Here is a 277,360-nt window from a genome sequence, read left to right on the forward strand (position 1 = left end):
GCCCGTATTTGTCTTAAACAGCCGATTTTAACGTCAAAAGGAGTTTAATACTTCAAAACTAATGTTTTTAACCAAAATGTTATTAAATTACCTTTAAAAAGTATTAAAGAATATTAAAACTAAAAATCGAAATAACTCTAATAATGTACGTTAAACAAAATTTATTGCAAGTGTTTCGTCTTAAACAGCCGGTTTAGTCGTCAAAAGGAGTTTTAATACTTTAAAACTAATATTTTCCATCGAAAATGTTTATTGAATTAAATTTACGAAATATTACAAGAATATTATATCCAAAATCCAAAATAACTCAAATAATGTACGATAAACAATGTTTTTTGCAAGTATTTCGTCTTAAACAGCCGATCTTGACGTCAAAAGGAGTTTTATTACTTAAAAACTAATTTTCCTAACTGAAAAGGTGTATTTAATTAGCTGTCTGATATATTACAAGAATATTAATACCAATACTCAAAATAATTTAAATAGTGTACGATAAAAAAGGATTTTAAAAAAATATTTTGTTTAAAACAGCCTAAAATAACGTCTCTAGTAATTTTAATGTGTTTAAAGTTAGATTATTAACCAAAGACGTTTATTAAATTAGCTGTAAGATATAGTTGAAGAATATTATAACCAAGAATCAAAATAACTCAAAAAATGTACGAAAAACAATGTTTATTGCAAGTATTTCGTATTAAACAGCCGATTTGGATGTCAAAAGGAGCTTTAACACTTTATAAGTAATATTTTGCACCGAAAACGTTTATTAAATTACCTTTAAGAAATACTACAAGAATAAAAAACCAAAAATCGAAATAACTCAAATAATGTACTTTAATGTTTTTTTAAGTATTTCGTCTTAAACAGCCGATTTTGTCGTCAAAATAAGTTTTAATACTTATAAAGTAAGGTTTCATCCGAAAAAGTTTATTAAAATACCTTTACGAAGTAATTTAATATATTATGACCAAATATTGAAATAACTCAATTAATGTACGATAAACAATGTTTATTGCAATTATTTCGTCTTAAACAGCCGATTTTGACGGCAAAAGGAGTTATAACGCTTTTAAACTATAATTACTAACCGAAGACGTTTATTAAAATACCTTTACGAAGTATTACAGGAATATATTAACCAAAAATCAAATTAACTCAATAAATGTACGATATACAAAATTTATTTCAAGTGTTTCGTGTCTAACAGCCAATTTTGACGTCAAAAGGAGTTTTAATACTTTAAAACTAGTATTCCTAACCGAAGAAGTGTATTTAATTAGCTTTCTGATATATTACAAGAACATTAATACCAATACTAAAAATAATTTAAATAGTGTACGATAAAAAAAGGTTTAATACAAGTATTTTGTTTGAAACAACCTATTATAACGTCTATAGTACTTTCAATGTGTTTAAAGTTAGGTTACTAACCAAAGACGTTTATTAAAATAGCTGTTCGAAATATTACAACAATATTATAACCAAAAATCGAAATAACTCAAATAGTGTACGATAAACGATGTTTATTGCAAGTATTTCTCCTTAAACAGCCGATTTTGACGTCAAATAAGGTTTTAATACTTTAAAAACTAATATTTTTAACCGAAGAAGTTTATTAAATTACCTTTACGAAATATTACAAGAATATTTTAACCAAAAATCAAAATGACTCAAATAATGTACGAAAAACAACGTTTATTGCAAGTATTTCATCTTAAACAGCCGAATTTGACGTCAAAAGAAGTTTTAATACATTAAAACTAATATTCATAACCGAAAAGGTTTATTTAATTATATGTATTACATGTATTATATATTGATATGTATTATATGTTTATATGTATTACAAGAATATTAATACCAAAAGTCAAAATAATTCAAATACAGTAGATTACCGCTTAAGTACGCACTTTTTTTAGTACGCACCCCACTTTAAGTACGCACTTATCCAGAAAGACAAAAAAAAATTTCTAATTTTTTTACAAACTTTTTATAAATATTTAAAAAGTATTTAACATCATTTTAGACTTTTAATTTACTTTTTTTTTACTCAAAAATCGAATTAAAGAACTTGTTTTGAAAAATCTACCTTCTAGACAATTACAGCATTTAAAAGATTTAGTATCACTGTGAGTCGCTTGATGTTGAACTAATGAACATTGTAGAGCATATTTTAATAACTATGTTAACAAAACTAGAAACAAAAGTTTTAAAAATATAAATCAATCTACATTTTCAACTGTGTCGTTATATGTACAATTTATTTATCAAAATAAAGGATGTTATATTAGAACTTCTAAGAAATTTCAGTTTTTTTGCCTAAATTTTCAATCATCAAGTTTTTCCAGATTATTTTACGTTTCCAGGTATAATGGCCAATCTGCTGAGTTAGCCTGAGATTTCACAACTTTTAAACTAGGGTGAGTAATCTTGAGTAGTCTAAGTGGCCTGAGATTGTGACAGTCCTGTTATTAAATGTTAATAAACTAAATACTTATGTAGTGGATGCAGAAAAGTGAAAGAATAATAATATTTGAGCTGTAATGCTATAAAATAAATTAATCTAGATGAAAAAGTAAAAAAAAACTACAAATATAACATAGTTAAGTCATAATTTAATTTAAGTGTTCACATTTTATGTTTTGAAAATGTTTGATAAACAAAATTTAGTTTGGTACTTTCCTTCTAACAAAACAGAATATGTGGCTAGTAATAAGAAAGAAAAAAAAACAACTAAATTTCATATTATACTATGTCGTCAAAAAGTACGCATTACCCGTGCTAAGTACGCACTTTTTGGTCGGGTTCAATTTGCGTACTTAAGTGGTAGTCTACTGTAGTGTACGATAAAAAAGGGTTTATTACAAGTATTTTTTTTAAAACAGCCTATTTTAAGGTCTATTAAACTTTTAATATGTTTAAAATTAAGTTGCAAACCAAAGACCTTTATTAAATTAGCTGTACGAAATACTACTAGAATATTAAAATCAAAATTTAATAACTCAAATAAAGTACGATAAACATTGTTTATTGCAAGTATTTCGTCTTAAACAGCCAATTGTGAGGTCAAAAGAAGTTTAAATACTTTAAAATTATTATTTTTAATCAAAAAGGTTTATTTAATTACCTATACGAAATATTACAAGAATATTATTACCAAAAATCATAATAACTCAAATATTATACGATAAACAATGTTTATTGAAAGTATTTCGTCTAAAACTGCCGATTTTGACGTCAAAACGAGTTTTATTTTTTTAAAACTAATATTTCTAACCGAAGACGTTTATTTACTTATATGTGTGATGTATCACAAGAATATTAATACCAATACACAAAATAATTCAAAAAGTGAACGATAAAAAAGGGTTTATTACAATTATTTTGTTTAAAACAGCCTATTATAAAGTCTATTGTACTTTTAATATGTTTAAAGTTAAATTACAAACCAAAGGCGTTTAATGAATTAGCTGTACGTTATATTACAAGAATTTAATAACCAAAAATCGAAATAACTCAAATAATTTACGATAAACAATGTTATTGCAAGTGTTCCATCTTAAACAGCCAATTTTGACGTCAAAAGTAGTTTTAATATTTTAAAATTAATATTACTGACTGAAGAGGTTCATATAATTAGCTGTATGATATATTACAAGTATATTGATACCAATAAACAAAATAATCCAAATAGTGTAAGATAAAAAAGTGTTTATTACAAATATTTTGTTTAAAACATCCTATTATAACGTCTTAAGTACTTTTAATATGTTTAAAGTTAGATTAGTAAACTAAGACGTTTATTAAATTAGCTGTACGAAATATTACAAGAATATCATAGCCATGAATCTAAATAACTTAAATAATGTACTATAAACAATGTTTATTGCAAGTATTTCGTCTTAAATTAACGATTTTGACGTCAAAAGGAGTTTTAATACATTAAAACTAATATTCCTAACCGAAGAAGTGTATTTAACTAGCTGTCTGATATATTACAAGAATATTAATACCAGTAATCAAGTAATTCAAATAGTGTACGTAAAAAAAAAGGGTTTAATACAAGTATTTTGTTTAAAACAACCTATTATAACGTCTATTGTACTTATAATGTGTTTAAAGTTAGAATACTAACCAAAGACGTTGATTAACTTGGTAGTACGAAATATTACAAGAATATTATTACCAAAAATCGAAATAACTCAAATAATGTACAATAAACAGTTTTTATTGCATGTATTTTGTCTTAAAAAGCCGATTTTGACGTCACATGAGGTTTTAATACTTTAAAACTAATATTTTTAACCGAACACGTTTATAAGATTTTCTTACGAAATACTACAAGAATGTTATAACCAAAAATCGAAATAACTCAAATATTGTACGATAAACAATGTTTATTGCACTTATTCCGTCTAAAATAGCCAAATTCAACGTCAAAAGGAGTTTTAATACTTTAGAAATAATATCCCTAAACGTAGACGTTTATTAAATTACTTTTTATAAATATTACAAAAATATTATAACAAAAATTAAAATAACTCAAAAAAATATACGATAAACAATGTTTTTTGCAAGTATTTCATCATAAAAAGCCGATTTTAACGTCAATATGAGTTTAAATACTTTAAAACTAATATTTCTCACCGAAGAGGTTTATTAATTACCTGTATGACATATTACAAGAATATTAATACCAATAATTAAAATAATTCAAATATTGTACGTTATAAAGCGTTTATTACAAGTATTTATTTAAAACAGCCCATTAAATCATCTATAGTACTTTCAATGTGTTTAAAAATAGATTACTAACCAAAGACGTTTATTGAATTAGCTGTACAAAATATTACAACAATATTTAGCCATAAATCTAAATAATTCAATTAATGTACGATAAACAATGTTTATTGCAAGTATTTCGTCTTTAAACAGCCGATTTAAGGTCAAAAGGAGTTTTAATACCTTATTAATAATTATTTTCTACCGAGAACGTTTATTGAATTACCTTTACGAAATATTACAAGATTATTATAACCAAAAATCGAAATAACTTAAATAATATACGATAAACAATGTTTATTGCAAATATTTCGTCTCAAACTGCCGATTTTGACGACAAAATGAGTTTTAATACATTAAAACTAATAATCTTAAACGAAGACGTTTATTTAATTATATATATGGTATTTTACAAGAAAAATAATTCCAATAATCAAATTTAATTCAAATATTGTACAATCAAAAAGGATTTAAAACAAGTAATTTGTTTAAAACAGACTTTTATAACGTCTAAAGTACTTTTAGTATAATTAAAGCTATATTACTAATTAAAGAAGTTTATTAGTTAGCTGTACAAGATATTACAACATTATTATAACCATAAATCTAAATGACTCAAATAATGTACGGTAAACAATGTTTATTCCAAGTAAGTGTTAAAGTCTTAAACAGCCTATTTTAAGGTCAAAAGGAGGTTTAATACCTTATAATTAGAATTTTTGACTGAGGACGTTTATTGAATTACCTTTACGAAATATTACAAGAATATAATAACCAAAAATCGAAATAACTTAAATAATGTACGATAAACAATGTTCAATGCTAATATTTCGTCTTAAACTGCCGATTTTGACGTCAAAAGGAGTTTTAATACATTAAAACTAATATTCCTAACCAAAGAGGTTAATTGAATTGTATGTATGATATACTACAAGAATATTATTACCAATAACCAAAATAATTCAAATATTTTGCGATAAAAAGGATTTAATACAAGTATTTTGTTTAAAACAGCCTATTATAACGTCTATAGTACTTTTAATGTGTTTAAAGTTAGATTACTAAGCAAAGACGTTTAGTAAATTAGCTGTACGAAATATACAAGAATATTATAACAAAAAATCGAAATAACTCAAATAATGTACTATAAACAAAGTTTTTTGCAAGTATTTCGTCTTGAACAGCCGAATTTGATGTTGAAAGGAGTTTTAACACTTTAATACTAATATTTTCAACCGAAGACGTTTATTAAATTATCTTTACGAAATATTATAAGAATATTATAACCAAAAATCAAAATAACTCAAATAATGTACGTTAAACAATGTTTATTGCAAGTATTTCGTCTTTAACATCCGATTTTAACAGCAAAAGGAATTTTAACATTTTAAAACTAATATTTTTAACCGAGAACGTTTATTGAATTACCTTTACGAAATATTACAAGAATATTATGACCAAAAATCGAAAAAACTCAAATAATTTACAATAAACGATGTTTATTGCAAGTATTTGTCTTAGACAACCTATTTTAACGTCAAATAAGGTTTTAATACTTTAAAACTAATATTTTTAACCGAAGGCGAATATTAAATTAGCTCTTCGAAAAACTACAAGTATTTTATTATCGAATTTCAAAGAAAATCAATAATATACGATTAACAATGTTTATTGCAGGTATTTTGTGTAAAACAGCCGATTGTAACGTCAAAAGATGTTTTAAGACATTAAAACTAGTATTATTAACCAAAAAGGTCTATTTATTTATATGTATGATATATCACAAGAATATTAATACCAATAATCAAAATAATTCAAATAGTGTACGATAAAAAAGGATTTAATACAAGTATTTTGTTTAAAACAGCTTTTTAAATGTCTTAAGTACTTTTAATATAATTAAAGTTAGATTACTAACTAAAGACGTTTATTAAATTAGCTGTACGAAATATTACAACATTATTATAACAATAAATCTAAATAACTCAAATAATGTACGATAAACAATGTATATTGCAAGTATTACGTCTTAAACAGCCAGTTTTAACATCAATAGGAATTTTAATACCTTATAACTAATATTTTTAACCGAGAACGTTTATTGAATTACGTTTACGAAATATTACAAAAATATTATGACAAAAAGTCGAAATAACTCAAATAATTTACGATAAACAATGTTTTTTGCAAGTATTTCGTCTTAAAAAGCCGAATTTGACGTCGAAAGGAGTTTTAATACTTTAAAACTAATATTTTTCACCGAAAACATTTATTAAATTACCTTTACTAAATATTACAAGCATAATATAACCATTATTCGAAATAACTCAAATAATGTACGATAAATAATATTTATTGCAAGTATTTTGTCTTAATCAGCCGATTTTGACGTCAAAAGGAGTTTTAATTAATTGAAACTAATATTTTGAACCGAAAGCGTTTATTAAATTACTATTACGAAATATTACAAAAATATTATAACGAAACATCGAAATAACTCAAATAATATACGATAAACAATGTTTATTGCAAGTATTTTGTCTTAAACAGCCGATTTTGACATCAAAAGGTAGTTTTAATACTTTAAAACTAATATTTTTAACCGAAGACAGTTATTAAATTACCTATACGAAATATTACAATAATATTAATACCAATAATAAAAATAATTCAAATAGTTTGCGATAAAAAAGGATTTAATACAATTATTTTGTTTAAAACAGCCTATTTTAACGTCTTTAGTACTTTTAATATGTGTAAAGTTAGATTACTAACTAACGAAGTTTATTAAATTAGCTGTACGAAATACTACAAGAATATCATAACAAAAAATCGAGATAACTGAAACAATATACTTTAAACAATTTTTATTCCAAGTATTTCTTCTAAAACAGCCGATTTTGACGTCGCAAGGAGTTTCAATACTTTAAAACTAATATTTTTAACCGAAGACGTTTATTAATCTAGCTGTACAAAATACTACAAGAATATTATAACATAAAATCGAAATATCTCAAATAATGTACGATAAAAAATGTATATTGCAAGTATTTGTCTTAAACAGTCGATTTTGACGTCAAAAGGAGTTTTAATACTTTAAAACTAATATTTTTAACCGATAACGTTTATTAAATTACCGTTACGAAATATTACAAGAATATTATAACCAAAAATCGAAATAACGCAAATAATGTACATTAAAAAAAGGTTTAATACAAGTATTTTGTTTAAAAAAACTTTTCTAACTTCTATAGTACTTTTAATGCGTTTAAAGTTAGGCTACTAATTACAGACGTTTATAAAATTAGCTGTCAAAATATTCCAAAAATTTTATAACAAAAAAATTAAAATAACTAAAATAATGTACGATAAACAATTTTATTGCTGTTATCTCGTCTTAAACAGCCTATTTTGACGTCAAAAGGAGTTTTAATACTTTAAAAACTAATATTTTCAACCGAAAACGTTTATCAAATTAACTTTGCGAAATATTACAAGAATATTATAACGAAAAATCGTCATAACTCAAATAATGTTCGATAAACAATGTTTTTTGAAATTATTTCTTCTAAACATCTTATTTTGACGTCAAAACGAGTTATCATACTTTAAAATTAATTTTCTTAACCGAAGAGGTTTACATAATCAGCTGTATAATACATTACAATAATATTATTACCATTAATAAAAATAATTCTACTATTGTACGATTGAAATTGGTTTAATATAAATATTTTGTTTAAAATAGCCTATTTAAACGTCAGTAGTACTTTTATATATGTTTAAAGTTAAATTACTAACCGAAGAAGTTTATTAAATAAGCTGTACGAAATATTACAAGAAAACTATAACCAAAAATCGAAATAACTAAATAAACAACCTTAAAAAATGTTTATTGCAAGTTTCTTGTCTTAAACAGCCGATTTTGACGTCAAAGGGTTTTTACTACTTTAAAATTAATATTCCTAATCGAAGAGATTTATTTACTTAGCTGTATGATATATTACAAGCATATTAATATTAAAAACCACAATAATTCAAGTAGTACTCGATAAAAAAGAATTTAATACAACTATTTTGTTTAAAACAGCCTATTATAATGTTTATAGTACCTTTGATACTTTTAAGTTAGATTATTAATTTAAAACGTTTATTAAATTAGCTTTACGAAATAATAGAAGTATATTATAACCCTGAATCGAAATAACTCAAACAATAAACGAAAAACAATGTTTATTGCAAGTATTTCGTCTTAAACAACCATTTTGACATTAAAAGGAGTTTCAATACTTTAAAACTAATATTTTGAACCGAAGACGTTTATTAAAATACCTTAACGAAATAATCAAAAAACATTATAACTAAAAATCGAAATAACTCAAATAATATACGATAAACAATGTTTATTGCAAGTATTTCGTCTTAAACAGTCGATTTAAACGTCAAAAGGAGTTTTAATACTTTAAAACTAATATTCCTAACCGAAGAAATTTATATAATTAGCTATATGATAAATTACAAGAATATTAATACCATTAATCAAAATAATTCTAATAATATACAATAAAAAGGGGTTTAATTCAAGTATTTTGTTTACAACAGCCTAATGTAACGTCTATCGTACTTTTAATATGTTTAAAGTTAGATTACTAACCAAAGACGTTTATCAATTTAGCTGTACGAAATGTTACAAGAATATTATAACCAAAAATCAAAATTATTTAAATAGTGTACAATAAACAAGGTTTATTGCAAATATTTCGTCTTAAATAGCCGATTTTGACGTCAAAAGGAGTTTTAGTACCTTAAAACTAATATTTTACACTGAATACGTTTTTTGAAGTATCTTTACAAAGTCTTTAAGATTAATATAACAAAAAATCGAAATAATTTAAATAATGTACATTAAACAAAGTGTAACCGTCTTCAATTACGATGTTGTTAGGTTGGTTTAGCTGCTCTTAAATAAGATAACAAGAAACGGTTATTTAAAGTAATACAGACGTTCAGATGGAACGCAGGCTTTATTTGATATACTAGTACTTACCATGAAAATAATAATATAAAAACTAGTTATTAGTGCACGTGATTTAATATACAACATTAATAAACACATCGTGAAATAAGTGAAAGAAAAGAAACTAAAACCAATGACTTCTGATAAGAGCCAAGTAGGCACATATACTAACTAGTAAACATGTTGTTGAAATGTACAGAAAATAGACTGGACGATCAATTCTTCTATCCACATTCTATCAACAAAACCCTTCTCGATTGTTCATCATACGACTCGCAATCCTATCGTCAACACGTCGTTTTGTGCGATTTAACCCCCGGTAGTAATCCGCCGACTCGCGTCTCTCCCGTCGTTGTGCTGTTTCCACGTCGTTGTGTGCGTTCTCTTCCCCGGCAGTTATCCAACCGACTCGCTTCTCTCCCGTCACTAATCCGCCGACTCGCGTCTGCAAGCTAAGTTTTAAACTCTTTCTCTCAAATTTACTTCTTGCTTCTTTTTCTCATTTTCTATTCTCAATACTAGTTGTGACGTTACTGAAAACATTGAAATTCTTTAATTTTCACTCTTCTGAAATAACGAAACATAAAATGTAATGATTGGTTAGTTACATTTTCTTTTGCTTAACTTTTTTTTTCTTGCTTTTTTTTTTAATATCTTTCTAAATCTAGTCTTTTACCTTACTTCTCTATTTTGTCTTCATTTTAAAATTCTTTTTTTTAAACTCTATTTCTGTCTAGTATCAGTTTCTATCAACATTTTTATACTTAAGATTGTTATATCAACATTACCTTTTAATGTATCAATAATCATTTACGTCTATCACTCAGTACCTGTACCCACAAACTCCTTCCGAAACCATTGGTAGAATAAAAAAAAGATAAAAGATAAAAAAACAAGTAAAAAGAAAAATATTTGTACATAAGTTAATTATTTTACAAGAATATGGTGTTTTTAATTATATGTGTATTTATTTTTCTTAATTAAAATTAATTAATTAAATCAGTAATCTCTCCATCATCTTCCATGTCAACTTCTTCGTCTTTCCATCATCTTCCTTGTCAACTTCTTCGTCTCTCCATCATCTTCCATGTCAACTTCTTCGTCTCTCCATCATCTTCCTTGTCAACTTCTTCGTCTTTCCGTCATCTTCCATGTCAACTTCTTCGTCTCTCCATCATCTTCCATGTCAACTTCTTCGTCTCTACATCATCTTCCATGTCAACTTCTTCGTTTTTCCATCATCTTCCATGTCAACTTCTTCGTCTCTCCATCATCTTCCATGTCAACTTCTTCGTCTCTCCATCATCTTCCTTGTCAACTTCTTCGTCTCTCCATCATCTTCCTTGTCAACTTCTTCGTCTCTCCATCATCTTCCTTGTCAACTTCTTCGTCTCTACATCATCTTCCATGTCAACTTCTTCGTCTCTCCATCATCTTCCATGTCAACTTCTTCGTCTCTCCATCATCTTCCTTGTCAACTTCTTCGTCTCTCCATCATCTTCCTTGTCAACTTCTTCGTCTCTCCATCATCTTCCATGTCAACTTCTTTGTCTCTCCATCATCTTCCTTGTCAACTTCTTCGTCTCTCCATCATCTTCCATGTCAACTTCTTCGTCTCTCCATCATCTTTCTCGTCAACTTCTTCGTCTCTCCATCATCTTCCATGTCAACTTCTTCGTCTCTCCATCATCTTCCATGTCAACTTCTTCGTCTCTCCATCATCTTCCATGTCATTTTCTTCGTCTCTCCATCATCTTCCATGTCAACTTCTTCGTCTCTCCATCATCTTCCATGTCAACTTCTTCGTCTCTCCATCATCTTCCATGTCAACTTCTTCGTCTTTCCATCATCTTCCTTGTCAACTTCTTCGTCTCTCCATCATCTTCCATGTCAACTTCTTCGTCTCTCCATCATCTTCCTTGTCAACTTCTTCGTCTCTCCGTCATCTTCCATGTCAACTTCTTCGTCTCTCCATCATCTTCTATGTCAACTTCTTCGTCTCTCCATCATCTTCCTCGTCAACTTCTTCGTCTCTCCATCATCTTCCATGTCAACTTCTTCGTTTTTCCATCATCTTCCTTGTCAACTTCTTCGTCTCTCCATCATCTTCCATGTCAACTTCTTCGTCTCTCCATCATATTCCATGTCAACTTCTTCGTCTCTCCATCATCTTCCTTGTCAACTTCTTCGTCTCTCCATCATCAATTCCCGTCGTCAGCTCCTTGATAAATTATTCATTCTTCTGTCGTCAATTACCGTCGTCAGTTCCTTGTCAACTTCTTCGTTTTTTTATTTATTTTTTATTTTTAGTTAATTTATTTTGTTGCTTGTGCCGTTTTCTTCGTGATTCTTGAACTTAAATATCTTTAAGCTTTCATATTTTTAAAACATTTTTATTAGAACTTGTTTTGACTTATAACTATGATAATGAATTATTTTTAGTATATATTTATAAAAAGGCTTATTTCATTTCTAAAATAAAATACTGTTAATAACTTTAAAAATAAAATTGAACTTTAGCAGACAGCAGGCTATATCATTAAAACTTAAGTTTAAATTTCTATATACAAGTTGTATTTCTTAAAAAGTTACTTTTTTTGTGTTAGTACTAAGACATAAGTAGTTCGACTATCTTTCAGTCAATATTACTGAAGATGTTTATCTTTCCAATTTAAAAAAAAAATCTTTTCCTCACATAAAATATTAAATATTTCTGAGTTCAGCCAACGAAGTTCGTATAAAATATTGATAAATTGAGAAGTTTCATTGTGTAGTGTCACGGGAATAGAATGCGTGAGCGTTCCACGACTTTTATATTATGGCACAAGATTGATAAATACGTAACTTTGACGTGAATATTTCGTTTTCTTTGTTTGGTTACACTGGAGTAGTAGGTGATTTCTGATCACAAAATTAGTAATGTGTATCCCACAATTACTGAATAAAAAATTAATGAAAAACTCTCGCAATAACAAGTTAAATAATAAAAATGCTGCTGACCCTAAAATTTGCATGTCTTTTATGCGAAAAGAAAGTACACTTATTATAGTTTTGAACAAAGTATTTGCGATCTCCAGACTTTTTAAAAACTGTATTAGAATAGCACTCATCTCTGGTCGTTTAATAACTTATAGTTTCTTATTTGTTTAAAGTTTTACTTATTCAATATTTTTTGTGAAAACAAGCCTGCTGCTGATTAATGCCTGATTTTGAAATAATAGTACCAAAAAGTATATTTTTTTACCTGATTATATTTGAAAAATTATACACACAATTGCTTGTCATAAAACGTTAAGTTTCTTATTTGAAAATAAGAGTTTTAAAAGTTAGGAATTCAAAATAATATAGTTTCTAAACTGATTACTACTAAATCACTTGACAAACCACTATCTTTTAAAACTCTTCTATATGTTTTTATTAACTAATAAATAATTATTTTTTATGAGCTTTAACACTCGAAGTTAGAATATTTATTAAAATAATTAAAGTTATATAAGACTGAATGTAAATTACAGTCTTAAACTATATATATTCCATTAGTTGAAAATTTGTAATATTTATTAGAATTAGTTGACCTATAAATTGATAGAGTAACAAAGACATAGAGTAACTCGGATGTTAATTTACTGTTACAATTTTTGACATTTAACTTAACAATTTTATCACTTGACAATTTTAAAACACTTGATTTGTGGTTATTCTACTCGCTTAAAATGAAAAACAAAACTAAGTTTATATTATTTTTTGTTGATATACAATGCACTAAGATTAATATATTTAAATAATTATTGAAACTTTTTTATATTTTTATAGTTTTATTATATTTACTTACAAAATTCATTTTTATTTTAGAAAGTGTGTTATGCGTTCGTAAATGTTATTTTTTGTAATATACAACATTTTTAAATACAAAAGCAGACAATGCTTTAAATTAAACAATCAAAAGTTTTAGTAATCATTAAATATTTATAAATTCTCTAAAGGAAAACTTTTAAACGTAATTATATAATTGAACTTGACATTAACTTTAAAAACAAAGATTTAAGATTCATTTTTGCCATTTTACGAGCATTAAGAGAAGCTGAAAATTCACTGTTAACATGCCATGCGAAGTTGCTTACGAGTTAAGTAGTTAAACTAGCAATTTAAAAAGGACCAGAACTTAGCCCTTTTTAAAAACCAAAATTTCTTCATTATAAAACCAAATAACATCAACAATATACATATACAAGAAAAAAAATAAGATAAATTAATGTGAAAACTACAACAGACAGACTATACATACAGTAACTATAAATAATAATATACTTCTAAGCATGACATAATAAGAATAAACTTAATAAGTAATTTGTAGTTTAAGACAACGAAAGTCCTACATCGATGCTCAAACCCATAAAATGCCTTATGCATAATATCAACATTACTGTTACCTCAACAAATCACAACCGCTTGTGAAGCTATAATCAAAAGTTTATATACCTATTTTTTATACACTTTTTAAGCAAACATTAGTGGAATTTTTTAGGCATTAAGTAAGATTGTTAAAAAATAGATAAAGCTACTCATACTTTATATTTTTTTGTAATTCATTTTAATAAACTAAATTAATAAGTTATTAAAGCAAAATATTTATTATATTATTTAGTTAATTTAATGAAAATAATTAAATGATAACAGTTTTTTTTAATCTATGTTCACAGAAATATGTTTGATAGTTATTGTATCATTATAGCAATCAATAGTTAAATATTAAATGTATTAATTAACTTTTTACTGAATTATCATTATAACTTTATCAATAGATATAAATCACTATAAGTATTTAAAATAATTTTAAACTTACAGAGAAAACTAATTATTAAACTACAAGTTTGCCGTACAATGTGACGTAATATATCAATTGAATTTGAATTAAGTTTTATTTTTTTCATGCTATGTTACAAGAGAACAATAAGACAATTAATTAATAAAATAAAGTGTTTTGGTAAGAAAAACTTCATAGTATTTTTAGGTTCTGTTTTGTTATCGATTTATAGTAAAACGCCATACTAAATAAATTAAAGCCAGATGTTATAGAATTTAACAATTGTTATTTACTCCTAACGTTTTAGATTTTACCGATAAAAAAATAAAATCCAACTGAAATTTAAATTGATAAGAAAGTTTGTCTTTTACGACAGTAACTATAAAAAATTATCAGATGCTTGTAAAACGAAAATAGCAAGTTTTATTTATTTTTGACAATTTTTTTATGTGAAAATTTTCAAAAACTGTCAACCAGTACTCCTATTTGTTTATGATTAAAGTACATTTTTACTGCTAAAATCTTATCTTAACAAATTCGATTTTTTATACGACGTGAATTTTATCAGTAACAGGTGCGGTTAAAATAATTTAAACTCCTTCCGTTGTTCACAAACTTTAAAATAAAACAAGTTGTTAAAAAAAGATAAAAAGTTAGGCTATAAGATTGTATCGTAATAATTTAAAGTTTGAAAATAAACATTCTTAAAGTTATTAAGTATTGTGTAGTTTATTATACATAAGTTGTAGTTAGAATATACTAAAACATTCTACACTTCTTATATTCTTAATGAAAACCACACTAACAAAAATAATAGCAACATAATTATACACATGACATAGTTATTTAGTTTGTAAATGTAAACAATAAAACTTTTTTTATTTTTTTATTATATAATACTTGCAATTTTTATGGTTTTTTGTCATATCTTTTAATTTTATGTACTTTTTATACTTTTTTTTTTTATTTTACCAACTAAACATATGAAATAAAATAACTTAAAAATTAGTGTGTGGTAGTAATAAAAAAAAATCCTTTAAGTGTTTCGATATTTTGAATAAAAATAGTTTAAACAAAACTTTAAGTATAAATGCAAATTAATCCATAATAATAGTTTCCGAATTAAATAGGGAAAATTTGTAACCTAAACCACAAACACTTGAACAAATTTAATTTGCACTTAAGTCAATTCTAAAAGTTACTAAACTACACATTATGTCAATTCTAATTAAAAAGTTATTTTGTACATGTTATAACCAGACATGTTTAATTATTATTATGTTAAATACTTCTCGTTTAAAATTATTGTTTTATAGTTATGATGTCAAAATCAAAAACCTAGTTTAAGTGATTGAAGTTTTAATCTTGAAACCAACAATTATTAGGTGAATTCATTACTGTTAGTACTAATCGAAAAATAGGATTTGTTTCAAACGAAGTTTTACTTTAAGTGTCTTTAAAATTTGTTTTGAAAATGTTTTGTCTATTTTTAAAATCAATATATTTAACTTTTAATCAACTTAAATAAAATAAAATCATACAAATTTTAAATTTCTAATTTATAAGTTAACGTTTTAAGCTATTATAGTATAAAATATTTAAATATGTAAAAAATTGAATATTTTTAATTTATGTAAATATATTAAAAAGTAGTGATGCTTGAAAAATTAAAAAATCTGTAATTAATGGCAAAAAAATGTAGTTAATGTGTATATAATGTTGAAATAGTAACTAACAGTTAGATTGATGTACATCAGAATGAGCTGAATTATTCAAAGAACATCTCTTTATAGTGGAAGATATTTTGTCAAACCTCAAAAAAATACCGGTCCCAATCTCTTCGTCGGAGAATCAGTTGGTTTCCTGGGTTCCCATTTCCAGTCCCTGGTCGGGTCGGTTGTCTCCTCTGAGCGGTTCCGCTGTCCATCTTTTATGTTCTAGGTTGTCAGTTTTTACGTTATTTGATTCTCATTTGCTTGTGGTTCGATAGTTATTTGTCTTCGTTGGCGCATTCGACTGTTAATCTTAAAGGTGATAGGTTTGTAGGCCGTTGTGGAGTTACGCCATGTAACCGTCATCAATTACGATGTTGTTAGGTTGGTTTAGCTGCTCTTAAATAAGATAACAAAAAACGGTTATTTAAAGTATTACAGACGTTCAGATGGAACGCAGGCTTTATTTCATATACTGGTACTCACCATGAAAATAATAATATAAAAACTAGTTATTAGTGCACGTGATTTAATATACAACATTAATAAACACATCGTGAAATAAGTGAAAGAAAAGAAACTAAAACCAATGACTTCTGATAAGAGCCAAGTAGGCACATATACTAACTAGTAAACATTTTGTTGAAATGTACAGAAAATAGACTGGACGATCAATTCTTCTATCCACATTCTATCAACAAAACCCTTCTCGATTGTTCATCATACGATTCGCAATCCTATCGTCAACACGTCGTTTTGTGCGTTTTCTCCCCCGGTAGTAATCCGCCGACTCGCGTCTCTCCCGTCGTTGTGCTGTTTCCACGTCGTTGTGTGCGTTCTCTCCCCCGGCAGTTATCCAACCGACTCGCTTCTCTCCCGTCAATAATCCGCCGACTCGCGTCTGCAAGCTAAGTTTTAAACTCTTTCTCTCAAATTTACTTCACGCTTCTTTTTCTCATTTTCTATTCTCAATACTAGTTGTGGCGTCACTGAAAACATTGAAATTCTTCAACTTTAACTCTTCTGAAATAACAAAACATAAAATGTAATGATTGGTTCGTTACAAAAGTTTATTGCAAGTATTTAATCTTAAAAATACTATTTTAACGTCAAAAGGAATTTTAGAACATTTAAACTAATATTCCCAACCGAAGAGGTTCATTTCATTATCTGTATGATATGTAACAAGAATATTAATACCAATAAACAAAATAATTTTAAAATGGGTTTAATACAAGTATGTTGATTAAAACAGCATATTATAACGTCTATAGTACTTTTAATGTGTTTAAAGTTAGACAACTAACAAAAGACGTTTATTAGATTAGCTGTTCGAAATATTACAAGAATATTATAACCGAAAATCAAAATAACTTAAATAATGTACGATAAACAATGTTTATTGCAAGTATTTCGTCTTTAACGGCCGATTTTGAGATCAAAATGAGTTTTAATACTTTAAAACTGGTATTTTTAACAGAAGACGTTTCATAAATTATCTTTTACAAATATTACAAGAATACTATAACCAAAAATCATAATAACTCAAATAATGTACAATAAACAATGTTTATTGCAAGTATTACGTCATAAACAGCCGATTTTGACATCAAAAGGAGTTTTAATGCTTTAAAACTAGTATTTTTAACCAAAGACGCTTATTAAATTACCTTTACGAAATATTACAATAATATCATTACTAAAATTCACAATAACTCAAATAATGTACGATAAACAAAGTTTATTAAAAGTATTTCATCTTTAAATACTATTTTGACGTCAAAAAAACTTTTAATACATTAAAATTAAAATTCCTAACCGAAAAAGTTTAAATTCATTATCTGTATGATATATTACAAGAATATTAATACCAATAAAGTAAATAATTCAAATAATGTACAATAAACAAACTTTATTGCAAGTATTTTATCTCAGTTAGACTATTTTGATGTCAAAAGGAGTTTTAATACTTTAAAACTAATATCTTTAACTGAAGACGTTTATTAATTACCTTTACGAAATATTACAATAATATTATTACCAAAAATCATAATAACTCAAATAATTTATAATAAACAAAGTTTATTGCAAGTAATTCGTCTTAAAAAATTTATTTTGACGTCAAAGGAAGTTTTAATACATTTAAACTAATATTCCTAACCTAAGAGGTTTATTTCATTAGCTGTATGCTAAATTACAAGACAATTAATACCAATAATCAAAATAATTTAAATAGTGTACGATAAAAAAAGGATTAATACAAGTATTTTGTTTAGAACAGCCTATTGTAATGTCTATAGTACTTTTAATGTGTTAAAAATTAGATTTCTAACCAAAGACGTTTATTAAATTAGCTGTACGAAATATTACAAGAATATTATAACCGAAAATCGAAATAACTCAAATGATGTACGATAAACAATGCTTATTGCAAGTATTTCGTCTTAAACAGCCAATTTTGACGTCAAAAAGATTTTTAATAATTAAAAAAAATAATTGTAACCGAAGACATTTTTTAATTAACCTTTAACGAATTATTACAAGAATATTATAACCAAAAATCGAATTAACTTAGATAATGTACGATAAACAATGTTTTTTGAAAGTATTTCGTCTTAAACAACCGATTTTGACGTCAAAAGGAGTTTTAATACTTTAAAACTAATATTCCTAACCGAACACGTTTATTTAAATAGCTGTATGATATATTACAAGAATAATGATACCAATAATCAAAATAAATCAAATAGTGTACGATAAAAAGGGTTTAATACAAGTGTTTTGATTAAAACATCCTATTATAACGTCTATAATACTTTTAATGCGTTTAAAGTTAGATTACTAACCAAAGACGTTAATTAAATTAGCTGTGCAAAATATTACAAAAATATTATAACCAAATATCGAAACAACTTAAATAATGTACGATAAAAAATGTTTCTTGAAAGTATTTCGTCTTTAACTGCCGATTTTGACGTCAGAAGGAGTTTTAATACTTTTATAATAATATTTTTAACCGAAGAGGTTTATTAAACTACCTTTACGAAAAATTACAAGAATATTATAACTAAAAATCAAAATTAGTCAAATAATTTATGATAAACAATATTTATTACAAGTATTTTGTCTTAAACTGCCGACTTTGACGTCAAAAGGAGTTTTAATACATTAAAACTAATATTCCTAACCGAAGAGGTTTATTTCATTAGGTGTATGATATTTTACAAGAATATTAATATCAATAATCAAAATAATTCATATAGTGTACGATAAAAAAGGGTTTAAAACAAGAATTTTTTTAAACAGCCTATTTTGACGTCGAAAGTACTTTTACTGTTTTTAAGTTTGATAACTAACCAAAGACGTTTATTAAATTACCTTTAATAAATATTACAAGCATAATATAACCATAAATCGAAATTACTCAAATAACGTACGATAAATAATATTTATTGCAAGTATGTCGTCTTAAACAGCCGATTTTAAGGTCAAAAGGAATTTTAATACATTATGAGTTTCAAATTCAACCGAAGACATTTATTATTATTATTATTATTATTATTATATTGTTTATTGTGCAATGTTGGACTCAGGCATCAAAACCTGAGCTACTTAAACAGGACACACAAAAAGAGAACAACAAAATAAACTTATATTCAAAACTTTAAGATAAATTATATATATATATACAAACATAATTTAAATGAAAACACAAAGGTAAACACAACATGATAAACAAATGATCTAAATTGAAAATTCAGTTCAAAAAATTCAAATTTATATATTACTTAGTACACTCAGTAAAGAAGTTTGTCTAAAACCATGGCTTATAAAACAAAATTCATAACTACAAAATATATAAGTAAACTAATAGTTTGTAGGGGGGAGGCGTAGGGAAACGAATATTTTTTCTTTTGTTACAGTGGAAAATTAGTGAATTTTACTGGTATTTATCGTATTTAAATCAAATCTTTTTAGCTTTAAACGTAATTGTTCTACCCTCTCACAAGAAACTATATCCTGAGGTAGTCTGTTCCACATAGCTTTTGCTCTGTGAAAAAATGCGCCTTGCCACTGACTGTTTTGAAAATCATGTTTACATTTTATTTTCAAATTATTTCCTCTTAGTTGATATTTATTTTGGGAAAAATTAAAAAACTGGTTAAAAAAATTTTATATTTGCCATTGATAATTTTGTAAAGAATTAATAAATCAAATTCCTATCTTCTATATTCCAGTGATTTCAAGCCAAATTTAATCATTCTATCATTATATGACGTGTAAGATATGTTGCAACGACTACAAATATGACGGGTAAAACTCCTTTGCACAGATTCAATTTTGTTAATATCCTTTTTTAAATGGGGTGACCAAATTTGGGTACTAAACTCAAGTTTAGGGCGAACGTATGTTTTAAATAGTTTTGTCAGAATTGAAGCAGAATTAGTTTTAAAACTTTTCAATATTTGATAACATGTAGTTTTTGCAATCTTATATAAATAGTTGATATGTTCATTCCATTTCAAATCTTTGGAAATATAAATTCCTAAATCTTTAAAAACTTTAATTTCTGGTAACTTGATGTTATTGATTAAGAGGTCAGTTGGAGAAGATTCTTTTTTGTTAATGGTAAGAATTTTACATTTGCTAGGATTTAAGTTTAGTTTTCTTGTTTTTAACCATATGTAAATATTATCTAAAGATAGTTGTAATGAAGTATTTGACTGACTAAAGATTTTGGCATCATCTGCAAATAAGCTTAACTCACTTTCAATATCAATGTTTGAACAAATATCATTAATATAAATTAAAAAGAGAAGGGGACCAACTACACCACCTTGTGGTACTCCACTGTAGATTGTTAAAGAGTCAGAAAGCGTATTATTGATGAGTACTCTTTGTGATCTATTATTTAAAAAGTTATTAAACCAATCAATTAAGCTTTCATGTAGCCCATACTGATTTAAAATTTTTAATAATCTTTTGTGTGATACTGAATCAAAGGCTTTTTGAATATCCGTATAAACTACTTTAGTAAATTCATTTTTGCGATAAGGAACTAACCAAGAATGTAAGCATGTTAACAGTTGAATGGTTGATGAGCGGTTTAGAACAAAACCAAACTGTTTGTTAGTTAATAATTTGTTATCAAAGAGGTGATTGAGAATTTTTACAGATACAATATGTTCATAAATTCTTGAAAAGCCACTTGTTAGAGATATTGGTCTGTAATTTAATGCATCGTGTATATTACCTTTCTTGTGCACAGGAATAATAAAAGATGTTTTCCATTGTTTAGGAACATCAGATAGTTCTAGAGAGCAATTAAATATTAATGAAAGTGGAAAAATTATTGATTGGATAACATGCTTGATATAATAGGGTGGAATGTTTTCTATCGTTCTTATGATTTTATCTTTTAAGTGGTTAATTGAACTTATAATGTCTTTATAGATTATGAAAAAAATTTGCATCTTACTACAATTTTTTTGGGGTAGCTTAAAAGACTGGTAACTCTCGTTGGTAAAGACGGGTATTGAATTACCTTTACGAAATATTACAAGGATTTTATAACCAAAAATCAAAATAACTCAAATAATGTATGATATACAATGTTTATTGCAAGTATTTCGTCTTAAACAGCCGATTTTGACGTCATAAGAAGTTTTAATACTTAAAAATAATATTTTTAACCGAAGACGTTCATTGAATTACCTTAACAAAATATTACAAGAATATTACAACCAAAAATCAATATAACTCAAATAATGTACGATAAACAGTGTTTATCGTCTTAAACTGCCGAATTGACGTCAAAAGGAGTTGTAATACATTAAAACTTAGAGGTTTTTATTAATTAGATATATAATGTATTATAAGAATATTAATACTAATAATCAAAATAATTTAAATAGTTTACGATAAAAAAGGGTTTATTACAAGAATTTTGTTTAAAACAGCCTATTATAACGTCTATGGTGTACTTTTAATATGTTTAACGTTAGATTAATAGCTAAAGACGTTTATTAAATTAGCTCTACGAAATATTCGAAGAATATTATAACCAAAAATCGAAATAACTCAAATAATGTACAATAAACAATGTTTATTGCAAGTATGTCGTCTTAAACAGCGGATTAAAACGTCAAAAGGAGATTAAATACCTTAAAACTAATATTTTTAACCGAAGACGTTTGTTGAATTACTTTTACGAAATATTACAAGGATATTATAACCAAAAATCGAAATACATCAAATAATTTACGATAAACAATGTTTATTGCAAGTATTTTGTCTTAAACTGCCAATTTTGACGTCAAAAAGAGTTTTAATACATTTTAACTAATATTTTAATCAAAGAGGTTTGTTTAATTATTTTATTTTATTTAATTAAGTTTATTTAATAAAAAAACAAGAATGTTTTTACCAAAAATTGAAATAACTCAAAAATTGTACGATGAACAAATTTTATTGCAAGTAAGAACAGTAATATTCATCTTGAACAGACAATTTTGACGTCAAAATGAGTTTTAATACTTTAAAACTAATAATTTTAACCGAAGAAGTTTATTAAACTGCCTTTACGAAATATTACAAGAAAATTAAAACCGGAAATCAAAACAATTCAAATAATGTATAATAAACAAAGTTTATTACAAGTATTTCGTCTTAAGCAGCTTATTTTGACACCAAATGTAATTTTAATACTTTAAAAGTAATATTCCTAACCGAAGAGGTTCATTTAACTAGCTGTAATATATATTACAATAATATTAATACAATTAATTAAAAAAATTAAAATAGTGTACAATAAAAAAGTTTTTATTACAAGTATTTTATTTAAAACAGCCTATTATAACGTCTATAGTACTTTTAATATATTTAAAGTTAAATTACTAACTATAGATGTTTATTAAATTAGCTGTACGAAATATTACAAGAATATAAAAACCAAAAATCGAAATAACTCAAATAATTTACGTTAAAAAATGTTTATTGCAAGTATTTCGTTTAAACAGACGATTTTGACGTCAGTGTAGTTTTAATACTTTAAAATAAATGTTTTTAACCAAAGACGTTTATTACATTATCTTTACGAAATATTAGAAGAATATTATAACTAAAGTCAAAATAATTCAAATAGTGTACAATAAAACGAGTTTAATATGAGATTTTTTGTTTAAAACAACCTATTGAAACGTCTTTAGTATTTTTAATATGTTTGAAAGTTAGACTACTAACCAAAGACATTAATAAAATTATTTGTACAAAAAATTACAATAATATTATGAACAAAAATCATGATAAATCAAACGATGTACGATAAACAATGTTTATTGCAAGTATTTCGTCTTAAACAGCCGATTTAAACGTAAAAACGAATTATATTACTTTAAAACTAATATTCCTAACCGAAAAGGTTTATTAAATTAGTTGTATAATAATATTACAATAATATTAATACCATTAATCAAAATAATAGTACATATAGTTACATACATAAAGTCAAAAGGAGTCTGAATACTTTAAAACTAATATTCCTAACAAAGGAGGTGTATTTAAATAGCTGTCTGATATATTACAAGAATATTAATACCTATACTCAGAATAATTCAATTGGTGTACGATAAAAAAGGATTTATTACAAGTATTTTGTTGAAAACAGCCTATTATAAGGTCTATAGTACTTTTAATATGTTTAAAGTTAAATTACTAATCAAAGACGTTTATTAAAATAGCCGTACGAAATATAACAAGAATATTATAACTAAAAATCGAAATAACTCAAAAAATGTACGATAAACTATGTTTATTGCAAGTATTTCGTCTTATATAGCCTATTTTGACGTCAAAATAAAATTTTAATATTTTAAAACTAGTGTTTTAACCGAAAACGTTTTTAAAATTACGTTTACGAAATTTTACAATAATATCAAAACCAAAAATTGAAATAACTCAAATATTTTATGTAAAACAATGTTTATTGCAAGTATTTCGTCTAAAAAGCTGATTTTGACGTAAAAAGTAATTTTAATACCTTAAAACTAATATTCCTAACCGAAGTAGTTTATTAAATTACCTTTACGGAATATTACAAAAATATTATAACCAAAAATCGAAATAACTCAAATAAAGTACGTTAAACAATTTTTTTGCAAGTATTTAGTGTTAAATAGCCGATTTTGACGTCAAAAGTTGTTTTAATACTTTAAAACTAATATTTTCAACCGAACACGTTTATCAAATTACTTTTTGGAAATATTACAAGAATATTATAACAAAAAATCGAAATAACTCAAAAATGTATGATAAACTATATTTATTGCAAGTAATTCGTCTTATATAGCCTATTTTGACGTTAAAAGGAATTTCAATATTTTTAAACTAGTGTTTTTAACCGAAAAGATTTATTAAATTACCTCTACGAAATATTACATAAATATTAAAACCATAAATCGAAATAACTCAAATAATTTACGTTAAACAATGTTTATTGCAAATATTTTGTTTAAACAGCTTATTTTAACGTCAAAAGTAATTTTAATACTTGAAAATAAATGTTTTTAACCAAAATTATTTTTAAAACTAATATTCCTAACCGAAGTAGTTTATTAAATTACCTTTACGTAATATTACAAGAATATTATAACCAAAAATCGAAATAACTTAAATAATGTACGATAAACAATTTTTTTGAAAGTATTTAGCATAGAAGCCAATAGTAGCTGAAACGCGGAAAATTTGTTAAAAAATGAGCTATTTTCCACAATAGCTGTTAGCTTAGCATAAACCTCTTTTAACCTAATTTTTGATTTTTCCAGCAGTACGGCTTTAAGGGGCATCACGTAAACGTAAAGGGGAATCCCGTTGTACAAAACATTTAAAAAAATAATTTATCAAAGTTTATAAACTGTAGTAACAATGCTTGTAACAACAAGTTGTAAGGTTTAAAATAATAAATTTAAACTGTGACAAGTTATATCATTATAAAAGGTTCTAAAGGAACTTTGCTCTTCAAATAAAGTAAATTTGGGAATATTTAAAAAATGCTCATGCTCATAACTTTTATAAAAAATCATCAGTATTAAAAAGCCAATTTTTAGTATGTTTTAAAATTTCAATTAGTTATATATTTTTTTCATTTTTTCAGGTAGAAAATTAAATAATTTATTTAAAAGTTAATTTAAACTTATTTGAACTTTTTTATATTGTTTAACGAAAATAAGACGAAATAAGATTTTCAGCAAAATATTAAGCTTAGTAAGTTGTTTATGAAACATTGCTAAATCCTTAATTACACTAAAAATACAAATTTTTAATTTACAAAGTGATCAATTTAATGTTAAAAAGCAAAATAGAGGAGGGTGGAGTAAATCTGATGGTTGTCTACCATATAAAATTAAAATATCCTAGAAATGAAATAATAAATTGTGATTAAAGTCTTAGAATACTTAAAGATTTTTATCAAAAAGTTTTCTTTTTGTTTTAATTTTGTATTCTATTTTATATATTTGAATGTTATAATGAATTTATAAATGACTTGATTAAATTTTAAATTTTATGATTTCATTTAAGTAATATAGTTTATAACCAAGACATTACTATATTCAAATTACTATTTATTCAAACATATGGTAATCATTTTTTCAAAAACAAAAACAAGGTTTAACATTTTTTTTTTAGTTTTTAGAAATGTCTCTTTGACTTAATTTTTGCACATTTTTGCTGGTCACTCTTTACTCAAAAAAAAAAACAACAGATTGAGTCTTAATGAAATTGGTAAGTAAGATTTCTTGAAACAACCTATCTGTAAATTTTAATTTAATAATGTCTTGTATTATAAAGTCTAGGACTGTTTGTATAGTAGCCATATACAAAGTAGCCTACAAATGTGCATAATTGTGTTAACCATTAAAATAATAAAATGGATTAACCTGTGTTATTAAATTAGTCCAGTTTTATAAGCTAACTCTTATCAAAAATATCTTTAAAGACTCTCGTTTTGTAACAACTAAATATTTTAACTGTATACTTATTAATTATTCAAGAATTTTCTAAATAGACTAGTAAAAAACACTTTACCTATTATTTTAGAACTTAAAAGTTATATAATGTTTTCTTTTTAATATTTAACACTTTAATTAACTCTTTTTAGCTCTCCTTTGATTACTTAAATAAGTTCTTCTGCTTTTTGATAAATATTTTTGTTTCAATTTTGGTTTTGATAAATTATGTTTTACAAAAATATAGAAGTTATGATTTTATAGCTTAAGTTTAGAAATGTACAAATTTTTCTAAAAACAGCTGTGTTTAAATCAAAACTAAACAATGTCTTTTATTTACTAAAAAAAATTAACAAAGTATTATGTAAAATAGTCCTAAAAAATTTAAAAATAAGTTTTGAGTAATAAATATAATAAGTATAACAAGATAATAGTTAAATAATTGATCTTAATCATCTAATTGTTATAAAAAAGAATCATTAAGAACAGTTTTAATAAAATATTCATTAAAAAAATTTGATAGATTTGCTTCATTAAAAAAGTTTTCAGCTCACATTTCCCATATCCTACAATATATGAGCAAAAAAGTTAAATTATGGCTTTTAAAGCATTCAAATAGTCAATGAAAATGTACATTAATTTTTGTGGTGGACTTTAGATAAAATAATTGTGCTAAGAATTAATGTTTCAGTTTTAAAATTTGTTTGTATCATGTAGAAATTTAACATCAGTAGAATAGTTTTTTTATAGTATCATCCATAAAGTCTATACTAAGATATTTTATACAACCAAAAACAGTTTCAATTAAATTTTAAGATACATTCAGTTAAAAAAAGTTTCAGATACATACTGTGTGTGGCACTCTTAGGCTAGTATGAACTTTTTTTGAAATCTCATGCTAATGTTGATATCCTTAAGTATCTCATACCAGTTTTTATGCCTTAATTATTTCTTATTTCTTACAAATACTGATTTTTAAAATTCTTCTGTAATTATTTAGGTATCTTTTTGTATTTAAACTTAATTAGTATTATTTTTATTCAAAAATTTTATAACAAAAACGTTTTGTTTCTATTTTATTATAAACTCTAACTAGTCTGAGGTAACACAGGCTGACTATTTTGCCTCAAAGAGTGGCAATTCTGATTATCATTAACTCAGCTAAATTATAATTACTTCAACTTAGTAGTTAGAATAGTTAAAAGCAAAGTATACATTTGTAAGTTGTTTAAAAAGTAGGAAAAACATCTATCTAACTAACTAATGAATTTTTATTAAGTATTAAGTAAAAAAAAAAATATTTATTTTAATAGCTTATTACTAAGAAAACAATGTTTTACTCCTATATTTGCATATAGGAGATCCTCAGTTGTTGTTAACAAATCTGAAAAAAAAAATTGAACAAATAAATGGAAGTAAAATAAAATTAAAAACAAAATATTGAAATAGGCATTTAAGTCAAGAACTTTAAATTGATTAATTTAAAAAAAGTAACAATATTAATAAAAAAATATGTACAATTATGATTCCCAATATTTGTTTAATCCAAAATACTAAAAAAAAATAATTTGTTATTTTATGGTAGTTAACTTTATAACAGCCTATTTAATATAAAGTACAAAAACATTTATTTGTCACAGCTGGTTAAAAATGATAACTGTCAAAATTGAAGCATCTACTAGGAAGAATAAACAAAAATACACTTCTAAATGGAAATCTGTTCCTGAGTTTATAGGTAAAGTAGTTGATTATTGCTTTACATGAATAAGACTTATCTATTAAATACAGAATATGATTTTACTAATAGACTGGATTATGCCTGATGTTTCTAGTTCATACCACGTAAGGTGTAGATATTTTAAGAAGAGATTAAAAGCAAAATGCTCAAGTCTTAAATACCATGCTAATACTAGCTAACATTTGAAAAAAGTTAGTTTTAACTAATCATCCTACCAAAAATTTTGAATAACAGTTAAAAACATGTTAAGGGCATAGGGATGTAGATCACCATTTTTACAATTTATTCTTATAATATTGAATTTTAACTAAGCTCCAAGTTGCTTTTTACAAATTAAAAAAATCAAATTACTTTTTAAGATATAGCAGGTCATATTAGACAGCAACAATAGGTTCCTTTTGGGAGGGGCAAACTAAAACAGCAAAAAAAGACTACTTCACTAAAAATCTATTTTCTTCTACGTTTTTCGAGATAAATGCCACAAACTTTCAGAATATGCATCTTGCAATTTTTAAAAAATTGTGTCGGAAGAGAATTTAAACAAATAAAAATAGATAATTTGTGGCAAAAAAACAAAAAAAAACTGTTTGTTTTATTTTTATTTTTTTATAAAATTATTTTTAATTTTAAAAAACATTCTTTCTGACAAAGTTTTAAAGTACTTTAAACAACATATCCTGAAAGTTTGATGTATTTATCTCAAAAAACGTAGGAGAATATAGATTTTTAGTGAAGTAGTCTTTTTTTTGCTGTTTTAGTTTGCCCCTCACTAAAGGAACCTACTGTTTCCTCCCACTTTGACCTGATATATCTCAAAAATTGTTTTTTATTATTAAAATCAGTAAATCAGCCTTAATTTTGATAAAAATTTTAGGTTTTTTCAACTTATTTTACTTTTTTTTTAAAGAAAAATTTGCTACATTTAAGCCTACATAATTTAATTTTATTCACAGGCCACAAATGAGATATTTATATAACATTACTTTTATAATTTTTTTTTACTGAGAGATTGTTTCTTCCAAAGTATTTAAGTCCACAGTTTTCATTTAATAAGAATGTTTACTATTAAGTATTTAAATTAATTTAATTTAAAATTTATTATTAAAAATAATTAAGAATAATATACTACACGTACATTTTGCATATAAAAGCAATTTAAAACTTATTAAATTATATTCGAACATTTTATAAACATGATAAAAGTATTATCAGTAAATATACAATTATTTCTAGTAATCTATTAAGTTTGATAAAGTGTATTTGTATCAAAGTTGTTTTTTAATTTTTGTTTAACTTTTTAATTGAAATATTTGTACAAACTGATCAATTTTTAATGTTTTATACTTAAATAAATTTTATAGCTTTCTACTTTTAATGATATTTTTTGTTTAGTATTAAATGTGTTTGTTCTAGTTCAACCTATTTAAAAAAACTTTTTTGACTTAATAGGAATTCATATCACTTGAAGCACTGATTTTAGTAAATCCAACCGCAAAAAGTTAGTTAAGATTTCAAGAGAATTTTTCAATTTGATAGTGCCTGTCAAAGTTGTAAAACAAGTAGGATTTTAATTGTCCCAGGAGCACTCATCTCTTTAAGTTAGTTTTTGTTTTAATATTTCATTTATTCTAAATAACTCATCGGTGTTTGCAATTTATCTATTTATTTATTTTTAGACCATCTTCCCTAATTAAAAAGATACTTTGGTCTTTAAGTTAGTTAAAAAAAAAAAGTTTTTTACCTTTCTAAATTTTTTTTTCAACTTAAATAAAAGTATGATTCCAATTTTTCCAATTCATAATATCTATATTGTTTTTCTAACTCTTCGTTTTAAAATGTATAATAATATTATATTTAACTACAATGGATTTTCAAATATTTAAAAAAACATTTTTGAGTGATAAACAAGTTTTTGAAATTCTACTTCTCTGTAAAAAGTTTCAAATACAAACATATGTAAAACAAAGCTTTTGTAGTAATATTTAAAAGTTTTAACTAGTTTACACAACTTTTCTTATGTTCTTAAGAAAAAAACCTTGTATTTAAAAAAAAATCTTTTTTTGCAATGAAGAAAAACATAAAATTATCAATTAAACTTAGATATAAATTTACTCAAAAATCAACAAATTTTAAAACTTTTGTATAAAGATTTTTATTAGAATGCTAATCCAAGTTTAAGTAAACATTAGAGATTAAAAATACTCAAAGTGCTTTATTTTTGTTATAATTTGCTCTTGCTTTGTGTCATGTAATACAACTTTCTGGTCAAAAGAACTGTAATTTTTATTTTTGGTTAACTTTAGTATTACTTCATGAATACTGTATCAGTTGAATTGAAGTTTTTAGATGCTAAAGAATTTTAAAACAATGTATAGCTTGATCTTACTTTGTAGATTTTTAACTAAATTTTATGTTGTTTATTTACTGTTTATTTAATTTATTAAACAAATTTTGAAATATAACTGTTTAAAATTGAGAGCACAATAATTTTAAAATATTTAAAAATTTTAAATTTATAATGATAAAAAATTAAATGAATTATATAAACATTTGAACTAGAAGAAAAGTTTTAAATTAGTTTTAAATAAATATATATAAAGGTATATGTTTTGTAACTATAAATAAATCTTTGTTATATGCCAGTTATTTCATTTCCTAATTGTTTGCAATTTTAATTATAATATATTAAAAATAACTTTACCTGCTAGGGTAACTTGAAATAGTAGTTTCACTGCTAGGGTAACTTGAAGTAATTCGTTCTAAATGTTTTTTCAGATTAATAAAAAAAAATTTTTTACTCTTTTAATTTTTAATTAGTTCAGTGTATATTTATTATTTTATTACTAACTGTTTTATGTAACAAATTTTGCACTTAAGTAAATTTAGTTGTGTTAAGTATGTTCACAAAATGTTGTTCTTGTGTTTTTTGAAGTCATAGAACTAATAGTTTTATCACTAACTGTTTTGTAAAACAATTTTAGTAATTATATAAACTACTACTTTTTTTATTAAAATGTGTTCAAAAAAGTATTTTTTTGTTTTATTAGATCTTTTAAATTTATTTAATTTCGAACAAAAACATAAATTTCTGGTTATTATTTATAGTCATGTTTATTAACAGAACAAACATTTTAAAAGTTATATACTGTAGCAGTTGACTTTTTAAAGTGATGTATGTTAAAAATTGGTTTCAATAGAATGGTTTCAATAGAAAATTCCTCCTTGTGTAGTTTTATTTCATTTTAGTGTTATTTTTTAATCAGAAATAAATAATTACATGGCTTAAAAATAAAAACAGTTACTGTTTAAAGCAATTTGTTTTAATTGCTTTAGAGTTTCTTTCTGTTTTAAGCCAACTTTACAATCTACAATATTATTACTGATGTTTTTTTCTAACTATTTTTGTTAAATAAGAGTTTATTTAGTTTTAGTCTATTTAGTCTATTTTTTACTTTAAATGTAAAAATTTACTAACTTAATATACTAACTTTATAAAAAATTTTAGGAATAGTAAACAGTTTTTTATTTAGTGTGTCAACTTATGAAATGTTGGTTTTGTTAAAACTTATTTGTCTTGTTGATTTTCTGATTTACTATTTTTTTGGAAATGGTTTAACAAATTAGTTGTATAGTCCAAGATTATGTAACATTTTAATTAAATTTAATTTGTGTTTTTATTAAACCGATATTTTCGTTCAGATGCTTACAACTAAGTGAAATTTTTACCTCGTACCTTGGAAGTTTTGTTTTTAATAGAACATTTTGATATTCAGTATTTTTGATCTTAAAATGCACTTTAAGCTGTATCTTTTTATCAGTTTTCTTTATACCAAATTTAAAGTTATTCATAATTATTTTATCACAAAAGCTTTTATAGAATTGAAATTTTGAAACTACAAAAGTAAGCTCTACTTTTTGTGTGAAAACTACCTTTTAAGAAAAAATAGTGTAGAAAATATCTTTAATCTATTTGATTAGTCTTTTTAATTTCACAGTTGATTATTTGATGTTTTTTGACCTTTTTCTTATTAATTTTTCAAATTAATTACTAAAATAATGACATAAAACAGTTAGTTATGAAGCTTAAATTATTACCTATTATTTTTATAGTTTAGTTTTCAGAAGTACCAATAGAAGCAATTTAATTCTAATAGCTTTAATCTATTTGTTTTTCATTATTATGATGAACAAAAAAGATCAAAAGACCAGCATAAAATTTGAAATAAGTTCTTCTTGGTGTTTTATATTGTAAAGTTATTGTAAAATAAGTTTTACTGTTTATAAGGTGTTTTTTAGTTATGTAAATAGTTTTGCTGGATTTTAGACAGTGAACTATTTACAATTTCTGCAATTAATAATTTCTGCAATTGCTTTGATTTGTTTTTATTATTTGTATTTTTTATATGTTGACTGTGATAAAGCTTTAGTTTTTAATATATTCATTTTAGCTAATTTATTGCAAAATTTTTTTTAACAAATAACTTTATATATTTCAAGTAATGGAAAAAATACTTAAATTAGCCACAAATATTAAACTTTAAACTAATGAATTTTCTGTATCCTATAGGTAAATGCACCGAATTTGTATACGTCCAATTATTAAAAATGATATCATTTGTTTTTCTAAGGTTATCCAAAAATTCTGTTCACTGTAGGAATATATGCAAACTAAATAAACTAAAGAGTTTTTTTTTAATATTTTTTATAAAACTGATAAATAACCTTTTTATTAAATACACTTACTAAACTTCACTTTTTGTTCAGTATTAAAGTCTAGAGCTATATAAATATTAGAGTTCAATACTTAATTACTGTATTTTATAAATTAATCTATTAATAATAAAACAATGCTTTTATCCATTATTATCGTTAAAATTTAAACCAATATTTATTACAAAAAGGTTACATATTTTGAAGCTACTGTAAATTATAAAAAAATCGTAGTCTAAACATTAAGAACAATTTCACTTAAAGATTTTTTTAAATAAAAAAGTTATTTTTATTTAACAAAAAAATCTACAAATTTATTAGTAAACGTTATATTGTCTAAAGTACTTTCAAAATCTTCTTCAGTAGACAATTAGAACTGATTAATTCAAAATCTTCTTGCATATAAAAGTTCAAAAAAGGATATTATTACGTAACTATAAATCAAGTTTTAAGGTAAACTATGTTTTAAAAGTCTGTCTTTCAAAAGTTTTTCAAATAGTAAATCTTATTAGTATCTCTAGTTTAAACTCGCAAAAACTAATTGAAATAAAATAAATAAATATGAAATAAAATCAAAGACAAAGAACTAAAAGAAATTAAATTGTTAAACTTTGATGTGTTTGATTTAATGTTTTATAATATTTTAGAATGTAAAATCAAAATAAAAAAATAAAAATAGTAATTAAAATAGTAATCGAGCTTATTGTTGGTTGAAGTTAAAAAATCAAAAATAAATAGAGTAAATAATCATAATAAATAAGTCTATAAAAGTAGTAAGGCGTATAACCTTAACTTGTTAAGTTATTTAGAAATGTATAATCAAAAAACTTTATAAATATTAAAACATGTTAAATAATAGTAACCTAGTTAATTATCTGTAAAGTGGTAATATAGTTTTGTTTATATTTATTGTTGCTTCGAGTTTATTGATCCATTTACTTTCTAAAAAATCTAAGTCTGAATAATTTTTAGTGGTGTCTACAAAGATAATTGAAAAAGCTTCTTTTAAATCTTTTTTTGATGTTTTGTGTTTTTTGGCGTAGTGTATTTTAAGTGCTGCTCTATCACTAACATCATCTGTGGTTGTACTCTTCCAGATGTGTCTGTGAGAGCACCATCTTTGCGAAAAGGACGTGATTGTCTGGCCGACATAGAACTCTTCGCATTCACTACATTTCGCCGCATATATCCCAAAATTTTTGCAATTTAATTTTTTTTTCAATTTTATCGTTTTTTTGTTTTTTAACTTTACTAAGCTTGTTTTCTTTACCATTGTATCTTTGCAAAGCAAACATTTACCACAAGGGGATGAAATTCCTTCTTCATTATTAACTTCATGAGCTAATTTCTTGTAGTTAGTTAGTAAAGTTGCAATAGTCTGCGGTCGTTTGTATGTTATCATCACGTTTTGATTCAGTTGTTTTTCTCTTTCTGTTAATTTAAGCAAGTTTGGAAAGATTGTCGTCCAAATGCTTATGTTTTTGTTACTTTCCTTCGTTCTTTTTGATGGTGGTCTGAACCGATCTTTCCATTTTTCTGTTTTTTCCAGCATCTCTACAACTAAACCCTCGCAAAAGTATGATTTTATGCACTTATCTTTTAATAGTTTCAAAGCTTCTAAATAGTCACAATCCCGTTCACACAATCTTCTTAATCTTATAGATTCGCTAAATACAATAGATTTGTAAATTGAGCGAGGATGATAAGATCTTCCATTGATGTAAACCCTATTGATAGCGGTAGGCTTTATGTAGTTTCTTACATAAAACCCACCTTTTTCTTCTTCATCTATGATGTGATTGACATCTAAAAACTCCAACTCTTTGTTTTTACTTTGGTGAGAAATTTCTCTAAAAATAAGTTTTAAATCATACTTTTGAAACACAAATTTAAGTTTGTCTTTGATATTATCTGTGGTTGTTTTTGCTTTGGTAAAAAAGATAATGTCATCGATATAGCGCTTGAAAAGTATTGATGTTTTTAAAGTTTTTTTAACTTGTAATATTATATGATGTAGCGCAATATTGGCAATTGAAACAGAATTGTTATCTCCGGTAACAATTCCGTTTACTTGCGAATAGAATGATGTTCCGTTTTGCACTACTACATTTTCTAAACAAAACATTGTAAGATCGACTAAAGTTTTATTTACTTGTTTTGAATAGTTTGTGCACTTTTCAATTGCATTTGACAAACTAATTTTAACTAATTCTCGACTTATGTTAGGGTATAAGCCTTGTACATCTGCAGCGACTAAAAATATTTTTTGTTTATTCAAACAATTTTGCGGTAGACTTTTTTTCCATAAATCTAAATGTTCTAAATAACTTTTGCTGTCTTTACAGTATTCATTTACATCATATTTACAAAAATTAATACTTATTGGTTTAAATAACATTTCTAAAAAGCTCGTAACTCTTGAAGTGGTTATGTTACCTGCAGATTGTACTAGTCGAGTTGGTATTTCAAAAATGTTTGTATTCAAAACTTCTGAGTTATTTAATTTATGCGTTTTAAACAGTGGGTAAGCATATGCAGGTTCGTTACAGTGAAAGTGTTTGGCCATTGTTCCTTTTAGTTTTGAGTAAATACCATTTTTATGTTTTATTCCGATTGTATGTTTTAAAATTTTATCATCTATGCAATTTAGTTTATGTAAATTTATAATCGAGTCATTAAATTTTTCACGTATGTTTTCAAAATGCTTTTTAATATTATTTTCATTTAGTGTGTCTAACTTTTTAAACATTTCAAGCTCTCGACCCATTATTTTTTTGTAGTCATTAAAGTTCAGCACTACTAATTTACCATCTTTATCTGATCTACATATTACTATATTTTTGTTTCTTACTTGTTCATTTAATTCAGTTAGTGCTATTTTGAGTTTAATATTTAAATTGTTTCTTTTGATGTATTGTTCTTTAACTTGTACTTCTAAGTTTCTTATTTTATTTGTAGTTATACTGCAATAAGTTTTAATTTTTTCATCAATTAGAGCATTTATGGGTCGATTAAATTTTTCCATTTTTAATTTTTCAGGTCTTTTACTATTTTTAATCTTTTACTGTAAAGACAGCAAAAGTTATTTAGAACATTTAGATTTATGGAAAAAAAGTCTACCGCAAAATTGTTTGAATAAACAAAAAATATTTTTAGTCGCTGCAGATGTACAAGGCTTATACCCTAACATAAGTCGAGAATTAGTTAAAATTAGTTTGTCAAATGCAATTGAAAAGTGCACAAACTATTCAAAACAAGTAAATAAAACTTTAGTCGATCTTACAATGTTTTGTTTAGAAAATGTAGTAGTGCAAAACGGAACATCATTCTATTCGCAAGTAAACGGAATTGTTACCGGAGATAACAATTCTGTTTCAATTGCCAATATTGCGCTACATCATATAATATTACAAGTTAAAAAAACTTTAAAAACATCAATACTTTTCAAGCGCTATATCGATGACATTATCTTTTTTACCAAAGCAAAAACAACCACAGATAATATCAAAGACAAACTTAAATTTGTGTTTCAAAAGTATGATTTAAAACTTATTTTTAGAGAAATTTCTCACCAAAGTAAAAACAAAGAGTTGGAGTTTTTAGATGTCAATCACATCATAGATGAAGAAGAAAAAGGTGGGTTTTATGTAAGAAACTACATAAAGCCTACCGCTATCAATAGGGTTTACATCAATGGAAGATCTTATCATCCTCGCTCAATTTACAAATCTATTGTATTTAGCGAATCTATAAGATTAAGAAGATTGTGTGAACGGGATTGTGACTATTTAGAAGCTTTGAAACTATTAAAAGATAAGTGCATAAAATCATACTTTTGCGAGGGTTTAGTTGTAGAGATGCTGGAAAAAACAGAAAAATGGAAAGATCGGTTCAGACCACCATCAAAAAGAACGAAGGAAAGTAACAAAAACATAAGCATTTGGACGACAATCTTTCCAAACTTGCTTAAATTAACAGAAAGAGAAAAACAACTGAATCAAAACGTGATGATAACATACAAACGACCGCAGACTATTGCAACTTTACTAACTAACTACAAGAAATTAGCTCATGAAGTTAATAATGAAGAAGGAATTTCATCCCCTTGTGGTAAATGTTTGCTTTGCAAAGATACAATGGTAAAGAAAACAAGCTTAGTAAAGTTAAAAAACAAAAAAACGATAAAATTGAAAAAAAAATTAAATTGCAAAAATTTTGGGATATATGCGGCGAAATGTAGTGAATGCGAAGAGTTCTATGTCGGCCAGACAATCACGTCCTTTTCGCAAAGATGGTGCTCTCACAGACACATCTGGAAGAGTACAACCACAGATGATGTTAGTGATAGAGCAGCACTTAAAATACACTACGCCAAAAAACACAAAACATCAAAAAAAGATTTAAAAGAAGCTTTTTCAATTATCTTTGTAGACACCACTAAAAATTATTCAGACTTAGATTTTTTAGAAAGTAAATGGATCAATAAACTCGAAGCAACAATAAATATAAACAAAACTATATTACCACTTTACAGATAATTAACTAGGTTACTATTATTTAACATGTTTTAATATTTATAAAGTTTTTTGATTATACATTTCTAAATAACTTAACAAGTTAAGGTTATACGCCTTACTACTTTTATAGACTTATTTATTATGATTATTTACTCTATTTATTTTTGATTTTTTAACTTCAACCAACAATAAGCTCGATTACTATTTTAATTACTATTTTTATTTTTTTATTTTGATTTTACATTCTAAAATATTATAAAACATTAAATCAAACACATCAAAGTTTAACAATTTAATTTCTTTTAGTTCTTTGTCTTTGATTTTATTTCATATTTATTTATTTTATTTCAATTAGTTTTTGCGAGTTTAAACTAGAGATACTAATAAGATTTACTATTTGAAAAACTTTTGAAAGACAGACTTTTAAAACATAGTTTACCTTAAAACTTGATTTATAGTTACGTAATAATATCCTTTTTTGAACTTTTATATGCAAGAAGATTTTGAATTAATCAGTTCTAATTGTCTACTGAAGAAGATTTTGAAAGTACTTTAGACAATATAACGTTTACTAATAAATTTGTAGATTTTTTTGTTAAATAAAAATAACTTTTTTATTTAAAAAAATCTTTAAGTGAAATTGTTCTTAATGTTTAGACTACGATTTTTTTATAATTTACAGTAGCTTCAAAATATGTAACCTTTTTGTAATAAATATTGGTTTAAATTTTAACGATAATAATGGATAAAAGCATTGTTTTATTATTAATAGATTAATTTATAAAATACAGTAATTAAGTATTGAACTCTAATATTTATATAGCTCTAGACTTTAATACTGAACAAAAAGTGAAGTTTAGTAAGTGTATTTAATAAAAAGGTTATTTATCAGTTTTATAAAAAATATTAAAAAAAAACTCTTTAGTTTATTTAGTTTGCATATATTCCTACAGTGAACAGAATTTTTGGATAACCTTAGAAAAACAAATGATATCATTTTTAATAATTGGACGTATACAAATTCGGTGCATTTACCTATAGGATACAGAAAATTCATTAGTTTAAAGTTTAATATTTGTGGCTAATTTAAGTATTTTTTCCATTACTTGAAATATATAAAGTTATTTGTTAAAAAAAATTTTGCAATAAATTAGCTAAAATGAATATATTAAAAACTAAAGCTTTATCACAGTCAACATATAAAAAATACAAATAATAAAAACAAATCAAAGCAATTGCAGAAATTATTAATTGCAGAAATTGTAAATAGTTCACTGTCTAAAATCCAGCAAAACGATTAATTAAAAGATTTACTAAAAACGAAAAATTTTAAAAAAGATTTTAAAACGAAAAGATTTATTAAATTACTTTTACGAAATATTACAATAATACAAAAACCAAAAATCGAAATAACTCAAATAAATTACGTTAAACAATGTTTATTGCAAGTATTTCGTTTAAACAGCTTATTTTAAAGTCAAAAGTAATTTTAATATTTTAAAACTAATATTCCTAACCTTAGTAGTTTATTAAATTACCTTTACGTAATATTACAAGAATATTATAACCAGAAATTGAAATAACTCAATTAATGTACGATAAACAATTTTTTTGAAAGTATTTAGTGTTAAACAGCCGATTTTGACTTCAAAATTAGTTTTAATTCTTTAAAACTAATATTTTCAACCCAACACGTTTATTAAATTACTTTTTCGAAATATTACAAGAATATTATAACAAAAAATCGAAATAACTAAAAAATGTACGATAGACAATGTTTATTGCAAGTAGATCGTCATAAAAATCCGTTTTGACATCGAAAGTAATTTTAATACCTTAAAAATAGTATTTCTAACCGAAGAGGTTTATTTAATTAGCTGTATGATATATTACAAGAATATTATCATCATTAATTAAAAAAATTCAAACAGTGTACAATAAAAAAGGATTTGAATAGTTTGGTTTTGGTACTGGTTTTAATTAAAGAGTTTAAACATAACTGACTTATTTTCGAAAAAAGTTTATTTATTAATTTCGTTTAGCTCTCTTCAGAATAACATTGCTAAAAACTATGAATATTGTAGAGTAATTTTAGTTATATATAATGAATTTGAAAAGTCTAACAAAAAATAGTTTCGTCATAAAGTATAAAAGTCTGTTTAGAAAAAGTTTGAAAAATAGAATAGAGCTGTACTGAACTAACTTGAAGTAATTTATAAGACAAAATTGCTAAAACAAAAACATTAAAAATAGTAGAAATTTTTACCTTAAACTAAATTAAATAAAAAACACATTAAAAAATACGACAATAACGACAACAAAAATAATACTACTAAAGACCCTATTTTTAAAGTTTTAAATTGTAAAAATCCCTTTGTTTGCAAATTTTTGGCTCGCGAGATCTAATAAACAGAGATTCTAGAATCTCTTTTTATTTATATAAAAATAGTTCTTATACTTTAAAACTGAAATTTTTATAAGCGAAAACGTTTATTAAATTACCTTGGCAAAATATTACAAGAATATTATAATCGAAAGTCGAAATATCGCAAATAATGTACGATAAACAAAAGTTTAATACAAGTTTTTTGTAAAAACAGCCTATTTTAACGTCTATAGTACTTTTAATATGTTTAAAGTAAGACTACTAACCAAAGACGTTTATTGAATTTGCTGTACGAAATATTAAAAGAATATTTTAATAAAAAATTAAAATAACTCAAATAATGTACGATAAACAATGATTATTGCAAGTATTTCGTCTTAAACAGCCGATTTTGACGTCAAAAGGAGTTTTGATACTTTAAAACTAATATTCCTAACCGAAGAGGTTTATATAATTAGCTATATGATATATTACAAGAATATTAATACCATTAATCAAAATAATTCTAATAATATACGATAAAAAAGGGTTTAATACAAGTATTTTGTTTAAAACAGCCTAATGTAACGTCTATCGTACTTTTAATATGTTTAAAGTAGGATTACTAACCAAAGACATTTAATAATTTAGGTGTACGAAATGTTACGAGAATAATATAACCAAAAATCAAAATTATTTAAATAGTGTACAATAAACAATGTTTATTGGAAATTTTTCGTCTTAAGAGCCGATTTTGACATCAAAAGGAGTTTTAATACCTTAAAACTAATATTCCTAACCGAATAGTTTATTTAATTATATGTATGATATACTACAAGAATATTAATACCAATAATCAAAACAACTCAAATAGTGTACGATAAAAAAAAATTTAATATAAGTATTTTCTTTAAAACAGCCTTTTTAAACGTCTGAAGTACTTTTAATGTGTTAAAAGTAAGATTACTAACCAAAAACGTTTGTTAAATTGGCTGTAAGAATTATTACAAGGATATTATATGAAAAATCGAAATCACTCAAATAATGTACGTTAAACAATGTTTATTGCAAGTATTTCGTCTTAAACAGCCGATTTTGACGTCAAAAGAAGTTTTAATACTTTAAAATTAATATTTTTAACTGAAAACTTTTATTAAATAACCTTCACGAAATATTAAAAGAATACTAAAACCAAAAATCGAAATAACACAAATAAAGTACGTTTAACAATGTTTATTGCAAGTATTTCGTCTTAAACAGCAGATTTCGACGCTAAAAGGAGTTTAATGCTTTAAAACTAGTTTTTTCATCCGAAAACGTTTATTAAAGTACCTATAAAAAATATTTCAAGAATATTATAACCAAAAATTGAAAAACTCAAATATTATACGATAAACAATGTTTATTGCAAGTATTTCGTCTTAAACAGCCGATTTTGACGTTAAAAGGAGTTTTAAAACTTTAAAGCTAATATTCCTTACCGAAGAGATTCATATAATTAGCTGTATGATATATTACAAGAATATTAATACCAATAATTAAAATAATTCAAATAGTGTACGATAAAAAAGGGTCTAGTACAATTATTTTGTTTAAAAAAGCCTATTATAACGTCTATAGTACTTTTGATATGTTTGAAGTTAGATTAAAAACTAAAGACGTTTATTAAGTTAGCTGTACAAAATATTTTAACAATATTATAACCAAAAATCTAAATATCTTAAATAATGTAAGATAAACAATGTTTTTTGCAAGTATGTCGTCTTAAACAGCCGATTTTAAGGTCAAATGAGTTTTAATACCTTATGAGTTTCAAATTCAACCGAAGACCTTATTGAATTGCCTCTACGGAATATTACGAGAATTTTAGAACTAAAAACCGAAATAACTCAAATAATGTACGATATAAATGTTTATTGCAAGTATTTCGTCTTAAACAGCCGATTTTGACGTCAAAAGGAGTTTTAAAAATTTAAAACTAATATTCCTTACCGAAGAGATTCATATAATTAGCTGTATGATATATTTCAAGAATTTTAATACCAATAATTAAAATAATTCAAATAGTGTACAATAAAAAAGGGTCTAGTTTAAGTATTTAGTTTAAAATAGCCTATTATAACGTCTATATAACTTTTAATATGTTTAAAGTTAGATTACTAACTAAATACGTTTATTAAATTAGCTGTACAAAATATTATAACAATATTATAACCATAAATCTAAATATCTTAAATAATATACGATAAACGATGTTTATTGCAAGTATGTCGTCTTAAACAGCCGATTTAAGGTCAAAAGGAGTTTTAATACTTTATGAGTTTCAATTTCAACCGAAGACATTTATTGAATTGCCTTTACGAAATATTACGAGAATTTTATAACTAAAAATCGAAATAACCTAAATAATGTACGATATACAATGTTTATTGCAAGTACTTCGTCTTAAACAGCCGATTTTGACGTCTAAAGGAGGTTTAATACTTTAAATTAATATTTTAACCGAAAACGTTTATTAAATTACCTTCACGAAATATTAAAAGAATATTAAAACCAAAAATCGAAATAACTCAAATAATGTGTGTTAATCAATGTTTTTTGCAAGTATTTCGTCGCAATTCGTTGCAAGTACTTCGTCTAAAACAGCAGATTTCAAAGCCGAAAGTAGTTTAATGCTTTATAACTAATTTTTTCAACCAAAAACGTTTATTAAAGTACCTTTACAAAATATTACAGGAATATTATAACCAAAAATTAAAATAACTCAATAAATGTACGATAAACAATGTTTTCTGCAAGTATTTCGTCTTTAACAGCCGATTTTAAGGTCAAAAGGAGTTTTAATACCTTATAAGTAACAATTTCAACCGAAGACGTTCATTGAATTACCTTTGCGAAATGTTAAAAGAATATTAAAATCATAAATCGAAATAACTCAAATAATGTACGATAAACAAAGTTTATTGCAAGTATTTCGTCTTAAACTGCCGATTTTGACGTCAAAAGGAGTTGTAATACATTAAAACTTAGAGGTTTTTTTTAATTAGATATATGATATATTATAAGAATATTAATACTAATAATTAAAATAATTTAAATAGTTTACGATAAAAAAAGGGTCTATTACAAGAATTTTGTTTAAAACAGCCTATTATAACGTCTATAGTGTACTTTTAATATGTTTAACGTTAGATTAATAGTTAAAGACGTTTATTAAATAAGCTCTACGAAATATTCGAAAAAGATTATAACCAAAAATCGAAATAACTCAAAAAATGTACAATAAACAATATTTATTGCCAGTATTTCGTCTCAAACAGCCGATTAAAACGTCAATAGGAGATTAAATACCTTAAAACTAATATTTTTAACCGAAGACGTTTGTTGAATTACTTTTACGGAATATTAAAAGAATATTATAACCAAAAATCGAAATAACTGAAATAATTTACGATAAACAATGTTTATTGCAAGTATTTTGTCTTAAACTGCCAATTTTGACGTCAAAAAGAGTTTTAATACATTTTAACTAATATTTCTAACCGAAGAGGTTTAATTAATTACCTGTAAGATATATTACAAGAAAATTAATACCAATAATCAAAATAATTCAAATAGTGAACGATAAAAAGAGGTTTATTAAAAATATTTTGTTTAAAACAGCCTATTATAACGTCTATATAATTTTTAATGTGTTTAAAATTAGATTAAAAACCAAAAACGTTTTACTAACTAAAGACGTTTATTTAATTAGCTGTACGTAATATTACAAGAACATTATTAGCAAAAATCGAATAAACTCAAAAAATGTACGATAAACAATGTTTATTGCAAGTATTTTATCTATAACAGCCCATTTAGACGTCAAAAGCAACTTTATTACTTTAAAACTAATATTCCTAACCGAAGAGATTTATTTATATAGCTGTATGGTATATTACAAGAATATTAATACCATCAATTAAAAAAATTCAAGTAGTGTAAAAAAAAAAAGAGTTTATTACAAGTATTTTGTTTAAAACAGCCTATTATATAGTCTTTACTACTTTTAATATGTTTAAAGTTAGTTTACTAACTAAGGACGTTTATTAAATTAGCTATATTAAATATTACAAGAATATTAAAACCCAAAATCGAGTAACTCAAATAATGTACGGTAAACAATGTTTTTTGCCAGTATTTCGTCTTAAAAAGCCGAGTTTGCCGTCAGAAGGATTTTTAACACTTAAGAAATATCATTCATATCCGAAGAGGTTTATTCAATTAAACGTAGGATATATTACAAGAATATTAATACCAATAATGAAAATAATTCAAATAGTGTACGATAAAAAAAGGGTTTAGTAAAAGTATTTTGTTTAAAACAGCCTATTATAACGTCTATAGTACTTTTAATGTGTTTAAAGTTAAATTACTAGCCAAAAACGTTTATTAAATTAGCTGTACGAATTATAACAAGAATGTTTTTACCAAAAATTGAAATAACTTAAAAATTGTACGATGAACAAATTTTATTGCAAGTAATTCATCTTGAACAGCCAATTTTGACGTCAAAATGAGTTTTAATACTTTAAAACTAATAATTTCAACCGAATAAGTTTATAAAATTATCTTTACAAAAATTTACAAGAAATTAAAACCGAAAATCAAAATAATTCAAATAATGTATAATAAACAAAGTTTATTACAAGTACTTCGTCTTAAGCAGCTTATTTTGACACCAAATGTAATTATAATACTTTAAAACTAATATTCCTAACCAAAGACGTTTATTAAAATAGCCGTACGAAATATAACAAGAATGTTATAACTAAAAATCAAAATAACTCAAAAAATGTACGATAAACTATGTTTATTGCAACTATTTCGTCTTGTATAACCTATTTTGACGTCAAAAGGAATTTTAATATTTTAAAACTAGTTTTTTAACCGAAAACATTTATGAAATTACCTTTACGAAATATTACAATAATATCAAAACCAAAAATCGAAATAACTCAAATAATTTATGTTAAACAATGTTTATTGCAAGTATTTCGTTTAAAAAGCTGATTTTGACGTAAAAAGTAATTTTAATACCTTAAAACTAATATTCCTAATCGAAGTAGTTTATTAAATTACCTTTACGGAATGTTACAAGAATTTTATAACCAAAAATCGAAATAACTCCAATAAGGTACGATAAACAATTTTTTTGCAATTATTTAGTGTTAAATAGCCGTTTTTGGTTTCAAAAGTTGTTTTAATACTTTAAAACTAATATTTTCAACCGAACACGTTTATCAAATTACTTTTTGGAAATATTACAAGAATATTATAACAAAAAATCGAATTAACTCAAAAATGTACGATAAACTATGTTTATTGCAAGTAATTCGTCTTATATAGACTATTTTGACGTCAAAAGGAATTAAATAATTTAAAACTAGTGTTTTTAACCGAAAAGATTTATAAAATTACCTTTACGAAATATTACAATAATATTAAAACCAAAAATCGAAATAACTCAAATAATTTACGTTAAACAATGTTTATTGCAAGTATTTCGTTTAAACAGCTCATTTTGACGTCAAAGTAATTTTAATACTTTAAAATTAATATTCCTAACCAAAGTAGTTTATTAAATTACCTTTACGTAATATTACAAGAATATTTTAACTAAAAATCGAAATAACTCAAATAATGTAATATAAACAATTTTTTGAAAGTATATAGTGTTAAACAGCCGATTTTGACTTCAAAATTAGTTTTAATACTTTAAAACTAATATTTTCAAACGAACACATTTATTAAATTAATTTCACGAAATATTACAAAAATATTATAACAAAAAATCGAAATAAATCAAAAATGTACGATAGACAATGTTTATTTCAAGTATTTCGTCATAAAAATCAGTTTTAACATCGAAAGTAATTTTAACACTTTAAAACTAGTATTTCTAACTGAAGAGGTTTATCTAAATAGCTGTATGATATATTACAACAATATAATAACCATTAATCTAAATAATTAAAACAATGTACGATAAACAATGTTTATTGTAAGTATTTCGTCTTAAACAGCAGATTTCGTCGCCAAAAGGAGTTTAATGCTTTAAAATTAAAACTAATATTTTCAACCGAAAACGTTTATTAAAGTACCTTTACAAAATATTACAAGAATATTATAACCAAAAATTGAAATAACTGAAATAATGTACGATAAACAATGTTTATTGCAAGTATTTCGTCTTAAACAGCTGATTTTGACATCAAAAGGAGTTTAATACTTTAAAACTAATATTTCTAACCGAAGAGGTTAATATAATTAGCTGTATGACATATTACAAGAATACTAATACCAATCATCAAAATAATTCAAATAGTGTACGATAAAAAAAGGGTTTATTACAATATTTTGTATAAAACAGTCTATTATAACCTCTATAGTACTTTTAATAAGTTTAAAGTTAGATTACTAACTAAAGACGTTTATTAAATTAGCGGTAGGAAATATTATATGAATTTTATAAACATAAATTTAAATGAGTCAAATAATGTACAAAAACAATGTTTATTGCAAATATTTTGTCTCAAACAGCCGATTTTAAGGTTAAAAGGAGTTTTAATACCTTATAAGTAATAATTTCAACCGAAGACATTTATTGAATTACCTTTACGAAATATTACAAGATAATTATAATTAAAAATCAAATAACTCGATAAAAAAGGGTTTATTACAAGTATTTTGTTTAAAACAGCCTATTAAAACGTCTACAGTACTTTTAATACGTTTAAAGTTAGATTACTAATCAAAGACGTAAAATAAATGAGCTTGTCGAGTAATAAAGAACATTGTGACCAAAAATCGAAATACATCAAATAATGTACAATAAACCATGTTTACTGCAAGTATTTGTCTTAAAGTGCCGATTTAACGTCTAAAGGTGTTATAATAATTTAAAACTAATGTTTTTAACCAAACACGTTTACTAAATTACCTTTACGAAATATTAAAAGAATATTATAACCAAAAATCAAAATAACTCAAATAATGTACGATAAACAATGTTTAATGCAAGCATTTTGTCTTAAACAGCCGATTTTGACGTCAAATGGAATTGTGCTACTTTAAAACTAATATTCTTTACCGAAGAGGTTTATTTAATTAGCCAATTAATATATTACAAGAATATTAATACCTATACTCAAAATAGTTTAACTAGTGTAAGATAAAAAAGGGTTGATGACAGGTATTTTGTTCAAAACAGCCTATTATAACGTCTATAGTACTTTTAATGTGTTTAAACTTAGATTACTAACCAAAGACGTTTATAAAAATAGCTATAAAAAATATTACAAGAGTATTGTAACCAAAAATAAAAATAACTCAAATAATGTCCGTAAAACGAATTTTATTGCAAGTATTTCGTCTTTAACAACCGATTTCGACGTCAAATAAGGTTTTAATACTTTAAAACTATTTCTTATAATCAAAGACTTATATTAAAATACCGTTACGAAATACTACAACATTATTATAACCAAAAATAGAAATAACTTAATATTGTACGATAAACAATGTTTATTGAAAGTATTTAGTCTTAAACAGCCGATTTCGACGTCAAAAGGAGTTTTAATACTTTAAAAGTAATGTTTTCAACCGAAAACGTTTATATAACTATCTTTATAAAATAATACAATAGTATTATGAATAAATATCGAAATAATTCAAATAATGTACGATAAACAAAGTTTATTGCAAGTACTTCGTCTCAAACAGCCGATTTTGAAGTCAAAAGGAGTTTTAATACTTTAAAACTAATAATGTTAACCGAAGACGTTTATTAAATTACCATTACGAAATATTACTAGAATAATATAACCAAAAATTAAAATAACTCAAAAAATGTGCGATAAACAATGTTTATTGCAAGTGTTTCGTCATAAACAGCCAATTTTGACGTCAAAAGGAGTTTCAATATTTTAAAACTAATATTATTTACCAAAAACGTTTATTAAATTACCTTAACAAAATGTTAAAAGTATATTAAAATCATAAATCGAAATAACTCAAATAATGTACGATAAACAATGTTTATTGTAAGTATTTCGTCTCAAACAGCCGATTTTGACGTCAAAAGGAGTTTTAATACTTTAAAACTAATAAAGTTAACCGAAGACGTTTATTAAATTACATTTACGAAATATTACAAGAATAATATGACCAAAAATTAAAATAACTCGAAAAATATGCGATAAACAATGTTTATTGCAAGTGTTTCGTGTTAAACACCCAATTTTGACGTCAAAAGTAGTTTAGATACTTTAAAATTAATATTTTCAATTGAAAACGTTTATTAAATTATCGTTACGAAATATTACAAGAATATTAATACCAATACTCAAAATTATTAAAATAGTATACGATAAAAAAGAGTTTGTTACAAGTATTTTGTTTAAAACAGCCTTTAATAACGTCTATAGTACTTTTAATATGTTTAAAATTGAATTAGAAACCAAAAACCTTTATTAAATTAGCTGTACGAAATATTACCAGAATATTCTAACCAAAAATCGAAATTACTCAAATAATGTACGTTAAACAATGTTTATTTCAAATATTCCGTTTAAAAAAGCCGATTTTAAGGTCAAAAGGAGTTTTAATACCTTTTAACTAATCGTTTTAACCGAGAACGTTTATTGATTTACTTTTACGAAATATTACAAGAATATTTTAACCAAAAATCGAAATAACTCAAATAATTTACGATAATTAATGTTTATTGCAATTGTTTCGTCTTAAACTGCCGATATTTAACGTCAAAAGGAGTTTTAATACATTAAAATAATATTCTATACCGAAGAGGTTTATTTAATTAGCTGTATGATATATTACAAGAATTGTAATACCAATTATCAAAATAATTCATATAGTGTACGATAAAAAAGGTTTTATTACAAGAATATTGTTTAAAATAGCCTACTATAACGTCTATTGTACTTTTAATATGATTTAAGTTAGATTACTAGCTAAAAACGCTTATTAAATTAGCTATTTGACTGTTACAACAATATTATTACCATAATTCTAAATAAATTAAATAATGTAGGATAAACAATGTTTATTGCAATTTTTTTGTCTTAAACTGCTGATTTTGACGTCAAAAGGAGTTTCAATACATTAAAACTAATATTCCTAACCGAAGACGTTTATTTAAGTATATGTATATATATTACAAGTATATTAATACATACAATCAAAGTAATTTAAATATTGTGAGATTAAAAAGGGTTTATTACAAGTATTTTGTTTTAAATAGCATATTATAGGTCTATAGTACTTTAAATAAGATTAAAGTAAGATTACTAACTAAAGACGTTTATAAAATTAGCCGTACAAAATATTACAAGAATATTATAACCCTAAATCTAAATAACTCAAATAATGTATGATAAACAATGTTAATTGCAAATATTTCGTCTTAAACAGCCGATTTTACGGTTTAAAGGAGTTTTAATACCTTTCAACTGATAAATTTAAACCTAGGAATTCAATTTAGTTACCTTTACGAAACATTACGGGAATATTATAACCAAAAATCAAAATAACTCAAAAATGTACGATAAACAATGTTTATTGCAAGTATTTCGTCATAAAATGCCGATTTTGACGTCAAAAGACGTTTTAATACTTTAGAACTAATATTCCTAACCGAAGAGGTTTAATTATTTAGCTGTATGTTATATCACAAGAATATTAATACAAATAATCAAAATAATTCAAATATTGTACGATAAAAAAAGGTTTATTTCAAGTATTTTGATTAAAGCAGCCTACAATAATGTCTTTAGTACTTTTAATTTGTTTAAAGTTTGATTACTAACTAAGGACGTTTATTAAATTAGCTTTACTAAATATTACAACAATATTATGACCACAAATCTAAATAATTCAAATAATGTACGATAAACAATGTTTTTTGCAAGTATTTCGTCTTAAACAGCCGATTTTGACGTTAAAAGAAGTTTTAATATTTTAAAACTAATATTTTTAACCTAAAACGTTTATTAGATTACCGAAGAGGTTCAAAGTATTAGCTGTATGATATATTACAAGAATGTTAATACCATTAATCAAAATAATTGAAACAGTTTACGTTAAAAAGGGTTTAATACAAGTATTTTCTTTAAAACAGTCTATTATAACGTCTATAGTACTTTTAATGTGTTTAAAGTTAGATTACTAACCAAAGACGTTTATTGAATTAGCTATACAAAATATTACAACAATATTATAACCAAAAATCGAAATAACTGAAATAATGTACGATTAACAATGTTTATTGCACTTATTCCGTCTTAAATAGCCAAATTCAACGTCAAAAGGAGTTTTAATACTTTAGAACTAATATCCTTAACCGTAACGTTTATTAAATTACTTTTTCGAAATATTACAAGAATATTATAACAAAAAATCAAAATAACTCAAAAAAATATACAATAAACAATGTTTATTGCAAGTATTTCATCATAAAAAGCCTATTTTAACGTCAAAATGAGCTTAAATACTTTAAAACTAATATTCCTCACTGAAGAGGTTTATTAATTAGCTGTATAATATATTACAAGAATATTAATACCAATAATTAAACTAATTCAAGTATTGTACGTTAAAAAGCGTTTATTACAAGTATTTTTTTAAAACAGCCTATTAAATTGTCTATAGTACTTTTAAAATGATTAAAGTTAGATTACTAACTAGAGACGTTTATTAAATTAGCTGTACAAAATATTACAACAATATTTAGTCGTAAATCTAAATAACTCAAGTAATGTACGATAAATAATGTTTATTGCAAGTATTTCGTCTTTAAACAGCCGATTATAAGGTTAAAAGGAGTTTTAATACCTTATTAATGATATTTTTTACCTAGCTCGTTTATTGAGTTACCTTTACGAAATATTACAAGATTATTATAACCGAAAATCGAAATAACTCAAATAATATACGATAAACAATGTTTATTGCAAGTATTTCGTCTCAAACTGCCGATTTTGACGTCAAAAGGAGTTTTAATACAATAAAACTAATATTCCTAACCAAAGAGGTTAATTAAATTGTATGTATGGTATTTTACAAGAAAAATAATTCCAATAATCAAAATAATTCAGATAGTTTGCGATAAAAAAGGATTCAATACAAATATTTTGTTTAAAACAGCCTATTATAACGTCTATAGTACTTTTAATGTGTTTAAAGTTAGATTACTAAGCAAAGACGTTTAGTAAATTAGCTGTACGAAATATTACAAGAATATTATAACAAAAAATCGAAATAATTCAAATAATATACTATAAACAAAGTTTATTGCAAGTATTTCGTCTTGAACAGCCGAATCTGACGTTGAAAGGAGTTTTAACTCTTTAATACTAATATTTTCAACCGGAGACGTTTATTAAATTAGCTTTACGAAATATCATAAGAATATTATAACCAAGAATCAAAATAACTTAAATGATATACGATAAACACTGTTTATTGCAACTATTTCGACTTAAACATCCGATTTTAAAAGCAAAATGAATTTTAACACCTTAAAACTAATATTTTTAACCGAAGACGTTTATTAAATTAGCTGCACGAAATACTACAAGTATATTATAATCAAAAGTCAAAGAAAATCAATAATGTACGATAAACAATGTTTATTGCAAGTTTTTAGTCTTAAACAGCCATTTGTAACGTCAAAAGGAGTTTTAAGACATTAAAACTAATATTACTAACCGAAAAGGGGTATTTATTTATATGTATGATATATCACAAGAATATTAATACCAATAATCAAAATAATTCAAATAGTGTACGATAAAAAAGGATTTATTACAAGTATTTTGTTTAAAATAGCCTTTAATAACGTCTATAGTACTTTTAATATAATTAAAGTTAGATTACTAATTAAAGACGTTTATCAAATTAGCTGTACGAAATATTACAACATTATTGTAACCATAAATCTAAATAACTTAAATAATGTACGATAAACAATGTTTATTGCAAGTGTTTCGTCTTAAACAGCCGATTCTGACGTCGAAAGGAGTTTTAATACTTTAAAATTAATATTTTTAACCGAAGATATTATTAAATTAGCTGTACGAAGTATTACAAGATTATTATAACTTAAAATCGAAATATCTCAACTAATGTACGATAAACAATGTTTATTGCAAGTATTTCGTCTTAAACAGCTGATTTTAACGTCAAAAGGAGTTTTTATGTTTTAAAACTAACATTCCTACCAGAAAATGATTATTTAATTAGCTGTATAATAATTTACAAGAATATTAATACCAATATTCAAAAGAATTCTAATAGTGTACGATAAAAAAGGATATGATACAACTATTTTGTTTAAAACAGCCTATTAAGACGTCTATAGTACTATTAATAAATTTATAGTTAGATTACTAACCAAAGACGTTTATAAATTAGCTGTACGAAATATTACAAGAATATTAAGACAAAAAATCGAAATAACTCAAATAATATACGATAAACAATGTTTATTGCAAGTATTTCGTCTTAAACAGCCGATTTTGACGTCAAAAGGGAGTTTTAATACTTTAAAACTAATATTTTTCACCGAAAACGTTTATTAAATTACCTTTACTAAATATTACAAGCATAATGTAACCATAAATCGAAATAACTCAAATAATGTACGATAAATAATATCTATTGCAAGTATTTCGTCTTAAACAACCGATTTTGACGTCAAAAGGAGTTTTAATTGTAACTAATATTTAGAACCGAATACGTATATTAAATTACTATCACGAAATATTACAAAAATATTATAACGAAAAATCGAAATAACTTGAATAATGTACGATAAACAATGTTTATTGCAAATATATTGTCTTAAACAGCCGATTTTGACGTCAAAAGGGAGTTTTAATACTTTATAACTAATATTTTTAACCGAAGACCGTTATTAAATTACCTATACGAAATATTACAAGAATATTAATACCAATAATAAAAATAATTCAAATAGTGTACGATAAAAATGGGTTTAATACAAGTATTTTGTTTAAAACAGCCTTTTTAACGTCTTTAGTACTTTTAATATGTTTAAAGTTAGATTACGAACCAAAGACATTTATTAAATTAACTGTACGAAATATTACAAGAATATTCTAACCAAAAATCGAAATAACTGAAATAATATAATTTAAACAATTTTTATTGCAAGTATTTCTTCTTAGACAGCCGATTTTGACTTCGAAAGGAGTTTTAATACTTTAAAACTAATATTTTTAACCGAAGACGTTCATTAAATTAGCTGTACGAAATTTTAAAAGAATATTATAACTTAAAATCGAAATATCTCAAATAATGTACAATAAACAATATATATAGCAAGTATTTTGTCAAAAACAGTCGATTTTGACGTCAAAAGGAGTTTTAATACTTTAAAACTAATATTTTTAACCGATAACGTTTATTAAATTACCGTTCGAAATATTACAAGAATATTATAACCAAAAATCGAAAGAACGCAAATAATGTACAATAAAAAAAGGTTTAATACAAGTATTTTGTTTAAACAACCTATTGTAACCTCTATAGTACTTTTTATACGTTTAAAGTTAGGATACTAACCACAGGCGTTTATAAAATTAGCTGTACGAAATATTACAAAAATATTATAAAAATAAATCAAAATAACTTAAATAATGTACGATAAATAATTTTAATGCTGTTATTTAGTCTTGAACAGCCTATTTTTACGTCAAAAGGAGTTTTAATACTTTAAAACTAATATTTTCAACTGAAAACGTTTATTAAATTACATTTACGAAATATTACAAGAATATTATAACGAAAAATCGTCATAACTCAAATAATGTTCGATAAACATTGTTTTTTGAAAGTATTTTTTCTTAAACATCCGATTTTGACGTCAAAACGAGTTATAATACTTTAAAACTATTTTTCTTAACCGAAAAGGTTAACATAATAAGCTGTATTATATATTACAATAATATTAATACCATTAATAATAATAATTCTACTATTTTACGATTGAAACTGGTTTAATACAAATAATTTGTTTAAAATAGCCTATTGTAACGTCAGTAGTACTTTTATATATGTTTAAAGTTAGATTACTAACCGAAGAAGTTTATTAAATAAGCTGTACGAAATATTACAAGAAAACTATTACCAAAAATCGAAATAACTAAAATAATGTACGTTAAAAAATGTTTAATGCAAGTTTCTTGTCTTAAACAGCCGATTTTGACCTTAAAGGGGTTTTAATACTTTAAAATTAATATTCCTAACCGAAGAGGTTTATTTACTTAGCTGTATGATATATTACAAGCATATTAATATCGTAAACCACAATAATTCAAATAGTATTCGATAAAAAAGAATTTAATACAAGCATTTTGTTTAAAACAGCCTATTATAATGTTTATAGTACCTTTGATATTTTTTAAGTTAGATTATTAATTTAAGACGTTTATTAAATTAGATGTACGAAATAATATAAGTATACAATAACCATGAATCGAAATAACTCAAACAATGAACGATAAACAATGTTTATTGCAAGTATTTCGTCTTAAACAGCCATTTTGACATTAAAAGAAGTTTTAATACTTTAAAACTAATATTTTGAACCGAAGACGTTTATCAAATTAGCTGTACGAAATATTACTAGAATATTATAACCAAAAAAAGAAACAATTTAAATAGTGTAAGATAGAAAAGGGTTATTACAAGTATTTCGTTTAAAACAGCCTATTATAACGTCAACAATATTTTTCATATATTAAAGTTAACAACATAAATGGAGAGATTTTTTAAATATACTGTACATATATTAGAAGATTACTATTACTAATAATCGAAATAAATCAAATAGCGTACGATAGAAAACTTTTATCACAAGAATTTTGTTTTAAACAACCTATTTTGACTTGAATTGAAGTTTTAATACTTTAAAACTATTATTCATAACCGAAGAGGTTTATTTGATTAGCTGTACGAAATATTACAAGAATATTATTACTAAAAATCGAAATAGTTCAAATAGTCTACGATAAAAAAGAGTTATTACATTTTTTTTGTTTTAAACAGCCTCTTGTAACGTCAATAGTATTATTTATATGTATAAAGTTATATTCCTAAACGAAGAGGTCTATTAAATTAGCTTAACAAAATATTAAAGAATACTTTTTCAAAAAATCAAAATTATTCAAATTGTCTGACACTGAAGATAGGTTTTGACCCAACGTGTTACATCTGCCCTCAGGGTTGGCCATCAGAAGTTTTTGGCTACCGCATCAATTGCCTTCTCTATTCCCAGATGTAGGACTAGATGGGCCGCATTAAATGACTGTAGTCTCAGGCTTTCAGGCAAAATCGCCCTTTTGTTCCCGGCCTCTACAATTTCAGCCACGTTCTCGGGCTTGGTAAACTCAACCACTTTTTTCAGTGTTTGAGCTGTTTTGATCAAGTCAGGCTTACTTTGTTGCAAGAGAGCAACAGAGTTTCTGTCGATCCGTTCTGGTGTGATTATCTCCTGTTCTATTTCTATGGACTCGTCTTCTGAGACTTCGTCCTCAGAGTCGGAGTACCACATTTCCTCATAGTCCGAATCCGTTTCGTACCTACCCATGAACATTGTTGCCGCTCGCGGTGGTCTGTTAAGAGCGTCTGCTCCCACGTTATATGTTCCTTTAACATGAATCACGGTCGGGTTGTATTCTTGTACTCTTTGGAGATAACGTTGTACGTAGGGGGTTTGGTCTGTTAATCTTTCCTCAATGCATTACACAGGGCTAGGTTGTCAGATCTTATTATAAGCTGCCGCCCGTAGACTCGACTGTGGAAATGTTTAATACTAAGCACTAGCCCTGCTAATTCTTTGTAATATGTACAACGTGCTCGTTTGTTTACTGGAATACTGCGCGAAAAGAAAGCAAGAGGTACCATTTCCCCTTTATCGTTCAGTTGTTCCAATGATGCACCCGCGTGGGTGTCTGAGGCATCGGAAAACAAAATGAGGGGTTTACTTTGATCTACTTTACTTCGAACGACAAAGTGGCTGCGTTTGCTAATGTAGCCTTTGTGTCTTCAAACGCTTTGATGTGGGAATCGTCCAGTTTCAAGATGGTTCGGTCCGTTTTTTTTCGGCCCCCTGATATTGCGCTTAAGGGTGCCAAGATCTCAGCTAACCTATCGATAAAGAATGGAAATAGTTTACCATGCCGAGAAAACGATTGAGATCTTTGCGCGTTATGGGTATTGGATACCGATTGGGAATGAAGATACCGTTGTGTTCAATAATTGCAGCACATTTACGAGAGTTAGATGCAAGAAGAAGGCTGTAGTATGCTTTTTTCAGGTCCAAGTTTGTAAAATATTTTGTGCCGCCAGGAATAATCTGGGCAAGCTGATCAATTCTAGGTATTGGGTAACTTAATGGTCGAGTCGCTCTATTCAAAACTGTATAATCCACGCAAACGTGCAGGGAATTAGCTTTCTTTTGAACGCAAGTAACTGGGGATGTACCCTCGGTTGCGTCTCCTCGAGTAACTACTCCCCGATGTAAGAAATCGTTGAAGTGTTCTTGTATGGCTGCTCGTCAGCCACCAGGTCTTCTGGCTTTGACCATTGTAGGTTTGTAATCGTCGAGTACAATTTTGAGCTTATGGTTGTGTTTCGGCTTTGTTTGGTAAGTGGCTTCCTGGTAATTTCAGGGAAGTCCATTAACAGTTTTTTGCATCTTTCTTTTAGTTGGGCCGTGTTTACACCAATTATGTTTATGTGGTTAATTAAAGCAACTAGCGGGACAGGCAAATCAGCCGGTGCAAACAATTTAGCTGATTTTCCTGAACCTATCTTGCATAATTGAGAAGTAGATGGCAGGATTGCAAGTTGGTTCTTTATTAGCAAATCCATGCCGATCATTCCGAAGTGACGTGTCGCTTGGGTAGCCCAGAATGAGTGGTTGATGGGTTCTAATTCTCCCAAGTGAAGTTCGACATCCACGCTACCAATTGGGTGGGTTGTCTTGTCACCAAACCCCTGGATGGACCTGCTTTGTGGTGGGAAATATTTATTAATTCTATTAGTTAATTCCTTTGGCAGGATTGAAATCAGATCCGCTGTCAACCAAGAAGATAACATTCGTGTTTGAATCTGCCACAAATAAGAGATTTTGTGGCAGGTCTTTTGGGTTAGGTGCAGGGAATTTAGTCAGCTAAAATGTCCATTTTTTTACACTTTATTCATCACTGTTTTTGTTGTGATTGGTAGTGTTTTGGGACTTGCACTTTTTCATTTTGTTTAAGGGAGTGCTGCCGTTTATGATTGGCTCTGTCCTAGAGTTTTCGTCTGATGATGCAGGTAATGCTTGCGTTTTCGAGGGTAGAGACGGCTCTCTGTGAGTTTCTGAACTGGCCGTTTGCTCTAATTGTTCTGGTGCTGGCTGAAGTTGCGCTGACCGTTGGGACTGCCCGTTATGGTGCTGGCTTCGGTGGCGCTGACCGTTGACGCTGGCCGTGGTGATGCTGGCTGCGGTTGCCCAGACCGTTGGGAGTGCCCGTTGTGGTGCTGGCTAAAGTGGCTCTGATCGTTGGCGCTGGTCGTGGAGGTGGATGATCACCTTCGGTTCATTTGAAGGTGTGGACACTTCGTTTGCTGGACGTTTAACCACGCCGTCCGAGGTATTTCTGGTTGGTCTTGGTTGAGGTGGGAATTTCTGCTGAGGGGTTGTCCTTGTTCGAGCAGCTTGGGTGTGAGATGGTGTGGCCCCAATCACTCTCCCTCTCACTGTGGATAGTTTGGGAGCTCGTTTTTTTGCATGGAGCGGGGATATGACTTGATTTCGCATGGTACATCTATGGTCTACACAGGTGTGAGCATTTGCACCGAACCTTTGATGATTCCTGCATATAATTTCATTGTTGTTGGCTCTCCACTGCTTTTGTGTTCGCCCTGGCCTGTTTCGATATAGGTGCGGAGCTGGGTGGTAATTTACATTCCTAGCTCGCGCCTTCGCTTCTTGCTCATCTGTGTCGAGCATCACTTTCCAAGCATTTCGAAAGTCACTCTCACAAAGATGAAGTTTTTCGCTTAAGCGATTTTTTAAATTGGCTAGGTGTATTGTGACAAACTTTTCCAACACCCCCTCACTGCGGAACTCTACCAACCAATGGCTAATTTGATTATCGAGCTCCCTACTTGACATGGCTCCTTTTTCGGTCTGCGGCAGAAGTATGTTGCTCACTCGCTTTTGCCCGCTCATCAGGAACTATTTTAAAGTTCTGTAGTTTCTCTCCTCTGTTCTATATCTCTGTGTAAAACTTTCCCGCTCCTTCCAGGTTACTAATGTTTCAAGCAACCTGTAAAGGTCCTGATCTGACTGGATGTTATACTCATCAGCTATCTTCTCAGAGTGTTGTAGTTTCAGTTTGAGTTGGTCTGTATCACGTTTTATGTACCCAATTTGATTCATGAGTTCACTGTCTCGCCGCATCAATTGGTGTAACTGACTTGTTGTAGTGCGGGGCGTACCGCCGAATGTGCAAGCCGTGCCATTGTACCTGCTGTCTTCTGGCTGAGGTTGGCAGTAAATCGGGATGCTAACACTTTGTTCAAAGTTTTCCCTAACACACAACCCTCCCTGTTCGACTAAGGGTCTATTATCGTTCGGAGGTTGGCGACTTGTCACCTAGCTCCTTGGTAAGCCTTGAACCTTTGAGGTCTGTGGAACCTGGTGGGGAACCTGTTTTTGAGGATCTATGTATGAGTTTTTTCTCCCCTGAGTTGCGATGTCGCGATTCGTCCTTGTGGATGGGTAAGGACTTCCCACTTCATGTAATTCTTCTTGTAATTTTCGAAATTCCTCTCGAAGTTTAGCCCGTCGAATTTGTTCCTTCAGATCTTTGATTCCCTGTACTATCTCCTCTTCACTCTGCTCTTGAGGTGGTACTTGAATAGGGGGTCTCATGTTGTTTTGGAGGGAATAGCCCATGTTTAGGTTGTTAGGTTATAGTTGTTGTTGGGATGGCATAGGTGAGTTTTTTGCTGGAGGGATGGAGCTGTTGCTAGGTGGTCCTGTCACCCTTGGTGGAAGCCCGTAGTTGCTTGGTGGGGAAGTTTGTTGGGGTGGGTCGCTTTGTCTGGACAACTTGGATTAGACTGGTCTCTAGGGGGTGTCATGCTAGGTGGCTTGACGTTTGCCTGTGGATGACTGACCATTGCTGCCTAAGGTTGTTCCTCCTCCTGGTTACCTCCTGACTGATGCACCCCAGCGTTCATGTCGATCTCGGCACTGATTTCTATACTCTGTGTCTCAGACTCAATTAAAGCGTGATCAATGTTACCTGGGTCACCATATCGTACACTCAAGGACGATACTTGTCCAGTGGGACAAGACCTGTCACGGAGTGCAGAGCATTGCGGGTCATTAGGCCGGGGCTCGACGCCTTGGTCTCGCAGTCGGTTACTGACTCGTCTTGTAAAGTTAAGCTCACTCTCATTACTATTACTGGCTATGATGGAAGTTATTTAGGGAACAGGGGTGCTAAAGCCACACTATTTAATTACACTGATGATATTATTAAAACAGGGTATAGGGGTACTAAGCCACATTATTGAACCACCAGTATCAAATTGATATAACTTAGTTTGATAGAAAAATGTTAACGAGTGAGAGAGACTGCTTGCACATTATTTACTAAAATCACAATGAGTTACACTTATGAATAATGGTAGCAAAAACTAAAACTTATTTAATTATAGCAACAACCAAATATAAATTAACTAACGGTTGGTTATTAGAATATTTTACTCAAAGAATTCAATTATTTCAAAACTCTTAGAATTAATTTTGACTGAGATAACTTTTAAGAGAAGCAAACTGTTTACAAATCTTATTAAATCTATAGCAAAAACTTTTAACTAGTAATGTGAATAAAGCAACCACAAGATGCATTTATTTATAGCAACTCACAATGTATAACAAATCAAAGAATTTATTATAACACGAAATTTACTGCAAAAACAATACCAAAACAATATTAAATATACTCACTACGTTTTATAGTCCACTTCTATGTAAAATTCTATCAAGAAATCCAATCTAAAAACTCCCAGAGGAAAAAAAAAACACACACATTAACTTTTGTTTGTTTGGCGGCAAAACAATATAAAAAACCCCTAATGTTTGCAATATTGAAAAGTTTATTTTATTTAGCCAGAGGCGTTACATTTCTCCCCCTTAAAAAACACTTTAAGAATTTCTGCTTAACTTTTTTTAAGAAAAAACATTTGCTTAGGGTATTGACTTTTTACAAAATATTAAATATTTTCTGAGATATGGCTTTATTAAAGTAAAAAATATATTTATTTTTAATAATTTTAAAATATCTTGAATAATATTTTAGGTTTTTTAAAAAAGATAAAAGTGGCTCGTAGATATTAATAAGATCTACAAACACATTTTTTATTTTTTTTAAATTTCTATAACTTTTTGAGATATAGTCTTTTAAATATTTTTTTAAGAATTTGAATTGTCGGAATTTGAGTTGTCCAAACTTGAATTGTCATGTAACTGTCAGTGTGATGAACAAACACATCACTGTCCTTATCATCACAAAGAATGAAACCATATTCCTAGTTAAAATTAAACCATACCACTCGGCCAGTTACTCCATGTGCTAAAATTTTTCTTAAAGTTTTAGGTTTAAATTTTTGTATTTTTTTTCTTGGACCAAAAGAAACAGGTTTTGCAGTTGCAACAGAACAATATTTTACTGTTCTGTTTTTATTTTCATTTAGGGAACTATTTTAGTTTTGATGTTTTATGAGATGGGCCATTAGACAAGAGTAAGGCATTGGGCTAAATGCAAGTCACAAAGTTTTGCACTATGAAACTTTTTGTGCTGGTCGCGACCAGGCCTGTTATGCTGCTGATTAGGTTGGTTACTACCATAATCATTACAAAACTTGTTTTGGTTCTCATGCCAGCCTGCGTTATTGCGTCTCCTTGTTCTAATTGTTCTGAAGCGTGGCTCGAGAACCCCATAGTCCATGTTTTGTGTACCTCTCTTCATAACCTACAAAGGTTCCCGCCATCCTAAGATGAAGTTCTTCAATATTATGTCCAAAGTTTGCCCGGACCTCACTTTTAAGATTATCTGGCGCCAAGTAACAAGTAAAAAGTTTGACCCTGTCATCAAAAGTTGCTTTTGCCCACTTTGTTGCTTCCATACACAAATCTTGGTACTTTATTGGTGCGTTAGATGATGTTTTGGACCTCAGAGTTTTTGGTAAAACCTTTGTCTTGCAGAAAGCGGTATAAATTATTGTAGTTTATTTCCTGCCTCGTGGTTGACTCCAAGAAGTCTTTAACATCCCTCTGAGGCCATTTTTGTAATAGAATTTCGTACTTTGTCTGTTCGTTGCTAATCTCGTACATCTCGCATTGGTGCTCAAAATACCCCAATTCCAATTTGTACGTTTCAGAAGTTAAGGGGATATCACGGAACAGTTTTAAAAGATCTTTCACTCTCTTAAGTCGAGCATATGTTATATCATCATGGTGTTTCCAAAGTTACCATGTATGATTCATTAGGCCCTATGAAACGGCTTATTGGGGAAAAATTAACAGGGGTGACATTTTTTGACGGTGGTATGCTGCAGATGGATCTGTTGCTTTCGTCCTCATACAAGTGTAACTGTTCAATTAGTTGCTTTTTTTCTTCCCTGGCCCTAGTATCTGCCATAATTTTGGCACGTGCAACTTGCTTACGGAGCTCAGTTATATCAAGGTCCTCGTAACTACTAGCTCGATGTGTCTGAATAGCATAATCATTGTATTGTTCACCCCTCATGCCAACTTGTTTAGGTCCACCTATGGCATTTTGTTCTATGTGACCCCCTATGACATTTTTTCAATCAAAAGTTTATCAAAAGACTGATAATTCTTATTTTCGAGAATGCCATTGAAACCAGAGGGTGTTGGCGAACCAGCATCCAAAGATTCATTTACCCTATAACGCTTACGCTTGGGTCTTAATCTGAGTGTGACTTTACTATTGGGATTTGACATAATTATTACTTTACCCTAGACTTAGTATTACTAGATATCAATACTACTATAAATAACCAAGCACAACAATTGAGTGGGTTTCTCTATTAAATGAACTTCAATGAATACAAAATCAATTGTTAAAATTAAAAGAACTATTAAATATGTATTTTTTGTACTAAAATACTGTATATTAACCACTATAAAAACTCAATAACATTTTAAGAAATACTTAAAATTAAATGCAAAACCAAGTGTTGAAAACTACAAGAACTATAAAAGTATGTCACTTATGTGAAAAAAACTTTATCTTAAAAACTGTAAAAAATGCTTTAAATAAATCATTCGTTGAAAATCAAAAGAGCTATAAAAATGTACAGTAAGAGAATTACAAAACTTACTTTAAATAACAATCTTAAAATCTAACAAATAAAATTATAAATATATATATATTAAAACTTTACAAAACAACTTAATACCAACATTCAAGTGTCTTTCTTGTAAACAGTCTCTGCAACTCCTGGCGGCTCTGTCAACCCACTCAGTCTCGACTATCAGCTTGTGACCAAAACATTACATAAAAAATTTCGTTAGTCAGTTTCATAAAAGAGAAATGCGCTCTTATTCTCTTTTATTCTCTTCACGTTATAAAAGAAAAGTGCGCTCATTCTCTTTATTCTTTTTCTCACTTTTTGTTTCAGCAGACTTGCTAGGGCAAGAATTGGAAGTGCAATAACTCTTAATTTTCTGTAAAAAACAAAACGGTTTTCAAGTGAAACTTGAAATAGCGTTACATTTTTACACGCAGTTTAAAAAGTTTGTTACAGGTTACAGTTCAAATTAAAAACATTTTTTGAAAACAAAACAATTAAACTTTACAGTTGCTAACTTTTATAAACTTTAAAAACTTTTTATGATATAAAAATGCCTTTAATTGTATTCTAATTTTTTTAATGATCATTTCTTATTAATAAAATGTTTAAAACGATGAAAAAATGGAAGAAGTGTAAGAGTAATGTGTTAAATGGTTAAAAAATGACTAACTTACATGACGAGAAAGCTGAAAATCTTGAAAACAAGACTTTTTTTTCAACTTGCTCGTACAAGATTTAAAATTCATTTTGAAATACGCTTCAACAATTAATTCCAATAATATCATACACAACAAGTACATTTTAGTTCTAAAACATGTCAATTACTCTTTCCCAAAACACTTTAACATAAAATTAAACACAATAAAACTAATTTCCATTTATAAAAAACAACTCGAATCTCTCACAAACTCGAACTACTTAGTTGTTTTTGGAACTAGAAATTTTAAACTCATTTTTATAAACTTTACAGACCTGATAACTGGTTTAAATAAATGCATATAGATTTTTTGCGAATTTATACTATTATTAAATCAGGTTTATTCTACTCTGTTTTTGGGTCACCATCTACAAAACGTAGAATTTTTTAATAAAGGTATGTGTGTTCAATTCCAGCTAACTAACTGGCTGTCCGGGTCATCATGACCCAATCGACCAGAGTTATTACTTATGTTACGCGGACCTGGCAATTAACTGACTTAACGCGTTATAACAATATCGGTGACGGTTACTTTAGCTAATTTTGAGAGTTAACTTAGCTATATAACTTAGCTAAATTTATTTATCAAACACAAATCAAACTTAAACTATCATTTAAACTTAGACTATTTATGAAGTAATAAGATTCTTAGAATGCTTAAACTAAAGGGTTGATCATGCCAATTCAATCATCAGACCTGAAGTTTCGGTAGACTGAGACCGGTTTCGTCCTTATTAGGACTCATCAGTCAGTCACAACCGAAAAACTTGAAGTCGTCAATCTACAAACGGTTTATCATGCTTTCACACGAATGAAAATTTCTTTTCATGTGAAAGCATGATAAACCGTTTGTAGATTGACGACTACAAGTTTTTCGGTTATGACTGACTGATGAGTCCTAATTAGGACGAAACCGGTCTCATTCTACCGAAACTTGTGGTCTGATGATCGAATTGGCATGATCAATTTTTTTGTTAAATTTGAGCTTGTCTCACGGCAAACGAAAGTCCGGACTTCTGTTCTGCAGACTTTCGCCGATATTTTTTGTTAATACTTAAACTACTTATATATCGAAATCGAGCTTCAGAAACAAAACGTGTATTTACAAATTAATAAAATCACGTTATAACAAAATACAATTAACTACTAAAAGAAACACTAATTACTACTTTGGCTCAAAAGCCAAAGTAAAAAGCATCACTTTTTATTAAAAATAGCCGTTAATGCCAAGCTACAACAGCAACCAAAGAGCTCAGCCACTAGCTCGCCTAACCAGCACGCTTAATGATTTTAAGGTGTTTGAATAGTTTGAAAGAAAAGAAAGAAAGCCATTTTCAACTGCTAAAACACTACCAAGTGTTACATAACTACCAAAAAGCGAAATAATTTAAGTAGTGTACGATAAAAATGAGTTATAACAAGTATTTTGTTTTAACAAGTATTATTACGTCAATAGTATTTTTTATATGTATAAGTTATATTCCTAAATGAAAGGGTTTGTTAAATTTGCTGTACAAAATATTAGAAGAATACTATTACAAAAAATCGAAACAAATCAAATAATGTACGATAGACAATGTTTATAACAAGTATTTCGTATCAAACAGACGATTTTGACGTAAATAGGAGTTATAATACTTCAAAACTAATATTCGTAACCGAAGAAGTTTATCAATTTAGCTGTACGAAATATTACAAAAATATTATCATTAATATCGAAATAATTCAAGTAGTGTACGATAAATAAGGGTTATTTTAAGTATTTTGTTTTAAACAGCCTATTATAACGTCAATAGTAATTTTTATACGTTTAAAGTTATATTTAATAAATGAAGAGGTTTATTAAATTAGCTGTACAAAATATTAGAAGAATACTATTACAAAAAATCAAAATAATTTAAATAGTGTACGATAAACTATGTTTATTACATGTGATTAGTCTTGAAAAGCCGCTTTTGACGTCAAAAGGAGTTTTAAAATTTTAAAATTAATATTCCCAACTGAAGACATTTATTAAATTAGCTGTACCAAATATTACAAGATTATTATAATTAAAAATATAAATAATCCAAATAGTGTCTGATAAAAAGGGTTATTACAAGTATTTTGTTTAAAACAGCCTATTATAACGTCAATAGTATTGTTTGTATGTATAAAGTTATATTCCTAAAAGAAGAGGTTTATTAAATTAGCTGTACAAAATATTAGAAGAATACTTAAACAAAAATCAAAATAATTCTAATAATGTACGATAAACAATGTTTATTGCAGGTATTTCGTCTTAAAGAGCCGATTTTTGACGTCAAAAGAAGTTTCAATACTTTAAAACTAATATTCCCAACAGAAGACATTTATTTAATAAGCTGTACGAAATATTACTAGAATTCTATTATTAAAAATCGAAATAATTCAAGTAGTGTACGATAAAAAAGGGTTATTAAAAGTATTTTGTTTTAAACAGCCTATTATAACGTCAATAGTATTTTTTATATGTTTAAAGTTATATTCCTAAATGAAGAGGTTTATTTAATTAGCTGTACAAAATATTATAGCATATTATAAAATCGAAATAAATCAAATAGTGTACGATAAACAATTTTTATCACAAGTATTTTGTCTTAAACAGCCGCTTTTAACGTCAAATGAAGTTTTAATACTTTAAAACTAATATTCCCAACAGAAGAAGTTTGTTTAAATAGGTGTACGAAACATACAAGAATATTATTACGAAAAGTCGAAATAATTCAAATAGTGTACGATAAAAAAGGGTTATTACAAGTATTTTGTTTTAAACAGCCTATTATAAAGTCAATAGTATTTTTTATATGTATAAAGTTATAGTCATAAATGAAAAGGTTTATTAAATTAGCTGTACAAAATATTAGACGAATAATATTATGAAAAATTGAAATAATTCAAATAATGTACGATAAACAATGTTTATTGCAGGTATTTCTGCTTAAACAGCCCATTTTGACGTCAAAAGGAGTTTTAATACTTTAAAACCATTATTCTTAACCGAAGAGGTTTATTAAATTAGCTGTACGAAATATTACAATAGTATTATTACTTAAAATCAATTAAATTAAATAGTGTACGATAAAAACTGTTATTGCAAGTATTTTGTTTTAAACAGCCTTTTAAAATATCAATAGTATTTTTCATATGTTTATAGTTATATTCCTTAATGAAGAGGTTTATTAAATTAGCTGTACAAAATATTAGAAGAATACTATTACAAAAAATCGAAACTATTCAAATAGTGAACGATAAGTTATGTTTATTACATGTGATTAGTCTTTAAAAGCCGCTTTTGACGTCAAAAGGAGTTTTAAAATTTTAAATCTAATATTCCCAACAGAAGACATTTATTAAATTAGCTGTACGAATTATTACAAGAATATTGTTACAAAAAATCGAAATAATTCAAATAGTGTACGATAAACAATATTTAATAGAAGTATTTCGTCTTAAACAGCCGATTTTGAGGTTAACAGTAGTTTCTATACTTTAAAACTTATATTGATAGATGAAGAGTTTAATCAAATTAGCTGTACGAAATTTTTTAAGAATATTATTACAAACACTAAAGAATTTAAGTATTGTACTATGAAAAAAGTTAAATACAAGTATTTCTTTTCAACTGCCTATTATAACGTCAATATTAATTTTTATGATTTTAAAGTAATATTCCAAAATTAAGAGGTTTGAAAGATAAACTGGTTATATCGAGAATACGATTACAAAAAATCGAAACAATTAAAATAGTGTACGATAAACGATGGCTTTACTAGTATTTAGTCTTAAAAAGCCGCTTTTGACGTCAGTAGTAGTTATTTTACTTTAAAACTTATATTCATAAACGAAGAGATTTATTAAATATGCTGTACGAAATATTACGAGAATATTATAACAAAAACCGAAATAGTATAAATATTGTACGATAAAAACGTGTTATTACAAGTACTACGTTTTAACAGCCTATCATAACGTCAAAAGTACTTTTTTAGGTATAAAGTTATATTCTTAAAAAATTAGTTTCATTTGATTAATGTACAAAATATTGGAAAAAAACTATTACAAAAATACGAAAGAATCCAAGTACTGTACGATAAATTATTCTTATTACAAGTATTTAGTCTTAAACAACCGATTTTGACGTCAATAATGACTAATACTACGATTGCCACATACTTAGGAAACTCACAATATTGTGAACTTCTGAAATTTATCAGAAAAGTCTCAGAATATAACATATATCGATAAAACTTAGGATGACTCAGTTTTAAAATTTCTAATTATCTCAATTTTTGTTTTCTTTATTTTCTTTCTTGAATTAAGTTTTTATAAGAACCATATTTTATTGATGTTGTTAGGTAAAAAAAAATTAAGAATAAAATGCACGATCTTAACTGATGACGATCCCTTTTCTTAATTTTATTTTAATTTAACCTAACCTTTTGTAAAAAGCATTTTGATGATGTATTTAAACTACATGAAATATATACTTTTAGTTTAAAATATTCGTAAAACAGTTAAAAAATCGTTTTATAGAACGTTTTATGGTATAAGCTACTTGTTTTTTTTTAATTTCGTTTAGATTTCACCTAAAACATCAAAAAAACTTTTTTTAAACAAATTAAGATATATTTGCATTTGTTTCTGAAATTAATTCTTTTTAAATTTGAATACAACAACGGCAGCATAAATATAGATTAAAATAAATTTAAAAACCGAGTTAAAAATTTATATAGACTTTTGGTTTAAGTGCATAAGTTTTACACTTAATTTTGAGTCTCATTAAAAATAAAACAGCGATAAAACGTATTTTGAAATTTTTAAAGATTTTAGTGAACTTCTGCTTTAATTTTTTTTATAATTCATATAAAAACTTGTAAGTTAGCGTAAGTATACCTTATAGGACTTTAAAAGGTGCTTTATTATTTTAACTTTATTTAAAGCTTAAATACACATAAAACATTATTAAATTTTTAAGTGCTTTATTACTTAAGATTAATTCTACATTAAACTAAACGTAAAACATCGTTAAAACAATCGAAAAAAAACTCTAAAATTTTGAGTTACATAATTGCAGTTTTTTTTTTCTGTGTAAGTATACCTCAAACAGCGTAATCTTTTTTATATAACCTTAAAATATTCAAGTGCAAAAAAACTGGAAAAAAAATTCTTATTTGGATAACACATAAATCAACTTAAAAACATCTTATAAAATATTTTAAGGTTGTAGTCCTTCGTTACTTAAAAAATCTTTTTTTAAGTTTAAATACACCAAAAAATTCATAAATTGTGTTACAAAAATTTTGAAATTTAACTGCTTTATTACTTTAAAATTTTTTTATTCTATTTAAAACATATGGAAACAGCGTAAAACATCCTAAATAACTTTAAAAGGTTAATATCCACTTTGACAAAATTTTATTAATTTTATATCTTATATATTTAAAAAACTTAAAAATGTTACCCTAAAAGATTTAAGTTCATTTATACTTTAAATTTTTAAATTTGTTTAGAATATATCTAAAACAACAAAAATCATGTCATAAATTATTGTAAGGTTTAGTAGATTTGTTATATAAAAAAATGCTATTTTTAATCAAACAAAAACAGCATTAATTTACTTAAAAAATATTTTTCTAATTGTTTTGATTTAATTTTAAAATGACGTGTGTCAGCATAAAATTTTCTTATAGAATATAGAAAATTAAAATGTTTTACTATTGTTAGTTTTTTTAAATTTATACAGAATAAACCTATAACAGAGTTAAGACGTCTTTGAGAACTTTAAAATTTTAACTTGCGTTATTACTAAAGTTTTATGATTTCCTTTTCAAATACACCTAAAGCAGCGTAAGAATGACCTATAAAAATTTAAAACGTTTAAGTGCGTAAAAAATTGGTCAAAATACATTAAAAACAGCGTTTGAATGCTTTAAAGAGTATAAAATATTTAAATTTCATTATAACAGAAAATTTTACATTTAAGTTTAAACATACTTAGACCAGCATAAAAAAAGTGCTATAGAACTTTAAAAGATTCAAGTGCACAAAACCTATAAAAAATTTTTAGTTTGAATTTTATTTTACCAGCTAAAAAACGTATTATAGGAAAGTAAAAATTTCAAGCTGTTAATTACTTGATTTTTTTTCTTTATAAGTTTAATTACACCTAAAACAGCATAAAATTGTCTTATAAAACTTTAAATAGTTAGAATGTCTTATTATTTGTAATATTCTGTAACTGACCGAATATACATAATACAACTTATATACGTCTTGAAAAAATTTATAAGAGTAACTTGGATTATTGCTAGAACTTTTTTATTTCAAATGAGAGACACCTTAAAAACCTTAAAAACGTCTTTTAGAACTTTTAAAAGTGTTAGTGCTGTTATACTTAAAATTTTGTTTTATATAAATACACCTTAAACAGCGTAAATACGTGTTGTAGAACCTTTCAACGTTTTAGTATTTCACACTTAGCATATTTTTTAATTTGTTTAAAATAGGCTTAAAACAGCGTTATCTTTTACAACATTAAAAATTTTATCCCGCTTATTACTTGAAATTTTTTATAATTTTTATAGCTAAAAAGACCTTATAGAACCTTATTGTCTTATAGAACTTTAAAAGCTTAAAGTGTTTAACTATATGTATTTTTTTCTAATCTGATAACAGCATATACGTAAAAACAGTGTAAAAACGCCTTAAACAGACTTTAAAATAAGTTGTATTATTTCTAAAATGGTTTTATTTGACTTTGAATACACCTAAAACAGCGTAAAAACGTCATAAAGAAGTTTTAAGGGTTTAGTGTTTTTATTACATACTTGGATTTTTTTTTAAAGATCAAATACACCATAGACATCAAAAAATAATACACAAAACTATTAAATGTTCAAGTGGTTTATTACTTAATATTATTCAATTTAAGTTTAAATGACGCAATACAGCGTAAAAACGTTATAAAGAACTTTAAAAGATAAACTAGCAGTAACACAACTATTTTTATTTTTAAGTTTAGTACACCTAAAACAGCATAAATTGTCATATAGAATATGAGGTTTAAGTGCATACAAACTTTTAAAGTTACCAGTTCACACACACTTAAAACATTGTAAAACCTTTTAAAGTTTAACTCAATTATTAATTATAATTTATTTTCAAAGTTTAATAGACCTTAGATAGCATAAAAAAGTGTTATAGAACTTTTAAAAGTTAAAGTTTATTATGATTTCAATTATTTTCAATTTTAATCAGTATATATGCAAAATATGGTATATACGTCTTAAATAACGTCCCTCAAAACAGCGTAAATTTTTTTTATTGAACTTCAAAATGTTTAAAACTTAAAAACTTAATAAAAAAGTTTCAGTTGGAATACACATAAAACACCGTAAAAACGTTTTATAAACTGTTTAAAAAAATAGTTTGTTTGTCACTAAAGCTAGATTTTTAAATTTAAACAGTGTTATAATAGCATGAAACTGTGTTATATAACTTTAAAAATTTTAAAAGTTTTTTTATTTGCAATTGTTTCTATTTAAAATAAAATTACATAAACTCACGTTGAATGTCTTAAATTATTTATTAAAGTTAACTTTATTAAATACTTAAATTTGTTTTTTTCATTTGCAAGACACCTAAAAAAGGCTGACACGTCTTATAGAACATTTTAAGGTTGTAACTTTATACTCATGACTTTTTAAAAATTTAATTCGGATACACTTAAAAAACCTTTAAAATGTTTTAATAGCATCAAAATATTTAAGTCATTTATTACTAAATATTTTTCTTTTTAAGTTAATGATAAGACTCAAGACAACATAAAGTCGTTATATAAAACTTTAAAAGTTTCTAAGACACAGAACATACGTAAAACAGCGTAAAAATTTTTGTCAGAATTTAAATGATTTTTAAAGATATATGATTACTCAAACCTTTTTATTTGAGATGGAATGCACGGAAAACAGCATAAAACTAGTAAAGTTTTTATTATAATTTTCTATGATACTTTATTTATTCAGTTTTTTTAGAATACACCTATAACTGCGTAAAAAGTATATTATAGAAATTAATAAAAACAATTTATACAGTAATCTTCCTATATTGTACAACATATTTTTCTGTGTGTTAACGAATCAACACACAGAAACATATGTTGGTACAATAAAGGAAGATTACTGTAAATTTGCTTTTATTTATATTCAATTAACTTGTTTCACTAGGATCTTTTGTTAGCAAACAATTAAATCTATATTTTGAACAATTATTCTAGAAATAAGAAATTTTTAAATCATGATAATTTAATAATTATTTTTTTCACTTGGAATACAAGTTAACTGAAAAAAGTTGTCCAAAAGGGCTTAAAAATAATTTGTTGCATTGTTTATGAAATTTTCTGCTAGTTTAGATATACCTTAAATAGCGTAAAAATGTCCTATACAACTTTCGAAAGTTAAAGCATAAACACTTGACAAAAATTTTTCCATTTGAAAAACACGTAAAACAGCGTAAAAACGTCTTTAACAATTTAGAAAAAAAATTGCATATAACTGATTTGCATAAATACACCTAAAGTTCTTTAAAACCTCTCATAAAACGTTAAAAGGTTTAGTCCTTTTTTACTTAAAATTTGTTCGATTTAAGTTTATATAGACCGAAAACAGCATTAAATTCTCTATTAGAACTTTAAAAGGTAAATATATTTTATTAACTGTAATATTTTTTTATTTAGATAGAATATACGTAATATAGCGTATAAAATTTATAAAAAATTTAAAAAGTTGTACTGTATTGTTAATCAATTAGTTTTATTTCAGATAGAATACACCTAAAACAGTGTAGAAATTTTTATAAAACCAAAATTTCTTATAATCTTTTTAACAAAAAAATATTAATTTGGATAACGTGAAACAGCGTGTAAACGTCCTAATAATTTTAAAAAAATAAAAAACATCCTATATTTGAAAGGTATTTAAGTTAAAATACAATTAAAACAGCGTAAAAAGTTCCTACTATATTTTAAAGTTTTCATAAGCAAAAAATTAGAATTTCTATTTTATTGAGAGTACAACTAAAACCTCAAAAAAATCTTATAGATTTATAAAAGGTTTTTATGCTTTATTACTTGATTTTTTTTATTAAAGCTTAAAAATACATAAATCAGCTTTCTTGTCTTATACGACTATATTAGGTTTGAGTGCTCTTTTATTAGAAAATTTTCCTATTTTAGTCAGAATATACGTAAAACAGCGTAAAATCGTCCTATAAAAATTTAAAAGGGCAATTTTCATTTTTACATAAATGTTTTTCTTAAGCATCTATTTTTAAATACACCTTTTACATCGAAAATTGTCCTATATAATTTTTAAAAGTTCAAGGGCATAAAAACATTTTAAAAATATCTTATAATGTTTTTGAAGATTTAAGTCCTTATAGACTTAAAGTTTTCTACTTAAGTTTATATACACCTAAGACTAGATAAATTCTTTTATAGAACTTTTAAAGATTAAAGTGTTTTATTATTTGTAATTTTTTCTATTTTACTAAAAATTTATGTATAACAGCGTTAAAACGTCCGAAAGAACATTTAAAGTTTAAGTTGCATTATAACTAAAAATTTTTCATTTAAATGGAATACACGTAAGACAGCTTAATATCGCTTAAAGAGTTTTAAAAAGGATTAATTGCCATATTACAGATTGTTTTTATTCCATACACCGAAAACAGCTTAAAAATTTCGTATAAAAACATCTAAATTTTTAAGTCGTTCATTAATTTGTTTTTGTCTTTTAAGTTTAACTTAAATTAAGACAGCATAAAGTTTCTCATAGAACTTTAAAAGGTTTAAGTGTTTTACTTTTTGTAATTCTTTTAATTTTAGAAAACAAATACGCAAAATACGGTGAACACCACATAAAAAAATTAAGAAGGTTAATTACCATTAATACTAAAGTTTTATATTTAAAATGGAATACAAGTAAAATATTTAAAAACTTCAAATAGAATTTAAAGATTTTAGTTCATTTATATTTAGCATTTTTTTAATAACTTGCTTACAATACAGTTAAAACAGCGTAGATATTTCTTATAAGCACTTAAATTTTTGGCATATGGGTGGAAGTCACTCTTTTCACAATTTGATCTTATCTAATATAGTCTTACTAGCCTACAAGATACTTTTTACAGATTAAAAAAAAAAGTTTTTTTGTTAAAAACTTTTTAATTTATCTTTTTTAAATTCTGTTCAGACAGAAACATTTTTAAGATTGCAAGGAACATATCCTAGAAGTTTGAGGTAGTTATCTCAAAAACCGTAGCAGAAGATAGATTTTTAATTATTTAGATTTAATGCTGTTTTAGTTTACGCCTCCCATAAAGAACCTATTGTAGTTTCTGACTTCGACCGTTTATAACTCAAAAATTATTTTGAGTCTTTAAAAGCTGTAAAAAGCAATTTGTACCTTACTTGAAATTTAATAAAATAAGACTGAATTGTAAAAATGGTGATTTCCCACTCCTATGGCCTACAATGAATATAAAAAAGTACAAAAGTTTTAAAACTCTATTTTCAGTTTAAATACACGTAAAACAACGCAAAAAAATCCAATAGAAATTGAAAAATAATAACTGTTATTCAAAAATTTATTTCAGTTAAAATTAGTGATGTACCGGACTCACTATCCGGGTCCGGGCGGATTTTTGTCTGATATCCGGATCCGGCCGGATTCTAATTTGAAAAAAAAGTCCGGATCCGGTTCCGGCCGGATTTTAATTTGAAAAAAAAGTCCGGATCCGGTTCCGACCGGATTCTAATTTAAAAAAAGATCCGGATCCGGTTCTGGCCGATTCGGATCTAGTTATTAAAAAAGAGTATACTGAAAAGTATTTTTTCAAAAACAAACCCTGTGTAAATTAAAAAGAGTCATTTTCGTCAGTTAAAATTAAACACCTACCGTGATTGGCTCATTTTCTACACGTGACTAATTTACATTTGTTTACATTTAAACTATGATATAAACATTTCAGAAATGCAACTCTTTACATATGTTGTAAAATTAAAAACTTTGGAATGAATACTTGCATTATTTATTTTTTAAAGTAGCTCAGAGAATATTTAGATTAATACGGTTGAATGTACGAGCCAATGAGAATCATATGACGAAATGTTTCAAACTAAATACAGATGCAACAAAACATCAGAACATGACAGGCAGTTTATATGTAAGCAGTTAGTTACTTTGGTGTGCAGCTAGAAGCAACAAAATATCTTGAACTTTTTTGTGAATGCTTATTGTAAGTAGTTTTGTTTTAAAAGTGAATATTTCAACTGGTGTTTAATTGTTTAAATGTTTAAGCCAGGTTTATAGTTTAAAAGTTTATTAAAAACTTTACAGTTTCTTGTTTGCTAAAATTTTTATTTAATTTTTAGTTCATTGTTTTAAGTCTTTTGATATAGATTTAAATAGCTTCCAGCTTTTATAGTGTTACCAAAGTAATTAGTAATTTTGTATATGCTAGTATTTCTTGTTGTGTTTTATATAAAAGATTAATCACTCAAAACTGTCGTGTCTGGTTATAGAAAGTAGTCTCAGTTAGAATTTAAAGTTTATTAGATATTAATTAAATAAAATAGGATTTAATTATGATGGGTAGTACTAATAAGTTAAGTGTACCACAATCAGTCCACAACTTTACTACCAAATTGTCAACCTTTGCTAGCTGTTCTACTGATTATTAGATTAAAGTAATTTTTTCAGTTTTTAAAAACCTCATTCTGACTCAGGCTTCTTTATACTCACTCTAGCTAGTTTTATTGATTTAAACAGTGGCAACCCTGCTAGTTTGAAAATTTTTGGGAATTTTAGAAAATCTTGAACTACCTCAGGCTAGTTTAGTTTTTTATAAAAACTCAGGCTAGTTTTCTTTTAGATTTTAAATGAGTTTGAGCTGATCCAGTTTTCAATATTTTGTAATTTTCTAGTTAATTTTGTTCAAGAACTTGATTTCAGATTTTTAATTGTAAATAACACCTAAGTTTGTAAACCTTGTGGCTAGCTGTTCTACTTATTATTAGATTAAAGTTTTTTTTTTCAGTTTTTAAAAACCTCATTCTGACTCAGGCTAGTTTATACTAGTGATGTACCGGACTCACTATCCGGGTCCGGCCGGATATTGCCATTTTTTTCTGATATCCAGATGCGGCCGGATTCTAATTTGAAAAAATTCCGGATCCGGGTTCGGTACATCACTAGTTAAAATACAACTAAAACAGCGTAAAAATGTTATATACGAATTAAAATTTTTCGTAACAAGTAAAATTGTATTTTTATTTAGCATACACGTAAAACATTATAAAATTTGTAATATGTATAGTTTTATTACTTGAATCTTTGTTTCGGAATTTTTGTTTAAATACATGAAAGACAGCATAAAAATGTCTTTTACAAATTAAAAAAGTTAAAGTGCTTTTTTTCTTAATTTTTTTAAAATTTAAACCTCAGGCAACTTTAAGCTTTTTTATTCAGTTTTTGGCTGAAATTGCTTTTTTTATCCTAAAATATCAGGCTGGCTTTTTTCTATGAAGAGTGACAAAGTAAACTTTTGATGTATGTTTAAATCAACTCATAGTTTTGGTTTTAACAATAATGTATGTAAAGTTTTAAGTCTTGCAGATGCTATACTTTGAAATATTATATATATTAATAATCAGTTGTATACATATAATTATGAACAGTCAGTGTTGCCAAAAAACATTAAATTCTTGAAAAGCTTGGAATTTGAAAATTTGGCTTTAAATTCTGGAAAAACCTGGAATTTGTGAATTTTTGAAAACACCTGGAATTTTAAAGAACCTTTACATATAGAGTAATAAAACTTTGATATGACGAAAAAAAAAATCATATTATATTTTTTTTCTCATCATCATTTTTTTAACTAAAAAAACATCTAAAGTAGCTTAACAGTATTTTTTTGAACGTTACTAGTATTCAAGACAGTTTTAATGTTAAACTTAATTCTGTACTAAAACTAGACCATAAAACTTGTACTTTCAAAAACACGGAAGAAATTTAGAAAACCTAGAAAATTTTCTTAAACCTTTCGCAGTCCATGAATTGTTTACATTCTTTCTAAAAGTTAAAAATAGCATTATTGTTTTCGTTCATCATATGTCATGCTTACACAACACAAAAAAAAAACATTTAAATAGTTTATAGTGGTAGTTTTAAGTATAATGACCAACTATTTTAATTTTCTTATCTTAAACATTCCTTGTAGGTAAATAGATTTTTATGGTGTTGCAGTATATACTTCTTTTATTGTATATAAATCTTATACAGAAATTATCATAGGCATTATTTAACGCACAGTAGTTAACTAAAATATCATTTCCTTAGAATTTAGAAGTTTTGTTTATCATGTAATTTATACCTTAGTGTCTTTTATAGATGTTTTATTACTATATGTATGTTATTTTTGAGTGTACACAAAAACACTCAAAATTACAAAAAAACAAAAATAAAAAACTGTCATATTTTGGTTTTGACACATTTTAATTTTTTTGAAGTTTCATTATTATTTTTTTGTTTTTTTTCCAACTTTTTGCATTGTTTAATAGATTATAATACTTCTTAACTTACAAAAAAGTCAATTGAGCAATCTCATTTATAAAACTTTGGTTGTAAAAATTCGTTTGACCTTTAAATGATTTTTTTAGTGGAAGTTTTAAGGATCTAAATTTAAATTCTGACACTTGAAGAGTTTGATTTTTTCTAAGGTTGTGGAAATTTGTATAGTTGTTTGCTTATATATAAAATCCCAATAGTCTTAACTTTTTGCTTAAAGTTATAATCTGGTACTATAATATGATAGGTTTGTTTAGTTGTCATGTAAGACATACCAGAAATGCTAAAAATAATATCGAGTTTTTATCTTAAAAACAGTAATACTTATATTTAAACTTTCAATAAAATATTCAATTTATTTTTTATGTCATAGATTCGTTATAACATCGAACAAAAACTTAACCAAGGAACAAGCCATAAGTAGTTTAGCACAACATATTGGCTTTCCGCTTCTTCTACTATTTTTCAAAACTATCTGTGGTTAAGTTTGTTTGACAAAACTGTGTTCACTACTTTAATTGATAATTTCAGAAATTTCTTAAGCTTGTTGTCATCGCACATAATGCATTATTGTGTATTAATTTTGATTTAAAGAGTTTATTAACAAGATAAGTCCAAAATCTGATTTTAAAACAAAACTATACAACCTTCATGTATTTACTAATAATTGCACTAAAAACATTGTTTGTGAAAAAAACTTAATATCAACATCCATTGCACCATGAATGTCTTAACCTATTGTTGTGCTTTGAAGTGGAACTAAACCTTTAAATACTTCTAAAATTTCAAAGTTAGTGAAAACATCTCTAATAAAAATTCTCAGATGAGCAGAGTTTGTTGTATCAGTGCTATCATCTTAACAGATCGATTAAATTTGTAATTTGATTTATCCGGCTTTATAATCTTAAAACACCAAAAAACACGACTTCTTGTTGTCATTCACAAATAAACAAAAATCTTTTCAACCGCCAACACAAATTGAAAAAAAAATCATTTCTAAACGGTATCTCCCTTTTTAATAATTGCTTTAGCTACTTTATAATTTGCCTTGACAATTTTTTTTTGATCAGTCTCTGAATGAGCTTTTTTTTTTTCTTTTCTTGCAATAACTCCATAATTAACGTTTTTAATTCTTATAGTTCGCCTTATATTTTACATTTACTTTTTTAAATACAGTGTTTTTAATGCAGAAAAAAAATTGCTATAGAGCCCAATATTTTTTTTATATTAACGGCTTACTAAATTTATATACTTTCGTTAAAAATGTTTAAGAAATCTAACTGCCTATCAAGTTGACTTATAATAATTTTTACTATATATTTAATTCATTGTTGATAAACTTTGTCATTACTTTTTTTTTTTGAACTTTATTTTAAACAGGGATGCCAAACAAACAGGCTAGTTTAAATTTTTTAGAAACTCAGATTAGGTCAAACCTGTTTAAGACATTTAAAAAATTCAGGTGTGTGTAAAACTTTTATTTCAAACACACTTCAATAAGTCTTTGAATTCTCAGAATAGTTTTTATGACTGTAGTGTAGTGTATTAACTGTAGTTTTTTCTAGTCTACTAAAATATTATGTTCTTTTTTATAATTATAATGCTTTAGTTAGATATTTAAGCTTGATTAACAGCAAGTGTTTAGCTTTTTCAGCTTTTAATATACTTAGACTGGTTTAGTATAACTCAGACATTTTTGCTTTTAACGTGGCAACTATGTAAAAGACTAATAAGGTATTTTGTTAATGTAATCAAGCATTGATTGTGTTAAAAAATAAGTTTTAATTTTTTTATAACACATATAAGTATTAATCTTATTTAGTTAACTATTTACTGAATTTTTCTAAAGAGTGCAAATTATTCAAAACTCAAAAAAAAATTTCTAAGGTCAATATTTTTGAAAAACATTAAGCGTGGTTCTTAAAACAAAAAAAATATTTGAAAATTACCCATTAATGTTTTTCAAGCTCGGTTTTTATAGAGCTCGGTTATAAGTAAAATAATAAAAGTATTAAATTTAACTTATTTAGTGTTTAAGATAGTAAATAGTTTATAAAGACTTGAGTATATTAGTAAATATAATATTTATTCTAATAAATATGTATAAAGATGATATGTAAAACATTGTTGTAGAAGTAACAACAAGGATGCGAGTAAGCGTGAAAACTAAAGATCTTTAATAAAAACCGTAAAAGTTGTACCGTAAATGGAATAACGCTCGTAGGAAACAGACTTATTTAAACTTTCTTTAAAAATAAAATTAAACAACAATAACAAAACTTAGTAGCGAATTTACAATAATTTAAACAAATTAGAATTATAAACAATTTTTTGTTTGCATAAACTTGGCTTATTAGTTTTTATAAATAAAGATTCTAAAACACTTAAACGATTAGGTTATTATGTTTTTACTTAGGAAAACATTTTTAAGACCTGGACAAAACAATAAAAGGGTTCCGTGGTGTGCGATTCGATAACCGAAAGGACCTTTGTGCACCAGGTCCTAGAACCAAATATTTTTAGCGTCTTTTCAATCTTTCAATAAACTTTAACTATAAGAAATCTATATTCTCTTTAGCGCCTTTCAACTTCGAACAAATCAATTAAAATGGTTAGCTTCAGAACTCTTACATGAAACTTTGAGATGATTTTCACACGTAGTCACTACCACAGTGACAAGTAAATTTGTAGATGATAATACTTTTTTCTTGGGTAGGAGAAAAATCTTTTTAAATTCCACTTAGAGTTCGATTAGTATACAAAATAGTTCTTAAACGAACAGAGCCGAAACCCTGCTTTACATCCTCAGAAATTTTATTAGAAAACCTCTCAGAAATATTTTTAAGGTACGGAAGTTAAAAGTATACTCAACACTTTTAAGGGCCAATCATTTTTAAAGCTGTTGAAATTTTTGCTCTTGTTATAACTTTCGAAACTAAGTTACCTGAATAACCAAAAAAAAGTACTTTGAAGTGATTTCAATTCGCCTTTAAGATAGCAATTAAAATAAAGTCCAGTGAAACGCTTCGGAAGTTTCAGAGAAAGTAAACCAGGTTTTCGGTTCTTTTCGTTTAGGAACAACTTTGTATACTGATCGACCTCTAAGTGGAATTTACTAAAAAAATTCTCCCACTAAAGAAAAAAGTAACATCATCTATGAATTTAGTTGTCACTGTGGTAGTGACTACGAGGGAAAAACATTTCAAAGGTTTCAAGAAAAAATCGATCAGCATGTTCCGAAATCTTGAAAAGTTTGTCTGATGGTCGTTCGGAAAAACATGCGAAAAAACACTTCTCTACCATTGGACAACATTTGTTGGACAATCATGAGTGTGCGAGAAGTAATAAAAAAGAGAACTTTTCAGTTTTAATGAGAGCGGAAAACTATTTTCAGCTACATATTCTAGAAGCCTTATGCATTCAATCTTTAAGGCGTAGTTTATGTAAGCAGAAAAAGTTCGTATACCAATCTAGACTTTTTAAATCCTTATATTAAGTAATTTAAAAATAATTGGTTCCCTAAATTAAAAAAAAATTCTGGTTAACTTTTATCGCGGTTTATTTTAGTTTGATTTAATCTAACAAGTTTTATTATTACAACAAAATACTTTACTACAGTGCTTATACACTTATCCGGAAATGTTCGGCGAGATTTTTCTGTAAACATGTCCGGATAAGAAATTTTCCGGATAAGTACAAAAAATCATTCTTTTATAAATTAATATAATTTTTTTATATTATGAATTGCATATATAAGTGTTATAGTAAAAACAAATATTAGTTATGACTAAATATATATAAAATCGCCTTACACCTAATGTTAACAAGAGTGTATGAATTACCAGATTTTATGCTATGGTTTGAATTAATAATCAAACATTAAAGAACTGTTATACATTCATTTTCTATAAAAAAAATGTTATAATGTAATCAACTATCAAAAGAACTTAAAGTTTAAATAAAAACTTAAAGTCATTTTTAAATAACATTCTATAAAAAAAATGTTTAAAACTGACTTACTTTACATTCAAAGGTTTTTTATAAACTAAATAGTTTCAGCTAAGTTTGAATATAGCTTTAGTAATATTAACAAAAGGGTTAATCATACCAGTTCGATCACCAGACCACAAGCCCTCGGTAGACTGAGACCGGTTTCGTCCTAATTAGGACTCATCAGTCAGCCTAACTAAACAACTTGCAGTCGTCAATCTACAAACGGTTTGTACATGCAAGCATGAAGCAACCATTTGCTGGTAGTTTTGTTACGTCATAAAAAATAACTAAATTGCAAAATTTATGAAATAACTTTAAAATTTTCTCACAGCATGAAAGCTTAAATATTTGTATTACACAAAAATGTTTGCGTTCAGTATTTAACATATTTCCGAATTTTCTTCTCAGCTGAAACTGACCGGATAAAATAAATAATCTAAGCACTGTACTAGTATTTAGTTAGTTTTTACATTTGATTAATATGTCTTTATATACTTTTCTAAACTTTAACGTTGTAAATAAGTATAGTTTTTTTTTAATTTCAGTTTTATCTAGTAGGATACAATTTTTGACAACACTTACTTCGAAAGTACTCAAATAAATTTAAGGATAAAATGAAATGAGTTTTGTTAAATTTTTTAAATAAGTTATGCACCAGAAAAAAGTTGTTCAAATATAATGTTTAATTAATACCAGCGTTGCCACTCTTTGAAAAAAAATGTAATTTTGACTGACCAAAATTAACTTAGTTAAATAAAACTAGCCGGATTAAGCCGAAGTTTAAAAGAGAATAAATAATAAGTTAACATAGACAAAAAAAAAAGTAAACCAATCTGATTACCTAAAAATACCAAAATTATAAAAAAAGGACTTGTTTTCTGGGGAAAAACTAACCGCTAAAAAAATATTTAACAAGCCAGAGGTTTAGAAAAAATCCAAATTAGTTTTTTTTTTTTTTTCAAACTAGCAAGAGTGTGTGGCAACTCTGTACTGCACACAAAGAAGATCGCAAACTTTTGTAACACATCTCGACATAGCGTATATAAGTGCTAGTAGTCTTTTGGAAATAAACTAACATTTTATTGTTTTTCAAGTTAATAAATCTATGGTAAACATAAATGATCTATCTTATTTAATGTATTACACCTGATTTTAGTAAAATATTTTAAAGCTACAAGCTACTAATTTATTTAAAATTAAAAACATAGAAATTTTAGCAAAAACTATGTTTAGTGAGCTGTATGAATACAATAATAAACTAATAAATAAAACTAACTAGTTTAAAAAATATATTTTTTAACCTTTATTATATTAAAAGCACTTTATGTACAACTTTAATGAAAGAATGTATAAATTTATATATATGATTTTTCAAGCTTATATTTCTTATATGCTAAAATTGTGAGTCGTGCAACTCCCTTTTAACCACGAAAATTTTGTAAAGCTAGAATCTAATCTGAGTAAATTTTATAGTTATAGCATATATTTGATAAACTTTTGGTTGAAATCAAAAATATCCATTTAAATCTCAGCAGCTTAAGCATTTTATTAAAATGTAACAAAAAAAGTTTCAATTTGTCAAAAAAAAGAATTTATTTTGCTAACTAAGTAATATTTATTAATATGTCACTAGAAAGACATATAGACATGTTTTGTTAAAATAATTCTTTCTTTTTAGCTTCAATAAGACTCTTGAACTGCTCTCTTATTCTTTCTTCTTTTTTGTCTCTCTCAAGCTTATTAAACGATGCAAGTACACGTTTTTCGTCTGCAGAATAAATTTGATTTTCTTTTCTCAGACGTACAGCTTCCATGCGACGATGTCGACTTCCGCTCATAACATACCCTTGATCTTCGTAAGACACAATCTCCTCGCTTGTAAGTCCAATTTCTCCTCTTCTTGGGATTCGCTTACCATCTTGAACGTAGGCAGCCATTGCCGCTCCTTCGCCAGGTAGCAATGCGTGTCCAAAACTGAGATAATGTAAAAATAAAAAAATTGCTATCAATAATAATGGTATGTTTACAGCTTGGCTAGTGACTTATGAGAAATTTCTACGAGGGTTTCTGAATTTCTCCAAGGTTTGAAAATTAATTTTTGAAAAACACTTTTAGTTTAAAATTAAGTTTAAGGTTCAAAACTGTTAAACGTAGTATAACAACATAGAAAAGATACTGTAAAGCTACAATAAGTGGGTTTGTTTTTTAATTTAAAAAAATCTGATGTTGAGATAAAATTATATCTATATGATAGATTTTCGTTGCAAATAAAAATTTTAATACTTAACATCTAAAAATTGTTCAAAATTTCTCAAATTCCAGGATTCTAGGTTTTGTTGCCACTCTGTAAACAATTAATAAGACAGTCGATAATTCTTTCAAACACAGTTAGAATTGTTTTTTAACGTAAATGTTCTTGAAAATTTTAAAACACTTGCTAAATCAGGATTAATCATTAGTAAAAACAATTTTCACAGGATTGCAAATTTTGTTGGCAAATTTTCTCCAGGTTTTTAAATTTACCATTTTAGAGTAAATTTTCCAGTTTAAGGTAAAAAACTGTGTTAAATAAAATAACGACAATGAAAAGATACCATAAACCTTTATCAATTTGTTTTTTAATATTTTTTTATGATGACAATTTTTTAATCTATATGAGAGATTTTTTGTGTCGAATCGAAATTTTACTACTTAGCATGTAAAAGTTGTTTAAAATTCCAGGTTTTTAGTGATTTTTGTTCAACATTCCAGGTTTTCAGGTTTTTTGATAACCCTGATTTTATTATAAAGTAAGTTTTATAATGCTAAACTGTAATGACTAGATTTAAAAACTTTCAAAATAACAGTAATAAGAAAATTGTTTAATATGCTATAAAGAAAAATTAAACAAAATTTGTTTAACAAAAGAAAACATTTATTTTAAGTTTAATTATTTTAATTTTTACTTTAAATAACTGAAATCAGGTTATATAAAGTAATTCATTTATTTTATATCTAATAAGAACTCAAAAACATTTTCAACTTCAACATTATCTTTTTTAACTATTAGTTATAAGCTACATTGAGTAGGTTTGAGTTTTATACGGAGTATGACTCTGAATTAAATACTAATTCTATATAAGTCAGATTTTATAAAATTATATGAGTAAGACAAAAAATACGTTTAGTATAAAGTTATCTATTTCTTTCAAAAATAAATGAAACTTCAAATATACAAGGTTGCCACAGATTGAGCTGAAAAAAATTCCCGACTTTTCTAAATAAAATTCTTAATAATATCGATTTAAAGTACATAACTAAAAAAATTTTAATTTCTAATTTATTCCCAAAATTCAATTAGACCCTGAAAAAAAGATAAAATGTAAAAGCAAAAATAATTAAAAAAAATTACCAAAATGCAATTTTTGGTAACGACATTATTACAGGGTGGTCAAATGTTTTTGGCAAGTTTTCTACAGGTTTTTAAAATTTTCTCAAGGTTTTTAAAAAAACACATTTTTAGGTCTATTTTTAATTTTTAATTAAGTTTAAGGTAAAAACTGTGTTAAATATTATAAAAACGTTGAAAAGATGATGTAAACAAATGTGTTTTTTAATAAAATTTTTTTTGATGATGACAAATTTTTTTTATCTATATGGTAGACTTTTTGTGTCAAATCAACATTTTTTTAGTTTACACATAAAAATTGTTTAAAATTCCAGGTTTTTTAGTGATTTTTGTTTCAAAATAATTAGGTTTTTCCAGTTTTCCAAGTTTTTTTGGCAATCCTGTTATTAATAGCATATTTATATCAAATTTCCTGACTTTTTTTCGAAAACCCTTATTTTTTCGTGACTTACGTCTTTTTTTATTTGGTTTTCCTGACTTTGTGGCAACCCTAAATATATTTGAAGTTGACCTTGTTTAATTCTAACTTAATGGAGATGTTTAATTAATAATATTTATTATTTTTTATACAAATAAAAAAGTAAGATTATTAAGAAGTTAAAAAAATATTGAGAAAAACTTGTAATAAACGTTGTGGCTAAAGAGCTTGTAGTGGCAAGAAAAATATTACAGGTTTAAAACAAATTAAGATAAAAAGAAAGTTTTTAAAAATTATTTAAGCTAATGCAAGATAAAAACGTGTGAATATTTTTGGTGAAACAAATTATATTTGATCATATATCATTAACAAGACTCTTAAATGAAATACTTTAGTATTGCAGCACTGTATACATGGTTGCCACTGATCAAGCTGAGAAAAATTTCCTGACATTTTACCAAAATTTTCCTGACTTTTCTAAATCAAACTATTAAATTAAACTTATTCTAAAATACATAATCTAACACTTGAAACTATATAAAGCCCTAAATCTAATTTTAATACAGGTTAAAAACAACATTTTGCTAAACTCTATCATCAAACTTCCAGTACATCAGTTAAACCATCTGTGTATGATTGATGTTTGTAATAAACAGCTCTATCAGCAAAATACTTGTATTATTACCTTATAAACACAGCTTTTCTGAAAAAAGACACAATTTTTTAGCATTTCCTAGCATGAATGTATCTTGATAAACTAAAGACATATAAGGAACTTTTACAATTAAAACCTTGAATTAATAACGAACTTTCACAACTAAAACCTTAAAACAATAACAAATTTTTACAGTTTAACCTTAAACAGGGTTCGTGCGCGAAATTTTCTTCATTTAGCCTGACTGAGATCAATTTAGCCTGACATTTTTTCAAAGTAAGGAAAATCCCCTTTAGAAAACATTTTAGGTATTGAGGAGTCTTGATTAGTACTATTGTAGTCTCCGACTTCAACCAGCTTTATCTCAAAAATATTTTGAGCTTTAAAAATCTGCAAAAATAAACTCATAGCTTAGTTACAACTCAATAAAATAAGACTAAATTGTGAAAAAGGTGATTGAACCCTCCCCCTATGCCCTTAGCATAACAAATTTGGTGATAAGTTTTAAAGTAAGTGTTATATCATATTATTACTAGTGAAAAAATGTAATATATATTACTAAACAGAATTGTTCAATTTAATTAAGTACTTAGTAAAAACATTATAACAAAAAGATTTATAATAAAAAAACGTGCATTGTCGTGTTTTATTAATATTCAAAATGAAACGCTTACAAGGATATTAAAATAATTAAAAAATGTTTATTATAGTATTTTGATTATTACTTAAAATTGATACATCATTATAAATCATAAACTCTAAATAAATACAGTGATTGTTGATGTCATGTCAGATTTAAAAAGCTTACACTTAATCTAAAAAAAACTTGTAATATTTTGTTCTTGTAAAGCAAAATTAATTGTAGCTAAAATTTGTACTCCTACAAAACTTAGTACTTATATCTTAAAGCTAAGTTTTAGTGTTGTGAATACTTCTAATAACTTTAAAAAAAAGTAAAATATATGAATAAACTGCTAAGAGTTTTAATCTAAAAAGTATTTGGTATAAACCCTTTAAATAGAAATTAAAACAGTTCAACAAACTAAGTTCTGAAAAACATAGCTGATGTAAACATATTCAAACAAACAGCTAAGTTGTTGAACTAAACTGTAATGTTTAAACAGTATTTTTTTTATGAATTTTTATAATTATGATGTATATAATCTACTTAAAACAAAATAATGAAGATTCTTAATTTTTTTTAAAGATTCAACTAAAGCTTTTAAGCATTTATTTTTACAAATACTGACTAATTTTGTATTTAATAACTAAATCTTTGTTTAAAAATAAATTCACATCTCAATTTGATCTTTAAAAAAAATCTCAATTATTTTAGTCAAAAATTTTAAAGCATTTGAACTGAGAAAAACTGAGAATATCAAAATTTTAAATAAAAAACTGATTAAGCCTGACGTTTTTAAACTTTTTTCAAAAAAACTGATTTAGCCTGACTTAGCCTGATTTAGACTGACGCGCACGAACCCTGCTTAAAACAATAAAGAACACAAATTTTTAGAATATGTAAACTTTGGCATAATTAAAATATAAAAAACAATTAAATACTGATCTGAAAAAAAAAAAATGGTTAGTCTGAGTTTGAAAACCCAATACATAAAGTAATAGTTTTCTGTACAAATAATTCTAATCTAACACCTTAATACGAAAAATAAATTTACTCTCTACCAGTAATAAGCTATTTATCTAACTAAAAGTAAATTTTAGTCAGACTTATCATATAAGTTGTAAAACAGCCTAGAAGTTTTAAATATCTAGTAATAAAAAGTATTTACTTAAAATATGTTTTACTTATATAAATTGTTTACTTAGTTTAATAAAATACTAACCAAACTATTAAATATAGAATCCTTAAATTAAAAATCAATTAAAAAAGAATACACTTAAGTAATTGTGAAAAAAGACATAAAAAAGTAAACTATATATCTGTTGTATAAAATATTTCCTCTTATCATTAAGTATAAAATTTGTAACAAATAAATATACTCTTATTTACTTTAAAAACTTAAGTTACTCTACAAAAAATACAAATAATAAGTAAACTTAATCTTGGTATATACCTCTCTTATAACTTATTTTATAAATTTAAACAACTTTGAAAAAATATAAAGAGGTAAAGTATACATATTAACTTGTTACATAAAATACTAAACTAATTGCTTAGTTATAAAGAACTCAATTATTTACTTAAACAAAAAACACTTTGATTCTAAAATTATGCTAGTTAAACTTTTGTGTATATATCACAGTTTCACTATGGAAGTGTCCTTGCTACAAATCATCAATACTAAAAAGCTTACAAAATCTGCTTGTTCAAGTAGGGTACTTGTTCAATATGTTAATAGAAAATTATTGCAGTTTTATAAAAGATATTTTACTCATTTATACCTTATGAAGGCATTGGAAATAACATTAAATATTTATGTAAATTTCTAGGAAAGTTTTGGAATTTTTTTCTGACTTTAAAGGACTTTCAATTAATTTTTACCATTTGAAGGACTTGGAAAACAAGGAATTTTGTAAATTTAAACTGACAAAATCTGACTTTTTTTTTATTTTATCAAATTTCCTGACTTTTCCTGACTTTTGTCATTTTTTTAAATTTTTCCTGACTTTTCCTGATTTCCTGACTTATCCTGACCGAGTGGCAACCCTGTGTATATAACCCGAGTCTCAGCCTATCGAAAGCTTGTGGTCTGATGATCAAACTGATATGATCAAAACTTAATGTTATTGTGAGCTTGTCTCTCAGCATACGAAAGTCCAGGTTTAGGCTCTGATGTTTTATTTGATTATTTACTGTGGTTTACTTTTTTATTAAAGTTTACAGTTTAAAGTAATTAATTTAAAGAAACTTATCTAAAAAATATAATTAATTGAAAACATAAAAAGGAAGCATCAGCAAAAGTCATCAGAGCTAAAGCTTGGATGTGCCTAAAGCTTGGACTAGCATCAAAGATAACTTGCCAAGAGGCAAGCTAAAGCTAACACAAAGTTTTGATCATACAACTTGGATCATCAGACTACAAGCTCTTGGTAGACTGAGACTACCAAGAGCTTGTAAGTATACGTCTAAAAAGATTTTGTGGTCGAAAAATAAAATAATTGGTAGAAAACTAAAAACTCTAGAACTTTTTTTGAACTGCTTTTTTTTACAAAAAAAAAAACAATAAATATTCTTTAAAATTATGCTTACCTTAAATATAGTTTTGTGTCTAAAATTCAAAATTTATGAAAATAAGTTTGGGAAGACTTTCTATCATATGTTGTTGTATGCCTAAGATAAAAAAGAGTTTTCCACCAGTCTTTCGAGTTATATGGTTCTTATTCAATGTTTATACAGTAAAACAAAGTTTAAGAATTCTCTAAACCAGGGTTTCCTAAACTTTTTTTCATAAGGCTTCCTTTTACGAAATAAGAAAAAAAGCTATAGCCCCCTCCTACAACATTTTTCAAAAAAATTCCACTAATAAACCTGAACTTTTTATTTGGCTCTTCACCATCAAATCCAGAATATCTAGTGTAAGTTTTTAATTATGGTCCTCCTGTGGCCCCTTTACTACCCATGCCCCGTAAATTTTCGTAACGGCCCCCAAGGGCGCCATATGGCTTACTTTAAGAAACCCCGGTCTAAACTTCCATGCTGGATTTCGATAAGACAACTTTATAAGCAAAAAATTACTTTTTAAGAACCAACTTTTGGCTACAACTTTAAAATTTTTGTTAAATGTGTCTTGATGTCGTTATAAAATTAGAGAATGCTACAAAAGACTGAAAACTAAACGTAATAATAATGTAAAGTTTGTTTTAAATATTGTAACATGTAGTTTATTTAATTTTGTGTTCATAAATAAGGGTGAATGACATATGGCTTGGAGGTAAAATCAGGCTTGCGACTATATTTATAAACATATAAAATTGTACTAAACAGATATATGAAAAAAGTAACATTCCTATTTTTCTTAATTGAACTAAATCCTATATTCGAAAAAACTGTTAAACATAGGTGATAAAATTTTCTAAAAACTGGTCAATTCAATATAAACCTTGATCTTAACATTATTAGAATTAGAAACGCGGTTCTGCCAAATTTAAAGTTATTGGCGGAGGTCGGGTGCAGTATTAAGTTTGGGAAATTTTATCATTCACAATATTATGCAATTGAATTGAAGTAACAGTACAGCAGCATACTATTAGCGGAAGCCGATCATTTCAAACCATATCATTTCTAACTCTAATCGATCACTTCTAAATCGATCACTTCTAATCAGGTTACTTCTAGCCCTATCATTTTAAATCAAATCTAACCCAATCATATCTAACTCAAACAGTATAAATTTGTTTATTTTTAGATTTTTTTATTAGGGTTTATTTATTTAAAAATAAACCTAACTTAACTGAATCATTGTTATACTTAAGTTCAAGTTTAATTTATCTTTAACAAAATGTTCTTTTTATAGTTCTAATCAAATTATACTTTTAATAATAATTCTTTTTTAAACTTTTCATAGTTTCCAATTATTTTCATTAACTTAACTTTTGTCTTAAATTAAACTTTTTTTTGATTATATAAGATTTAATAAACGTCAATAATTCTAAAAAAAGGGAAAATTTCAGACATTTGTGTTCACTTGAAAATTTCAATTCACTACAGTATGGACGTAGCCAGCTCGAAAAAATTACGAATCTTCATAAGTTAAAACATCTGAAATGACGCATGATAACGTCCTCTAATGTTATTGTATTTAATATGAAAATATGCAATTATGTTAATACTTAAAAATGAATGGATTGTTGAAGTATGAGTGATAACTGTATACAAGGCAATTTATGTTGCTCCACGCCCTATATGATTCTTTTTGTTTGCTGATTGTGTAAACCCATAATGCATCAAGTCGCCTCTGCTCAAGTTGCCTCTATTCTGCTTAGCTTTGTTTTAATTTTTTGTTTACGATAGCTTGTGGAATGATACTTAAGCCTATATTGTTTTAGAAAATTTTCAACTTAGCTTACTTACCGCAAGATAACTGTTCAAAATATAGGTTTTATCGTTTGCTAACAAAAGATCCTAGTGAAATAACTCCACTGGAATATAAATAAAAACAAATTGTACAGTAATCTTCCTTTATTGTACCAACATATGTTTCTGTGTTTTAACGAATCAACACACTTCCAACTGGGTTCTGTAAAAAAATAATTACTGTAAAGAAAGAATAGAAGCATAGAATAAAGTGGGTGTATACATGTTTTTTATTGAAATAAAATAATTACAACAGATAATAGTTTATAATAGGTAAAATACTTAATATTAAATCCGACTGTTATAAAACTATATAATATTTGTTATTATTATGTCTAAAACACTTAAAGTAAACTAAAATACACAACAAAACAACAAATTATAATATAAACAAAGCACTCACGTAAATGGAAAAAAAAATGATTTAAATTTACTGTTGTTAATGAATGAACGAAATACATTCATTACATTTAATAATTACGTCACAATATAAATGAGGTTATTTCAAGTGTTTAATTTGTATTACAAAGTTTGTTAATTTAGCTTTTATGTTTGTAATCTATTTTGGACAAAAATAAAACAACCATTAGTTAGTGAATCAATAAAATTTAATAAAACTTAACAACGGCAAAGACAATAAAAGTCACAGAAACTCAATGTAACATGTATATTATATATTAAATGCTTGTAAAGATTAAATCAAAGTTATATACAATTAGGAAGCAGATTTAGTTCAAATGACAAAATCAAAAATAAAACAATTAAAATTTTATAAATCAAAACCCAAAAAAAAAAACTTGTTATTGAGCTTACAAAGTACTGACCGATTATTAAGTTGCAACGACATACATAATATCACAATGACTTCAACTACATATATATTGTGTTTAATAATTATAAAAAATATAGAAAAAAATAATAATAATTGATTGATAAAGTAGCAGTCGGGTGTTTAAATTAAATATCCCATACAGATATTTTAAATATTTAATAAGTAAACTGTGTTATATACGTAAGTTAAAATGTAAAATAAGAAGGTGGTCATATATTCAAATATTGAATAAGGTTATATATAAGTAAATTAATATGTCTGAATTGGAAATAAAAAGTATCATTGAAAACTGCAAAGTTAGTAAAGCAACAAAGGAAAGTTTGCTACAACTAGGAAGAAAGAATGATGCAAAATTTCAGTCAATGGAAAAAGAAATCAATAACTTGAAAAGTCAGTATGAAACAAAAATCAAGGAACTTGAAATCAGTATCCAGAGTACACAAAAAACTCATGAGGAGGTCTACAAGAAACAAACTACAGAAAAGTCTCTTGATCACAAAATCAGTTCACTAAATGAGAGTTTTATGAAATTTAAAACAGAGTTCTGCAAAAAGTTTGATAATTTTGAAAAGAAACTTTCAATGTATGCAGAAGCATCAACAAACTCCTTTCAAAAACAACCAGATTTTATTAGTAACATTGACAGTAAATTGTCACTAGTAACACATCAAATAAATGCTGAAACTGAGAGGAAATTGAAAGAAAAAAAATCTTTGAATGTAATAGTATTTAATATTCCAGAAAACATTAGCAATACATCGGTTTATACGGTAGAAAATGCAAAAAATGACCTGAATAAAATACAAAGTTCTCTAGGTTCCAACAAGATAGCAGAAACTGAATTAGATACAATATACCGTATCGGTAAATACAACGGCAATAAAACGAGACCAATAATTTTGAAGCTACTGACACAATCTAGCAGAAAACGACTGTTGAGTCTAAAAAACCTTAAAATACAGCATCTGGGAAAACAAATTAGTATCTACATTAATATTGATCGAACAAAATCAGAGATGGAACATTTTAGAAAATTGAGATTTGAACTAAAACAAAAACAAGCAGAAGCTGAAAGTAAAAATTTGAACATAAGATACGTTATAAAACAAAACAAAATAGTTGAAAGTACTCAACTGCCCTTTCGGTTTAACGCCCAGGATCTCTGGGCCTAATAAGTCTAGCTTAAACACTGACTTGCATCTTAAGTCATCTAGTTTAATCTTTAATTGTTCTAATACTAAGGCCTCAGGTACTGTTTTTTCTAATAGTTTAACCTCTAGTAGAGATTTATTTTTAAACATTTCATATACTAATATAAGATCTATTTTAAACAAAATAAGCTTCATTGAATGTTATATGTGTACACAAAATTTAGATATATTTTTTTTTACTGAAACATGGTTAAATTCAAATGTTATTGATTCAAATTTTTGTCCTCTAGGGTATAATATAATCCGTAATGACAGAATAGGCAGGGGAGGAGGCGTTGCTGTTGTATTTAAAAACTTTTTAAAATTAATTGAAGTAAAAACTAATTTTGTTTCATCTGATGGTTTTGAATTTTTGTGTTTTGATTTGATTCTTGAAGGACTCAGATTGAGATTTTTATGTGTCTACATCCCTCCAAATTCTTCTAAATCTCTAGCTGTTGTTTCAAACATGATCGACTTAATCAAAAACCTTATTCCAAAACAGTCTCCTTTTTACATTTTAGGTGACTTTAATTTGCCAAATATAGACTGGAATATCCCAAGCACAACCTACAATGACTGTCACAAATGTTTTATTAAATTTTGTTCAGATAATCTCCTTACACAACTTATTGACTCACCTACCCATAAGAACGGTAATATCCTCGATTTACTGCTTTGTAATTATATGGCATTAGATAGAGTTAAGTTTCATTTGGTTGATTCACCTTTAACAAATATAAATGATCACAATGTTATTTTGTTTGGGATAAGTGTTCACAAAAGTAAAAAACCATCTCCTAAATCACTCTTTCCAGATTTTCGTAGAGCAAATTTTGAGAATACTAATAAATTTTTATCAGATATAAATTGGAAAGTTCTTTTTAACAACTCAAAAAATCTACAAATGTTTTATGATAAATTTATCAAAACAATAAACTTTTCAATCAAACAATTTGTGCCTTTGATTAAACAAGACAGAAAAATGAAAACATATCCTTCTGATATAAAAAAGTTGTTAAGAGAAAAACTAAAACTCTACAAACAATGTAAGTTAGATAAGCAGATGATAGAAAAATACAAAACTGTATCAAAAAAATATGAAAAAGCAGTGAAAGTGTTCAACATAGAACATGAAAAACGTTTTTGCCAAAACACAAACTCAAAAAAATTCTACAGCTATGTAAAATCAAAGCTCAAGTTAACACCTTCTTTACCTCTATTAATTAATGAAAATAATATTCCAATAATATCAGAACTTGATAAAGCCTCTTTTTTTAACAGGTCCTTTCAAAAGGTATTTATTAAAGATTGTGATGACAAAAATTTTACACTTGTTAGTAAAAAGTGTCTGGAAATGAAAAACTTCTTCATAAGCAATGATGAAATAATAAAGTCTGTTAATCATTTAAAAGATAAAATAATCAGAACGCCTGAAAGCATTCCTTCATATTTTATTAAACGTACTATTCATTCTCTAATTCTCCCAATTTCACTAATTTTTAATTGTTCACTAGCTACATCCTCTGTACCAAACCAGTGGAAAGTCTCATATGTCATACCAGTGCACAAAAAAGGTAGTAAGTACAACCCTTTAAACTACAGACCCATTTCTTTAACAAGCAGTTTTTGTAGAATTTTCGAACATATAATTTCTCTAAAAATACTTGATCACCTTTTTTTAAATAAGCTAATTTCACATAAACAGTTTGGTTTTCTACCTAATCGATCATCTAGTTATCAACTGTTGAATTGCTTACACTCATGGCTGGTTTCATTTCTAAGCAATAAGTCAACTAAAGTTATTTACACAGACATTCAAAAGGCTTTTGACTCTGTATCCCATTTTAAACTAATAAAGACTTTAACTCAATACAAAATTCATAAAAGTTTAGTTAGCTGGTTCAAAGAGTTCCTTGAAAACAGAACCCAAAAAGTAGTTATTGGTAACACTTTTTCAGAGTCTTTACCTGTTTTCAGTGGAGTGCCTCAAGGAGGGGTTATTGGCCCACTTTTATTTATAATTTATATCAATGATATAGCTTTAGAAGTAGATGTCGATAGCAACATAAATCTCTTTGCAGACGATACAAAAATTTTTAGCCATTCTAACACAATTCTACAAAAATCTTTGGATAAAATTTATCATTGGCTAAAAGAAAGAAAACTAGTTTTAAATCCTAGTAAATGTCAGGTTCTAAACATTCAAAAAAATACATCTAGTATCATTTCTGAATTTAGAATAAACAACATAAGGTTACCTTCAACTAAAGTGTTTAAAGATCTGGGAATTTTTATTGCTGAAAACCTAAAATGGAACCACCACATCAATTACGTTTATCAAATTGCATCAACTATTTCTTTTCAAGTTTTAAAGAGTTTTAAATCTACAGATATAAACATTCTCAAAAAAATTTATCTCGTTTACATTCGTCCTAAGTTAGAATACAACACACCAATTTGGTCTCCATACCTGAAGAAAGATATTAACCATCTTGAATCCATTAAAAGAAAATATACAAGAATAGTCTTCAACCGTTGTAACATCTCATACACATCTTATTTTGATAGACTCTCAAACTTGGTATTAAGTCTTTAGAGTATAGAAGGATTGAGTTTGACTTAATTACTTTTTTCAAACTGATTAATAGTGAAACTACAATTAATTTACAGTCTATTTTTGAACCTCATAAATGTACTTATTTACTGAGAGGTAACAGCAGAAAATTTACATGCAGACATAGTTTCAATAATAATGTTTGGCATAATTCTTTTTTTTATCGTTCAGTTGAATTATGGAACAAGCTTCCAAACGAATTAGTTTCTTGTAAAAAAGTTGAGCATTTTCGGTTAAGGTTAAAAAAGTTTGATTTAAATAAATATTTTGTTAGCAAAATTCATAAGTGATTTTTTTTTTTTTTGTTCTTATTTCTTCATTAACCACTGATTGTATTTGTCTAATTTGGTTTAACCTATAGCTTTATTTTATTGGCGGCGCCTTTCCTCTGTGTATAACAAAACCTGTTCCTTAATACATAGTTTATTGGGCTATTAAAGTGCTAGAGGCCTTGGGTTCTTAAGTTTTGTTTATAGTCAGTGTTCTCAATATTTATCAGCTACTACGAAAGTCCAACAAACGCTGAGTTATCTGAGTATTAAAGATTTGAAAGTAAATATGAAGCAGGCTCTCCTAAGAAAAAAGAAAAACGTTGTTCATATAAAAGCGGTTCTAGTTATACGAATAAAAGTGAAACAAGTTGTATGGATAAAAGTTAAGCCGGTTACTCAAATGAAAGCTGAACCAGTTGTTCAAATAATGTGAAGCCAGTCGTTCGAATGAAAGTGAAACCAGTTTTGGAGTGAAACCATCTGTTCGGGTGAAGTTGAAGTAGGATATTGTTGTTCTTTTTTCGGAAGCACCGGAATTATAAATTTTGTGTTATAATTTTTGGTGTTTTTATGTTAATTTTTAAACTTTAATTAGTTAAACTCAGTTTTTGTTTTTCATTTTTAATGTACAATTTTGGTTTATTTTTGTCTTTTTGTTGTATGTCTTTCTGTATAAGTGGCCTAGGTTTTGACGCCTGGGTCCATCGCATGACAATAAACTTACAATAATAATATGCTAAGTATAAACCTGCAGTAAAAAAACCTACTAGCTCTCTTGGGCGTAGTAGGTAAAAAAGAACGGTTTATCTCTGATTTGAATACAGGCTTCCAATTAAACTTGGAACTTAACACATAAAGGTGTGAAGAATTAAAGTAGGAGGGTAAAGTGAATATATGAAATGTCGGAGAATAGAAAGTGACTTGTGTGAAATAGGTATATAAATAATAAATGAATAAAATCCTAAGTAATATATAGTTTCCCATTGTAAAAGTAGAACATTTTGTTTTGTTTTTTTTTTCTTTGGTCTGCGTAGCATATCTCAAAATATACATAAAATCTTTAATAAGTTTAAAAAGAATTTTTCAGTGAATTAACTTCAATAGTCAGTGTCTTTGTTTTATATATAAACTTAATATTTTTTAGGACATTGGCCTTTTTCGATTTTTACAATTTTGGTCTTTAATTCAAGTCTTAGTCAATTTTTTAATCGGAATATACTCACGAATATATTTTGTTATACACTAAAAAAATGTTAACTATAAAAATTATTCGTCATGTACGGCTCTGCAGCGTTTAGTGGTAGAAAGTGGCCTCCTTTTTCTCTCTTCTCTCAAACTATCTTTCTTAAACATCGAACCCGCTTAGTTTTGGTAGTTGGCTTGCTAATGTTTCGACTTTGCCTTCATTTCAGCTTTGTTATTTTCTTTTAAAAGTTATGTGTTAAGCTTCGTTACTAGCGTAACGATGTCGATTGTTATTAACATTTGCTTTAAAGTCAAAGTATTTTGTTTCGTATTAGTTTTCTAGTACAGTTTGTTGTACTTCGTCGCACTTTTATTCATTTTAAATACAATCAAAACTTATTGACTCGATTTCATTATACAAATAGTTTAAGTTTTAGTAATCTAACTGATTTGTAAACCTATTTCAATCAACACTTATAACCTATTAGAATAATAGTATAAGTTCAATTCACACACACTTTTTTTATTAATCAACGAAATTAGTCTAAAAAGTAGCATAGAACTATCTAAGGATATCATTATAATAGCGCGTTATAGTCAGTAACAGCCAGGCCCGCGTATATATAACCAAGCATATCCCCTTAATCCGTTTATGGTGACCCGGACGTGATATTATAGTTTAAAGTTTGAACATAAAACCGTTGCTTATAGTATAATGAAATTAAGTTTAACAATTTCAAGACAGTATTTTTAAATATCAGCAAAATCTCGACATAAAACAGCTAAAGTTTAATACAGTAAAAATACTCTTCCAATTTCTTACGACTCGATTACCTGGTCAACTAGATAATTTTTGTTTGCTTACAAGTTTTTTAGACTAACTGTCTGCTTAAAATTATAATTAAATATAAACAATAATTATCTTTGGTGATCCTAATTTTTAGTTTAATGCGTATTTGACCGTAAATTTTCAACAATATCTTAATTTAAACTTCCACCGGTGGTAACTAGATTTTGACAAATTACCTGAAGTTTCATTGTTTATCTGTGTAAAATGTACCAAATTAAATCGTGGTTTGTTTTAAGAATGCGTTCTACACTACTTTTCAAAGTTTTTGCGATTTTGTAAGGCCTTCTATGAAATATGTGCAAAGCTAATTCGTGGTTTGTTTTAAAAACATGCTTTTCGCTACTTTTTAATAGTTTTTCGGTTTTAGATGGCCACCTATGAAAGATTAACGAAACTAATTCGTCGTTAGCTTTAAAAGTATGCTCTACGCTACTTTTTAAAGGTTTTTCGGTTTTGTATGGCCATTTGTGAAAAATAAACCAAACTAATTCGTGGTTTGCGCTAAAAATATGCTCTACGCTATTTTTTAAAAGTATTTCGGTTTTGTATGGCCACATATAAAAGATAAATTAAATTAAACGTATTTTCACAAAAGAAATACTTTCTAGACTATATAATTTAGAGACAAATTTGTGCTTAAAAAGTCAAGTTTTTGGTTATTCGTAATCGTTTCGCGTTTTAAGTAAGAAATGGGTTTTTCTGCTAAGATTTCGGGATCGGGCTTAACATTTATTTTAGTTTCGTCTGTTTTTGACGTCGCTTCTGTGATTCTGTTCGTTGACGAAGGGAATACCCGTAGGTTCTTCGAGTTGAGCGGTTTTCTTTTTGCGGTTGCTGCATTGGTCGCGTAAGTTTCTCACAAATTCTCGTGTATGAGTTACGTAAAAATATGTTTAGTTTAATGAGATTTCTGTACTCAATTGGAGATGAACTGAAAATATACACATATCTTTAGAAGGTAAAAAGGCGAATTTTATTCTCTCTTTATGGTTAAGTTCGTCGGTATCGTTGTACCTACGAAAGTTTTCGAATATGTTAATTACGACTTCAATATTCGAAATCTTTTGGACTCTGCCTAATGAAGGGAGAAATTTCAAGACTTTTTCTATAATTTCTAGCTCTCTAAAGGTTTCAATTAATACGACTTAGTACTGTGTATTGCTAAATCCTTGATACTCGAACCATACGATTTTCTAGTACTACGTTTTATCGAGTATATCGCGCCTACTATGTCTTTTGCTAATCTCAGCTCTTAACAAATCAATTTTAAGGTTAAAATCTATAACTCGTTACAGGCTGTTATAATTTTTTGGAGATTTTGAGTGCGACTAAACACAACAAACTGTACTATAAAAATAATACGAAACAAAACTCTTGACTGAAAAGTCAATGTTAAAATTAATCAACATCGTTACGCTAGTAACGATGCTTAACACATAACTTTTAAAAGAAACTAACAAATGTGAAATGAAGGAATAGTCGAAACACTAGCAAGCCGATTGCCAAAACTAAGCGGGTTCTATGCTTAAGAACGATAACTTGTGAGAAGAGAGAAAAAAGAGGCCGCTTTCTACCGCTAAACGCTGCAGAGCCGTACAGTCAGTTAATCTAGATTTTCTCTACTATCTAAGACTAAAGCTGTAAAAACAAAAAATGCCAAGATCTCAAAAATATTAAGTTTATGGACTCCAATCTTTCTGACTTTAAATGACGTCCAATCTTCTAAGGTAGCGGCCATTAGGAAGTACCCTATGCCAATCACTCGTGGATTTGAGAAGGTTCATTGGTATGGTAAATTACTACCATGCTTTTGTGCCAAAGTAAAGTAAACTAAAATACAATTTTTTTTTACGGTTGTCAATGATTGAATAAAATCTCTTCACAGTTTTCCCAAACATAAAGATTAAACTTTATAATATAAATTAAATAGCTGTCTAAATCTTCATATATATTGTGACGTAATTATTGGGTGTATTTTATTCAATCATTGACAACAGTAAATTAAATTTGAATCAGTATTTCTTTCCATTAAAGTAAGTGGTTTGTTTATATTATAATTTGTTGTTTTGTTGTGTATTTTAGTTTACTTTACTTTGTTTATTAATATATTACTATGTTTACAAATATTATATAGTTTTATAAAAGTCGGATTTAACTTTAAGTATTTTACCTATTATTAACTATTAACCTGTAAAAATCTGTAGATATTATTTTATTTTAATGAAAACATGTATACACCTACTTTATTCTATGCTTCTATTCTTACATTACATTATTTATTTTTTACAGAACCCAGTTGAAGTTTGTTGATTCGTAAACACACGGAAACATATGTTGGTACAATAAAGGAAGATTACTGTATAATTTGTTTTTATTGAGCTAAAACAAAATGATTATTAAACATTCATTTTAAATAAAACTATATAAACATTAAGTTTTAATTATAACAACGTATACTATATTTTAATATAAGAACAATTTCATTAAATTATTTAGTTTTTAAAGTAAATACTGATTAAAATAATCTCAAAGACAACAAAATTTTACTGATCGTTTTAAAAACGATCGGGTTAGATATGATCAGGTTAGAAATGATAGGTTTAGAAGTGATCAGGTTAGAAGTGATACTTTGATTTGTAGTACGTAAGTTAAAAATGTTTTATGTTTAACAAATTTTAACAACTTCTAACTTTTCAACTAAATTATCTTTTTATAGTTCTAATAAAAATAAAACAACTACAGCTTTTTTGAGAATAAAATTTTAAAATTCAAGTAGTATACTTTAGTAAACCATAGAGTATTGTTTGATTGCTACGACCTAATAAATATCATAATTTACTACAAAAACTACTTGATTTGCTTATTATCAGAATCGCTGGGTGGTAATGGGCCAATGACAATATCCTCGTTTGGACTATCAGTCCCATCTTCTTTCGTGACTTTAATGTTTAGAGGAGAGGAAATAGATGAATAATTCTTTCGACCTAAAGTTTAAAATTTATGTTTTATTTCTTATTTTCATTGAAACTTAATTATATACCACGCTATTAAACAAAAAAAACTCGTAGGTAATATGACTTTAGTGCTTTTACTTGTTGTTCAGATAATTAAGTCCTATTTCTGCGTAAATAGCTTTACTTTAATTGTTTATCAAATAAGGTTACTCCGATTTTAAATTCAGCCTATAGACAATTTATAAAACCTTTTAAATTATCTAACTCTATAAATTAGTTTCATAAATAGTATATGATAAGTTAAAGATTTTAAAGAGTGGAATTATATTTTTTTTGACAATAACAGGGTGGTCACTGGTTTTTATCAAAATTTCTCCAGGCTTTCAAGATTAATTCAAAGGTTTTCAGGACTTCTTCATCCTTTTTTGACTACTTTTAGTAGCAATTGGTAAGGCCTCAGGCACTTTCGCTCGTTTGACTGCAAGAGTTTGGAATAACTAAAAATTAAGCATTCTCACAAAGGCTAACGTTTAGTGTTCCTTTGTATGAATTACTCTGCTATACGGTAGCACAACATGGACGTTGCCTAGCGTGGAAGAGAAAATAAATCAATACCTTCCACATACGATGCATTCGTCGTATCCTTATAATTGCATGGCAACAAAAGATCACCAACAAGGAAGTGTTGAGACGTTTCTTATGGCCATGTACTTTGCCCTCAGTCAGCGCAGGGGTCTTGTTTTGAGGATAGGTGCTGAGCAAATACTAAAGTCTCTGTTGTATGGTGAGTTGGTTGTTGACAAACGCAATCTAGGTCGTCCAAAATTACGATTTAAAGACGTAAGCAAGCACAACCTAAAAAGCTTGAATATAAGAACTGATAAGTGGGAGTTGCTTGCAAATGACCGCGCCAAATGAAGATCTACTGTACACAAAAGAGTGAGAAAAAGAGTACTTTAGGAAACCGAAGAGTTTGAAGAAATGAGGAACATAATGAATATTATTCATTTTTATTTTATTTATTTGTATTTTTATTTATTATCTATTTGATTTATTTATTGCAGCTGTAAATATATTATTAATTTTTTATTTGTCTATGCACAATCACGCATAGCCGATCTCGACTGATAGCGGCCTTTTATTATTTTTACTTAAGAATTAAATTAATCTTAAGTTAAAGAGGTGTATTTTTGATAGATTTAAACTACTTAAAAGATATATTTTTCCTATTATTTATTTTGTTTTATTCTATTGCAACTTGTACTAACACTTGAATCAAGTTCTTCAAAGTTCTTCTCATATCATTCGTCCTTGTTAGGACTTATCAGTCAGTCACAAGCGAGAAACTTAAATTCTTCAGTTTACAAACGGTTTATAATGCTTTCACATGAAGCAACCACTTGTTGGTAATTATCAGTTACGTCAGCATTGTCTTTTGCCTTGCTAAGTTTAATACAATGTCCACTAGGCAAAATATCTGGTATCTACAATTAACAAAAACATCGTCGAAAGTCTGCAGGGCAGAAGCCTAGACTTTCTTATGCTGTGAGACAAGCTCAAGTTTAACAAAACGGTTGATCATACCTATTCAATCGTCAGACCACAAGCCTCCAGTAGATTAAGAATTTAGAACTTAAAAATCTTATAAGTATTATGACGTAGTAAAAATGAAGTTTGTTGTGCAGTAAGCTAAGTTTGAAAAACACGCTGATTTTAGTTTTTTTACTTGTTTCAGAATTTGTTCATTTTGAAAAGGTTTTAGTGGTTGCTATTAAAATTTTTGTAAAGTATGGAAAGGAAAAATATTAGAAAAATGTTTTTAATTACTCGTGTGTGCGGCTTAATTTAACTTTGATTTTATAATTAGTTAGTTTAATTTTGCTAATGAAATATTTTTGGTAATGAGTCAGGGTTGCCACTTGTTTTTTTCCAAATTTTTTCCAGTTTTTCCAAATTTTTTTCCAGGTTTTAAAAAGTACACATTTTTGGGTCTATTTTTAGTTTAAAGTTAAGTTTAAGGTAAAAAATTTGTTAAATAGTATAAAAACATTGAAAAGATAACGTAAAGCTACTTTAAATATGTTTTTTAATAAAAAAAATTTTCATGAAGACAATTTTTTTTTTTTATATGATAGATTTTTGGAATCAAATCGAAATTTTACTAATGAACATGTAAAAATTGTTAAAATTCCAGGTTTTTCAAGGTTTTTTTAGTGACTTTTGTTCAAAGTTCCTGGTTTTTCCAGGTTTTTTTCAGGTTATTTTTGCCTAAATTGTCGAATTCCAGGTTTTTCAAGGTTTTTCCAGGTAAAGTGGCAACCCTGATGAATGCATATACTTTGTCTTTCGCTTTTCTTGTTTAGTGTTATTGTCTTGTCTGATTTAATATTTTCGATTTTTTCTAAGTTGCAAAAACTTTTTTAGCATAATTAATACCTTTGAAGTTAAAATAAAGGATAAAAAAACCTTGAACACATTTTTCTTCCCAAGTAATTTCTTCTTCATTGGCAGAGAAATCAGATGATAAAACTGATGAAGATCTTTTTCTCTTTTTTTTCGATTTTCTTTTAGACCTGTTATTTAAATCAATGTGCTTTTAGTTGTAATCAATTATCATTAATATCCAAGTTTTAAATATGTGGTAATAATTTTACAATGGAACTAACAGGGTTTGAATTAAACTTTAATAATTAATTCTCTGCTTAAAAAAATAACTTAAAATAACTCAACATGTTTTATAAATGATAAGTATCAAAAAAATTTAAGTTTAAAATAATTAGTTTATAAAATATTGTGTGTTTTAGACAACAACCGTTTTATTTTTATTTGAATTATAACACAGCTCACCGTCGAATGTAAGCTTAATTATTAGTCTGGAAATATTTCAAGTCGCTTAATATATGATTAATTTTTTATAGATTTTAAACTTAAGTGTTGCCACTCTTTAAGTCAAAAAATCTTCCCTGAGTGACCAGAAAATTCCATGAGTTTTTTTCGAATACTTATTTTTTTTTATAAATTAATTAAATTAATTAATTTAAATCCAAAGAATATTGAAGAACTAGCCGTAAGGCTAAATAATTTCTAAATAAGCACTTAAAAATGAAAAATTAATTTTTTCGAACAAATATTGAAACTAAATCTCATTCTAGATCTAGGAAAAATTTTCCCTGAGATTTTTAGAAAAAATCAAAACTGCTTTGAGTTTCCCTGAGATTTTCTATAATTTGAAAATTTCCTGAGTATGTGGTAACCCTGTAAAAATTTTAAAACTTAAAGAATATCAGTATTTCTGCCCTTTAATTTAAGCCATGGAGGTGCGCAAAATTTTAATAATTAATATTGTCATAAAAAAAGCTTGAAGTGTACGTTTTAATAAATTATAAAAACTTCAATTAATTTTCGATAATGTTTCATTAAATTAAGCATTTAAAAGGCGCTAAAGAGCAGTTAAGATTTCTATATAATAAAGCAGAAACAGATTAACATAAACCTGATAAAACCTGATCACGGAAAGCAAAATTTTTCCAATAAACTTGATTTTGATCCTGATTTTTTTTTAATAAGGATCTGGTCGGATTTTAAATCCGGTAGATCAATAGGTAATAACTTAGCTACTAGCTGCTTTACTATTTTTGAAAACATCTAAGTAATTTAAAATGAAGGAGAAAAAAACTTGAGAGTTTTTAGGTTATTTATGGAAGGTGCAAACTAAAATAGTGAAAAAGACTACTTCATTAAAAATTTATCTCCTAAATTTTTTGAACATTCGTTTTCAACCAACTAAACTAAAATTCATAAAATTAAAAAAATCATTGATAGATTAAGCATCTGATAACAAGCCTACGAACCTCAAATTTTTCATTTTTAACTAGAAAATTTAGAATACACTACAAAACTAACTACATTTTTTTATTTTGAGCAAGAGACCAAAAAATTGCAACAACTTTTTCTGGCAATATATTAAAAAATTGGTGAAACGTATTATCAAATAAAAGTGTTTTGACCAACAACAAAACGTAATATATTTTTAGAAAAAAAACTAGTAAAATTGTAAAAATCCTATCAATTATTATTTTAATTTTATGAATTTTAGTTTAGTTGGTTGAAAACGATTGCTCAAAAAATTTAGGAGATAAAATTTTCAATGAAGTAGTCTTGTTCACTATTTTACTTTGCACCTTCCATAAATAACCTAAAAACTCTCAAGTTTTTTTCTCCTTCATTTCAAATTACTTGGACGTTTTCAAAAACAGTACAACTAGTAGCTAAGTTATTACCTATTGATCTACCGGATTTAAAATCCGACCAGATCCTTATTAAAAAAAATCCGGATCAAAATCCAGTTTATTGGAAAAATTTTGCTTTCCGTGATCAGGTTCTTTCAGGTTTATGTTAATCTGTTTTTGCTTTATTTTATAAAAATCTTTACTGCTCTTTAGCGCCTTTTAAATTTCTAACAAATCAATTAAGATTATTGTTGTGTTCAGTTTCAGAATTGGTTATTTACCAGCATTTATTTTAAAGAAGAATACATGCGTGAAATTAAATTATATTAAAAAAGATTTCTGTGAATAAAAAAGTCCGTATAGTATTAAGAATACCATTGAAATTAAAAACTGTAAAACTTTGTAAAAGTTTTTTAATCAATTCAAAATTTTTAATTTTATTAACAAAACAACGTTCACTCCTTAAGACTAAATTAAACAAGATCATCAGTTGAATAAAATCTGTAAATTTTTACACATAAACATGCAAGAAGATATTAGGCTAAACTTGAAATAAAACTGGCACTTATTTGTAAAAAACCACAACAAAAAACAAAGTTAATAGTTTTATGCTATCAATTTAGAAAAATTATAATGTTATCAGGTTAGTTTATGTTAAGGTTTGAAAAATGTAAGCTACTTAATAACATTATAATTCTAAAACTTTAACAAATAAACAAATAAACTTACTATTATAGCATTAAATTAAATAACTGTTTAAAAAAGTAATCAACTATCTAATTGAGAAGTAATTATAATTTAAGCTTATAAAACCTGCTGGCGCTATAAATTTTAAATTTTTAAATTGGTTACATTTTTTGGTTTTAATATTAGCTTGTGCAAGTTAAAATAGTGATGTTTAAGATAGTTAAAATAGATAGTTAAGGGCATAGGGGGAGTCCGACATTTTTTTTACTAAAATTAACATTGGATCTTATATTAAAGCTTAAAGTACAAACTACAAGCCAGTTTTTATAATATTTAAAAACCTTATTTTACTATTTATTATTTATTTAACTTTTGACATATTATAATTTTTATAAAAAGTTTTCGATACAAACGTATGGACCGGAAATTTTTTGGGGTCAATTTTCTTGGAAATTTAAAAAATCACTAAAAATCTATCTTCTCCTTCATTTTTTGAGCTAAAGACCTCAAATTTTCAGCAAACGTTCCTTTTATAGTTTAGAAGATGTTGAATGTTGGAATTTTAAAAATATTAAAAAATAAAAATTTTAGACAAAAAAAAACAAAAAAAGTAGGTGGTTTTTTACAATAAAAATTTTAGATTTTTAGATTTCAAAAATTCCTGCATTCAATATTTTTAAAATTTAATAATACACTTTCTGTGAAAATGTGAAGATTGTTTAAAAAATGAAGGAGGAGATATATTTTTAGTGAAATATTCTTTTTTTTTGCGTTTTTAGTTTGCGTCTTCCATTAGGAACCTATTGAAGTCAGAGACTTTGATCGCTCATATCTCAAAAAATACTTTGAATTTTTTTTTCAAGCAGTTAAAAATGTCAGATAGCTCAGAAAATACTCTATAAAATAAGAAAACTTGTAAAAATCAAGGTGGACCCCCCCCCCCCCCCTATGCCCTTAAAATATCAAGTTTTCTTAAGTTTTATCATAAAGCTTTTCAAAATGAGCACATGAACATATTAATTCGTTCCTTTTATTTAAAGAAGTACCCCCGTCAGCGTTCCCTATTACCATCCTCTCATAGGTAAAGGTCACGCAGATTCTCTGCGGATTCCTCATTTGTCTGATTTGATGTAAAAGTTTCCAGTTAATGTTGTAATCAGTATTAAAGTTTTTTTAATTTCAGAACTAAGTTTAATTATTCTTTTCGCAGATAAAACAATGAACCTATACCAAACAAACCCAAGTAACTAGAAGAAACTCTTAACTAACAATGTAACTAAAACTTACAAAATCTAAAAAGAAAACCTAATCAAACAAATAAATGCTGAATCTCAAGAAATAATTACCGACAGAAAATACAAAAACAAAAAGTACATAAGTTTTCAACCTCGGACACCTTTATAACAGTGAAGGATCATAAAAAAATTCCCTCTTAATATTGAGTGCAGGCTCTTAAACCTAGATAAAAACGAATTTGGGAGGATAAGCAAAAACATTTTGGAAAGAGCTGTGACAAAGATAAGATACGCGTCAAGATTGGTCCAGTGGAAAAACTCGTTTGAAGTAATCGAGTGTCCAAAATTAAACATAAGAAAATGCTTTATTAATTTTGATATTGTGGACTTTTATCCAAGAATAACTGAGAACCGTTTGATAAACGCTCTAAACTTTGCAAAAAAATACACTACAATAGAGGGCAGGGAGATAAAATTAATTAAGCAAACATGTAAAACAATTCTATCGTTTAACAAAAAAACCTGGCTCAAAAAAGACAACAACAATCTATTCGACGTTCCCATGGGCTCCTTCTTCAATACTGAGTTATACGATCTAATAGGGCTATCTGCATTAAGCAAGTTTGAACTTCTTTATGATCTTTAAGCAGGGTTGCCGCAGATTGAGAAAAATTTCCTGACTTTTTACTTAATTTTTCTTGACTTTTCTAAATCAAACTCTTAATTTAAACTTATTATAAAATACAAAATCAAACACTTGAAACTATATAAAGCTTTTAATCTTAATTTTATACAGGTTAAAACAACAGTTTTTTGTTTAATTCAGTGATCTAACTTTCATCTGTGTATGATTGAGGTACTTTACAATAAACAGCTCTTTAAGCAAAATACTTGTATTTTCTAACTTATAAACACATGGAAGTGTCCTAGCCACAGATCATCAATACTAAAAAGTATACAAAAACTGCTGGTTCAGGTAAGTTGTTCAATATGTTAATAGAAAATGCTGCAGTTTTGAAAGGATATTTTATCAATTTTTACCAGATAAAGGCATTGGAAATTAGGTAGTTTTGTAAATTTCTAGGAAAATTTTGCAATTTTAGTCTGACTTTAAAGGAATTTTAATTAATTTTTCACCATTTTAAGGCATTGGAAATAAAGGAATTTTGTAAATTTGAACTGAAAAATGTGATGCTTTTTCCAAATTTTATCAAATTTCCTGACTTTTTTTCAAAAACCCCAATTTTTTCCTGAGCTTGTGGCAACCCTGTTTAAGAGATAGGCTTTATATAGAGACGACAGCCTTGCAATTATCCAATCAAAAAACAAACAAGGTTTAGAAAACAAAACGAAAAAAAAAAAGAAAAAAATTCAAAGACATTGGTTTTAAAATAACGATAGATACCGGTGCAACTATATGCAACTTTCTAGACATAACATTGGACCTCACAAACAATGAATTTAAACCGTACAAAAAAGAAAACACAGAAATTAGATATATCAATAAAAATACCAATCATACTAAAATTATTTAAAAAAAACCTACAGGCAACGATAGAAAATAGACAGATTAATTTATCTAAAAACAAAAATATTTCTGACGACAATATATGCACATACCAAAACGCGTAAGAAAAATCAAACTTTAAACTTAAACTGACTTATACGGAACAGAAAAAGAAAAAAAACAGACTAAGAAAAATAATTTATTTTAATCCACCATTTTGCGAATCAGTAAGACAAAGGTAGGAAAAATATTTTTTGAATTAATAAACAAGCATTTTAAACAAAACAACAGCCTAAACAATTTAGTAAATAAAATTAATTACAAGTTGCGTATAGTTGCATGAGTAACATAAAAATTATAATTAAAGGACACAATAAAAAAAACTTTAAATAATGTAGAAAAAACTGAAACCATTAACACATAAGAGTCACTCTGCAATTGCAAAAACAAAAGCCTATGCCCACCTAAAAATAAGAGCCTCAGCAAGAACGTAATTTATAAAGCTACGGTTAACACAATAAAATAAAAAAAGGTTAACGTAGAAAGCACTGGGGTAACCTTTAAAACAAGGTGGTATGGCCATATTAGAGATTTTAAAGTTCACAAGGAAAACGGCACCGAACTGTCGAAATACATTTGGAAATTAAAAAAACAATAATATTGATTACAACATTAGATAGAAAATTTTACATCACATCGGACAAATAAGGAATCCGCAGAGAATCTGGGTGACCTGTACCTATGAGAAGATTGAAATAGCGAACGCTAACGGGGGTACTGCTTTTAATAAAAGGAACGAACTAAAATGTTCTTGTGTACATTTAAAAAAGCTTTATTTAAAAGTTTAAGAAAATTTGAAAAATACATCACTATTTTAACTTGCACAAGCAAATATTAAAGCCAACAACTGTAACTAATTTCAAAGTTTGAAATTTATAGCGCCATGAGATTTTATAAGCCTAAATTATAATTACGTCACAATGAGATAGTTGATTTCTTTTTAAACAGTTATTCAGTCTAAAGCTTTAGTTGCAAGAGTTGTTTTTTTTTTTTTTATTCACAAATTTTACAAGCCTGCTGATAATAAGTATATTTTTTTATTTGTTTAAGTTTTAAAATTATAATAACATTAAGTAGCTTACATTTTTCAAACCTTAACATAAACTAACCTGGTAACATTATAATTTTCCTAAATTGATAGCATAAAACTATAAATTTTATTTTTTTGTTGTGGTTTTTTAAGCATAAATGCCAGTTTTATTTCAAGTTTAGACTAACGTCTTCTTGCTTGTTTATGTAAAAATCTTTTAAGATCTTATTCAACTAATGATCTTGTTTGATTTAGTTTCAACGAGTGAAACATTGTTTTGTTAATAAAATTTTAAATTTTGAATTGATCTTTCTCCTTGTCACTATGTCGATAACTTTGTCGTGATCTATAAAGTAAAAAGTACATAAAGTTTTTAAATTACTGATTTATTAAAAAGAAAACAAAAAATTACTTTAAACTTTTAAGTATATAGTTTTAAAACTTAATTCGGTCTTAAAATTTAAGTTTTGAAAAGACTAGAAAATTTAAAAGAAAGTGTCCAGTACTACGTGGCTTACAATAAATTTGAATCCAATTATATTGTTACAGCTGAAGAATGGCAACTTGCTAGCTACATACTAAACTACTTTAACCTTTTTAGAAAGTAAAGCAGCAGTGAAGTAGAAACATCGCATTGCTGTCAAATATTTTTCCGCATGCTAAAGTACTGTTTTTTTTTTAATTTTAAAGCGAATTGTCCACCAGGTCTAAGTAGTTCTACAAACTAAGCAACCTTGGTAGAATATATAGAAGAAGCTTTCGAAAGAAGGTTGTATATTACAAATGGCATCTTACACTCAAACCAGTATGATAACAGCTTCTGTTAGTGACTACAGCTTTTGATCCACGGTATAGACTTTACTTTTTCCCTCTTAATCTCAAACTAGAGGATGAAAGGTTGTTGAAAAAAAAATTAAAAAATAATACTTGTCGTGAGACTTGTTGTCACTTTCCTCTAGTAATGCCTAATAATCCTAAAACTCAACTTCAAATGATGTACCAAATGATTTTTTAATCAATCTACTCAACGTTTGAAACAGAAAAGTACAACCATTCACATAAGCAAGCAACAAGATACAGTTGACCAAGAGATTGAGACAGAAATCAAGATTTTTTTTTTGGCTAAAATATAATTTAACAGTTTGAGAAGTAATATCTTGGTGGAAGTCAAACAAGAAAAGATACCCACACCTTGCCAGGTTAAGAAGGAAGTATATTTCGGCACCTTCATCTTCTATTTATGCTGAAATGTTATTTTCTGAAGCTGGTAACTTGTAAGAGCAAAGCAAAAGTGATTGCTTCCAAAGACCGGCGAAATTTATTTATTTCTTCATCACTTATAAAAAATGGTAGAATAGGTTTCTTTGTAGCTTAATAGATATGAGTAAATTTTATTTACTAGAAAGCTTACTTTTATTTATATTAATAGTTGCTAAAGAAGCTAATCTTTATCTCTTAATCAAAATTTTTGCATAAAAAGTTTAATTAAAGCTTATCACAAACAAAAATTAAAGTTCGTTACTTTTTAAACATTTAAATATTTACTTCCTTTTACATCATACAATACAACATTCAAGTTCAATAGCAAGTAGATTTAAATAATTTCTTAAGATTTAAACTGAGACTTCGTACAGAGAGAACTTTTATTAAAATTTTCATAACAAGTTTAATTAAAGCTTATCACAAACAAAAATCAAAGTTCGTAACTTTTTAGACATTTTAATATTTACTTCCTTTTACAGGAAAGGTACAAAATTCAAGTTCAATAGCTAGTAGACTTAAATCATTTCTTAAAATTTAAACTAAGACTTCGTACAGAGAGAACTTTTATGTCTTGTTTGAACGACGTATAATTTTTTATATTAGACTTTAAAACAAATTAACTTAAGAGTAACATTGAGTTTTTTTTTTAACAAGATAATGATTAAACATTTAAACTAAACTAGTGGTATTATAATAATTTATTTTCTCAAGTTTGTTCTCTATTCACACTACATACAGTTTGAAATATTTAGGATCCGGATCCGGCCGGATCTTAAATTAGAAAAAATTCGGACACAGAAGGATCTTACTTAGTGGATCCGGTAGATCACCATTGTAGATGTGAAATAAATCTAAAAAAGTGATATATCCATTACTTTAATTTGTAAAAATTAAACTAATTTTTTAAATTCAATTAACATGAAAGTTCAATATTACCAACTCGATCATCAGACCACAAACCAAAGGTCGACTGAGACCCGGTTTTCATTCTTAATAAAACTTGTCAGTAAGCCGTTACCAAAATAATTGCAGTATTCAATCTACAAGTTTTATTATATTAAAATATGAAGTACCATTTAGCTGGTATTCAATCAGTGACGTCAGCATGGTCTTTTGCCGTGTAACGTTCGTTACATTGTCTTGCCTACCCGGCTGCTTCCGATTCTTATTTTGAAATTAGGATTTGGCCGGATCTGAAGAAATTCTCGATATTTCTTGAAAGATTTAGCTAGATTTTCAAAAATTTGCCTTAAATACACCTAAAACCTTTTTCTTTGTTCTTCATTGCAAACTACATAATGTCTAGTATATACTTTAATTCAGAGCTTTCAAAAAAACAAGTGGAAATTTAAAAATTAGCCTTAATCACAACTGGGATCTTTTTTTTATGTCATTTATCACGAACTCCATGACATATAGTGTAAGTTTCTAAATTTCCTGTAATATTTTACCTTTTGTTAAAGCACCCACTAATTTAATTCATCAGTAACATAAGAATCCGAATCCGGATAGTTTAATACAGTAAATCACTACTGTAAATATATCTTCTCCTACGTTATTTGAGATAAATAAATAATCCTTGCAATATTCATAAAAATTTGTCATAACCTACTTTTTAATTTTTTATTAAAAAACTCCAATTTTTTTAGATAGTTTTTGACAAAATTTTCAGATTACAGGCTTTTTTAGGTTATTTGGCCACCATGATAATTACCAATCATACTATAAACATGTGCGAGACTTTCAAATACCTAGTAGTTTGTAAAATTTAAGTAAATACAATTATTAAACTAGCTAAACTTTATTAACTTTTTAATTTTTTATTAGAAAATTCCAATTTTTTTAGATAATTTTTTCCAAAATCTTCAGATTACAGGCTTTTTTAGGTTATTTGGCCACCATGATAATTACCAATCATACTATAAACATGTGCGAGGCTTTCAAATACCTAGTAGTTTGTAAAATTTATGTAAATACAATTATTAAACTAGCTAAACTTTATTAACATTAAATAACATAAAATACATTAAAAATACATAAGCATACATTTTTAAATCTTATTGTTAAATTATTTAAAAATCATCTTTAGTGATCAATTTAAGAAAACGTATTTGGTAAAAATACAGTTAATAGCTTTACCAATAATTACGTTTAGCAAAATTACTTTTTCTGTTTTATTTTTTGTTGTTTTTTAGACTTTTTTCGTTTTGATATTTTAATTTCTCTTTCAGAAGAGCTTTCAGTTTCTGAAAAACTCTTTGTTCGTTTTTTCTTTTTGCTGGACTTTTTTGAAGATTTTTTTCTTTTCGACTTTAAGGATGTTTCATTGTCAGACCTGTATTTATGAAAAAAAATCCAAATTTAGAATCTAATCTTTTAAACATATACAGTAACCTTCCACCTAGGTACACACTTTGAACACAGCGCAAAAATGCGTACCCAACCGGTAGTGTGTACCTAGGATATTTTGGTCTTAATTATCTACATTAAGCCAAGTACAAACATATTAAAAGCAAATATAAAACTTACAATTAACTTTTAAAGCAAAACCAAAAAAAATATTACCATAAAAACAAAACATATTTGTTGAAAGTATGGGAATTAGTCTTGAGTACTCATTTTCTATATATATATTTATATGTAAGTATCTGTTTATGTATTTATACTCAAACCACTAAGTTTTTTAATCTATTTTGTATTTCCTTCTACCTTTAAAATTAACGTAGTACATATAATTATAAACAAATTTCAAATAAAGATTAATGAAAACATTGATTATGCTTTTATTATATTGTGTGAATTCAAAAAGGATATTTTTCGATTATAAAATTTTACTCCATCTTACTTACCATTCAGCAATTTTTATATTTTAACTGGTTGTCTTGGGTAAAAACACAACAGCAAAGGATATGTTGTTGTCATGGGTGATTATAGGAGAAAATTGTGTGGTACTTGTAATAGACAGTGATTTCAATGGTCAATATTGGCAGTGATGGATTTAAGAAAGAAAGCTTGACAGTTTTATGAATTTTATAAGTTAAATTTTGTGTATATATCATGAATAACACATCTCAGGTCACTTAGGCTAACCAGGATAACTCAGGCTAGCTTTATATATTTGTTATAATCATAGAGTATGAAAATTTAAATAGCACTGTCCTTTATTTTCGTTAAACAAGTTAACTGTGTTAGGTTTGTTTTAAGTATTAGACTTGATATACAATTTATAAACTAATAATTTATTTTTCCTCTTTTAGTATTAATTCATTTAACCTTAAATACAGTATAACTTATTTTAAAACAAAAAAGTTTTGTATTACTACTTTGAGGTTTGTTTTTTTTTAACTTCAAAGTAAAAATTTAATTTAACGTTGAACACAGCGATTTTCGGCTCAAAAGTACGTACCATACCGGCAGTTCCTACCTAGAAAATGCATACCTAGGTGGCAGGTCACTGTATATATGTATTTATACTTATTTACAGAATTAAGTTTTGAAATAAACTGATTGACCTTCAAAATTGATACTAAATTAAATTTATTTCATAAGATAGAATTTTTTTTAAATGAAAAACATTTAACAGTTTTATAAAATAATATTTTATAACAGATTAGTTTTAAAAACTAATTTAAAAAATATAAACATATTTTTGTTTGATACATAAGTAAACAGGTAAAAATCTAATGATAAACATAATTCTAAACAGTTTTTATAATACAGGGTTGCTTAATTTTTTTTTGAAAATTTCTTCTAGGTTTTTTTAAGTCAATGGATTTTTGTCCATTTTCTATAAGTTAAAAATTTAGTGTAAAAAACTGTATTTAAATATTAAAAAGATACTGTAATGCGGCTTTGAATGTGTTTTATACTAAATAATTTTTAAATGATATATAAAAAACTATAGTAGATCTTTCATGTCTAGTAATAATATCAATACTTCATAAGAAAATTTTGTTTAAAATTCTAGGTTACTGAGTGAATTTTGTTCATAATTATAGGTATTCCACGTTTTTTTATTCAAAATTTGTCAAATACGAGGTTCTCTCAAAGTTATTTTTTACCTAAATTTAGGAATTCGAGGTTTTTCGCAAACCTGTGTAAAATTAATTGTAACACTATGATAAATATTTCTAAAATGATTTTTCTAAAAAAAATTATTATAATTTTTCTCATCAAGTGACAAATGAATTTGAAACTAATTAGTTAGTATACAACTTAAAAAATTAGTTTAAATTTTTATGACGTATAATTTCAGATTTTAACAAATATCATAAAATTGACAATTCAACATTCAAACAAAACAAAAAGATTAACATTTAAAGTTAAAAGAAAACATAAATCAAAAAAATAATTTTATTTCACAACAATTTACGATGGTAATTGTCAATTACAGTTCAAAAAACAAGTACAGTCTTTATTTCAAAGACACAACATTGTAATTATGGGACACGTTCAAAATCCACCCGCGATCGAAATTCACCCAGTAAAATTCGAGAACCGCTTACCGATCGAGGGTAAGGGCTAGGGGTAACAGTGAAAAATAAATTAAAAATATACAAAAAATTCAAAAAATACTCAAAATAAACTAATAAATATTAAAAAAAAAAATTTTAATCAAGTGGATTTTGAACGCGGGTGAATTTTGATAGTATACGGTTATCATACTGGCCTATACCAGTAAAGTTTCTGATTACTTCAGATACAAAAGTAAGAGCTAGGAAATATTTGACGCAAATGTCATTTATAAGTACACCTGCTCTGCAGATCAGAAAATCTCTTATTTCGGATAAACATCAAGAAAAGTTTTTCAACGGATTGCAGACCACTGTGGAACAGAAAAAAACATTGCAATATTCGACCACCTAAACGGTTGAAAACACTGGCAAAACTCTCGACATTATATAAAATGTTTTAGTTTTGAAACGATGTAAGCGAGAGTCGATCATTTCTAACCCGCGATCATTTCTAACCCGATCATTTCAAACCCAATCACTTCTAACTCGACCACTTCTAACCCAATCACTTCTAACTCGATCACTTCCAACCCGATTACAATCTTTCCCAATTATTTCTAACTTGATCACTTCTAACCCAATCACTTCTAACCCAATCAGTAAAAATGTGTTGTTTTTCAGATTTATTTTAATCAATTTTTATTTTGAAAACAAAATAGACTAACAAAGTTGTTTTTTTATAATTCAATAGTTTACTTTTTCAAAACCAAAACTAAATGTTTATGTAATTTTAATTAAAATAAACTTTCAACAATGTTTGTTTTAACATATTATAATTTCGAATAGTTTTCCTTATTTTGACTATTTTCTTCGTACCAACCTGGTTAAAGCTTTTTTTTTTCTGATTAAATCAGATTTACTAGATTGTTTTATTTTTTTAATTTTCCTGCGTTAAATTCTTAAAAGATTTTCTTTAATTATATTTAACTTAAATCTTGTTGTCATTTAAGTAATTAGAATGTTAATTAAAGTTATAAATTTCTAAAATTAAGCTGTTACAAACGTAATATTTAAATAAGACGATCTTCATATTACAGTCTAAAAGCTATGCTGTAAGTTTAGCGCAAGCATTGTATAATTGTTGAGTAATCTATTAACGTTTTATAGTCGGTTAGTTTCCACTTTTAGATTAAAAACTTGCACTAATTGTTCTACAACTTGCACAAATCTGATTAGGTAATGAAATCTAACAAAATTTTTAACGAATTTGAAAACTTATGTATTAAAAAAAGCTTTATTTAGTAAAAAATAGTAGACTATTAAAGGTGGATTTTATAGCTAATGAAGCTCGATGAAGCTAATGAAGAAGACAATAAGGCAAATCAGTCCAAAATGAATCGCTTACCCTTTTTCGGCCCACATCCTTGCCCAGTCTACCTCCGCCTTCCTTATATGGGTGAAAACTCAATAAGACTGGCTAAGCAAGCTTCATTAGCTATATAATCCACCTTTAACAGCGTTTCGCTACGTGTTGTGTACAACACCAACCGCCCGCTTAACGGAATTGTAAAAGATGCCACACCTACCCATGATTTGAGTAATGTAGTATACATATTTAAATGTCATTGCGGAAATGACTACGTAGGTCGAACATCTCAACGTTTCCACGTCAGGCGAGAGCAGCATGTCACAAAAAAGCTAAAATGGTTTATTTTTATACGTGAAGCCTAAAGGTGAACAGTCATCTATTCATCAGCACCTCCTCAACAACCCTGTTTGTGCCGAGAACTACCTGGATAATAGGTTCGAAATCCTATCCCGAGCTAGAAACACCTACCATCTTTCAGTTCTAGAATCTTTGTTTATTAGGACTCGCGAGCCAAAAATTTGCAAACAAAGAGATTTTTACAATTTAAAACTTTATAAATAGCGTTTTTTATTAGTATTATTGTTGTCGTTATTGTCGTATTTTTTAATGTGCTTTTTATTTAATTTAGTTTCAGGTAAAAATTTCTACTATTTTAAATGTTTTTGTTTTAGCAATTATGTCTTATAAATTACTTCAAGTTAGTTCAGTACAACTCTATTTTATTTTTTAAACTTTTTCTAAACAGACTTTTATACTTAATGACGTAACTATTTTTTGCTAAAATTTTCAAATTCATTATATATAACTAAAATTACTCTATAATAATAATAGTTTTTAGCAATTTTATTCCGAAGAGAGCTAAACGAAATTAATCAATAAACTTTTTTTTTCGAAAATGAGTTAGTTATGTTTAAACTTTTTAATTAAAACCGGTACCAAAACCAAACTATTTAAAACATTAAAAACAAAAAGTTAAGGAATTCCCTTTTAAATCTTAAAAAACTAAAAACATCTTGTCCCTTTTGTGGTTCATAGTTTGCGTAACATTTTAAGAAATAAAATAATTAATTTTTTTTTAATGTTTAAGAATGAAATTTTCGTACATCAGTGAGTTTATCAGGGTTGCCACTCGTTTTTTCAAATTTTTTTTAGATTTTTCGAATTTCTTCCGGGTTTTTATAAAATACGCATTTTTGGGTCTATTTTTTATTTAAAGTTAAGTTTAAAGTTAGAAAATGTGTCAAATAGTATAAAAACATAGAAAAGATACTGTTAAGCTACTTTAAATATGTTTTTAAAATTAAATTATGATATCAAATTTTTTTTATTTATATGATAGAATTTTTGAGTCAAATCGAAATTTTACTACTGAACATGTGAATATTGATAAAATTCCAGGGTTTTTTTTGCCTAAATTGTCAAACTCCTGTTTTTTCCAGGTTTCCAGGTAAAAAGGTGTCCGCTCGGAGGGCCTGGTAGCCCCGACGGAACAGATTATCCCTCTGAGTAACTTGAGATCCTCTTAATATACTCTTACTTACAATATTAGAATATCAGAATATCAAATTTGCATATCAACATTGGGAATATAAATATATGGAATCAATAACAAATGCTAATAATAATATGAACATTTAACAGGATCTAATAATTCTAAATTATTATATATAAATACAGAAAACTTAAACTACCACTAATTTACTAAATAAACCACTACTATATTATAAATAACTATTTTTTACTAAATTTTATTATTAAACAAAATAGAAATGAAAACTTGTAATTAAAGAAAATCAAGAGAGAATAACAGTATTTACAAGATAGCAGTTCACCACAGGTTACACCAAGTTCTCTGAAGCCTTAACATGTTACTTTCAAAACATATAATGTCACTCTCCAGCCCTATCATTAAACTCTTCATATATAAAAAGTGTCTTCAAAAAACAACAAAACTTATCTATTTTTACGTCATATCTTTTGATTTTAGCGTTCTTAAAAATAAATAACTATTTTGTACTTTTTCGAATAGGCCTAACATTACACTACCTTTCCTAAAAAGTCTATTTTAGAATTTCTGTTAGGGTTTTCTAAAACACTTCAGGATCAACCAGAAAGTTTAAATTAATTAGAAAACAAAACTTTAAAATGTGTGTTAATGTGGTACACTTTTTAAAATTAAAAAAAAAAACCTAAAGCAACATAGAATTTTGAACTCTCTATACAGCAAACACTTCAAACAAAAAAATAAATAAAAATATGATCACTAACACCAAAAAAAATATATATATACTGAAAAAAAAAGCATGAAGTGTGTTTAGTCAATTAAATTGCATAAGTAAATAAAAAGGAATACACTGCTTTCAAGTACCGAAAATTGAAGTAATATTTTAACACTAAAAAAATGAAAGCATAAAAAATCGGAATTTACATTTGAAATAAAACATTTATAACAATTTCAATCCAACGACAAAAAAAATGTGGTGCAGTCAATCAATTTAATTGCAAAGTGAACAAAAATAAATAGGAATACATTGCTGTTATGTACCTAAAAAATTGGAGTAAATTTTAACACTAATTTCAAAAATAAAATCTTAAAATATAGAAAATTTGGTGTACTACTTGCAATTAAACAACTTAACTATAATAAAAGTTAGTTTTAAGATAATCTTCATTAACAGTGAAATCTCTATTGAAACAGTGAATTTGAATTTTAAACTAAAATAATATTACTTTTTACAGGAAATAATCAAATGAATTGTTATTTACCATTTTTATATATCAAAATTTTAAAGTAACATATTAGGTGTAAACTCAAAATAAAGAAATTAAAGCATAAAAATTCAGTTTTATATAAAAAAATACTTTCAGCAAAAAATTAGTAATATCATTAATTTACAGTGTTAAACTTGCAAATGTCACCAAATCCTGCAGCCAATCAGTATTTCCAAAACGCCATTTCACTAACTCTCCTACTCAGATCATTAACCCGCTGCTGGCTCCAACATTGTTGCTCCTCCACGGGTCATCTCTACGGTCTTAGCCTGGTTGTCTCCCGCTGTGCTGATATAGAGTATTGGACTGGTGCCATCGTTTTGCAGTGGACTGCTTCCTGACAGTTGATGAGATGCAACTGCTACTGTCATCTTGCAGTGGCCGTCTGTGACAAAGGATTGTTTCATCATACTGTCGACTCGCTGATGAAATGTGACTGCCACCGTCATCTTGCAGTGGCTATTTGTGACAACATGCTGCTCCCTCCCACTGTTGAACTCTTGATGAAATACAAGTGCTACTGTTATTTTTCAGTGGCTGTCAGTGACAACTTTCAACCGGTTGAAGAACTGCTATTGAGAACACTGTTGCAAAAAACAAAAAAAAAACAGAAAAAACAAACCCATTGAACCAAAAAAAACAACAAAAAAGTATATATACCAGCAGGCCAAAGCCTACTGCCGAAAAACTGAAAAAAAAAATTCACCAAAGAATATTTATACATCTAATTCAGACAACACTCTGAAGAAAATAGGGGCTTCAACAAACTACTATTTATCTACAAAATTATTAAGTTTCTTTTTATGCCATCAACAAAAGAAGTAAAAGAGAAAATTGTAGGAAAATAAATGAATTAAAAAAACAATAATAAAACAAGCAACCCCATAGTTAGCATAGAAAAATTACTAGTTATTAGTACTATTATATAACAATATTAAAATCATTTTTAGTTTGCTAGCAATATAATATAATACTATTACTGTACTTTAATTTTTAGTTAATAATAATAAGAATTAAATAAAGAAATTACTAGTTACAATAATTAATTTACCACCTTGCTAATAATTAATCAGTGTAGATTATTTGTGCCGCCATTTGTGAAAAATGGAGAATGAAACTTTATTTACATCAAATACATCTTTAATTATGTATGGCCATATTTGAAACCAACTTAAATACGTTTTCAAATTTTGCTTCTTCACCATAATTCTAAGATCAGGCTTACTAATAACTTTTGCTATTGGTGAAAACTCCCTATCCTTTACTGCAATTTTTTTTTGTGCACGACTCTGAAGTCTCTTTTCTTGTTGAAACTTTTGCCATGGGGACACCAATATGGTTTCCCTTACTACAACTCTTGGACACGGTTTCCTTTGGCAGCTCCTCTACCCAAACACTGTCATCAACTTTCAGCTTTAACTGATTCCTCATCTGGTACATTGAAAAAATCTGATTTTTTAACTGGCAATAATATTTCTGAATTGCTTGTTTGGGTAGGTAGGGTTGGTTTTTTTGATTTGGCTACTGGCGTTTGGGTTGGTTTAGTTTAGCTGTCTGGGGGTGATCTTAATTATTGAGTGAACAGCTTTAGTGTGAGATGGGTAACCTCCAATCACTCTCTCTTTACTTGCGAGGAGTGTAGCTTTCAGTCAGCTAACCCTGTTCTTTACCTCCTGAAGTTCCTGATCCATCCTAGCAAGTCGTAGTTGAGATTCAAGTGCCTCTGCCTCTCGCTTGGCTTTCATAAGCTCACGCATCAACTTAACTTCTTGGTTTTGACGTTCAATCTGTTCCTGCTCTCGCCTCGTCTCCTCTCTTTCTAGGATAAGTCTTTCTAGTCGCTTCTGCTCCTGCATTGCCATCTCGATCTCAAATGCCTTCTCATTTACAAACCTTTCAAACTGTTTGCTCCCCTGTTTTGTTCTCTCGAGATCCCATTCCTGCTCTATTGCTGAAGAAGTGTCTCTTATAGCTATTTGGTGGTCAGTTGCTAATGGGTCGTCGTGTTCCACAATGACATTGTTGCCAAGTGTTTGGTCCGGGTCACCATGTCCGCTCAGGGGGGCCTGGCAGCCACGACGGAACAGATACTGCCTTTGAGTAACTTATGTGTCTCACACTCATATCCAATCAATATGTATAAAGAATATATAAAATGTACAAATATCAATTTTAAATATTAAATATGCATATCAATACATGATGAATATGAATATAGGGAATATGAATATCATTAATGGGAATCAATAACAATAAGAAATGCTAATAATAATATGAACATTTAACAGGATTTAATAATTTTAAATAATTATATATAAATACAGAAAACTTAAACTACCACTAATATACTAAATAAATCACTATTATATTATAAATAACTATTTTTTACTAAATTTTATTATTAAACAAATTAGAAATATAAGCTTGCAATTAAAGAAAACCAAGAGAGAATAACAGCATTTACCAGATAGCAGTCAACAAAAGGTTACACCAAGTTCTCTGAAGCCATATCATGTTACTCTCAAAACATATCATGTAACTCTCAAGCCCTATCATTAAACTCTCAAACCCTAGCATTAAAAACTCAAGACATAAAACCTGTCTTCAAAAACAACAAATTTTATCTATTAATACGTCATATCTTGATTTTAGCGTTCTTAGAAATAAATAACTATTTTGTACTTTTTCGAATAAGCCTAACATTACAAAGGCAACCCTGGTTTATATTAAGATAAAATTTATTAAGCAAGAAAACCCTAAATTCTCCCTATTTTAAAATGGAAGTCGTGTAGTAAATCTTATATAATTAAAAAAAAATCATTTTAAGCAGATTGAGATCAAGAAAAAAGTCAAAATAAGGAAATCATTTAAAGATATAAAAAATTGAAATATAATTAACATTAATAGTATATTTTGTTTAAAACAATATAAACACTAAATTTTGTTTAAGAGAGAAAACATAAAGTTCAGTAAAAAAAAGTTTTGTAAAGTTTAGATTGTTTTTGTAATCCTGACAACAAACAAACATTTACTGAAGCGTCGAAATGATCAGGTTAGAAATGGTACGGTTAGAAGTAATCGGGATATAAATGACCCGGTTAGAAATGATAGTAAACCGACGTAAGCAGAGCGAACTGTCTGGAATCAATTTCGATTGAAGAAGAAGGGCCTAATTCAACACGCAAATAAAATTAAATGGAAAAACAAAATTGTTGGTAATATACTAATTAATACATCGTTACTCAAGTTTTATTTGCTACGTGTTAAAACTAGTAATTGTTAAAATCCTATATTCATACGTCATCATACCTTGAACTTATATATTTTAAGTTGCAAATGGTACATTAAACTTAAAAAAACTTTCTATAATAGTACATAAAATAATTAAAAATAAAATTTTCTAATTTAAGTGTCAGTCAAGCGTTAGAACTTCATGTCATTGAATATTGATACTTTATAGGTATACTAAATCATATATAGACATTATTGAAAATAAAACTAACGAAGATACTGTTGGGTATGATGGAGAACTCTCCCAAGCTTTTGATTTATGTTTAAATATTCTTTGGCGCTCGTTTTTGTACCTTTAAAATAATTACAATATTAAACATAAATAAAACATTTTATGTAAAACAAGCAGTCTCTAATTATTGAATTGCTTTTATACTAATTTTTTTTAATCATTTTAAAACTTATTATTTAGACAATTATTACGTTTTAAATATTAAAAGTTGCTAAAAGTTCCAAACAGATAAATTTAAAAACGGCTGAAAAATTTCATGAAGGTTTAAGTTATCTTTAGTTATTAATGGAAATTTTCAAGTGTGGAAAAACTGTTTTTAACTCATGCACATATATGTAGATCTCAGACAATATACTGTTTTAATATAATTGGGTTAAAGACAAAGTAGAGCAAGATAAGTTTCATAGAAACGAACACTAGATTAATATTATAATCTTCTATTGAATATGGAATTCTTAAGTACGCACTTTTCAGACAATAATTTTATACTCTATCAATTCAGAACTCACTTTTGTGCTGAATTCTAAGTGTGTACCCAATAGAGACTGTTATCTCAAGTATGTTTTTATACTTTCTACAACGTTCACAAATTTTTACAATTTTTTACTAAATAAATAATGACCAATCCTCAGAACATGACCAAGTCTTGCAAAACCTGCACTAATGCAAAACCTATAAAGGACACAGTGGTAAAGCCAATAAGTCTCAAAACTTCCTTGTTGGTTATCTTTTGTTGCTGTCTAATACTAAGGATATACTGGAGGAGTTTTAAGTGAAACAAACTAATTACTTTACCTGGACACTCTACAGAAATCAAGTGTTGCTACCATACAGCTAAGTGCTTCGTGAACATGCTTAATAAATTTTAGACTTTTTGTAAATACTTAACTTTTTCTTATCCAAATTCTTGCAGTCAGACATAGGTGATGGTTACCAACTGAACAATTTTATGCCTTCAACACAAAACTTTGAGTCAAAGTATACAAGGTTTTTTTCTTAAACTTTCAGTGTCCTCACCATTAGTCTTGATTGGTGGTAGAATATATTTTAGTTTATTAAGGCGAATAGTACGGCTAAATTTTGAGCACGCTGACAGAAACTAACTCAGTGGTGTCTGATGATCTTGTGCAAAAAGAGTAAAAAGTCAATAATCAACTAACAAGTTATAGAAACAATCGATAAATAAAATATCTTAACTCTCAGATACACAAAGTTGAAAAAGCAACAATAAGTTTTTGAATGTAGTTTAATTCAGATAGTTGACAATCCTTAAGCATTAAAATGAAAATCCAAAGAAGTAAAGCAAGTATGCAGCCTTACTTTACCCAACTTTTCGTTTTAATAAATTAGAAACAATACCATCATACTTGGATAGTTGCCCTTGTGTTTGTGTGAAAATTTTTGCATCAACTTTAGAACATTCTGTCAGAAATTTTTTTATACATAGTTTATACAGGGTTCCCAAATGCTTTTTTTTAAACTTCTTCCAGATTTTTAGAAAGCAAGTTTTTAGGTCCCGTTTTAAAATTAAATTTAATTTAAGGTTTAAAACTGCTTTCTATAATAAAACAACATTAAAAAGATAATGTAAAGCTACTTACAATGTGTTTTTTAATGAGAAAAGTTTCCTATGATACAAAAAAAATATTCTTTATAGTTAATTTTTCGTATCTGATCAAAATTTTGTAACTTTACATGTAAAGATAGTTTAAAATTTCTAGTTTTTTAAGGTCATAGGGGGGACCAAGACTTTTTCTACAAAAATTAACTTTAGCTTTTTTATGAAAGCTTTAAGTACAAACTACAAGCCAGTTTTTATAGAATTCTTAACTATCATTAAAACTTTGGAGATAGTTTATTTTTTGTAAAAAGTTTCCGATACAAACGTATGGACTGCAAATTTTTTGGAGTCAATTTTCTCGGAAATTTAAAAATCATTAAAAACTTATCTCCTCCTTCATTTTTCAAGCAATCCTTTTCAAATTTTAAAGAAATGTTCTTTATATAAGAAGAAAAAGAAGTTACTGATGAATTTAATAACTTAAATAAAAATTCCAAAAATTTGACAAAAATTATTAAAAAAAAGTCTTTTTTTTTCAAAAAAAAAATGTTTACTAAAAATGTTTTAAAGTCCAAAAAGTAACTGAATAGTTTGGTTTTGGTACTGGTTTTAATTAAAAAGTTTAAACATAACTGACTCATTTTCGAAAAAAGTTTATTTATTAATTTCGTTTAGCTCTCTTCAGAATAACATTGCTAAAAACTATGAATATTGTAGAGTAATTTTAGTTATATATAATGAATTTGAAAAGTCTAACAAAAAATAGTTACGTCATAAAGTATAAAAGTCTGTTTAGAAAAAGTTTGAAAAATAGAATAGAACTGTACTGAACTAACTTGAAGTAATTTATAAGACAAAATTGCTAAAACAAAAACATTTAAAAACGTAGAAATTTTTACCGTATTTTTTAATGTGCTTTTTATTTAATTTAGTTTAAGGTAAAAATTTCTACGTTTTTAAATGTTTTTGTTTTAGCAATTTTGTCTTATAAATTACTTCAAGTTAGTTCAGTACAGTTCTATTCTATTTTTCAAACTTTTTCTAAACAGACTTTTATACTTTATGACGTAACTATTTTTTGTTAGACTTTTTAAATTCATTATATATAACTAAAATTACTCTACAATATTCATAGTTTTTAGCAATGTTATTCTGAAGAGAGCTAAACGAAATTAATAAATAAACTTTTTTCGAAAATGAGTCAGTTATGTTTAAACTTTTTAACCAAAAAGTAACGTTTTTTTGTTATTGTATAAAGATTAGACTGTGAAAGTTTGAACGAGATTGCTTAAAAAATATAGGAGGAAATAGATTTTAAATAAAATACTCATTTTTCACGTTTTTAGTTTTCCCTTCCTATAGGGAACCTAATATGCGGCCCAACTTTGACTGGTCATATCTCAAAAAATAATTCGAATATTTTTAAACGATAAAAAGCATCTTGAAACTTAGAAAAAACTCTATATAATAGGATCATACTTTAAAAAAAAAAAATTAGTTTTGTTAAGCTCAATTTTAAAAAAACTTTGAATTATAAAAATGTATTTTAATTAATTAGGCAACAATAAAACAATGCTGCTAAAAGTCTTACTTCACATGTTTAAGAAATATTTCCAAAAAAAATCATTTTCAAAAATCAAAATATTCAATTATTAAAACACTTCCAAAATTCAAAATATTTAACTAACAAAATATTTCAAAAATAAAAAAAATAATTAAGATGATTAAAACCTGAGAAACTCTCCAAACATACATTAATGAGTAATTCCTAAACTTACTTTTAATTATTTTAATAATTCCTGGAAGATAAAAAACATATTATGAAAAAAAGTTCCGATATTTTTTTATAACTGTGGATTTACTGTTTACAGTAGGCTTACTAATTTAAACATGTGTTAAAGAATGGATGTCATTTGGCTAACTTGGTTACTTTTTTGTAAAAATTTTTGATATGTTTACGAACTTCATGTCAGTCCATATCTGCCCATTTTGCTGAAACTTGGTTTAATTGCTTTGAAAGGGCGCACCTTGTGGAGGAGAGTCTACAGTTTTAGAATTAAAACTGGGGGTTGCAAATGACTTTGGGGAAATGAAAATTAATAGTGAAGTTAGGAGAGGTGAGGGGGTTGAAGTTAAACCAAACTTTTTTGAATCAAAAGTCGAAACTAGTTGTTGCAACCTTGAGGGGCCTGAAAATGTTTTTATCAGTAGTAAGCATATTACAACTTGTACTATAATTATTGGGTGTGGGTATAAATTTTGTTGCTTTATTTAAGCTTGTTTTGCTGATTGGGTAACTGATTTGATCTATTGGAATTCTGAGTAAAATTTTTCTTGCTTCTTTGCTGCTGTTGCAAAACATCAATTCTTTTTTGGATGTATTTTCTTGAGAAATTTTTGTATCTATAACAGTTTTGTTTAGGCTTAGGCTGTCCTGTCCATAATTGTTTTGTTAGTCTGGTAGTTTATTTATTTTTTGGGAAGAGAACTGTTGATTTCGTTTCAAAAAACACCTGCTTAAAAGTTTATAGGTATTCCTAACCCTAAGTCAACTTGTTGGACTGGCAGTTTATTTCTTTTTTGGTATGAGAACTGTTGAGTTAGTTTCTTGAAACAACTGCTTTGTCTTGCCCCATCTCTTGTTTTCATCATGTTTTCTTAACATTTTAACATCACACATCTTCTGAACTCTTAAGCTACTGAATATCTTTTCTTTTAAATGTTCTGACATTAGGGGTAAAAAAAAGGACTTTCTGCAATATTTTCTTGTCTTCTAAATCAGCAAGCCACTTTTTGACTTCAATACTGAGGTCCTGGTCACTGACAGATAGTAGTAGTTGTTTTTTTTTTTGTAGTAATACCCGGGGTAAAACTCTGTCCTTTTCAATTAGGAATGCCTGTAAGCTTGTAAGTTTCTTTCTTTATTGTCATCAGTACATCAGATATAGGTAGGCCCACAGGTCTTTGTTTGGCCAGAACTCACAAATTAACTAGTATTTTTCAGCTTAATTTAGGATGCCATGGTCAGCCATACCTTTCCAAAAATATGACTAATACTTTTCCAAAAATATAAAATTGTGTTTTGGGTGTTCAATATAAAAGTTAAATTTTACTAACATCGAAAACTTTTATCTTCAAACTTAAGTTTTATACACTTTGTTGGTTTGCCATCATAGCGCTATTGACATTTCCTGAGTAAGCTTAAAGGTTCAATGTCTGTAACCGAGTCACCAACTATAATCCCAAGGCCTGAATTAGGGATTACCTTAACTGTTTAAATACAAAATAAATGCTTAAGAGAGACTTGTAAATTTAATACTAAAAATCTAAATAAGTAAGAATTTAGAACACCTAATTCATCAAAAACTATCTTATAACACTTAGTATGTATAAATATCTGAGTGATTAGTAATTATGTAGAAATAAACACATATAATACAAGTTACAAAAATCAGAAGATGGTTTAAAAAATCTACAAGTTTATTGCATACTTTAGTTCAAATCGATTTCGGACAAAAATCCTTCTTCAGTGAATACAAGTTATAAATGTGGTTAATAAAGTATATTTAAAGAAAGCAAGCGGATATATACTGAAAGAGACATGTTATGTAATAACTGAACTAAATGATGCTCTCAAGAAAACAATAAAACTCCTTACTACCAATATTACAAATGTGTGTAGAGGAATAAAGACCAAAAATAACAAAAGACTTAAATGCTTCCCATTTTCTAATAAACAGCCATGTTTCTTGACAGATCTTCTGATCAACCTTTGGTCGAACTAGTTGAGAAGCATTTTTAACATGTGCATAAATGGATAAGTGGATAAGTGGTTATTGTATTTGGCTTTGAAGACAATATGCACCTTATTTTTTAAGCTGTCAACCTTAATTTGCATGTGTTTTGTATAATCTGTCAGTTCTCAGTGCGTTGGTCACTGGATATTTGTACTCAAAACCACAAGCTTAAGGAAAACAGCTTGCCATAAAACTTAAGTGGATTGTTTTGTCCTGCTCCATATGAAATTCAATAGGCTCTCCATCCTTACCCGATCCACTCACTTTAATGTAAATTTCTATTTCCTTCTTCCATTTTAAATTGAAATAAGATATTTAAAAACTCATTTAAAAACAGTTTATAAATTCATTTCATTTAGCGCTTCATCAGAATAAGCTTGCTAAAAACTGATAAGAACATAGTGTAAATTTAGTTATACACAATGATTTTTAAATGTCTAGTTAAAAATAGTTACATCATACAGACTTGAGTGTAAAAATCTGTTTAAAAGTTTTAAATTAGAATAAGTACTTACTTATTATACTTGAATAACTTAAAGTTATTATCAAGACAAAATTCTTAAATTAAAAACATTTAAAATAGTAGAAAATCTAAAAAGGTTTATTTTTAATGACAACGTTAAGCCAAAAGGTGAACAATCATTCATCCATGAACACCTCCTGATTAATTCTAGCTAAGGTGAGAACTACCTGAATAATAGATTCAAAATTCTATCCAGAGCAAGAAACTCTTACCATCTCTCAGTTCTAGAATCATTATTTATTAGAACTCGCGAGCCAAAAACTTATAAACAACAAGATTTCTACAACTTACAACTTTATAAATAGGTGTTTTTACTATTATTTTTGTTGTTTTTGTAATGTACTTTTTAAAATAGTTTCAAGTAAAATGTATTCTATCTTAATGATTTTTTTGTATTAATTTTATCTTAAAATTAACTTCAATTTATTAAAGTATAAGTTAACTCTAATTTCAAACTTTTAAACAGATTTTTACACTTAACTCTTTATGACGTAACTATTTTCAGCTAGACATTTAAAAATCATTGTATATAATTAAATTTACACTACATTCTTATCAGTTTTTAGCAAGCTTATTCTGATGACGCGCTAAATGAAATTATTTAGTAAACTTTTTTTAAATGAGTGACTTGAGTTTAACTTATTTTTTTTAAACCAGTACCAAAACCAAACTATTCAAATAATCAAATACAATTCAATGAGCTACATAACTCATCATCCCTTGAAAATTTTAAAACATTTTTAAATTTGGGAAATTGTATTGTCATGTAACCACTACAGACATATTTATGGCCATAATGAAGGGGTTAAATTCATTTTGATTTTTATTTAATAACTAGTTTATATTCAAGTTTTTTTTTTGGTTCAAGTAAACTTTGAGATACAAGAGATAAAATTTGGAGAGTTTCATATATTTATAATAAAGAAGCAAAACAAAAAGGCAAAAAATAAACTTTTCACTAAAATTGTATTATTTCCTACAATTTTGAGTAATTGTTTTTATATGTTTGAATTTAATTTATAAAAATTAAAAAATTGGTTGGAAGATTTTTTTTTATTTTTAGCTTAACTTTGATTTTTCTAAAATAATCAAAAAAAGTTTTTTGTACACAAAATATTACTTTTTAATTTGTTACTACAGATTTTAGTAAATATTGCAAGGACCATTTCCAAAAATTTAGGGCATTTATGTTAAAAATGTAGAAGGAGATAAAAAGTGATTTTTACTTATTCACCTGATTAGTTTTAGTATAAATTTTAGTGAAACTAACGCTACACAAAAAAAACATTTTAATAATCTACTCAACAAATAAAAATTATCCAAAAAATTACAAGTTCATAATTTTTCAAGCATTTCAACTAGCAAAACTGGCATTTTAGCAAAATTGATAAAAAACTGATTTAGCTTGACTCACATATAAACCTTACTAGTGCTTATTGTCTGATAAAAAAAACTCTCAGCTTTGCTGACAATAGCCAATATATTGCTGCTAATGCTTAAACTTAATATTATTTACCTTTATACTTGAAAGTTTAACAAACTATCTGTAAAACTATGTAGAAAAACTTATATTTATATCATTTTTTAAATAAACTGAATTGAAGCAAGCCTTTAAACATATGAAAATGTGAATTAATTGTTTTTACATTTATAATAAAACCATTTTTATGGCAAAAAACAGAAAAAACCGAAGCAAACTTGAGAAATATTATAAAGCAAATAATTTTGTATTGAACTATTTCAGGTTTAAAATTATAAATGTGCCTACTAATACAATATAATACTTTTTTATAAATATAAATACATCTAATACCTTTCTAATGAGGAAACTGAATTTAAATGTTCATTTCTTCTAGAACTTTGATTTGCTTTAGGTCTGTAGTTTCTGCCAAAAATTTAAATTGACTGTAAGGTTTTAATTTTTAAAATAATAAAATAATTAAGAATTCAAAATAATATTCATTTTAATAAAATATATATATATTTATATATATATACAAAGTGTTAAAAAAGGAAGGTTGTTTAAATAAGAGGAGTGAATTCATATCGTCTTGTCAATATATGAAAAAGCTCCTCTTAAAATACAACAAATTTTGAAGTAATTTATAATCAATTAACTGTTGTTTTCGTTAATTTTAGTTGTTAGATTAGTTAGATGGTAGATCGATTTTTGTACTGAATATTTGTAATGTACAATGTTCAATTCTTACGTCATATTGTTTTTGTTTTTTTGTAAACTTTTGCATCTTTGTTTACCAAAGTGCTTTTTATTTTAAATTTGTACTGGCTGAAGATTAGAGACAATCTTTTTTGTCTTTATGAAACATATGTTCCAGCATCTTTAAAATCGTCATTTTAATAAATTATTATATTTATATATACTGTATAACTGTTCAAAATTTAGGTTAAATTGTTTGCTAACAAAAGATCCTAGTGAAGTAACTTCAATGGAATATAAATAAAAACAAATTATACAGTAATCTTCCTTTATTCTACCAACATATGTTTCTGTGTGTCAACGAATCAACACACTTCAACTGGATTGTTAATAGGAAAGATAACCTTATCTTTCCTATTAACAACCCAGTTGAAGTGTGTTGATTCGTTGACACACAGAAACATATGTTGGTAGAATAAAGGAAGATTACTGTATAATTTGTTTTTATTTATATACTGTATAAAACAGATGTTCTTGTGCTAAAACTTTATTTCAACTAACGGCGTTTCACTGCTCTCAAATAAATTTAAGAACAGATCTACGGAGTCTATAAAATGTTAACACACATTAGAAAAAAAGCAGAAAAAAGCATGTATAATTATGTATAGTATTTATCTAGGTAGTAACTATAAATGGACTTTATGGTTTAAAAACAAAGTTTGGGATAAAAGCATAAAATTATAAAATAGATAAATACTATACATAATTATACATGCTTTTTTCTGCTTTTTTTCTAATGTGTGTTAACATTTTATAGACTCCGTAGATCTGTTCTTAAATTTATTTGAGAGCAGTGAAACGCCGTTAGTTGAAATAAAGTTTTAGCACAAGAACATCTGTTGTATACATTCCGATAAGCTTAGCTTATCAGGATCTCCAGGATTTAACGCCTTATAACGTTACATCTTATACTGTATAAATATATTTTTAAACAAAATTAATTTCAACATAAAGATTGCCACATTTTCAAACAAAAATTAACTTATGGACGTGATTGGAATAAACTGTGTAGCTACTCTTTTTAGCCAAACAAAGCTAAAGTAACAAAATTCTTGCTTGAGTAATGTCTAACTAGCCTAAGATAATAATAAATTAAGCAGAGCTAGTCAAAAAAAAAATGTTTCATCATTCTCAATTAATTCTTCAAAAACTGATTTACTTATCAAGATTTATCAAGTAACTCAGTTGTATCATTTTTTCTATGACCAAGTTGTTTACTATGCAGTAAAAAATTTGACATAAAAGAACTAACTATTTTACAAACTAATGACTCCAAAAATTTAGAAAAGCGCGAAAAATAAAAATAGGTATACAATTGTTTACATTACTTTTTTCACCACTTTTATTAAATTGGTACCACCTCAGCATATTTAAGAGTCTCAGGAAACACACCACTTACCACACATTTATTACACCATCGGTCAGATATTGAATATCTGAGCTGGTTTTCTTCTTTTTAAAACTGGGTTGGTTTCTATTCTTGTTCAAGTACAATAAAAATTATGTCAAGCTAAATGTAGGGGATTATTTTTGATATTTTGAAGCTTTAAAAAAACTCAAAAATCCTAATATTTTTGTCAAATTAAGGTCTCAGCAACTGCTAAAAAACACCTTAGAGAATTTATACCAATAGTTTTTTTAGGTTTTTTTATTTTCTTTGCTTTAGTGTTAATTTAGATAAAGAAAAAATTATATGATTATTTAAAAAGAAAAGTATATCATTTCTCATAAAAAACTGCTATTCTTTCCAAAAATTAATTGGTAATTAGAGGGCAATATAGAGTATTTGTAAGAGTTAAAAAATATCAAAACACTCATCACAGAGTATCTTTTTTTATCTTTTAGCATCAAAGGAATGTATACACCAATCTACAAACATTTCTATTTATAGACAATAAAACTATTTTTTTAGGTTTTTACAACCAATATTTTGATCTTTTTTTTTTATAAAAAAAAGTTAATTTTTTTTTAGTTTTTAAATAAGTAATTTTATTTTTCAATATTCTTTATACCAGTTTTAAGAAAAGTATTTTTTTAATTATAATTAAGTTTTTCAGGTATTTTTCTGTAACTTTATGCAAGCAAAATATTTAAAAAAAACTTTGAAGATATTTGAGTAGTTTTTATACTTTAAATGGCAAAAACTGGTTGGATTTAAACTTAGATAAAATCTTAAAAACTTGAAGCAGAAAAGTGACAAAACCAATTTTAAAATAAAAATCTCAAGTTTGTTATAACTATGTTTAATTTTCTATTCAGAATTTTTTCATAGTCAATGGCCGCTTGAACCCCTTTTTCAGCGTATTGTGTATTATACAATTTATAAAGATATGAAGGAATAGCTTTTACACTAATCTCTACAAAACAGAAACTATGGACATCAAAAAGCAGACTCTTATTACAAGGTGGTAACTGGGCTATGCGCAACTCATTTTAGGTTTTCTGATTTTCTTCCATTTTTTATAAGTACTAGTTTTCCTGTCTCTTTTTAGTACAAACTAGAAGATAAAAAACTATTAAATAGTATTAAATTACTGAAAAAATACTGTAAAACTACTCTAATAAATAAGTTTTTAAACTTGTAATGGTTATTTTTATCTTATCTAAACTACATTATTTTTGTTACAATTATTGTTAAATATTTCAGATTTTTGATTTATAGATAATAATTGTAAGTATCAAATGTCAGGTTTTTCAAGATTATTTTTGTGTAATTTTCAAATTTTAGGATTCTATGTTAATTGGTCTACCTATTATAAGAAGCTATTATTTTTAATATAATTTTGAATTCTTAAACTCCTATCTTGAACCAGTTTTAAAACACTTTTTGTCATATTGTTTAAAGGATTCATTTACGTTTGTATACAAAATTAAAGAAATGGAAGCTAGTAATACGTTTATTGCGTCTTTTGATGTTATAAGTCTTTTTACTAACGTACCTTTGGAAGAATTTATTGAAATTTGTAGTAATACATTGTTTAAGTTAAGTAAACCTACAATTAACAGAATGAATTTTAAAAAACTTTTGAAACTTGCAACTTCTGGTGTCAAGTTTAGTTTTAATTCCTTAATTTATTCACAACAAGACGGAATGGCTATGGGATCCCCCTTGGGACCAACATTAGCAAATATATTTATGGGTTATATTGAATTAAAAGTTGTACCTGCGTTCAAAAATGATTTATTATATCTAAGGTATGTGTATGATTGTTTTGTTTTACTTAGAAGCGAGAAAACTATGGATAAATTCTTTAGTATTTTGAATAATGGTCATGATTCTATAACTTCACAATAGAAAAAGAAAACAATGGTGAATTTGTATTTTTAGACGTACAAATTAAACGAAACAAAAATAGATTTTTAACTTTGGTGTACAGAAAGATAACTTTTACAGGATGTTATTTAAATTTTCAATCAAACTGCAGTTTAAAGAGAAAAGTAAGTTTAATAAGAACTTTGTGTCATTGGGCACACAAAATTTGTTTCCCAGAGTTGCTACTAGGTGAAATCAAACAAATTAAAACACTATTAAACAAAAATGGTTACCCACAAGAGTTAGTTAACAAAACAATACATTTACATGTGAAAAATTTGGATAGAATAAAGACAATAGGACCGGAAAAATGTGTATTTACTTTAAAATTTCCATTTATTAATAAAAGCTCAGAGATGTTAGAAAAGAAAGTTAGACAATTAGTAAGAAATACGTATTATGCAGCAAACCCTAGAATTGTTTTTACCTCTAAACCATTTAATAACACCAGGTGGTAAGGATCCAGTATCAAAATTAAATAAAAGTATGGTAATCTACCAGTACAGTTGCTGTTGTACAGCAAGTTATATTGGATTAACAACTAAACATCTAAGGAAGAGAATAAAAGAACACAATTATTATAATACTTATATAATAGAATAAAAGAATTTTTGCCTGTCAGATAAGAAAGATGATATACCCGTTAAGGTTTTAAACGCATATAAACGTTCATCTATTTCAAGCATTTAGTTAATAATCCAACTTGTGGAAACAATTATAAAATAGATAGATTTAAAATTATTAAAATTTGTAGTAATGTTTTTGATTTGATTAAATTAGAAGCCATTTGTATTTTGTTAAGGAAACCAGTTTTATGTAAGCAAAAAGATTTTGACTATACTGCTTCTTTATTTTCGTAACATTTAATAAGAATTGCTTTCATTTTATTATTTTGAGCTTTACTGTAGATCAATTATTACGAAAATGGACTTATTTGGTTATAACTTTTACTAATTGCTTTTGTCTTTTAATAATCTCTTGATTACTTTATGATTACTTGATTACTTGGTTATTATATAAGTGTGTAAAATCTTATTATTTGTTATCATTGTACTCTACTGAAGAGAATTGATCGAAATATATTTAGTGTTTTTGAAAGTGTGTGTCTTGTATAACTTATTGTAATATACTGGTCACTTATGTTCCAATAATTTTGAATCTCACTCTCTTATAATTACGATAGGTGTCAAATATGCAAAATGTTGTTATTCTATTTTTGTTTATTAATTTGTTTTTTTCATAATTTAATTATTATTTATTTAATTATCACTGTTATCCCTACCCTTGGTTGTTTGGATTGTATTCTTATTATTGTTTTGTTTTTATTTTACTATTACTGTTACCCCTAACCCTTACCCTAAGTCAGTATTTTTCTAAATGTTTTTTATTTACTTTTGTGTAAAAGTGACCCTTTGTGTAAATATTTTTTATGCAGTTTTGACCTGTTGCCAATATTTACAGGGTAGCCACAAAATTTCAGAAAAATTTTTTAGGAAGAACCATAAAAAATCGAATGTTCAAAGGAAAATTACTAAAAAATTGTTCATAGATGGTGTTAAAGGACAACTGTATCAAGGCCATAAGGCAGAGAGTAAATTACTTTTTATACAATTTGATGTGTTTTGTAGAAACTTAACCAAGATAAAACTTGTTTTTTACATATTTATAATATTCTAACTAATTTTTGAGATACAGCAACTGCAAGTTAAAGTTGGACAGTGCATTAAGTTCTTTATAGGAAAAAACAAAAATTTTAAACAATAAGAAATTACTTAAAATTTCACTCCGCATAATTGTGATAAATACCTCAAGTTTTCAGAAACTATAACTTGCAATACTTGGAAAATTCTGTAAAAACATATTTTTCAAATTATTAAAACTATCAATTTAATGAAAAAAGATTTAATTTTTTTTATTTCATTTTCTAAAAATCAAGTTTATAATTTTTATAATGTTGTTTTATGTTCAAAAATCTACTTATTACAAGTTTTTTATCATAACCAAACAATCATTTCATTTATACTTTTAGTAAAATTCTTTCGAGTAAAAAAGATAAATTTTTAGTAAAAATTTCAAAATTCCAAGAAATCAACCTTGAAAATTTTTGATTCTATACATTTGTAAGGGACTTTTTTTTAAATATTTGTTATGTTTCAAAAGTTAATTATAATTGTTTTGTTCTATAACAACTATCTTCTAGTATATCTCTAACTTTTCAAATAAAATTCGATGTTAATCTTTGTAAAAAAAAACGAGTTTTATTAGTCTTTTTTATTATCAAATTTAATTTGAATTCTTAAGCGGTTTTAAAATATTAAAAACCTAATGTAATACTACTTTAATTAAATGTTTTCTATAAAATAAAAATTATATAAATAAAAAAAAATACATTTAACATGACACATTTTTAGTATCTAGACTAAATTTCATTTTTTCAATATAAAAATTGTTTAAAATTTCAAGTACTTTCAAGTTTTTTTCCAAAATTTCTCAAAATCCAGAGATTTTAAGATTGTCAGACTATAAAAGTTAGAAGAAGATTGCTTGAAAAACGTATGAGGAGATATATTTTAAATGAAATGGTCTTTTTATTTCTGTCTTAGTTTTCCCTTCCCATAAGGAGACTATTATGCAACCCGTCTTTGACTGGTCATATATCAAAAAATTATTTGAGTTTTTCTAAATGGTGAAAAGCAACTTGAAGCTTATTAAAAACTCTATAAAATAAGATCAACTTGTAAAAAGCATGACCTACCCCCCCCCCCCTATGGGTAGATTACATAGCCTTAAGATTACTCATTTTGAAAGTTTTATTAAATAATTTTATTGAATTATTTCACTTATATTGACAGCATTTAAAAAAAGTTAAGGCTAAATATTGAAATATCAATTTTTGAAGATAAAAATGCATCAGTAAACTCTTCCCTCCATAACACTAAACGTTGAAACGTTGTGTTAGATCAAGAAAGTAAGTTATAACATGTGTGATTCTACTTGCCTCTTCTGAACTCTGCAGTTAAACATACATTCAGGGTGGCCACTAGTTTTAGAGAAAATTCTTCCAAGTTTTTGAAAATACACATTTTTTGGCCAATTTTACTTTAAAATTAAGTTTGAGGTAAAAAATTGTGTTAAATAGTATAACAACATTAAAAAGATACTGGAAGGCTACTTAAAATATATTTTATAACAAAACAGTTTTTGTTAATGACAAAATATTTTAATCATAACTAATTTAAACAGTACTTATTCTTTATTAAAAATAAAAAAAGAGAACTGTTTAAATTTCTTATTTTATATTCCAGTGAATTTGATTCACTATGATCTGTATTAGCAAATAATAAACTTTAAATTTTGAATGTTTAAAATATTTTCTTTTTTTTGTTAATTTTTGTGTCAAATCAAAATTTTACTACTGAACGTGTAAAAGTTGTTTAAAAATACAGATTTTTTAGTGATTTTAGTTCACAACTCAAAGGTTTTTCAAAATTTCTCAATTTCCATGTTTTTTCAACCTAAACTGCCAAATTTTAGGTTTTTCCATGTTTTTCCAGGATTCTAGGTAAAGTGGCCACCCTGATACTTTAGGAAAATAAATAAAAAATCTAACAAAAACAATTGGTGACACTTTTCTAGCAAACATCCAATGCTCAAATTTTAAACTATAAAAACCAGAAAGTGTGAGAAAATAATGAAGCTCAGTTTTCAACACAAGCATTTGTTATAAAGTCAGCTCTTGCAAATCTACACACATTGTGTCCATAGTAAAAGTGCATAACTAAACAAGAGAATATAGTAAATATAATTCTATATTGGCGGTTTTCTTATAACCATTTTAATTAAATAGAGTATGGTGACTTTCCTGCTTTTTTTGTTAACATATATAGTTTTCATTCAAGCTGTGCATACCTGTGAAAAGTTTTTTAATAAAAATTGATTATGTCTATACCAGGGGTCGGCAAACTGCGGCCCGCGGGCCAAATGCGGCCCACAAAGGGTAAATTTGTGGCCCGCAAGCATGTGAATGTGGCCGCAAAGCAAAAAAAAAAAAGTAAGTTTAACTTATATTGTTTTTTTGTTTAATTTTATTAATTTTGTCTTAAGTCCCCGTTTAACATTTTAAAACAAATTAAAAACTTTACAGTATCAGCTTAAAAATGTAAAAAAGACAGATTAGCATTCTACAAGGTTTTTTTCTAAGTTTCATCAAAACTTTCTTCTTACAACAGCAAGTTTAGGTATTTTTATGTCTTTTATACCTAAGTTTCTTTTATAGATGTTTTATTACTAAAAGTTATATTTGAGTGTGCACAAAAACATTTAACATAACATACTAGTAAGAAAAAAGGTTTATTTTATTTCGATTTTTTATAAGTTTTTTTAGCACTTTAAATTAATTCCTATGCACACAAATGTACAAAGATGCTCATATTTTAATTGGCATACTGACAATTCCCACCCGAGCACAATTCCCACTCAAAAATATTTTTAACTTTCTTTAATTATTCTTTTATTTATTAATATTTATGTTTTATTTTTATTTATTATTAATTTATGTTTTACTATCACTGTTACCCCTAACCCTTACCCTTGGTTGGTAAGCAGTTCTCAGATTTGATCGGGTGGGATTTGATCGTGATGGGAAATGATCGCGGGTTGGAAATGAGCAGTTCCTATTTAAAACCATGTTTTATTTAATACTTAAATTAGATTAGATTTAGTTTATTCATAATTTTCTAAAATTATTGTTTATACATGTAGTATCTAGGTGTGTAAAGACACATGTAAAACAAAACATGATATAAATTAAGTTTTTTTTTTCATAGGTATACATTTTCATTTTTAAAACAATGTTTTTTGACAAATTAAGTTAATTTTTATGCACTAATATACATATTTACTGTTTTTTTGAACTACCTATTTAATACAAACTAAATTTAGGGATAGTAAATTTGTTAAATTTGTATATTTTTAATCAAAATAATTCACATTGAAGCAAAAAAACAACTAAACATTGCCACAAACTTAAATTATGACTATCTGTAGATTCAAATCTCAAGTCAATTTAGTCATTTTTTTCAGTTTTTGGCAGGGTTTGCACGCAAATTTTTTTTCATTTAGCCTGACTGAGACCATTTTAGCCTGACATTTCTTCAAAGTAAGGAAAATTCTCTTTAGAAGTCATTTTATTTATTGGGGGGTCTTGATTAGTACTGTTGTAGTCTCCGACTTCAACCAGCTTCATCTCAAAAATATTTTGATTTTTAAAAATCTGTAAAAAGCAACTCATAGCTTAGTTACAACTCAATAAAATAAGACTAAAATGTGAAAAAGGTGATTGACCCCCCTATGCATAACAAATTCAGTGATAAATTTTAAAATAAGTGTTGTATCTAATCTATTACTAGTTTATAAATTTAATATATTAATAGCTAATTAAAAACATTATAACTAGAAGATTTATAATAAAACGACGTGCATTGTTGTGTTTTATCAAAATTTAAAATGAAATGCTTACACACCGGTATAAATAAGTAAAAAATGTTTCTTATAGTATTTTGACTAATACTTAAAATTGATACATAATTATAAATCATAAACTCTAAATAAATAAAGCCATTGTTGATGTCATATCAGATTTAAAAAGCTTGCACTTAAATTATTAAAAAAACCTTTAATGTTTTGTTCTTGCAAAGAAAAATGAATTGTACCTAAAATTTGTACTCCAACAAAACTTGTACTTATATCTTAAAGCAAGTTTTAGTGTTGTGATTATTTCTAATAACTTTAAACAAACAGAATATGAATAAACTGTAAAGAGTTTTAATCTAAAAAAGTATTTGGTATAAAGCCTTTAAATTAGAAAACAGTTAAACCAATCAAGCTCTGAAAAACATAGCTGATGTAAACAAATTTAAACAAACAGCTAAGTTGTTGAACTAAACTGTAATGTTTAAACTGTAATTTTTTTATGATTTTTCATAATTATGACGTATATAATCTACTCAAAGCAAAATAATAAAGATTCTTAAAAAATTTTTAGAGATTCAACAAAAGGTTTTAAGCATTTATTTTTACAAATACGGATTGGTTTTGTCTTTAATAAATAAATCTTTATTTAGAAATAAATTCACATCCCAATTTGATCTTTAAAAGATTTCTCTATTTTTTTATCAATAATTTTCAAACGTTTGAACTGAGAAAAACTGAGATTCTCAAATTTTTAAATAAAAAAACTGATTTAGCCTAACTTAGCCTGATTTAGCCTGACGCGCACAAACCCTGTTTTGGTTTGAATAAATTTTTGTATAATAAAAAATTAGGCTAGTTTATGGTCATTTAGGCTGTCTTTTTTGCTTTCTGAGTGGCAAATTAAACTTATGATGTATGTTTCGTTCAAATTACAGTGTTGGTTGGAATTATAATATATGTTAAACTTTAAGCCTTGCAGCTGATAAAATTTGAAATATTGTATATATTAATTGTATACATATAGGTGTGAACAATTAATGTTGCTAAAAAACTTTAATCCTGGAAAAGCTTGGAATTTGAAAATTTATGCATAAAGTTCTGAAAAACCTTGAATTTGAATTTTTTTTTTAAACCTGGAATTTTAAACAATTTTTACGAGTAAAGTAATGAAATTTTGATTTGACACAAAAATTTTACTATGTAATTTTTTAAAACACATTAAAAGTAGCTTAACAGTATCTATTTATTATTTAGTATTGCTATATTATTAAGAACAGTTTTTTATATTAGATTCAGTTTAAATTTATACCAAAAAAAGAAGCAGAAAATTATACTTTCAAAAACCTTATGTAAGTGCATTGCATCTTTGCTTTTAAAATGCCTTTACCTATTTTTGTGCTTTGCATTGAAACTAAACCTAGAAACTCTTCTTAAAAATCAAAGTCAGTAAAAATACCTCGAATAAAAACTCTCAGATGAGCAATATTTGTTGTACCAGTGCTCTCATTTTAACAGATTGATAAAAGTTCTAATTTGATTTATGCTACTTTATAACCTTCAGAGATTTACTAAACACGACTTCTTGTTGTCATTGAAGTAATAAACAAAACTGTTTTACTACCGCCAACATAAATTCTCAAAAAAGATTTACTTCTAAACGGTATCTTCTTTTTAGTAATTATTTTTGCTACTTTATAACTTGCCTTAACAGTTTTTATGATCAGTCTGTAGTTCCTGAAGATAATAATTTGCTTTGTTAAAACTGACTAAAGCTATTTGTTGTTTTTTGTTTCTCGCAATAACTCTTAACTAACGTTTTCTAATTTTTATAGCTTGTCTTGTATTTCACATCAACTCTTTAAATACAACATCTTTATTACAGAAAAAGAATTGCTATAATGTTCCATAAAAAGTTAAGTTTTTCTACTTTATTAATGGCTTAATAATTTTTTTATTTTTGTTAAAAATGTTTAAGAAACGTAATTGTCCATTCAAGCTGAATTATGATATTATTTTTGCTATATATTTAATTCAATGTTAATAAACTTCGTTATTTCTTTATTTTGTGACTTTAATTTAAAAAGGGTTGCCAAACATGCAGTCTAGTTTTAAAATTTGAAAAATTAAACTAGGTTAAACCTGTTTTAGACATTAAAAAAAAACTCAGGTAAACTTTTATTTCAAACACTTTAAATAAGTCTTTGAATTCTCAGAACAGTTTTTATGACTGTAGTATAGTTTACTAATTGTAAGTTTTTCTGGTCTACTTATATATTTTGTACTTTTTATACTGATGATATTTTAGTTATGTATCAAAGCTTGATTAATTGCAAGTTTTTGCACTTTTTTTTAAAGTGGAAACCATGTTAAATGCTAATTAATTACTCATAAGGTACTTTATTAGAGTAGTGGAGCATTAATTATGTTAAAAAAAGTACATAGTTTATTGAGACTTAAATATATTAGTCAATGTAAGTTTTACTCCAATAAATATTTATAATTAAAATAGGCATTCTATGTGTAGCTAATTATCATTAAAATTAATAAAGTGAATAAAAGTAAAACTTTCATTAATGTGACTAAAACTAATATCAAAAGATTATTCAAAAGTCACTAAAACTAAAACTGTGGCCGCAAAGATTTTGAAAACTTGAAATTTGGCCCGCAAGCACCAACTGCCTGCCGACCCCTGGTCTATACAAAGCTTTTTTTTTACTTTGTTCCTTGCCTACCAAAGGTTAAACTTGTCTTGCTAGTATTAGATAAAGATCTTCCTAAAATACCATGCAAGACAAATTCAATTTTAGGTGGGCAAGGAAAAAATTAGCTAAAAATAAGAGATTAATTGAGTTGAAAAAAACTTCATGCCATAAACATTGTTAGGAATTCAACATTGCATCTTGTTTGATTTAAAGGTATTAAGGCACTAAGACATCTAAAATGTGAGGGCAAAGCCATAGAGTTCAATAGATTTCTTATGGAAGGCACATATTAAAAATTAAAAAACTTTTATATAGTTTAAAATATACCTTTTACATTTTAAAAAGTTGTAATGAAAAATAGTTTTTAAAATGCAAATTGTAACTCAGTAGATGCAATAAATTTATAATATTATTAATATTTTTCAAGTTATTTTTCTAATTTTTGAGAATTGTAAAATGCGTTACGAGGGTGCATAACCAAACAACCATATAAGTGCATCGATTCGCAAGAGGTGACTGTACTGTAAGATAAAAGGTGCAGGAATCTTCTCTAATGTTTAGAATTATAAAACAATAAATCATCTTTTGAAACATTACTATATTAAGGTACACGCAGGGCTGTCTATTTGAGTGAAAAAAACTGCCTTGAGTTTTTTTAATCCTTTAAAAAAAGTTTTGCTACTGGTGCAAACTACTTATATTTCATGTTCATTTTTATTTTCAATACTTAAAAGGAAGGTTGTGGGTCTTCTTCTGCATTAGATGCTAACTAAATTTGTGAAAAATACTGTTTTTAAAGATTAGACAACACTAGTCTATACTCATTTCTTTTTACTGAAAACAAGTATTTACTAGTTATAAGAAACAACTTTATCTAAGAATTAATGAGGTATAAACAATATAACTTTACTCAATTATAGAAGTATATAAAATATAAAGTATATTTATATTTTTTAATACATATTTTAAACTTCATATCTAAAAAATGTTTCTGTTTAATTTAAACTCAAATCACATGAAATATTTGTTAAATTCCTACAAGATATTTTAAAACAGATCCAGTTTTAGTCAAAGACCTCTTCAGTGTTTATTTTAAAAATAAGGAGACATAAAAAGAGGTTTTTGACCGAAACTGAGTCTGCTTTAAAATATCTTGACAGAATTTAATAAATATAATTTTACCATTGGAAGTTTAGATTTTTTTATTAGTTTTCAAAAGATCAAAACATATAATAAAATATTTTTTTCAGATTTAAAACATATACTACAATTTTATTTCTAAGAATAGTAAAGAGCTAGCCACAAGGCTAAAAAAATACTAAATAGGCAATCTAAATCAAAAAAAAATCTTGTACTTAAACTAAATTGGGTATATAAATCACAAAATATTGAGTTTGGATCAAATAAACCTCATTCTAGATCTAGAAAAAAATGTGCTTGAGATTTTTTTTTAAGTTAAAACTGGCCTGAGTCTTTCTAAGTTAAAATAAAAAGTCAAAATATTCTCAATTACCTGAATTTCCTAACCACTTTCAGGAATTTCAAAATATACTTGTAGTTTCCCTGAGTACCCTGAGTGTTTGGCAACCCTGTATACCACTTTTCAAGTTAGACAATTCAAGTTTTGTCAAATAAAGTTGTTTGAGCCACAACTCTTAAAAAAGTTTTATAAATATTTTAAAAACAAAAAAGCACTTGTAAGTCTAGTAAATACCTACAAACCTTCTTTTTTTTACTTTGAATACATTTGAGATAAAGATTAAATAAATTTTAAAACCTAGTAATTATTAGAAATTTCATAAGTTTTCTTTAAACATTTTTTAACAATCATAATCATATAACATAGACCTGCAGCAACCTTTTTCTTAAAACTAATTATTCCTTTTTTTTGAGTTGTGATCTTTTAAACTTATTTTTTTTAATTAAAAATTTCATTTAACCATTGTATTTATTAACAGCTTACCTTCCACCTGTATCATCATGATGTTTGCTTGCTTGATTACTCATTTTTAAACCTTCTGTATCAGATAAACTGTTTATGTGGGTAGCAGTTGTTTGTAAAAATTTAAATTTTAACAATTAAAAAAGTGTTTCATATTTAAACTGTTTAATATACCCAGGAAAATAAAATTTTGATATCTTTTAAACTAGTACTTAAATATCAATTAACTAATAATATTATTAAATTTTAATTTTAACCTTGTTTTAGCTAAGTTTTTTTTATTATATTTAGTGGTTAAATGACAATTCTATAGTTGGCTCCATATTCAGGTGGCTTTGCCTTTATCTACCAAATCCTTCACTCTACTAAGCACGAAAGATAGCTTTATTTTAAGAGAGTGTCAACGTTTAAAAAAAGGTAACTGTTATCTAACATGAAAGTTCATTATCATAAATAATTAAATAACGATGAAACCAACGCGAAATGGATAAGTTAAATTTAAATATCAGTTTTAAACGGGTATACTTTTAATTTTTTTTTTACTGTATCCTTTCACTATATTTTCTCTAACTTTTACTATTTATACAAATTAAATAATTTCTTTTCGGTACTAAGTTTATATAAAAATTTGAGACAACAATTCATTTTGCAGTATATTTTATTTTTGTTTACTAAAAATTTTTCAATCTACCCTTTTCAATAGTTTTTGTAGATAACTAAATAGATTTTTCTAAAATAGTAAAATTAATAAAATTGTAAGATTATGCGTCATAATAGGTAAACAAAATTACATGTACTAGGCGATGCTAATATAAAGTTGTTTAACAAAATTTAAAGTATACAGCTTAAGTACTAGAAATTGAAAGTATTAATAGCAATTTTAATAAGAGGAAACCGACTTATTTAAACTTTCTTAAAATAAAATTAAACAACAAAAAAACAAAACTTAGTAGCGAATTTACAATAATTTAAACAAATTAGAGTTATAAACAAATTTTTGTTTGCATAAACTTGGCTTATTAGTTTTAATAAATATAGACTCTAAAACACTTAAATGATACATGTTACGTCCTTTACAAACAATTGAAAACATATTATCGTTATAGTTTTTTGCGCATTCTAAATTATTTAGCAAATGTTCACCTATTGCCGATTGACTTTTTATTGGCTTATTAGTCCCATAGATCATCCAGTTTCTCAAGGCGTTGGTCACGTGTTGGTCCCTTCTTATGTGAAATCGTTGCGAAGTTCTCCCAATATACTCACTATCACAGTGGCATTTGTATTTATAGATTATATTGCATTTTTCTGGATCAGGAGTGAGATCTTTAACAATTCCGTTAAGTGGTTTTCTGGTGGAATGAGTAATTCTTAAATTAACTGCCCCAAAAGTGTTATCTACGGTTTCTAAAACTTGGTTTTCAAAAAGCTTGGCTTCCTTTCCTAAATATGGAAGTCTTAAATATACTACACATTTATTTGGGCCGTGTTTTGTAGGGCTGACAAGCTTCGCGGTAGTCCTATTGATTGTTTTTTCAATAACTTCTAAAGGGTAACCTAAGGAGCCAAAAATACTTTTAATGTTACTGATTTCTTCACTTAGTTTCACCTTAGAACATATTTTATGTGCTCGAAAAACTAAGCACGATATTAAGTTGGTTTTTTGTGAGGTGGGACAAAAAGACTGCCAAGGAATATATTGGCCTACGAAAGTTGGTTTTCTATAAATAGATGTGTTTAAAGAGGTTGGTGTTCTTTGAACTAAGACATCAAGGAAAGGTAAAGAGCCATCAGCTTCATGCTCACGAGTGAACTTAAGTGAAGGATGTAAGTTGGAGATTTGGTCAAATAAGTCATCAACATTGTAGTCTGTCTTGTAAGAAATAAAAATATCGTCAACATATCTAAAGTAATTAAGAGGTTTTTCTATATTCGTAAATAAAATGGACTCAAAATAGCCGACAAATATATTTGCTAACACAGGACCCAGGGGGCTACCCATCGCGACACCGTCGACTTGTCTATAGATGTAATTGTTGAATCTAAATTCTACGTTCTTAGCTGCCATATAAAGCAAACTCTGGCATATCTCTTTTGGAAACATTGGTGGATTTAGATTTGAATTATAAAGCTCGTTTACACATATGTTTATGGTTTCATCTAAAGGTACATTTGTAAAAAGACTTTTTATATCGAAAGAACACATTTGGTCGGATAAACAGGGGTTATTACGTAGATTGTCAACAAATTTAAAGGAATCTTTTACGCAAAATTTGGAAAATTTGTTAGAAACTTGACTTAAGATAGGAATTAAAAATTTTGCTATTTTATATTGGGAAGAATTTATCGTATCTAAGATGGGTCTGCATGGAAGGCCTTTTTTATGCGTCTTTGGAAGTCCATAAAGTTTAGGGCATTGGGAGCCAGTTGGTCTAATAGACTCATAAACATCTTGGGAAATAAAACCTTTAACATACCAGCTTCTGAGTTTCTTTTGAAAAGCTTTCTCAATTTTAACAGTTGAGTCAGCTTTTTCAACCGGGCCTAGCTTGATAAATTTAGACTTGTCATCTAAAATAGCATTCATTTTGTTTATATAATCCTCCTTATTTAAAATAACAAAAGAAGTACCTTTATCTGCTTTTAAAATAACAATTTGATTATTTGATTTCAACGATTTGTAGGCTAAATTGCAACTTTTAAACATTTTAAAATCTGCATTGTTTATTCTACTATTTTGTAAGGAATGAGATAAATCATATAACTTAGCATAACATCTATCTAATTTATTCTGCGAAAAAGGTTTATTAAGCTAGGCCCGGTTGAAAAAGCTGACTCAACTGTTAAAATTGAGAAAGCTTTTCAAAAGAAACTCAGAAGCTGGTATGTTAAAGGTTTTATTTCCCAAGATGTTTATGAGTCTATTAGACCAACTGGCTCCCAATGCCCTAAACTTTATGGACTTCCAAAGACGCATAAAAAAGGCCTTCCATGCAGACCCATCTTAGATACGATAAATTCTTCCCAATATAAAATAGCAAAATTTTTAATTCCTATCTTAAGTCAAGTTTCTAACAAATTTTCCAAATTTTGCGTAAAAGATTCCTTTAAATTTGTTGACAATCTACGTAATAACCCCTGTTTATCCGACCAAATGTGTTCTTTCGATATAAAAAGTCTTTTTACAAATGTACCGTTAGATGAAACCATAAACATATGTGTAAACGAGCTTTATAATTCAAATCTAAATCCACCAATGTTTCCAAAAGAGATATGCCAGAGTTTGCTTTATATGGCAGCTAAGAACGTAGAATTTAGGTTCAACAATTACATCTATAGACAAGTCGACGGTGTCGCGATGGGCAGACCCCTGGGTCCTGTGTTAGCAAATATATTTGTCGGCTATTTTGAGTCCATTTTATTTACGAATATAGAAAAACCTCTTAATTACTTTAGATATGTTGACGATATTTTTATTTCTTACAAGACAGACTACAATGTTGATGACTTATTTGACCAAATCTCCAACTTACATCCTTCACTTAAGTTCACTCGTGAGCATGAAGCTGATGGCTCTTTACCTTTCCTTGATGTCTTAGTTCAAAGAACACCAACCTCTTTAAACACATCTATTTATAGAAAACCAACTTTCGTAGGCCAATATATTCCTTGGCAGTCTTTTTGTCCCACCTCACAAAAAACCAACTTAATATCGTGCTTAGTTTTTCGAGCACATAAAATATGTTCTAAGGTGAAACTAAGTGAAGAAATCAGTAACATTAAAAGTATTTTTGGCTCCTTAGGTTACCCTTTAGAAGTTATTGAAAAAACAATCAATAGGACTACCGCGAAGCTTGTCAGCCCTACAAAACACGGCCCAAATAAATGTGTAGTATATTTAAGACTTCCATATTTAGGAAAGGAAGCCAAGCTTTTTGAAAACCAAGTTTTAGAAACCGTAGATAACACTTTTGGGGCAGTTAATTTAAGAATTACTCATTCCACCAGAAAACCACTTAACGGAATTGTTAAAGATCTCACTCCTGATCCAGAAAAATGCAATATAATCTATAAATACAAATGCCACTGTGATAGTGAGTATATTGGGAGAACTTCGCAACGATTTCACATAAGAAGGGACCAACACGTGACCAACGCCTTGAGAAACTGGATGATCTATGGGACTAATAAGCCAATAAAAAGTCAATCGGCAATAGGTGAACATTTGCTAAATAATTTAGAATGCGCAAAAAATAATAACGATAATATGTTTTCAATTGTTTGTAAAGGACGTAACATGTATCATTTAAGTGTTTTAGAGTCTATATTTATTAAAACTAATAAGCCAAGTTTATGCAAACAAAAATTTGTTTATAACTCTAATTTGTTTAAATTATTGTAAATTCGCTACTAAGTTTTGTTTTTTTGTTGTTTAATTTTATTTTAAGAAAGTTTAAATAAGTCGGTTTCCTCTTATTAAAATTGCTATTAATACTTTCAATTTCTAGTACTTAAGCTGTATACTTTAAATTTTGTTAAACAACTTTATATTAGCATCGCCTAGTACATGTAATTTTGTTTACCTATTATGACGCATAATCTCACAATTTTATTAATTTTACTATTTTAGAAAAATCTATTTAGTTATCTACAAAAACTATTGAAAAGGGTAGATTGAAAAATTTTTAGTAAACAAAAATAAAATATACTGCAAAATGAATTGTTGTCTCAAATTTTTATATTATACAAATTAGTTATGTTAGTAAATTAAAACATCAGTTTTAAACGGGTATATTTTTAAGTTTTTTTTTACTGTATCCTTTCACTATATTTTCTCTAACTTTTACTATTTATACAAATTAGTTAGGTCAAAATATCTAAATAAATAATATTTTAATTTAAAATTACATATAAAAATCAACGTTATCTATTCAAAAAAAATTTATATATAAATAAAATATCTGAACAAAATGAATGTTGTTAATTAAAATTATAATAATAATTAAAAGTTTAAAACAAGAAATTTTTATATTTTTTGTACGTTTAACATAAAATCAAATTCAAGATTTTAAAATATATTTTAATAAAAGCATAAGTTAAAATATTATTTTTCAAAATAAATCTACCGACACAAAGGGATATTTTAACAAAAATTAATTTATTAACTGTATCTTTTATAAATATAAACTAATAAAAAGTAGCATTTACTTACTTATAGTATAATAATAAATTGTATAAAGAAAAGAATTTAGACTTTAAGATAAAAGTTTGATCAAAACTGGTAAAGGAATATACTTTTACTCGTAAAACTAAAAAGAAACTGTTGAAACGTAAAAAAACAAATTTATAGACTAAAAGGTTGGAATTAGATCAGTTTTAACTAAAAAATGACATTAATAAAACTTATATTTAAAAATAAACAAAAAATCTTTTTTAACGAAATAACTAAAACTCATTTTAGTAGTTATAAGTAATAATTTTAATGTTTCAATTAAATGTTTTCAATATGTAGTCTTTCAGTTAAAATAAATACGAAAAACCGTTTAAACGTCCTTAGTAAAACACTTTTGTACATAATTAACATTTGTAATTTGTCGAGGCATGGCTTTATATGAAATTTAAATGGAAAACATAAGAATAAATGTACTTTTAAAGTTTAATAGACACGAAAATAAAGTTACAGCGTCCAAAACTCTAAAATATTGTTTTTGTGCATTTATTAAACAGACAGTTTTAATGGTAAGTTAACAATTTTAATAAAAAAATAAATAAATTTACTTTCTATTAACAAAAAACATAAAAACGCTTACATAATCTCTTATGTCGAGGTTTTAAGCCTAAAAATTACATAAAATAATAAAAATATAGTTTCAGGTATAGTATATAAACTTACAATAAATAAACTTTTTTACAGAAACAAAAACACAGTTAAAGCGTCCTTAAAGTTATTTTAAACAAAGTTTTATAAAAAAAAATAATTGCTGTATTTGATAAAGAAAATAACTTTTCACAAAAATTTATGTCTACAATCCTTATTGACAACATATTTAACAATTCAAATAGTTTCATAATCCGATCGGCAGTTAAACTTCGTAACAATTTGTATAGGTAATATAATTTTCTATCACAATAAACAATCTAAAACGATTTGGTTAGCAGTTATAAAAAAGATAAATTTACAAAGTACATACTTTTTGGTAAAAAGAAATACAAAAAAGACTTTTAAAACGTCCTAAGTAGAGGTTTTTATCACATAAAATAGAAAAATACTTAAATTATGTAAATTGAGCATGTTAATAAAACAATTTACAACAAAAGATCTATTAGGCTTAAACAATCACAAAAGAACACTGAAAACGACTTTAAAGTAGTTGTAAACAAATCATTTTGATAAAATAAATAAGTCTGTATCTTATATTTGTTTTATTAATTAATTTTTTATTTTCGTTTGATTTGTAATATTAGCATAATATTTATAAAGTTAATTGCTTTATCAAATATTTTTTGAACTTACATTTAGAATATAAATGCAGTGCAGAAATTTGTGAAAAATTTATAAGTTATAAAATATATAAAAGCTAAATATGAAAATATTAATAAGACTTAATAGACAAGCGCTTAAGACGCTAGGCTTATAATCGACATATTTCACATATTTTAAATTAAAAGCCGACGATGACCATATTTTCATCATAAATTGGTGTTCTGTTAGGCCTACTATTTAGGATCCGGATCTTTTTTTAATTTAAGATCCGACCGAAGCCTATTTATAAATTGAGATCTGACCGGATCCGTATCCTAAACATTTTATTTTCCATGTTATTTTGATAAAGTAAAAAATAAAAGAAAAATAATTATAATAATTGTTTTATATAAATATTATCTTATAGTATATACTGTAAACTTTCAACGAAAAGGCAATCTTATATTTTGTGAAAAAAATTCTTATTAATATTTTACTATCAATAACTAAAGTGTTTTACAATAAAAACACTTTTATGGTATATACATTAAGCTTTTAAAATGAGATATATATTAATTATTTTTTATAAATAATAAGAACTTCAACTAAACAAATAGACTTAAAATATTATAATGTTCACATTATTATCACATGCTTAGATTAGGCTAACATCAATTTTATTTATCTATGTGCTGTTAACTGTGTCACCATTACTACTGTTTACAACTTCAAATATTATAAAATTTTATTGTTTCAATCAAAAAATTTTATGTTGTGTTTTACTGTTTAGAGCATCAATTAAACATGTCATCAAATTAAACTTTAGATGTTAGCATCAATTTATACGGTCAAAGATTTTACTTCATTAAAAAAAGCTATGTTTCGTGCTCAGTAGAGCGAAGGATTTAGTGGCTAAACACGAAGCCACCCGAAGAATTATATTCAACACTATTTAAAATATTTCAATTTTTGCTCAATCCTTGTAATATTTCGTACAGCTGATAAACCCTTTTTTTTTGATTATAAGTTTCAAAAAAAAAACAACTATTGACGTCCTAATCGGCTGTTTAAGACAAAACTCTTGTATAGCCACTGTTTATCGTACACTATTTGATTTTTTTCAATTTTTACTGATAATTTCCTTTTAATATTTTGTACAGCTTATCTAATAAATCTCTTTGCTTTAGATTATAAGTTTAAAAAATAAAAACAACTATTGACGTCATAATCGGCTGATTAAGACGAAATACTTGTAATAACCATTATTTATCGTACACTAATTGATTTATTTCAATTTTTACCGATAATATCCTTGTAATATTTCGTAGAGCTAATCTAATAGACCTCTTTTTTTTTATTATAAGTTTCAAATAATAAAATCAAATATTGACGTCATAATCGGCTGTTTAAGACGGAATACTTTAATAGCCATTGTTTATCGTACACATTTGATTTTTTTCAATTTTTACTGATAGTATTCTTGTAATATTTCGTACAGCTTTTTTAATAAACCTCTTTTCTTTTGAATATAAGTTTCAAAAATAAAATCAATTATTGACGTCTTAATCGACTATTTAAGACGAAATTCTTGTATAACCATTGTTTATCGCAGTGGTCGGCACGCTATTTCGAATCCGTGAACCCTAAATCACAAAATTAAAATTCTATGCACCCGAATTTGCATTCTTTAGCGCCGCTAGTGTTTAAGAATATGTAAACACTTTTAATCGTTTTTTTACTAATAAATCTGTAACACCAAGTTAATTTTAACACGCTAACCTTTAAATTTACCAGTTTACACTATCCATTTTAATAAACTTTTAATATCGATGATCTAATTTTTACAACAACCTGAGTTTTAGTATTTAAAATTTAACAAGTAAGTTTGACACTATTACATGTTAACCCCTTTTGAGTCAGAAAATAAGCCTGAGTGACTAAAGACTGGACTTAGTATACAAGCTAATCTTAAAGAGTGGTATGTGTAAGCAAAAAACTATTTTAAATTACAATGAAATTAGACATTTATAGATCTTGATTTTTTTAAATATTAATATTTAATTACAAGTTAAAAAGTTTCAAGTAAAGCAACAGTTGAAGATTCTAAAAAGATATCAAAATAAACCCAAGATTTTTAATAAATTTATAACTAGTCTCAGTCAAGCTGAGTTTTTGTAAATATATTAAAACTAGCCTCAGTTTGTCTAGGTTTTTCATGATTTAAAACTAGACTTAATTATTCTTAGAGAGCTAAGTATATGACAGCCCTGATATTATTGACCCTTCCTATACTTTAATTTTATTATAAGTAAAACATATTTGAATTTTTTTGGCCTAACTAATTTTTTGTCAAATATCAGTTGATTAATCTGATTAATATAGTAAAATGTAGCAAAATATTTTTAAACAATAAGAGCTAATAAAATTAAACATTAATAGAATACTGACCGTTTAATTTTGTTTTAAGAATCTTTAAGATTTGGTCACTTCGGTTTTTCTTTGGGCGGTTAAGGGTGGAAGAATTTTTACATAAGGTAACAGAATAGAACTAAGAGAGTACAAAAATGATCGTTTTATTAACAACAAAATGGTCAATTAGATATCAAGGTTGAATATGTCTTAAATGTAGAAAGATTAAAAAAATCTTTAATTTGCTTTCTGCGTGAAAAAAAATTCATGTACCCTAAAATAAGTTTCATGCACCCCAAAAGAAGTTTCATGTACACTAGTGTGCACCAGTGTACACCGTGCCGACCACTGGTTTATCGTACACTATTTGATTTATTTCAATTTTTACTGATAATATCCTTGTAATGTTTCGTAATGCTGATCTAATAAAACCTTTTTTCTTTGGATTATAAGTTTCAAAAAAAAAATCAAATATTGACGTCATAATCGTCTGTTTAAGACGAAATACTTGTAATAGCCATTGTTTATCGTACACTATTTGATTTATTTCAATTTTTACTAACAGTATCTTTCTAATATTTTAAAATGCTGATCTAATAAACCTCTTATCTTTGGATTACAGGTTTCTAGAAATAAAAACAGCTATTGACGTCATTATCGACTATTTAAGATGAAATACTTGTATAACCATTGTTTATCGTACACTATTTGATTTATTTCAATTTTTGCTGATAATATCCTTCTAATATTCTGTATTGCTGATCTAATAAACCTCTATTCTTTGAATTATAAGTTTCAAAAATATAAACAACTATTGACGTCATAACCGGCTATTTAAGACGAAATACTTGTAATAGCAATTGTTTATCATACACTATTTAAATTATTTCATTTTTTACTAACAATATCCTTCTGATAATTCGTACAACTAGTCTAATTAATCTCTTCGCTTTGGATTGTAAGTTTCTAAAAATCAAAACAACTATTGACGTCATAATCAGCTATTTAAGACGAAATACTTGTATAGCCATTATTTATCGTATACTTTTTGATTCATTTTAATTTTTACTTATAATATCCTTGTAATGTTTTGTACAGCTTTTCTAATAAACCTCTTTTCTTTGGATTAAAAATTTAAAAAAATTAAAACAATTATTGACGTCGTAATCGACTTTTAAAGTCGAAATGCTTGTACAACCATTGTTTATCGTACACTATTTGATTTACTTCAATTTTTATTGATAATATCCTATTAATATTTCGTACAGCTTATCGGAAAGTAAAGTAGAAGCGCTGTGGGTTTCAAGTTAGGTAAAATTTCCTTTTTATATTGTTTACATAATTTTGATATTTATATCCATGTTTACAAACTTATATTCAAATTGTATCTTTACCAGGGCCTAAATTGCAGATGAAAATTTAATAATGTAGTTTATCAAACGACAAAAAAAAAAACGCACAAAATTTTTGGTCCTAAGACGTGTAAAACGATACAACGAACCTTTCGATTATTGAGCCTTGCAGGACAGATATCTTTTGTAATATATAATAATTATTATATAACTGTAATTATTATAATAATTATTATTATAAATTATATAATAATATATAATTAATAATAAGTTATATATAAATTTTAAAAATTATTATAATAAATAAAATATTTAATAATTTTTATATAACTGTAATTATTATACATTATAATAATATGCAAAATAAATTTAAAAAAACAAATTGATTTATTAAACATTTAATTGCATTAATAGTTTTTAAAATATTGCATTTTAATGACTATAATATAACGAAAATTAAATATCTCAGTTTAATTTATAAATATAAAAACTTTAGCGGCATGCAACATTAAAACGTAAAATTAAATTAAAATATTGCAATTTATATTATACAGTTTAAATTTAATTTGCCTATAATATAATATTTATATTTATAAAAGAAATATACAAATTAAAGTATCTATGAAATGTATTTAATTGAATTTTTTTTTCAAGTTATTAAAATGTTACTATTTTTATGTAATGCGATTTAAATTTATAGTTTTAGAAAAATACATTAAAACTTTAGCTGCATAATACATTATATATTTGATTAAATTAAAATATTTCTGTTCAAAATTAATTTATTTATAATATAATGTTAATATGTATAAAAGATAAAAATGAATTTAAATTTTACCTGGGGTACACCTTAATGAACAACTAACCATGAAAATAACAAATCAAAAATTAAAAACAACTTCCAATTAAAAACTCAGTACAACTTTTCTAATTTTATCAAGAAAACAAAGTTTTTCAAGTTTGAACTCAATCAAACGAAATCATCAGTGGAAAAAGTTATGTAGTATTTTTAATATAAACATGCAAGAAAGCATTAGGCTGAACTATTCATATAAAAGATAAACCGTCAACCTTTGGTACAATATACTTTAACAAACTATATTTTATTGAAGTATATTAAAGGGGATAACATATACAAAGTACAATTAATACTATCTAAAAAATAAAGCTTAAATTACGTTTTTTAAAATTAAGTTATAAAAGTCTTCACATGATAAACATTACTTAAATGAAACTTAAACAACATTATTCAATGTATGATTCAATCTGGTACATTTACGGTGAATATATATTTACGTATCATACAATTTAATTCACATAAATCTTTAACTTTGAGTACACTATGTTTTAACCAAACTATATTTTGTTCAAGTTCTTTAAACATGACCACATTTATAAAAACAGTTAATATTATCAAAATTTTTGTTGTTGATGTTTCAAATAATTTCAAGTGTTTTTTAATGTGATCACTACTAATAAACTAAGTAAAACAAAAAGATTTCAAATTTTTTATAAAGTATTTATCTTTTAAAGTTTTTTTTAAACTTCATGTTTTAAACCGAATTTATAATTATTATTTAAAATAAGGCATTATTGATTTTAAAAGTTGTTCACAAAAGGATAATAAATATAAACTAACTTATATTATTTGTATATTTAATAAAATATACTCATTTAAACTGCTTTATATAAACAGGGTTGCCACTCGTTTGAAAAAAAAAATTCCAGATTTTCCAAATTTCTTCCAGGTTTTTAAAAGTACACATTGTTGGGTCTATTTTTAGTTTTAAGTCAATTTCTTTATAAGAAACTGTGTTAAATAGTACAAAAACTTTGAAAATATATTGTTAAGTTACTTTAAATGTGTTTTTTAATAAAATTTTTTTTTGATGATGTCAAAAAATCATATATATATGATATATTTTTCGTGTGAAACCGAAATTTTTCTACTGAAATTGTTAAAAATTCCAGGTTTTTTGATAAAAATTCCAGCTTTTTCCAAATTATTTTTGCCTAAATTGTCGAATTCTAGGTTTTTCCAGGTAAAGTGGCAACCCTGTATAAATATTTTTAATTGCAATATATTATAAAACATATGCTAAAATATCTAGTCAACAAAATTACAAAAATTAAATTAAATCTATACTTATTATAACAAGTCATTATTGATATTAAAAAATGTTTTCAAAATAACAATTTGACGTAAACTAATTTACGTTATTTGCTTATCAAATTTAAAATGTATGTTTAATATGCGTTGTATAATAATATTATATTGTTCGTTTCGTATTAACTTAAAGTGCAATATTGAGTTTTATTGCAATATGTTAATAGCAATACGATTATAAAACATTTGCAATTAAATATTTATTAGTTACATAAAATTGTATATTCATTTTGTATATAATTATTATGTTATTAGTATATTTTTTTTAAATTGCAATATTTAGTATAATTAATTAGATAAAAAAACTTAACTTTCGTTCTATTTAAAGTGCCAGAATTGAAATATGTTGTAAAAATTACGGGCAATTTAATTTTAAAATAAGAACTTTAAATTGTATATTCTTTTACATGTTAATGTAATATAAAATATATTATACTAATATGTAAACTTTAATTTTAAATTTATGATTGGTATATAAATAATTTGAATATGAATTTGAAAAATTGAATATCAATATCAAAATGTAATATGTATCTATAAATTCTCCTTTGAAAAAGTTTTGATATTAAAAAGCGTTTTTCTCTTAAGATGGCCTTAAGATAGGGGTGGGGAGAAGGCTAATTTCAGCTTGATATTGGTCAAAATCATTAATAATTCAGGAAATATTACCAATATTTTATATTTAATGTAACAAAATTGTTTTTAATATGCTAAAATCTAAATTAATAGTTTACTTTCCACATGTGATGATGTGACAAAACAGAGTGCTTGTATTCAAAAAATATTTTACACAACAAATAAGTTATGGACACAATGTCCTGAATTATCATGTAATAGTGTACGGTAATCTAATTAAAAATTCCTTAGGATTAATTTTATTTTTGTACTACAAAATATAAATTTTTATACACTTTAATTATGATTGAAAATATATCAAGTACAATTTCAGCTTGATATTAGTTCAACATCATCCTAGCTAGGTAACTACTAATATTATAGTTTATAATCAATATAATTAATTCTGGTTATGGTTAACTTTAGGTGAGCACCAATACAAAATTGAAAATATAATACATTCAATGTTTAATTGAACCATAATTTTTGATTAAAATAATGATACTTTGTTTCAAACAATTTATATAAACACATAGAATGAAAACTAAAATAAAATATTATAGACTTAAATATTTGACCAATATTATTTAACAATATCGTAATCAATATAAATTATGTATTGATATAATCATTTTATATTGTAAAAAATAAGCAATTAAATATTTAAGTTTATTAGTTCATGATATATAAGTTTAACTTTATTCATGTATTTCTAAAAGATTAATTTTAGCCTAAAATTGTGACTAAATAAGACATCAAATCTATTATAACTACAGCTTGATATTGGTGTTCATCTAAAGTTAACCATAACCTTAACTCTTCCTATGTATTTATATAGCTTGTTTAAAACAAAGTACCTTTTAATATTAAACATCTAAGTCTAAAATTTTTAATTTTTAGATTGAAATTATGGTAAAAAAAGATATTGATTATTATTGAATTTCAGTTTAATATTGGTGCAACATAAAGGTAAATACTGGCTAGGTAAATACTGGAAAATTTCTTAAAAAATTGATCTGTAACAAAACACTTTGAAAATAGTTACTCTGACCTGCAACAGTGTTACAAAAGTTTCAGTGAAAATTATTATTGATGTGTGGTCTGATGGCATAGGGGCCCTAATGACAACTTTAAAACTCTCTGAGTTGAACTAGAAAATTGAAACCTAGTGGTTGACACATATACAATAAAAAAAATTTGTAGTATCTAATCTATTCAGAGAATTAAAGTGATTTTCAACTAATATCAAAAAAAAAATGTATATAACATTTGGTTATGCTCTTCAGGTCAGCACCAATATCAAACTGAAAATACAATCTGTTTGATGTGTTATTTAACCATAGTTTTAGGCTAAAAAAACAATACTTTGTTTTAAACAAGCTATATAAATAAATAGAAAGAACTAAACTAATATATTATAAACTAAAATATTCAATCAATTATATTTTACAGTATCATAATCAATATAAATTATTAAATTGATTTAAACTAATTGTAATAATTAATTAAAATAAATTGTAAAATAAAAGCAATTAAATACTTTAGTTTATTAGTTTATGATATATAGATTAATTTTATTCATGTATTTACAAAAGATAAATTTTTATCCAAAAATTATGATTATATAAGACATCAAGTGTATTCATTGTGCCACTGATCAAGCTGAGAAAAAATTCCTGACTTTTCCTGACTTTTTCCTGACTTTTTACCAAAGTTTTCCTGACTTTTCTAAATCATACTCTTAAATTAAACTTATTGTAAATTACATAATCTAACAGTTGAAACTATATAAAGCTTTCAATCTAATTTTAATACAGGTTAAAAACAACAGTTTTTTGCTGAATTCTATCAAACTTCCAGTACACCACTTAAACCATCTGTGTATGATTCATGTTTGTAATAAACAGTTCTATCAGCAAAATACTTGTATTATCACCTTATAAACACAGCTTGTCTGAAAAAGGACACAATTTTTTAGCATTTCCTAGCATAAATGTATCTAGATAAACAAATGACATATAAGGAACTTTTACAATTTTTGTGTATATATCAGTTTCACTATGGAAGTGTCCTTGCTACAGATCATCAATACTAAAAAGCTTACAAAATCTGCTTGTTCAAGTAGGGTACTTGTTCAATATGTTAATAGAAACTGTTTGCAGCTGTATAAAGGATATTTTACTAATTTATACCAGGTGAAGGTATTGGAAATAAAATTAAATATTTTTGCAAATTTCCAGGAAAATTTTGGATTTTTTTCTGACTTTAAAGGACTTTTAATAAATTTTTACCGCTTGAAGGCTTTAGAAAACAAGGAATTTTGTAAATTAAAACTGACAAAATATGAATTTTTTTTTAATTTTATAAAATTTCCTGACTTTTTTTCAAAACCCCCCATTTTTACCTGACTTTTCCTGACTTTTGTAATTTTTTTAAATTTTTCCTGACTTTTCCTGATTTCCTGACTTTTCCTGACCAAGTGGCAACCCTGTGTATTATAATTTCAGCTTGATATTGATAGTTAACATAAATTCTTGTATTGAAATAATCATTTAATACTGAAAATTAAAAGCGATTAAACATTTAAGTTTTATTGGTTTAGGATAAATATGTTTAATTTTGTTTATTACTTTGCCTTAAATCATGCTTAAAAAACACATTGAATATAATACAATTTCAGATTGATATTGGTGAAACATCATTCTTGGTAATTACCGAACTGCAAATTAAAACCTAGTGGTTGACACATATACAAAAAATTTTTTAATTGTATCCTATTTCGAATTTGAAACAATTTTGTGTATGTAAGTGATAATTTAGAACATTTACATATGACTTATAGTAATATTACTATAATATTAGTAATAGTAAACATCACCATAACAGATAAAAAATTAGTAAAAACTAAACACAATATTTAAAACTCTTGTGTATTTGTTTCTTATTTCTGTTTATTTGTTAATTTCTTATTATTTGAATTTTGAGCACCTTTCTTTAGCTTGCATTTTTTCAACTGAAAGTGCAGTGTATTACTGACTAAAACTAAAAACAGACTGCGGGTACCCTTTAGTTGCCATATTAGAAATGTCACTGCTCATAAAAATCAGCCAAATGGCAAAAGTAAGGAATGTAAAATTAAAGACTTTTATAAACTTAAATATAAAATTTCAATGTTGTCAAAAAAGTATAAGTATAGACTTTTTCAAATTAAATGAATGAAGCTGTGAATAAACATTTTAACATACAATGAAAAATCACTGTATTAGAAATGTCACTGCTCATAAAAAATGGCCAAATAGCAAAAATTAAGGAATGAACAATTAAAATAAGACCTTTAAAAATTTAAATATAAAGTTTCAATGTTGTCAAAACAGTATAAGTATCAACTTTTTAAAATTAAATGTATGAAGCTGTGAATAAGCATTTTAACCTACAAAAAAATTCACTGTAATAGAAATGTCACTGCTCATAAAAAATGGCCAAATAGCAAAAATTAAGGAATGGTCAATTAAAATAAGACCTTTAAGAACTATAATATAAAGTTTCAATGTTGTCAGAAAAGTATAAGTATCGACTTTTTATTGATTTAAAGTTGAATGTTTAGTATTAGGTTTTATAGGATATCATGATATCGAATATCACGAAAATTTCTTGCTAGTTTCCAATCTCTGAATATCTAGTGTACAGTTTTCTTTTGCAGGTTTATTAGCTTACTTGCAGGCAGCAATTTTGCCCTTCATGGGCTTGCATGCTGTCTGCGGTTCACAGTTTACTGATTGCAGTTCTAGTTAAAATAAAAGCTTACATTTATTTTCAAATATTTTTTACTAAATATTTTAAAATTGTATTAATGTTTGTGTACTTATGTTTATAACAGTAAAAAGTACTGCTGAGTTTAGTTTTACAATAACTGCATGTTTTTAGCATTTAATTAAGAATTTAAGATTACAACTGAAATGTCTGATGATTGCTGTCTACCAATGACTGTAGACTTGAAAACTTGTTCTCCATCACTGAAAAAAGGTATTCCACATGAGTCACAAAAGTATCCTTTTCAGCTATTGAAAGTACTTGACAATATGAGAAAAACAGAAGAATTGTCGGATGTTGTCATTGTTGTTGGCTCCTCACGAATCTTTGCACATCGTGTTATTTTATCTGGAGCCAGTCCATATTTTAGGGTAAGTGGCGTATTAAGATTTAGAAAATGATTTAGTTTTTATACTTAAAAATATCCAATTTTTAGATTTTATTTTGTGGTTTAGCTAAAGGGTTGCCACACACTCAGGGAACTCAGGGAATCTCAGGAAATTTTCAAACTGTAGAAAATCTCAGGGAAACTCAGGGAATTTTGGCATTAACTCAAGGAAACTCAGGGAAGTTTTGATTTTTTCTCTAAATTTCAGGGAAGTTTTTGAAAATCTCAGGGAATTTTTTTTCTAGATCTAGAATGAGGTTTAGTTAATTCAGTTTCTAAGTTGCTAATCCAGGGCTAATAGTTCAACTAGTATATCAGCTGCAACTTCTTCAACAGCTGCTGAAATTTATTGGGCTCTCAAGTGTACCAAAGAAAACTGGTCAGGAAACTCTTGCGATAATAATAACACTTTATTCACTACCATGTTTCCTGATAGTGAAATTGCAAAAAAGTTCTGCATGAATAGAACCAAATATTCATATATAACAAACTTTGGTATAGCCCCTTTTTTTAAAGATGTTTTAAAAAAAACAGTTTTGTGCTCGTCTTTTTATTCCATTTCATTTGATGAGTGTTTCAATAAAGTCTTGCAAAAAACTCAACTCGATTTGGTGGTGAGATGCATGAAGAAAAAAAAAGTACACTGTCAATATTTTACTTCAGCATTTTTAGGTCACTGTACTGCAGATAATTTAAAAAAAGCCCTATTGACCGAAATTCAAAAGTTAAACCTAAAAAATTTGATCCAAATTTCAATGGATGGACCAAATGTGAACGTTGCTCTTGCAAAAAAAGTTGACTTTGATAGAGAGGCTTCAGGTCTACCTCAACTTATTAACACAGGGTCCTGCAGCTTGCACATTATTCATGGTGCATTCAAGTCCGGTGTTGAAGCTAAATTTTTTTTAAGATTTGAAAAATACTCAGGGAAACTCAGGGAAATTTAAGGTTACTCAGGGAAATTTTTGGTCACTCAGGGAAGATTTTTTAGCTCAAAGAGTGGCAACCCTGTAAAATATCTTCTCAGGAAAAATGAATAAAAATTCTATATAATAAAACATTGCAGTCATGTAGAACATAGTGAGCAAAATGTTTATTAAACATGATAATAAATTCAATACTTAAAATAAGGGTCAAAGAACTTGATGCATAAAAAGATCTTTAGTTATTGAGCAACACACTATTTATTTTTTTAAACTATTTAGAGTGATATGTAAAATATTTTTGCTATAAGTTGAAGTTAAAAGAAAGCATAAAACTAAATTAAACATAATATGACCTTTACCTCAAGTAAACATTGAAAAATAAATTGTAGAAAAAGTGTTTTGCTTTGTGTAATATACTGCAGCGTATAAATTTCTTACAAATTCTAATAGATGATTAAACTTCTGTGCTGATTTAAGAAAACTTGTTAATTTTTTTGATGTAACACATTTTAAATACTAAATAAAATTTTTATATTTGAAATTTAGCTAAATATAACACAATGAATTATATAAACTGACACAAAAAAAAAACTTAATGTTTGTACTATATTATAAATTCTTTTAAGAGTAAAATTGCTATAAAAATTAATTATTAAAACTACTAGCAACTTTAACAAGAAAGATATTTTTGACTAAAGATTAAACTAATCAAAAACAAATATAAAATATTGACAAATAAATACATATCATTTTTATTTGAGTAGAAATTTTTTCAAAACACACTTATCAACTACTGTTGTATTTAACTAAGCTATAAAACATGTAAAAACTATAGCTACAACATAATTCAAATTAAAACATTTTTAACTTTAAGCTCTTGCATTACAAATAAGTACAATTTTACTTTAACAATGTTTACTTTAAAAACTTTCAAGAAGAAAGAAACAAACTTGTATATAGGTTCATATTACTGTTCTATTATACACTTTTTGATTAACATATTTATTTTGATACTTAACCCAAAAAAAATTAAACTGTAAGATACATTTAACCGTAAGATAACAAATTTAATTAGTTTTGTTTTATAAGTAAATATTTATTTTCAAGTAAAGATTATTTGTATTTATTCATGTTTTCTTTTAGCACTGTTTTCCATGACTATCATATATCTTTCTATATTTTTTAAATAAGCACTGAAGAGGTCTTTGACTGAAACTGAGTCTGGTTTAAAATATTTTGAAAAAATTTAATAAATTAAAATATCATCTCTCCTCTAGAAGTTGAGATCTTTTTATTAGTTTTTGCAGGGTTGCCACACACTCAGGGAACTCAGGGAATCTCAGGGAATTTTCAAACTGTAGAAAATCTCAGGGAAACTCAGGGAATCTCAGGGAAACTCAGGGAATTTTGGCATTTTTCTTTTAACTCAGGGAAACTCAGGGAAGTTTTGATTTTTTCTCTAAATTTCAGGGAAGTTTTTGAAAATCTCAGGGAAATTTTTTTCTAGATCTAGAATGAGGTTTAGTTAATCCAGTTTCAATATTTTCTTCAAAAGTAGTAATTTTTATTATTTAAGTGGTTATTTAGAATTTTTTAGCCTTGCGGCTAGTTCTTCAATATTCTTAGTATTAACATTGTAGTTTTTTTAAGTTTTAAATTTATATTTACTAAGTAAAATCAAACAGTTTAGAGAAATGAAAGTTGTTGTTAACTATTCATTGAAAAGTTCTAATAAACTTTTTATTTTTAGTTACTTATGTAGTTTAAAAAACACTATGTTGTACTATTAGTTCTTATTTTTTAAATAATAAAGTTATTTGTTATTTGTTTACAACTACTTGTTTTCAGTAAAAAAAATTAAAATGAATACAGATTAGTGTTGTATTACTTATGTTAAAAAAATAGAGGTTAAATTTTTGTTTATAAATAATAATTTCAAAAGTAGTAGCAGTAATGGTAATTAATTTTTTACTGTGAATGTTTTAATATACTTCACAACTTTTTTGCAGATTTAATTTAAAAGCTTTTTTAAGTATTATGAGTAAAGTACAGTTTAAAACCTTTTTAAAAAAAAGTTGGCTTAACCATGAAGACTTCAAAGATTGGTTACTTGAGGATGTAGACCAGGGTTTCCCAAACTCATTTTCTAAATCGCCCCCTTTTCAGAAATTTGAAAAATAATCGCCCCCCACGATTTTACAAAGTAGTTTTTCTCTTGAGTACAAACTTTTTAGTTGAAAAAGTTGTGTTCGAAATGTAATTTAGTCTGGTACTTCTTAAGCACGCACTTTCGGGCTGTGTTTAAAGTGGTTTACAGGGCTTAAGAAAATAAGTTACATTTGTTTCCTTATAAGCCCAGCAAAGTGTATTAAAATACTTAATTTTTAAAAACTCTTGTGTAATCTGTAATCAATCCTGTTTAGATATGAATGGTTTTGAAACTAATGAAACTTTTAGGATAGTGGTGGACAACTTTTGTAGTCAGCAATTCATATTTACTAAAAATCGTTTCTAGGTTCAAGTCGTTAAAATCATGTATTTGCGGGCTGCATAATTTAAAAAATAATATATAAGAAAATTAAAAAACTCGAGCTAAATTGTAATAAAATGATTTAGTATTATTGTGATCTAGAAAATACTATTGTGAACTGAAAATCAAATTAAAAGTGTATATCAAAACATTAAGTATCAAAAAACTAAATTTTGTTCATTTTGCACAAGTAGTTTTCAAGTTACTTAGCGGGTCGAAATTTGACTGGATCTTAACCGTACGTTACCCATCTGAAATCTTAACTTAAACCTGATATTATAATAGCCTCTCGTATAACGAATTTCGGAAATTTAGAAGTTAATACTAAGTAGCTTATTTAAGCCGCACAAAATACACGTAAATTATTTTATAAATAGGCATGTTCTGAAATTACTATACTAGTAATTAAAAAATTTTTAAAGAATGAACTGTTTATTTTACACATAATAAAACAAATATTAAAACATAATTATAAGGAAGTCAGTTGTAAAGTTAAAAACTTAATTTTAAACTTTTTAAGCTATATATTTTGTAATATAATACCATTAAATAGTATTTGACTTAGAATAACCTATAGGAAACTAAACCTTAATTTTAACATTTTCTTTTTTGTTAATTAAAATTCAAAAAAGATCAAAAGTTTTACAGTTAATTCTGTGAACAGAAGGTAATCGATAAAAAATTTGTTAAAATTATACTAAAATTTTGTTTTGTAACTATAGCAGTCTTTTTGATGGTTTATTTAATACTGTTTAAGTTTATTTTTTCTTTAGTAGTTAGCCTACAATAATTTACCAGAAGAAAATAGTGAAAAGCTAAAAGCTAGTATTGAACTATTAAAATAAACACCACATTCTAATTGCTAGTATATTAAAAATTAAGATAAAACAAAAAAAACAGTTGTATTAATAGTTTAAAATTCCATAACATATAGATTTTTTAACGATAATAAATCAAGTTAGATAATGAAACTGGTCAAAGAACCTTTTAAATGAAAAATTTGAAGTCATTTTAAATAGAGACCTCAAATCTATACTCTTTTAAAACAAAAAAAAAATTGAAATAAAAACTTTAATGGTTATTAAGATTTTTTTATTTATACAGATTAAACAAGTAATAACAAAAATATGTCAAATAAATTTCTTTCAAACAAATACTTTAATCACTATGCTATAAAAACGTTTAGTGTAATGTAAAACGACAAATATAAACTACAAATTAACCAGGTCAAAATAAAACTATTAAAAGATTTAAAAAATAAACCATTTAATAAATACAGTAGACTTCCGCTTGAGTTCGCACTTTGAACAAAATCAAAAAGCGCAAACTTAAAAATTATAACCATTTTTCTTTACAAAATGATAAATTTAAATATGTTATATTCAATAACGTTATGCGTAAACATGAAATCAACTAAAACATAAAACATACATTCAGAAAAAAATAGATCTGTATTAGCTATTAAATATTATGTATTTTTTGTTTTATTAACACTTAGTTAGTAATAGACTTTATTTAAATTAAATTTTAGAAAGTATAAAGTTGCATTTTTTTTTGGGTAAAAAAAGCGAACTTAAGAGGAAGTCTATTGTAATAAATGTTTATTTGGTATTATGCAAACCTGTTGTAGAATAAATAAATTAATAAAATTTTTATTATAAAAAGACTACTTAAATACAACACAAACCAGGTTAAATAAGAAGTATTTTAAAAGATCAAATAAAATAAAATAACTTTCATAAAATAATGTCTGCTACTGAAGTCTAATATAATGTGAAGGATGAGGTTCATGACTGCTTGCAAGTTTTTCTAATCTGAATCTTAATCAGTAAAATAAGGCCTCCTTTACAAATAGCTAGATTAGTTCTTTTGCTCAAGATGTTGATAACTAAACTGAAAGCTTTCTCAACAACATAGCTAGAAGGAAATACTAAAAACAACAATCTAAGTTCCTCTCAAATGATTGGATACTTTTGCCTTAGTTTTTGTTGAGTCCAAAATTTTTCTTATCGTTCTTTGGAAAAATTTACTATAAGTTAAAGGTCAGTTTGTAAGTTTAAGAAGGTTTCCTGTAAATCGTTTACTTCAAAAAGATCTGCCTCAAAGGGATCCATATTTTTTATCTATATGATAACTTTTTTGTGTCAAATCGAAATTTTACTACTTTATATGTTGAAATTGTTAAAAATATCTGATTTTTAGTTTTTATTTTTTGCCTAAACTGTCAAATTTCAGGATTTTAGGTAAATTGGCAACCCTGTATAGTTTTATTTCTTAGTCTAACTTAGTGACTTTTAAAAAATAGTTGGAAGTACCAATGGTGATATAACTATCACCTCATGATATTTGCAATTGTTTTTTGAAAAGTGACTTAGCTAGACTAAGAAATAAAACAATACAGGGTAACCGATTTACCTAGAAATTTAATAATATAGAACATAGATTTTTACAAACCATTTATGATCCCAAATAACATATATGTCAGGTTAAAAAATGGTGAGAGAGATTCCGATCGTCTATGATCTATGTAGTTGATATATAACAAAATATATGAATGAAAATATGTAACTTACTTAAAAGTAGGAGTCATAAGTACTTGATTTTTTTCTCTAAATTTTACATAAACAAGATAAACTTTTTTTGTTTAAGTTTTACCTCAGGGTCAAAGATTTAATAGCAAGCTAAAATTAGTAAAAAAGCAATATAAAAAGTAAAAATTTTATGACAGCCATAAATTTTAAAATCGCCCCCTTTTCGCCCCCTTACTAGTTATCGCCCACCCTTTCGCCCCCTTACTAATTATCGCCCCCAGGGGGGCGATATCGCCCACTTTGGGAAACCCTGATGTAGACAAAGGAGTTTAAATGTAAGTGGTGTGGTGATGATACACCAATGGCCTTATCCAACATGGGTATAAGGGCATTGAAATCGCACAGTATGTCAAAAAAACATCTTAAATTGAAAGCCATGTGAAATTATTATTATAGTATAATTAAATTTTGTCAATTAAAATGTCAAACAAATTAAACTTTATTCTTTTATGTAGAAAGCTAACTAACAAGTTTACACAAAGTTGTGCAAAAATTTAGTTTTTAATTTTTAATTGGTTTAAACCTTTTAAGATTGAGTTTTTTAAAACAGTTTTTTTCATAAATTTAATGCAGAAGCATACACATACAACCTTCCTTTTATTATTAAAGAAGGAAAATGAGAATGAGGTATTAATAATTTGTGTTAGAAGAGAAAATTTTTTTTTTAAGATTTGAAAAATACTCAGGGAAACTCAAGGAAATTTAAGGTTACTCAGGGAAATTTTTGGTCACTCAGGGAAGATTTTTTGGCTCAAAGAGTGGCAACCCTGTTTTTGAAAAATCAAAACATACAATATTAACATGTATTAATGCTAGATAATAGATACGTTGTAATGAGTTTAAATAAAATATTAAAATAAATACTGTTTAAATAAGTATTTGGTAAAATTAAGTAAACAAAACTGTTAAGCATTCATAAGTAAACAAAAATTAAAGATGGTAAAAGGATATTGCAATAAAGTATATACATACAAGTTTTATAAACGTAAATAATAATGATAAAAAGTCTATGAAACTGTTTGAAGTAAAATATAATTATCAGAATTTAGTTAATGTACTTATTTAAAAGGAATAAAACTATAGTACTAAAGGGTTATTCAATTTCAGAACAATTACACTAAAATATACTTATGCAGTTGAAAAACATTATTTAAAGTAAACTAAATAAAAATATTGAGACAAAATAAAATAAAATACTATAACAGTTTATACAAGTTAGTATTGTAAACTGACTTTAGTTTACAAAGTTAGGCTTATAGGTTTTTATAAAAATAGATTTTAAAAACTTAAATGATATATGTTACGTCCTTTAATTAAAATTTTTAATTTGTTGTCATTATAATGCTTGGAGCATTCTGGGTAGTTAAGTAAGTGATCTCCAATTGCTGAAGGACTTTTGGTCGGTTTATTACCTCTTTTAGTCATCCAGTTTCTAAGAGATTTTGATACATGCTGATCCCTTCTCAGATGGAATTCTGAGAAGTTCTCCCAATATATACTGTCACAGTTACACTTAAATTGATAGCTAACGTTATTCTTTTCAGGATCGGGAGTAACATCTTAAAATATTTCATTTAAAGTTTTTCCAGTAAAGTGAATAAACTGCTCTAAATGTACTATTTATTGTGTGTTTCACTTTATTTTCCAGGAACTTAGCTTCATTACCTAAATAGGGAAATCTTAAGTATACTCGGAATTTTTTTGGGCCATATTTTGTAGGACTAGTGAATTTTATGATGGTCTTGTCAATCGCTTTCTTGATAATATCCTTTGGGTAACCTAATGATCTGAATATACTAATAATATTTTCAATATACTCATTTAATTCGACTTTTGAGCAGATTTTATAAGCTCGAAAAACTAAGCACAAAATAAGATTTACTTTTTGTAAAATAGGACAGAAGAACTTCTATGAGATGTAATAGCAAACAAATGGTGGCTTCCTATATATGGATGTTATAAAAGAAAAAGAAGTTAATGACACATGTAGAAAAGGTAAATAACCTTTGACTTCATTTTACGAGTGAGGGATGTAGATTAGAAATTTTATTAAATAAAACTTCTACGTTGTAGCCTTTTTTGTTTGAGATAAATATATCATCTACATATCTAAATTAATGCAAAGGATAATGACTTTTAGATAAAATTCAACATAATCGACGAAAATATTTGCTAATACAGGACCTAATAAAATCCCCATGGCGACACCATTAATTTGTTTTTTAAAATTGTAATAATTATTATTCGTTATTAAATAATCCATTTTAATCTGTAAGCAAGTTTAGAGATGGTGTCATATAGTTTGATTGTGTTTTTTGCTAGACAGTAACATGTCCTCAAAACAAAAGATCAAGTCTAATTTTGATTTTTTTATGACTTGCTACTGTTTAAACTTGCTACTGTTTATAAAGTGCTCTATTCAAAACCTAAGAGAAATAATATTATGGTCGTACTTATCAATGAGCTTGTCAGTACAAGTTACTAAATAAATTTCGAATATAAATTAAAGCTATGTAGAACATATTGATGGTAAAAATTAGTTGTAGGCTTTAACAAATAAAGTTATACTTTGAAATAAAAACTCTTTTTTTAATTATTAAAAAACCAAAAAAATACAAATAAAATTTTAATATTATATTAATTTACAGTTAAAATTAATTTCAAATTAAATAACATTATGTATATTGATAAAATTAAATGAAATCAAAATAAGTTAAGTTAGTAGTAAATGAAGTTTGAGTTTGTATTAAAGTGAAAAAATTGATTAAAAAGAAAATTAACTATAGTAAAGTTATTATAACCAACAATAAATGTTTCACTATTACACTAAGTTATAAGTGATCATCAGTTGTTAAAATAATTCTCTTTCTATTTAAACAATAAAAACAAATTGTACAGTAATCTTCCTTTATTGTACCAACATATGTTTTTGTGTGTTAACAAATCAACACACTTTAACTGGGTTCTGTAAAAAGTAATTACACTGTAATGAAAGAATAGAAGCATAGAATAAAGTGGGTGTATACATGTTTTTTATTAAAATAATTACTACAGATAGTAGTTAATAATAGGTAAAATACTTAATATTAAATCCGACTGTTATAAAACTATATAATATTTGTAATTATTTAGTCTAAAACACTTAAAGTAAACTAAAATGCTTAACAAAACAACAAATCATAATATAAACAAAGCACTCACGTTAATGGAAATAATAACTGATTCAAATTTACTGTTGTTAATGAATTAACGAAATACATTCATTACATCTAATAATTACGTCACAATATAAATGAGGTTATTTCAACTGTTTAATGTGTATTGCAAAGTTTTTTAATTAGTTTTGTTAAGTATTTTAGTTTACTTTAAGTGTTTTAGACTTAGTAATTACAAATATTATATAGTTTTATAACAGTCGGATTTAATATTAAGTATTTTACCTATTATTTTTATCTTTGGTATCTTTATTATTTTTATCTTTATCCTATTATCTTTAGTAATTATTTTATTTTAATAAAAAACATGTATACGCCCACTTTATTCTATGCTTCTATTCTTTAATTTGAGTAATTATTTTTTACAGAACCCAGTTGAAGTGTGTTGATTCGTTAACACACAGAAACATATGTTGGTACAATAAAGGAAGATTACTGTACAATTAGTTTTTATTTATATTCCAGTGAAGTTATTTCACTAGGATCTTTTGTTAGCAAACAATTAAACCTATATTTTGAACAGTTATTTGAACAATAATAATTTTAACAACTTATGATATCTTTTTTTGCAACCCTGTATCCATTCTTGTTATAAATTGATAATACTTATTAACTAACTTAGTTTAATTTCAATTTTTATTTATCTGATAATAAGATTTGCTTTAAATAAAATTTTAGAAAGTTTTCAACTTGAGTATCTTTAAGGTAACGAGTTAGATTTTATTTCCATGGATTATTATAATCAATACAATGTTAAGCTAATTAGATATATCGAATAAGACGTATCAAATTATAAGAGATTGTCAGTTGTTAAAATAATTCTTATCATATTATTCTACTTGTTAAAATAATTCTTGTTCTTTTAACTCTTATTCTGTTTGAATAATTTTGATTTTGAAATGCTTATTAAAAAAAATTCTGGCCCTGCGGTTAATTCTTCACTATTCTTAGATGTAACATTGTAGTTTTTTTTGTATCTGAAATTAATATTTATCATGATCTAAGCTTTTATTAAACTGTTTAATAAAATTAATTTATTGAAACTAATAAGTATGCAAACAATTAATACTTTATATGATAAAATTATAGTTAACTAATTAAAATGTCAAAAAAAATCTTAACTATTTTCTTTTATTTTAAAGTTAGCTATATAAAAAATTCATACAAAAATACATCTAAAATTTGGAATGTAATAAATAACATTATTAGTAGACGAAGAAAGACAGCCATTTTCCACATAGATTAGATAGGGATCAAAAATCTTACACAAAACCATTAGACATAGTAAACAAACTTAACATTCATTTTTCTAACATTGTAAAGCAAACATCAACAAAAAAAGATAACCCACTAAGTTTTACTGACAATCTCAAAAATGTTAGGAAATTTTTTTTTTGGTCTGATGTTACAGAAACTGAAGTATTTGATATTATCAAGAGTTTAGATCCAAACAAAGCCAGTGGTGAAGATTGTATATCTGTAAAGATCCTTAAGAAAGTAAACAATCTTATATCCCTATTACTAAGCAAATTAATTAACCAAGCATTTTATGAAGGTGTTTATCCAAGTAACCTAAAACTTGCAAAAGTAATACCAGTTTTTGAATCAGGATTAAACACTTTACCAGGAAATTATAGACCCATTTCACTTCTAATTAATCTATAATCGCCTGTACAGTTTTTTTCTAAAAATAAAGTTTTAAACAATTCTCAGTTTGGCTTTTGACAGAATCCTTCCACCACTTTAGCTTTGTCTGAATTTGTTGAAGGGGTTATGTCCAATTTTGATAAAGGAAACACAGTTTGTGCAGTCTTTTTGGATTTAAGTAAAGCATTTGATAGTGTAGATAGAAATATCTTACTAAGGAAATTTGAATATTATGGTGTTAGAGGAAATATGCAACTACTAATCAGCTCTATCTAGATGGAAGGAAACAATTCGTTAGCTTTGGAGGATATGAGTCAACCTGTGAAAAATGTGAAGTTAGGATACCACAAGGCTCAGCATTAGGACCGTTGTTATTCTTAATACATATAAATGACCTACAAAACAATACTGGTCTTAACGTCCTCAACTTTGCAGATGACACAATGTTATACAAAACATATACAAAAGACACATATCTAAATGACAGTAAAAATTTTAACATAGAACTAAAAAAGGTATCAGATTGGCTTATAGGAAACAAACTTAAACTAAATCTTAAAAAAACCAGAAGCATGATTTTGTATAAATCAAAAAATAATTTTTGGAAAAATAAGGATCCTAATGTAAAAATAGGTAAAGCAGTTATATCAAACACAAATAGCTATAAATATTTGGGAATAATTATAGACAGAAATTTAAAATTGTCAGAACACATAGAAACTATAAAAACAAAATTACAAAAAACATTAGGTATATTATATAAAACCAGACACTTCTTAAATGAAAAAGTGTTATATTTGTTCTTTAATTCTTTGCTTATGAGCAATGTTAGATATGGCTTGTTGTGCTGGGGAAGAGCAAATAAAAAATGTATAAATGTTATCAATGTTCTCATAAACGGAGATGCATACATTATAAGAAATATGATGACAGTGTAGGAGAATTAAAAACTCAGAAAAAAATATTAGATGTTGAAAGTCTGTATCTATATGAATTAGTTCTATTTATGTTTAAGTTTAACAAACATTTGTTCAGGGTTGCCACTCGGTCAGGAAAAGTCAGGAAATCAGGAAAAGTCAGGAAAAATTTGAAAAAATTACAAAAGTCAGGAAAAGTCAGGAAAAATAGGGGGTTTTGAAAAAAAGTCAGGAAAAGTCAGGAAATTTGATAAAAAAAAAAAAGTCAGATTTTGTCAGTTTAAATTTACAAAATTCCTTGTTATCCAAAGCCTTCAAGTGGTAAAAGTTAATTAAAAGTCCTTTTAAGTCAGAAAAAAATTCCAAAATTTTCCTATAAATTTACAAAAATATTTAATTTTATTTCCAATGCCTTCAGCTGGTATAAATTAGTAAAATATCCTTTAATAAACTGCAAAATGTTCCTTATATGTCGTTTGTTTATCTAGATACATTTATGCTAGGATTTGCTAAAAAAATGTTCCTTTTTTCAGACAAGCTGTGTTTATAAGGTAATAATACAAGTATTTTGCTGATAGGGCTGTTTATTACAAACATCAATCATACACAGATGGTTGAAGTGATGTACTGGAAGTTTGATGATAGAATTCAGCAAAAAACTATTGTTTATAACCTGTATTAAAATTAGATTGAAAGCTTTATATAGTTTAAAGTGTTAGATTATGTATTTTAGAATAAGTTTAATTTAAGAGCTTGATTTAGAAAAGTCAGGAAAATTTTGGTAAAAAGTCAGGAAAAAGTCAGGAAAAGTCAGGAAAATTTTCTTAGCTTGATGAGTGGCAACCATGTTTGTTACCAAATAAATTAAAAAACTAATATAAAAGTGTAAAAAATGTCCATTATTATCATACCAGGTCTTCAGAAAGAAAATTTTTCCTACCTAGATTCAATAGAAAAATAGGTCATAAATCACTATCCTTCCAAGGTATTATGGACTAAGCTACCATTATGTTTAAAGAATATAAGTCATTTTGGAAAGTTCCAGGATGAACTTAAAAGTTATCTTTTAAATAGTGATTCTCAAGGTCATTAGTGATCATTCCTACTTGCCTAATTACTTTGTTTAATGAGTTAATAGTATTTGTCATTTAATATCCAAATTTTATTTAATTTTTTATATTTTAGTTTTTTTTTGTTCGAAAGTTGATTTGTTTGGTCACAGTAACATTGGTTTAGTTTAGATTTTAACATTTTCTTTCTAGTTATTTTTAAGATTGTAGTTTAAGATTACTATTTAATAATTCATTTTATATCCAAATTTTTATTTATTTTTTATATTTTTGTTGGGAAATAGATTTGTTTGGTTACATTAACATTGGTTTAGTCGAGATTTTAGCATTTTCTGTCTAGTTATTATAAAGATTATTCTTTAGGATTACTTTTTTGAATTAAGTTCAGAATACTTACAAACTTTTTTTATATATTTTATTATTATTATATATATATTTTTTACATGCAAATTTAAAAATAATAGTTATAGATGTTTATATTTTAGCAGAAAATAAAGTATAAAAGTAATCTGAGATAACTGTTTCAAGCAAATTTATGTTAAGAAATCTCTTTTTGAGCAAATCAAAAAAAAAAAACTCTTTTTTTATGTTTGCAAATGTTGTTTTCTTTCTATTATTACAGTTAAGACTTAGACAAGTGTTCAAAAATGAGAAAAGAGTTTTTTTTTTACTTTGATTTCAATGGAAAAAAATTTGTTATTGTTAATATCATTATTATTGTTTTTTTCCTTATTTAAAGCATAAGTTTTACAGTACTTATCTTCATATTTTTATTTATAAAAGTTAAGTTCAGTTATTGTAAAAATCACTTCTTTAAAATTCTTAAACATTTTACAATAGTTTATCAAACTATTCAAATGTGAAATATTTTTATTTTTCAACTTAAGTTATCAAATAAAATAAAAATTACTTTTTTAGCTCAAAATACAAGTTTTTTTTCCTAAAAATCTTTCAGCATATTACATTTTACTTTCTTTTTAGAGGTTGTAACCTATAATTCAAATATCGACACGTTTGCTATTAGTGTTGTTTATCTCCTTTTAAAAGTTAATCTAAAGTTACATATATATTTTTTGTTCTTATGTCATTAAACAAGAACACAAAATTCAGTTAGTTTTCGTTCAGTTTTATTTTATTCATTTTATTTTCTTTAATTTTTTAAATTTTGTTTAACTGATTGATTTATTAGTAATTGTCCTGGACATGACTTTAAACTGTATCCTGGTGTATGACTCGATAACCGAAAGGTTTTGCGTACACAAGGTCCTTGGACCAAATATTTGAACGTTTTTTTTTTCGTTCAATAAATAATAGTTATAATGGTTACATAAAATTATCCACAAATTTTGTTTTTTAAGTTGAATCTTTAAAATCAGTATTTGTAAGTTTAAAGAACATCTAATGCTGAAGCATACACATACAACCTTCATTTTAATAATTAAGACGAAAAATAAACATGTGGTATAAGTAGTTTACGCCAGAGGTTAATTATAAAATTTTAATGATTTGAAAAAAAAATCAGGGTGACTCAGGGCAGTTCGAGGTCACTCAAGGCAGTCTATTGACACAAAAAAGACAGAAATACAAATATGCAGGTTTTATGTAAAAAACTACATAAAACCAAGAGCAAAAAATCGTGTATTTGTAAATGGAAAATCACACCATTGAGGCTCCATTTACAAATCAATTGTATTCGAAGAGTCAATAAGACTAAGAAGATTGTGCAAACGTGACAGTGTTTATTTAGAAGCAGTAGAGTCTTTAAAAAATAAATGTTTAAAGTTTTGCTTCTGTAAGGCTTTAGTTGACCATATGATTAATATCACAGCAGAATGGAAAGATCGGTTTGGTCCTCCAATGAAGAAGGCAAAAGAAATTACCGAGAATTTAAGTGTTTGGACGACAAACTTTACAAAACTATTAAAACTCACCAATAAAGAAAGAGAATTAAACCCGATTGTTTTAGTGGCGTATAAACGTCTACAAACAGTTGTGGCACTATTAACAAACTATAAGATCCATGCCCATGAAAATAGTGTAGCAATTGGTGGATCTCATCCTTGTGGAAAATGCTTTAATGCAACTGAGGGGGGGTAGGCGGAATGGTGAAAAAAACTAACTTAATCAAAAAGTGTTAAAATAATTAAAAAAAAAAGAATTTGAATTGCAAAAATTTTGGGATTTATGCGGCAAAGTGCAATGTCTGTGATGAGCACTATGTTGGACAGACAATTACGTCTTTTTCCCAAAGATTTTGCTCTCACAGACATAACTGGAAGAACATGACCACCAGCGAGACAAATGATCGAGCTGCACTCAAATTTCACTATGCCAACAAACATCCAACATCGAGCAAAACCTTTGAAGAAGCATATTCAATCACTTTTACAGACTCAACAAGCAACCATACGAACTTAGATTATTTAGAGAGTAAATGGGTTAATTTATTACAAGCAAGTATAAACATATATAAAACAATACTAACTTTTTATAGATAATAGCAAACTTACAAAACCGATAACTTTACAACAACCAATTTTTAATAGGATAGTTTTACTAAAAATAATTTTTGTTTTAGAATATTTTTTAATCGTTTGTTTATTTGATAAAATGTTTACTTTAAAAACAATATATTAAGAAAAATAATTTGCTTTTAAAACAATTTAATTTTATTCTTTATTTGATTTTTGTATTTTTGTTTTACTTAGGTTTTGTTTCAAAATAGTTATTTTTGTTCATCGAGAATACTATTTCTTAAAGATAAGAAGTTCGTAAGATACAGTTTCCTATTAATATAGGTTTTTGTAATTACTTTAAGTATTGTTTGGGAAAAGTTTTTTATTTTTTTTTCACCGATAGCAGTAATTATTTATTAACAATAACTTACATCAAACATTTTCACTAAAATAGTTTTTAATTTAAAGTTTATATTTGTAAAAATTTATTTTTATACTTATTTCATTTGGATTTACTTTTACATACAAAAATATCATTACAATGTAAAAAATCTTCTAGCTTTTATAAATTTGGTTTTATACACAGTTTTGAATTACTACTTCATAATATATTTTTTCACTTTTATTTGCTTAGTTGCATGAATGTGTTTTAGTTCTGTTAGTTTAAAGTTCACTGAAGAAGGACTGTTGTCTGAAATCGATTTGAACTTAAGTATGCAATAAACTGGTATATTTTTTAAACCATCTTTTGATTTTTGTAATTATTGATGCAGGAAAAAATCACAAATAAAAACAATTGACTGTGTCCTGGACCGATTTGAGAATTGTATATAAGTCTAGTCTTAAACTGAAAATGAATATAACTAAAATAAATTTGATTATTTTTAAAGTTACTTAATACTAAAAAATCTTAAAGTAAAAAAAAAATCGCAATTAAACTAATAACTAAATGAAAATTTAAATTAAGTTAAAGTTAAAAAAGAATTATACAAAAATAAAATTAAAAATAATTTTAAATTTAGGTAAAACAGATTAAATTTAAGTTAAGGTTAATTCAAAGTTAAGTTGAATCTTGAAATTTAATAAAATTTAATAGATAAATTTGTATTAATTATATATTAAAAGTAATTTAATAAAACATAATTACATTCATAAGACGTTTAAAACTGTATTTTAAAGTTTAGCAGTAAATTGCTCTGACATAATATTAACTTGGTTGATCAATTAAGAGCATAGGGAGATCAACATTTTTTTTACAAACAATTAAAATGGCTCTTATTTCAAAGCTTAGAGTATATAATATAAGATAGTTTTACAGAACAAAAAATTTCAATTAACTTTTGAGATATAGCAAGTTTTGTAAAAAAAATTCCAATACAACCGTATGGAACTAACAATTTTCAAGGGCAATTTTCTCACTATTTGAAAAAGTTCACTAAAAATTTATCTCCTCCTTCATTATTAAAGCAATTTAATTCAAGTTTTCATGAAATGTACTTTTCAATATTAGAAACAACTTATAGGAAGCTGATGTTGGAAAAAAGTCATAAAAAAATTTGACCAAAAAAGAATTGTTTATTTTTTATGAACATATTTTTTTATACAAAAATTGAAAGTCTGTTTCCTACAAGTATTTTAAGATTTATTAAAGATTACTCTAAGAAAATTTTTAAACAATTGCCCAAAAACTAAAGGAGGAGATGGATTTTTAGTGAAATAGTCTATTTTTGCTTTAATAGTTTTGCCTCCCATAAGAAACCTATTGAATTCTCTAAATTTGATTGGTTATATCTATAAAATTACTTTGAATTTTAACAAGGGTAAAAAGTAACAAGTAGGTTATCTAATTATGTAAAAAATAAGACTAAATTTGAAAAAATGTGTTTTACTCGCCTTATTCCCTTAAGAGTATTTAAAGTTATCTTGTGTTAATTCATACACAAAATGTTTTATAATTTCTCTAAATAAAAATTTATCTTTTTTATACACATTTGATACTAACAAAATATAGGCAATGTTTACAAGGGATTTGGTTGAAAGCCATCAAAAAGAGGTGGTTATTAGAGATGTTGATGAAAAAGCAATGGAAGTATTAATTAATTTCGCCTATACAGCTAAAATTACAGTTGATGATTCAAATGTGCAGTTTTTACTACCTGCAGCAGGACTTTTACAAATGCAAGGAATACAAGGTTTTTAAGAATAAAAGTTTACTCTTTCTAAAAATATTTTTATAGTGAACAAAATTTAGATTTGTCAAAATGCTAGAATAGGCTCAGTAAAGTAGATGTATATATATTTTTTGCTTTGTATAAGTAATAAAGAAAATATTTAGAAAACCAGTTTTCTATTTTGTTGTTCAAACATAAAAAAAAATTTTTTTTTAAAGGTTACGTTTAGTTTTAATAACAAAGATAAGTAAACTATTTTAAATGAATATATTTTGTATAAAATGGTATCAAAAGTTTTTTCTTCTGTTATTAGCTAACAGTGTTTTGGTAGGTAGTTGTTGTGCTTGAGAGGTAACAGAGGATATTGTGGTTTAAGTTTTTTTCTATGTGCGCTTGCTTATTTAGTATCTTGTGTAATTAAATGAATAATACATTATATTGTTTAAACATATACTTTATTAATTAATAGACACTATCAGGGCTGCTACAAGCACAGGAAAGACTAAAATAATGACAAAGTCAGGAAAAAGTGTGGGTTTTTAAAAAAAAGTCAGGATATTTGAAAAAATTTGAAAAAACATCAGATTTTTTTGAGTTCAAATTTACAAAATTCCTTATTTTCCAAAACCTTTAAATGGTAAATAATTAATTATAAATTCTTTAAAGTCAGATTAAGAATGCAAAGTTTTCCTAGAAATTTACGAAATTACTTTATTTTTAATGCAAATTAATAAAACAAAAGTATTTAGCTGATATAGCTGTTCATTGCAAATACATCAATCATTCACAGATGGTTCAATTGATGTAATGGTCCATTATAGAAGTTAGATGATTAAATTCAGCGAAAAAAAACTGTTGTTTTAACCTGTATAAAAATAAGATTGAAAGCTTTATATAGTTTCAAGTGTTTGATAATGTATTTTAAAATGAGTTTATATTAAGAATTTGATTTAGAAAAGTCAGGAAAATTTTAGTAAAAAGTCAAGAAATTTTTCTGATCTTGATCTGTTGAAACCATGCACTATACATACTACTAAAAGTGCAAAATAAAAGAAACTGTTAGTGAACACTACACAACAAATAAAAGCTAACAAAATCCTATGTATCTTGTAACATTAAATTAAAACTATTCGTATAAACATAAGGATGCTTTAAAAAAAGGCGACCTTTAATTTTCCAGTCTAAAAAGTTTTCACATGCAGCAAATATCACAAAAACACCCTGTGCAAAATTTTATATGACTGGAAGAAACTTTTATGTCGTATTTACAAACCCAATGCAATCTGTAAAGGACCCAAAAATAACTATATAGTTTTTAGCCTGGAAACTGTTTTAAGGTGACAACTATCACAAAAACACATCATGTAGATTTTAAAACAATTTAAGGAAAGTTGTACTGGACTCTTCTTGATTTAATGTAATTTTTACCATTTTTTGTAAAATATCTAAATTTTTAATTTTTTTTCAAAAAATCAAAATGTGCCTCTGTGAAACTTTCTTTTAATTGTTTTGAATTTTGCAAAATGTTTTTTCTGGTAATTTCTACATGTAAAACACTTTCCAGCTAAAAACTCTTTAAGTTTGCATTTTTTGGGTCCTATACAGTTTGCATTGGGGTTGTTGTCAGAAAATCAAAATTTGCTAGCAAGAAAGTTTCTTCAAATCATCTAAAATTGTGCATTAAAAATTGGGTGTTTTTTAATTACTCTGAGAAAATTTTTAAACAATTGCTCAAAAACTGAAGAAGGAGTTGATTTTTATTGAAATAGTCTATTTTTGCCTTTTAGTTTGCGGCTTCCCATTAAGAACCTCTTGAACTTTTTAGTTCTAGCCGCTTAAATCTCAAAATTACTTCAAATACGTGAACCCCTTTATATCCTTAAAAAAGTATTAAAACTAAAAAAAAGACTGCACGTTAAAGCTGTAAGACGAGATTGATGTTTGGTAAAGTAGTCTTTGTTTTTTTCTTTTAGTTTGCAATTTCATCAATAACAAACCTATAAATACACAAATTAGTTTTGTTTTCATTCACTAAATCTACTTTTAATATTTTAGTTTAAAAGGTATATAATAACTAAGGTTTAGCTTACTAGTTAAAGCTAACATTTGACAAATACGATAGACCCTCGATCGCCTTTAAGTTAAGGTCAGTTAAAAAAAGTTGAAATGTATAAAAATATTAATAAGAAGTAAAAGAAATAATAAATATATATTTATAGTTTTTAAGTTTTGACTTATATATTTTTTTAGATATATGTTGTGAGTATTTAAAAAAGCAACTGCATTACTCAAACTGTCTTGGAATAAAAAATTTCGCTGACATTCATGCATGTAATAACTTACTTGACGCTGCAGAACAATACGCTCATGAAAACTTTGAAAAAGTTATTAAAACATTATTATAAATAGCAAAATAGTTCTACATATTTTTAAAGGTTCTTTTTATACATTAATTTAAAAGAACAATCAGTTGAGCATTCATTAATAGTTTATATACTAACCCAACGTTTACTTAGTATTTGTAAAAACAGTACTTAAATAGTTTTACGTTTGAAAATTTATATTATAAATATAAGTATTTAAAAAAATTGTGTAGTAAAACTAAATTTTAAACTATTCTTTTCATTGACTAAAATTTTGAAGGTAAAAGATAGCGAAGAGTTTAAGTTGCTTCCTTTCAACCAGTTGGTAGACATAATAAGTTCAGACAATCTGAATTCTCGTAGTGAAGAACATGTTTATAAAGCTGTTATTCAGTGGGTCAAACATGATATTACAAACAGGAAATCTTCATTACCTGGGGTAATATTTTTTGTTTGTTAAGTTAGATAAACCCTAGTTTTGATAAAAATTTTAAGCGGCAACATCTTGGGTGCCAAAGACTTTTTGTGCTGTAAAACATGCTTGTTTCTAATTAAAATTAACATTAATTTGACCATACTGTTTGGTTCATCGGATCACAAATTCTCTGTAGATTGAGACCCGGGTTGATTTTTAAAAGCTTATCAGTTACTTGAATTTGATCCTCTATCCACAAGCATTACTGATGTTTTACCGTAAAGTAACCATTTCCAAATAAAGTTATGATATTGGATTCAGTCTAATTCTTGAGCAAAGTTAAGCACATTGTTTATTTTGAAAGACATCGTTATGCTTGTTATTAGTGATTATTTAAGTAGAAAAATAATCAGTTCCTGGGAACGGGTCAAATATGCATGAGGAGACTTTTGCTTGAAGAGTCAAACGTGCACGAAGGGTCACTTTTGCACAAAAGTAAAAAAAAATAATTAAGATGATAAATTACCTATCAAGGGTAAGGGTTAGGGGTAACAGTGATAATAAAAAAAAAAGAAAAAGTTAAAAAAAAACAAGCAAACAAAGTTACTGACTATGGGTAAGGGTTAGGGATAACAGTGATAATTAAAAAACATTCACAAAATAAACAAAAATGAAATAAATAATTAAATAAAAAAAAAAGAAAAAAAAAGTTACCGATCAAGGGTTAGGGGTAGAAGTAATAGTAAAAAAATATAATAATAATAAATTCAAGCCGTGCGAAAGGGTTTTTGTGGAAAATTGACCTTTTGTGCAAAAGTGCACGACTATTCAAATTTTACGGGTGCACGACTATTCAAATTCTGACAACTCAAATTACGAATTTCACACTCGAATAATTTAAATTTCGACAGTCCAAATTCGGACAACTCAAATTTCGATGATTCAAATTCCGACAATTCAAACTCTGATAATTAATATTCCTACAGTTAAAATTCTGAAAACTTAAATGCGTTATTTCAATTTTTTTAGTCTGACAATTTAAGTTCTGATAATTCAAACTCTGACAAATCAAATTCTGACAACTAAAATTTCGAAAAGTGACACAAAAATAAATAAGTACTTAGAAAATGTTTCCTGTTTTTCTTAATAATTTTGACACAAAAAATGAAGTTGTCACACAAAAATTAAAACGTTGAGAATTTATAATATAAATTTTAACGTTATTCAGTGTTGACTTGACTTGAATATGTACATAACATTGTTAGCGCGCAAATTTTACGATAGTTTATGTAGCTTACTTTAAGAATTTAGAATTAAAATGTAGTTTCTCTTTTAAATAAGTTTTTAAAAAATATGAAATTTTCTTTTAAAAAGTTAAGAAATTATCATTAGTATAAACTGTTTAATGACTTACTTTATATTTATTTATGTAATGTTAATAACTCTCTAAATTCATTGTAAAGTGTTGTTCTTAAATTAACTTATTTAGATTAGTTTTCAAAAACACAAATAATTAAAACTTTTTTTAATAAGTTCGATTTCTTCAATTTTATTGAAAATTTGTCACGCATTACCGGATACTTTGATTGGTAGATCACTAGTTGAAATACAATTTAAGATGCACATTAAATTAAGCAAAAAAAACTATAACTATTGTTATTAACATTATATAAATATAAAACACACTAAATTTGCTAAATATTCACAATTATTTAGAATAAAGGTTATAGAAGTGTTTACAAATACTAAAAAGTTCTTTTCGTTTATTTAAAGCTAGATTTGAGTTTAATTTTGAGATCTCATTTTTTCCATATTGCAAAGAATCAGCCGTGTTTTAAGTTGAATTTATTGTTTGTCGGTGCTAAATTTCACAGTTAATGCTAAAACCGTCATTGCTATCTTTCAAGTCCCAATTATATTGCGAAAGCTTAGTTTTTAGTTTGTATTTACTATTGTTGAAGGAACATTTATGCCGTGTGTACCTACTGTTAAACGATAAACCTAAAGAGCGAACATACTGCTAACTGTTCTACGATGTTATTATCGTCGCACTATAAATGACATTAATTAATAAACAACTCCATTAACTATGTATCTATCTCTGAAGTTGCATTGGTTTTGTACTGTGCCTTATTCTCTGACAGTTTGAAGTTTATGAGACCTTATTTTTGGCATGCACGAGTACAAAAAATTAATCAGTTTTCTATTGAAAATTGTGAGGTACGGGTGCATTGGGCTAAAATTTTGGCTAAAAATTTCCAGGAAACGTTTACCAACTTTTGTCTTTACCGATAAACAAAATGGTGCGGTGAGGTATAGAATGTTCTTCCTTTCGGTCTTTTTTCTATTACCGGCGTTGTACTTGAACTCGTGCTTGTGACCTTCTTTAATTAACGCTTTCTGTTAGTGCTCTTTTGCTCTATTAAAATAGTTTGCATCCTTAGATGTTGTCGTAATTCTTGTGTTGATGGATTTAGGTACTTGGTTGACAACATATCGAGGTTGATTTGATTGTTAATTGACATATGTAACTTGAAAGTTCGGTTTTCTATATCGTGCATGAGTGTCGTTGCAAGGGTCTAGCTCTACATCCAAAATATCGTTCTTACAAGGTTGGACTCTATTAGTTATTTAAAAGTCAAATCTGTTCTAAGTCTTTTTAAAAGCCGCTTAATAACTTATCTCACTTACTTTGTACGATCGCTAAGCCATCGTCTCTATAAAGTCCAAACTTGTTCTGCTGAAAGATATTTATCTTCTCAATCTCATACAGTATAAGCAACCCAATTAGTTCGCATACTTCTGCACTATGGAAACTTCCCTGCGGTACATCAAAACATACATATTCTTCTTCGACGAGAAACAGATATTATATATAAGGACTGATTTGTAGCAGTGAACTACTATATTAATTTCCTCCTTACTAATTAATCAATAGATTTATAAGCTTGTACTTGCAATAAAACCATAAGGACTTACATTTTACAATTAAATTTTAGTTTTACAAACAAAACTTGAAAACTTGTAAATTGACACCATATTGAAAGATAAAAAATATATAAGCATAATGGTTTTATTGTTAATAAGTTTAAAAGCAGATCGTATGATAACAATAGAAAATTTGTATTACTTGCAAAAACATGTAGACTTTTTACAAACATTATTTTTTATCTGATTAGATCTTGAAGTGTAATTAATACAGAGTTCTACAAACTATTTATTTATACTATTTTTTAAGTAATAACAAAAAACTTATATAACTCAAAAGGTACTCCAACATGTACGTCTCCCACTTTTAGCCCCAAAATTTATAGTTGGTGTGGTTTCAACAGACCTCTTGGTAAGAAGTTGTTGTGATTGTAGAGACCTCGTAGACGAGGCAAAAAATTATTTGCTTTTACCTCAAGACCGTTCATCAATGCAGGGTCCAAGAACACGACCAAGACGTCCTATTTCAAGAGAAGCCCTATTTGCTGTGGGAGGTAAACATAAAATTTTTACATAATCAATATTATTCTGTGATTTGAAGTATTTTTATATACTGTTATATATAATTTAAAACAATTGCTTAAAGTCAAATTTAAGTCTACATCAGGGTTTCACACACTGGGCCAAGTGTTCCCTTGTGAGCCATTAAAGAAATTTAAGTGGCCATGAGCAGCAACGGGGGGGGGGGGGAAGCATGATCAGTAAAGGGGCCATGAGGAATTTGAAAAACTTACACTAGGTATTCTGGAGTTGATGATGAAGAGCAAAAAAAAGTCTTAGGCGTTTTTAGTGGTAATTTAAAAAATTATACTAGGTATCATAGAAAAAAGTAGGAAATTTAGGGGGCCACAAGCCGTTAAAGGGGGAGCTACAAGGTCATAATTTAAAACTTACACTGTATATTCTGGAGTTGATTACGAAGAGCAAAAAAAAAAACTAAAAGGTTTTAGGCGGTTTTAATGGTAATATTATGAGAAATTTTGTTGGAAGGGCCATAGCTTTTTGAATTTCTTTAAAGGGTCCTTTTGAAAAAAGTTTGGGAAACCCCGGTCTATGTTTAAAACAAAAAGCTTCATATAGTAAACCGCTTTCAAAAATAAATTTATAAAATAAGAATAGTATTCTACAGTGTATGCCTTTCACCATTAAAATCTAAGAAAATGAACGATTTTACTTGCTGGTTCATTTTTTTATAGAAACTGCTCGCAGCGCTTTCTTGCGTATACTTATTACATTAATCTTGTCATACTAACTTTTTCACAGTTTTGATATTGTTGATTACAAATTAGTTTTAAAAGGTGAAGTCTTTGGTTTTTAATGAAAGTAAAAACAATATAGATGATAAAAAAGTTATTTTCTTCAATATATTTTAACATTTTATAGATTTTTAAGTTTTTAGTGATTTGTACAGTAAGGACATTGATAAGGTACGCACTTTGAATCCAGGCAAAAATACGTACTATACAGTTAGACTATTTATCCATTTCATACCTAACGATAGCTTATATCTACGTTTTTATAATGAAAATGCAATTTTGATACACTTTTATCCAAAAAAGTTAGTGTGTTATATTTGCATTAATGAAGATAATGTCATGTTTTGTTAGGTTAGTATAATTAGATTAATTCAATGATAAATTTTTAAAATTTTATTACAATACAATGTTTCACTCGTTTAAAAAAACGAGATCTTCAGTTGTTTAAAATCTTATTCAAATAGAATAAGATTTTAAACAACTGAAGATCTCGTTTTTTTAAACGAGTGAATCATTGTATTGTAAAGAAATTTTAAAAATTTATCATTGAATCATTCTCCTTTTTAAGTCGAGAACTTTGATTGCAACCATTAAAGCAAAAAGTATTCATTAGATTAATAAAGAATCATATGATTAATTAATGGATTTTTTTTTGATTTAAATAATTTTGCTTTAGTATGTACCTTACGTGGGTGCGTAGCATGCCTCTTAAAGTGCGCACCATATCGATGTCCTTAATTTATTAAAATCCTAAATATATGATCAAATGAAAACGAAAATACAAAAATGTTTTAAAAATATCCTCTTTTTTTCATCTCAAAATTTATACAAACCAGCTCCATACTACACTCAACGATAAGTTGACACACTGGTGTTATGTCTAAAGATTTATGTAGCTCATAATATCATATTTTATTATATAGACTTATTCGGATCGTTCGTAATTTAAGACTCAATAAAGCAAACAAATTAAATTAGGCATTATTCCTTTAAAAACGATTTTTTACTTGTGTACAATGGACAAAAAATTAACATTAAAGTGAGTAGAACAGCAGAATATTTAGAGCGTGACATATTTCCTATTGAGCAGCACCGCACAGTCTCCTTCAGTTTTATTGCAGCTTACTTTCCTGAAGCTTAAGATCTAGAGTACAGATTTCCAAAGATCATCGCACTAAGAGTTTAAAAGCTCACAGATGGTGTTGTACACATGCAAACTATGATGAACGCTGGAAAAACCTATATTATATCTTAATTATAGCCAAAGAAAAAAGCATTTCATCCATTCATGCATGTGATAAAAATGCACCTCCGCTAATTTGACCAAGGTTTAAGTCAAAAGACATGTCGTACCGCTATAGCGGTAAGTTTTATCTTATTTCTTTTCTTTTCGTCTCTCAAGCTTACTATAAATATAACAAACGCGCTAAAACTGGCTGGTTAGTCGTTTGCTTGAGTCGTTTACGCTTTAGTTGCTTGTAGCTTGGCACTAACAGTCATTTTCTTTGTAAAGAGTGATGTTTTTCCCATCGTTACGCTAGTAACGATGGCGACTGTTTTTCATCTTGACTTTTTAGTCAAAGTAGCTTATTTTGTGTTTTTAGTACGGTTGTTGTATTTTGTCGTACTTTTATTCATTTGTAAATACAATTTTTGGTTTTAAGACTCGATTTCTTTATACAAGTAGTTTAAGCCTTCTAACAACCTTACTACTTAAATAGTCTAAGTTTAAGTATCTAACTGCTCGTAAACCTATTTCAATAAACAGCAGCTTAGGTTCAGTCATCACTTATAACCTATTAGAATAATAGTATAAGTTTAATTATCATTTGATAAATCAACTTTATTAATTAGAAAGTCATTCTAAACTAGCTTAAGTTACTGTCAACCATATTGTTATAATAGCGCGTTAAGTCAGTAATTGCCAGGTCCGCGTACAACATAAGTAACAACACCGGCTGACTGGCTCAATGTCTAGTGTTTATCAGAAAATGGGAGGCGTTTAAATTAAGCTCAAATATTAGCTCTGAGCTCTGCTCAAAATATGCGCAAAACAAACTAGGTAATCTTACGCTTGCAATTGATTATCGATTATTGACAAATCTGAAAACTGCGTAGCTGAATTTGATGAAAGCAGTGGCTATAATCAAAGATTCATTAGTCAAAGTGAAATATTCAGTGATAGTTAACGAAGATCCAGTATTCAACGTGGAAAGTCCGATGGTCGATAAAGAAGATTATGGTCGTTATCATACAAAAAGTAATGTTAATTAATTAAATTAAATCAATTAATTAATTCTATCGCTAACACAAAAAGCTGATTCGAAGAACAACTTTTCAAATGTTAGATTTGCAGAGTAAATTTAGCTTGAAAATATTTCGTGCAAAAAAAGTAAAATTAAACTTATTAATACAAAATATTTTAAAAGGTGTTCTTAATTTGCTTCCTAGTACACACTACTGCTTCTTGCATGACTTAAATCATCGATAAGTTTTATTTAGATAATTTCTGCTTGAAGCGCATTTCTGTTCCTTATGTAATCCTAGGCCTGTCTTAAGGGATTACTTTTATATAAAAAAGCTTAGTTATTTTTTATAGAATTAAGTATATTTGTAGAGTTTTTTATTAATTTTTGTAGTAAAATTTTTAAAATACGCGACCTGCAAAAGCTTTATTTTTAATAAGTCCGGCTCTACCAACGGTTTTCAGACCACTGTGGAACAAATAAAAACAGTGCAATATTCGAACAAATCTCTAATATCAATAAGTCCTTAAGAGGTGTGATCAAGGTGAGCTTTGTTGTTTGATATCAATGCTCATCGAAATAGAAAAACCTAAACTATATATGCAAGTACCCGGAAATAGAAAGACAATTTTTGCACTCAATTTTTGTTGCTAATTATAGTTTGAATAGACAATTTTTTTATAACTTTGTACAATTACGTCATGAATAGTTAAAATTTAAACCTTCAAAACCGATTTACATTTCATTATATTTTGAAAAATAATCAAAGATAAAATTTAAAAAGCTTAAAGTTAGTAACTTTTTTTTTAATGAAAAGTATAGTCAAATTAATTTTCAAATGGCATATAAATACAATAAAATTATTTCCGACAATAAAATTTATAAATAGATTTTTACTATGTTTACATTCTTTTATATTCATACAATAAAATATGCGATTTCGTTACATTACTTTATATGAAATCTCAAACTAGTTTTCAATGTCTTTTAATTTTTGCTTATATTAGTAACAACTAAAAACTGTTAGCAGAAATAAATTTAGAAATTAAAAAAATTTTATTAGTTAATACCTAATGCTACAGGTGTAATAAGATATTTTATTATTAAAATTTTCTGCTTAAACAGACTTTTTGAAAGTTATCTAAGCTCATAAAAGCTACTTAACCTTAAAACATAAAAACAGTTGTTTAATTACAAAGCTATGTTTAGGATGGTGCAGTGGAGATGCCATTTCTTCTGTAGAAAGATTCTGTACGGATACTTTGGAGTGGACCTGTGTTCAACAGATGAAAAAGCGTAGGTGTGGAGTTGGTGTTGCTGTTTTGGATGGACTCTTGTACGCCGTTGGTGGACATGATGGTACATCTTATCTAAACAGTGTAGAAAGGTATTTATGGATGTCTTGTTTTATAATTTAAATATTCGCATTTAATTTTTGTTTTAGTTGTTGATTAGATCTAAAATAGTTTTGTTTTACCCGACTTTAAATAAAAAGGTTTTTAAGTACTATTTTTGGTTTAGTCTTTAGCTTTGTGTAGATACGACCCGCACACGAACCATTGGTCATCAGAAGTCCACCCAACATCAACTTGCCGAACCAGTGTTGGCGTTGCAGTCTTGGATGGACTAATGTACGCTGTTGGTGGTCAAGATGGAATGTCTTGCTTGGATATTGTGGAAAGGTTTGAAAAGTTTTATTTAGATAATTTCTGCTTGAAGCGCATTTCTGTTCCTTATGTAATCCTAGGCCTGTCTTAAGGGATTACTTTTATATAAAAAAGCTTAGTTATTTTTATAGAATTAAGTACAAGTGACAAATAGTTTAACCTCTTTTATTTGAAATTAATAACAGCAATAAGAACAATTTATAAGAATATGTACAAAAATTACATCAACAAGACTTATATACAACAAAAACATTAACAGCCAACACATAATAAAAATGGCCAAAAACTAATATACAATCAATAACATAGGGCAAATTTGTTATTTTATCTCGTTTGGCCTTTTAACTAAAGCCCTTTCGATCGGTTTCTATTGTTATGTATCTTGTATTAAACTAAAGTCAAAAAATTAATTAAGCGCTGCTTTATATCATGAATTTTGTGAAAGATGGAAAAATTTTACTATGAAAAACTAATATATAGCATTACTTCAAAACACAGTTAAATTATTAGAATTAGTTAAGTCTTATAAAGTTTTTATTCCTCCAGCGTCAGCTGCCGCTTCACCACGAACTCGTCATTCTCTGAACCGTTCCCTCTCATCACAAATTTCGCTGCTGCTTTCTCTCCGTCTTGACTGTTCCCCTCTATCTCTGCATTCAAGTATCGTCACTGCACGCTCATGGTTGAATCAGGTTCCGTGACTGGTCCTTTTATCTTCTACTAACATGCTCTCAATGGCGATGTTTTCTGACACGAATTTCACAGGAATTTTCTCACTTGTGGTGCTCTCTGACACTTGTTTCACAGGAATTTTTTCATCTGTGGTGCTCTCTGACACTTGCTTCACAAGAAGTTTTTCATTTGTGGTGCTTTCTAAGTGGGAGATGGAGCATGTGATAGCAAAATTGCAATTTTGGGTTCAGTTGACTTGGGAACCATAAACAATGTAGTCCACTGCTGAGAGTTTCTGAGACCAAGCTGATCAACATATGTGAAAAAGCAAGTTTCAAGGTGCAAAAAAAAAGTTTTATGCCTTAACATATTATAATCAAACATTTAAACAATGTTTTGAAAATCAATTAAAAAGAATCTTGAGAATTAATTTAATTAAAAAGCTATTATTTATTTCAAACAATTTATTTCAAAGAAACATTATTCATAGTTCTAAACAATAAAAAAAATTAAGTGCAAGTTAAACATAAAGTCTTGAAAGCTGCAAAAAAAACATTTTTTTTTCAGAATTTGTAAAATTACAAAGTTTTTAAAATGAGCTTTTTTCATCTATAGCTATTTTATTCTGCATAGTAATCCAATAAACCATATTAAATTTCACAACAGTTTATGTAAATATCATACCAACAATTTCTCTTTTAAGAGTTTTATGTGTAGACATTAACTTTTAGTATTAACAAAATAAAATAACAACTTGACATAATTTTTGTCTAAATAAAATATTAAAAAAACTTAACTATCAAAAAAATTAAAAAAAGACACAAATAAAATTTCACAAAGAAAAATGGTTAAATAGAACGAAAATGGAAAAAAAGGCTAAACAGACGCTTTAACTCAAAATTTATTATTTAATAAACTTGCAAAAATCAATTTGAAAAAATTTGAATTATCAAAATGAACACTTTAGTCAGAATATTTTAGCTCTGTTAAGCATTTAGAAAATTATGTATTAATCAGCTTCAAAATGTCTTGATTTCTTCAAAATTTTCAACAAAAATTTTTTTATAGTGATTAAAACCTGAGCAACTAATATTTCTAATTTTTCAATCATATACTAAAAAGCATTCCTGAACTTATTTTTAATAAACTTAATATATCCTGCAACATAAAAAATATTTTAAGTGAAAAAGATACAGATATTGTTTTTAAAACTGTTGATAAACTGTTGACAGAAGACTTACCAATTTAAACATAGAGTTGAAGATTTTGAATGTTATTTGGCTAACTTGCTTACTTTTTCTGTTAGAAACTTGTGATATGTTTGAGAACTTCAATTCAGGCAATAAATTCCCATTTCCCTAAAATTTGATTGAGTTGCTTTGCAAATGCACAAGTTTAGGAGAAAAATAAACAGTTTTAGATTTTAAACCAGGAGGTGGCAAACTACTTCGTGGGGAATTTAAATTAATGAATGAAGTTTTGGAGTGAAGGGTTTTTTGAATCAAAATTCAAACTAGTGGGTGACACCTTGACAGATCTGTTAATTTTCTCATCAGTAGTATATTGTGACTTGTGCAATTCTTTTTGGCTATGCTTATAGGTGTTGTTGCTTTTGTTAAATTTTGTTATTGCTGATTGGACAACTAATTTAATCTATTGGAAATCTGAGTAAAATTTGACTTACTTCTTTGCTGCTGTTGCAAAACATCACTTCTTTCTTAGATGTATTTTCTTGAGAACTTTTTGTTTCTATAGTAGTTTTGTTTAGACTTAAACTGTCCCTGCCCATAATTGATCTGTTGAACTGGCTTTTTATTCTTCCTTAGTATGAAAACTGCTGATTTTGTTTATTGAAAAATCTGCCCAAAGAATTTTCAGAACGTCCTTGTCCATAAAAAACTTTTTGGTGTTGCAGTTTCTTTCTTTTTTGGTAAGAGAACGGCTGACTTGGTTTTGGTTTTTTGAAATACCTATTAGATGAATTTTTAGCATATCCTTGTCCATAAATGAATTTTTGGTCTGGCAGTTTACATTTTCTTTGACATGAGAACTGTTGGTTTTGATTTTTGAAACTACTACCCTGTCTTGCCCAATCTTTTGTTTTGATGAGATCTAAGTCGCATATTAAATTCACTTGTATTCTAAATTCTTCAAAACCTAGTGTAGGCTACTAGATATCTTGTCTTTTAAATGTTCTGGTATGAGGTGCAAAAACAAAAATTTTTGCATTTCCTTATCTTCAAAATCAGCAAGCCAGTTTCTGACTTCAATGTTTAGGTCCTGGCCACTCACATGTTGTTGTTGTTGTTTTTTTGGTAGTTACACCTGTTGCAAAACTCTACCTTTTTTAATTTAGAATGCCTTTAAGTTTGTAAAGTTTCTATCTTTACGATCAGTACATAAGGTATAGGCCCACATGTCTTTGTTAGGCCAAAACTCCCGAACTACCCAGTATTTTTCAGCTTCATTAAAAATTTCATAATTAGCCGAAAGTTTCTCAAAGTATAAAAATTGTTGTTTTGGATCTTCAATAACAAAGGTAAATTTTTCTAACCATTTTAGTCTTCAAAGTTTAAGTTTTGTACACCTTGTTGGTTTGTCATCATGGCTCTATTGACATTTCCTGAGTTAACTAAAAGGTGCAATGTCTAAGTCCGGTCATCAATTGTAACCCTAGGCCTGTTTTAAGGGATTACTTTTATATAAAAAAGCTTAGTTAATTTTTATAGAATTAAATACAATTGAAATTAGTTTAATCTCTTTTATTTTAAACTACTAACAGCAATAAGAACAATTTATAACTATGTGCATAAAAATTAGTCCAAATTACATCAACAACACTTATATACAACAAAAACATTAACCGCCAACACATAAGGAAAATGGCCAAAAACTAATATACAGTCAATAACAAAGGGCAAATTTGTTACACTTAATCCTTTAATACAGTAGTCTTGAAGCTAATCGTAATATGTGCACACTAAACTGCCAAAAATCTGTGCACCCCAAGTTGTAACTTATAGAGCCGCTACTGGTAGGAACTTTTATACACTTTTAATTGTTTTTTAAGGCCCTATGGCATTTCCTCACGCTTAGAAAAGATTAAATTTAGTTTCTTTATACATGCAAACCTTCTATAAACTGAATATAGAATTTATTAATATTTTAATCGTTTTTTTTTAATAGTTCTTTATTTAGATGTTTTTTTGTTTATTTTATTTTCACAATAATACCTTATTTATATTAACCATATCCTATATAATAATTTTACAAAAACATGTTTACAATCTTTAATATAGCTCCACACTCTCAATATACCTTATTAAATGAAAACTGTAATTAAATTGTCTTTGTAACAAAACTGCGGTTTTTACACACTGTTTCATTGTTTTAAATGCCGAGTAATGTGAGTTTAGTCAACCTGAAGGTTTCTTGACAAAATAATATGTCAATTGCATGTTTTTACAATATTTGGAAGCGTGCAATCATACGTAACACATCTATATAAACTACAAACAATACATAGTTCACGACGGTATTAGAGTCAAAAACTTTTACCAGACAGTTCTAGCGTGAATTAAGTAGTTACAGTATTTAAATTTAAAATTGTTTTCATTATTCAATTTAAAGTTTTTGTTTAACAATGTTTATTTTTCGTATTATTCTATGATTTATAGTTTTATTTTAGTTTACACATTTTTAAAATATATGTTTTTTTGATTTAATCTATGTGTTAAAGTTTTGAATTTCATTTTTAATACATGTTAAAGTGTAATTCTTTATATTATCTTTTAGTGTATAATAAATAATACTCACTAATTTTCCTAGTTTATTTACATTATCCTTAAAGTATTGTTAAGTTTAACTTAGGTTTAATATTAATTTTTATTAACAGTGTTGGTGTAAATTATACTGTAACCATACAATTCTTTTTTAGTAATCTTAATATCTATATAGGGTTATACATTTTATAATTTTTTCTTGGTGATAGCAAACAGTTAATATATGTTGAAACAAAAAAAAAAAACAAAGATAAAGTATTTAAAAGTTAAATCTGCAAAAAAATATTATATCTCTTAGTGCAGTTGTCTTTATTCTTTTCAAAACCTATGCACAGTAAATTATTGAAAAATAAGTTCTGTGGACGCTAGACTATTAAAAGTATTAGTTATAAAAAACACGGTTTTTAATGTTTTGAACGTGATAATTTTTAGAAAAGAGACTAAGAACTTTTAATTTATTGAATAATCTGCTTTTTTTTAATTACAAAACAAACGTCATTAAAAAAACTCACCTTACTAAATTTTCTATGCCCACCGTAAAGACCACTGCCCTAGTTTTCCATGTATAAAATTTATTTGTGCTTAGATAAGTGTATTTCGTGCTGGTTGCATATTCTAAATGTTAGAACTAATGCATTTTCAAGAATTATAAGTTTTTAGTTTATAGTTTATAAAACTATAGAATTTTAAAAACATGTTTTTAATAACATTCGTTTAGTTAAATTAATTTTACAAATTAGGTGCTTAATACAAAAAATATTAATTTTAAAATTTACTTATTTATGAAGTTTTCTACGTCACTATCTAAATACTTCAGTAGATGCATTACCTCTTAATTTTTATAAAGCATTACTTCCCCGAGACGCCTATTATTCAGGAATTTTTCGACTTTTATAGTTGTTATTTATTTTTCCGTTTTAATGATGCTTTAACTAGTAGAGTTTTTTTTTCAACTTGAGGTAAAATTTGCTCTTTCAAAGCTCCACATTTAACTTACTAACAACTTTCAACCTGATTTTTTTATTGGAGCCGAAAAACTCCTATTATCAACATAAGTAGTCAGCATTACAACCATTTTATTAATTGCTATAGTTGCAAGAAACTTTTACTCAAATTCTTAATTATTTAAACCTAAAATCTGGGGTTTGTCACGATAGTGGCTTTCTTTACTTATGCAATTATTTAGCTTAATCAAAAAATCTTTGCTGATTTAATCCGGTTTGTAATTTACATTGTAATTGAAGAAAAAAAAGTTAACTTTCAATTCACATTAACTTCTAAACTTTTAGGAAAATACAGAGAAAAAATATAAAAAGAAGGTTAAGTTGATTAGATACCTACTACTTTAATTTATCTTCTAGACCAGGATTATCTTTTTCAAAATAGTGTTTTGGAATATTTTTCAAGCCATAGAAAGTTTAAAACATTTCCTGGTTTAACATTTTTTGTCTAACTTGTTAATTTTTTAAATGGTAAATATTTTTTCATTAAAAAGAAAAACATCTCCTTTTTTTTCTAAGTGAACAAAATAACTTTTTAAGTTATGTGGAAATTCTATACAATTAGTAGACTCCAACAAAGCACTAAACGTTTAGTATTTCATTTTGACTTTTCCACTCTATTACCTTTCGAGGTAATATTAATTACAGAATAAATGTGTCGTGTTCAGCTAAAGAATTTTTGCAGAAAGCTCACGACTTACTTTGGATCTTGTTCTTGTTTTGTTTATAATCGTAAAAACATCTAGATATATACTTTCTAAAATGATTAAGATTTTTTTGACGTAATTTTTCAGCTATTACAGCTTCGCGGGTGACGCTTGTAGTGAAGAACTTGACAAATGGATTTTTTTGTTTCTTTTTTATTTATCACCTTGTGCTTAATAACCATCGCAGCCGCACTATCTGTTTAAAAACAACATAGTTTTTTCAATTGAAGTTGTTTCTGTGTTGAATTTTTAACTTGTAAAAAGGATATTTCCAGTTGTTTGAATACCAACAGAAAAACAAAAATCTTGTATTTTGACATTTAGGTGCTGTTTGTAGTTGAAAACCTCCAATAAACTAGTAATTGTGCTTCAACAGATACAGCGACACTTTTATCCATCTATATACCAAAACAGCCGACATACCTTAATTCACTAAGAGCTTTGAATCTCATAATGTAGCTTAGAATTCAAGAAAAGTATTAAAACTAGCCTAAACTTTGTAAAAATAAAAAACTTCAGACATCCAAAGTTGTCCTTCTGAAGAAAAAAGTTTAAACTAGCCTGAGTTTATTAAAAAAATTCAGTCTTACCTGAGTTTTTGGCAACCCTGACCTTTTAAAATAAATAAACTAGATATTTATTGGATTTTCATTATTTCATGCAAAAAATGAAAAGCCTGAGTTAAATAAAACTATCCTAATTTAGCCTGAATTAAAAGAAAAGTAGTAAAAAGTAGTAAAACCCTAAAAGAAACAATCATGTAAGTAACAAAAACTTGAAAAAAAATATTCTAAAAAGTTCAAATTGTGGCCGCAAGTTTTCGATTTCTTATTTAGAGTATTAGAGCTAATATTAGGAATATCTTAAAAAGTCAAGACAAGAGATAAATTTTTGACTTTCTTAACGTTCTTACTTAACTCGACAATCGCTCTGAAAGTTGTGGTTATTGTTTCATCAAGTGAATGATTGGTTTCTGAATATAGAAAAGAGCAAATAGTTATAGTAGTTCCTGTATGCTTTAGTTTAGACTAATTTTTCTCTGTATTTATAAAAATTAGAAGTAGGACTTTACAAAAGATCAAATATTTTCAAACGACGTGTATGTATACGGGTACTAAAAGCATAGTAGGTAAGGAGATGAGCAATTTTTAACCTTACTACTTATAAAAAAGCCTCGTTAGTTCAGCTGCAAACGTCTTCGCTGGTTTAAATACGATTACGTTTAGTTTTTGCAGTAAAGTATATATTGTTATTTTATAGGCCTACCTTTTAGATGTTTATTAGAATTAATAAAAATGCTATAAATGCTTGTTACTAAGCAAATAAGACTTATATGCATACAAAACACAGTATTATTAGACAATTTAAATAACACATTTCAAATATTTTTTAAACACTAAAGTTATTTTAATACGATTAATGAAAAAATTGTCTGCCAAAGACTAGAAATTAAAGTAAAAAGTCCAAATAATTTTATGCAGATACAACCCAAAGGAAAACAAATGGAGTAAGATGTGTTCAATGAAATATAAAAGATTAGGAGTCGGTGTTGCTGTAACAAGCGGTTGCGTTTATGCTGCAGGGGGTAGTGATGGAAGCACACCTTGGAGTAGCGTTGAAAAATATGACCCTTCCACTAACTGCTGGACTGAAGTGACTTCAATGTCGACAAGGAGAAAGCATCTTGGTTGCGCCGTTTATAGGGTTATTTGAATGATCATCGATGTTAACTTAAAATTATTAAGAAGTGGAAAATGTTATATACACAAAACTTTTTAATCGTTAAGGGCATAGAGGGGTAAAACATTTTGTTTTTACAAAATTAACATTGGTTCATGTATGAAAGCTTTAAGTATAAACTACAAACCATTTTTTAAAGAATTGAAAAAGTATTTTTACTTTTGAGACTCTGTATTTTTTGCAAAAAAAAAAATAACGACGTATAGACCACAAATTTTTTATTGTCAATGTTATCGAAAATTAAAAAAATCTTTAAAAACTTATCTTCTTCTTCATTTTTTGATCTAGAGACTTCAACTTTTCAGGAAACATTCCCTTACTTACTGTGAAAGTTTGAAGAAGATTGGTTAAAAAATGAAGGAGAAGATAAATTCTTTGTGTAATAGTCTTTCATCACGTTTTTGGTTAGTGTCTTCAGTTAGGAATCTATTGAGCACACTGAATTTTATCGATCATATCTCAATAGGTACTTTGAATTCTGTTAAGTGGTTAAGAGTGTCTGATAGTCTAGATAAAACATTACGAAATAAGATCATCTTGTAAAAAACAGATGGACCTCCTTATGCTTCTAATATAGCTTCAAAATTTTGATTTTATACAAAGTATTTGCAAGGAAGCCGATCATTTTTAACTTGAGATCATTTTAGATTTGATCCTATAAAACTTTTACTTTTCTAAATCGATAATATAAAACTAAAATATTGAACTATATCATACTAATCTCGATCATATCAAACTTGAATCATTTCAAATTTGATCATATTGAACTCAATCTTTATAAACGATCATTTATACGAGGTGGTCATTTCAAAAAAAAGATATTTTATTAACATTTTCCATAAATTAACAAGCTTGCTTCTGCTATTCTACTAAGTTTTAAATAATAGAATTACAAGTAGAACTATTTGTTTTAGATTTACAGTTGTTGAAAATTTTACTGCTTTGAAATAGGTTTTCGCATGCTTCTTAGCATTATGTTTAGAAAAAAAATGTTGTTATAGTTCACTTAAAACTGACCACGTCAGTTCAGTTACTCAACCACGACATTACTAGATTTACCTTTAAATCTTTCTTTAAATTTGACATCTAACAAAAGTCTATATTGATTTATCTTTACTAGTAGTTTGATACTACCAATGCTCGAATAATTAACTTTTTTGAAGTACATTAACACTTGTACTTAAAACTAATCATCTTCATTAAATAAAAGTTTCCAAATTTAAATAAAGTTAAAACCATTTTGAGTAAAGTTTTGAAGCGGTGCTTTAGTAACTTCAATAAACTGTTTATGTTTTAAATGACATAATCGTTTAAAGAACAAATAATATGTTAAAAATGAATTGAATGAAAATATAAATATATAAATAAAATAATAAAAAATAATTTTTGCAGTATTTTTCTTTTTTGAAATGCATTTTAGTGTTTTAATGACATATGTTTGTTAATTAAACGAGTTAACACATTCAAATGAGTTCTGTACGAAAATATATACTGCAAGAAAAAAAAGAAGATAAAGTTGGTGAGTATAAGTATTTACTAAAAGTAAGCACAATTAATATAGATTAGTACTTAATATTGGGAAACACTTAGCTTTAAATCCGTGATCATTTCCCACCTGCGCACAATTCCAATCGATCAAATCCGAGAACCGCTTACCGACTAAGGATTAGGGGTAACAGTGATAATAAAATAAAAGTATAATATAATAAACAAAAATCAATAAAAACTACGTTAATAAATAATAAAAAACAAAATTGGTATGAATTTTGCGTGAGTAGGATTTGTGCAGGTGGGAAATGAACATGGGTGGGAATTGTTAGTATACCTTAGATATTAGTTACAATATATTTTTTTTATATTCCCACTATTATGAATTTAGAAAAAGGCATAGATCAATAAGTAATAATTAATAAATTAATTTAAAATGCATTGAGATGCTTTATACTTATCATTAAACTGCATTTTAAGGTATAATTTATTACTTGGTTTTGTAATTTTATTAATATATACTTATTGATTTATGTCTTTTTCTAAATTTATAGTATTCGGACATATATTGTTTCTAATTTTAACTATTAATCTGTAGTAACTACGCTTACTTTTAGTAAATACACATACTCACCACTTTATATTCTAATCTTAACTTGCAGTATTTACTTTTTTACAGAACTCCGTTGTAATAGTGTTAACTCGTTTAACACATATAAACATATGTCAGTTCAATAAAGAAAACTGCTGCAAAGTATTTTTAAAATGTAATTCAATAAGCTTGCTAAACTAGCATCTTTATTAAGGAACGATTAGATTAGAATTTTTAATGTATGTTCAACTAAAATAAATATACTTAATAATTGAATATTTTTTTAAAAAAATTTATAGTAAGTTTATTTAATAATAAACATATCATATAAATACATAATTTTACACACTGAACCATTTTATCAGGTGTTTATTGAAAATTACTTTACGCTCTATTACAAACGTAGTTTATCTTACCAAACTTTGAAAAAGTATATAGTCGCCCCTGCTAGACAAGTTAAGGACCAAAAAATGGAATTTCAAAGACAGCTAGATTCAATAAAGCTTTATTTATTAAGGCTTTGCTTTGAAAATAAGTTATGATAAAGTTTCCTGTAAAGTGGCAACTCTGTAATAATTACTTGGTTTACTATTTGATTTTATGGCTAACCTCAAAACAAGTAGTACAATATTTGACCTTTTCCGTTTAATTTTATTAGTTCTGTTTAAACTTGAAATGTTCTTGTTCTTAATTAAAAGCTTGAAAAAAAACTAATTATATTAAGTAGTCGTCGTTTTAGTAACGCTTATTTACTTTTTTTATTCGTAATAAATCAACAAAAAACCAAAAAAAAAAAGTTTTTTTTTAATAACGTTAACAAAATACTTTATACATTTTTCTAAGTAAATAAGTTGCACTTAATCTTGGTAATTTTTTTATTTAGTTTAATCCCTAAAATCAGATTCTAAAAGCGTGAACAGCGTATTTAAATAATTTTTTTTTTGATGATGGAAAAAAGTATTTAAACAAATAACATATTTTAAATTAAAATTATTTTTACAGTTCTTAAAAAGTACAGTTTATAACAAGACATAAAATTAGTTAATCTACTTCAAGTAACTAATACAAAGTTTTGGGACTACTATCTTATACTAATAAATAGAAAATAATAAATATTTGTCGAGTTTAATATGATCAAATTTAAAATGATAATAAACCATTTGCAAATATGTATGAAAGCAGTTTTTATTACATGAGTAAAATAATCAATTCTAAGTATGATCGAAAATACAAAACTCATAACGTATAAGAATTATAATTAAGTATGATGTTAACTTTGCTAATTACTATTTTAAAGGTTTATAAACTTTTAAAATAATATCAAAATTATGTACTTTTAAAACATCATAATAATCAAAAGTAATCTTAATAATCTAAAATATGAGTTTGAAGTTAAAAAGCTATAATTTTTAAAACAATACACCTTATGGTAATAAACATTTAATAGGATTTTTTGTACGTTGTTGGTGGTAGAGATGACGAAACGGAATTGGCATCAGTGGAAAAATATGATCCAAAAACAAATATGTGGTCTACTGTTGTTAATATGAATTGCAAAAGAAGTGGGGTAAATATTTCTAATACTTAGTAGACTTAATTAAAGTTTCTCTTCCTTCATTTTGAAATGTAATTAAAAATTCAATTTTGTTTTTGATAAGAAGATTTTCATCAAGTAATTAAGCAAAATGTTGCTTGACAAGCTATGCTTTAAGAACATAAGGGGTCTAAAATTTTTGTTTACAAAAAAAAAAGGCTCTTATTTAAAAGTTTAGATAATATATCAGTGGCGTCACGTGGTCTTTTTGTTAGGGGGTGCTGCAGATTGACATTGTCAAATTAAAAAAAATCCCCTAGTTTGAAGCATTTAGATAAAAATCATGAAAGTAATATAAAGAAAGAGCGATTTTTTCAGAAAAAAAACTTGAACATATTTGTTTAAATAAATCTTAAATATATATTATATAAACGAATATATATATAATAATAAACAATTCTCATACCTCTGTATTTCATCACCCTTTTTTAACAACTATAGCTACTCAAGGTTGCTAAAAAACCTTAAACCTGGAAAAATTTAGAATTTGAGAAGTATTGAAAAAAAAACTGAAAAAACTTGGAATTAAAAAAAAAAACACTAAAATAACCTGGAATTTTTAACATGTTCAGTAGTAAAATTTCGATTTGACACAAAAATAAAATTTACTTATCTACCAATAACAATAATAAAAAAGATTCAGTACTCAAAATTTATTTTAAGATTAAATAATAAAGCCATAAAAAGGAACACTCACACACGTGCAAGTCAGAGCTCGCCGGTTTGTTTGCACGACAACTTTTATTAGATGTATTAGCATTTGTTTTCAGTTCTCAGCAATTCTTACTGAAGTCAGAGCAAAGCTAGCACTTGTAGCGTATAAAGCGTCCGCTTTAGTTGAACTACCGTTTATGTTTTTACTTAAGAAACAGTTGTCAAAAAAAAACGACGTAAGCTGGAAGCAAATACTAATCAATATACACTTGCTTTGGTTTTCGGCGGTTTTTACAGGGGTCAATTGATCCACCGTAGTGCTCGAAAAAACAGTTCGATCAAGGAAAGTCGAAAAGTGTATTCAGGTACACTTGCTTTCGTTTCTCAGCGGTTTTTGCTGAAGTCAGTTAACTACAATAAACATGCGACGCCGAGTTACAGTCGCCGAAAACAACAAAAGCTGAACGCGTATACTAGCTAAAATACAATCTAGGTGACGTTCACAACTAGACCGAAACACGTTCTGGTAAATGTTTTTCTAGGTCTCGTTTGTTACTAATTCAAAAAAATACACGATTCTAAAAAATAACAGTGAAATCTTTTTTACAAAGAATCGAAAAAGTGCCTGCAAAAGAGCGTTTACTTTAACTGTAACGAATTATAACTATTCTTGCCAACAATAACAGTCAGCCCAAACGAAAAGTTACTGAACTTGCAACTGCGAAGCGTGCTTGCTTTAAACAAAATGCTGCAACGCTTAACTATACTACGACAGAAGTTTTAACATTCCGCTTAAGTATATTTAAAAATTGCATATTTCAAGCCGCGTTGGGCTTTATATAGTATTTTGCTACAGTAACTCTCTTCTTTTTAAAAGTCTCTCAGTGAACAAGCATAGCTTACACAAACTTTCAGTTTTTTTTAACAATGTTACGAACAGCTTGAAAGAAGCGGAATAGAAAAAAAAAATTGACCAGTATTAAAAAAGTAACGATTTTTTTTGTTTATTTTTACTTTAAAAATTTTTAGAACAAAATGTAGAGCCAGTTTCCAACAAGTTGTTTAAAAATTTATGATATTGTTACTTGCTTTAAATTAAACAACAGAAAGTTTTTAACTAAAGTAGCTTCAAGGAGACGAACTAGGTTATATTTTTACATATTATTACAAACAATGAAGTGTTTCAATCTTATAGTAAAGTATAAAAATAATCAAATGTTAAAATAATTCTGAAACAAGTTTTTGAACAAATTAATGGAAGATGTTGTACACAAAATAAGTAAAACAAAATGCTATAAAACTTATGTTAATAAAACTCATATTTAAAATGAATAAATAAATGGTTACTTATTCTGCAAAAATGAAAATAAATTGTACAGAAATCTTCCTTTATTTTACCAACATATGTTTCTGTCTGTTAACGAATCAACCCTCTTTAACTGGGTTCTGTAAAAAAATAATTACTGTAATGAAAGAATAGAAGCATAGAATAAAGAAGGTGTATACATGTTTTTATTAGAATAAAATATTTTCTACAGATAATAGTTAATAATGGGTAAAATACTTAATATTAAATCCGACTGTTATAAAACTATATAATATTTGTGATTAATAAGTCTAAAATAAGTAAGCTAAAATACACAACAAAAAAAAATCATAATATAAGCAAACAACTCACGTTAATGGGAAGAATAACTGATTCAAATTTTACTCTTGTTAACGAATGAACAAAATACATTCATTACATTTAATAATTACGTCACAATATAAATGACTTGAGGTTATTTCAACTATTTAATTTGTATTGCAAAGTATATTAATTTAGTTTTTTTGTTTGTAATCTATTTTGAAAAAAATAAAACATTAACCATTATTTGTGCATAAATAAAATTCAATAAAACCCAACAACGGTGAAGACAATAAAAGTCACAGAAACTCGATGTAACATGTATATTATATATTAAATGTTTGTAATGATTGAATCAAAGTTATATGCAATTAGGAAGCAGATTTAGTTAAAATGTAAAAATCAAAAATGAATAAATTTAAAATTTAAGAAAACAAAACACAAAAAAAACCAAACTTGTTATTGAGCTTACAAAGTACTGACCGATTATTAAGTTACAGCGACATACATAAAATCACAATGACTTAAATTACATATATATTGTATGTAATAATTATTGAAATAATTGATTGATAAAGTAGCAGTCGGGTGTTTAAATTAAATATCCCATACAGGTATTTCAAATATTTAATAAGTAAATTGTGTTATATATGAAAGTAAAAATGTAAAACAACAAAGTGGTCATATGCTAAGTATAAACCTGCAGTAAAAAATCTACTAGCTCTCTTGGGCGTAGTTGGTAAAAAAGCACGGTTTATCTGTGATTTAAATACAGGCTTCCAATTAAACTTGGAACTTAACACATAAATGTGTGAAGAATTATAGTCGGAGGGTAAAGTGAATATATGAAATGTCAGAGAATAGAAAGTGACTTGTGTGAAATAGATATAAATAATAAATTAATAAAACTATATATTACTTAGGATATATAATTATATTAATATATGTTAAGTGAATGTGTGTGTGTATGTGGAAGGTAATGAATAATATGAGAGGTGAGAAGGCGCCAAGGTGTTTTTTGAAGAAGAACCGTCGGTTGTGTGCACAGTTGTTTAAAATATCACGTCTTTTATTTAGTAATTGTTTACTATCTTCTGCTAAAATTGCCACTCGTTCAAGGTTGCATGTTTGGCAGATCTCTCTCGCGCTACTGATGTTGGCGTGGTGAAGGATGCTTCATTCCATTTCTGTTTTGGTTCTATACCTATCAAAATACTGCCAAACGAAATCTGACAATCTTATGTTATTCTTTTTATTTACATGCTTAAAACTTTTAAGCATGTAAATAAAAAGTAAAGCACAATATCTGACATTTTTTTAGGTTTGCAACATTCCATACAATATTACTTTGCACATTTTTTTAGTAATAATCTAAAAATTAATTAAAACAAACTTTTACTTTTTTTTAGTATTATAAAACACATTTTACAAAATAAAACAAAAAACAATTAACTTTGAAGATATCAGAATTGCCTTGCCACTCTTTGAGTCAAAATAACTGTCTTGAGTTAGTTTAATAATGTCATGTTTCATCATAAGCATTTTAAATTCTTTTAAAGATTTTTTTATTGTTTTTAAACTAATAGAAACTAGGCTCTACAACAAATTGGTTAGACAACAACATAAAATGCAACTAAATTAAGATAATGTCATATACACTCTAAAAAAAAAATCATGAAGGATTTTAAAAAAACTAAAACTACCCTAAGTTAAAAAAAACAAATATATCCTTAGTGAGCCTGAGCTTGAAAATACTTGAAGTATTCTGAGTTATCCTGATCTCTACTGAGTCATACTAAAGTTTTCAAAAACTTCATAAAATCCTGAGTTTTTCTGAGTTTGTGGAAAAATTTTACTAAATGTTTCTGATACAAAACAAAATGTTTAAAAGATAATTTTTTTAAGGTCAATTTTTTCAATGCTTTAAAAAATTCAAAAGAAATATAACTTTTCACTTATCTTAAAATCAGTTTTTCTAAGATCTTTAGGGAATAGCATGTTTTTAATATTAAGAACAGTTGGTAGAAAGAAAAAGTTTTTAAATACCATTTAAAATTTAATATAAAAATAAATAAATTTTAATTTGAAATAAGTCAATTAATTCTTTTAGGTTAAAAATTGATTGTAAAAGATCTGTTTTACAAGTTGCTATAAATTTTTTCATGATGTGACTGAGGAAATTTAAAAATAACTTTTTACAAAAACTGATTAATTTTTAAACTTTATGGCTGATAGAATAACAAGGTTTGATTTATTTGTTATCTCAACAAAAAAAGAAACTACCTTTAATAAATATTTTAATTTTACGGAAATATAAACAAACTTTTTGTATAGTGAGATTAACACTGTAATCACAGTATGAACTGTTTGTTTATTAGTTGTTTTATTTTATTTATTTACTTAAACATTATTTTTTTTGGTTATTATTATTTTTTTAATTATGTTGTTAATATTTTTTTTTTATATTATCAATTTATTTTTATTTTATTAGCAGTTATTTATTGCTATTTTTACTACAATTTTTTTATTCTTGAATCATTATCACTATAAAACAGGTTTAACTTTATGGTTTGTTAACAAAATATTAGCATTTGTCCATGTAGAAAAATCTGTCATAAGGTTATTCTACTGCGGTGCACAAATTAGTTGCGTACTTTTTGAGTCTAAATTCTTATGAAGTTAATGAAGTTATAAAAATTTTCCTCATGGAGTTTTTCATCAACATCGGTGCGCATTCGCAATTACGCACCGAATCAGTATACTGGGTAATTTCCCTAACTTGTCACTAATTGTTATTCAAAATTTCGTTTTACTCTTCGAATACTAGATAAACATAGTTGAAAAAAATAATTAAGCAGGAAAAAACAAACAATAAAGGATAAAGATGTTACATGTTTTTTATACTTATTTTATTTTTTTGGGTGGCACGCATGCGCCAGCGTCCCACCCCACGCTACGCCCCTAGTATTTACTAATATTTTCAAAAAATGCCTTTATTAGTTTTTACTGATTGGCAGAAAAGGGGATTAAAGTAAATGCTTTTTCTTGGTAGGTTTGTTTTTTTGGTTTGAGTCTTTTTATTTTCTGAGTATTTCATTGAATGATTGAAGTTGAAATTGTTTAAAGCGTTTTGGTATGTGGCCATAGAGTTGTTAAATATTTGTTCATCCTTGGAAAATCTAATAATTTTCTTTTGAATCATGGCTGGGACGTTCCTTTTGGTAACTTTTTGGGTGGTTTGATTCGTTATTTCTGTGTCTTACTTCATAATTTTTAGTGATGTACCAGACCCGGACTTTTTTTTTTCAAATTAGGATCCGGCCGGACCCGGATCCGGATAGTTTTTTCAAATTAGGATACGGCCGGAACCGGACCTGGATATTTTTTTCAAATTAAAATCGATTCTTAATACTATAAGTATTGTAATGTAAAAAGTATAAAAACTGCTATGTACAATTATGCAGTTTTATATAATTAACTACTAACTAAGTATAATTGTGTGAAGTTTATCTTTTATGTGTTACATCTAACTATATCCTTTTGAATTTTGAAAAATTATAGTTTAAAAAAATTTAGACTAAAAAATATTAATGTGCTGCTAAAACAATTAAATAATAAGAGAGTTTATGATATGTTATTAAGGTCTAGATAAGATTAACAATTAAAAATAGTAGCTGTTATGTTCGCTAGTTTTCTGAACAATATTAACATTTAAATATTATTAAAATTGAAAGAACAAAAGAAAAACTTGAAATTGAAAGAACAGTAAAAAAGCTTCAAATTGAAAAAAACAATAAAAAACACTAAAATATCTATTTTGCTAAGTTGTGGTGAAGAAGTAAAAGCTTTATCCCGGTATTTTGAAGTAAGCGATTGCGCTTATTTTCATACAAATTGCCAGCTTCAGAAAACAATCGTGCTGAATACACAGAAGATGGAGGTGCAGACAGACATTTCCTTGCAAAGCTTGCAAGATAGGGGTACTTTGCTCGGTAAAAGTTCCACCACTCTAAAACATCGGCTTCTTTGGCATGACTTTTTAAATTTACTTCGGTTCAGAAGCTGTTAATCTCAGCAACAACCTCGTCACTTTTTATATTTTGTTGCTCTTTCTGTGTTTCTTCTTTTTCTTCAGTAGAGTAAAAGCTAAGAAAGTCATTTGGATCAAACGTTGAAGATTGTGACTTTGAACTCTCTAACGGTTTATGTGTCGGAGAGTCACAACGTTCATTTGCCTCACAGCTGCTATGCTTTTTGACCTCCATTTGCAGCAGTGTCTTAACTTTTTCTTTCAATTTAGAAGGAAAAACTGAAAGGCGATAGTGCGGATCAACACCCGTTGTGGTTAACAGTAAACTGTTATCATTCAGGTTTAAATCCGAGGAGGTACTGTATAACCTGTTTTCGCACGCCTCTTCCATTTTTTTGCTAGGTTTGTAACAGCATTTAAATCGAGCACGCAACGTGCTTGGTGACCGATGAAGTTCTTCAGTGCTCGTGCATGCGGGATAACACTAGAGAGTAGAGCATCATTTTTGCTACAATCTTTAGTAACTAATTGAAAACGTTCAAGAAGCTTTAGTACCTGACATACCGATTGCCACTCTTTTTCTGTAATGATAAGAGCTTGTAAATGGCTAGCTACATAGTTCTGGACACTATTTTTTAACTTATTTAAACTTTTTAGCATTAGGTAGGTCGAATATCTTTAATGTTAGCAGAAATATTGAGTCCAGTATGGTGACCTTCAATTTCCCGACAATGCAAGACATGGTGAATATAAACAAAACTTTCATTCAACCAATGCGCCGTTAATGAAAGATATGACGTACTGGTCTTTGAATTAGTCCATAAGTCTGTCGTAAAAGAAAAAAATTGAAGACTTTTCCAGAAATTTAGAAATATCAGACGTCAAATTTTGGTAAGCCCGTTAAAGCATTACCTCGTTAAAATATTTTCTGCTTGGGATCAAATATCTTGGCTCTAAATGTGCCAAGAGTTCAATGAACCCTTTATCATTTATTATTGAAAACGGCTGGTTGTCAATAGCAATCATATTGATGATTTTCTCATTAACCATAATTGTTTTTGGATCATCTTTGCCCCAAGGCTTGAGGTTTTTCAAAATCATTCATATGGTTGATTGCTTCATAGCAGCGAGCTTTATTTTCTTTGGAGCAGAAGGCGAACCTGTGCTGATTCCTACATTTTCTGCTGAAGTTTTTTTCGCTGCTGTGTAAATCACATTGTGCTTAGCAGATAAATGTCTATGTAAAGGAGTAGTACTATAACTTTTAGGATTATTACCCTTTTTGATTTTGTTGGTGCAAATTGTGCAAACAGCAATATCATCATCTTCTGAGCTTACGGTAAAATAAATCCACACAAATGACATAATTAATAATAATCTTAGACAAAAATGAACACTGTAAATAATTATATTAAATGTATGCATTAACTTTAATTTCTATATTTTTAAATTTTGTCTTTTGTACAAATTATGCTAATAAAAGTTAAAATCTGGTAAAAAATTTTAAGCTAACTTAATTAATCACACTATATTTTAAACATACATCAATCTTTTCCATGAAATATTAAAACTTATCATTTTTTAATTAGTTTAATTTTACATGTTTTTTAATCAAAATTGCATTAGTTTCTCCATTTTTCTTACACTAAAGTTTCAAACTAATAAACTTTCCATGATTTTTGGCAACCAGAATATCACCTAATTTTAGCTAATATCATGGTTGCCACTCTTTGATTCAAAAATCCAACCTAAGTGATTATAAACTTTCCTGAGTCAGAATGAGGTTTTGAAAAGCAAAAAAATAATTACTTTAAGCTAATAATCAGTAGAACAGCAAGCCACAAGGTTGAACATTTTAAGTAATGTTTACAATTAAGGCTATAGGGGGGTTAAACACTTTTTTTACAAGTTCATCTTATTTAATAGAATATTATATTAGCTACCAGATGCTTTTAATAGCTTTACAAAATTCAAAGTAGTTTTTGAGATATAAGCGGTCAAAGCCGGAGAGTTCCATAGGGACCTAATGGAAGGCGCAAACTATAAACGCAGAAATATATATTTCACTAAAAATCTATCTCCTCCTAGGTTTTTTAAGCTAGGTACCTCAAATTATCAAAAAAATATTTCTTACATAGTTTAAAAGCTTTTGAGTGTTGGAATTTCCAAAAAATTGAAAAATACAAATTTAAGGTCTAAAATTCAAAAAAAAAAAGTTTTTTGAAAAAAGGGTTTTTTTTCTCAACATAAATAAAATTCCTACTCTCAAATGATTTAAAATTTAGTAAAGAGTAAACTGTGAAAATTTGAATAAGATTGCTTAAAAACTGTAGGAGGACATAGATTTTCAATGAAATAGTTTTTTTCGCCATTTTAGTTTGCCCCTTCTATAAGGAACCTATTGAGCTGGCCGACTTTAACCCTTTGTATCTCGAAAACTACTTTGAATTTTGTTAAGCTGTAAAAAGTATCTGGTAGCTAAGATTAGAATCTATCAAATAAGATCAACTTGTAAAAATCAAGGTGGACTCCCCTATAGCCTTACCAATCTAAAATCAATTAAAATCAAGTTCTTGAACAAAATTAACTAGAAAATCACAAAATATTGAAAATTGGATTAGCTCAAAATCATTTGAAATCTAAAAGAAAACTAGCCTGAGTTTTTATAAAAAACCAAACTATCCTTAGACAGCCTAAGATTTAAAAAAAACTTCAAACTAGCAGGGTTGCCACTGTTTAAGTCAAAAAAAAAACTAGCTAAAGTCAGGGTTCCCACCAGAATTTAAGAAAAAAAATCTAGTGAAAAAAAAACAAAAATCTAGGGAAAAATTATCAAAAAAATATGTCAAAAATAAAAGAAATCTGTAGTATTTCCTAAATTTTATTCTAGTTTTTGAACTTTGCTTTTTTTAACTTGAAACTCTAAAATATAAATATACTTAATAAAAAAAAATATGTTATATTATATATATATATATATATATGTATCATAAAAATTGGTCCAGCACTAAAATAAAAAGTAACATCTAGGGAAATTCATGATTTTTTCAATTTTATTTAGGGAAATTCAGGGTTTTTTTTCGGAAAATTGAAAACATCTAGGGATATAGAGAGAAATCTAGGGATATGGGATCCCTGTAAAGTGAGTATAAACTAGCCCAAGTCAGAATGAGGTTTTTAAAAACTGAAAAAAATACTTTAATCTAATAATCAGTAGAACAGCTAGCCATAAGGTTGACAATTTGGTAGTAAAGTTTTTAATTTTACAACATAGGTTAAGAGTTTCATTTCTGAAATGTTTTTTCATAGTTTAAATGTAAACAAATGTAAATTAGTCACGTGTACAAAATGAGCCAATCACGGTAGGTGTTTAATTTTAACTGACGAAAAACAATCTTTAATTTACACAGGGTTTGTTTTTAAAAAAATACTTTTCTGTATGCTCTTTTTTACTAACTAGATCCGAGTCGGCCGGAACCGGATCCGGATCTTTTTTAAATCGAGATCCGGCCGGATCCGGATATCAGACAAAAATGGCAATATCCGGCTGGATCTGGACCCGGATAGTGAGTTCGGTACATCACTAATAATTTTCTTTACGGTATGGTTTAGATTCATTGTTAGTCAGGTTTGAAGTTGTGTATAAAAAATTCCATACAGTTGGGCCAACGTCGATGGTTATCTTAAAGCCAATTGAGATAAATGATGTAAGCATTTTTCTTTTGAATAGTTTGGTTTCGGTACTAGTTTTAACTAAAAAAATTAAACATAAGTCACTCATTAAAAAAAGGTCTATTAATTAATTTTGTTTAGCCATCCTTAGAATGATCTTAATAAAAACTAAAAACTGGTAATATTATAGTGTAAATTTAGTTACAAACAATAATTTTGAAATGTCTAGCAAAAAATAGTTACGTCACAAAGTATAAAAGTCTGTTTAAAAGGTTTAAATTAGAATTGAGTTCTACTTAGCTAACTTGAACTAATTTATTAGACAAAATTACTTTAAAAAAAAACATTAAACTAAGTAGATTTTTTTTAACCTAAAACTAAATTAAATAAAAAGCACATTGCAAAAAACGAGAACAATAATACTAAAATACGCTATTTATAAAGTTTTACATTGTAAAGTCCCTTTGTTTGCATATTTTTGGCTCGCGAGTTCTAATAAACAAAGATTTCAGAACTGAGAGATGGTAGGTGTTTCTCGCTCTGGATAGAAATTTCAACCTACTATCCAGGTAGTTCTCAGCACAAACAGGGTTGTTGAGGAGGTACTCATGAATAGATAACTGTTCACCATTAGGCTTTATAAATAGCGTGTTTTAGTATTATTGTTGTCGTATTTTGTATTGTGCTTTATATTTAGTTTAGTTTCAGGTAAAAAAAAATCTACTATCTTAAATGTTTAGCAATTTTGTCTTATAAATTACTTCAAATCAGCTAAGTATAACTCAATTTTAATTTTAACCTTTTAAACAGACTTTTATACCTTATGACGTTTATTTTTTTGTAGACATTTCAAAACTATTGTTTATAACTAAAGTTAATCTATAATATTATCAGTTTTTAGCAAGATTATTCTGAGGATGCGCTAAACGAAGTTAATTAATAAACCTTTTTTAAATGAGTGACTTATGTTTAAATTTTTTAATATAAAAAATGATTGATTTTTTGCGTTATAATTGCGAGGTTGTAAGATAAATGGTTTTGCAGGTACGTTCGATTACTTTAATGTCTTTATCATCTATACATGTGTATGTCCTCGCAACAGAGATGTTAAAATGCTAAAAGTTACTATGGTAATTCAGCAATGAAGTGTTTTATTTTTGGTTTGTTTTAAGTTAGTAATTTCACGCTTGAGTAAACAAAGCAGAGCTTTTTAACATGTCTGCCTCGCAAACCTTATGGTTTTTAACAGATGATGTGGTTTTATGCTTCGGTAAAAATTTATGATATGAAATGTTATAAAAATCTTTTTATGTTGCTGTTTATTTTTATCAAACCATGTAATCAAGTCGTAAGACTAGAGCTTTTCCATTAAGTTAAAGGTGCTTTTGCTCCTGTTTCACTGACTGTTTTTTTAAGATAATCCTACTGATTCGGTCTACCTCGTTTTTTCCTTGATTAGTACTCTACATTCAGTGTTGAAAGGAAAATATTTTTATGGTTTTTTATCGTAATAAAGGCGTCTGCATTGAAAATTTATCAAAGATCAGTTTGAGAAATTTACAAAAAAATTGCTCAAAAACTGAAGGAGAAGTTATATATATATATAGTGTAAAAGAATATTTTCACCGTTTTAGTTGTCGTCTCCTATAAAGAACCTGTTGAACTCTATCTTTAGTCGCTTACATGGCAAAAGTTACTTTGAATTTTTTTAATGCAAAAAACAAATCGTAGCTTATTATATTTTGTATAGAATAAAACAAAATTTCATGAAAAGTGATTTAAAGTATTAAGTAGTTTTTTTTTATTTTAATTTTTTTCATAAACATTTAATTTGATACTTTATGTTAATTTAAATGAACAATTTTATATTTAACATCCCATTTTGGAAAATAGTTAATATAAATTCAAAAAATACTTATTAAGTAACATTTATTTTTAATTAAATTTTTTTTTTTAATCAACGAGAATTTAGTTTAACTTAAGTACTAAGTTAATGTAACAACTTTTCTTAAACCTCTACATTGAGTTATTAAGCTGATTAGAATTTTCAAAGCCAAGATTGGAAAATAGAGTTAGCTTGCTGTCTTAATTTATAAATTGCACATTGTTTACATACTTAAGACTTACAATGTATTTATTATTATGATTACAAAACTAAAAAGTCATGTGAGTTTTTTATCGAGATAAAATCAAGTTCAGATATTAATATAGTTTTAGCAACTTTGGATTATCACAATAACTTAATGAGTAGATAAATATATGCCTTAAGGATTTATTTAACTGTTAGTTTTTTAAAGCTTATTAGTAACACATTTGTCTTTTTATAAATCAAGATGCCATACTGGACAAGTGTCTATTTAAAAATAGGAAAGCTTAAATTTATTTGTAAAGTTATCAAAATACACACTCAAGTAAGAGGAAACCCTGAGAAATAACTATATCAAAAAATAATCCTATTAATTATTAAAGCAACCTAAAAATAGTTTTCAACTAGTTTTTTTCTTCTGACAACTGCAATTTTATTATCTTGTGTAAGTATTTCCAATGCTATTTTATTTGTTTTATAACTCGATTCTATTTATTTCATTGTTAACAAATTATTTTTAAATTATCTTCTTTTTTTTTTTCGAAACACTGGTGTGAGTAAGAACTAACTATTAATATTTGTTATTCTTAAGCTCATTTAATAAGTTTTATTTTACTTCTGTATGTGAAAGTTAAAACTAAGCATGTATAAACTTGTAGTTTAAAGACTCATTTTAACAGGGTTGACTAAGCATGGAATTTGACAGTTTAGAATAATAATCCTGGAATTTGAGAAATTTAACAATTTTAACATGTCCAGTACTAAAATTTCGATTTTACACAAAAAATCTATCATATAGATAAAAAAATAATTGTCATCATAAAAAAAAATTATTAAAAAACGCATTTTAAGTAGCTGTTCAGTATCTTTTCAATGTTTTTATACTCTTTAACACAGTATTTTACCTCAACTTTAAATTAAAAGTAAACCAGAAAATGTATACTTTTAAAACCCTGAAGAAAATTTGTTAAAATCATTTGGAAACCCTGTTTTAATTAACTAATTTTTTTTTCTCACCGTATTTCATCACTTAAAAATGAAGCTGTTATCATCTATAAGTTTTTGCCTGTTGTCTCTATGCTTGATGAGCAAAATAAATATTTGTTAGATGTTCTTAAAAATTCAATAAACATTTTTTTAATGAATGACTTATGTTTAAATTTTTTGGTGATTTTTATAGTGGTCTTTTTTTTAAACAAAATGTCTATAAATTAAAATTAAATCCCACCAATTTAATAACAAAAAATCATCTTAAAAAGCTCAAGCTTCAAGAAAATAATAAAGCATGAACAAATGTATATTATTAGAGACTTCTAAAAAAGTAATTGACTTATCATTTAAAAGTTTACAAATTTTTATCTATTATCCTTGCTAATATAGAATTTACAAAAATTTTTAACAAAAATGTAAAAGTAAATTTTAAAATTCCTTCTTTTGGCATATGTTATCCTTAGTTGGTATATTAAAAAATACATTGATGGATATATAACTATTTTAAGTTGTTAATGAAAATTTACTCTTATTAAATTAATTAAAGTTGTAACAAAGTGGTTAAAGTTTAAGTTATAGATATTTTGTTACATTAAATTGTTAACTAGAACTACTAATCGATTTTAAAGAAATAAAAACTTTAAATTAGCATTTATACTTTTTAAAAGTTAAAATTAATGATTACAATATTCAGTGATCTGATAGACACAAGTTTTTTCTCAATTCTATCAAACTTTAGTTATACTTAATTTTTCTTACATACTAACCGTTTTGCACTTAATATAATATACAATATAATTTATCAAAAGAAGCAAGTATGAGCTTGAGTTTCTATTTTTGGTCTTGCTATCAACTAAGACTGACTGAAGTTTATGTTCACAGAGTTGCAATCATTTTTAAATAAAAATATCTTATGTCGATGTTTAGAGTAAAGTTTAACTTCTTTAAATTTCATAATATAAAACCACAGTTTTTAATTCCAATAAACAAGGTAATTAATATAAGTATTTTTTTCATTAATAAAACAACTTCAGTTTATCAAGTACCATGTAATTTAGCTTCAAGTTTTCTAAAAATTAATATCAGCCACATTTTAGGTCGGATTAGCAGTAGTTAACGATCAGCTGATGGCTGTAGGTGGATTTGATGGTCAATCTTATCTTAAATCAGTAGAAGTTTTTACTGAAGAAAGTAATATCTGGAAGCTGTATGAACCTGGTATGCATTATCGTCGCCTTGGAGGAGGTGTTGGTGTTTGCAGTTTGAATGTTAGATGAAGCTTGTAAGAAATAAGTTGCTATAAATGCGTTCTTAAAGATTATAACGAAAAGTCAGTTTGTTTACTTGAATGTTTCTGTTTCCCGCTCAACATTTTTATAGACACAAAAAAAAGATATTTATTGTGTTTGAATTATATTTTTTTAATTGACATGGTTTAGATAATCTAAAATAAATCGTAGAAACACATTGAATTTTTTTTTTTTTGCAAAAAGTAGTTTTAATTTATATCCTAAGCTTCTTGTAATTTCTGTAAGTATGAGTATTAAAAGTTTTCCTAATAAAAGTTAAAATAAATTTAAGCGTTTTAAATAAACGAAAGATGTTATTGAAAATTTTCTTAAACATTTGGCTAACTACTTTCTTTTTATACTAGACGTTACTTTACTGCAGTGTTTCTCAAAGTGTGCACCTGTATACAGCAGTAAGCAAAGAAGTTGTTTTTATGTGCTTATAAGCTTTGATGGATAGTAGAAGATTTTCGAAATAAGCGAATAATATATTCTACTTTCAAAAATATTTTTTTGGTAAACTTATTACAGTACTTTAAAAAAAGCTGTTAGAATTTTGTTTGAATTGTGAAAAAAGCTACATTATATTATTTACTCTAAAAAGAATTACTTTCCTTGGTAATTTAATGTGCACAGCTTTCGTAAATTTTGAGAACCGCTGCCTTACTTATTAGATTTCATCTAATAAATACAAAATTATTTTTTATTAATTTTTTGAAAGCTATTATTAAGCAAGTTGAATCTTTAAAACTTTTTTAAACTTCAATGTACCTACAACTTTATCTTTCTAAATTTTAACTAGTAAACTAAGTTATGCTCAATGAGCTCATCAGTACTACATTAAAATCTCGAAATATATGTTAAAAAGTCATGGAAAATACTAGTATATAAACAAAATAAAAAAATTAAACAAAAATAAATATTTACTTATAAACAAATTAAACTAATATTTTAAACTTAATCGTAAAGTAAAATTTAAATTTTAGTTAAGTTACTACTTAGTAAAGATAGTCAAAAATACTTAAAACTTGAAATCAAATACAATAAAATCCTAGATGTTGGCTTCTTTTTTAGCTTTGTTTTATAGAAAGGATAGTTGTCAAATGTAAGTAGATTATAATTTAAAATATGTTTTAATGAGGTTAATTTGAAATATGACGTAGTTTTCGAAAATTAAAATAAAAGTGTGCTAGTTAAAAATATGAAAATTCAATATTTGGCTTGGAGGCTTTTACAAAACTTTTTTAATTTGCTAAAACAGTAGCTATGCAAAAACTTTTTTAAAACATGCATAATACCAACATTATGGGAAACTTAAGAATTAACTTTCTATTTGTATTTTTTTTGAAGTGGGGACAAGAATAGAAGAGTTAGTATTGTTTGTTTAGTTTGTCTCTTCTGTCGACCTCGGCAATCGCGACTTTTTTAATAAACAACTACTACAAATATTGTTCGGGTTTTTGGATCTACAAATGTGATGAGTTATTTCCCAGCCTATTTTAAAGTTAATATTGTTACTTTTGAGTTTGCAGACTTATTTTGATAGTTTTTGCCGTATTCTTTGGAGATAAAAGTTGCTGATGTGGTTGTACCATTTTTTTTTAAGTGCCACCCGTTGAGTCCAAAATGTTTTTGATTTGATTGCCAAGCTGATTGTGTATACAACGTTTTCTACCGAGCATTTTATTTGAATAACAAAATTTTAGTCGAAATTAAAAGTTCGAATCCCGAAAGAAATCAAAACTACTTTTAAGCTTAACAACACAAAAACATATAAAGATTATAATTAAAAATAGGGTCTTTATGAAAGCCTTTTAACGATGCATTAGTGTCTACTTTTACTAAAAATATACGAAAATATTAATTTACATCTTTTTACTTAAAAAGTAACAAAAACCATTACAACAAATTAAAAAATAATGGAAAACATCAGTAATTCTAAAGAAAATTAAAACTACCTTTTTCAACGATTTTTTTAAGGCAAATTAAATAAGTTTTTGTACATTACTACTAAAAACTCAGACTCTAAAATTATATTGTTATCTTTCCAGTCAGGAAACACTAAATTAGTGTTTGGACTTCACAACATGACGACTACTTAGTGATAGAAATTATTAAATATTTTGTTTGACTAAACTTCATTGATAATTTTGGATTGGACAAATTTTAACAAACTATGTTATTCACTTTTAAAATAAATAGTACTATTAAAATGACCGTTAAAATAATTTTTTTATTAAAAAAAGACAAGTTAAAATTTTATATATAAATAAACATTGTCTACGATGTATTATGTATTTAGCTAAATATAAGTTGTCAAAATATAATGTTTTTTATCTAAAAAATTAACATAACTATCATCTACAGTCTACACGAATTAAAGATTATAATGGAATAAAATCTTTTAAAAAAAACTTATAACTATTTTTTCAGGAAACACTGACTAGGAACTTTAGAAAGTTTTGAGTGCATCACTGAAAATTATGGTAAGGTAATTTTTTTCAGGCAGAATAAAACGTAAACACGTCTCAACACCATAATTCCTGAAAACTTACTAGTAGAAATAAAAAGATTAATTTAATGTTTTTATAACTTTCAATCAATAATTCAGTGTTTACAAAAAATTAAAAAAAAAAACATGTTATTCACTTATATATTTTGAAAAAACCACTTAGTACGAGTAACTTCAATAAAAACACCAAAAGCACAATTAGAGAAAATTTTAACTTATAAAAAATAGACTAGAATAAATGTTGTTTTTAAAAAGGATACTGTTTAAAAACTTATTTTTGTTTAACGAAAAATAAATTTTAGAATTTTTTTTTACATCTAATAAAGTACCACAAACATTGTAAAGATTATAATCAAACAAAATAAAACCTTAACCTTTTTTTAATTTATTTATTTTTGCCAAGAACCACTGTTTACAAACTTTTAAAAGTTTTAGGTGCATTAAATTCAAGCTTTTGTATAATATTTAACTGTAAAAATGATTAATATTTTACGGTTAAAATAATAATCTGGGAAATTAAAGTTGTTCATACAATTATAACATATTTTTAAAGTTTATTATGGAATATCATTCGGAAAAAGATATTATCTGAGAAGTTAACGTTGTTCATAAACTAAAAAACATTATTAAAGTTTTCAAATTAAATATTTAGGGTAATACTAATTAACATTTTACCGTAAAAATAATTAACTATGAAAATTAAAGTTGTTCATAGAACTTTAAGACACTTATAATTTTGTTAAAAGTTTTACAGTAAAATTGATTATCTGGGAAACTAACTTAGTTAATAGAACTATAGGAGATTTTTCGGTGAAAATGGTTATTTGGTAAAATTAACGTTTTTCACACTACTTTAATAGATTTTTTTTTAATTTTGTTAAAAGTTTTAAGGCAAAATTGATTAATATTTTTAGGTAAAAATAAATATCTTGGAAATTAACGTTGTTCATACAACTTGATTAATCTCGGAGATTGCTTGGGATTTATTTTTGTCTGTAAAATCAGTTTTAAAATCTAAAAAGTTTTAGTTTTTTATTGGTTTTATGCTTTTGTATGTTTTATCATTTTGTAAACATAGAATTGCAAGCATACATAGAGTTGCAAATAGTGATGTGTCGGATCCGGACTTTTTTTCAAATTAGGATCCGGCCGGACCCGGATCCGGACTTTTTTTTTAAATAAAGATCCGGCCGGAACCAGACCCGAATATTATTTTCAAATTAAAATCCGGCCGGATTCTTAATACTCTAAGTTATTTGTAATGTAAGTAGTATAAAAACTATTCTATACGATAATGCAATTTTTTATAACTAAATACTAACTAAGTATAATTGTGTGAAGTTTATCTTTTATGTATTATATTTAACTATATACTTTTGAATTTCGAAAAATTATAGTTTAACAAAAATTTAGACTAGAAAATATTAATGTGCTGCTAGAATAATTAAATAATAAGAAAGTTTATTATATGTTATTAAGTTCTAGTTAAGATTAATAATTAAAAATAGTAGCTGGTATGTTTGCTAATTTTCTGAACAATATTAACACTTAAATTTTATTAAAATTAAAAGAACAAAAAAAAAAAACTTGAAATTGAAAGAACAGTAAAAAAAACTTCAAATTGAAAGAACAATAAAAAACACTAAAATATCTTTTTTGCTAAACTTATAAACTTTCCATGATTTTTGGCAACCAGAATATCACCTAATTTTAGCTAATATCAGGGTTGCCACTATTTGATTCAAAAATCCAACCTAAGTGATTATAAACTTTCCTGAGTCAGAATGAGGTTTTGAAAAGCAAAAAAATAATTACTTTAAGCTAATAATCAGTAGAACAGCAAGCCACAAGGTTGAACATTTTAAGTAATGTTTACAATTAAGGCTATAGGGGGGTTAAACACTTTTTTTACAAGTTCATCTTATTTAATAGAATATTATATTAGCTACCAGATGCTTTTAATAGCTTTACAAAATTCAAAGTAGTTTTTGAGATATAAGCGGTCAAAGCCGGAGAGTTCCATAGGGACCTAATGGAAGGCGCAAGCTAAAAACGCGGAAATATCAATTTAACTGAAAATCTATTTCCTCCTAGGTTTTTTAAGCTAGGTACCTCAAATTATCAAAAAAATATTTCTTACATAGTTTAAAAGCTTTTGAGTGTTGGAACTTCAAATAATTGAAATTTACAAATTCAAGGTCTAAAATTCAAAAAAATCTTCTTTATTTGAAAAAAGGGGACTTTTTCTCAACATAAAAAAAAATTCTTACACTCAAATGATTTAAAATTTAGTAAAGAGTAAACTGTGAAAATTTGAATAAGATTGCTTAAAAACTGTAGGAGGATATAGATTTTTTTTAATTGTTTTTTTTTTCGCCTTTTTAGTTTGCCCCTTCTATAAGGAACCTATTGAGCTGGCCGGCTTTGACCCCTTGTATCTCGAAAACTACTTTGAACTTTGTTAAGCTGTAAAATTTATCTGGTAGCTAAGATTGAAATCTATCAAATAAGATCAACTTGTAAAAATTAAGGAGGACCCCCCCTATAGCCTTACCAATATAAAATCAATTAAAATCAAGTTCTTGAACAAAACTAACTAGAAAATCACAAAATATTGAAAACTGGATCATCTCAAACTCATTCGAAATCTAAAAGAAAACTTGCCTGATTTTTTCAAAAAATCTTAAAACTAGCCTGAGGTTTTATAAAAAACTAAACTAGCCTGAGGCAGCTTTAAACTAACAAAAAATTTCAAACTAGCAGGGTTGTCACTGTTTAAGTCAAAAAAAAGCTAGCTAGAGTGAGTATAAACTAACCTGAGTCTTAAATTACTTTAATCTAAAAATCATTAGAACAGCTAGCCATAAGGTTGACAATTTGGTAGTAAAGTTTTTAATTTTACAACATAGGTTAAGAGTTGCATTTCTGAAATGTTTGTTTCATACTTAATGTAAACATATGTAAATTAGTCATGTTTAAAATATTAGCTAATCACGATAGGTGTTTAATTTTCGAAATTTTCTGACGAAAATGACTCTTTTTAATTTACACAGGGTTTGTTTTTGAAAAATTCATTTCTGTATGCTCTTTTTTACTAACTAGATCCGAATCGGCTGGATCTCTAATATGAATACTTTTTTTTTCAAATTAGGATCCGGCCGGACCCGGATCCGGACTTTTTTTTCATATCAAGATCCGGCCGGATCCGGATACCAGACAAAAATGGCAATATCCAGACGGATCCGGATAGTGAGTCCGGTACATCACTAATTGCAATACATCAAAATCAATTACTTTAGAAAATTTAGTTTAAGTTTAAAATCTTCTGTCAATTATATTGTCGACATATTTAAGCTGTTCAGTAGAAACCCATAAGTAGCTAGTACAATTTCGATATTTAGCTAGCAAAATTTACATGCTTGCTCGTTGCACATTTACCCGTTGTGGGCTGGCAGGGTTGCCACACACTGCGTACTCATGGAAACTAACTCAGCATGACTCAGGGAAGTTTTGATTTTTTTTAACCTCAGGGTACAGTCACTTCTTGCAAATCTATGGACTCGTTTGGTTAGCACTCTAGTTTAGTTCTGCATTTCCGAATTCTCAAAAAGTACCAATTTGAAAAATCTTGTAAATTTGTTGTATAATTATAATGAACATAATATTAACTTTTATTATATTTCAAAAAGGTTTAAACTAGATAAGTTGAAAAATGTGTAGGAGACAGATTTTTAATAAATGTGAGATTTTGCATTTTTAGTTTGTGCTTTTCTTAAGAAACCGGTAGAACTTTATTGCTTAGTTTTTTCTTTTATTTAGGCGTTTCAGCCCCTTTTTTACTCTTTAAATCTAACAAGGTATAATGCTCGATACCTCACAATATTTGCGCTTTAACTTAGGCGGGTCACCCTAATATGAAATCCTTTTTCAAACATATACAAATATGAGATGTTGATTCTCGAATTCAGTTACAAGTATTATCACCTTTCAGTATTGAGAAAGTTAGTAATTGATTTTTTATAAAATAATAATACTTTTCAGCATTGTAAAACTAACAATACATTTGGTTTAGCTAATAGTTTATTGTTAATTGTTTGTAATAAGGCTTTAACTTTAAGATATAAAGTAAAATTTTTAAGATTTATTGTACTTCTTTACCAGATTAGCAGAAAAACTCTCAACATTAAAAGTGAAAGTCAACTAATGAACTTTAAACTTGAATTACCTCAATACAAGATAAATATTTATAGTATTTTTGCTCTAATTTGTTAAGTATTCAGAATTAGTAAATTATGTTGAAAAATATTTTTTTAAGTATATTAAAGTTTTGTAAAGCTATGATAAAAAGGACATCTTCAAAACACCAAGGCTTTCAAAAGCAAAGTTTCTTCAGAAAAATTATTTAAAAGATGTTTTTCTTACAAATAAAAAGTTTCTTTTTTTCCAGTTTTCAGAAATGTACAAATACTGATTGTAAATATTTTTCAAAAGTAAAAATAATGTTTCCTTAATTTTTTACTGTTTTTTTAATAAGTAGGCTAAGATGAAGTTTTTAAAATTTTAAAGAATTGAACTGTAGCTTAAAATGGTTGGATTTTTTAGTAAAATCATTAAATCAATATTGATCAAAAATTTTCAAGATTTTATACGTAAATTTTTATTTCAATATGATTACTTTAAAAATAACTTAAAAACAGTAGAGATTGATAATACAGAAAAAAAAAAATTCTTATTTAATTAGCTCTAGTTTTTGTTACTTAATATAGTTTTCTGATCAATTGAACTACGTTTTTAAATTTTTAAAGAACTTTTTACTACTCCATGAATACTGTATGGGTTAATTGAAGAATAATCTGATATTAAGATATTAATAAAACAAACTTTTAAAGTTTAACCTTACTTTGTAGACTTTTAAGTGAACTATAAGTTGTTTTTTAACTGTTCTATAAACTAAATTTTGACAGATAGATTGTTAAAGTTGGAGAACACAATAATTTTTTTATGGTAGAGGAAATATAAAATGACCAACTAAAAGAAACTCGCCATCTTCATTTTTCATGCAAACACATTCAAGTTTTCTGAAAAACTTAATTACACAACTGTTAAAAAGTTCGAGTTAAAAACAGTTGAATCACACATGATTTTACCATTACACAAAGGTGTAAAGCAAGAAGTTCGCAGTTTCTTAATTTAAAAAAAAAATTTTAAATGCTTAGGCTAAAAGTTTGATTTAGACGAAAAATTTAATGGTTTTATACATGTTTTGTTGCTTATAAAAAATAGTTGTTATATCCAAGTTATTATATTTTCTAAAATTAATGTAATTTTAGTTATATTGTTAATTGTAAAATAGCATTTTTTAAGCCAGAGTATACTTGAAGTACTATAGTAATTTTTTCTTTATGTTTTTTGAGATGAGTTTTAGAAAAAGAGAACTTAATAAAATCTTTTTTATACTAATTTTTTTAGTACGTATTTATAATTTTATCACAATATAGGTTTTGTAACAATTTATCATAAAAGAAAAATTAAGATAATTTATTGTGTTTAAAATGTTAAGATAATGTTGTTTCTTTTTTATCTGGTTTTAAGACTTATAGTTTTATCAAAAACTTTAGTAAACATATAAACTGGTGTTTTTTAAGTTTTAAATTATTTAAAAGAACTTTATTAATTGTTTTATTAGATCGTTAAAATTTATTTTATTTTTGAGCAAAGAAGTAGATGTTTTGTGTTTTTTTTTTATAGTTATGTTTATAAAAATATCTAACATATAAAAAAAATTCTACTGCAGTTGTTAACTTTTAAAATGTTTTATGTTGAAGGGGTGAAAGTCTCAATAATTAAATCTTTCTTGTGTTTTTTTTTTCAATTTTTGATGTTACTTTATACTTCTGAAAATAAATTAAGTCTCTTAAAATAAAAGTTAATGTTTAAAGCAGTTTTTTTTAATTGCTTTAAAAATTTCTTAACGTTTTAAGTCAATTTTATATCTACAAAAAATATTTTAGTTTGTTGCAGCTTTTAATATACTATTTTAATCTTATATATATAAAAATGTTAAATCTTCAATATTAAAATTGAAAGTTTTAATTCTTTTATTTTTTGTAGAAGAAATCTAAAGCTCTAGTTTTTTTTTAACCTCTGCTTTTTTACCTATATTATAATATAAAACTGTAAAAATAAAGCTTAACAAATAAAGAAAATTTATAATATAAACAAAATTAAAAATAAAAATTTCATACCACTTGAACTACAGTCTTGAGTAATAGCAATACCTGATGTTGATCTGTTATTTTTCAAATCAATCTTTTGAACTTCAGATAATTTTACTATCTGACATATTTTTAGATTTGCAACATTCCATACCATATCACTTTGCATATTTTTTTAAATAATATACTAGAAATTAATAAAAACAAGTGTTTACTTTTTCTTTAGTATAATAAAACATATTTTACAAAAAAAAAAAAACAAAAAACGATTAACTTTGAAGATATCAGGATACTCCTTGCCACTCTTTGAGTCAAAATAACTGTCCTGAGTTAGTTTTTTATGTCATAAGTCATCATAAGCATTTTAAATTCTTTTAAAGAAATTTTTTATTGTTTTTAAACTTCTAGAAACTAGGCAATTTAACAAAGCTTTTAAAACCACTAAATCTACCCTGTATTAAAAAAAAACAAATATATCCTTAGTCAGCCTGAGCTTAAAAATACTTGAAACATTCTGAGTTATCCTGATTTTACTGAGACATACTAAAGTTTTCCAAAACTTCATAAAATCCTGAGTTATCCTGAGTGTGTGGAAAGATTTTACTAAATGTTTTTGATACAAAACAAAATGTTTAAAAGATAAATTAATTTTTTAAGGTCAACTTTTTCAATGCTTTTAAAAATTCACAAGAAATATAACTTTTCATTATCTTAAAATCAGTTTTTCTAAGGTCTTTAGGGAATAGCATTTTTTAAATACTACAAACAGTTGGTAGAAAGAAATTTTTTTTAAACACCATTTAAAATTTGATTTAAAACTAAATAAATTTAAATTCAAAATTAATCTGTTATGTCTTTTAGACTAAAAATTGATTGAAAAATTTTTTTTTTACAAGTTGCTTTAAATTATTTTATGATGTGACTACAGAAATTTTAAAATAACTTGCTACAAAAATTGTTTAATTTTTAAACTTTATGGCTGATAGAATAACAAAGTTTGATTTGTTTCTTATCTTAATAAAAAAAGAATTTAACTTTAATAAAAATTTTGAGTTTAAATAATTTAAACAATACTTTTTGTATAGTAAGATTAAAGCTGTAATCACAGTATTAACTGTTTGTTTATTATTTATTTTAGTTTATTATTTTATTTTTTTCTGTTTTTTGTTATTTTCTTTTAAATTATGTTGTTATTATTTTTTATTCTTATTATCAATTTATTTTTATTTATTAGCAGTTGTTTATTGCTATTTTTACTACAATTTGTTTATTCTTGAATCATTATCACTATAAAACAGGTTTAGCTTCATGGTTTGTTAACAAAATGTTAGCATTTGTCCTTGTAAAAAAATCTGTCATAAGGTTATACTACTGCGGTGCACTAACTAGTTGCGTACTGTTTGAGTCTAAATTCTTATGAAGTTAATGAAGTTATAAAATGTTTCCTTATGGAGTTTTTCATCAACATCGGTGCGCATTTGCAATTACGCATCGAATCAGTATACTGGGTAATTTCCCTAACTTGTCACTAATTGTTATTCGAAATTTCGTTTCACTTTTCAAATACTAAAAAAACATAGTTGAAAAAAGGCAAGTTAAGCAGAAAAAATAAACAATAAAGGATAAAGATATTGCATTTTTTTACTTCTTTTTTTTTGGGTGGCACGCATGCGCCAGCGTCCCTCCCCACGCTACGCCCCTGGTATAGACTATAGATAAACATTTTGTGAACATCAAAAAAAAAATTGTTAAAAAACACATTTAAAGAAGCTTTAATATATATTTTCAATGTCGTTATACTATTTAACTCAGTTTTACACCTTGAACTCCATTTTAAACTAAAAATAACCCTAAAACATGTAAATTTAAAAACTTAGAAGAAGTTTTGAAAACCTGGAGAAAATTTACCAAAAATATTTGGCAACGCTGTATATATTACGTTTGTTTTTTAAAAGTTAAAACATAAAAAATTAAAGGAAAAGAGACTTTAAGTGAATAGTTTATTGAACGATAAAAATACGCTCAAAATTTTTGGTCCTAGGACATGGTGCACAAAAAAACTTTTCGGTTATTGAGTCGCACACCACAGATACCTTTTAACGTCTTGTCCAGGACTATTTAAAATATACTTTTTGGTTTGCACATTATATAAAAATCTATTAAACTCTCAACCTAACGTTATAATTCAGAAAAATTCTTAAAATTTTAAAACATGACAAAATTACTTACTAATGTATAAAAACAAAGTTATATATCCTTGTATTTATTGTCTAACATTTAAGTACTTTTTTAAATAATAAAGATGAAATAACAAATTGTTTTTGTGAATATAATGTTTTGTATTTTCAGTTTACTATTATTTCAAAGTTGCCCATTCCAGGGTTGCCAAAAAACTTGAAAACCTGGAATTTGACAATTTAGGCTAAAAAATCTCGAATTTGAGAAAGTTTGAAAAAAAAACTGGAAAAGCCTGGAATTTTTAACTATTTTGACATCTTCAGTAGTAAAATTTCGATTTGACACAAAAAATCTATTATATAGATAAAAAATGTTGGTCATCAAAATTTTTTAAATCAAAAAACACATTTAAAGTAGCTTTACAGTCTTTTTTCAATGTTTTTATATTATTTAACACAGTTTCTTACCTTAAACGTAACTTTAAACTAAAAATAGACCCTTTAATGCCTACTTCTAAAAACCTGGAGAAAATTTGCCAAAAACATTTGGCAACCTTACCATTCAAACTTTTACAACAAATCTTTTTCAATACTAATTTTATACACGTAAATTTTATATATTTTAGATTATTTATAATATGTACTTAATTAATGAAGAAAAAAGTTCTTTATTTTAAAGCAACTTTTTCTGTACGCAAAACTTCAATACTTTATTGACTTATGCATTTGGATGCTCATTAAATATGAACAGCTCTACGGAGTAAAACATCAGTGACCGTTTAACTTTTGCTTTTATCAAGTTAATTTATGCTGATATGTTTAATGTATCTGAATACAGGGTTGCCAGAAAACCTGGAATCTGAGAAATTTTGAAAAAAAAAACAGGAATTTTGTACAAAAATCACTTTAAAAACCTGGAATTTTTAACTATTTTAAGATGTTCAGTAGTAAAATTTTGATTAGACACTAAAATTCTATCATATAGATAAAAATTTTTTGTAATCACAACAGTTTTTTGATTAAAAAACACATTTAAAGTAGCTTTACAGTATCTTTTCAATGTTTTCATACTAATTAACACGGGTGGGTGTCACTTTTTGCACAAAGGGATACTTTTTCACGAGCGTCACTTTAAATTATTAAAGCTTAAAGGGACACTTTTGCACGGTATCACTTTTGCACGCAGGGTCACTTTTTCACTAGTGGACAATTTTGCACGAGTGTCACTTTATCATGAGGTTGCATAAGATATTTTGCACAAGTTGAAAAAAATAAAAATATAGAATAACTTAATTTTTTTTTTGCTATTGCTATTACCCTAACCCTTACCCTCGGTCGGTCGGTTTTTTTTTTTCATAAAAAAATTATATATATATTTTAACTTTCTTGTTTTTTTTATGATAATTTTTATAAGGTTTATTATATGTTTTTTTCTATCACTGTTTCCCTAACCCTTAGCCTCGGTTGGTAACTTTTTTTGTTTTTTATTAGTTTTTTTTTGCATTTTTTTTTCACTATCACTTTTACCAATAACCTTTACCCTCGGTCAGTAACTTTTTTTTTATATTGATTTATCTTTTAATATCTTTTTTCCTGTATCTTTCGCACGTTGCTTGTGGTTGGTCTGATGGACCAGGTTGGCTACGGCGCGAAGAGTGTGGGTCAACACCCCTTTTGTTGATCCCTCTGTCAATGTTACGTTGGCTACAGCGAGTTTCGGGGTTGTTGACCTTGTCTAAAGTATGATGTATGTTCTCTTTAGAGAACATACTATCCTTTTTGGGGGGCTTGGATCTATTACTCATTATGCTATACCAAGAGTTAGGTGTGGCCCACTAGTTTATTTTAAATTGATTAAAGTTGATTTGTAAATTTCAGAGATTATTAAGAGCACCAAAAGCAGCTTGCTTCTTAATTAATTATCCACAACAAAGCTTATTTATTCAATTTTATGTAACCAAATTACAGATAATTTCAATATAATTAACTATTAACACCAAAGTTTATTTATTTAAATTTATGTAAAATCAAATTACAGATAATTTCAATATAATGAAGTATTAACACCAAAGTTTATTTATTTAAATTTATGCAAAACCAAAAGTACAATTAACTTCAATTTAATTTTATCAACAGCAGAGTTTATTTATTCAAATTTATGCAAACCAAAAGTACAATTAACTTCAATTTAATTTTATCAACAGCAGAGTTTATTTATTCAAATTTATGCAAACCACAGTCAAATTAACTTCAATTTAACTTTATTAGAAATTTCAATTTAAGAGACAGAACTAAAAAATAAGAGATTAATAACAATACTCACAATTTAGCACATAGGAAGTTCAGCTTGAGCTGCCACAAATCTAATAATTCAAATCTAAGGCGGCAATTTAGAAAGTTAACAAATTAATACAAAAAACCCCTAATTAGAGAAAACTCTTTTGCTGAATTTAATTTATAGCCAGAGGCGTTACATTTTCCCCTCTTATTAAATATTTTTAGAATTTTAACTTAGGTTTTTTAGATAAATATTAGTTTTAAGGTGTTAAACGTTTGTTAAACTGAAAAAAACTTTAAATATAGTCCAAGTGAAAACCATTATACACTAAAGCACTCAACTTAGAGATATATAAGCATGCAACATAAGTTTATAACTTTCTTTTTGTAATTTACATGTAATAATCAGAAATAATATTTTAAGAGATACTTATGATCATCAACTTTATGTGCTAAAAGGTACTTGCATATAACAACATTTTTGAGCTAATTCAAAATCTGGATTTAAACACTCTACTAGCTATTTTTAAAGTAAAATTAAAACTATAAGTATTTAAATGTAGTAAATGCTTAAGACACTTTTTAAGTGTGGTAAAAATGCTTTTTTTAACAAAATAAAAAAGAAATTCTAAAGAAAAGACTTTTTTTGAATATAAATTTACAAATTCCTAATTACAATCATGAGTCAAAAGTTTGTTTAAAAGTCAATGTTTACCGTTCATGATGATGGTTCCTTACTCTTACACTGGGGTTGAGGCTCGGCCTCTTCTTACTCGCCTTCTCCTCCTCTTCTCTGGTTGCTCCAGCTGCGGCCGCTCTTCTTGTAGCGGTTCTCCCGGAACTCTGGCGGGAAGTTTGGCTCCACTGACGTCCTTCTCCGCGAATTAATCGCTGGCGACCTGGCGTTGTTCACCATCGTCATCAACGATAACGGATTCGAGGGTCTGCTTGACATCATCAGCAGACGGGTTGGCATTGCCCCCATGGCATCCGAAGGTGTGCTGCCATGTATGCATTTCCAGACGAATCGACATCGTCACTACAATTCTGCTGTACGTAGTGGCAGCCTGTTCTTATTAGAATGGTTCATTCTGAGGTCTCTGGGGTGTGGCAGTTCGACTTACCCCACCAAACTAGATGAGTGAAAGTTATTGAGCCATGATTTTTACAATTTGCTTGGCAAGCTTTCTCAGTGCTAAACAGGAGACAACCAAAACTCAATGCAATATAGAAAATTTTAGATTTTTATATAAAATATCACACAGTACCTATTTTAGCTAAGATAATTACAAAAAAAAATACATGTCTATAAGATACCAATTTTTAATGGTTGTACAAATAAATATAAAATCAAAAACCCCATTAATTTTCAAATTAAAAAATTAAAAAGTTAAGTCATTTAACAGTAATATAAAAATGCAAGCAGCTTCTAGGTGTTGTACAAAATAATCAGTGAAAATCAACTGTTGCTTATTTGAATAAGCCCTTAAGTAGTATTCATCTAAAAAGTACCAAATATCTTTCTATGCTTGTACAAAAAAACACCAGGTCTCCTGGCTTTGACCATGGCAGGCTTGTAATTATCCAATATTATCTCGAGCTCGTAGTTGTGTTTTGGCTTTGCGTGGTAGGTTGGCTTCCTGGTAATTTCAGGGAAGTCCATTAATAGTCTTTTGCATTTTTCTTCTAACGGAGTCGTATTTTTACCACCCAGATTGATGTGGTTGACTGAAGCGACTATAGGGGTGGGCAACTCAGCAGGTGAGAACAATCTAGCTGATTCGTTTGACCCCATCTTGCATAGTTGAGAGGTAGATGGCAGGATCGCTAGTTCGTTCTTTCTTAACAGGTCCATGCCAATAATGCCAAAGTGGCGTGATTCTTGAGTAACCCAGAACGAGTGGTTGATGGGTTCTAAATTCCCCAATTGAAGTTCGACATCCGCGCTACCAATAGGGTGGGTTGTTTTGTTACCAAACCCTTGGATGGTTCTACTTTGTTTAGGAAAATATTTGTCTATACCGTTAGTCAAATCCTTCGGCAGGATTGAAATTTCGGATCCGCTGTCAACCAAAAAAATGACATTTGTGTTTGAATCCGCTACAAATAGTAGGCCCTGAGGGAGGTTCTTCGGTTTGGGTGCAGGGAATTTATTTAGTTGAAATGTCCATTTTTTTACACTTTTATCTTTGTTGTGATTGGTAGTGTCGAGAGATTTTTGTTGTGATTCTGGCTGCGGTTGCGCTGACCGTTGGGACTGCCCGTTGTGGTGCTGGCTAAGGTAGCTCGGATCGTTGGCTCTCGTCGTGGAGGTGCTGGCTTCAGTAGCGCTGACCGTTGACGCTGGCCCTGGTGATGCTGGCTGTGTTTGCGCAGACCGTTGGGACTGCTCATAGTGGTGCTGGCTAAGGTGGCTCAGATCGTTGGCGCTGGTCGTTGAGGTGCTGGCTTTGGCGGCGCTGACCGTTGACGCTGGCCCTGGTGATGCTGGCTGTGTTTGCGCAGACCGTTGGGACTGCCCATTGTGGTGCTGGCTAAGGTGGCTCAGATCGTTGGCGCTGATCGTGGAGGTGCTGGCTAAGGTGGCGCTGACCGTTGACGCTGGTCCTAGTGATGCTGGCTGTGTTTGCGCTGACCGTTGGGACTGCCCGTTGTGGTGCTGGCTAAGGTAGCTCGGATCGTTGGCGCTTGTCGTGGAGGTGCTGGCTAAGGTGGCGCTGACCGTTGACGCTGGCCCTGGTGATGCTGGCTGTGTTTGCGCTGACCGTTGGGACTGACCATTGTGGTGCTGGCTAAAGTGGCTCAGATCGTTGGCGCTGGTCGTGGAGGTGCTGGCTTTGGTGGCGCTGACCGTTGACGCTGGCCCTGTTGATGCTGGCTGCGGTTGCTCAGAACTTTGGTTCTCATCAGGTGTTTCTGCTGCACTACGTGAGGCTGTTTGCTTTATATGAAAAGTCATCTTTGGTTTGTTTGAAGGTGTGGACACTTTATTTCCTGGATGACTTATAGTGCAGTTTGAGGCATTTCTGGTTGATCTCGGTTGAGATGGGGGTTGCTGTCGAGGGGCGGTTTTATTTACAAACTGGACAGCTTGGGTGTGAGATAGTGTAGCCCCAATCACTCTCCCTCTCACTGCAGAGAGTTTGGGATCTCGTTTTTTGAATGAGGCTGAGATATGATTTGATGGCGCATACTACATCTCCTGTCAAAACAGGTACGGGTATTTACACCAAATCTCTGATGGTTTCTGCATATAAATTCATTGTTGTTAATGGCTGTCCATTGCTGCTGTGCTTGGGCTGGTCTGTTTTGATTTGAGCGCGGGGCATTGCTATAGTTTATATTCCTAGCTCGTCCCATTGCCTCTTGCTCATTTGTGTCGAGCATTACTTTCCAAGCAATTTGAAAGTTTTTGTCTTTCAGGTGAAGCTTCTCCCGTAAACGATTTTTTAAACGAGGAGGTGCTAAGTGTATTGTGAGAAATTTTGTTAATACACCTTCATTTCTGAACTCAGCTAACCAATGATTAATCTCATCACCTAGTTCCCTACTTGACATGGAGTGCCTGTCAGTTCTTGCCAGTAGCACGTTGCTTACTTGCGCTTGCCCACTCATTAGGAACTCTTTCAACGTGTCGTAGTTCCTATCTTCTGGTTTATATCTGTGGTAGTAGCTCTCTCTCTCTTTCCAGGTCACTAATGTTTCAAGCAGCCTGTAAAGATCTTGATCCGATCGAATGTCATAATCGTTGGCGATCTTCTCAAAGTGTTTTAGCTTTATTTTTAACTGCTCTGTATCGCGCTTTAAGTATCCGATTTGACTGACAAGATCGCCCTTTTTCTGCATTAGTTTATACAGCTGGCTTGTTGTTGTGCGGGGCGTACTGCCACCTATGTCTACTGTGACGTCATACCTACTATCTTCTGGCTGGGGTTGGCAGTTGTACGACGGACTGCGAACACATGGTTGGAAGTTTTCTTTCACACCTGACCCTCCTTGCTCTACTGAAGGTCCTCTATAGTTCGGAGGAGAGCGACTGGTCACCTGGCTCCTTGGTAGGTCTTGAGCCTTTGAGGTGTGTGAAACCTGGTGGGGAACCTGGATTTGAGGATCCATGTATGTATTCTGTCTACCCTGAGTTGAGATGTCGTGATTTGTCCTTGTGGATGGATTTGGACTTATCAATTCATGTAATTCTTCTTGTAATTTTCGAAATTCCTCTTGAAGTTTAGCCTGTCGAATTTGTTCCTTCAAATCTTTGATCCCCTGTACTAACTCCTCGGCACTCAGTTCTTGAGGTGGCACTTGAATAGGGGGTCTCCTGTTGTTTTGGAGGGAATAGTCCATGTTTAAGTTGTTAGGTTGGAGTTGTTGTTGGAGTGGCAAAGGTGAGGTTCTTGCTGGAGGAATGGAGCTGTTGCTAAGTGGTCCTGTCACCCTTGGTGGAGGCCCATAGTTGCTAGGTGTAGAATTTTGTTGGGGTGGGTAGCTTTGTCTTGGCAGACCACTTGGATTAGGCTGGTCTCTAGGTTGTTGATAACTGCCCATTGCTGCCTGGGGTTCTTCCTCCTTTTGGTTATTTCCTGACTGATCCCCCCCTACGTTCATGTCAATCTCGGCACTGATTTCTATACCCTGTGTATCAATTAAAGCGTGTTCACTCACGTCGTGGTCACCATATCTTTCGCACGTTGCTTGTGGTTGGTCTGATGGACCAGGTTGGCTACGGCGCGAAGAGTGTGGGTCAACACCCCTTTTGTTGATCCCTCTGTCAATGTTACGTTGGCTACAGCGAGTTTCGGGGTTGTTGACCTTGTCTAAAGTATGATGTATGTTCTCTTTAGAGAACATACTATCCTTTTTGGGGGGCTTGGATCTATTACTCATTATGCTATACCAAGAGTTAGGTGTGGCCCACTAGTTTATTTTAAAATTAATTAAATTTGATTTGTAAATTTCAGAGATTATTAAGAGCACCAAAAGCAGCTTGCTTCTTAATTAATTATCCACAACAAAGCTTATTTATTCAATTTTATGTAACCAAATTACAGATAATTTCAATATAATTAACTATTAACACCAAAGTTTATTTATTTAAATTTATGTAAAATCAAATTACAGATAATTTCAATATAATGAAGTATTAACACCAAAGTTTATTTATTTAAATTTATGCAAAACCAAAAGTACAATTAACTTCAATTTAATTTTATCAACAGCAGAGTTTATTTATTCAAATTTATGCAAACCAAAAGTACAATTAACTTCAATTTAATTTTATCAACAGCAGAGTTTATTTATTCAAATTTATGCAAACCACAGTCAAATTAACTTCAATTTAACTTTATTAGAAATTTCAATTTAAGAGACAGAACTAAAAAATAAGAGATTAATAACAATACTCACAATTTAGCACATAGGAAGTTCAGCTTGAGCTGCCACAAATCTAATAATTCAAATCTAAGGCGGCAATTTAGAAAGTTAACAAATTAATACAAAAAACCCTTAATTAGAGAAAACTCTTTTGCTGAATTTAATTTATAGCCAGAGGCGTTACACCTGTTTTATTTGCAATTTATTTTTTATTTTAATTTATATATTTTTGTTACTCTCGTGCAAAAATTGACGCCGTGCAAAAGTAATGCGTTCCCATTTAACACAGTTTTTTACTTAAACTCAACTTTAAACTAAAAATATGCCCGAAATTGTTTACTTTTAAAAACCTGGAGAAAATTTGCCAAAAACATTTAGTAACCCTGTGAATAGCATATATCAAATAAGGTTACGATTTTTATCTCTTTAGAGGTTTATTTTTTACTACTGCTGTTATGTTTAAATTAAGAACATAGGTTGTAATTCACTTTTTAACTTTAAGTTTATTTTTACCTAAATAACTAATCTACCAGTCTTTTTTTTTCAATCTGTTAAAATAAGTTTGTGATATAATAGGGTTCATACGTGTCTAGCTAAATCAGTTTTTTTTTTTTTTGAAAAATTGGTGAAACGTCAGTTTTTGTCAGTTCAAATGCCTTTAAATTTCCAAATGTCTGTTTTTATTAGTTTAAGTGCTCGAAAATTTAATACATGTTTTAAAATTAGTATCAGGGTTACTAAAAACTTGGAATCCTTGAGAAACCTGGAATTTGACAATTAAAGTAAAATACTGGAATTTGTGAAAAATTGAAAATAAACATAAAATTTTCAATAAAAATAATTAAAAAACTTTAAATTTTAAGAAACTTTACAGATAACGTAATGAAGTTTTAAATCGATACGAAAATCTATTATAAAGAAACAAATCGTTTTATCATAAAATTTTTGTAAAAAAAAAGCACATTTAAAATATCTTTACATTATGTTTTTGCTGTTATTATACTATTTTAAACAGTTTTTTACCTTAAATTCAATTTATTACTTAACATGGGACAAAAACCTTGTTTTTTCTAAAAACCTAGAAAAAAAAGTTTCAAAAATGCTTTGGCAACCCTGTAATAAACTATTTTATAACCTAGAAACACATCAATTACAGTCTTTAAAGCATCAATACAGTAGATTTATTTATGCTTGATAGTTTATTTGTATCTTTTTAAACACAAATTATTGCTAATCTAATGTGATTATTTTTAATACAGGTTGTTTTAGTAAAAAAATATATACTTTAGTTCTTTTTAAATGGTTGTGTACAGATCTAGTAAGATTCTGTTCTACTTTTGAAATCAAGATCATGCATAGATTACTCACTAACTGATGAAAATCATAACATCAGGGTTGCCAAAAAGCCTGGAAACCTGGAATTTGATAATTTAGGCAAAAAAAACTGGAGTTTCGGAAATTTTGAAAAAACTTCTGGAAAAACGTGTAACTTTAAACTAAAGCCACAAAAAACCTGGAAAAACCAATTTTTTAACAATTTTTACATGTTAAGTAGTAAAATTTTTATTTGAAACAAAAAATATATTATAAAAATAAAAAAGAATTTGTCATCATTATAATCTTTTTAAACACATTTTAAGTAGGTTAACAGTATCTTTTCAAAGTATTTTACTATTCAACACATCTTTTTACCTTAAACTTATTTTTAAACTAAAAATAGACCCAAAAACGTGTGTATTTTAAAACCTGGAAAAGTTTCAGAAAAACTGGAGAAAAATTGCAAAAAATACGTATTAATGTTTACCGAAATATACATTTTTCAAAAACTATAGTGGTTAGTATTCCCGCCTGCTTGTCCTGGACATGACTTTAAACTGTATCCTGGTGTATGACTCGATAACCGAAAGGTTTTCTCGTACACCAGGTTCTAGAACCAAATATTTGAGCGCTTTTTTTTGTTCAATAAACAATTTAATATTTTGTAAAAAAAGCTAAGTTTTATTTGCTTTTAAAAAACTTTCAAGTCTCAAAGTAAGTCACTTGCCAGATATTTCTGTTTTGCAGTACGTTGCCCATGAACTGCAGCAGTCCACATTCACTTAGATTGGTTTTAAGTAACACAAGCTGTTTTTATTCAAACAGTGGAAAACTTTTTGATATTAAATTTTTATTTGTTTGTAACAATTTATTAAAAAACATAATAAAATGTTATAATTTAAAACTATTTATGTTCATCAAGGCATTTCATTAAAACCATTAAACGTTAAATAATAGTTATATCTATAACTAATTTTATTATAATTTTTCGTTAATTTTAATTATAGTTTAGTGTAGAACAGGTAAATGCCAACATTTACAAGCAGATAGGTCCAGTTTTAGTTAACAAGACGTAGATGAGGCAAAATTGGCTGCTTCTAATCGATTAACTTGTATTTCAAGCGAAATTAAAAGAGTTGAAAAGCGCATTGATGAACTTCAAAAGGGACAGGAATTTCACAAAAAGAACTTGAAAAAATTCAATCAAAGCTTGCACCCCCTAATGGTTCCTAAATTGTATCATGACAACTGATAATTGGATACATTTATCTATTTGTGACAAAAACCTGCTTAAAAAGTGTTTTAAAAGTAATTTTTTTTGAACAAGCTAAAATAAAAGTTTCTTAACTATTAAACAAAACTAAAATTATAATACAGTAACCTCTCGGATCTCTACGCACTCGTGACGTTACGCACTCTCGTTTAGTTACGCATTTCAGAATTCTATAAAATTCAGAATATAAAAATTTTAATTTTTTATAATATTGCACAAATCAGGTTTAATATATATTTCTAAATTAAAATATGTTTTTTGAATGCTAACACACCTCTCTATATCTTTAGACTTTGTAAATTTATGTTCCTTGACTAATTGATAAACATTTAGTTATACCTCAGTATATCAGAAATTTTGTTAAGAATAAGCGATTAAATCAAAATTCTGAAATAAACATGACTGTGTTTAATAATGAAAGTATAATGAAATAATGAGAGTTTAAAACACAAAGAAATAATACAGCAGTCTTGCCCTATATATTAATAAACACCATTTTATAATTGTAAAGAAATGCTTAATTATAAATTGAATTTGCTAAGTAGAATAGAATATAAATGTCACATATAAATAAAGGTAAAGATAATTTCTACTTATTATTAAAATAGTAAAATTATTTCTACTCGTATTATTATTATTTTAAAGAAATTCAAATCCTTTTTTTTAATATATGTATAGTTTTATCTGTTGTTTTCATATTTATAAATGAAGTAAACAAATAGTTAAAAGTGGGAAAGTGCCCAGTCTGCTTTTAACTAGAAGCAATATTAAAAAACAGCCATTATAGTGAGTATATTTGGTACCTCTCGTTTCTTTACGATCTCTCATATCTTTACGCACTTTTTCTGTGGACACAATGTGCGTAAATAAGCGAGAGGTTACTGTACTGATTTATAAAAAAAATAAAAAAGGTTTTTCTAGGTTTAAGGAAATAGACTCAGTTTATAACTATTTATACAATTTTTAAGTATTTAATTTTAATTGAGTTTGTTTACGGTTAACAAATATTGGTTAATACTCATTAGAATTTGTAAATAAATAATTTAAAACATATATTATGAGATATTAAGATTTAGTATGCAGCTTTTTTAGCTTAAACAAGAAGTGTTGTTGTTTTACTGTCTATTTTAACGCAAACCAAGTCATAATTAAGGTTTATAAGCAATGATATAATTTAAATACAAGTCCATAGAAAAGGTTTTAGTTTTATTAGCTTAAAAAAGTTAAAATCGATTTTTTAATAACAGCAAAAAAGACTTTTATGGTGAAACTTGCCCGTTGAATAGAAAAATTGACGCACCAAAACTGTACTACCATAGGTAGTAAACAAATAAAGTTTTTAGAAACTTAACTCGCATTAATAACTTCGAAAAGATAAAAAATTCTGATACGGCCGAATTTTAATTTAAAATTAGATTCAGATTCAGTAGATCACTAGTTTCAGTGCATTACTAATATTTAATTCGAGGCATAGCGATATGTATTAAAAACTACTATTCTTACATTTTTTCACTAAACTTAGTTTCAATTTTTCAAAGTAAAAAACAAGTCAAGTAAACTAACAGTTACAAGTTTCTTTAACGAGTACAATTTAAAAAACCCTATGAAACTAGGGTTAGGCTTCAGTTTTGATTAATAAAATAATCCCTTTCTTAAAAAAAAGTATTAAGAGTTACAATGCACTTAAACTTTAAACACCCTCCAAGTAATAGTTGTATAACTACCAAAGAACCAATCTTCATATATGCAGTAGTAATTTTTCTAAAAATCGGAATTAAAGACTTATTATATAATATAATAACAAAATTTTAAAAAATCAGATAGTTTTTGTAATAAATTTAAAACCGTAATATTATAAAAATATACTAAACTGTAAAAAGTCTTCAGTTAAAGGCTTAATAATGTTTTTAGAGTTACACATCTACTGAACAGTGTTAAGATTTTTTCAAGTCTTTCAATTATGTTAATTAACTCTATATTATCATTAAATTTATACTTTTATATTTCAGAATATTATTTTTTATAATTTAAAATGGTTAAACTATCTATGTAATGTTTTGTAGCTGATACAAATACGAGATTTTTAGATCAAAAGTACTTTATTTTCATTTCGACCTTTTTAAATGAGTAATAATATCCTCTCCAGCTTTTCCAATTAATTCCATCGCCGTATGATTTATGATGGCCTTTTGAATGATATTTACCAAGTAAATTTGTTTCGTGACACTTATTATACCACCAGCCTCCCATAAAACGCGCTGCACAATTAGTTTCTTTTGATCCGTCTTGATCCTTATCTCTTGCAGAGAAAGCCATTCCATCTGAATATAACAAGCTGTCACCTGTAAAAACGAACGGAAAAAATTTTAAAATCAAACATATACGCTTGGTTTTATAATTTTATTTTGTTAGTTTAGATCTGTTCGGATCTGGATCTTGACAAAAAAAGTTCAGATGCGGATTTTTGATCCGATAGATCAACAATAAAGATGTGTTTAAAACTGTGTATATAAATATATATTATAGTATTTGTATTAACAATAGTAATGTATTACGGAAACACCTAAAACAATAAAAAATATTATATTTTATTAACAATTATTTAATATAATTAGTTTATTATTAATTTCAAGAGGTTTATTAATAAGTTATTGTTGGTACTGATTTTTACTTTAAACATTATAAGGTGTTAATTGATCCTAGGTTTTATATAACTGTAATTGCACACTAGATTTCCACCAATTTTTCTGTACTTAAATATTTATCAACTGTTTACTACCATACCAAGGTCAAATATGGGTAGGTTTCAAATTTGCACGAGCGGACAAAACTGCACGAGGTGACTAAATTGCACGAAGACACTTTTTCACGAGCAGAAAATTTTGCACGGATTGAATTTTTTTTAATTTTTTTATTTAAATTAATTTATTTTTATTATGTTACTTTAAATGTTACCCCTAGCCCTTACCCTCGTTCATTGACTTATTGTTATTTTTAATATTATTTTTTTAAATTTTACTATCACTGTTACCCCTAACCTTTACCCTCGGTCAGTAACTTTTTTTTGCGGTTTTTTAATAGTTCATCTTTTAGTTTAATTTTCTGTTTTATTTACTCTCATAAAAAAATGTAACTCGTGCAAAATTGACCCTTGGTGCAAAATTGTCTTCGTGCAAAAGTATCTTCGTGCAATTTAGTCCCCTCAGACAATTTTGTCTTCGTGGAATTTTGACCCGTTCCCCAAATATGTACATATAAGTTGTTTCATAGTTTTCTAGTATATTTTAATTAGGTTTATAGCTATTTGTAATTAGTTGCATAATTAAAAAAGTTTATAGTTATATAAAAAAAGAGTATATAGCAATAATATTTTTAATTTCAAAAAAGTATTTTACATAAAATAACAAACAGTCTAAAAGAATTTTTATCTTCTAATAAAGCTAAAAAAACATTTCTATAAGTGAAATTAAATAAGATATAAATGTAAATATCTTTCACAAAACTGTTTTATACTTCTAGTTTTTTATTTCATATTAAAACAATTTCGATCATTTTAACATTGGCAATGATTTATTTATACTACGAAAATATAAAACAAAATACAAAAACTAACTAGAATACAAAAAGAAACAAAAAAACAACTAATCAAAATTTGATTTGAAATTCATAAGAACTGTTGAAATTTCTTAGATGGAACTTGTGTAGTGACTTTTTATTTTAATTTGTTTACAAAATATACTCCAGCATGTCTCTTTATCTTAATTAAACAAAGTTTTTTAAGTATTCAGTACTCATTATTCGGTCGGCATAGCATCATAAGCATTGTGGCTTCCCTGTTGTTTAGTATTTAAAAAAAGTAAACAGAGAAATAAATAAATTTCAAATGTATTAGTTTTAATAGCAAAATTTGACAAAAAATATCCTTAATCAAAAATAAGCACGAAAATACCATTAAAATATTCTACTTAGAGCTTTTTTAGTTCATAAATGACAAAAAATCTAAAAACACAGTTCTTTGGGCAGCTTCAATTGAATCTTGAAAAAATATTTAAACTTTTAATTAAAAAAAAAAACGAAAATAATGTCATACGCCAGGTTAGTGTTTAGAGACCGTTTTCTGGCGCCTATGCTACCTTGAAACCAGTAGCTGTAAATGGTCGCTTAATAAGGATGTGCACTATTTTTGAACTAGGTATTGCACTTGTAATTTAAGTTGAATACTTCATGTTAAAGTTTGACTTAGCTTATTTACTTGAAAAAATATATACTTTAAGAAAACTTCTACTTATTATTAATGTTAAGAAATTTAAAACTAGAACAAAACATATTCTAGCACGTCTTTTACTTAGATGTTTTCAAGTTATTATTTTTTTCCTTTCAAAGTTTTTGATTCTTCTAGTTCACTAAAAATTGATTATGTCATTTAAACTACTTGGCCATGAAATCAATATATACAACAGTGACTTTTCATTTTTAAAAACTGGTATTTAACTTAAATTATTTACATTGTTCTTTCTTTTAAAACATTTTTTATAATACTATTGGTAAAGGTATTAAAACTTTGTAGTGATAGTTAAAATTTTTACATTTAAACTAAACAATTTAAAACTAAATACCTTTAGTTTTAAAACTTTCTACAAAAATGTCTATCTACTAACTATGTGGTTTTTTTATTTCTTATTTAAATTAAAAAAAAAAATTGTTTAAAAATATTTAGCAAAAGTTAAAATCTTCTAAAACTTTAATTAAAACAAATTTACCAAATATTAGCTGTTTAGTTCTTAATTTTAGTTTCAGTTTATAAATTTTTTTTTTACCTTTCAATATACAGTAAATTCTATTAAGAATATAAGCAAATATAACAAAAATTAGTTATTTAGATATTTTTAAATACTTGTTCCAAATTTAATTTTTTGTTATGTTTTCAAATTTTAGCCAATAATTAGTTTTTACTAACACTATTATCAACATGACTATAATTTTTTAGAATTTTTAGTTTACTATTATCACTGTTAATATTAATTTATAAATTAGTGACTGTTTTATGTAAATTTGTTGCTACACTTTATCTATAACTATAAAAAACTTTAAAATTCTTATAGATAAAATAAAGCAGAATGTAATTATATATATATATTTTATTAAATAATAATAGTTTATTTAAGTGCGCTTTAGTTACTAAAAAGCTTTTGAACTGTTTAAAGTACTTATACACAGATAGCTCATTATACATAATTATTGTGCTAATATATCAAGCCAACTCTTAACCTTAAACAGCAAGCTAAACATATCAAAAAGTTTAAATTGTCGTAAGTCTAATCAAACAAATTGCTCGTTACTAAACTCTCATGACAACAAAAAATTGTGCATATGGTAAAAGTAAGAGTGTTAGTATTTACGCTATGTGGAATGGAGATCATTTATAAAATAAATATACATGTGAAAAATATACTTTCAATCACATGAATAAATGAACAGAACTAGATTCTTGAATTTATTTTTGCAATAAATCAACAGGTATAATACTAAGCCAGATAGGAATTGAGTACCCTTTATCGTGCTAAAATTAGCAACGTTGGCGCAATAAAGATTTGCGAAATGTGCTGAAGACAGTTTTTATCAAAAAGCAAGATGTATAGAACAAGTAAATACAAGGTACATAACCGATCGTATTTTTTATTTCAAACAACACTTTATGTTTTTCTCTTTTCACTTTTAACAAACATGTAACATAAACTTAATTATACACTTATACTATTACTATGTTTTAACACATATACTTTTTTTTTGACTAGACTGCCTCATTATTTATTTTATTGTTTTTTTTGCGTTATTTTTAATTTTAATTCAAAGCATGTACTTAAATTTAAGAAAAACCGTTCATTTTGTCTTTTTAAAAACACATATATAAAATCAGCAGATGGTTTATTTACTGCAGACCTAATTAACTCCTACACTTTTTCTAGTTCTTTTACATTTAGAATATTTCTAAAACATATACATTTGTAAGCTTTTAAGTATACAATATAACTATAATTTTGTTTACAAATTACAACAACTTAAAAGTGACTTACGATTAAATATCAAGTAGATAGAACAAAAGTATGATTTAGTTACCAGTTTCTAAAATACTGCTTTAACTTTAACTTTGATCAGTACTTTCATCTCATTTATAAAGTTTATTTACTTCATCCTATTATGGTTTTATTTTAATAAACTTATCATAAGTATTATCTTAGACCAAAAATTTTACGCGTGTTTTTTTTATCGTTTCATAAACCATCAATTTAGTTTTTAGTAAATATTAACTGAAAAAGAACTAAACGAACATATACTCAATAAATAGTTTATAAATTAATATATAACGAATTTTTGTTCAGTTTTTTCATCAATTTTAATACTACAAAAAATCTTTAAACTTTCTATAGTGAGCAATTTTTAAAGTTGATATACTTATAAAAATTTTTAGGGAAAAAAATATAAATAACTACATTGTTTAACTTAATTACCTGCAGTTCCTTCAAAACCTGAAATTTTTAACTTGTACTCTGGTCCTTTTCCTACAGCAAATGACCTTTGTATTTTGATGTTGTTAAATTATAATTAGTTTACGTTATAAAATTAAAACTTACGAATACTCTGCGTACTTAAAATCTCCTTCAAAATCGAAAAGTTCAATTCTCAATCTGTACCTTTGAGATTTAGTAATTCTAGTCAAGTTTTTTAGACCTGTTTTTAAAGATTAGATTTTGTACAATGTAGCTTTTAGTATTAAAATAAATTTTGTAAATTTTATACAAAGTATTTTTAGCTTGAAAAGAATTAAGTTTTGTGCAAAAAATATAAATTTTATAAATTTAATTTATATTTTAGTCAAAAAAAGTTTGAGTTGCATTAAAAAACATGTTGATTGAAAATTAATGTCTTGTTTCAATGATATGTTTTAATTAACTAATGTAAAGTAGGTAAAAAAAATCACTGGCAATTTTTAACATATCTTTTGTTGTTAATTTTTTTACGAAATATGAATAAAAAACAAAGTATAAAAAAGCTGTTTTTGTATGCAAATACCTTATTGGACCAACGAATCTTCGCTTCCAGTAAGGTATACGGGTTCTATCAATTAAATTTTTTTTTGGAAATATTAAACTTCGTAGAGTTCCTGATTTTTATGGGCAGCGAAAAGGCTTTGGTAGAATAAAGTATTTGCATAAAAAAACAGTTTTTTAAATTTCCGACGAGCTTTGTCTGTCTAGATTTAAGGGTTTAATGCCTTATTACGTTATCTTTGATAATAAAACTATCTTTTATTTATTTTGTAAGGAAGTGTTTATCTTTTGTTTATTTTAACAGTTTATTACTAACAAAACAATGATTCACTCCTATATTTGAATATAGGATATCCTCAGTTGTTGTAAACGAATCTGAAATTTTTTTTTTGAACAAAATAAATCGAAGTAAAACAAAAAAACTAATAATTACTCAAGTATAGTTTCTTTAAGTTTTTTTTTGTTGTTAAACCATTAGTTTAATATTTTGTTTTTAGTTTAGTTTTACTTCCATTTATTTTGTTCAAAAAAAAAAACCGATATGTTTACAACAACTGAGGATCTCCTATATGCAAATATAAGAGTGAAAAATTGTTTTGTTAGTATAAACTGTTAAAATAAACAAAAGATAAACACTTCCTTAAAGACATTCAAGTCGAAAACTTTGAAATGTTTAATTTAAAACAAGTTACAATATTATAATAAATTAGATTAATATTCTAAAATCGTGGATTAAACACCTAAAAAAAAGTCTTTGTCGAGAGAACCAAAGCCTTCTTCGTAGTAAGCAAAATTTCTAAAAAAGTTAAGGTCATTTCCACTTCTCCTCAGTATTACCTATTATAGTTTGTACTTGTTTGTTTTATTAAATTTTTGAAAAAAACACTATTGTGTTCTATTAATAGCTTATAATAAAATTACCTAAACTAAAAAAATAAAAGAATTAATTTAGTCTGAAGAATTTTATTTTAATATTTACAAATTTTTTTATAAAACTTAACTTTTGTTGACTAAGTTAAATGTGAGTACCGTTTAATTATATAATTTATGATGACATAGTTCTTGTTTCTATGAAAAACAAAACTTATACAATAAACAGTTTATAATTTAATTTTGATATAAAACTACATGTTTATTATCACTAGTGCAGTTTTCTAAAATGTACTTCTACTAAAGTGATTATCATTTATTAAAAAAAATAAAAAACACCAGTCAGAATGTTCCTCACAGTATTAATTGGTAGAGCTGGTTGTTGAATAAAAATAAAAAAATCATTTTTTCATACATTTGTTAACAAGTGAAAACCTTTAATTCATTAAGTTAACACTATAAAGTATAAATTTACAAGTATTTTGTATCATTTTGTTTATATTTAAAAAAATGATTGAGTAGTAGGTCATGCAACAAACAAAATAACATTTAAAGTTAAAATTATATAAATAAAATTTTATTAAAATATACAGTCTCAATAAACGCGAATAACTGTAGGTTTATTTAAATAAATAAGCCATAATTTCATATTTTGATAAAAATTTAGTAAAAAATGGAGCTTTTAAATTCGTTTTCGCTTGTATCATTAACTAGCAAGAACTATTAACAACTATTGCTTTGATTTTAGGTATACTTGGTGTTTATATGTAAAACTTGCATATTGAGAAGTTGAAGTTTATCTTAAAACAGTTTAAGTATATCTTATAAGTATTTAAAGGGATAAGTATTTCAATAAGAAAAAATATATGTAAGTTATTTAGCGTTCTAATACTTGAAAAACATAACGAAATTAATTCAGATTAATTTCTATAATGCAGCAAAAGCATATATAATTCCTTAGGTTTACAATTTTCGTTTGATTAGTTTGTATAGTAAAAAGTGATCGAAAAAATTGTTCATCCGGTAATATTTCAATGTTGTTTTTTTAATTAAAACTTATTCGACCTAACATATAATAAGTGAACAGTGAAGAAAATTAATTATATTAAAAATAATTTCTACCAACCACATAAAGTCTGAAACTGAACCGGTTTGGATTCGTTAATAATAGTCAGTTTTTAATGCTTCAGAACCATTAAAATTTTAAAAATATAAGTGAAGTGAAAAGTATTTTTAAGTTAAGAGTAAAATGATCAATGAACTAAAGAAATATTTTAAGAAAAAAATATATTTGCAACATATTTAAAACTATATACTAGCCTCTATAATAGATGATACTCTTTTTTATTTAAAAATTTAAATACAAATAACTTTTGTCATAAATAATTGAAGTTTAAGGCTAACCTAGAAAAAAAATATTACTATTTGGTTAAAAAAAAGTAATATTAAAAACTACTATATTTCGTTTTTAGATTTTTAGACATAATAGTAAAAATATTATTTAAACATAAAAAAAGAATCGTGCAAAATAACTTCCGTGCTAAAGTAACTTTATGTGATAAAGTATCACTCCGTGCTAAAAAGTAACTCCGTGCTAAAATTACTTCGTGTAAAATTTCACTCCGTGCTAAAATGACGACCCGTGCTAAAGTTACGCTGTGCTTTTCTTACGCCTACCCCTTACAAAAAGCCCAGTACAGCTTTAATTTTTATATATTCTAAAGAGTTTACACAACAAAACAATTGTACAAACAACTTTGTGTTGATTAACTATATGTTAATACTAAAAAACAATCTTCAGAAAACAAAAAAATAATTTTTTTTTTTTTTAAGAAATAGTATTCTTTTAAACTTAAAATATTAATCGAATTATAATAATGTTGTACTTTTTTGTCTTTTAAAACCAAATAGTAAGTTCAGTAAGTTTATATTTTCATTATATAAATGATGTTTTTTGTTTCAGTAACTTAATAGCGCTGCTCCCTCTCTTATGCATATTTACTTTTCATTACCCACTGACTTACTAAAATCGTCTACTTTTTGAAATCCTGCTATAAAGTTTTATTTAAGTTGTGGAAGGACTTATAAGCTTTTTGACTTAAACCTAAATGCGATAATAACTTTTTTATTAAGCTTTTATTTAAACGAGAAATCAAAGGTCTTCTACATATTGTAACGTTAAATAATATAAGTTTTTTATCTATTTACGGTACATTCACTTCTCGCGAATTCACGCACAATGTGTTCACAGCAAAAGTGCGTAACTAAAAGAGATAACGTAACTAAACGAGAGGTAGCAAATGTACCTACTATATTGGCTGTTTTCTTGTAATGCGTTTGATTGAATACATTTTGGATAATTTCCCACCTTTTTGTTTAGAAAAATGTTTTTTATTTAAGTTGTACATTTATGTGAAAAGCTTTTTTCTAAAATTTGTTTATGTGTATACAAAGTATTTTTCTACTATGTTCTTCGCCCACTTAAGATTAAAATTTCTTGCATGGTATTAGATAAAGATCTTTATCTAATACCATACAAGACAAGTTTTATCTTAGGTAGTCTTAAAAAATAAGATAAAAACAAGATATTTATTAATTTTAAGTGAATTATTATCCCATAAACATTGTGAGGATTTGAACATTGTACCCTGTTTGGTTTATAGTTGTGAACGGGGCAATAATAGTCGAGTGTACATTTAAAAATTAACTAAATGTTGAAGCTAAGCAACTTTACTGTACTATAAAACTTCTTAGTGAACCGACAAAATTTGTGAAACCTATGAAATTAGAGTGAACCAACGATAAAAACTTGCAGTAATAAAACTTCGCTTTTTAAAATATTTAAAGAAACAATTGCTATTAAAATTACTAAGGATTTAAAAAGTCTAGTCTGATGTACGAACTTTTTCTGCTTACATAAACTAGGCCTCAATGATTAAATGCATAAAGCTTTAAAAATGTGTAGCTGAAAAAGTTGTCTTCTTTATAATTTTTCGCACAGTCATGATTGTTCACTAAATGTTGTCTAATCGCAGAAAAGCTTTTTTTCCAGGTTTTTCTAAAAGACCACTAAACTTTTTTTGTTTTAATGAAAGCTGAAAATTCTTTTTAGTTATACATTTTGAAAGCTTTATGCAGTCAATTATTCAATCCCAGTTTATGTAAGCAGAAAAAGTTCATATATCAGACTAGAATTTTTAAGACTTTCTGTTAACTAATTTTTATATCAATTGCTTCTTTAAACATTTTTAAAGCATAGTTTTATTATTGCAAGTTTTTATCGTTGGTTCACTTTAATTTGATTATAATCTAAGAAGTTTTATAGTACAGTAAAGTTGCCTAGCTTCAGCATTTATCTGTACTTTCTTCATTTTTATAGCTCAGTTGAAGTGCTTTGACACGTTTAACACACAGAAACACATGTCAGTGTAATAAAAGAAGGATATTGTAAAATTTGTTGTGATTGTTATATATTCCAGTGAACTTGTTTCGCTAGGATCTTTTGAAAAATAAAGAAATATATATTTTTTTGAATAATCACATAATATATATATATAAAAGGTATTTGTTAAAATAAGTAGTTTTATCTAAACTTACAATCCAACCTCCCCCAGGGCTGTTATAATCACAAAGTACTAGTTGACCAAAACCAATTACATTTACATATTCGTATCTTGAGCTTTCTTTTGAGTTGACTAATTTTTTTCCCGCGCAATCAACGTAGTCTATAATTTTGAAAAAAAAAAGTTGTACGTATAATATAAATTATCTAAAAAAGTATTTCTTTGGCTTAACTTAGTTCTAAATAGCTGAAAAATTATTTTAAATAACTTTGATTTTATACAAAGTATATTTATGGTATTTATCAAATTAAAACTATTTTTTACTTACAAATTTAAATGTTTTTAAAACTTTATTTTGAATTTTATTTTTGTATCTATATGTTTATATACAAAAATTAAGAACTTAAATAAACTACTTTAGTTACTAAAGTTATAGTTAGTTATAGTTTCTCGGCAGCATAAGTATCGAAAAATAATAAAGTTCTTATGTAAATGTGTTTGCAGTACACACATCTTTAGAAAATTGTGTAAATGCTGAGGTGAGCTAATAAACAGTATTACTTTTATTGCACGTTGGAAAATGCGACCATTGCCCGTTTTCTTTACAAACTACCGAAGGTTCTGTTGGCTCTATTGAATAACCTTTATAGCACTTGTACAAAATTGCTGTATATGGCGTATTTTCATGTTGTTTAGGTAGAGATTTAGTTATTTTAACAGTATAATTGCCATTTGAAATTTTTGGAGGAAAACCACAATCTATGTAAAGTTTATGTTTGTTTATTAAAATAGTTTATAAAAAAAGTAATAATATTTTTACACAACTAAAGTTTGGTTCATAACAACAAATTATGTTTTAACACTAGATGTTACTATTTTTAAATTTTTATAAAATAAATTTGTAATACTTTACTAAAATATTGATGCATATTGTTCAACAACCTATAAGAAAAGTGAAATAGTTTTAATTTGTTGAAAGTATTTGCAACAACAAAAAACAGACTTACCATTAAATTTTTGCTTTTCACTTTCAGCTAAAAAGTTTAAGTATCAATTAGTCAAAATAAAAGTGGTAAAAATTAATTAATACATAAACGCCCTAAATATTTTTCATAAGTTAGGCTTCAAAACTAAAAAATGTAGAAATTTATACTAAAAAAATGGTTGAGTCGAATGGTTAAGTATTTTTTCATTCAATACGAAAAATACTGGTTTAACTTCAAATTGTATTACATGTCGCTTAAATATGAAAAAGTGCAAACTCAAGAAATCCTGGTATTTTTTTACCTAAACTAAACCAAAAGTTTATAAAAGAAGAAGAAACTTAATTTTGTAGAGGATCTGTTAGTATTCGTTATGGTAGACCTGCAACTCTGCTTGATCAGCTAAGTAAGCTAATTATCGAAAACCAAAAGGTTCTTTGTGCACCAGGTCCTAAGACCAAATAAATACTTTACGCGTTTTTTTTGTCCTCCAATAAACTAATGTTATGCTAAAGAGGCTTCGGAGAAAGTTACTGATGAAACTATCAAATATATATTTTTAAAACAGACTTGAGATAAGGTTTTAATAAGGCTGTCATTATAAGTTTAAATTCTAGTAGCTGTTGGTAAAAACAACTATGAAAAGCTATAATAATTTTTTTTATTTGGAAAAGAATAGCGGAAAACTAAAAGTGTTTGTTAGACCCAAACGACAACCTACACTAACAGACATAAGTTCAAAAGTGTCTGGTTCTAGTTAAGTTTCAGTTACATGAAATGTTCATTATTTTCATTAGTATAAACTTTAGCATGACTTTTTGAGTTATTTTATATTCTTTTTTTTGGTCATGGGAGATAATGTCAATTGCATTGTTCGCTTTTACGTTAAATAAATTTTAATAATTTTTTTATAATATAGGATTTAATAAGTAATTTTTTAGCTTATATTTTATTTGTACTTTCTTCAGTTTTTGTTTTCGTTAAATTAAACTTAAAAATATCTATTTTAAAGTTTTATACTTTTGTATTACTACTATTAAGTAACTATTTTTTAAATTAAGCAAAAACTTCATTTTCAACACAGCATTTTTTGGCTAGAAAGTGCCTACTCAAATGACAATGCGTACTCAAGCGGCAGATTCTGTATCTTTTTTGATTTTTTTTACACATCATTCTTATAAATATTTTAGTAACTGTAGTTGCTAAATTAAATAAATAACTGTAGAAGTTTGTTTGTTTTATCAAACCTCATTAAATTTTGAAAATTACAATAAGCATAGTATTGCACTTTTTATACACAATTAAAACTAAAACGTTTGCACTTTTAAAACTACTTTTTAAAATGTTTTTAAAAACAACTTACGTATAATAAATAATATTACAATCAGGGTTGAACATAAAGCAAAAAGAAGTATTGAAGCAGAAATTTCATTCACGTCATTGTTTTTTTCCACAGTAATGATCTTTTTGTTTCCGTTTGCACCTTTTGACTATAGGAAATAATGGAAAACATTAGTTTGATATTTAAACAGTTACTCATTAGAACACTTGTAAAAAATTTGTTTCTAAAGCTAGATAAACTAATTTAATACATATTTAGCTCTCTTCAGAATAAAGTTGCTAAAAACTAAAATTAAGTATAGTAATAAGTTTATTACAGTATAGCAGGGACGTAGCAAACACAAAAAAGTTACGAATCTGAAATAATCAAAACATCTGAAATGACGCGTGATAACGTCCTAGCGGGAACATAGCAATTTAAACTACCTCTAGTTTTATTGAATTTAATATGAAAATATGCAGTTATGTTAACACTTCAAAAATGGAATGTTTAAGTATGGGTGATAACTGTATACAAGGCAAATTATTTTGCTCCACACACCCTATAACTCTTTATGTGTTGCCACTTGTTTAAACCCATAAAACTTTCATTTAAATAAGTATAAGATGATCACAATTTAACTTAAAAACTTTTAATGAAGTAAAAGCTACAGCTTTCATTAAAATCAATTTTGCAATTAAACTTTATGACAAACTAAATATTTAACGCGCTAAATGTATACAATTTAGATGTATTTAATTCGTTCAATTTTTACGACACTAAAACTGCTAGTGAGTACAAATATGTCAAAAATATTTTTCAGGATTGCATAACTAAGTATAAATGAATATTAAAAGCTAAGAAAGCAGAGTCTTTTCAAGTTGAAATAAAATGCAGAAACGTACCAAGCTACGTGCCTGCAGTATAGAACTTTTGAAAATTTATAAAAAATGGTTACGTCATAAAGACTCAAGTGTAAAACAAGTCTGTGTAAATGTTTTAGTTAATTAAAATGACAGAAAGTAAACAATAATCGATAAATTTTATGTGTATGCAGTAAACTTAAAATTTACAACATATGCTTACTTTAACATTATACTTAAAAAGCAAGCTTTAAAAAATATTAGCATTAATTTCGAAAACAAACATTTAATTAGCAGCTTAAAAACTATTTTTACCGATCTAAAAACTATATTATTAAAGAAAATACTTTTGGCTATTACTCTGTTTTCTAAACTTTATACAAAAATAAAACATACATGAGTGTGTTTTTGATTTTGAAACTAAAAATTAATAAAAACATGTAAATGTTATTTTTATAACTTGTAGTTTTATCTAAAATAAGTTTTTTTAAATAGTTAAGATTTTTAATGCTTTCATTCCTAAACTATTTGACTTAATTAAACTTAATGACCCTAAAAACATGCATATATGTAATAATATATAAACATATTCGTTTAAAATTAATTGACTCAGTTCTAAGAACAAAAAAATATGATTTTTTTTTCTTTCTTAAAACATTATTAACCATGCTGGAAAATGCATACTTATAAAGAATATACGGTGTACTATTAATTTAAGTAAGTCCAACAAGGTTTAAACAAAGTTTAGTTTTATCTTAATAAAAATAAACAAATATAAATAAAAACTTCAAAGTATAGATAATATTAAAAGCTAACTAAACTTCAAACCTTGTTTATTAATAAAGAATATAAAAACTTAATTTAAATGACCAACAACATTTTTTTTGTACTGTACTGTAACTGTTGTTAACAACTGAAAACATTGTAAAAATTTCCTAAACAAGAAACTGATAACACAAGCTTTGTATGTCACTTTCTAACTTTTTGTCTTAAACGAATTCTAATATTGTTAACAAAAAATACATTTAAGTTAAAAGTAAAATGTTATTAATAGTAAAAACATTGTCAAGATACTGTAAAGCTACTTCAAATGTGATTTTTAATAAAAAATATTTTTGATGATAACAAATTTTTTATCTATATTCTATATGGTAAAATTTTCGTACCAAATTAAAATTTTACTACTTAACATGTATAAATGTTTAAAATTTCAGGTTTTGACAAGTTCTAGGTTTTTTCAGGATTCCAGGTTTTTAGACAACCCTGTTTTATTTGTGTTTTACAATAATAGCACAACATAATATTTCTTTATCAATATGTTCATATTTGTTTAATTTTCTACATTAAGTTCTGCTTTTGTTTTGGTTTGACTAATATTTTTTTTAATAACATTTTTGTAGTTAAAAAAAAATTAATTAAAGAAAATACCCCAACATATACTGGAAGACACATACAAAGTACAGTTTAAAAAAATAATTTAAATTACTTAGATTATACAGAACAGTGGTGGGGTTGCAAAAACTAACGCAACAATTTTTTTAAACAATGCAAACAAACTATTGTTAACAGATTTTAACTTTAATCTAAACAAAAATTTGAAATTGACATATAAAATTTGTGATACTATTATCTTGTTTAGGGTATATTTTTAAATGTTTACAGTTATTTATATCGTTATTCTTTTTTACAGCTAAAAATAGTGATAGTTCTTTAAATCTAGTATATAATTTCTTTATATACAATAAGATTCAGTCTGTTACGAAACATATTATATTTCGAAATTATTTAAAATAAACTAGAATCTTAATTAAGTCGTTGTTAAGCATATCTAAAATTAAAATAAAATATACATTATCTACAGTTATGTATGTTTAAAAAGTGATGATAGTGTTGTAATTCAAACAGTTTTTTATGATATTTTAACCATAAACAGTATTATTTGAATTATAACAAGCTGTCCGACTCTTTTCCAAAAAAAAAAAACTAGACCACTTACTTAGCTTTCATTCGTAATTTTAATATGAAGACATATAAGAAGTTCAATATTGTGACTTTTTAATTCAAAATAAAATACTAACGTGTATGAGCTTAAAGGTTTATATTTCAAAAATTATTCTTCTAAACTCAATAAAACTTATCATTTTGTCTATGATATATTTTACTTATCGTATTTAACTTAATTTAACAGACTTCCTTAATAACCTTTTAAGGTGTAATTAAGCTTTTCAAATAAAAAAGACATTTTTTAAACTAGTTTCTGAAAATGAATCTTAAATTAATAAGCTTTTCTCGCCTTTTAGTTTTTTACTTCTTATTTAAATTTCCAAAAAATCATTAAAAATTATAACTTTTGCTGAACTTGTTTTTTCTTCAGCATGTATTTCTTTTCTTAAACTTTTTCCGTGAGTTGAAATACTTTTTCGTTCTTTATAATCACAAGCTTTGCTAACTTTTTCATTACTATTTATACTAGTAGCACTCTTTTGACTCTTTCTGGCTGCTAGTAGCATACGACTTAATGTCAAAAGCACACTAATTCTTGAAGTACTTGAACTTTTTCCCTTAAATTGATCCTGAATATGTTAGTAAAATAAAGTATATATTTAATTTTATGAAAACTCATATCTTATTAAAATTATACGTCTCACAAACATTTCTAACATCAACTTGTTTTTATTCTACATTGAATGTTAACACTAACATTTTGTTTTAACTTTTTCTCTGACGTTTTATTGTACTGTTTTTCTTTATGATGTTTTTCAGGTTTCAGCTTTTTTAAATAGATTTTTTTTTCTTTTGATGTATAAGGCTGTTCTTGCTCTTTAATTTTATTAACGATAAGTTTTAGTTACAAGCTGTTTATTTAAAGAATACCATTTACCTTTCGATTCTGTTTTATTATCGCTTTTCAAAACATTAGAAATACTGTTTGGGTCTGACTTATTTACTAATTTTTCTTCCTTTATTATAATAGTTCTAATGCGTTCATTTTCATCTTGCTCAGAAGTTGACATTGCTTCTACTCACTATATTTTTAATAAAGCTAACAGTAAATTATACATAAGACGATTTTTTATGACTGACCGTTTGGTAACATACCAATTTTTTAAATTTTTAATTAAACCTGTTTTTTAATAAAAAAATTAATAAAAATGTAATTATATTTACTTTAATAAAAAAAAAATTTACTATAAGTGTTTTAGTTTCTTAAATTGTAAATTATAATTTATACTTAATAAAATTAGTTTTAGTTTATTTATTACCAAAAAAACTTTAAAAACAAAAGCTTTAATTTTTTTTTATTTTAAGTATGTGTGCTTTTATACATTATTACTAATTGAATTTTCGATTAAAATATACTTTTAAAGGTCTATCTACAAATAAGATTGAACATATTAATTTTCAGAGCTAAATTTAACCTCATACATGTGAAACTTGTAGTTTTAAACAACATAATAAAATAACAAAACTAATTTATTTTGAAAGCTAACTCTGAATGAACTCTATATGATTTATTGTTGATTTCGTTTTGTCATAAAACCATGGGTTTTTGTAATTTGCTATGTTAATAAAGATTGCACAGTATGTACCTGCTTTATTTAAATGATGTACGTTTTTCTGCTTTAAACAATTATCATAGAAACGTGCGTCTATTGAATAAAGCAAGTACTGTGCAGATTGTTGTTTTGTTGCATAATACAACGAACTTTATTCGTTAGGATCTTTATTAGAAAGCTATCAGTAAGTAGTTTTTAAATTTTTGTAGTTTATATACTTGATAGAAAACATATTGTGAATTTAAAAGATTTATTTTGACCAAAAATAAGTTAAAAAAATACTAAATATCTACATTAAAGTAAAACTAGATTTCTTACTACTTTAATGCTTCATACTAAATAAAACCTTTAAATAAAACAAGTACCTTTATTAATTTTAAGTAATCAAAATATTGTTGTAAGTTTGAGATTTCACAAGTTTAAAAAAAAAACCAGGAACAAACAAACATTGTTTAACTACTCAGGTTGTTTTATGCTATATAGTAAATATTTTAGTTTAAGTTCATAACTTTAATAACAAAAAAAAATTGCAAAGTATTTAGTTTATTGAAACTAAAGTTGTTTCTCTATGTAAAACTAATAGCCCATTTCTATAGAGCACTGAAAAAATAAAGTACTTCAAAAAGTAGAAGATTAAGATTAGAACACAAATGTATACTTTCTAAAAGTATAGAAATATTTATATAATATAAAAGTGGGTAAAAAATTAAAAAAATATTAATAATTACAATGGATAATAATCTTAAATATTAATCTACTCATTATCTTATATTTTTAAGCAAATATGTTTTTCAGTACTCCGTAAAACTGTTTTTAGTTTAACATAGAGAAACAGCATTAGTTTTCTATAAGTTAATTATTAGTTTTAAAGCTGTTGTTATATTCCAAAAAACTGGTTTTGTTTAGATCTTTACTAACATCACTTATTTTTAATCAATATTTGTTCAACATCTATTAATTTATAAGCAAAGTTTATTATAGTCAAATATATTATCGCTAAGACTACACTTACTTTTATGTTGTTCTGTCTTTTAAGTAAATATTAAAGAATTAAGTTCTGTATCATTTTGTGTAAAGTTATTGAAATTAATTTCAGAGGTATTTAAAGACAAATTAAATATGTAATAAAAAGCATTAAAAAAAGCTTTTCAAATTCTGAGCATCTTGAATTTAATACAGAAATGTAAAAAATTAAAGCAGTTAGCGATTTATAAATTAGTCATTTTAAAAGTAAATTTTAAAACTATTTGAAACGAAAGTTTTTAGAAGTTTAAAAACTTTAAAAAAAAAAATATTTTTTTTTATAACACCTAGGAGGAAATACATTTCAAGTCTTTAAAACATTACTCTGTGATATCCTTTTTGAAGCACAGCCTACCTTATAAGCAATACATTGATGCAATAAAATATGTATCTCTACACTTTTTTTAATGAATAAACGAAATTAAAAATATTTTTTTTAATAAATTTTATTTTGTAAAACTGTTATATGTTTTTAAATAGTTTGGTTTTGGTACTAGATTGAACTAAAAAAATTAAACATAAGTCACTCATTTAAAAAATGTTTATTAATTGATTTTATAATTAATTACTTAAATATGAAGAATTTATTTTAGCAATTTTGTCTTATAAACTACTATAAATCAGCTAAGTATAACTCAATTCTATTTTAAACCTTTTAAACAGACTTATATACTTTATGACGTAACTATTTTTTGCTAAACATTCCAAAATTGTTGTTTATAACTAAATTTACACTATAATATTATCAGTTTTTACCAAGATCATTCTGAGGATGCGCTAAACGAAATTAATAAATAAACCTTTTTTAAAATGTTATACTTTTATTGCTCAAAAAATAAAGAGAACATACTGTTAATTCTATTTTACTTTTAATTGAAAAGTAATGTCTTTAAAAGTATTTTTATAAGTAATTTTTTCAAATAAAATACTTTAGTGGATTATAAAATTTACCAAAAAATAAGTAACGATAATCTACAAAATAATTTTACTAATGTTAAACAACAGTTTTAATAAATGTTTTAATTATATAATGTCTAATTCTTACCTAAATAACGAGTAAGCAAACTGCAGCCCGCAATATTTTTTATATAACAAATGGAATGCAACTCATGAAAAATAAAACTGCGGCCCGCGAACATGCAAGTTTAGACTGAACTTTTTATTTTGAGTCACACGAGGTATTCTAGGGTTTCAAATGAATATAAAAAAAAAGGTCTTAGGTAGAATTTACGGAAAGTTCTAAACTTTCACTAGATGTTTCGGGTCTGTAATGAAGAGTTAAACTTTAAGTTCGGCCTGCGACGACCAAATGCTTGCCGACCACTGCTCTAGATCATAATTTTCCAAAGTGGACGATATCGCCTACCTAGTGGCGATTTTGGCTATCAGGGGGAATACCTAGCTAAAAAGCGAAAGAGTAAGTGCGTAGTTAACTAATAAAGTTGCGACGATATCTAATAAGGGAGGACAATTAAAAAAAACAAGGAGCGACTTTGAAATTGAGTATGGGAAATCCTGCTTTGAAAAAAAAAAATTCACACTTACAAAATAATTTTTGAACAGTTTAATTTTGGTACTGGTTTTAACTAAAAAATTTAAACACAAGTGACTCATCTAAATACAGTTTATTAAATAATTTCATTTAGTGGGTCATCAGAATAAGCTTGCTAAAAACTGATTAGAATATAGTGTAAATTTAGTTATAAACAATGATTTTGAAATGTTTAGCTAAAAATAGTTACGTCATGAAGAGTTAAATGTAAAAGTCTGTTTAAAAGGTTTAAGTTAGAGTTTAGACATACTTTGCTGATTTGAAGTTATTTATAAGCCACAATAGTTAAAACTAAAGCATTTATGATAGTAAAATTTTTACTTGAAACTAAATTAAAAAGTACATAACAAAATACGACAAAAAACTACAATAATAATAAAAAAATACGCTTTTAATAAAGTTTAAAATTTTAGAAGCTTATAAATGTGGCCCGCTAAGCAAAAATATATTTTAAGTTAAATTTTTTCGGTAATTTGGTTTAACTTGATGAATTTTGTTTTAAACAGTTAATACACTATACTGCTTAAGCTTAAAAATGTTAAAAAGACAGACTAGCATTCACCCAGGGTTTTTTCTCAGTTTCATAATAACTTTCTTCTTACAAAAGCAAGTATTATCTTAAAAAATATTATTTAAAAACACATTTAAAGTAGCTCAACAGTATGATTTTAATGTTGCTATATTATTTAAGACATTTTTTTTTACCTTTAACTTAATTTTATACTAAAAATAGAAGCAAAAAATTGTAGTTTCAAAAACTTTATATTGGTGCATTGCACCTTTGCTTTTAAAATGTCTTAAGCTATTGTTGTGCTTTGCATTGGTACTATACCTAGAATTTCTTCTAAAATTTCAATGTAAGTAAAAGCACCTCTGATAAAAATTCTCAGATGAGCAATGTTTGTTGTATCAGTGCTCTCATCTTAATAGATTGATTAAAATTCTGTTTAATTTATGCGGCTTTATAATCTACAGACATTTCCTAAACACTACTTCTTGTTGTCATTGAAGAAATAAGCAAAAATATTTTACTACCGCTAACACAAATTCTTAAAAAGAGTTTTAAGTTCTAAACGGTATCTCATTTTTAGTTATTACATTTGCTACTTTATAACTTGGCTTAACAATTTTTTCTATTCAGTCTGTAGTTACTGAAGATAACCATGTGCTTTGTTGAAACTGACTTAAGCAATTTGTGTTTTTTTTTTTTCGTTTCTCGCAACAGCTTCTCACTAAAATAATTTAATTCTTATAGCTCTTATATTTCGTATTTACTCATTTTAAATGTAATATTTTTATTGCAGATAAAGAATATGTATAATGCTCAACAAAAATAAGTTTTTATACTTCATTAATGGCTTTATAAAATTAATACTTTTGTTTAAATATTTAAAAAACTTAATTGTCCATTTAAGCAGAGTTTTTTTTTTTTTTTGCTATATATTTAATTCACTGTTAATAAACTTCGTGGTTTCTTTATTTTGTGAACTTTATTTTAAACAGGGTTGCCAAACAAACAGGCTAGTTTAAAAATTTGAAAAACATAGACTTGATTAAACCTGTTAAAAACATTTAAAAATAAATCAGGTGTGTGTGAAACTTTTATTTCGAACTTTTTGAATAATTTTTTGAATTTGTAAGACTAGTTTTTATGACTGTTGTGTAGTTTACTGATTGTAATTTTTTTCTTGCCTACTTACTTATTGTGTACTTTTGTATAATGATGGTAATTTTTTAGGTATTTAAGCTTGATTAACAGCAATTTTTTTAGCTTTTTCAACTTTTAAGCTGGTTTGATATAAATCAGACATTTTTGCTTTTAAAGTGGCAACCATGTAAAATACTAATTAATTACTTATAAATTATTTTATTAAAGTTTTGAAGCAATTATTATGTTTAAAAATTTGTTTTCGCTTTTCTACAATACAAATTGGTATTAAAATTGTTTAGTTAATTAGTTGCTGAATTTTTTAAAGAGGGCAAACTATTTAAGACGCATAAATTTTTTTCAAAAGTTAATATTTTTAAAAATATGAAAAATAATATTAAAAATGTATATAGGTGACCCATAAATGTTTTTCAAGCTAGGTTTTTTTAGAGAGTTATGTTACAACTATAATAATAAAAACATTTATTCTAACTTATTAAGTGTTTTTGAAAGTATATAGTTTATTAAGAGTTAAGTATATTAGTCAATGTAAATTTTATTCCAAAAATTTTTATAATTTAAATAGGCATTCTATGAGTAGCTAAAAGTCATTTAAAATAGTTAAGCGAATAAAAGTAAAACCTTCTCTAGCGTGACTAAAACTATAACAAAACAGTTACTTAAATGTCACTAAAACTAAAACTGCGGCCCGCGAAGATTTTGGAAACTCGAAATTTGGCCTGCGACCACCATCTGCCTGCCGACCCCTGCTCTAATTTAAACCTTTTAAACAGACTTTTACACTAACTCTTCATGACGTAACTATTTTTAGCTAAACATTTCAAAATCATTGTTTATAACTAAATTTACACTATATTCTAATCAGTTTTTAGCAAGCTTATTCTGATGACGCGCTAAATGAAATTAATTACATAATTAACTTTTTTCAAATGAGTGCCTTATGTTTAAATTTTTTAATTAAAAGTAATTTCAGTTAGAAATATATTCCTTTTTTTGTTATAAAATTTTAAATATAACTCTGATCTTTAGTAAGATTTATCATTACTATGGTTATCAGAGAATTAAAAAAATTTATAAGTAGTACATAAAAATATTTAAATTGTAATTAAAAGCTAACCTCTTACTTCCTTAAATTTAACACAGAAACTTTCTTCGACAAAACACACATTATTATAAAAACAAAAACTATTTATAAAATTTAATTGATTTTAAGAAAGCTTACGTCATTATAAAAAAGTATTTAAAAATGCAAAAAATCAAACAATTTTATAATGATTTATTAGTTAACTAAATTAGTGGTTAGCAGGCTTTTATAAAAAACGGACCAATTTTGTTAGAAAATGTTGCTTGCAGGTAGCATTGTATAGAAAAGTCTTGCCAGAACCTCGATTATTTAAAGTGATTGTAGTTATAGATAAACAAAAAAATTTAAACAATAGTGTAATAAAATACAAAATAGTCAAGCACTAGAAATTATTTGTTATTAAATAAAGAAATTAATTGTATGTTTTTACCTCAAAAACATTTTACATTGTTAAAAATTCAAAAAATGTATCGCGAGCTGCTGATTTTTGCTTTTAGGGTTGCAGCTTGCTCATCACTGATTTAAGCAGAGCACTTAATTAATAGATCTAAGCACAACTAATAAGTTGTACATAAGTACATTGATAAAACAACTATTGATGCAATTAGATCGGTAGGTTCTCAATGTTCAAAGCTACCGTCTCCTTTAGATACATAAAAGCAAGTTTCCTTTAAGACAAATTTTATTTATGTTCATCACAGAACGCTTTGGCCAAGTTTTAATTAAAACACTCGCATCTGTTTTAGATAAAATATCAAAGCACAATATAATAAATTTATTTCAGTTTTTAGAAAAAATTAATCATAAAGATAAGCTTAAAACAACCACATGGCTTCGTATGACATAAAAAGTTTAATTACTAACACGTTCAAGCAGTAGAAGTTATTAAGATTTTCTTAAGGGTACTTTACCACTCGGATTTAAGACACTAAATTTATTCTTGTGTAAAAAATGCTACACATGGTTATTTTAATGTTGATTTTATTATTATCTGTAAAATGAAAGACGGGGTAGTAATTGGTTCACCTCTAAGTCTTGATTTTGCCAAAACTTTTGTCGGCAACCTAGAAAACGAGTTTTTCATGAGCAAAGACATTGTAAGTGTAGCTGCTTGTTTCGTCTGAGAGAGTTAAAGCAAAAAAGTGTTATTGTAGCCAAACACTACTTTAAGCTGAGCGTCGCGAGAAAAGGGCGTAATTTTAAGATTACTAAGTAACCGCACTCGCGCGGCATTATTGATATATTTTAGCGGGTAGGCTTTAAACTTTTTGGCGTAGTTTTCAAGATTTTCAAGTAAGTATGTTTCGCTATTGTTAAGCAAACATATTTTTGATATATTGCTTTTGAGAGAACCTTTCGATTCTCTCTGTAAACGAAGCTTCACTTTTTAGAATCGTGTTTAGGAATTAATAACAAACGAGAACTAGAAAACGTTTGCAAGACCGTGTTATTAGGTTAGTTTGAAAAAATTTACTAAATTGTTTTTTGCAACTGTTAGCCATTCAATTAGAATATAATAACGGTCTCGGAAATGTTAATTTTTTAATACTAAATAACAGGAACGTGTCTCGACTTTTTTCAATGGGGGTTCACTATTTTTTGTTCCAAAATTGCCGCATTTCTAAGTATGCACTGACAGTTTAGTACGCAATTTATAGCCGAAAAACTCTGTGTTTAAAATGTTTTTTTTCTGCTTAGAAAAAAAAAATATAAGTAGTAATAGAAAAATACTATATTATCATATTTATTATACTGTACTAAATGAACTTATTCTTTCAAAAATTTATTTTACAAACTAAGTTTTGGTCAAAGACCTCGTCAATGCTTAATTAAATCTAAAAAAGATATGTGACAGTCATGGAAAATAGCATTTAAACAATCAAATTATATTAAAACCAAGTTTTTACTCAAAATTTTTACTTAAGAAACTAAACAAATCAAATTTTAATATTAAGACTGAGTTTTAGGTAAAGTTTAAATTTTAGTTAAGTTTTAAAATCGATATAACAACAATAATAATAAAAGTTGTAAGTAGCTTTCTTTTTTCTTCTAGTTAATTTACAGAGTAAACATTGCTTAAGCAAAAATATAATTAATAAATTGAGCTTAAAATTGAGTTGAATTTAATGTAGCTTATTTTAACTGTGACGTAACTATTAAAAATTTAAACAATTTTGTGCTTGTAATCGCTATGAAAATTTGAAATCCCGCTCAATGCTTTATATAAAAATTTATAGAAAGGGTTTACTAATTAAGTTTTTCGGTTGTGACTGACTGATGAGTCCTAATAAGGACGAAACCGGTCTCAGTCTACCGGAACTTGTGGTCTGATGATCGAATTGGCATGATCAACCCTTTTGTTAAATTTGAGCTTGTCTCACGGCAAACGAAAGTCCAGACTTCTGTTATGCAGACTTTCGCCGATGTTTTTTGTTAAAAACTTATAGTTAAAACAAATTAAATAATAATACTAAGTTTGAATTTGTGGCAAAGTTTGAATTTTAATTAAGTTTAAAAATCAAAGAACAACAAAAATAATAACGATAAAAAAAAATCTGTATGTAGCTTACTATTTTCTTTTAGTTGTTTTTCAAAGTAATCATTGCTTAAATAAAAATGTAGTTAATAGTAATAAGTTAGCTTAAGTTAAGATGCATTTTTAATCAAGCTTAATTTTATTGTGACATGAATATTGTAAATTTAAGTAATTTTGTGCTTGTAATAGTTACGAAAATTTGAAATTTTGCCTGAATAATTAAAAAAAAAATCTTTTAACTATAAGAAAATAATAGCTATAAAATTTAAAAAGCATGCATAAAACCTGTATTACGGGTAACTTAAGTTTTGAAGTGGAGTTTTCGGAAGTGCGGGCAGGAATAAAAGAGCTCGTAGCGTTTGTTTAGATCAGGGGTCGGCAAACTGCGGCCCGCGGGCCAATTTTCAGACGTTATTTTTTTGAATGGAATGCGGCCCGCGAAAGAAAATGTTGTGGCCCGCGAGCTTGTAAATGTGGCCCGCTGGGCAAAAATATATTTTAAGTTTTTTTTTTTTGTTAATTCGACTTAATTTGTTTAGTTAGGTTTTAAGTCTCTGTATAAAATTTTAAAATAAATAGAAAAAATTATTGCTTTATTTTAAAAATGTGAAAAAGAAAGAATAGCATTCTAACAGGATATTTTTCTCAGTTTCATAATATCTTCTTTTTTACAACAGCAAGTAATTATCTGGAAAAAGAGTAAAAAGAAAGCTTGAACTTAATAAGGTAGTTATACAATACCTATTTTTAAATAAACTAAATGCAAATATTTTTCATTTTGTACAAAATTAATGCACAGTAATTAACTAAAGTTTCATTTCTTTATAGCTAATATATTCGTTTTCAATATTTTTTATACCAAAGTTTCTTTTATATATTTTTTATTTGTAAATGTTATATATTAGTGTAAAAACATTAAAATTATCATATTAGTAAGAAATAAGGTTTTTTATATTTTTTTTTTCGAAACATTTTAATTTTTTACAAGTTTTTTTTTCACTTTAAATTAGTTTCTATGCACACCAACTGTAAAACATGCTCATATTTTAAACCATTTTTTATTTAATATTTTAGTTGGTTTAAGTTTAGTTTATGCATAATTTATAATATTTTTTTTTCTACATGTAGTATCTAAATTTGTACAGACACATTTAAAATAATAAATATGACATAAAATAATATATTTTTTGTTAGGTATATCTTTTTATTTTTAAACATTGTTTTTGTCAAACTAAGTTAATTTTTATGCCTTGCATATCTACACACAATTGCTGTTTTTTGGAGCTACCTATTTAATTTAAACTAGATTTAGGGATGGTAAATTTATCAAGTTTGCACATTGTTAATCAAAATAGTTCAAATTCAAGAAAATAAACAACTAAACATTGCCACACACTCAGACTATCACTAATTGAAGACTTCAAATCTCAGGCCAACTAAGTCATATTTAAAGTTTTTGGCTAGAATTAATTTTTGTTTACAAAAATATCAGAAATTTTTTTGTTGACTGAGGCTGGCTTTTTTGCTTGAAAGAGTGGCAAATTAAACTTATGATGTCTGTTTTGCTCAGTCCAGAGTGTTAGTTTGAGTTATAATATATGTTAAACTTTAAGTCTTGCAGCTGATATAATTCAAAATATTATTTATACTATTGTGTACATTTAAGTGTAAACAATCAGTGTTACCAAAAACTTGAATCCCGGAAAGCTTTGAATTTGAAAATTTATGCTTAAAAATTCTGGAAAAAAACTTGAATTTGAGAATTTTTGAAAAAACCTGGAATTTTAAATAATTTTTATTTTTAAGGTAATGAAATTTCAATTTGACACAAAAAAATTACCAAATAAATATTTTTTTATCAAAAAATATATTAAAGTAGCTTAAAATTATTTTTAAATATTGATACATTTTTTAAGACATTTTTAAAGTTTTAATTAAACTTTATACTAAAAATAAAAGAAGGAATTGTACTTCAAAAAACTTTGTATTGGTGCATTGCACCTTTATTTGTAAAATTTCACCGATTGTTGTGCTTCGCGTTGGAACTAAACCAAGAAATTATACTAAAATGTCAAAGTTAGTAAAAAAATCTCTAATAAAAATTCTCAGATGAGTAATAGTTTTTTTATCAGTGCTCTCATGTTAACAGATTGATTAAAGTCCTAATTTTATTTATGCAACTTTATAACATAAATGCATTTTCAAACACGACTTCTTGTTGTCATTGAAGAAATAAACAAAAGTTTTTCATTACTGCAAACACAAATTCTTTAAAAACGTTTTCAATTACAACGGTATCTCATTTTAAGTAATAACTTTTGCAACTTTATAACTTGCCTTAACAATTTTTTCTGATCATTCTGTAGTTACTGAAGATAAGGATGTGCTTTGTTTGAACTGACTTTGGCGATTTTTTTTTATCGTTTCTCGCAATAACTCCTACCTAACGTTTTTTTGTTCTTGTAGCTCGTCTTATATTTTACAATTAATAACTTTTAATGATAAAAAGAATTTCTATAATGCTTAAAAAAAATAAGTTTTTCTATTTCGCTAATGTTTCAATAAAGTTTTATACTTTTGTTAAATTTGTTTAAGAAACTTAATTGTCCATTCCAGCTGACTTATACTTTTTCGGCATATAATCTATTTACTCTTAATAACTTTCGTAGTTTCTTTATGTTGTGAACTTTATCTAATCTTGGTTGCTACATAAACAGGCTATTTTAAAAGCTTTAAAACTCCGGTGTGTGCGAAACTTTTATTTCAAACACTTTAAAGAAATCTTCCAGTTCTCAGAATAGTTTTTATGACTGTAGTGTAGTTTACTAATTGTAATTTGTTCTTGTTTTCTTACACTTTGTGTACTTTTTGATTATGGTGATATTTTAACTAGGTGTTTAAGCTTGATTAAAAACTATTTGTTATCTTTTTTAACTTTTAATAAACTTATGCTGGTTTGATACAACTCAGACATTTTTGTTTTTTAAGTGGCAACCATGTAAAAGACTAATTCATATAAGATATGTTATTAAAGTATTCGAGAATTAATTATGTTAAAGAATCTGTTTTGTCTTTCTGGACTACAAACAGGTATTAATTTTATTAAGTTAACTAACTACTGTTCAAAATATAGTTTTAATTGTTTGCTAACAAAAGATCCTAGTAAAGTAACTTCACTGGAATATAAATAAAAACAAATTATACAGTAATCTTCCTTTATTCTACCAACATATGTTTCTGTGTGTCAACGAATCAACACACTTCAACTGGGTTCTGTAAAAAAATAATTACTGTAATGAGAGAATAGAAGCATAGAATAAAGTAGGTGTATATATGTATTCATTAAAATAAGATATATTCTACAGACAATAGTTATTAATAGGTGAAATACTTAACATTAAATCCGACTGTTATAAAATTATATGATATTTGTAATTATTAAGTCTAAAATAAGTAAGCTAAACTACACAACAAAATATAATATAAACAAACAACTTACGTTAATAGGAAAGATAACTAAATCAAAATTTACCGTTGTTAACTAACGAAAAAAATACATTCGTTACAACTAATAATTACGTCACAATGTAAATGAGGCCACCTAAACTATTCAATTTGTACTGCAAGAACATTAATTTTGTTTTTATGTAATTTATTTTGAACAAAAATAAAACATTAAACATCAGTTAGTAAATCAATAAAATTTAATAAAACTTAACGGCGCTGAAGGCAATAAAAGTCACAGAAACTCGGTGTAACATGTATATTATATATTGAATGTTAGTAATGATTGAATCAAAGTTATATAGAATTAGGAAGCAGATTTAGTTCAAATGTAAAAATCAAAGAGTGAAAAAATGAAAAAATTAAACTTTAAGGAAAAAAATTAAACTTTAAGGAAAAACAAAGCACAAAAAAAATAATTATTACTAGGCTTACATGTAAGTTAGTTAGTTAACAACGGTAAATTTTGATTTAGTTATCTTTCCTATTAACGTAAGTTGTTTGTTTATATTATATTTTGTTGTGTAGTTTAGCTTACTTATTTTAGACTTAATAATTACAAATATCATATAATTTTATAACAGTCGGATTTAATGTTAAGTATTTCACCTATTAATAACTATTATCTGTAGAATATATCTTATTTTAATGAATACATATATACACCTACTTTATTCTATGCTTCTATTCTCTCATTAAAGTAATTATTTTTTTACAGAACCCAGTTGAAGTGTGTTGATTCGTTGACACACAGAAACATATGTTGGTAGAATAAAGGAAGATTACTGTATAATTTGTTTTTATTTTAGTTAACTAACTACTAAATTTTTTAATGAGTGTAAATTATTTAACACGCAAAAACTTTTTGCGAAGTAAATATTCTTAGAAATATGAAAAAAGGGTTGATAATATAAGAAATGTATAAAAGTAACCCATAAATTGTTTTTTAAGTTAGGTTTTTATAGAGACTTAGGTTGTAAGTAAAATTACAAAATTATTAAGTTTAACTTATTAAGTTCTTATGAAAGTACACAGTTTATTAAAACTTAAGTATATTAGTCAATTTAAATTTTATTCTAATAAATATTGATTTAAATAGGCATTCTATGTATAGCTAAAAGTCATTTAAAATAATAAAGTGAATAAAAGTAAAACTTTTCTCTAGTGTGACTAAAGCTAAAAGATTATTAAAATGTCACTAAAACTAAAACTGCGGCCCGCGAAGACTTTTGAAACTTGAAATTTGGCCCGTGACAACCAACTGCCTGCCGACCCCTGGTTTAGATTATCCCTTCTGTCTGCTTTAGCGATCGCAACCTTTTCTAATATGCAAGTACTGCAAATGCTTTGTGGGTTTTTGGCTTTGCCAATATGGTGGATAATTTCCCAATCTATTTTGTAGTCAATGTTCTTTTTTTTAAGCTTCCATATATACTTCGATATTTCTGTTCCGTTCTCTTTATAGTTTTCAAAGTCACTAATATGGTTGTACCACCTTTTTTTGAAAGTTCCACCCGTTGAGCCAAAATAGTTTTTTGTTTCGTTTTCCGATCTGATTGTCGCTTTATATACCACATTTTCAGCTAAGCATTTATTATTAAGGGGACCTTTTTTTTTTGTTTGACAGTTGCAATGTGTTTCGTTTCGTTGCAAAAGTATTCTAACAAAAAACAAAATAATACTATTTGCGGACAAGACCAGAAACCTCTACCAAACAGACCCGAAATTCTACAAAAAACTCGTGATTGACAACCTCACCAAAAACTAAAAAATCAGTAATGATAACTTAATTGACACTATAAACTCTGATTCAAAAAAGATCATATTTGAAAGAAAAACAAAAAACAATTAAATACCAAAATACACTAAATCCGATGCGTTTGTCACCATAAAAGACCACAAACCCAAATTTCCGTTTGAAACAGCATGCAGAATATTAAACCCTGGAAAAAACCAACTTGGACTGCTAAGCAAAGTAATACTAGAAAGAATTGTTAATGACATAAGAAGAAAATCGGAACTAACTCAATGGAAGAACTCATATGAAGTGTTAGAATGGTTTAACAATATTGACAATATAAAAAATAAATGCTTTGTAAACTTCGACATTATTAATTTTTATCCTAGCATCAGTCATGAACATTTATCTAAAGCCATAAAATTCGCAAAAAACTTTACAGAAGTAAAATACGAAGACATAGAGCTAATAGAACACACATGTAAAACAATTGTCACTTATGATAATAGAACCTGGGTAAAAAAAGACAGTAACAGCCAATTTGATGTACCAATGGGTTCGTTCTTCGGCGCGGAACTGTCCGACTTGGTAGGCCTGTATGCCTTAAGCAAACTTAGGCACTTATACAACTATAAAGATATCGGACTCTATAGAGATAACGGTCTCGCAATAATAATAATAATAATATTAAGCAGTAAAAGTAACTAAGAGCTAAAAGACTAAAATGAACACAATAAAAACTTTCAATGATCTCAGTTTTAAAATAACGATTGATATAGGCGCGACTAAATGCAATTTCCTAGATATATCTCTAGATACTGCTAATAATACATTCAAACCATACCAAAAAGAAAACTCAAGCACCAATTATATTAACAAGTATTCGAACCACCCGTCCATTATCAAAAAGAACCTACCAAAAATGATGGAAAAAAGACTCAATAGACTCTCAAAAACCGAAAAAGTTTTCAATGAATCAATAACCGGATACCCGAATGCTTTAAACAACTCAAATTTCAAACACAAACTCAAATACTCCAACCACCAAAACAACTTTGCCGATCACACGATGTAATGTCGTACTTATATTTACGCGAACCTGGATATTAACTGACTTAACGCGCTATAACAATATCGGTGACTGTATTTAAATGTTTAGAATTGACTTAGCTAAATTATTTAGCTAAGTCGATTAATGAAATGCGAATTAACTTAGACTATCATTTAAACTTAGCCTAATTAAGTAGTATGATTGTTAGAATGCTTGAACTAATTGTATATAAATAAATCGAGTCTTAGAAACAAAGGTATATTTACAATGAATAAAAACTGCGATAAAAATACAACAACTGCTGACTGAAAGATACAAAATAAGCTACTTTAATTCAAAAGTTCATATAAAAAACAGTCTCCATCGTACAAAAGTACGATGCGAACACAACACTTACAGCAATAGCGTTATCACTAACACACTCAAAAACTAACTCACTAAAAACAAGCGCGTTACTGAATTTAAGTTGTTTTAATAGTTTAAGAGAAAAGAAAGAAAGAAGAACACCGCTTTTGAATGAGAAAAACAATGCTGAATTGTTACATTCTCACGACTTATTTCGCCATTTTGGAATTTACACTTATGGTTACGAAAATATTGTCTTTAATTAGTTTTGAATTTGTAAAAAACACTAAACAACCTCTAATATAGAAGTATAAATGAAAAATGACCGCCGACTGTCATCGACTTATATCTTGTTATTTGTAAAAAAATATTACTTTACTTTGAAAATGCTTTAAAATTCGTAGATGACGTGCAGAATTAGTTAAAAATTTTGAACAATTTACAAAATGACAAAAAAAAACTGAAAGAATTTTTAGAAATTCATCACTGATAGTACTCGACCCCGTTGTTTCCCGTACACGCTCCTCGTACATGCTTGGTCTCCTCATCTGTTCTACACCTCGGCCATCTTACGCTGATGGTACATCAGATCTCTGCGTCGTCTCTTTCGCTGACTCGTTGATGGCTTTCGATTCTCAAGCCGTTTTCGTGCGAAAGTGCAAAACGAGTGTAAACAACTACTTGAAATCATTTAATTACAAGTAAAAATATAAAGAAAATACTTTTTCAAATACTTTCAAGTATGTTTATAAGAAACTTAAAAACTTTCATAGCTTCAGTTTAATTGAATTATTTTCTACAAACTTTTATCGTATTAAAAACATTTCACATTCAACACGAGTTAGTTGACAAAACAAGCAATTACATGCATTTCAAAAGTTCAAACTTGTTTTCGTAAAAATATATAGCTAGTGAACTTTGTACTGATTTTTAAATTTTAATATTCTAGGAAAGTTAAAAACAAAGTTGTTTGTTAGCGTTTAAATAATGAATAAGATTTTTAATAACACGAATGAACTTATTAAAAACGTGTTTTTATAAGTACGTTGAAGTGTATAACAACAAAAAACATCGTAATAAAGTTTGTTACCAGCAATTACTAAGGTTATTATAGTACAATTGTAAATATTATAGTTCAAAGTTTGAACATAAAATTGTTGCTAAAAAACAAATTGAAATTAAGCATAACAAATTAAGGCAATTATTTTATTATTAGTTAGAGCTCAGCATAAAATTTAAGTTAAAGATTAAACTTTAAAAATACTCCTTCAATTTCTTACGACTCGATTCCGTACTAAGCTTTGTTCAGAAAGCTTCTTAGACTAGTTGTCTGCTATAATTTAATAAAAACAAATTACTCTTTTGGTGGTCTTAACTTTTCGCTGTAAAAGTTAATTAACCGTAAAGTTTCAATAACATCTTAGTTTAATTTTCCAACGGTGAAAAATCGCGTACGAAGTTATACTCAAAGTTTCACTACGGTTTATTTTCTGACTAACAAGTTATTCGAAATTTAAATGTTTAAAGCGCCATCGGTGAAAGATGAACCAAAATAATTCGCGGTTAGTTTGAAAAATGCGTGCGATATTTTTTAAAGATTTTTCGGTTTTAAAACGTCATTTGTGAAATATAAGCCAAATTAATTCGTTTTTTGTCTTAAAAATGCGTGCTTCGTTATTGCTTAAAGTTTCTTTGGCTTTATATCGCCATTTGTGAAATATAAACCAAACAAATTCGCGGTTTGTCTTAAAAATTCGCTCTATGCTAACTTCTAAAGATTTTTCGTTATTCGCCATCGTTTTGCGTTTCAAGTAAGAAATGTATTTTTTGTTAAGATTTCGCGATCGTTCTTAACATTTATTATAGTTTCGTCGTTTCGTGACGTCGCTGTTGTGCTTTTGTTTAGAGAAAAAGGCAACTTTCGTGAGTTTTTCGCTTTGCCGGACGAAATAATTTCTAAAAGTTTTTGTTATTCGCCATCGTTTTGCGTTTCAAGTAAGAAATGTATTTTTTGTTACGATTTCGCGATCGTTCTTAACATTTATTATAGTTTCGTCGTTTCGTGACGTCGCTGTTGTGCTTTTGTTTAGAGAAAAAGGCAACTTTCGTGAGTTTGTCGCTTTGCCGGACGAAATAATGCTGTTTGCAGTCGCTGCTGTGCTTTCGTTTATGATTGGCTCTATCTCTGCTTCCTTATTTGATGGTGCAGGTAATGCTTGTGTTCTCTCTGTAAGCCTCTATATCGGCCGTTGGCTCTAACTGTTCTGGCTCCGGCTGCGGTTGCCCAGATCGTTGGGACTGCCCGATGTGGTATTGGCTATGATGGCTCTGATCGTTGGTGCTGGTCGTAGACTCTTGCCCTAGTTATGCTTGCCGTGGTTGCTCAGGACGTTGGTTCTTATCAGGTTTTTTTGTTGCATTACGTGACGCTGTATTGCGAAATCATAATTCGGTATGGCGACAGCGCGATTGTGTTTTGATTCTCTAGCAGCTATTCTGACAGCGTGCTGACGATCGAGTTCGGCTAAGTCGGCTTCTAATTCGCGTATTTCTTGCAAAAATTTGCGCATAAGTTTCTCACTATTTCTCTTATATGAGTTACGTAAAAATAATTTTAAGTTGATAAGATTTCTATTTTCAGTTGTATTTGAGTCAAAAAAAATAAACATATCATCAGGAGGTAAAACATTGGACCATAAGACAAATTTTATTCTCTCACTATTGTCAAGTTCGTCGATACCGTTGTACAAACAAAAATTTTCGAATATGTAAATTACCGTCTCAATATCAGATATTTTATGGACTACGCCTAATAAAAGGATATATTTCAAAACACTCTCTATAATATTAAGCTGCTTAAAGGTTTCTCTTAATACAACTTGGTACCGTTTGTTGCTTAAACCTTGGTATTCGAACCATACATATTTCTCAAACTGCGTTTTCTCGAATATATCGCGCCTACTTTGTCTTCTATTAATTTCAGCTGTTGAAAAATCAATTTCAAGGTTAAAATATATAATTTCGTTACAGGCTGTTATAATATATTCGAGATTTTTTCGGGCTTCATCGATAAATTCGATGCTCCTATACTTACCCCATTCGTTATCTATATGGTTTAACAAGAACCACGGGGATATTCTAAGCGGTTAGCTACGCGCTCTTCCCATAATATAAGTTGGTAGAGGTCGTTATCTAGACATGACATTAACCAATGCAATGGGGTTCTTTCTAAGCAGTTAGTCTGATTGTGATTGTACTTGTTTAGATATCTGTAGGCTACTGGTTCGGGTGGATCAGACGAGGGAAACTCTGCTATGGATGTATTATATTTGTCTTTTTTAAATTTCTCCCAGTCCCTAAAAAGTTGGCAGCTATTAGGCCTAAAATAAAGTATATCCATGATACTAGTAGACTTTTTTTGCGTTCTACTGTTAAAATCTTATTTGAAATTTAAAAAAAATTTTGGTCACCATCTACAAAAGTAGAAATTAAAAAAGAAGAAGTTACGGACTTAAATAAGGTGCGTACTCAAATAACCAGGGTTACCATTTGCCGATCACACGATGTAATGTTGTTACTTATATTTAAGCGAACCTGGATATTAACTGAACTAACACTCTATAACAATATCGGTGACGGTATTTAAATGTTTAGAATTGACTTAGCTAAATTATTTAGCTAAGTCGATTAATGAAATGCGAATTAACTTAGACTATCATTTAAACTTAGCCTAATTAAGTAGTAAGATTGTTAGAATGCTTGAACTAATTGTATATAAAGAAATCGAGTCTTAGAAACAAAGGTATATTTACAATGTATAAAAACTGCGATAAAAATACAACAACTGCTGACTAAAAGACACAAAATAAGCTACTTTAATTCAAAAGTTCATATAAAAAACATTCGCCATCGTACAAAAGTACGACGCAAACACAACACTTACAGCAATAGCGTTATCACTAATACACTCAAAAACTAACTCACTAAAAACAAGCGCGTTACTGAATTTAAGTGGTTTGAATAGTTTGAGAGAAAAAAAATAAAGAAGAACACCGCTTTCGAATGAGAAAAACAATGCTGACTTGTTTCACAACCAAAGCAAAAAGAAACCAGCACGAACAAGAAAAACAATCTACTTCAACCCACCCTACTGTCAGTCAGTAAGAACCAATATAGGTAAAGCTTTTCTGCAACTAATAGATAAACATTTTAAAGAAGACCACAAGTTAAACAAAATAATAAACAGAAATAATTCTAAAATTTCATACAGCTGCATGAGCAATATTAATAAACTAATCCAAAAACACAACCGAAAATACTTAAAAACAAGAAACGATGAACAAAACGAAACACTTTGCAACTGTCGAACAAAAAAAAAGGTCCCCTTAATAATAAATGCTTAGTTGAAAATGTGGTATATAAAGCGACAATCAGATCGGAAAACGAAACAAAAAACTATTTTGGCTCAACGGGTGGAACTTTCAAAAAAGATTGTACAACCATATTAGTGACTTTAAAAACTATAAAGAGAACGGAACAGAAATATCGAAGTATATATGGAAGCTTAAAATAAGAATATTGACTACAAATAGATAGAGAAATTATCCACCATATTGGCAAAGCCAAAAACCCACAAAGCATTTGCAGTACTTGCATATTAGAAAAGGTTGCGATCGCTAAAGCAGACAGAAGAGATAATCTAAACAAACGCTACGAGCTCTTTTATTCCTGCCCGCACTTCCGAAAGCTCCACTTCAAAACTTAAGTTACCCGTAATACAGGTTTTATGCATGCTTTTTAAATTTTATAGCTATTATTTTCTTAAAGTTAAAAGATTTTTTTTTTAATTATTCAGGCAAAATTTCAAATTTTCGTAACTATTACAAGCACAAAATTACTTAAATTTACAATATTCAAGTCACAATAAAATTAAGCTTTATTAAAAATGCATCTTAACTTAAGCTAAATTATTACTATTAACTACATTTTTATTTAAGCAATGTTTACTTTGAAAATCAACTAAAAGAAAATAGAAAGCTACATACAGATTTTTTTTTATCATTATTATTTTTGTTGTTCTTTGATTTTTAAACTTAACTAAAATTTAAACTTTGCTGCAAATTCAAACTTAGTATTATTGTTTAACTTATTTTGTCTTTAGGTAAAATTTGTTTTAACTATAAGTTTTTATATAAAGCATTTGAGCGGGATTTCAAAGTTTCATAGCGATTACAAGCACAGAATTGTTTAAATTTATAAAAGTTACGTCACAGTTAAAATAAGCTACATTAAATTCAACTCAATTTATTAATTACATTTTAGCTTGAGCAATGATTACTCTGTAAATTAACTAGTAGAAAAAAGAAAGCTACATACAACTTTTATTATTATTGTTGTTATATTGATTTTAAAACTTAACTAAAATTTAAACTTTACCTAAAACTCAGTCTTAATATTAAAATTTGAATTGTTTAGTTTCTTAAGTAAAAATTTGGTTTTATTTTAATTTAGTTGTTTAAATGCTATTTTCCATGACTGTCACATATCTTTTTTAGATTTAATTAAGCACTGACGAGGTCTTTGACCGAAACTTAGTTTGTAAAATAAATTTGTGAAAGAATAAATTCATTATTTCTCCTCCAGTAGTTGAGATCTCTCTATTTGTTTTCTTAAAACCAAAACATATAATACTGTATTAAATTCAGATAAATTAAAACTAAAAGAACCAGAAAAAAGTTATGAACTTACAAATTTTTCTTTTAAATTTTAAACATTTTACATTTATATATCTATTTATAATAAAAATATTTTTTTCAAGTAATTTAATCTATAAAAATGGAAATTTTACTAAAATGAATGTTTAGACTTATACAATTAAATTAAACAATCTTTTAACTATAATTAAATGTTTGCCTGATGGTGCAGGGATTTTAATGGTGGTTTTGAAATCTCTCTTAGTTGAAAATTTCAAAAAATCAAGAATCAACTTTGTGGCAGACAGATATACAAAAATAAAAAAACTTAAATAATAATTTAAATTTCACTAAAAAAAATGTTTAGACTTATACAATTAAATCTAAAATATCTTTTAATTATAATAAAATTTTTGCCTGATGGTGCAGGGATTCTAATGATGATTTTGAAAACTCTCTGAATTGAACTTTTCAAGGTTTAAAAGCTACAACATTATTATATACAATCAAATAATTAAAATATTCTTTAGTGATTATATTTGACACTTTTAAAGTAAAATTATACTTAATATTTGAAAAACAATACTCAATCAAAAATTATTTACACTAAGTAACAATTTATAATGGGAACTAATTGCATCTTAGTAAAAAAAAATCCTATAAAAAAAAAATGCCACTTTAAAACTTATACCTATTATCACGTCACAATTAAAATTTTATTTGAAATCTATTTCAGCTGGGCAAAAACGAGCATTTTTTGTTACGGAAACTTATAATCTTTCAGTGTTATTTCAACATTCATTATTCAAAGTTTATCAAGTAATCAAAACAAAGTCAATAAACAACGTTTTTAGTGATATTGTATGAATCTTTTTGTCTTTTTTTTCAGGGGGCTCACAGGAAACCAGTCAAAACACGCACCTGCTAAATAACCTGCTGTTCTGCCCGTTTATTTAGACTTCCGTGAAATGACTGTATTCTCGAATCTGGACGCTGTCTTCAGAACGAGTTGTCGAGATAGCTTTCTGTTTGTTTTAAAACTAAAACAACCTAGTTTCGGGTGTTGAATTATTATCGATTAAACTAAGATTTTTGTTAAGTACCAAAAAACTTTTTCTTAGGTAGTGAAAATCTACTGTAGGTCAACTAACGCGGCCTTTTTGACGTTTGATAAGTTTAAAGTGCCTGCTTGCTCTGACTTCAGCAAGAGTCAGCGATACATGAAAGCAATTTCAATAAATCTAGTTAAAATTGTCTATTCAAGCAATCTACAAGCTCTGACCTGCACAAGCGTGAGTTTTATTTATGAATTGCTGCATTTGGTAGTTTCAAAATAATGTTTAGGTGCTGATAATCGCTAATTGTTTTGTATTTATAGGTATAAAGTAATTAACTAAAAAGCAGATTTTAGTATTAATGGTCTATAATTTATTCTACATTAAGATTACTAAAGATTTAGTTTAAATAGTTACTAGTTAAATTAATAATTAATAACAGATTCAGCTCTTAATGAACTATGAGTTTTAATTAAAAAAAAAACTAAGACTTTTTAGCTGCTAGTCTCACTAAGATGGTCACTTAGCACACTATGCGTGCCCACACGGCTGAAAAGACTTCAGGTACTAATAAAAAAAAATTCAAACGTATTCCTAAGCTAAACACAGTCTCTGACCAACACTATGTGTGATTTGACGAAAAATGTATAGTAGAAAAGGATTAAAACATATTTAGTTTATTCAAGAATTGTTGATTATAGTTTTGTAAGGTTTGAAATCGAACAGGAAAGTATCAGTTTTGAAAATTTTTTAATTAAGAAATCCCATTAAGTTTACGAAAATAAAGAATATTTTATAAAAACATGTTAATTTATTGGATGTTTGCGTCCATTGATCTGTTAACGATGCGGTATAAAAATTTGCATAGTAAAATTGGTCTGCGTTAGCTAAGTTACGCAAATGTGAACATAAATTTTTTCAATCAAAACATTTTGCGCTGTACTTTTTTTATTAAACTGATATATTTTTTTGTGTGGTAAACGAGTAAACATAGTTCTGTAAAAAATTATAAGTACTGCAAGGAAAAAATAAAAATAAAGTAGGTGAATAGGTAAGTTTACTAAAGGTAAGCATAATTATTATACATTAGTTGCAATAAATAATGTATAATTAAACTGTTGTAAATTTAGAAAATAGAAGTAAATCAATAGGTATTAATTATTAGATTTATAAATTTATTAGTACTAATTATTGATTAACTCCTTTAAGTACTAGTCAGCTAATGATAAATATTTTTCCAATATATAGTAAAGATAAAAAAGTATAAAGTGATCAACCGGATCCGAATCTTATTTTGAAAATAGGACCCGGCCGGATCCGAATCCAAAAAGGACAAATCGGAATCTTAGAATTCGGTAGATCACCAAAAACAGTTGGATTTTAATTTTGAATTGTCCATTTGAGAAAATTAAAGAATCTATAAAATTTCCAGAAGAAGTAAGCATTGTTAGTATTAAAATTTTATTCGATAATATATAAAGTAAAAGAACTTAATACAAAGTTGTATTGTTTCTGTTAATTATAATATATAAATATAAAAGTGCAGTTTATCTTAATTTATAATAGTGAAGTAAAAATATTATATATGTTCTAGGCATATAAAAAATTAAATACATGAGTGTTCTTGTAAAAATAATTTTGCATTTAAACAAACTAGGAAAACTGA

The 277,360-nt window shown here is 26.6% G+C and overlaps 2 protein-coding genes across 8 annotated transcripts; one reads left to right on the forward strand and one right to left on the reverse strand.

Annotated features, from left to right (window-relative positions):
• Positions 1-81,762: 81,762 nt before the first annotated feature.
• Positions 81,763-143,890, reverse strand: LOC145831296 (uncharacterized). 3 transcript variants are annotated; one of them, XM_082938494.1, is made up of 8 exons: positions 143,766-143,890; positions 143,530-143,598; positions 129,675-129,746; positions 121,961-122,041; positions 112,027-112,197; positions 102,318-102,424; positions 99,749-99,881; positions 81,763-82,429 (listed from the first exon to the last, which is right to left on the reverse strand). In XM_082938494.1, the coding sequence occupies exons 2-8, from the start codon at positions 143,571-143,573 to the stop codon at positions 82,111-82,113; spliced, it is 927 nt and encodes a 308-aa protein (XP_082794620.1). In that variant the 5' UTR covers positions 143,574-143,598; positions 143,766-143,890; the 3' UTR covers positions 81,763-82,110. The 3 variants fall into 3 exon arrangements, with proteins under 3 accessions (XP_082794620.1, XP_082794619.1, XP_082794621.1); XM_082938493.1 differs by having other exon boundaries at positions 143,530-143,584; positions 143,766-143,865; XM_082938495.1 differs by lacking the exon at positions 129,675-129,746 and having other exon boundaries at positions 143,530-143,584; positions 143,766-143,865.
• Positions 143,891-160,442: 16,552 nt separating this feature from the next.
• LOC145831873 (kelch-like protein 20) lies at positions 160,443-215,784 on the forward strand. 5 transcript variants are annotated; one of them, XM_082939223.1, is made up of 12 exons: positions 160,443-160,695; positions 178,076-178,256; positions 180,486-180,619; positions 180,879-181,037; positions 184,282-184,353; positions 184,438-184,495; positions 188,713-188,890; positions 189,042-189,185; positions 196,814-197,036; positions 200,600-200,719; positions 214,903-215,073; positions 215,460-215,784. In XM_082939223.1, exons 1-12 carry the CDS (start codon positions 160,471-160,473, stop codon positions 215,538-215,540), a joined length of 1,746 nt encoding a protein of 581 aa, XP_082795349.1. In that variant the 5' UTR covers positions 160,443-160,470; the 3' UTR covers positions 215,541-215,784. The 5 variants fall into 5 exon arrangements, 4 of the variants coding, with proteins under 4 accessions (XP_082795349.1, XP_082795347.1, XP_082795348.1 ...); XM_082939224.1 differs by adding an exon at positions 168,656-168,754 and having other exon boundaries at positions 160,612-160,695; positions 184,282-184,495; XR_014369689.1 differs by having other exon boundaries at positions 184,282-184,495; positions 214,903-215,135; positions 215,460-215,494.
• Positions 215,785-277,360: the final 61,576 nt, after the last annotated feature.

The sequence above is a fragment of the Thalia democratica genome, chromosome 3 (assembly GCF_965202585.1).
Source record: "Thalia democratica chromosome 3, ktThaDemo2.hap1.1, whole genome shotgun sequence".
NCBI classification, from domain to species: Eukaryota; Metazoa; Chordata; class Thaliacea; order Salpida; family Salpidae; genus Thalia; species Thalia democratica.

Coding starts and splice junctions, on each gene's coding strand:
- LOC145831873 (XM_082939221.1), top strand. CDS start 160,471: ATGTCTGATGATTGCTGTCTACCAATGACTGTAGACTTGAAAACTTGT. Junction 160,696..178,075: donor GAGCCAGTCCATATTTTAGG/GTAAGTGGCGTA, acceptor AACAAAATATAG/GCAATGTTTACAAGGGATTT. Junction 184,496..188,712: donor AGCCCTATTTGCTGTGGGAG/GTAAACATAAAA, acceptor AGCTATGTTTAG/GATGGTGCAGTGGAGATGCC.
- LOC145831296 (XM_082938494.1), bottom strand. CDS start 143,573: ATGAGTAATCAAGCAAGCAAACATCATGATGATACAGGTGGAAG. Junction 129,747..143,529: donor CATGATGATACAGGTGGAAG/GTAAGCTGTTAA, acceptor AATTTTTGGCAG/AAACTACAGACCTAAAGCAA. Junction 112,198..121,960: donor TCATACCCAACAGTATCTTC/GTTAGTTTTATT, acceptor TCATAAATACAG/GTCTGACAATGAAACATCCT.